Consider the following 288,358-nt stretch of genomic DNA (forward strand, 5'->3'; position numbering starts at 1 on the left):
GACTTTAATGAACATTTCCATATATCTATTTTGGCACACTTCTCTGAATATATCTGAAGATTAAAATGCCAGCTCCAAGCATACTGTCTTCTATTCAAAATGCACATCATAATATTTGCAGGCTTGGATGAAATCTTCTCTCTACTTCAGTGTAAGAAATAGCATGAATATATTGCTGTGAGCTATTCCCTTCTCTTCCCATGGAGAAGGGAATGGCAACCCATTCCAATATTCTTGCCTGAAGAATTCATGGACAGAGCAGCCTAGTGGGCTACAGTCCATGGGGTCGCAAAGAGTCATACACAACTGAGCGACTAACGTGTATACTGGGTCATTTGCAATTAAAAAAACAAATGAGAAGTGAAAAGACAACAGAATGGGAGAAAATGCACATCCTATAGCTAATAAGGAACCTGTATCTATAATATATATAAACTCTCACAACTCAACAACAAAAAAGAAACTATCCAATTACAAAATTGAGGGAGGGAGGATCTAAATGGACATTTCTCCGAAGAAGACACATGAATTGCACATAAATACATGAAAAGATGCTCAAGGTTATTAGCCATTAAGGAAATGCAAGTCAAAACCACAATGACATGGCACCTCACACCCACTAGGACGATTAGCAACAAAAAGACAGACAGTAGCAAATGTTGGTGAGAACGAGAAGTTGGGACCTTCATCCATCACTGCTGCTGCTAAGTCACTTCAGTCGTGTCCGACTCTGTGCGACCCCATAGACGGCAGCCCACCAGGCTCCCCTGTCCCTGGGATTCTCCAGGCAAGAACACTGGAGTGGGTTGCCATTTCCTTCTCCATTCAGTAGTGGGAATGTAAAATGAAGCTATCAGAGACAGATCTGACAGTAACTGTGATTAAAACGCTTAATAATTATATTACAAGACTTTCATCAGAGAACTGGAAGCTATCCAAAAGTAACCAAATGGAAATTCTAAGACTCCAAAATACAATACCTGAAATGAAGAACTAAAATAATGAGTTTAAGAGCAAATTTGATCACCTAAAGAGTATTATATAACTGAAAGATGGATTAGAAAGAAATATCCAAACTGAAGCAGAGAAAGACAAAAAGAATGAAAGTAATTTTTAAAAAAGACTTAAACACATATTGGATATGGTAAAAAAAAAAAAAAAAGTTCTAACATGTGTATAATTGGAGCTATATATTTCACACATCAGTGACAGACAGGACAAAAATGTCATCTTACCTCCCACATTGAGGGCACAATGAGAAATATCCCCCCATGAATGGCTTTGACTTTGGAAGCGGGTGCCAGCATTTTATGGAAAGCAAATTTGCAATATGTATTTACGACGAGCACTATTTCTTCTCTTTGAACCAGTAATCCCAATTCTCTGAACTACTGTAAAAAAAAATGATATATGTGCTAAGTCGCTTCAGTTGTGTCCAACTCTCTGCAACCCAATGGACCTTAGCCCACCAGACTCCTCTGTCCATCAGATTCTCCAGTCAAGAATACTGGAGTGGGTTGCCATTCTCCTTTCCAGGGAATCTTCCCAACCCAGGGATTGAGCCCATGTCTCTTAGGTCTTCCACATTGGCAGGCAGGTTCTTTACCATTAGTGCCACCTGGGAAGACCCCTTTTCCTTATAAACATACTTGAATATGTAAGAAACTCCCCCCACCCCCTACTTTTTTCTTTGAACATTACACCCGCTTGAAGGATCTTAGTTCCCTGATCAGGGAAGGAACCTGGGCCCCATAAAAATGATATATAAATTAATGGAAATAACTATAGATCCAACAGTAGGGGAACAGAAATCACAAACACCCCATAGATTACTGCACAGTCCCCAAAATAACGGACATAAAGGCTATGAAGCAATATGGATAGAGGACATAAAACTCCACGTATAGTGTATTCGATTATACAAAGAATGCATTAAAAGGAGTCAGAAATCACATCAAAATGTTGATAGTGAATTTTCACTCATCAGTTTGTCAAAAAATATATAAAATGTGATATGATTCAGGGTAACCAGTTGTGGGCAAGCAATTGCACTCATTCCTGGTGAGAGTATAAATGACATAACCATTTTGGAGGGCTATTTGCCATTATCAATCAAAGTCAATATAGCCTTTGACACAGTAATTCTTTCACTAAGATTTTAGCCTTTGCATATGTTGCAGAAATATACTCCAAGATAGATGGATAAAAATGCTTGTAGAGCAAAGTAGCAGAAACAATTCAGATTTCCTTAAACAAAGATTCCATTAAGGAAGTTATGGTTTGGCCTCCTGAAAAATAATATGCAAGAGCTTAAAATACTGTAGTTCAATTTGCATGTATTGATTTGAAAATATCACCAAAATTTTGCATTAAATGATAATATCAAGATACAGAATATTTCTGTATGGTATGATTTCAGTACATGAAAACTCAGCAGTGGCCACAGGACTGGAAAAAGTCAGTTTTCATTCCAATCCCAAAGAAAGGCAATGCCAAAGAATGATCAAACTACTGCACAATTGCACTCATCTCACACGCTAGTAAAGTAGTGCTCAAAGTTCTCCAAGCCAGGCTTCAACAGTTCGTGAACTGTGAACTTCCAGACATTCAAGCTGGATTTAGAAAAGGCTGAAGAACCAGAGATCAAATTGCCAACATGTGCTGGATCATCAAAAAAGCAAGAAAGTTCCAGAAAAACATCTACTTCTGTTTTATTGACTATGCCAAAGCCTTTAACTGTGTGGATCACAACAAACTCTGGAAAATTCTTCAAGACATGGGAATACCAGACTACCTGACCTGCCTCCTGAGAAATCTGTATGCAGGTGAGGAAGCAACAGTTAGAACTGGACATGGAACGACAGACTGGTTCCAAATTGGGAAAAGAGTACATCAAGGCTGTATATTGTCACCCTTATTTAACTTCTATGCAGAGTACATCATGAGGAAGCTGGGCTGGAGGAAGCACAAGCTGGACCAATCACGATTGCTGGGAGAAATATTAATAACTTCAGATATGCAGATGATACCACCCTTATGGCAGAAAGCACAGAACTAAAGAGCCTCTTGATGAACGTGAAAGAGGAGAGTGAAAAAGTTGGCTTAAAACTCAACATTCAGAAAACTAAGATCATGGCATCTGGTCCCATCACTTCATGGCAAATAGATGGGGAAACAGTGGAAACAGTGGCAGACTTTATTATTTTGGGCTCCAAAATCACTGCAGATGGTGACTGCAGCCATGAAATTAAAAGATGCTTGCTCCTTGGAAGAAAAGTTATCACCAACCTAGACAGCATATTAAAAAGCAGAGACACTACTTTGCCAACAAAGGTCCGTCTAGTCAAAGCTATGGTTTTTCCAGTAGTCATATATGGATGTGAGAGTTGGACTATAAAGAAAGCTGAGCACAGAAGAATTGGCTTTTGAAGTATGGTGTTGGAGAAGATTCTTGAGAGTCTTGCAGTCTTGGACTGCAAGGAGATCCAACCAGTCCATCCTAAAGGAAATCAGTCCTGGGTGTTCATTGGACGGGCTGATGCCAACCTGATGGGCTGATGCTGAAGCTGAAACTCCAACACTTTGGCTACCTGATGCAAAGAGCTGACTCATTGGAAAAGCCCCTGATGCTAGGAAAGATTGAAGGTGGGAGGAGAAGGGGATGACAGAGGATGGGATGGTTGGATGGCATCACTGACTCAATGGACATGAGTTTCAGTAGGCTCCGGGAGATGGTGAAAGACAGGGAGGCCTAGCATGCTGCAGTCCACAGGGTTGCAAAGAGTCAGACACGACTGAGAGATTGAACTGAACTGAACTAAACTGAGGCACACAAATAAGTACTGAAATGTGGGAACATAGGGTTGAAAAAATAGAAGTCAGAAGGGGTTGGGGTTGAGGGGGAGAAAGGACCATATTGCTCTGCATTTTTTAAATATTGAGATAATTTTAGGTTTATATACAGTTTTTTTTTTAATTTTTCTTACTGGAGGATAATTGCTTTACAATATTGTGTTGGCCTCTGTTATGTACAGTTTTTTTTTAAATAATAATACAGAGAGATCTCTTGCATATTTTGCCTGCTTTACTCTAATGGGAACATTCTGTAAAAATATAGTATATTACAACCAGTATTGATGTGGATACAATGTACCATTCTTTTTTTTTAATTTATTTCATTGAAGTATAGTTGATTTACAATTTTGGGTTTTTGTTGTACAGCAAAGTGACTGTTATACCTATATATATGTTCTTTTTCATATTCTTTTCCATCATGATTTATCACAGGGTATTGAAAGTAGTTCCTTGTACAGTATGGGGCTTCCCAAGTGGCTCAGTGGTAAAGAATCTGCCTGCAACGCAGGAGACACGGGTTTGATCCCTGGGCCAGGAAGATCCCCTGGAGGAGGAGGAAATGGCAACCCACTCCAGCATTCTTGCCTGGAAAATTCCAAGAACAGAAGAGCCTGGTGTACTACGGTCCATGGGGTCGCAAAGAGTCAGACACGACTGAGCAACTGAGCGACAGACACTCTGTACTGTAGGACTTGCTGTTTATCCATTCTATATGTAACGGTTTGCATATGCTAATCCCAAGCCACCGTTCTTACTTGGATCTCTCTACTGTGTGTGTGTGTGTCCCAATTTATGAACAATTTTACCACCTACACAAGCTTGTGTCTCCACCACCACAGACACAATACTAAGCCATTCTAACGACTGCTCTTGTTGCTTTTTTTATACTCACACCCACTTCCCTCCTACAGGAAAAAGACTTTTATTTATGTACCATTTGACTTTTTAAAAAGCTATATATATGTATTCCTGGAGGAGGGCATGGCATCCCACTCCAGGATTCTTGCCTGGAGAATCCCATGGACAGAGGGGCCTGGTGGGCTACAGACCATGGGATCGCAAAGAGTCGGACACGACTGAAGTGACTTAGCATGCATGCACACATGTATTATTATTTTTAGATCTAATAGAAGTTACCCAGATGGAGGGATTACAAGGCTTGTTTTTCTTTCCTATACTGCTCTGTACTTTCAAAATCTAATAAATGCTTGCAAACTGCTGGAAATGTCCAGTGAGCTCTTAATTCTTCTTTCCACTTTCTAGTCTTGCCGGAGTGAAGGAACGTTAGTTTACAGGCTGGAAAGGAAGTGTGGGCCCAGCCTACCTTGCCCTTGAGATGCTCCGCTTCCTCGCGAGAGGCCTGCAGCTCGCGGTGCGCAGACCCCTGGTCTCGGAGCTGGCGTTGCAGGGTCAGTACTTGGTGATGGAGTCGTCTGACGCGCAGCCTGAGGTCCTCCTCAGAGGCCGGGGCCTCCTGGTCCTGGAGCTGAGGAACCAGAGTCGAATGCAATTCTTAGGTTATCTTCCAAGTAATCTGCCTTAATCAACAGACAGCACCTGCCTTCCTTCTTGTGTTTCTGCTTGCATGTTTCTCATAGTCCACAGATTTTATAAAACAAAGTAACAGAAATCACTCCAAAAACTATCAGTCAGCATAAACATCATTCTCACCCATTTATTATCTTATATTTTCAGTCTTTCGTCACTGACTCAATGGACATGAGTTTGAGCAAGCTCCGGGAGTTGGTGATGGACAGGGAAGCCTGGCGTGCTGCAGTCCATGGGTTCGCAAAGAGTCAGACATGACTGACTGAACTGAACTGAACCCAAGTACACATACGAGTGAGCAGCCCCTGCTGAGTTTCTTGAGTAGGGGAGTTGGGGAAGGTCCAGGGAATCACAAAATAACATTCTAGAGTGTTATTTTTTAAGCTTATTTTGGCATATGAAAACTACGCAAATGGCACGGCTTCCCAGAGTTTGTTTTAATAGATGCCCGTCACCATCGTACTGAAACACAGTATGATGACTGAAATCTAGTGCTCACATCCAATTATGAGATGCTTATTACACTAAAGTTTCATATATTCACAAGAAAGAGAAGATACTGCATTTTCCTTAAGCACTTTTCTTGCTGCTGCTGCTAAGTCGCTTCAGTCGTGTCCGACTCTGTGCAACCCCATAGATGGCAGCCCACCAGGCTCCCCTGTCCCTGGGCCTCTTCTTTGGTCAAACCTGAGCAGGTTTCATATGAACATCAAGTAAGGAATTTCTGGGAGTGCAGAAAATGTGAAGGCTGATTTATCACCTTGAGAAATGTGGTCAAATGGTGGTGATGCTACGGCCCCCAGTGGTTCTGGACTCTAAATTTTTATTTTGTAATAACTTATATAAATACATACACATAGGCAGGTTTATATGTGTGGGTATATGCACACACACACACACACACACACACACACACGGCTTCCCTGATGGCTCAGTGGGTAGAGAATCTGTTCTGCCTGCAATGCAGGAAACACAGGAGGCACAGGTTCGATCCCCGGGTCAGGAAGATCCCCTGGAGGAGGGCATGGAAACCCACTACCAGTATTCTTGCCTGGAGAATCCCATGGACAGAGGAGCCTGGAGGGCTACAGTCCATAGGGACTCAGAGTCAGATATGACTGAAGCAACTGAGCATGTACACACACACACATACACATATATAGCCACATATTTTTTCGGAGAAGGCAATGGCACCCCACTCCAGTACTCTTGCCTGGAAAATCCCATGGACAGAGGAGCCTGGTAGGCTGCAGTCCATGGGGTCGCTAAGAGTCGGACATGACTGAGCGACTTCACTTTCACTTTTCACTTTCATGCATTGGAGAAGGAAATGGCAACCCACTCCAGTATTCTTGCCTGGAGAATCCCAGGGACGGGGGAGCCTGGTGGGCTGCCGTTTATGGGGTCGCATAGAGTTGAACACGACTGAAGCGACTTAGCAGCATTTTTTCTGTATAACATTTATATGCCATATATATCTTTTGTATCCTGCTTTTCTCCCTTAATACTGTGTCATGGGCATTTTTCCATATCATTAAATAATGTCAAAAAACCCTGTTGTTAGTTTCTATATGGCATCCTGTGGTATACCGAATACTCAGATTATTCTAATATTCTGCTGCTGTAATTGGGGATGTGACAGAAAGCCTTATCTGACACAGCTCTCATTCTTCCCCTGAGGTCATCAAAGGGTGACTTTCTGTATCAAGAGCCTGAGCATCATTATGCTCTTGATTCATGCTACTAAGGTGGCCTTGGGAGGGAGCAGTCTTGCTAATACTAAAAGCTCCAACTGCAATAAGTCAGGGGCCCCAGAAACCCGAGACGTTTCACACAGCCTTGCTCATGGTCCCAGCTGTCTAGCTTTCATTGGCAGCAGCCTCCCTGGGAACTGAAAGTCCACAATACATCTCTTCCACGTGTTCCTGACCTGAGTGTGAGCTGGCAAGAGGGGAGGAGAGAGAAGATGGCAGGGAGGCAGAGAGGACAAAGTGTGACTTGGTGGCTTGTAAGCCAGGAATACGATAGCAGAATGTGTTTTTTTTAATTAATAGAAATCCACAAAGCGTGGGCCTGAGATTCACAGACTGGGCCCCCTCAAGAACAGATGGGTGCTCCGAATGGCTCTGTAAAATCTAAGACTTGCAAAACAACTTGGCCTTTCTGGGAAGTTTGGTGTCTTTGCTGCTTCCCTGCTCTGCAGGGACTTGGGTTTCATCCCCAGCATCCTGAGAGAGCGTCCACAGGACATTCTAAAGAGGATGAGAGGGCGGGGTGGAGGCCAGCCCGGCCTGCCATGTGGGACTGCCCCAGACAGTGACCCCTGTTACTGGAAGAGAAGGCCAGCGCCTGGGGCAGACACACTTTCAGAGGCTCTCTCCACTCTCCAGGGAGGTAGCGCACACAGATGTGCAGCATTTGCTGACTTTTGTAGTGTAAACACCATCACGGCCAACTGCAAGCTACAAAAACGGCATCATGGGAGAGATGCGCGTGAGCCGTCTCTGCACTGAATCCATCCTGGAGGGTTGGGAGGAGATGCCCTAAAGTGAGGGCTTCCCAGTTGGCACTAGTGGTAAAGGACCTACCTGCCAATGCAGGAAGTATAAGAGATGTGGGTTTGATCCCTGAGCTGGGAGGATCCCCTGGAGAATGAAATGGCAACCCACTCCAGCACTCTTGCCTGGAGAACCCCCTGGACAGAGGAGCCTGGTGGGCTACAGTCCATGGGGTCACAAAGAGTCAGGCATGACTGAAGTGACTTAGCACACATGCAAGCCCTAAAGGGAGACCTGGAGGTGAGCAGCAGTTCCCAGGAGAAAGCTGGGATGTGGGAGGAGCAAATCTAGGATCCAGAAGTGTAGAGATTGGGGACCTATCTAGCAACAGCTGACATTTCCAAGGGACCAGACTGTAACTCACCAGAAGGAATCTGGACTTCGTACCAAGTGCGACAGGAAGACACAGAAAGCTTTAAGGGTTTTTATTTTAAACAAATAAAAACATGATCAGGTTTGTGACTCGGGATAAAGGAAACGGAAAGCTTTCCTCCCCCTCCACCTCCTGTCCACCACCAGTTCCACTGATTCCAACTCTGGTTTTTGTCTGGAATCCTCTGGTTTTTTTTGTTTGTTTGTTTTTTTCTTAATTTCAAATTCCTCTATGCTAGCATCATCTCTTGGCAAATTCCTCTTGACTGTTCTCCTTGTGTCTTCCCTGTGTCTTTATAGCAAACAGTGTTCTTTTTACCACAGAAATGTAATCATGTTGTTCTGATGAAAACCCTCCAACAGTTTCCCACTGCATTTAGAAGTGATCATAATTAGAGCCTACCAGGCCTTCTGTGGTCTTTCTCATGACAGCTTTCCCATCTAAACCTCATGCTACACCTCACACGTGCCCACTATGATACAGCCATGCCAGCAACTTTCTGCTTTTCCAATAACCCAGGCTCATTCCTGCCTCAGGGCCTGGCCACTTGCTTCTCCCTCTGCCTGGAATGTTCTTCATCTGCTTCTCCTTTCAAACCTTGAAACTCTCAGCTTGAAATTCACCTCCTCAGCGTTCCAGTCCCCACCTGGTCTGACTAGCTGGGATTTGACAACTGTAAGATGTGAGGAAACTACACAGAAACAATTCTCTGCAGGCACAAATGGCAACCAATGCAGGGCTACCATCCTTGAGAAAAAGGACACCCAACAAGATGAGCTCCACATTCTCCCTGGAACATTTTGCAAACCATGGCTTAGGGAAATAGATCCCAAGCTGAACACTGTGGTCCTGTTAAGTGAAACCAGAGACTGGGGTCAGGGATGCTATGACAGCTGGGATGTATGGAACAAAGTAGCAGAGAGAAGTGAACTGCAGAGAAAAATCCAGACACTGTCTTAGAAATACCCTTGGGTCCTTGGTTGAATCATAAATGGCACAGCATAGTGCAAGACTCTGAGATCGTGAAGGACAGGGAGGCCTGGTGTGCTACAGTCCATGGGGTTGCAAAGAGTCAGACACAACTGAGTGACTGAACAACAGCAATGGAAGCCTAGTATAGAACAGAAGCTGGGAGGTCAGTTGCTGAAGAGATTTTGGAGGTCATGCACTGCTACAAAGATGGCTGAGCCAGAGTGGAGAGTCTTTAGTCAGTGCTCTGAGAACTCACCTGATACCACCGAAAGGCCATGCCCTAGAAGCCAGGGCCATGCTTTAGGAGTGAAATCAAGCCTGGTACTGAGGGGGAAACTGAAATAGACATGCAAGGGAATAATATGGTCTGCTGGTCATTCAGCTACCTACTAGAACAAAACTCACTCAACCTGCTCTAGAGGAAGCTAATAAACAGGAATCCCTACAATACGTTCTGCATGGTGTCCAACATTAAAAAAAAAAATTACTAGTCACATGAAGAAGCAGAAAAGTGGGATTTAACTAAGAAACAAAATAGTCAATAGAAACAGACTCAGAGTGATCTACATATTGGGGTTAGCAGACAAAAGCTTCAAAATAACAATGATTTTATTTCTTTAAAACGCAGGAAAAGATGGAGCAAAATGAATGATAGTATGGAGTATTTCAACAGAGAATCAAAATCTCTTTCGAAAGGGTAAAATGAATATTTGATTGCAAAATACAATAAAGGAAATTAAAAACTAATTAGATGGATTTACTAGAAAACAGGACATGGTAGAACTTTTAGTGAGCTAGAAGACAGGTCAATAGAAAACTCAAACTGATGCACAAAGAGAGAAAAAATATAGAAGAGTTTCAAAAGATGTGGGGATAAAGTTAAAAAAAAAAGTCTGGGTTTCTAGGAGAGAAGAGAAAAATTGAAAAGAACAAAATATTTAAAGAACTAATGGCCAAGAATTTTGCAAATCTGATTAATGACATGACTCCACAGTTTCAAGAGGTTCAGAAAAACCAAGGAGGATAAACATAAATAAAACCTCATGCAGACACATCATAGTCTGACTGCAAAAACCCAAAGATAAAAGGCAAGTCTTTAAAATAGTCTGTGATAAAATGACACATTTCTGTCAAGGGAAAAAATACAAATTATTCAGTTTCTGAATAGAAACTGTGAGAGCCAGAAGACAATGAAATGAGGTCTTTCAAGTGTCAAAAGAAGGAACCATATCTGCTAACCTAAAATTCTGAATCAAGGGGAAGAAATCTTTTAAAAGTGGAGTTGAAAAACTGTTCTCATAAAAAGAAATTTGAGAGAATTCATCACCAGCAGACCCTAAACTACAAGAAATAAAAAAGCTCTTCAGCTGAATGTAAAACACATCCACAGAAGTAGAAGAAAGAATGAATAGTGCAAGAACGTAGAAAGATACGAGTAAATAAAAAAAAATTATTGAGTGCTTAAAACGATCTAAATAGTGCTTTATAAAGGATGTTATACACGGAAGCAACATAGTTGACAAAAATAAACAATGAAAAGGATAAAAAGAAATTAATGGAGTTAAACTATTAAAAGATTTTTGGATTCTTTGAGACATGGTAAAAGTACTAAAGTAAATTTTAATGATTAATGGGTACATTTTGAAATATCTAGGGTAACCACTAAAAGAATGACACTAAAATGCATGCAAAAGTAAGCCAGTGGAGAAGAAAATGGAATAACAGAAAATAGTTTACCAAAAACAAAGGAAAGAAAGCAGGAATAAACGAAAACAACAGATCAGACAAACAGAAACACCAACAAGGCAAAAATAAAGCCAATTACACCATTATATATATGAAATAAAAATGGAACAAACACTCCAACTAAAAAGCAGAGGATGTCAAACTTACTCAGAGCTAAGTTTAAAAAAAAGCCATATGCTGCTTCTAAAAAATATGCTTTATATATAAAGATACTGATAGATTGAATGGAAAAATATGGATGGTATAAAAAAAGTTATACACCATAGAAACACTAACAAAAAGAAACTGTTGTGGTTATTTTAATATCAGACAAAGTCCATTTTAGGGCAAGAGATGTGAGACATGAGAGACGTTTCATCATCTTTAAAGAACTGATTTACCAGGAAAACATCATAAACCTAAATCTGTGTGTAGCTCATAAATACCTTCAAAAACAAGAATCAAAACTAACATAACAAAAAGAAGAGATCTTAAAAGACATCTTGGTAGATGACAAAACAAATAGACCACACATCAGTAAAGTTATTGAAGATTTGCTTAGCATAATTAACCAGTTTGGCCTAATTAATACTCAGCAACAGCAGAACATTCATTCTTTACAAGGGCACATAGAATATTTCCCAAAACAGACCATCACATGGTCAATAAAACCAGTCTCAATGAATTTCAAAAGATTACAATAATATATATAGTATGTTTCTGACAGCAATGAAATAAAACTAGACATCAATAACAAAAAAAAAACTAAAAAATTACACAGACGCTTGGAAATTCAACAACACGCTCCTAAATAACCCATGGGTCAAGGGAGATATCACAACAGAAATTAGAAGCTGCTTTGAACTGAACAGACATAAAAAGTACAACTTATCAAAATGTGTGGGTTGTAGTTAAAACAGTGCTTAGAACGAAATGCATAGATTTAAATGCATAAATTGCAAAAGAAGAGCAGTTGAAAATCAGTGATCCAAATTTTTAACACAAGAAGCCAGAAAAAGAACAGTCAACTAAACCAAAAGAATGTAGATGGAAGGAAACAATGAAGTTATTAGAAGAAATCAGTGAAATAAAATATAGACATTCCTTGGTGGCTCAGATGGTAAAGAATCTCCCTGCAGTGCAGGAGACCTGGGTTTGATCCCTGGGTTGGGAAGATCCCCTGGAGGAGGAAATGGCAACCCACTCCAGTATCCTTGCCTGGAGAATTCCACGGACAGAGGAGCCTGGTGGGCTACAGTCCACGGAGTCTCGAAGAGTCAGACATGACTAAGTGACTAAGCACATACAATAAAGAACATCAATAAAACCAAAAGATGATCCTGTGAAGTGATTGATAAAATTGGAGAGAAAGAGAAGAAAGACAGAGGCAGAGAGATGAGATATGAATTATAAAAAGGATACACTGTATATCTTACAGACACTGGAACAAAGTCATGAGCATTTCATCCTAGGAGTCCTGAAAGTGGAGTATTGTCCACAGATGAGGAAAACAACTCAGAAAAGTCATGGACGGATGTAGTTGGTACAGAGGTGAGTTTGAACCTTGTTTAAATTCTAAAGCCCCCTGCTGTCTCCTTTTAAGTCCCAATGTGCAGCGTGATAAGAGGTGTTGGCTAAAGTTGTGGTGGTAATCAGATTACAATATAGAAATGTATCAAGTCAACACACTGCACACCTTAAACTTCCACAATGTTGGCTGTCAATTATACCTCAATATAAATAAATACATATATACCAATAGAGACTCGATAAGTAGAATAATGACTTGAGCTGTTTGAAAAACTGCTTGGTCTGAAAATACGAGCTCTCATCTTAAAGGATAAACACCCTCTCCATGTCCCACCAGATACCCATCTGAACAGCCTGAGCAGAGAGGCAGACTCGCTTCTTCTTGTCATAGGCAAGAATACAGACTCTGGAGCCTGAACCCCCAGGTAGAATGTGGGCTCCATCCCTCCCAGCTGTGTGACTTGAGGCAAGTCACTTAACCTCTCTGTGCCTACGTTTCCTCATTTGGTAAATGGGGATGGCAACTATTACTCCCTCTCAGGGCTGCTGGAGGATGCTGGAGTAAAGGGTGTGGTCAGAGCTACAGAAAGTCAGCAAGATGATTCAACAGCCACGCAGAGTCAACCTACCCGGATGCCACCGCGCAGGGACCTCAGTGCTCGCCCTTGGTCCGCAGAACAGCTTGGTGCTTTTTCCTCTTTCTCCAAATGTGCTTCTTTCACTCCTGACCCATCGGTGTTTCCTTGCAGGGCCCTGGATCCTGTGGCATCTCCCCGGACCAGTGATGGAGCAGTAGAATAAGCACCACATCTGGAATTGTCCAGGCCTAAGCATGGCCCTGTCCAACCCTCAGCCAGACCCATATCCTGCTCCAAGGGCGGCCTGGGGCCTCTGGCAGTCGGTTGCCCTGAAATCTGAGTCACCTGCACCCCTCTTTCTACTGTGTTTACCTGGTCCACAGTGCTTTTCCCCTGGAGATGCTCCTCTGCTCTCACCAAAGGCCCCACATCTGTGCTGCTCCCCAACACAACCTCCCCTTCCAGGGCTTGGATCCTTCTTAGAAGGTGTTCATTCTCCCCGCTGAAGGTGCGGATCGTGTCTTCTATTCCCAGGATGATATCATTTATCAGCCGTTTGTAACTGACCCCGAGCTCCGAAGTCAGTACACCCAGTTCCCAGTTTTCCAGGGTGACGCGCTCCATCACACCTTTGGATTTTTGGATGCTCGTGGACATGGCTTTCTGGATTTGCCCCAGGAGCCCTTTCAATCTTTGGTTTTCCTCTTCGAGCTCAGAAATCTTGCAGTAACTCTTCCCATTGCAGTCTTCAAGCTCAGAAATGACCTTCACGTACTGGTCCAGTTCCCTCTTTAAGTGAGAGATGTCTTCTAACAGCATGCTCTTATCCTGTTCAAGCGTGGATATTTTTTCCACATTTCTCTCCCTCTCTTTTTCCAGGGTGCGCAGTTTTTGGTGGCATCTCTTCTGATCTCCCTGAAGCCTGGCGTTATCACTTAAAATATTGTTTCTCTCATTCTTCAATCCAGAAATGAGCTGATGAAACCTGCTCCATGCTCTCTCGAGGGCTCTCGGTGGCTGCGAGAGGTGGTTCCCACCATGCTCTGGGGGCCCCGCTGGAGGGCCCGGGCTCAGGTCAACCAGATCCAACATCAGTCCTGGAAAAAGGCTGCAGGTTCCCAGGGCCTCAGTCTCTCCCCGCTTAACATCTTCACCAGGCTCCCTGGGGTTTGTTCTCTCAAAAAAACAAATATCCAAACCCAGGTGTGTCAAAGCCTGCTGAGGGTGCACGACCCCCTGGCAGCTGCACCATCTCTGAGCAAAGCCCCAGGTTTCTCCCGCCAGTGAGGAAGCTCTCTGTCCACACCCCCGACTCCCAAGCTTCAGAATGGAGAGGTGTTGGAAACAAGCCTCCATCTCCCTTTCAAACTCCTCTATTCTGAGTGCAGACTGGTCAAGGCCTCTACTTGGAGCCGAGAGGTGATGGGTGGCTCCGGCCTCCTTGGACCAGAATGCCAATCCAGGCGATGGTGGGGAACCTTCTTCCTCCAACAGGGAAAGCATTTCCTTGGCCTCACTGTCCTCCGAGCCAGGCTCCTCCAGGACATCCCTGAGACCCAGGCTGGACAGCTCCTTCTCCCCTTCTTCTTCCTGTCCTTCGTCCCCAGGGCTTACCTCTGGGGAAAGCAGAGCATTTCCAGACCACACAGGGTCTTCCTCTTTGCCCTGAACTCTCCTGATGGCTCTGCTCTGCTCTGTAAGGGGCTGGGCATCCACTGAAGATGGCCCATTGGTGCCCGGAGACCCAGAGAATGTGGCTGCGGGGGCCTCTTCCTCCTCTGATGATGATAAAAGCCTTCCTCCTCCTCCTTCTTCTCCTTGGAGGCCCCAGACATGCCCTTCCTCATGTCCCCACCTGCTCAGGGATTCAGGACCCTCCAAGGACACTGAGGTCTCCCCCTGCAGAACAAGTAGTAGAAGCTCCTGCCTGCGCCCAAGGCAGGATGCTGAGGCTAGGGGTTCAGAAGCCCCGGCCTTCATCCATGTGCCCTCTGGGGCCCTGACCCCAGCCTCCACCCTCAGATTCTCCCCGCTTTCCTGATCCAGCTGATACCTGACCCTGCTTTCTGCCTGCTTTCTGCCCCAAGTCCTCACCTCCTGCCTCTCCAATCTCCACCCTGACCCTGGGGCTCCTTCTCCCCGCTTCCCAGAGTCTTTTCCATCCTCGGATCCTCTCCCGGGAATCTGGTGATGTGAAATGTGCGAGGCCTCCTGGCCGAGGAAAGCAGTGCAGCCTCTTGGCTCGTGGTGGCCCCGGCCAGGGTGTCCTGAGGCGGAGGGAGCGGGCAGGGGCCGGGCCTCCAACACCTGTTGGGTGTGCAGTGTTTCTGGAGGAGCTTCCAGGAGTAGCAGCGGCAAGGGAGCTGGGCCTACAGCCCGGCCCTGGGGAGGGCGTGCGGACGCCTGCACACGGAGAGAGGACCCCTGGGCAGGCCTGGCTGTGAGCTTCTGCCCTGGAACCCAGGTCAGCTCCGCGGGGACCGGTGAGCCATCCATGGACCACCCCGGGGGGCAGCCACGGATGAGAAGGAGAGTCTGGTCATCTGAGCAAGGCTCCGCTGGAGTAAACTAGGGATGGGAAGAGAAGAGAAGGTGTGAAGCGCCCCTCTCCCAACAGGGGCCCTCTCCACTTCTCCAGCTTCATCTCCCCAACCAGCCATACGGGTCTTCCTAACACAAGAAAGCCTGTGAGAGGCCCCAGGGCCTTTACACCCACTCTCCCCTCTGCCTAGAATGTCCATCCCCCCCATACCTCTCTCTCTCTCTTGCTTCACTAACGTCTCAGCTCAGATAATACTCAAAAAGGACCCCCTGGCCACTTCCACCACTGTCTGTCCATTGACCCCACTTGACCTCCCTCCATCGCACCCTCCACTCACTCAGATCATGTAGGATATTTGTGTGTGTGTTGTTGAACCACCCCCTACCTCCTGCCCTAGCCCTGCACAGCCCACGTGGGGCTCTTCAAACGTAAACCAATTAAACAAAAGTTAACACTCAGTTCTGCAGTCACGCCAGCCATGTTTCAAGTGCCCAGAAGCCACGTGTGGTTCACGGCTCCTCTGCTGGACGGCACGGACATAGAGCAGGCCAGCGCCATGGGAGGCTTCAGTGGACACGCAGTGTAGACTATCTGCCCCCGAAGGCAGGGACCCTCGGCCTAGAACAGTCCAGCGCACACAAGAGGTGTTTCAGAGATACTTTTGAATGTATTTTTATAGTTACTTGGTGGCTCAGATAGTGAAGAATCCTCCTGCAGTGCAGGAGACCTGGGTTCAGTCCCTGGGTTGGGAAAATCCCCTGGAGAAGGAAATGGCAACCCGCTCCAGTATTCCTGCGTGGAGAATTCCACGGACAGAGGAGCCTGGTGAGCTACAGTCCATGAGGTCACAAAGAGTCAGTCACTAACACTTTCACTTTTTTTTTAAATATAAATTTATTTATTTTAATTGGAGGCTAATTACTTTACAATATTGTATTTTACCTTCACTTTTCATTCAATGCATTTAACCAGAGAGGAGGACTGGGCCAACTCAGAGAATAGACCCAGTCTGGGAGGTGAAACCTGGCTTTGTTCAGTCTAACCGGGAGCCTTTGGCTCACCTGTGACCATGACCCTGGCCCCAGCCCATGGCCACTCCCAGCCTCACCACCTTTACCTGGCGGGCCCTCCCACCTGGCCTGCCCTTCCGCTGCCCACCCCTGGTTTCCAGTCTGTCTAACTCCATCCTTCCATTGGGGTCCAACTTTTCTATGAAGCTCTTCCCACCCCAGGGACTGCTCTCAGCTCTTTTCCACTCTGGACATGACACAGCACACCAGGCAGGGCTCAGGGCAGGAGGTGAGCAACTGAAAGTAATGCAGGAAGACCCCTCTCTCTAGGACCACATCAGGGCTGGTTGGAACCAGGCTCCCAACCCTTAGGGGATGGCATGGTGCAGATCGTGGGCTATGGAGACAGGACCTCAGTCCCTTCCAGGGCTGGGAGGCCTTGGGAAATCACAGCCTCCTCCTCTGCAGAACGAGGGGGTCATGGCTCTTGCCCCACAGGTGGTAGGGAGGTTTCAACAAGATGAAGTTTGCTACGTGGCAGCTGGGCCCATGCACACAGCTGGGGCTCCCTTCCTGCCCACTCCTCACCCGGGGCTCAAATCGCCCTCTCAATTATTTCCAGAATCTTCTTCCAACCCTGAGCTTCTTCCCCTCCCTCTCCCACTTCCTGAATAGTGGTCACACTGTGCAGCATGCACAGCAGGGCTGATCAGACCCAGCTAGCACCCCAGGCATGGAGAAAGCCACTGGCCTCACCTGTCCACGGTCAGATCCTGCAAGGTCTCTGGGGAGCTTGTTCGTGGTCTGTGGGTTGGGGACCAAAACAGGAGGGCCTCGTCCAGCCTGGACACAGCCCCATGCGTAGGGCCCCTCGGAGGACTGGCCTGGGAAGTGACAGGAAAGAAAGAAAAGATAGAAAGTGAAGTCGCTCAGTTGTGTCCGACTCTTTGCGACCCCATGGACTGTAGCCCACCAGGCTCCTCCATCCATGGAATTTTCCAGGCAAGAGTACTGGAGTGGGTTGCCATTTCCTTCTCCAGGGGATCTTCCTGACCCAGTGATCTAACCTGGATCTCCCGCATTGCAGGCAGACACTTTATCGTCTAAGCCACCAGGGAGGAGACCCTCCAGGGAACTTTTCGGAGAGTGTCACCAACAACAACATCTGCTGTTAGGGTGAGGCAGTATGTCTCGTGACTCAAGGCCTTTGAGCCCCCAAAGGTGGCCTCATGGTCACCACTGCCTGTCTGGTGAGGAACCCAGCTCAGTGATGGCGAGTGACCATCCATTGATCAGCAGCAGAATCGGGTCTGGGAGCCACCTCCTCTGACCACAAAGCCCAGGACACCTCCCTCAGCCCCGTACCCTCGTGGTCACGCAGGGTCATAACTCCCAGGCCCCACCCCCACACGGAGTGGACGGAGGAGCTGATACCCAGGCTTCGCCAATGGATCCCGCTTGTTTCCCCAAGGGCAAACTTGACCTTGTCTGACTTATCTGCTCTGCTCCCCAGAAATGTGGAGGGGAACGGTCAGCCTTGCCAGTCAGCAGTACCACTGGGTATAACTGGCCTTATATGGAAACTCAACTTGACCTTGAAGGACTGTATGCAAACCACAGACAGCCAGGTGGACACCATGGCTCTGGGGCTCCCTGAGTGCACCAGCTTTTGCAGCAGACACCCCGGAAGCTTCACCCAAGACTGTGAGCAGATACACTGGTTCCCATCAGCTTAGACAAGTGGCTTTCAAGCCTGGTTGCTCCCAGACCTCGCACCTGTCTCACACCTGAGCTGTCACTGGGGTGGGGCAGGAAACAGAGAAGCTCCTGGTCATCACACGGTCTTCTCCAAAGACAAATCCCTGAGGACAAATCACCCTGAGAGGACCCTGCTGCCCAAGGCTGACACGTGTGTTGCCTGCCTGGCACCCTTCTGAGGGCTGAGGGAGTGAGCCTAAATGTTGGGTTGAGCCTGCGTCATGGACCTCGTCGTGGGCATTGTGGAGGCTGAGCCCACTTTTCCCAGCTGGGTGGCAGTGAGCAAGGGACTCTACTTCTCTGAGCCTCAGCTTCCTGTCTGCAGAGCAGGGACCACCACCCTGTTGGGTCATCAGGACATCGTAAGCAAGCTAGCCCATCAGTGGCTGTCCCTGAAGACCCCTCCTTCACGCACCTGCTGAACCCCTCTGTTCAGGTGCCCCGTTGGGGTCTTGGCTTCTGCAAGCATCCAGCGCCTCCTCCCGGGGCAGGGACAGCGATTCATCCTGAACATGGCCCAGGGCATCCTTGATGAAGACACAAGAGGTCAAAAGAGTGGTGGGTGTCCCTGGTTGAACTGCTCTCTCCAAGCCTGTCTCCATCAAGCCCTCCCAAAGACCCTAGGAGGGAGTTGGACCCCCTCCCCTGGTGAGGACAGCAGAGGGCACGTGGCCTGGTGGTAGGGCCCTGGCCCTGTGTGCTTGGTCCTGCCAATGAAACTGCCTCCTGTGAGCTCCCACACTCCACTTAGCAGACGAGGAGCTTGTTTGTTCAGCCAAGCCACCCCCGGGTTCCCCAAGGCAGCATCAAAGGCTCCAGGCCCCTCCCCTTCCTGGGTGGAAGTTTCCTGTGTCCACTCTCAGAGGTGGCACCTGACCAGGGCCTCTGGGAATCCTGTCCCTCAACTTTCCACAGGCCCAAATGGCCACAGCCGGCTGTCCCTGGGCCCTGCCCCAAAAGACAAGCAGGGATACATTTGTGGGGCTTCCCTGACCCAGCACACACCCCCTCCCAGCCCGCAGAGCATGTGACAGGCAGCAAGCACCTGACTGCAGCTACAGCAGAGAAGGCATGGGCCCAGCAGAAAAACTCAGCTCCGGTCAACGTCCACGAGGGGCGGGGGGACAGGTCTCCTGCAGGTTCCCACAGCCCCGGGTACTTCTAACCCGGTTCTAATGGGTGATGCTTGCTTCCCACCTGCTTCCACACTAGAACCGAGGTCCTTCAGGAAGCAAACTTGCCTTCATTCTGTCTTCACCGTCACCCCTGCCAGGCACATACTAGGTGCTGAATAAATGTTTGACAGTGGATGGACAGACAGAGCCTGCAGGAAGGCCGGTGTTTCGAACTCAGGGTACATTTATTCAGCAAATATTTATTAAGCTTCTATATGGCTTCCCCTTATCAACTCATCTTCTTTCTATAGAAACAGACCCAGGATTTTATTCAGGGGTGCGATATATCATCCAAGAGACTGCTGCTGCTGCTGCTGCTAAGTCACTTCAGTCGTGTCCGACTCTGTGTGACCCCATAGACGGCAGCCCACCAGGCTCCCCTTTCCCTGGGATTCTCCAGGCAAGAACACTGGAGTGGGTTGCCATTTCCTTCTCCAATGCATGAAAGTGAAAAGTGAAAGTGAAGTCGCTCAGTCGTGCCTGACTCTTAGTGACCCCATGGACTGCAGCCTACCAGGCTCCTCCATCCATGGGATTTTCCAGGCAAGAACACTGGAGTGGGGTGCCACTGCCTTCTCCGATCCAAGAGACTACATTTCCCCAATTTCCCTTGAGTGCAAACACAGTTGAGTAGATCTGCTGTGTGTGTCTTCTGGGAAAGCTTCTTATAGGAAACTGACTCAACTGAGCAGGGCTAACCCCACTCCCAGGCTTCCCTGGTGGCTCAGAGCTGAAGAATCCGCCTGTGACACAGGAGATACGGGTTTGACCCCCGAATTGGGGAAGATCATCTAGAAAAGGAAACGGCAACCCACTTCAGTATTCTTGCCTGCGAAATCCCCTGGACAAAGAGGAGCCTGGTAGGCTACAGTCCATGGAGTTGAGAAGAGATTACTTAGCGACTAAACAGGTAAGGAACAAGTAATGGGTCAGGCGCTTTTCTAGGGGAGGAAGAAATGGAAGTGAACAGATGATGCCCCGCGCCCTCCTCACCTGTCCCCAAGCCCTCACCTGCTCTCAGCAGACTCCTCCATTGACCCTTAACTGGATCTCCTGCTTCCCCTCCCATCCTGCCCACAGTTGCCAGAGACGCCCCCTAAAATGCACTTGAAGAATTGATGCTTTTGAACTGTGGTGCTGGAGAGAACTTTTGAGAGTCCCTTGGACTGCAAGGAGGTCCAACCAGTCCATCCTAAAGGAGATCAGTCCTGAGTGTTCATTGGAAGGACTGATGCTGAAGCTGAAACTCCAATACTTTTGCTGAAGAATCGGCCTTCTTCCAATGTGAAGAGCTGACTCATTGGAAAAGACCCTGATGCTGGGAAAGACTGAGGGCAGGAGAATGGTTAGATGGCATCACTGACTCGATGGACATGAGTTTGGGTAAACTCCAGGAGTTGGTGATGGACAGGGAGGCCTGGCGTGCTGCAGTCCATGGGGTCGCAAAGAGTCAGACATGACAGAGTAACTGAACTGAACTGAACTGACCAGAAACACCCCGCCTTGGCTCCCCCTCAATCCACTGTGCTGCAATCTGGCACGGGAGGCCATCCAGGGCCATCACCGCTGCCCCTGACACTCCCTGCCCTGGCTTCTGCTCCAGCACCTCCTTGTCTCCTCCCCACCCTGGTTCCTGCCTGCCTCTGCACCTCTGCACACACTGTTCCTCCCACCTGCCTGGGAAGGGTAACTAGTCACCTGCCGCTTCCTCGCAAAGCCCTCCCTTCCCTTCCATACCCCGCAGCAGCTGAGCACTCAATCTCACTGAAATGAAAACTGGGTTGGTTGCCCTCCTGTTTCCAACCCTTCCATGCTTCCCACTGCTGTGAAAGATAAAGCGCCCACCAGCCCGGCCTCCCCACCCTCATCTCAGCAGCCTGGATGGACCTTCTCCCGCCTGCCTTGGGGCCTGGCACCTAGTGCCTGCTGCCCGCTCCTCTCCTCCCCACACCTCGGCTCACCCCACCTGCTCCTTGTCGGGGCTTTCCTGACTGTCCCCCAAATGAAGCCCCTCCCTTCCATAGCACCCCATCCTCATACCCCAATTTGTGACCTTCCAGTTACTGTGTGACAGTCTTGTCTAGTTCTCCTCAGAGACCCGGGGGAGTCTGGCCACACCTTAGAATCATCCAGAAACTTTTAACAAGTATCTGAACAAGGCCTCAGCCAAGACCAATGAAAAGCAGAGGGGTCTGGGCACGGCCCTGCTAGGCACTCAGACAGGCCCGGTTGACAGGCCAACAGGTCTGTGGGTGTCTTCTGCCCACAGACCTTGGGTTGTTTCTTGGTCTTCTCCACTGGCTTCCCACATGATCAGAACTAAACATTTTTGTCAAGAGCTTACAATCACCATTGGAACTAGATGGAGACGAGGCAATGAAGGAGAGAGGGGGAGAAGGTAAAAGAGGAAAAGAGAGGGAATGGGATGCAGAAAGGGAGACCAATTCAAAGATGCGAGAACCAGCAAGAGAGGAGCAGAAGGAAGGAGGAGGGAACAGATGAAAGGGAGGTGGAGGGAGGTGTCGAAGGCCACCACCATTCTGCTCTTCATTTCTATTTGAATTTTGTTCTAATACCCAAGTTGACTTTGACTCAGTTCTACAAATACTTTCTGAGTCCCTACTATGTGGCTGGCCTGGTTCTGGGGCAGGGACACAGCCATGGGGAACACACACAGACCTCTGCCTTGAGGAGGAGACCTAGGGAGGACTCCTGAGAAGATGATGCCATACCCATTTCATGTCACAAGTGATGAAATCAATTCTCAGAGAGGGACAGTGACTTGCCCAAGGTTACACAGCACATACAATGGGAAAAGAGGACCAGAATTCAGGTCTCTGAACCTGATCAGGTCTTCTCTCCGCCTTCCTGCCCCTCCCTGCTCAGTCTTGTCAGCCCTCCCTACTTTTAAACACTCTCAGGAGGATTTGCCTGTAACTTTATGTGGTTTTAGTTTTAACCTGCCAATATTTTGAAAAAAGAAAAGAAGGAATACAGTGACATCTAGGCACAAATATTATAAATGTGTTAGACTATATCCCTCTGGGCTTTTTTCCCCCCTTTTCTATGCATAGATATTTAAATTCTTCCATAAGTCTGTTTCTACAAAATGTTGACTTTTGCTTTGTGCATTTATCATAGGATGGTATCAGAAAACCATTTCCACAACTTTTGTAATTTCTACAACCTCTTCTGCAAAGCAGTGCTTTAGGGTCACCTTATTATAATCTCTGATGTAAGGAATGCCTTCACTGACCAAATCACGTCCTTCTGATCAGACATTGGGGTTGTTTCCAATTTTTACCAACTATAAACAGTGTTGAGGTCCTTTTAATATTTAAAAAATATTCAGAATCTTGAGGTTTTGCTCATTTGTATTTGTTTTTACAAGTAATGGAACTGACCTTTTTTGTAAGACCACTGGCCATCTGTATTACCTTTTATGTGACTTTTGCCTAGGTTTTTATTTTTGACATTATGGACACTATTTTAAAGCCTTTGCTCTCTATGGGAGTGAGTGACAAGTGTGTGACACGCATTTCTGCACAGATGCAAGCTCTGAGCAAGGAGAGGCTGCCTAGACTTGAAGGAACAATGATAAGATTCTCATACCCGCAACCAAGGGTGCTCTATTCACACTGCTGGGGCTGAGAAGCTGACTGGAGTGTCCACTTTCCCTGAAGCCGCTGCGACCTGGAGTGAGGTGGGGTGGGTTGGGATCTGAGCTCTGGGATGACAGCCTGCCACTGACAGAATAAGAGAGTGACTTTTAATCTCTGTACAAGCCAACTTGTTACCCTCCAGGCCAGGCAACAGCCCTTGAGCTGTCCCCTGTGGCAGCAATCATCATGCCTGCTTCCCCTACAAGCCTTTGAAGAGCAGAGTCACCTCTCCAGCCCCTCATGTCCTGGCATGGTGCTTGGGACATGAATGGTGTCTGGTGCACACTTGCTAAAAGCATTCAGACACATCTGCAGATGATCCTTGCTTATCTTGCAAACCAGGCTTCCCTGGTGGCTCAGTGATAAAGAATCTGCCTGATATGCAGGAGATCACCTGCAATGCAAGAGACACGGGTTCAATCCCTGGGTCAGGAAGATTCCCTGAAGAAGGACATGGCAACCCACTCCGGTATTCTTGCCTGGAAATCCCATGGACAGAGGAGCGTGGCACACTGCAGTCCATGGGATCGTAGAGTGACACGACTTAGCAACTAAACCACCAACATCTGGCAAGCCAGAGTCCTTTCAAATTTTCTTTCCCCTGGGATCCTGAGTAAACACTCCCTCCCCAAATTCCTCCCCAGGTCTGGACTTTGTCCTTGAAATGACTGTTTCTTCAGGGAGCTGGGTTCCAAGCAATTTGCTCTAGGAACTGTATACTCTGTGATCCTAGGTAAGCCAAGTGCCTCCTCTGTGGGGTTGGGGACAAGGACACTGACCCCTACCTGGCAACCTCCCAGCATTGAGGAGATTCTGTTTGGGAAAGTGTTTTGTAAATATGAAGCAAATAAAATATCCTCTCATAAAGATCATCCTCACCATAATTCACACCATGACGCCCAGAGTCTTCAGATGTAAGTAACCAATTGGGAGGAGGGTCCTGGGTGGAGGTACCCTAATAATTTGTAATAATTTTCTCTATGACACACACTTTCCAGGGGCTAGACCGCCCTCTGGTTTTCCACTTTCTATACCTCACTTCAGCATTGCATCTTGGGGGGGTCCCTTTGGCCAGAAGCTTCTATTTGCCATGGGCATGGAGCAAATATCTCCTTTGGTTCATCTATTCACTGAGTCACTTGCTCGCCAAGCATTTCACAGCCTCTGTCCAGGGGCTGGGATTTAGGGCTGAATGGTACCCAGCTGGTGATGATGAGGAAGGCACAGTTGTGGGGAGGTGGGCTGCCAAGTCTGGCACAGTGAGAATTAGGGCCCCCAGGGGCGGGTCATGTCATGATGGGGACACCAAGGACAGAGTGAGATGACATAAAATCAGGAAAGTCTTCCTGGAGGAAGTGGCATTCTCACCAAATGTAGAGAAAGAAGCAGGAGTTTACTGAGAGGCCAAGGGCAGCAGGTGGTGGAAGCCTTTAGACCCAGGGAAGGTGAGCAGGATGGAGGAGCAGGAGCCCAAGGTGGCTGGGCCAGGCTGGAGGAAGTGTTGTGCAGTGAGGCCGAGGACTGGGTTGGAGAAGCAGGGCCCTGAATGTCGTGGTTAGGAAGTGGAGCTGGAGCCCCAGCCGATGGAGCTGCTGGGGGCTCGTGAAAGGAGATCATTTGCGGGTTACACCATTACCCAGAGAAAGGCATTGAAGACCTGCTGTGGCTCTTAACCCCTTTGGGTCTAACCCTTTTGGAAATGCAGTCAGCCTTGGGAATGCATACAAGCATGCAATGATCTCAGAACTCCAAGTGCAATTCCATACATGCACAGCTCCGGGCAAGGGGCAGACCAAGACCCTGAAGGACACTCTCTGGCTTTACAGTGTGGTTATCAATACGTTGTAGCATTTCAACTTTAAAATTGCAGGCACTGCTCCTCCATGAGCTGGTGACTGGCTGGCACTTTGAAACGCCCAGCACCCCCTCTGGAGCATTTCTTCCTCTCCAGGTGGCCCTTTCTGACTCCAAGATTCGCAGAGTTGCGGCTGTCAGTGCCTTCTGAGAGGAGGACAGCCTGGAAGACTGTGACATACCCCGCGGCCCTGGGTGCATTCCCCTCCCAAACACCAAGGTCCCCAACAGCGACCCACAGACTGTCAGGCCCCTCCCCCTTCCTCTGTTGGCACTCTCTTGCCTTAGGCGGTCTTGTCATCCTATGTGGGCAGGGGTCTTGTCTTACTTCCCAGCCCCAGTACTGAGTTCACCATGTCATGTGGAGTGGACATCTGTTAAACACTGACTGACCCATGGATCAGTAGTTACTGGAGGAGCAGAGTGTGGCACCCACCAGCACATCCATCTGCCAGGGTGCAAATCCTTCCCCATCACTTAGTATCTGTGGGAACCCTGGGACTCTCCATACCTCCACTTCCTCATCTGTAAAATGGGGATAAAAGAGCACCTCCCTTGAAGGTCGCTGAGGGACAAAAGGAGTAGACAACAGATGCAGAGCACCAGAGATGGCATCTGGTGCAAAGATTCCCTAATAAACACAGGGATCATTTTGTACCCACACGAAGCTGGTGAAGAAGCGCATCAAGGAACTAGAACTGACAGTTCTGCCAGTCATGGGGCCTCTGTAACAATGCATCCAGTAGGTTGCACTGGACGTGTCTTCCAGTGTCCTCCCCAAACTTCCTAAGTTGATGTCCTAACCCCCAGGACCTCAGAACATGACCTGATTTAGAAATGCAGTCCTTGCAGACACAGTTAATTAGGGTGGGGTCATTAGGGCGGGCCTTAATCCGCTGTGACCTCATAAAAAGGGGACATTTCAACACAGACACCTATAGAAGGAAGACGACGGGACACAGGGGGAAGACGGTCAAGGAGAGAGGCCTGGAACTGACCCTCCCTCACAAGTCTCAGAAGGAATGACCCTGCAGACACCGTGATCTCGGACTTCCAGGCTCCAGGACTGTTGTTGAGATCACCCAGTCTGTGGTCCTTTGCCAGGGCACTGCAGGAAATCCTCATAGCACTTACCTCTACTTGATCAATAGGGAAATCGAGGCATAAAATTAAATGACGTGCAAGGTTCCCGGGACTCCCAGAGGGCAGGGCCAGGCTCCGGACCCTCCAGGTCGGGGGACTTGGCCCTGCCTGTCTCCATCTGGGAGAACTGCTAATGTCTGGAACAAGAAGCTGATCATCCAGGTGCGAGGCCCCCTTGGAGGGACCATCAGAAGGGGATGGAAGCCCTCCTCTTGGAAGAGAGAACAAGCCACGCGAGAAACACACAAACCATGATGAAACAGACACCGACAGCCAAAGTAAGCCCTTGCCAATAACACTCTCCTAGACAAGCTGCTAGATTGCTAAAAGCCAGAATCAGTGGCCGTCCCATGACATTTTATACTGAAATGGTCCCCGGCTTTTGTTCCATGTTTAAAGGGCTCTTGCATTCATGCTCCAATGGGCTCTTCACTCTGACACACTTAGAAGGCAGCGAGCGCTGCTAGCCTTTCGCCCAGCAGAATCCACAGGGGTTAAAGGCCCCAAGTTCACAGGGTCAGAGATGGCCGGGAACCTAGAGCATCTGGGCCGCAGGCTGAAAGGGGCCTGGACCCACCCATGGGGCCCCAATGATAAGAGACTCAGACAGTCTGTGGTCCTTTCTCCCTCCCTCCTTGCACTTGATAAATATCTACCAAGCTCCTTCCCATGTCAAGTGCTGTGCTGGAGCTGGGGTTGTGGCAGAAAACAGAGAGGACCCGAAGGATTCTGTGTGTGGGTGGAAGGAAACAGGGAGGAAAGGAAGGCTGGTGAGAAAGAAGGTGGGGTGGCGATGGGGGCGACGCAGGGCACCTCACATGGAGTGGGGGTTGGGTTCTTGCACTTGCACAACCACAGAGGGTGACATGAGTCCAGGTATGTTTCCATGGGCTGTTACCATGCCAACCTCCCTGCCCAGGGCGGTCTTTCAGGATGACTATGGAAGCAGCCTGAGGACCCTGCCTTCAGCAGCTCACCCTGCGGTTCACGGGCACTTGCTCCAGAGAAGCTGGGCCTGGCACCAAGGAGAGTGCACCATCTGGGCCTTCAGCCCAGGTCCCAGGAGGACAGAGGAGGAAACACTACCTGAAGGAGGCCAAGGAGGAGGAGGAGGCGTGGCCGGAGTCATTGCTGGCCGCGAGACAGCACGGTTGTGGGCTGAATTGGGTTGCCTAAAAATCAAGTTCAAGTCCGAACTGCCCCCCCCCCCTCCGCCAGCACCTGTGACTGTGACCTCGTTTGGTAACAGGGTCTCTGCAGATGCCCTAATGACCTCCCTACTAAGGGTGAGGTCATCCTGGAGCAGGCCAGGCCTCGCCCACCCCACCTGCCCCTGCAGACTGACCTCCGGCCTCTGAAACCAGGCAGAGGTTCTCAGCCCTTTGTCCGGGAGAACCACACCTAGGGACAGCCCTGCCCGGAAAGCCACCACAGTGCTCTCCGTCTCCCACGGCCCATGGGCTGCTGTGATGGGGGAGCTGGCGATCACAGGCCCTGCCCACTCCAGGGCCTTGTCAGCCTGTGTTTCCATCAGCATCTCCCGCAGATCGGAGGAGATAAATCGCAGTCACATTTAACTGACTCCAGGGCTTCCCTTCCCAGAAGGCGATGGCACCCCACTCCAGTACTCTTGCCTAGAAAATCCCATGGACGGAGGAGCCTGGTAGGCTGCAGTCCATGGGGTCGCTAAGAGTCGGACACGACTGAGCGACTTCACTTTCACTTTTCACTTTCCTGCATTGGAGAAGGAAACGGCAACCCACTCCAGTGTTCTTGCCTGGAGAATCCCAGGGATGGGGGAGCCTGGTGGGCTGCCGTCTATGGGGTGGCACAGAATCGGACACGACTGAAGCGACTTAGCAGCAGCAGCAGCAGGGCTTCCCAGGTGGCACCCGTGGTAAAGAACCCGCCTGCCAGTGCAGGAAACGTAAGAGATGCAGGTTTGATCCGTAGGTCGGGAAGATCCCCTGAAGGAGGAAATGGCAACTGACTCCAGTATTTTTGCCTGGAGAATCCCAGGAGCAGAGGGGCCTGGCAGCCTACAGTCCATGGGATTGCAGAGTCGGACATGACTGAAGAGACTTTGCACGCAGTGAAGCCTAAGCTCTTGGGACAAACAAAAAGACAAGAAAGAGGAAACCATGATGTAAGCAGTGTGAGTGATTCCATCCAACCTCCGCTGGACGAGACAAGGCCATGAAGACGTGATGGTGGAGATGACGATGGTGACGGTGACGATGATGCGACAATCTAAATCCTACGGGTACCAGGCTCTGTGCCAGGGCCTTCCCAGCACTTTCTCATTGCATCCTCACAATCACACTAGAAGCAGGTCTCAGTATCGTTCCCATTTCACAGTTGAGAACACTGAGTCACAGAAAGGCTTAGTAACCTGCTGGACTTTATCGCCACTGGTAAGAGAGAGAGCTGAACTGCTCTGTCCACTTGGGGTCCCACCTGCCACTTAAAGCATAAGCCTCGCACCCCAGTGCATGTGTTTCCCGCGTTTAAGGATCAGCATTTTCTATTTCAGAGGCCCCTGCTCCCTCTGCTACTCATCTGATAATGGGCCAGCTTCTCCCAATGCTAGAGGCAAAAATGGCTGGAGACCACGCTTGATGGGCAATTCAGGGAATTTTTGAGAGACTTTTGACTGGGCACCACAACCTCCAGCAAAGTCTTGAGAGCATGAGCCCCTCGAGAGATGTAGTTCTCCTCCAGTTTCTTGAGATTTTTCAATGATAAGGCCTGAAACATCTAAAAAGTCACAGATGTGTGTCAACAAGGGGCTTATAACTGATGGCACCCAAACTACTGAATGCAGCCACTGACGCTGCACCAAACTGCTCAGGATCCAACTCTGGCCCCAGGGTCCCAAGGTAAGGACAGCATCTTGGAGTCACCACCCTGATCTGGCCCGTGTTCCCTTGCTGGCCCTGATTCTTTGGAGACCCTCCTGGGTCTCAGTTTCTCCATCTAGTCAGTGGAACTGCACCTGGCTTGCAAGGCTGCTCTAAAGATTAAATGAGAGAATGTAAAACGTACAAAATATTTACTCATCACTAAAACATTTAGGTATTCAGCCTTTCCCTTAGATAGAAGAGAAAGTAGCAGGGCAGAGAGATTGGGAGAATAAAGGATGTAAACTAACAGCCTAAATTAAAGTCTTACATTTAGGAAAATTACAGAAAGGATTCTAAAGGAGAATTTTCATCTCTACACCATTTATTTTCTGAAATTACAACAAGGTGCCAATATCAAAGGTACAGTGTTTTCCTTTTATCTGATGAACTTAACGGAGGAAGAACGAACAGGACACACAGAGGTGACACTGCAGGATGAAGTATGGAAAAGAGAAACTGTGAGCACAGACAAACTCATCACTAAAACCATCTAGGCAGGATGCACGCCATGATCTTGAGGAAACTCAAGTTCCAGTTAATTTGAAATAGACTGTCCAGGCCGGAAGATAAATGTGATTTTTTTTTTTTTTCCAATGAGCCATCTTCTTTGGGCTAAGGTGGCTTCCTGATTTTTCCTTAAATGCAAATCGAACCACTGGGATCTTGATCTCTTGGAGGGAGCTGAATTAACTCTCCCTTTACAGGGAAGCAGCCTCTTGGGGGAGAAACAGAGCACCCTGGACTCGCGTGCAGCATGGATCAAATTCCAGTTCTGCCTCTTCTGAGCTGTGTGACAACGGGCCAGTGCGCTGCTTCTCTGAGCCTCAGCCTCCTCTGTGGAGTGCGGACAGTAATAGTGCCTGCTTCACAGATCTATGAGCATTAAATGATGCCTTGAAAATACCGCAAGGTGCCAAGCACATGGCAGGAGTATTATTAAACACACATTTTTGCTCTTCTAATCAGTTAGATGATAACATAAATGTCCAGCTTGCCCTTGGCTCCACAGCTTAAGAAACTTACTCAGGGTCACACAGCTAGTAAACAGGAGAACTAGAAAGGGGCCCAACCCTGCATATTCTCTACTGCACCAGCCTTGGGGGGTCTCCTGTGTGCTGCTGCTGGGGCTGCGGCTACGGAACCCATCTGACCTGGACCTGCCCTCGACGGGCTCACAATCTAAACAAGCAGAGATGAAGATGCAGATACAGAACCACCAGGCTGGGAACCGTGGTCACCTTCAGAGCTGTGAGGGAGGTGGGAAAGGCTGACTGCTTTCCCAGGGAGAGGGTGGATTGGGGAGGCAGGAGCACAGGACAGTTACTCCACACTACACGTGGAAGAGAGCACCTGGGGCCTGGCACAGGCGGGGACCCATGAACTGTCGGATAAATGGACGTACAGGAGAGACAGATGATGAAGGATGAAAGGTAGCTGGTTGGCTCCCTGGAGAGTGCTGGATGCAGAGATACAACAATGAGATGGTCCAGTGAATAAGATGATGGAGGGTGAGTAGAAGAGAGCATGGATGGGTGAACAAGAGATTGGGTGAGTGGATGGAAAGGTGGATGTGTGGCTGAGCAGGTGGACAGATGATGGGGAGGTTGCTGGACTGGTGAACGGGTGAGTGAAGTTGTATGGGTGGACCGGTGACACCAGGTGGGTAGATGGGTGAGTGGATGGAATGAAGGAGGGATGGATGGGGATGGTGGTTTGGAGGGGTGAATGAAGAGGAAGACGGGAATGAAGGAGTCCATGACTTGACTAAGCGGCTGGGCGAGAAAGTTAAGAGGAAAGCAGAAAATCACTTGCGCCCTGGGTTGTGGTCACTTACCAGGCTACGGGGACCAGTGGGGGCCTTGCTGAGCTCTCTCTCCCCGGGCGCCTGGGCTCCCAGTTCCCCCCGCAGGCTCTCGTTGTGCTGGGTGAGCTCCTCCACCTGGGCCTGCAGGCCGATCTCCGACAGCTTCAGCCCATAGATGCAGCAGCAAAGCTCTTCCAGCTGCTCGCGGAGCCGCCGCTCGGTGGCGCGCTGCTCCCGCAGCCGGCGCAACGCCTGGTCCCGCTCGCGCTCGCCGCGCTCGGCCCTGGCCCGCAGCGCGCGCAGCTCCGCAGCCCCTTCGGGGGCGCCCCGGAGGTCGCCCAGGCCGGAGGATCGGGGGCCGCCGGGGTTCGGGGCGTCCAGCTCGGCCAGCAGGAGGCCGGCGGCGCGACAGAGGCGCCGCACGTCCAGCTCCAGCCGCTGCACCTGCGCCCGCAAGACGCGCTCCTGCTCGCGCACCAGGCGCAGCTGGCGCCGCTGGATCCGCCGGCCGCGCTCCAGGGCCGAAGCCTGCCGCCCCAGCGCCGCATCCTTGCGCCGCAGCCGCTCCCGCAGCCGCCGCAGCCGCCACCGCTGCCGCTGGGCCGCGCGCTCGTTCTCTCGAACCTACGGGTTGGCGGTGGAGGAGGGCATCAGCAAGGCGGCCCGGGGTCTCACCGATCCTGTCTTTATTTGAAACTTCGATATTTTGTTGTTCAGCGTGCCTTTTCTTTTCGCATTAGTTTTTGCATTAAAATATTGCTTCGAACATTATTTATCTCAATGACGGTTACTGGCGCCCTCTTAAATGTTGCCCAGGACGCAAGTGCCTTCCTTCAGGTCCTCTTGAGCTCCAAGGACAAGGACTCAGGGAAACTTGGTCAGGATGGGGACGGGCTGGTGCACACTGGGAGGGCCAGTGGTTCCAACACAGAGTACCCCCACACCAGTTTGAAAAGAGCTGCCACCTGGAACCCCCTGAGTGTCGCTTCTTCCACGCCAGAAGCTCCCAGACCTCTCCGTTGCTCAGTGCCTACAAGGACCCTGCCTGGTCCAGTAAGGGTCAGCTGAAAACCGTGACTTGTGGCTGAGACAAGATCAACCGTGTCACAGCAGACATTCCTTACTGTGAATACAACCCTGAGCCACTGAGAAATGACCTGCTGAATGTCAATCGGCTAAAAGTCACTGACCCACCACGTGTCTGTCTCAAGGATTTTTGTTTCTGCATGGCTCCCCGCCTAACCAAGAACACACCTCCCTGTTCTTAAATCTTGACCTCCCAGGCCCATGGGCTGTACACTGGACCAGGGTGACCCACTCACTGCAAAAAAACAGGGTCCTGGCCTAATATTCACAATTAATTTATGTACCTGGGTAGACTTGCCTTCCTGTTAAGATGTTTCAACTGTTAGTGCCTGCACATATATTTCTTAAGAGCTTGCAGAAGACAAAACAAAGAAGAGCAAACGAGAAACAGGAAACCTGAGAACAGCTTGGCAGGCTTTACTTTCAGGGGAAATTGGGGCAGAAGAAACTGGAGTCAGATTCCCTTTGAGGACTGCCTGATGGTGCAAATCCTGTAGTCAAGTGATGCTTAGAGCCCAGAGCTCCGTTACCTAGACGGGTCTACCTCGATCACCTTTGGGAGTGACCACAGGTCGCCACAGAAATGAGGCATCTTTGTATGCAAATAATTACGGCAAATATAGTCAACAGTGGGGCAAATTGTCATTTGGCAGATATCAGGTACAAAGGGCAGAGTTCACGCACTCCTGCAAACTTGCTCTGAAATGCAGATAGTTCCAGGCAGAGGGGGAGGGTTAGCATCTGGGCTGGGCTGAAGCTGGGCCAAGTGGTCTCCGAGGGGGCCCTGAGCCAGCCCCCTCACCACCGTGAATGTCTGCCCTTCACCTGAAAACAGTGTTTTGTGACAGGACGTTCCCAGGAGCATCCTGGTGACAGGAGAACAGAATGCAAGGCGTGCGGCCACAGAGCTGCAGGTCCTGCAGTGTCTGGAGCTCACTCCCAGCATTTCTCTGGCTTGTCACCCTCACTTCTGTCTCCCCATCAGAGTATGAACCTCTGGTGATTGCAGAGCTTTGCATATGTTTTTCAAATTTATTTTACTTTTTTGGCCACACCACGAGGCATGAAGGAATCTTATTTCCCTGACTAGGGATTGAACTCATGCCCCCTGCAATGGAAGCACAGATTCTTAACCACTGGACCGCCAGGGAAGTCCCAGGACTGTGTATGCTTACCTGGGAAGTCCTACATGTATATAAGGCTTTATTACAGGATTTTCTACAGAGATTACATGGTTGATGGCAGGAGCCCACACAACACCACTTTATCGTGGGTTAAAAAGTCCTGGATCTTGATAATGATGGCTTGTACCCAAGAGGATAGACTCAACTTTCTGCACCTAAATTTCAATGTAAAGGGAGAAAGCGGCACTTGCGTGTCTCCCTGGTATCTCAAAGGCTAACATCGATTTAATTGAACTTATCTTCCCTGCTTCACCTCTATTTCCTTTAAAAGCTAATCGATCTGGTGTTTTTCAAACTTTTTGGACTGCCTCCCACAGTAAGAAACATCTTTTAAGAACATGGCCTGTTACACACGTGGCAGGCGTTGACATCTGAAACAAGCTTCACAAAACAGCACTCCCCTTCACACACATGATGCCCTTTCATATTTCCTATTCAATTCCATCTTTAAATGCTGGTTGCAAGTTACAGAACTGATTTCACAACCCACTGGCGGGAGTCAACCTGCAATTTGACAACTGCTGTGCTCGCCTGTGAGTAGCAATTTGCTAAAAGAGGATGCCTCTCAGGATCTTTGGGTCTCTGCCCACCAAGCCTCTGCTCTCCAGCCTTCGTCTTCTCTCCCCTGGAACACTTCAATAAAGACTAGTAATTACAAAAGCAACTAGTGCTATTTAAATGCCTACTGTTTTGAGTGTTTTACACATATTAACTGATGCTGAAGCTGAAGCTCCATTACTTTGACCACCTGATGTGAAGAACTGACTCACTAGAAAAGATCCTGATGCTGGGAAAGACTGAAGGCAGGAGGAGAAGGGGACGGCAGAGGATGAGATGGTTGGATGGCATCACTGACTCGATGGACATGAGTTTGAGCAAGCTCCAGGAATTGGTGATGGACAGGGAAGCCTGACGTGCTGTAGTCCATAGGGTCGCAAAGAGTCGGACACAACTGAGCGACTGGACTGAACTGAGCTCTTTTAAAGTGTGTGTGTGCTTAGCTGCTTAATTGCGAACGACTCTTTGTAACCCCATGGACTATAGCCCACCAGGCTCCTCTGACCATGGGATCCTCCAGGCAAGAATACTGGAGTGGGTTGCCATTTCCTACTCCAGGGGAATCTTCCTGACCCAAGGATTGAACCCATGTCTCTTGCATCTCCTCCACTGTCAGGTGGATTCTTTACCACTGCACTACCGGGAAAGCCTAACTCCCTTAAACCAGACAACAAGTTAGGAAGGTTGGTGCTGTATCATTCCCATTTCACAGATGAGGAAACTGAGGCCCAGAGAGGTTAAGTCACCTCTCAGTCACATCACAGAGCTTGTGAGTGGCAGACCAGGGTTTGGTGCCAGACATCTGCCTCCAGAGCCAACTCCCTTAACCACCCACTTCTCCAGTTACGCTCTAACTTGCCACCTCCCTTCACCACCTCTCTTTCCCATTCGATTAGAGTGATATCCCCAAAACCCTGACTTGAGCCTCTCCTGCTCAAAGTCCTGCTCCCTCTTGGCTTCCAGACTTTGGTTCACGCCATGGTTCTAACAACTTGTCCTCCTTGGGACCCTCCTGTCTCAACTCCTGGTCCTGCTATGCTCTTTTGTACCTCCGTGCCTTGCCCAGGCTCTTACCCACCCTCGCATGCTGTTCCTGTAAGGCCCAACTCACAGGGCCCAGAAAGCACACTGTTGCCTGCACATTTCCTCATGGCTCCATCACCCGGTTTTGGAGTTACTTGTTTCCTATCTGTGTCCCCACCCACAAGCCAGCTCCTGAAGGCAGAGACCTGGCATCAGTCCTTCTCCTTGTCCTTAGAGCAGAGCTGGCTCCCCTGATGTCAGGCACCAAGCCCACAGAAATGAACCTCTGGCCAGAGCTCCTAGTGGGTGCACAGCTCCCACAGACCACCCAGTGGATCCCAGCCAGAGCCCTGTGAGCGGGCAGGGCAGGACGCGAGCCCCATTTTACAGATGGGACAGTTGAGGCCCAGAGAAGTCACGTGACCTCACACAGGTCCAGTGGCCCCTGCCCCTGCTAGAATGAGGACCCCTCTCACTCCTCCTGTCTGGCTCTCCACACCCTCCCCATGGTCTATATTCAGGCGCAGCTGCTGCCACGAAAAAACCCACAGGGTGACTCTGCTGCGACAAGAAAAAAGTGCCAGAAAGGAGGAGGGGCTGTGTACCTGGCTGGCCAGCTCCCCCTGCAGTGCGTCTAGCTGCTCCTGGGCCCGGAGAGAGGCACTTCGCTCCTGGAACACGCGCGTGCTCAGCTGGTCCACCTTCTGGAGGAGGTTCCTCTCCGACAGCTCCAGTTCCTGAATCCTGCACATCGAAGCAGCAAGGTGCTTACTCAGTGTTGAGTCCTGCCCTGGCCACAGGTGCGAGGCCTTGCACCAAGACCACAGCAGCAGTGCCCAGAACCAAGGACACCTCCGAGGCTAATTGAGCCCCTTTGTAACTAACTGTTGCCAAAAAGCCCCTTGATCATCACTAACAAGCTTCCTGACTCCCAGTTAGGCAAAGATGCCCACTCCAGCAAACACACTATCACGCCCCAACCAGTCACCTAACACCAGCCTTCCAGCAGCAATGGTCTTTGTCTTGAGGCTATAAACATTGGCTATTGACCCATGAAAACTGTCGACTCTCCCTGGCCCATCAGGAGTTGTAGGCCTTCTGCACTCACAGTGATCATTTTATACCTGTTCTTTGTTCCTAATAAACTCACTCTTTTCTGCAGTACTCCGTGTCTGGAAATTCTTTTCCAACTTGTGCTCAGACTGCCCCAACATTCAGGATGCAGTAAGCGTGGCCTAAGGTTTTCACAGACATTGGGATCATCTTTTTTTTTCCTTCTGTTTTTTGGTCAATTTGATATTCAGACCAAAAAATGACATTTTATAAAACATTCATACGTATCTTTTTCAAGATAATCTAAAATAGTTTGGAGACCTCTTTTGAATAACAAGGCACCAGGAACCTTAACAGTGTTCTCAACCCTTCAACCCTAAACCAGTAATTCCCAGTACAAGTCATACCAATGAAGGACTGAGCCCGAACCAAACATCTGCATTGTCTCAATTAATCCTCATGTGATCAGCCTGAAAGTAGGCTCCTTTTCTCCTATTTTGCACATGAGGAAACAGGATCAGAGAGGCCGGGCAATTTGCCCAAGGCAATGGCACCCCACTCCAGTACTCTTGCCTGGAAAATCCCATGGACGGAGGAGCCTGGTAGGCTGCAGTCCATGGGGTCGCTAAGAGTCGGACACGACTGAGCGATTTCACTTTCACTTTTCACTTTCCTGGATTGGAGAAGGAAATGGCAACCCACTCCAGTGTTCTTGCCTGGAGAATCCCAGGGATGGGGGAGCCTGGTGGGCTGCCGTCTATGGGGTCGCACAGAGTCGGACACGACTGAAGCGACTTAGCAGCAGCAGCACACAGCGTTATAGAGTCCAGGCTGCATGACTCCCAAAGTTACAGTGTTAATCACTCAGTCATGTCCAACTCTTTGGGACCTCATGGAGTGTAGTCTACCAGGCTCCTCTTTTGGAATTCTCCAGGCAAGAATACTGGAGTGGTTGCCATTCCCTTCTCCAGGGCATCTTTCTGACCCAGGGATCAAACTTCAGTCTCCTGCATTATACAGGCAGATTCTTTACCATCTGAGCCATCAGGGAAGCCCATGACTCCCAAACTCAGGCTCTAATCCTGTGCTCTGATGCTTTCCACTTGAGCTACAGTCTTGAAAATCTCTTCTAAGGAAATGATTAAAATGCAGAAAAAGTTTTTTGTGATTACAAAAACTCTGAATTACTTACAGAAGACAGAAGTTGGAAATGACCTGTGTAATAGTTAGGGATGGCTAAGCCTCTGGAAGTCTTTTTTATTATCCCGAGGAAGTGCTGAAGTTGCATCATATGCAAAGTAATACCCAGGCTGGAAGTGAGCTCTGACCTCAGCTCCATAGACAGGAGAAGCACGTGTGAATGGAGGGAAGCCAAGAGGGAAGATCTGCCTGCTGGTCCCATTGAGAGAGGAGGAGCTACAATGACTCACTTGTCTGTCTCCTGCCTGGTATCCAAGTCCCTTTCATGTGCCAGTCTTACTTCTGGACTAGATCACCATGAAACCCGTGGAAAGTATGCGGCCTATGTGGACAAGCTCTACCCATCCTCATCCTTCACCCAGCTCCACACCACGTGACCTGCACCTCCAGGACAGACTCTGCTTCCCCGGGCGAGGACCCAGATTTGCCTGCGGGCTCTCCCACTCACCAGTCATGAGGCCTTAATAGGGCTCACTCACTACTATGACCCCCAGGATCGTCATCTGTAAGAAGTAACTGCACCTTGCTCTGGGAGTTATTGCGATGATTAAATAAAATGATGCACTGTTATTAATGATCAGGCCAAGAGCCCCCTCTCCTACTCTAGTTTTGAGGCCCTGGGGGAAGGTCTCTAAAGTGACAGAAGGGAGGGTGCCGTCTTGTATAGATTAAAATCATGTTCCTTCTAAAATGAACCAGAAGAATAGCGCTCATGCTTAGTCACTCAGTCGTGTCTGACTCTGTGCGACCCCATGGACTGTAGCCCACCAGGCTCCTCTGTCCATGGGATTCTCCATGCAAGAATACTGGAGTGGGTTGCCAGGACCTTCTCTAGGGGATCTTCCCGACCCAGGGATGGAACTAGCATCTCCTGCATTGGCAGGCAGATTCTTTACCACTGAGCCACCAGGAAAGGTTAATCAGTCAGAGAGTTGGGAGGAGTACCTTCTGATTGATTATAAAATGTGGTGATACCTGAATGATAAAAGAGAAGCCTAACTTTTTTAGTTTTTGAGACCAACATGAACTATTAAATCTGAGACAATATTTAATCCTGGTATTATCCCATTACTTAAATTAAGCAGAAAATGACTAATCTTATTGTATCAGGCTGAAAAATGGCCTCCAAATATAACCAGCATCTATGAATATAACCTTAAGATGCCAAAGAGACTGTAGATGTGATTATGTTAGGTATCTTGAGATGGAGAGATTATGCTGGATTATCTGGGTGGGACTAACTGCAATTATAATTGTCCTCGTGAGAGAGGGGCAGAAGGTGAGACCACGTGACCACTGAAGCAAGAGCTACACTGCTGGCTTGAAGATGGGCAGAGGCCAGAAGCCAAGGAATGCACCTATAAATGCTGGAAAAGGCGGACGCAGATCTCCCGCTACCCCGTGACTGTCGGCCAGTGAGGCTACTTTAGAACTTCCGCCTCCAGAACTGAAAGACAACGAATGTGTGTTGTTTGAAGGCAGAACATTTGTAGTTATTTGCTTTAGCAGCTGTAGGAAACATTTTTGTTGTTTAGTCGCTCATTCATGTCCTACTCTTTGCAATCCCATGGACTGTATGTAGCCCAACAGGCGCCTCTGTCTATGGGATTTTCCAGGCAAGAATACTGGAGTGGGTAGCCATTTCCTTCTCCAGGGGATCTTCCCAACCCAAGGATTGAACCTGCATCTCCTGCATTGGCAGGCAGATTCTCTACCACTGCACCACCAGGGAACCCCCTAGGAAACACAGACACTTAACAGATAAGGACTAGACAATGAAAATACCTTTTTCATTGATTCAATTCAGTCGCTCAGTCGTGTCCAACTCTGCGACCCCATGAATCGCCGCACACCAGGCCTCCCTGTCCATCACCAACTCCCAGAGTTGACTCAAACTCATGTCCATTGAGTCAGTGATGCCATCCAGCCATCTCATCCTCTGGCGTCCCCTTCTCCTCCTGCCCTCAATCCTTCCCAGCATCAGAGTCTTTTCCAATGAGTCAACTCTTCGCATGAGGTGGCCAAAGTATTGGAGTTTCAGCTTCAACATCAGTCCTTCCAATGAACACCCAGGACTGATCTCTTTTAGGATGGACTGGTTGGATCTCCTTGCAGTTCAAGGGACTCTCAAGAGTCTTCTCTAACACCACGCTTCAAAAGCATCAATTCTTCGGTGCTCAGCTTTCTTCACAGTCCAGCTCTCACACCCATACATGACTACTGGAAAAACCATAGCCTTGACTAGACAGACCTTTGTTGGCAAAGTAATGTCTCTGCTTTTGAATATGCTATCTAGGTTGGTCATAACTTTCCTTCCAAGGAGTAAGCATCTTTTAATTGATTAGTGACAAGTTAAAAATATATTATACTATGTAGAGCCGCAAAGAGTGCTATGAAACTGGGAGACTCTATGAGGGAACTTCCACCAGGATAAATTGGTGCCTTGTTGCTGCAGGTACCACTGGGCAGGCTGCTTGGGTCCAGGTCCCAGCGACCCCATGTGATGGTCTGTGTGACTGGGGAGAAGTTATTAAATACTTAAGCCAGCACCTTGATTTCCCTACCTAGAAACTGAGGATACCAATATTACTTCGTTTTAAATATTTTTTAAGGATTAAGTCACTCTGCTTATTTAACTTATATGCAGAGTACATCATACAAAATGCCAAGCTGGATGAAGCACAAGCTGGAATCAAGACTGTTAGGAGAAATATCAATAACCTCAGATATGCAGGTAACACCACCCTTATGGCAGAAAGTGAAGAAGAACTAAAGAGCCTTTTGATGAAAGTGAAAGAGGAAAGTGAAAAAGTTGGTTTCAAACACAACATTCAAAAAGTGAAGGTCATGGCATCTGGTCCCATCACTTCATGGCAAATAGATGGGGAAACAATGGAAACGGTGACAGACTTTTTTTGGGGTGCTCCAAAACCACTGCAGATGGTGACTGCAGCCATGAAATTAAAACGCTTGCTCCTTGGAAGAAAAGCTATGACCAACCTAGATAGCATATTCAAAAGCAGAGACATTACTTTGCGGGCAAAGGTCCATCTAGTCAAAGCTATGGTGTTTCCAGTAGTCATGTATGGATGTGAGAGTTGGACTATAAAGAAAGCTGAGTGCCGAAGAATTGATGCTTTTGAACTGTGGTGTTGGAGAGGACTCTTGAGAGTCCCTTGGACTACAAGGAGATCCAACCAGTCCGTCTTAAAGGAAATCAGTCCCAAATATTCATTGGAAGGACTGATGTTGAAGCTGAAACTCCAATACTTTGGCTACCTGATGTGAAGAACTAACTCACTGGAAAAGACCTTGATGCTGGGGAAGATTGAAGGTAGGAGAAGAAGGGGATGACAGAGGATGAGATGGTTGAATGGCATCACAGACTCGACGGACAACAAACTCGATGAGTTTGAGTAAACTCCGGGAGTTGGTGATGGACAGAGAGGCCTGGCGTGCTGCAGTCCATGGGATCACAAAAAGTTGGACACAACTGAGTAAATGAACTGAACTGAACTGAACGATTAACCCTGTTAATACTTGTCGAGCATGTAAATAGTGCCTTGCCCAGAGCAAGCACTCAACAAGTATTCAGTTATTATTAATTTTGTTGCATGTAGGTTTGAAGTGAATTTGCAGCAATGATGGTGTTATGGGGAGTGGGGATCTCTTTCTCAAATTCCTAACACTGTGGTTGCATTAGTTTTACCATAAATACTTTTAAATTTTAACTCTTTAATGGAAATGATATCCAATATACACTATTGATCTTTTACTGTACCTTACCTGGAGGAAATCTATGGTGACATTAGCCTGAAGTCTATGTTCACAATTGTGCGTTCAGACCCTGGCTTCAGCTCTTAGTGACCCTGGATAATGTATTCCATCCTCTGAGCCTGTTTCCCCATCTGGAAAAGGGGCTCATATCACTTTGTGTATCACAGGGTTCAAGTAACAGCTATCTTCACCCGTGTGTGGGAGGACCTGCACTCTTGGTAAGCCTTTTTCTCTGAACCCTTGCCACGGATCTTGCTTTCCCTTCCACCCTGCTTCTGTGGGACACAGCCCACATTTGGGGAAGGAAATGGCTACAGAGGACAAGAGAACTGAGGACCCAGCCCACATTTCCCCACAGGTGGGTATAGGATACAGCCTTCCCAGGATGGCCTCACCCCAGCCCCAGCCACAGAGGCCCTTCCCCTCCATCACTCATGGTGCCTCCAGGCTGTCTGTCTCTTCCTCACATGGAAGGGTCTCCTCTGGCAGGGGTTTCCCACCCATCTTTTCCAGGCCTCATGACCTCATTTTCACTGCCAGGTATAACCAGTTGTGGGTTATACTTTTATCTCTCCTGCGCTGGGGCCCTGCCTTTTCCAGCTGTCAATCCCTAGAACTTGTGTTTTGGACTGTGTGTGTTAGTCACTCAGTCATGTCCAATTGTTTATGACCCCATGGACTATAGCCTGCCAGGCGCCTCTGTCCATGGAATTTTCCAGGCAAAAATACTGGAGTGGGAAGCCATTCCCTCCTCCAGGAGATCTTTCTGACAACTCAGGGATCAAACCCAGGTCTCCTGCATTGCAGGCAGATTCTTGACTGTCTGAACCACCAGGGAAGCCCCTTTGGACCAAATATATCCCCTGAAATTCATATGTTGAAGTTAGCTAACCCCAGTACCTTAGAATGTGACTGTATTTGGAGACAGAGTTTTTTTTTAAAGAGGTGATTTAGTTAAAATGAGGTCATTAGGATGAGCTTTGATCCCATATGATTGGTATCCTTATAAGAAGAGGAGACCGACATGTACAGAAGACACAGAGAGAAGGCAGACAACGTCAAGCCATGGAGTGCAGTCTCAGAGAAACCAGCCCTGCCCACACCTTAATCTTTGACTTCCAACCTCCAAGACTAGGTGTCAAACAAGAACATAGGCTTTGGATAAAGACCTGGATTCAAATGCCCCACCTCTGGACCATGTTGCTTCCATTAGAAAATAGAGCCTATGCCAGGAGGTTCAGCTATTTTCATGCTGTGCTGTGCTCAGTTGTGTCCAACTCTTTGGAACCCCATAGACTGTAGCCCACCAGGTTCCTCTGGCCGTGGGATTTCAGCAGGCAACAATACTGGAGTGGGTTGCCATTTCCTCCTCTAAGAGACCTTCCTGATCCACAGATCAAACCTACGTCTCTTGCGTCTCCTGCCCTGGCAGGCAGATTCTTTACCACTGAACCACCTGGGAAGCCAGGAGGCTCAGCAGTGAGAATCAAACAAACACAGGGAATCTGCTACAAAGATGACAGAAGAGATGAAAGGCCAGACAGAGCGGACAGGCAACCCAGAGGTCAGCCACCACTGGGGCCACTTCTGCCCCTGGGGCTGGAAGGACAGACAGAGAGAAGATGGAGACACCAGGGCCCAGGAGCAGGACCACAGAGGATGCCAAAAGCACGACTGAATGGCAACCACTGTGGGAGATGTCACCCAGAGCAGAAGAGAGGTGGGAGAATCCTGGCTTCTCCCTCCTCCTCCCTTCAGCACCTCCCATTGGCTGGATCCACATGAATACCAATGAGCAAGGGAGCCTGGGAAACAGGCTCAGTGCCTGTGGTACAGAGCAGAGGATGGGAAAGACAGAGGAGCCAGAGGCTGCTGTGGGCAAACTATGGAACACTGATTGCTTTGCCTGCACCCTTAACCATAGAATGGCTTCCCTGGTGGCTCAGAGGGTAAAGAATCTGCCTGCCAATGCAGGAGACCCAGGAAAAATCCCTCGGTTGGGAAGATCCCCGGAGAAGGGCATGGCAACCCACTCCCGTATTCTATCCTGCCTGGAGAATGCCGTGGGCAGAGGATCCTGGTGGGCTACAGCCCATGGAGTCACAAAGAGTCAGACATGACTGAGCGACTAACACTTCCCTTTCCTTCAGCCATAGAAACGATTTAATACACCCTTCTACCACGATGAGGAGGCCCCAGGATTTGTAACATACACAAAGAAGAGGTCCAAAGGGTATATTTACCTGTTCCTCAGCACAGACTCCGACATCATGTACTTGTCCACAGCTGCCAACAGCTTCTGCTCCGAGGATTCCAGCTGCTTCCTGAGTGTTCCCGTGTCCACGTCTGGACTCCCGGCTGCTCCTCCCAGAAAACATCCCTGCTCCTCACCACTCTCCTCTACATCCTGGAAGATCCAGGACGTGTCGATCTTCACATCAACGTTCATTATATCAAACCCATCACTGCTGGGGGCTCTGACAACGTAACTGAAACTTTTTTCAGTCTGTCCTTTAGCGTTTGGCTCCATCCCGTACATAGTTCATGGGCCAAGACTGAATAAAATTAAGCGAATCTGCAACACTGACTTTCTGGAGATTTCCAGGTGGCTGCGGTGGCTTCAGATTGTGCAAGAAAATATCCTTTGAGAAGGGCAAGAACAGGTGGATTATTTATGCGTAGGAGACTTGGGTTTCACCTGCACAAACATCATACAATATGAATGAAAGCCTCTCGTTTTACAAGCCAGCATGCCCACACTCACCCAAAGCAGAAAAGCCACCTGGAGTTACAAACTGAATAATGTGTACAAAGAGGTAAAATAAAATTTCCAGGCAGGACCATGAGAGTGTTATAGATTCTCAAGAGTGAGGCTCAAGTTTTCACCCAGCAATAAATGATGTTCTAAACTCCCTTTCTGAGTCCAGCAAACATTTATCACTGGCTTGGAGTTGACTAGGTGGAGGGGAAGGGTAACTAGCACCGCGCTGGGCCATCTCGCCTTACTTAGTCCAGTTCTGATAACCCTGTGAGATGGGCATTTTCAGAACCATTTTATAGACGGCATGATGAAACAGAGGCTCTGGAAGGTAGAGGAGCTTATTCAGGCCCTACAGATGGGCAGTGGCAGAGTTAGGATTCAAATCTGAGCCTGGATCCAAAGCTCGAGGGACTGGGCTTCCCTGGTGGCTCAGTGGTAAAGAATCCAGCTTCCAATGCAGGAGACATGGGTTTGATCCTTGATCTGGGAGGATCCCACATGCTGCAGAGCAACCGAGCCCGTGTGTCACAACTACTGAACCTGTGCATTAGAGCCCAGGAGCCGCAACTACTGAGCCCATGCGCCGTAGAGCCTGTGCCTGGCAACAAGAGAATCCACTGCAAAGAGAAGCCCACGCACCACTAACTAGAGTGGCCCCTGCTCTCCACAACTAGAGAAAAGCCCATGCAGCAATGAAGACCCAGAACAGCCAAATAAATATTTTAAAAAAAAAAGCTCAAGGAGTGAAGGATGAATCAAGACCCTGAACAGGAGGAAACACATCATGTCGAGTGTGGGGGAGCCTGAAGCTGGAGAGGTAGCCAGAAAATGACCCATCGCAGCTGGCAGAGGTGGGCAAAAGGCTCCTCCATGGAGAGGGAGCATCAGGACCAGAGCCCTAGGACAGAGACAGGAAGATGAAGGCGATGGGAGCGATTGGGTTTGGCTGGCCCAGTAGACACAATCAAGGGGGAAATGAAGACCCAAGCAGGACAGGTGACTTGGGGCCATATACTTCTGGGCCGTGGGTTCCAGGATGTGCACTGTGACATCTCTGTGTGGCAAGTGGGGGTCCCTGGAGTGTTTAGAGGCAGGGGGGCCTGATCAGATCTTACTTTGAGAATTAGAGCACTGTGAAGGTGTAGGAGGTGAGAACAGAGGCAGCTGGCCATGGAAGAGGAGCCAGTGCCATAAACAGGCCCAGTGGTACAGAAATAAATAGAAATTTAAACTAAGTGGCTTAATTCTCTCTAAAATAATGGACGTCATCAAAGAGATGTGTGTGCATGCTAAGCCGCTTCAGTCGTGTCTGACTCTGTGGGATCCTGTGGACTATAGCCCGCCAGGCTCCTCTGTCCAAGGGATCCTCCAGGCAAGAAGACTGGAGTGGGTTGCCATGTCCTCCTCCAGGGGATCTTCCCAACCCAGGGATCAAACCCAAGCCTCATGTCTCCTGCATTGGCAGGTGAGTTCTTTACCACTAGTGCACCTGGGAGGCCCCATTAAAGAGACAATGCGTGCTTAGTCCCTCAGTCGTGTCTGACTCTTTGTGATCCTTTGGACGATAGCCGGCGAGGCTCCTCTGTTCACAGGATTTTCCAGGCAAGGATACTGGAGTGAGCTCCCATTTCCTCCTGCAGGGTAGAGACGGACGTCTCTAAAAATGATGGACGAGACTTCCCCTGCCCTTTTCTGAGAGGATCTACTTTAGAAAACTTATAGTTCTTCATCTATTTGAAATACATGTAAATCCTTTTAAAAGCTAAATAAGCCTTTTGCCAGTTTTATGACCCAGGATATCTTTCTGAAGATCCTGGGAGCCATCTCTTTGGCATGCAAACATTCAAGGACAATAGGACCTCATCTCCTAGTTCCCGTGGGAGGGTCGGAGCTTACATTAGTGGTCACCTGGCTCCAAGTTGCACAACCACCTCATTCTAAAGATATGAGAAACTCCATTTTCCTTTGTATAAAACAAATTAACATAGAGGGTCATCCCAATATCCAGATGGATTTAGGGTAACATACATGTAATAATTAATGTTGCCAAGTTCTTTTATTTGAGAACAAATTATTGCTTATCCTGAAGATCTGTATGAATAGGCTGCATCTCCTTGGCTCATAAGATTATGAATTCTTTTCTGCCTTTGAAAATCTCTTAACAGATGGTCTGTGATGCACATCACATTCTGGTTTGGTGCTCATTTGATAATGATCGTTTTCTTTCTTATCTACCTTAGCAGAGAGGTAGTCTGGTGGAAGAAGATTATGTTTTAAAATGTTTCCCAAACATGATGGGAAAAAATTTAAAATTACCCCAACAAGGTCCTATTGTATAGCACAGGGAACTATATTCGACATCCTATAATAAATCATAATAGAAAAGAAAAAATTTAAAATATTTTCCCCCAACAATGGCCACTGTGTAGGGTGGCTCAGGGGCTTGCAATAGACACAGGGAACTCACAGGCAGCAGGGTGGGGTATCGGCCGCCAGGGGGCGCTGTGGGGGGGGGGGGGCTTAGATTTCTGGTGTTTCTCTGACGGAACTTTTGACAAATCATTTAACTTCTCATAAAAGGCAGAGGTAGGAGGTAAAAATAGCACCTACATCAAGAGCTCTTGATGCATAAATGGGTTGCTGTAGGTAAAGCACCCCTGTACAGAGCCCGGCACCCAGTGAACACAGCGGCAGGCTGTCAGGTGGTGGACAGAGGCAACACCTTGCAGTTACTGCCTGCCTGCCTGGGCTGTGTCCAACTCTGTCTCTTATTTGCCAAGTTCTTAGGCAATTAACTTTGCCTCTTGCAAAACGAGATGAACAGTAGTCTCCTCCCTGCTGCTGCATGAGTCACTTAGCTCTCAAGTGCCTGGTCCTGTGCCTGGCACAGTGAGTCCCTAGGGACCCTAGCTGCCAGGAGCCTCCTCAAGCAGGGGGATTGATTGACAGCTGACTGAGGTAGGATGACCACCTAAAAAAAAAAATCACAGTGCCAGGCCGGCAAGGAGGAGGGAGCAGGTAGCCCTTTCTTAGGGAAGCAGCTGGAGTAAAGATGCATCTTGTCTCCTCCCTCCAGGACAGGTAAAGGGCGTTTGAGGCCCCGAACCTCTGCTTAAGAATGTGTCTTCAGACTCTTTCTGGGTAAGTAACTAAGATTGTGGGGTCCATTTGGAATGAACCCTCTGTGTCTGAGGGAGAAGGGCAGGAAGGTGGATTATCACCTCTGTGGGCTTTTCAGAGCTGGAGACCTGGGGGGAGGAGACTGATGGCCACGGGGCAGCTGTAAGGACAGGGTCCTGCATCCTCAGCAGCCTGGGTGAGGCTCCCCAAGGCTGAGGGTGGTCATGGGAAGGACACACAGCTTGACCTACAGCAGGGCACAGGGGTTCCCCCTTCAGACCAGACAGCAGCCCCAGACAGGTTGAGGGGTAGGGGAGGGTTGAGAGGGAGGTGAAAGGAGGCTGCTGCTGCTGCTAAGTCGCTTTAGTCGTGTCCGACTCTGTGCGACCCCACAGACGGCAGCCCACCAGGCTCCCCCGTCCCTGGGATTCTCCAGGCAAGAACACTGGAGTGGGTTGCCATGGCCTTCTCCAATGCATGAAAGTGAAAAGTGAAAGGGAAGTTGCTCAGTCGTGTTCGACTCTTCCCGACCTCATGGACTGCATGGACTGCAGCCTATCAGGCTCCTCCGCCCATGGGATTTTCCAGGCAAGAGTACTGGAGTGGGTTGCCATTGCCTTGCTAGGGGTCTGGAAACCCACAGCTCTGCCCCTTGAGCTGGAATTGGGGGCACAGTTTGGGGTCTGTAGGAGTCCCCAGGAGAAGGCAATGGCACCCCACTCCAGTACTCTTGCCTGGAAAATCTTATGGACGGAGGAGCCTGGAAGGCTGCAGTCCATGGGGTCGCTGAGGGTCGGACACGACTGAGCGACTTCGCTTTCACTTTTCACTTTCAAGCATTGGAGAAGGAAATGGCAACCCACTCCAGTGTTCTTGCCTGGAGAATCCCAGGGACGGGGGAGCCTGGTGGGCTGCCGTCTGTGGGGTCGCACCGAGTCGGACACGACTGAAGCGACTTAGCAGCAGCAGGAGTCCCCAAGGGTTCTTCGACAACTTCGAGGGAGAAGCACCCCAAACTGGCTGGCTGGTATGCCCAGTTTGACAGACATCTAGCAGGGTCTGGTTAAATGGAAGAGAAACAAACATGCATTTTTGTACTGGAAACGTCAGGCGGGATTTCTACTCATCACACACTGAATCTGGAAGGAGAGGGGAGAGCTGACCTCCCAGATCCTGAGGCTCAACTGTGTACCTCAAGGATCAAGAAAGAGGGAAGCGGCTGATGGGAGGAGAGAGAATGCAACTGCCAGGAAGGCACCGAGTGAACGCTAAATCATGGAGTCCAGCTCCCCGGGTGACGAGGGCCCCTCAGCAGGGGCTGCGCATGCGCAGAGCGCCCCCGGGGCTATTTCCCCGCCCCCTCCAGCGGCACCTTCCCCCATTCTACCTCCCGGCCCGCAGGGCCGTGGGCACCGAGTCAGTGCATCTGGAATATAGGACTGTCAGTGAAACTCAGAACATGCAGTGGAGGGAAACCGCCCAGTGCGCCCAGGACTTTCCTATTTTAGAACTGGAAGTCCTGACCTGGGTACACCCAATGGCTGGTCACCCGCAGGGCTGATCCCTGGGCCCACATGGCTGCCAGAAGGTGGTGGCGGGGCACATTCTGTCATCTAAACTTCTTCACTGCTCTGCCCCTCACAAGTTTCCACTGCCGAGAACTGAGGGGAGAGGAGGGGGAGGAGGAAAAGGAGAGGGGAGGAGAGGAGGAATAAAGTGTGAGTTGTGAGGGGAGGAGTGAAGTGTAAGGGTGTAAGAGGAGGGGTGAGGTGTGAGGAGGGGTGAGGTGTGAGGAGAGGGGTGAGGTGTAAGGGTGTGAGGGGAGGGGTGAGGTGTGAAAGGAGGGGTAAGGTGTGAAAGGAGGGGTGAGGTGGAAAGGTGTAAGAGGAGGGATGAGATGTGAGGGAAGGGGTGAAGCGTGAGGGTGTAAGAGGAGGGGTGAGGCGGGAGGAGAGAGGGGAGGATGAGGAGTGGGATGCTGGGCACTTAATCAGCATGGCATAGCATGACATTCCTGTATCAGGAACTTGACCTGGGCTCTCTCTTTACCCCGAGTAGATCTGTTAGAAGGTAGGTGGTAAAGGGTGGACCCAAGCCTGCTCCTTTCTGAGTGAGACTGACTTGGGTTCAGTTGACTCTGTAGCTCTTCTGCCCTGGAAACCACACCTGCGCAGAAGATCAGCTGCCTTGCTAGGCGACAACCACCCCAGTAGCCCTGAGCCCTGTGCCTCACCTGGGCTCGCGGGGAGCTGTGGATGGCTCTGAGAACATGAGCATGCAGCTGGTGGGCCGCCGGAGCTCTGAGGCCTGCTGAGTGCAGTGGCTCTTGTGACTGGGCCTGTCCCTGGCAGGAACCCTGGAGGCGATGCCTAGGACTGTCACAAGAAATGCTGGCTCTTGTTGAGGACTTTGGGCTTCAAAGCCTGGGCAGCTCCCATACCTGCCTGTGTAAGTCTCACTCCCTTGCGCCTGAACTTTCTCCTGGGGGCCAAAGGGAATGGCCCCTGGTCCCCTGTGGGCCATGAGGTCTCCTTTGAGGATGACTCCCACAAAGGTGTGTTCAATGCTGTCTGCTACAGCTCCTGACAGTGTCTAAGAGTCTTTGGGCCTAACTGTCTAGTTGTACCCAAAGAAAACCTTTTGTGAGGTGCTGTGTGGGAATATCACCCCCATTCCACAGATAGAAAAAATTAAGACTGAGGGACAAGTATTTTGCCAAGTGTTCACTGCAGGGGAGTGGCAGGTCTGGGAGTGGACCCAGATGAGTCTGACATCAAAGCCACCATCGTTCGTATCCTCTTGTCTGAGTGGGAGAGCTGAGTAGACAGAAGTGTGGGGCAGGAGGACAGAAGACCCCACACTCCTGCAGCGGGGAGGCGATGGGTGCTCTGTGCTGCAGGTCCAGCTTCCCAGGGACCCTGCACACCTCCCGGACTTGCGCTGCTAAGTTAGCAAAGCAAGGCTTCTCTGTGCTTCTTTGGCTCCAGAGAAATCAGGTGTGCTTTTTCATTTTTGTTCCTTGTGTGATCCTACATTCCCATTGCTACCTGGAGTGCTCAGATGCCTGCTTTTTCCAAGCAGAGACATCAGTTCATTTGCTTTTGGTCATCAGATGCTGGAAAGTCATGGGGCTGGTGTGGCGGTGCTTTGGGTTTAAATTTCAAAAGAGGAATGGTCGCTTCTCAGCTGTCTTAGGTGTCTGTTTGCTTACAGCCCCCTAATCCTTTGGTTTTGTTTGAACATCCCTCTCTGTCTGGCTGGATGCCCCTTCTGTACTGAGATCCATGTTCTCCATCCTTGGGTCTGTCCTTCTGAGAACTTTCAGCTCTTTTCTTAGATTCTCCTCCCCTCCTTGATTCCTCCAGTGGCCTGAATTTTGGTCATTTAGGTTTTCTCCAAAGGTTATTCTCACTAGAAATTACAGATTGCTCTTGCAGTCCAACAAACACAGAGCAGCGAGTCTTTCCATCCTTGGGATCAAATCATCCTTGCCTTCAGGTGCTTCTTCCAATAAGACGTGGCTATCCTCTCCTTCACAGCCATTACCTTCTATTTCACTTGATTTATTTTGATTCCAAAAGTCTTCCTCCCAAAAGTTTGGGAGGGGGCAGTCATATAAGCGGGTGTCTTCTCCTGGAGATGCTCCCCCACCCACCCACTCACTGCAACAACATCCAAAAGGGACTTCTCTTCTCCGGGATTCCCTCCTAAACTTGACTCCCACCAGCTGGTGTCCTGCCCTCCTGAAGCTGCCCCACTCCATCCGTTCTGCTGAGAGGCTTGATGCAGAGGTGGGTCTCCTGAGATCAGGAAGGGCTGCCTCCTTCTCTCCGGTTGTAAGAGAGCAGACTTGGTCTCAGACCATGGCAGAAGGAGCCTCAGTCCTCACAGGCTCTCCAGGGAATCACTTCATAACACAGCATTTCTTCCTTGCCAACCCCTTGCAAATGACAACCCAGATGCGAGAAAGCCCAAGGGTGGTCTGAGTGGGGGCTCTATCCACCTCTCAGTCCTTGTTCCACCATGACCCCAGGTGCAGTCAGGCTCTGGGACTTTCACTGTGTCATACCCACAACAGTGATGGAGCCTGCGGCTTCCCCCTTGTAAATCTGAGGTCCTGGCATCCACTGCCCACAGTGGGTGAGGCTCCAGATGTCTCTCTCTGGCCTCCGGCTGCTGAATCCAGCTGCACATGGACCTGGAGGGCTTTGGTGACCGGGTCTTGACTTTGCGTTCAGATCACAGGGACATTTTTGAATCATTCTGGCTGACAGACTCTGGGATACACAGGGCAGAACTCATGGAGACATATGTATACAGTCAGTGTCTAGCCGGGCACACACACCACGGCTGGGGAGGCATGCCGTGTGGGGACAGGACACGGGTCTGTCCCCAGACAGTGCAGCGGCTCTCCAATCAACCAGTTTCTAGTAATTGCACTTAGTTTCCTGGTATTCGGGTCTCTGCCCTTCGGGCTCTTGAAGGTGCCATAGCGGGGACTCAGATGTGGCCCTGAGCTTGACAAATTCCCCTTGGTCCCTGCAGAGCTCCTACAGCCCGACCCAGCCAGGACCCAGCCGTAGATCCTAAATGCCTCCCCTTTGGACTGTCATCAAGTATCCACAAATTCTGGTTTCAGTCTCTGGGCTTGGAATAGCTTGTTTTGCTGTTGAATTTTGGTTTGAGTGGGGTCAGGGTTGCCATAGGACTCAGTTCTTTCCATAAGCTTTTTTTCTATCCTGGAAAATTAAAAAATAATTGGAAATGACACAAGAACCTAGGGTTAGGATGGCTAGAGAAGTCCCTGCTTATCTGCCCTCGCCTGTCCCCACCACTGTTCCGAACCCTCCAGCCGAGCCTACTGAGGGACTTTCCCCGACAATCCAGGAAAAGAGGAAATGGGGTTCAGATGGCCTGTTCTCCTGCACCCACCCCATCCTGCTATAGTGACCCCCACTCTTGTCTGATGAGACCTGGGGTCTTTCTTTTACTTGCCACACAAGCACTGAATGAACATCAACCACATGCCAAGTGCTGTCCTAGGACTGGGCACAGAGGACCCGAGGAAAAGTCCTCAGGTACAAGGGCTGGGCATTGGGCACGGACACAGTGTCTGAGCTCAGTCTGGGGGTCCAGGCAGCTGCTGGGCTGTGGGCATCCCTGGAACTCACAGGGCCCTCACCTGAGCTGGACTCAGGGGGCAGAACTCTAGATTCTAGGGGCCTTGGCAGTCCCCAGTCCATGGTGGGCCCTCAGAACAGGGAGAAAGGGGGTAGGCCTGGGGGCCAAAGCAGGAACACAGTGTGAGACAGGCAGGGTCCAATGATTAGAGATGGACCAGCTGCTGGGATGGCATCAAAACCAGATCTGCGGTCAAGGGCAGGGCAGGGGGAGAGGCAAGGGGCTTGGAATCTTTACACAGATTTCCTGGGCATTTTGTATGCAGGCCATGGACTCCTGCAGACCCCTGACCCCAGAAGCCGACTCTTTGGTTAATTTTACTGGTCCACAGGAAATAGCCTATAGTGGACCGTATGGTGAATTTACTGGTTCACAGGCGATAGAGAGAACCAAAAACCAAAGCAAAAACAGAGAGGACCTTTGGACAAAACTGTAACCACCTTTTCAAGATGAAATAACAATAGGGTGACAACCAGGTCTCCACTGTCCAACCTTATTCACTGAGAACTCCCCAATCTCCCTCCCAGGGGTGGAACGTGCCAGCGGCCCCTGGATGCCTCTAGCCCAATGGGCCTGACATTGAGCAATCTATCACAAGGCCACCTTCCACATCGCCTAAAGGAATGTTATGGTCAGAGTTGGGAGGAAATCTCCTTTTTAGAAAATATGAGTGAAAATGAAAGGATACCAACCCGAGTTCTTGGCTCACTGAAGTCATCAAGGCCACAGAATGAATGCTAGTGAGAAAAACAAAAAAAGGAACAAAAACTATAAAATAAGACCAAAAGAAAATGAGGAGGGGGGAAGAAAAGAAAGAAAGATGTAAGATATGTAGAATGGAATTCAATGACAGCATTTCACAAGAGCTAGGGCCCTGGGGGTGGGTTTGGAAAGAGACACAGGAGGTCAGTGGGCTTTAGAAGCTGATTCCACCTGAGAAACCCATTCTGTGGGATTCCTTGCCCAGGGTGGGTTACCCCACACAGTCTGCAAACATCTGGCTAATACAGACGGGGGAGATGTACACCATAGTGAAAGTGTTAGTCACTCAGTCATGTCTGACTCTTTGTGACCCCATGGACTGTGTAGCTTGCCAGGCTCCTCTGTCTATGGGATTCTCCAGGCAAGAATAAGGGTGTGGACTGACATTCCCAGACCAGGAATTTTTGGTGCTGGGGTGTGACTTTCTTGAAGAATGTGGCAGGATAGTATATATCCAGGAAGAACCCGCTGATGGTCATGGTTGATGGTCCCACCAAAGGCAGGGCATGACATGCATACAAAGATCAAGGAAGACTCCACCCAGGTCCCAGGTCACCCAGTCCCTCCAGAAGACAAACAGAACCCCTCCCCCTCCCCCATCCCTGCCAGGGCCCACTCTTCCAAGAGAGTCATTGTTTAAAATCTTTTATGCCTCTGGTTTTTCTGCTTTAAAAAGAAAAAAATATCAGGAAAAAAAAGTGGCCCTAAAGGAGTGAAAAATTGTACAGATCAGTTTGAAAATAGAGATCTTCCTTAGCTTATTTACAACTTGAGTTATTCAAAAAGAATTGCTGGTGATTCTTTTTGGAGATTAGGTTAGGAGAAACATGTCTGAATATTATCTGTGGTGTTTGAAAATAATTCATTGGTTTTTTCCCCCAAAACCTCAAGGTAATAGCTCCCCTAAATTGTTACTGAAAAAATGAACATCCAGACAGCCAACAAATTTTAAACACATTTTAGGATCACTGGAAGTTAAAGCTAGAAGGAACATTTAGAATCACCTAGCTCTTGATTTTCTACATAGGCAAACTGAGAGCTGAGAATGGCGAGGTCCTTGCCGAGACCACCCTGTGGCATGTGGTGGGGAAAGAGTTCCTGACAGCTGACCACGGTGGCTGGAGTTATTTTTCCACCAGCCCAGGCCAATAGTGTCCATGGGGAAATCCTTGAAGTATCCTTGAGACGCCCTGGGCTGCTCCAGTCCATGGGGTCACAAAGAGTCCGACAGACTGAGCAGCTAATACTCTCACTTCAACTTATCGTTATGGCTTCCCAGGTGGCACTAGTGGAAAAGAATCTGCCTGCAATGCAGATTCTGGTTCAATCCCTGGGTTGGGAAGATACCCTGGAGACGGGAATGTCAGCCCACTCCAGTATTCTTGCCTGGAGAATCCCATGGACAGAGGAGCCTGGTGGGCTACAGTCCATGGGGTGGCAAAAGAGTCCGACACAACTGAGCGACTAACACTTCTGCTTTCACTGGCTGCTCAAAATAACCGCAGAAGTTGTGTGGGGGCGGGGGGAGTGGTGAGCAGCTGTCTGATAGGGATTCTGCCACTGCTTAGTTGCTTCAGTCGTGTCCGACCCTGTGCAACCCCATGGACCGTAGCTGCCAGGCTCCTCTGTCCATGGGGATTCTCCTGGCAAGAATACCAGAGTGGGTTGCCATGCCCTCCTTCAGGGAATCTTCCTGGCCCAGGGATCGAACTCGAGTCTTCTGCATGCAGGCAGATTTTTAACAGCTGAGCCACCAGGGAAGCCCAGTGGGGACTCCAGGGGTCTGCTTAAACCAAATTCCTAAGGGGTTTCCAGGGCACTCAGGAGAACCGGCCCAGATCCTCCAGCCATTACCCTCTGCTGCCCCCGTGAGGACACTGCCGGTTGTGCAGGCTGGGAGGCCCTGGGGCTCCAGGTACAGTAGGGAAGACGCCAGGAAGGTGAGTTAATCTGTGTAAAAGCTGACTTTTAGGAGAAAAAGCTGGGGTAGCCTCTGAAGAGCTGCACTATCTCTTTGGGCCATTGTGTTTGATTCCCTCTAGAAAGAGTGGGCTGTCATCCCATTTGCAGACAGCCCTGAATCTGCCCTCTGGTGGCTTTCGTGACTTTGGCCCTGCTCTGTCCATGGAATGAGTCAGCTTCTTCTCTCCAAAGATCAGCCTCAGACACCTGAAGCCCAGAAACATCCTTTCTCCATCTTCTTTTCCAGGGTGGCAGCACATCATCCTTAAAGCTTTTTTGACGCATGTTGTCCCCAACAGACAACCCCCCCCAAAGTTGGGGTCAGAGTCCATCACCTATTCCCAAACATGAGCTTACCTCTACAACATAAAATGTGCAATTGTGGATTTTCTGTGTGAGTGTATTTGTGTGTGTGTGTTAGTCCTTCAGTCATATCCAACTCTTCGTGACCCCATGGACTGTAGCCTGCCAGGCTCTCTGTCCATGGAATTTCCCAGGCAAGAATACTGGAGTGGGCAGCCATTCCCTTCTCCAGGGGATCTTCCTGACAACCCAGGGATCAACCCGGGTCTGCCATATGGCAGGCAGATTCTTTACTGTCTAAGCCATCAGGGAAGTCTGGGTTTTCTACTCATCTATTATTCATCCTGCAAACATTTGATGATGCCCTATTTCATGGCAAGAACTGTCTTGGATAAAGAGATAAATAAAAGCTGGTCCCTGAACTCAAGGAAGTCCTGGCCACTGGGCAGATGAACAGGAAATGGTAAGTGCCCTAACAAAGATACCGCGTATATGGATTCATTTATCTGTCCGGACCAGCAGTATGTGGCAGGGGTGCTGGTAGGGTGACTGTGGAATCCCTGGAGACCCGGGTTATCCCTCCCCAGCTGTGGGATTGTGGACAGGTGTTTGAATCTTTCTCAGGCTCAGTGTCCTCACCCGTAAAGTGGGGACAACCACAGGGGCCAATGGGACTGGGCATCAGCCTCACTTCCTGCTGGAAGGAAGAGACTTCCCTGAAGGGAAGAATACTCATTGGTTCTAGGCATAAGTGTCATTTAAGGAGAATGAGTCCATGGAGAAAGTCACTTCACCCTTCCCAGTGAGGTAGTGTCAGAGGGGTTCAGACTTTCTTCCCCAGAAAAGTACTTATTTCTTGGACCTCCAGTATGGGGGATACGGGCACAGAAGAGAGGGCTGAAGACAGAGCCTGTTCCTTAGGCTTCATGAAACTGACAGAAGAGAATACTCCACGTGAGCGGTTCATGGAAGATGCCAGGGGCTGGCGCGAGCTCACACCACCTACCTTTTCCTCCAGTTCTTTCAGGTGTCGCTTCTGGATTTCCAGCTTATCCTCCAGTTCTCGCACTCTCTGCAACACATTAATTTCTGTATCAGAAAAAGTAAATTTTCCAGGTTCAAATCTCACTCTTCATTGTTTGTCTAGTGTAGTGTGTAAACAGCGACTCATTGGAAATGAGTCGGGAATGACTGAAGGCAAAAGGAGAAGAGGGCGGCAGAGGATGAGATGGTTAGATAGTATCACGGACTCCATGGACACGAGTTTGAGCAAACTCTGGGAGATAGTGGAGGACAGGAAAGCCAGGCATGCTGCAGTCCATGAGGTCAAAGAGAGTCGGACACAACTTAGCAACTGAACAACAATAAGCTGCTTAACACACAAACAGTAAGTGGGCAACTCGACTCACTTTTATATGTTGAACAGCCTTGTCTCTCTGCCCCCTGAATCAAGACTGAGGGCCTCTTCAGCACTCAGGAGGCTCCCTCAGGCCCCAACGTGACTCTATTCTGACCTCTCACTAAAAGTAGATTTTTGCCTGTTCTTGAAATGCATGGAAACAGATTGCACTCTTAAGGCAGGATCTTTTGAAAACATAAACATCAAGATCAGACCAAGACATGAAGGTGCCTTTTGGGCAGGTCAATAAAGCTCAAGGATTTGAAGCAGCACCAAATGACATGTCTAAGATTTATTTAGCTGGAGCCTGGGAGCAGGGGCAGAGGAGATGAGTGTTGATGGGGGGCATGGCTGCAGCATCCACCCAGGTTCTTAGAAGGTTTAAGGATGACAAACTGTCCCCGTGAGCCTGGGCCATTCCTGGTTTTAGCACTGAACGTCCAGAGTCTTGAGAAACTCATCAGTCCTGGGCCAACAGGGAGAGATGGCCGCCTGCCTGGCTCTGCACCCACCGAATGCTCCCTGGGGTGCACACCCACCAGTGCTTTATCAATCTGTTCCTTCCAGTTCCAAGCAGCATTTCACCAGGAGGTCTGGCAGGTATGACCTTTTCCAGTTTGTCATGTGTCCAATAGCACTTCATCACCCGACAGGGTTGATACGCTGGGACAGCTACTAGCCTTACCAGTCCTGAATGCAGACGGACACCTCATTCCTTGGGAAAAGGCTGTCGGACTGATGGCCAGGCAATTTGCATCAGCCCGAATTAAGCTTGTAGACCCATCCTCAGGCCTGGAGAAACCGTCTGTCCAGATTCCTAAATTCAGATCAGCATCACCTGGAGGCCCTGTGGATCCCAGAGGCCCTGCCCCAGAGTTGCTGACTCATCAGTTCCAGGGTGGGGCCTGAGAAGCTGTGTTCCCCACAGATTCCCAGGTGATGGGGATGCTGCTGGTCTGGAGATCCTACTCTGAGAATCACCACTGTGGGCACATGTGCCCACTCAGCAGGTATGGCACAATAGGCCTAGGGCCTCAAGGGGTTTATGGTCCATCAAGTTCAGACAATGGAACTATGCAAATACATGGATGATGCCCTGGATAAATACAGATATCACAGAGAAAGTCAAGTGGGGTAGGGAAAGGGAAGGGGTGTTACTTTATATGGGGGCTCAGGGAAGGTCAAGCTTGAGCAGAGAGGTGAGGAGGGTAAAGAATTGAGGTGTGGGCTGGGGGGCCTGGAGGAGGCATAGAATCTAGCCCATGGTGGTTTTCCAGATGCAGGAAAGAAGGAATCCAGGCAGAAGAAATGAGATGTGTGTGCAGGGAGCTGGGGGTGCCAGGGGGCAGAGGGTCTGAATGTTCCAGTGAGAAGCTTTCCGGTGAGGAGCTTGAAGATTTAGGGGTGTCATGGGGAGTTTGTGAAGGGTTTTAAGTAGGGAAATGATGAGATTTTGATTTTGGAAAGATCACACTGGCAGCAAAATAGAGTGAATTGAAAGAAAAAGGAAGTGAAAGTCACTCAGTCGTCTCCGACTCTTTGTGACCCCATGGACTGTACAGTCCATGGAATTCTCCAGGCCAGAATACTGGAGTGGGTAGTCTTTCCCTTCTCCAGGGGATCTTCCCAACCCAGGGATCAAACCCAGGTGTCCTGCATTGCAGGTGGATTCTTTACCAGCTGAGCCACAAGGGAGGCCCGTTCAAAATGCTTAAAGCTGGCAGAGTATGTGCTCTATAAAGGAGACCGGATATGTTTCTAACCCTCTTCCGCCTGAGGGAGACAGTGACCGCTCCTCAGAGATCCCCTTGCAAGGCGGGGATCGTCTAAGAATGAGCACAAACTCAGCTAGACTCCGGTTTGGATCCCGGGCCCCAAATTTACCAGCTGGTGGACTTTGGGGTGTCATGTAATCAATTAATCTCTCTGTGGAATTCCTCTTCTGTAATAACTGCACTGTGACCCTGTGACTCTGGGGATGAAATGGGCACCCAGGGAACAGTGCCTTGGAAATCACCGTGCCACATGGAGGGGGGACAACCTCTTATAGTTTTTGAAGGATTTGCAAAAATCTCCCAGGAACAACTTCTGGGCTTTGAAAATCAGTCTGAGTTCCTTTGTATCATTTTTTTAGATCCCAAATATAAGTGATGTCATGTGGCATTTGTCTTTCTCTGTCTGAGTTACTTCAGACAGAGATTATTTCAGACAGAGAGATATTACCTCTGTATAATAATCTCTAGGTCCATTCATGCTGCTGCAAATGGCATTATTTCATTCTTTTTAATGGCTGAGTATGAAACTCCAGTACTTTGGCCACCTCATGCGAAGAGTTGACTCATTGGAAAAGACTCTGATGCTGGGAGGGATTGGAGGCAGGAGGAGAAGGGGACGACAGAGGATGAGATGGCTGGATGGCATCATGGACTCGATGGACGTGAGTATGAGTGAACTCCGGGAATTGGTGATGGACAGGGAGGCCTGGCATGCTGGGATTCATGGGGTTGCAAAGAGTCGGACACGACTGAGCGACTGAGCTGAACTGAATATTCCATTATATGTATGTACCACATCTTCTTTATCCATTCCTCTGTAGATGGACACTTAGGTTGCTCCCATGTCCTGGCTATTGTAAATAGTGCTGCCATGAACATTGGGGTGCATGTATCTTTTCAAAGTATGGTTTTCTATGGATACATGTCCAGAATCGGAATTTCTGGGTCATATGGTAATTCTATGTATAGTTTCTGAAGGAACTTCCATACTGTTGTCCATAGTGGATGTACAATTTACATTCCCACCACCAATGTAGGAGGGTTCCCTTTTCTCCATCTCCTCCCCAGATTTATTGTTTATCGATTTTTTGACAATGGCCATTTTGACAAGTGTGAGGTGATATCTCATTGTAATTCTGATTTGCATGTGAGTCTGGGTGAACTCCGGGAGTTGGTGATGGACAGGGAGGCCTGGCGTGCTGCGATTCATGTGTCCGCAAAGAGTCGGACACGACTGAGCGACTGAACTGAACTGAACTGAATAATTAGTGATGTTGAGCATCTTTTCATGTGCTCTTTGGCCATCTGTATGTCTTCTTTGGAGAAATGTCTATTTAGATCATTTGTCCATTTTTTGAACTTACTTACAAAACAGAGACAGACTCACAGACTTTGAAAACAAACTTATGGTTACCAAAGGGAAAAGTTGGGGTGGGAGGGATAAATGAGGAGTTTGAGATTAACATATGCATATGAAATATATTATCAACAAAGACCTACTGTATAGCACAGGGAACTCTACTCGGTATTATGTAATAAATTATATAAGAAAAGAATCTGAAAAAAGTGGAAATATGTATATGTAAAACTGAATCACTTTGCTGTACTCCTGAAACTAATACAACAGTGTAAACCAACTATACCCCCAATATAAAGTAAAAGAAAAAAAAAAGATTAAGTGAAAAAATTATCTTTATCTAAAAAGAAATCAGCCTGAGAAGCTGACTCTCATTCTAGTCTTTCATGACTTTTAAAAAAAATAACCAGGGTCAGCCTCTCACCTGGTTATGGGAGGCTGGAAGGGGCAGTGTTCAAAAGAGTTTTGCCATCACATCCCAGCTCTGCCACTTCCTGGCTATGTCTTTGGGCAAGTTGCTTACCCTCTCTGAGCCTCACTCATTTCACCTGTGAAACTGCATCAATGGCCCCCACTCAGAGGGTTGGTGTGACCCTCAATGAACCAACATTTATGGAGCCTCCTCTAAGTGCCAACACTGGTCTGTCTCCCTGCTCTGGAATACAAGCCTCAAGAGGGCAAGCGCTGTGTCCCCAGCCCAGAGAACAGTGCCTGGCATGCAGATGTCAGAAAAGTTACAAATGGAAAGTGTGACATGCAGCAGGAAAAGCTGGTGAGAGAGGCAGCCGATGCATTTGTAGAGGTGAGCACGGGGCCCAGGGGTGTCAGGATGTCAGGTTATGCAACCTAGGCTTCATCCTCTGGGAACTGTGGAGCCAGGGTGGGTCTTTGGGGAAGGGTGGTGCTACTCTGTGTTAGGAAGCCTTCTGGGGTGCAGTGGATGGATTGGCTGGGACAGAGGTTGTGCGGTTGGGGAGGGACAGGACAAAGCAAGCTGGCATGAGTGGATTAACTCCAATCTTCACTACAGCAGAACATGGTGTAAATGTGCCGAATGAGTCTGTTGGGAAAGGGGCCATGTGCTGATTAATTTTTTGCCCTCTGCATCCACTTTTCCCCTTAGTTAACAGCGCTTGAAAAATAAAACGTCCATTGGAGTCACACTGGTGACGTCACTGCATCCCATGGGCTAGATGCAGGCAAGACAGACCGCTGCAGCCCACGGCAAACTCGGATGTGTCCTGGTCAAATCAGGCATCTGGTGCCCCAGGCTGGGTCAGATACGGCCGAGTGCTGCCAGAGCCCCTGACGGTGCTGTGCTGTGTTGTGTCGTGTGTTATATGTGCTATCTTGTGTCGTGCTCTGAAAGTTGTGTGTTGTATGTGCTGCAGCTCCAGGTGCTCAGCCAACACCTAGCAGGTGCCAGACATCAGACTGGCTCAGGGGCCACGCCCATCAGAGGCGGGTCGCTCAGGAGCCACGCCCATCAGAGCCGGCTAGCTCAGTAGCTGGCGAGCAGATCACAGCAGCACAGGAGCCCAGGGGCTCCTGCAGGGGCTGCCCGGAGTCCCTTCGCCCAAATCAAGAATGGAATGAAGAGCTCGCGTTCATACCTCCAGTTCCCCTTTCCCCTTTGGTCACGACCCTTTCACTCGTCAACCAAATGCAGTCAGCTGCGCCTGCCCCGCCCCCGCATCCCTTTTTCTGCACTCAATGGGAATCCTCGCTTCTTAGTCCTAACCGGGTCCTCTGCTGCCTCGGACAGAAGGCACTTCTCCACCTGCTCCTTCTTCCAATTCTCTGTCTCCCTCTCCTTCGGTGCCATCGACTCCCACTGATTATCTAGATCCTTCCTCACTGGCAGGATTCCTTATGAGCTATAGAGCCTTCAGGCACATGAGTTAACCTTCCTGAGTCTCAGCTTTCGCATCAGGGAAACGGAGGTAATCGTCCCACCCGCAGGAGTGCCATGGGGTAAGAGATCTAAAGCAGTGAGCCTCCAAGGTCTGCCAGACCCTGGGGCTGCCTCAGCTCCAGCAGCACGACGGGTCCTGGGAACCAGGCCCCCGTGTGCTCAGCAGCACAAGAGGCTCACACAGGACGCCGCACACACTTAGGAATATCAAAGTAAACCGGCCAGCCGGCGCCCCTGGTTACAAGAACCTGAGTTTAAACAGAAGACGGATGCTGGAGGAAGCGGGGACGCCTCGCTTTGGTTTGTGTTATCATTTGGCAGGGTGGGGACCTTGTTCAAATGTATGATTAGAAACAGTGGGCGGTATAGTGTGCCCGTGAGCAACCCCCCGTCCATCACTGAGGGTTCGCTGGGCTATGAGGGCGTCCACGGGAAGACACCCCCACTTCACGGAAACCTGCTTTACGGCCAGCTCTCCAGCGAATGGGCCCTCAGAGGTGACAGTGTGCCGACAGGGGAAAGGAAGGGTGGAGAAGTGGAGACGATGGACAGTGGTGCCCAGCGGGGCGCCTGCTCCTACCTGCCAGGTCCTTGTCACTACCTGCTGGCCCCTCCCCCTACCTGCCTGCCCCTCCCCCTCCCTGCTCGGTCCCTCCCCTTACATGCCCATCCCCACCCCTACCTACTGACCCCTCCCCCTACCTGCCTGTCCTTTCCCCTACCTGTTGGCCCGTCTCCCTACCAACTGGGCCTTCCCCTCCTTGCCCGCCCCTTCCCCTCCCTGCCTGCCTTTTGCCTTACCTGTCGGCTCCTCCCCTATCTGCTGGGCCCCTCCCCCTACCAGTCCCTCCCCCACTTGCCTGCCCCACCCCTACCAGCTAGGCCCCTCCCCCTGCCGGCCCCTCCCCTACCTGCTGGGCCTGCTGCAGCAGCTCCATGCGCTCCCGCAAGATCTGACTGTCGAACTCCCGGCTCTGCCGCAGGATCTGCCGGCGCAGCTTCTCCACGGCGGCCTGCAGGTCCTCCCGCTGGCCCTCGCTCAGCGCCTCGCTGGCCCTCCGCCCCGGCTCCTGCTGCAGCGCATCGTACAGCGTGGCCTCCAGCTCCTGGATTTTCTGAGCGACCCACATGACACAGACAGTGGGAGGTCACAAGGTGGGGGGGACAGGAAACCCCAGGACACTGCAGCTGAGCGAGGCTGAGCGGGGGGTTCTTGGGCGGGGTGGGGAGGCATGCAGCGGGCAGAGCAGAGCGGGGTGGGGTGAGGGAGCCCCTTCCAGTTCCCTGCACACAGTTTTGAGAACATGTCTTACTCTATTCAATCAAGATGCTCTGCTCTCTACAGATAAAGAAAAAATAGTCATAATCTCTCCTTAAAATATCTGATTCAAAGAGAGGTTTGGACTCGTCTTTATTTTTATCCTTGGCTTCCAATTTACTGTCTCCAGCTTGGGAAACAAATCTCTTTTATCTGGAGTAGCGTGGGAAAATGTGTTCCAAATTGCAGGCACTTGGCGTTCAGCTGGCTCATTAGAAAAGCGATTTCAACCCCAAGCAACTGGGGGCAATGTCCTCATTGCTCCCTAATCCCCACAAAAAGCAAGACTCCCTTGGTTAGCGAAGCACATGAGAGATTAGTAGCCAATGGAGGGGATCTTTGTGAAAGCTCGGAGTTTTCATCCTGAGAGGAAGTTATTTCTTTTCAACTTCATGGTGAGACACTTAAAAACAGTTACCTTATAGGAATATCTAGGGATGAAAGAGAGAAAGAAGTATTTCCTTCTCTTTTCCCCTAAATCCCCACCTGAATCTCTTGCTAGGAGCAGCTCCTTCTTTTCCCAAGATGCTACTGGCCAACAACCAGTTTTAATGGAAACTGCCAGGAAGAGGCAGGAAGTGGTATGAAGCAGGGGGTCAACACAGGTAGCCCTTTGTGCCTGTGGCCATCTACTCCTGTAGTCTCCCCCGTTTCAGCACAACTGTGCTAACTCTGCAAGGGAATTTCAGGCCCACCAGACCAATTTTAGCCAATAGGCATTGGCTTCCTCTCTCCCAATTCCAGCGATCACCCCAGGAAACTAGAAGGTGGGAATGTGTCCACTGACACGGCCAAGGGGTCCCCATGGAGTGGGAGCTTGCCTGTGCCTGCTGACTGCCCCCCTTCAGCAGCCGAACTCCTAGGAGACCCCCAAGTGGCCAGTTTCCAGCCAGGATCTCACCATCCAATTCCAGAAGCTCCACTGTGGCCCTGTGCCATCTCATTCTGCACGATGACAAAGGAACACAGGTGTGCGTCTGGCACCTGCTCTCCTCGCTTCTGCCTGGGCACATGGCACTGCCACCCTCAGGAGCATTTTACTTCCCTGACTCTTGAGGTCAGCCTCACACTGATTACGGCTCCAACCTCCACATGTGCCTGAAATCCCACTCGAGGCTTTGGAATAGTCTTTTTCCTTTTTTTTTTACATGTGGATCATTTTTAAAGTCTTTATTAAATTTGTCATAATTTTGCCCCCGTGGTTTTTCTGGTTTTCTGGCCTTGAGGCATATGGGATCTTAGCCCCCTGACCAGGGATAGAACCCACACCCCCTATAGAACCCACACCCCCTCCATTAAAAGGCAAAGTCTTAACCACTGGACCACCAGAGAAGCTCCTGGAATGTTCTTCAGGTAAGAATGTTGCTTCTACCCAGCAACAGGATCAGCCTGCCCAGGGGTCTCCTCTACAGAACCAGGACTCGGGTTCTCAGGGTCCCCCAGGGCCTTTCTGCACACAGCACTTTGACAGCCAAGGGTGGACACCGAGTTTCCCAGAGTGTGCTGGGGAACACCAGCCTTGCAAGATGTCCTTTAAGAAGAGGGCCCAAGAACCTGTGAACTTGACATATGACTTCCTCTGTTCCTCTTGGAGTCTCAGCCCATCCTTAAGCATATTAAGGAGCCAGAGGTCAACAAAATTACTCTCCCTCTTTTTTTTTGGCCACAGGTTTCCATGTTATCCCCTCAAATAGTATTCCTCGGAACTTACTGGGGAAGCCTAGGGGAGCACAGAGATGGTGTACAATGCAGCAAGAAAGGGTATTTGCAAAAGGATAGAATCAAGATAGAATAGATAGATAGAATCAAGGAAAACCCAAAAAAGCGAAAGAGAGGGAGAAAAGAATGAACATGGTCTCATTTTTCAGTTGCTCTGACCACCATTACAACATTGTATGCCCAGAAATGACAATCGAGAGGAAAACACCTTGTTTTGATGAGGCTGAAACCTTCCCGACCTTCACCATCTGCGGCTCCCTGCCCTGGGGGTTCAAGCCTCCGGAGACTGGACATGAAGGGTCAAGGGTCAAGGGGAGGCTGACCAGCCTTCACGTCCAGAATGTCCTGCCTGTGCTAAGCCCAGCCTCCTGCTCTCTGTCTTTATGGAAGTGGGGATTGCAAGTTAATGTTTAGTTATTGATTCTGCATTTGTTAGGTGGAAACCCTCTTTGTCAAAAGATTTAGCTACAAATGATCTAGGCAAAGTTTTGCTCCAGATGTTGCTATTCACTGCTTCTTCCTGAAAAAGCACCCTTGAGCTCAGAGTTCTCTCTGATGTGGGGAACATCCAGGAAACGCCCCCTCAAAGCCATATGACCTATGAACCTGAGCGTGGTCCCTCCTTACACTCATCACCTGGAAGCCACAACTGGTTCTGTGACCCAGGCTTGATGTTGCACAGAACCTCACGACAAATAATTCTTGTTCTGATGATCACCTGCCCTCCACTCACTGCTTTACCTCTGTGTTCTTTTTTTAAAAAGATAGTTTTGCCACGCCATGCAGCATGTGGGATTAGTTCCCCAATCAGGGATCGAAACCCATGCCCCTGCAGTGCAAGCGTGAGTCTTAACCACTGAACTGCCTGGCAAGTCCCACTTCTGTGTTCTTTTGTGACCGTCTCTTTTTCCTACTTATGGAAAACTTGCTCTGGGCTTTAAGCATGTAAATAAATATTAATAAAAATATTAATAAGCAGAAAGTTTCTTTTCCTTCATTTCAAATGGTTACTAGAACTGAGTGTGTGTGCTGAGTCGTTCAGTGGTGTCCAACTCTTTGCGACCCAGTGGACTGTAGCCTGCCAGACTTCTCTGGCCATGGGGATTCTCCAGGCAAGAATACTGGAGTGGGTTGCCATGCCCTCCTCCAGGGGATCTTCCCAACCCAGGGATCGAACCCAGGTCTCCCACATTGCAGGCAGATTCTTTACTGTCTGAGCCACCAGGGAAGCCCAGAACTGAATAAGTATGAATAAGTATGCCCAGAGAAAATGATCAAGTTAAGTAAATATTTTGGAAAAATCATGACTGACTTGGAAAAAGTGACCATTTATCTGTACAGTTGTTCGGGTTGAAACCGAAACGCGGAGGTGGCATTGGGATCTTGCCCACTCAGCACCGCACGGACCCCACATTTAGCCATCAGCCCCCAAGGGAGAGCAGCCTGTAGTGCTGAGTCTAAAGAACCAGAACATCCAACCCACTTCCGGTCCTACCAGGTAAGCCTGGTCGAGGGCCTGCTTCCTGTAGTCCAGCTCCTCCTCCAGGTAGCCCTTCTGCCTGCTGAACAGATCCTGAAAAAGACAAGGTGCCCAAGGTCAAGATCAGCACAAGGACCCATCACCAGGCAGCTCTTCAGAGCCAGCCTACTCACACTTGCTGGAGAGTGAGTCAGTTCCACTGAGGTGGGGACCCATCAGGTGCTCAGGTGAGAAGGGGTGTCAGGTCTGCCCTGGTTGCTCCTGTGTGAACCCCCAGCAGGAGCCTCCCAGGCCCAGGAACCTCCATCAAGCCTCTCCCCACACCCCCAGCTTCCTTCCTCTTGGGTGCCTGGCCTGGTTCCCAAGCCCAGGTTGTAGGAATCCCTCTGAAGACCATCTCAATAGTTCTCTGATGTGGCTCTTTCTCCCCCAACCAGCAGCATCACCCACCTCCTGGGTACTCTCCCTGCTGGATATGTCCTCCCCACCCTCCATCACTCAGTCCCCCCAAGCATGAGTTCTCCAGAACCCCAATATCTTCCTGTTACTGACTGGAGGGTTTCAGGGTTAGAGCTCAGCTGTTGCAGCCACTTGGTTTTGTAGAGGAGGAAACAGAGGGCCAGAGAGGACCAGTGCCTTGTTCTAGATGCCACGATTCACTGGTGATGGAGGTGGACTAGACACCCAAGCCTGGGGATTCAGCCCAGGGCTCTTCCCATGCCACACGCAGCTTCCAGACCTCAGGCTCTTCCTTATTCCCCTCACTTCTACTTGGGGAAATTGGTCTTTGAAAGCTCAAGAGCTCTCTCTTCTGGGCAGCCTTCTCCAACATCCCCAGACTGGGTATGAGAGATCCTGCTCTATGCCCAGGGGCCCTGGTGAATAGCCACCATCACTGTTAATCAGGTGCCCACAGGTGCCAAGCACCGTGTGATAATGGGCTATATGTCCAGCATCGCTCATCCCTCCAGCTCATCGAGATGGAGATAGAAAACCCCATTAGCCATAAGAAAAAGGAGGTCCAGTGTGTCTCTCCCAAACTCATGTCCAGGAAGGGGCAAGCAAAGACTGGAGCCCCTTCTTTGTGTCTCCGGAGCCCCTGGTCCATTTGCTTCCATACCACTGACCTGCCTCTCCTAAGTTTCTCATGCTGCACTGTGGCTGTCCGCTCCCATGCACATGTCCCCATGGGCTTTCGGGCTAGACCCTCAAGGCAGGGATGCTGCTATTCATTACTGAACCCCTAAAACTGTCATAGTTTCCAGGATCACAGAGGCTCCAAAAATATGTATCAAGTGAATAACTGAGTGAATGGATGATGACCACACAGGATAGGGATGAGAGCAAAAGCAAAATTTAGAAATGCATGCAAATCAATACAAAACACACATAACTCCTTCCCAGGAAGTGAGTTATCTGCACTCTGTCAACCCCTCCCTCCCAGGGTTGGGGCATGTCCTTTACCTTCTCCTTCTCCAAGTCTAGCATCTTCTGGGTCAGGGCCGCCTCCGTTCCCTCTATTTGCTTCAGCCACTGGAAAACAGCAGGGACAGAGGGCACAGCTAGTGAGAACCAGTGCCCATCGTCGGGCCGCCCTCCTCGAGGAGGCTCCTGGCCCAGAGGGGTCCCCCCACATGTCCCATGGTGGTCCTTGAAATGGAATTTCATAGTCTGCACAGATGTTTCAGCTTCAACAGATGTATGCTCAGGAATCATGGGTACACACGTGTGCATATGTACGTGAAGGTGGGTGTGAGGCGTGTGTCCAGGTGAGCCTGTATGTAGAGGAGGTGTTGGGTATGCACGATGGATCCGTGTGGAAGGCTGCAAGTGTTTGCCCTGAGAGCCCCCCAGGTGGGCGGGTGAGCCTCCCTGGGTGCTTCCTTGCCATGTACTGGCGGCTTCCCGCCTGGGACCTCACCCAGCCCCCTCACGACCACCCTGTGGAGAAGGCAGCATCACTCCACGTTGCAGGCGAGGACACAGCAGCTGAACTAAGTCACTTGTCTAAGGTCACACAGGTGAGAAGCGGGGATTTTGTACCCTGCCCGCAGGTCTGCACCCCCACAGCTGCTCCCTGCAGCCACCTGGGGCATGTCTGAACAGCCAGGGGCACCGTGGGGTACAGGAATGAAGGGGGTTCTGACAAGGCAGGCTGTGATGGCCTGAGAGAACCCGTGGGGGCACCTGCATGGGCTGGTGATGGGGGTGTGTCTGCCCCTTCTCAGGTCTGGGCTGGGGGTGAGCGGGCACAGGCAGCTGCCCCTTAAGTGTGGGCATGCAGGTGTCTCTTTACGAGGAGCCCACCTGAGAGCCAGGGGGGAGGTCCAGGTAACTGGGTAACACTCTGTAGAGTATGTTTTAGGGTGTCCAGGAGGGTCGGGTTTGACATCATGTATGAATATTCACCTCCTCGTTGCTAAAGCCAACAGACGACCTCCCTGCCGTGGGGCCCGCTGGCCAAGCACCTAGGGACGGGCCCATCCTGACACCCCAGACCCCTTGTCCTCCTCCTCCTCTGGACATGGCTACCCCTCCTGGACTCTCGGGGCCCTCAGAGCCCCTGTCCTTGGTCATCCTCTCTCCCCGAGGGGTCCTCCTTCAGGGGTTCTCACCTCCCTTATGGGTTCTCCCTCTTTGAAATGTCTCTGAAATGCCCCCTTTTAGGCCAGACATGTCTCCCACAGCCCGATGTGTCAAGCCCCTGAGAAAGGGCTCACTGGCCCCCCTATATAGGGAAAAGCCCCATCTCACCTTGACCCTGGAAGGGAAAGCTGAGAGCAACCATAGCTCCTCCCCTTCACTTCCCGTTGTTGGTGCTACCTCCTCTTGATTCAAAACCCCGCCCACCACTCTCCATTGCCACCGCCCAAGGCAGGCCCCCTCTCAGCCCCTAAACTTGTGTCTAACCCCAAATCCCCTTCGGCCAGTGTCTTCCCTCAGAAACACTTAGCATCACCTTGTGGACCTTCCCTGCTCCCACTTAAAGCCCCCCAAGCTCCTGACAACGCTGGGGGAACAGCCCCGCCTTCCCTCACCTCAGGGCCTCTGCCCACCTCCTCTCTCTGCCCGGAACGTCACCACTTCTCCCATCCCCAGCCTCCACCCGGGTCTTTATAGAGGTTAACACCTACTCAGCCTGTGGACCTGTGTTAGGTGTCGCTTCCTCCAGGAAGGCTTCCCTGGTGGCTCAGACGGTAATTTGCCCACAATGTGGGAGACCCGGGTTCAATTCCCTGGGTCAGGAAAATCCCCTGGAGAAGGAAATAGCAACCCACTCCAGTGTTCTTCCCTGGAAAATATCATGGACGGAGGAGCCTGGTGGGCTACGGTCCATGGGGATGCAAAGAGCCAGACACGACTGAGCAACTTCACTTTCTTTCTTTCCTCCAGGAAGCCTGCCCTGCTTCCTGAGTTTGTGGGGTCCGAGGCCTTCCACGGATCCCGGCACAGCACTCAGCTGACAGATTGCTGCTTCCCTTGTCCCACCACATGGGGTGTGCTCTGTTAAGTTTCCTCACCCAGCCCGGGGCCTGGCCTGAAGCAAGCACCTGACAGTCACTTCCTGAAGGAAGGGGGTACGGGGCTGAGGAGGTGTGTAGCGCACATGCTGGGTCCATAGCAGGAACAAGCCTAGATAAAGCTGCACCCACAGAGCCTCCCCCTAGAGTTCACGTTTGCTGGGCCCCCAAGGGTGGCTACAGAGGCAGCCTTGGGAGCAGGTGCCCAACGCAGCATTTCCTTAGACTAGGCTGAGCGGGTGTGCAGTGTCTTAGAAACTGGGAAACGTATTTTTTACAAGGAATGAAAAAGACTTTCTTTGTACTATCCTAAGGCAAGCAGTCATAAAATGAATAAACTAAAATGGAAAAAGAGTCCAGTTTAGAATCCTTACAACAAGCTGCTCTTTGCTTTTATAGAACATGATGTCTAGTTTTTTTCTTATTGCTAAGAAAAAAGATTTGCTATGCACATTATGCATTAAAAAAAAAACTAAAAAATTTTGCTTTGTATATTAGCTGTGCTGTACTTAGTCGCTTAGTCGTGTCCAACTCTTTCTGACCCCATGGACTGTAGCCTGCCAGGTTCCTCTGTCCATGGGGATTTTCCAGGCAAGAATATCGGAGTGAGTTGCCATGCTCTCCTCCAGGGGATCTTCCTGACCCAGGGATGGAACCCAGATCTCCCACATTGTAGGCAGATTCTTTACCGTCTGAGCCAACTGGGAAGCCCAAGAATACTGGAGTGGGTAGCCTATCTCTTCTGCAGGGGATCTCCCTGACCCAAGAATCAAACCAGGGTCTCTTGCATTGCAGGCAGATTCTTTCCCAGCTGAGCTACTAGGGAAGCCCAAGAATACTGGAGTGGGTAGCCTATCCCTTCTCCAGGGGATCTCCCTGACCCAGGAATCAAACCAGGGTCTCCTGCATTGCAGGCAGATTCTTTATCAGCTGAGCCACCAGGGAAGCCCACTTACAACAGGCACACACACAGAAAAACTTGACAGGTCCTTTCCAGCCACTGGGGGAGTAAAGTGAGGACAGAAAGTTCTGGCCCTGGGCACCTGGGCATGTGAGGGCACAGACTTAATATCAGAATCCCACCAGATGTCTGTGGGGCCTCGCTCTGGGAGGGAACTTGGATGTTCAGGGTTGTGCCACCCTCCAGGAGGAAGAGGCATGGGGACAGGGCACCTGCTGCCCCCAAAACCCTGAAGGAGAAGTGAAAAGGGCATGGGGAGAGGGCCTCTCATGGGAGGCATGGCCAGTGCACCCCCCACTCAGTGGGTACTTTGCCCACCAGTGCAGGACTCTGGTCCCAGAGCCCAGGGTGGGGAACTTCCTCCTCTAAGACCAACCCTCCTTTCAGAGAAGGGTCCCAAGGCCTTGACTCTGGGCCAACTACTAGAAAACTTTCCCATGGCCTAAGCCACCTTCTCCAGTCTGTTGTTACCAGTGAGAGCCTGGATTTTTAAAAGTGTCCATCTTTCTGACTGATTTTGACCTGTGGGAGAAGAGGAGTGACTTGTGATTGCTTGTACGCCCCTGGACATCCCGTGTTCTCTGTTCAGCCTCTGTGTGGTGGTGGGCGGCGGGCAGCAAGGCAACACCCCTGATCTTGGACTCCGCTGACCAGAGGCGGATCTGGCGGGTGCTGAGTTGGCCAGACCTTCCAGCAGGAGCAGGGCTTCCCCAGGTGGTGATGGGAGAAGGGCAAGCTGCCTGGGCAGGACCCCATTTGCACACCCAGGTGGCTCTAGTATCCATCTGCCAATGCAGGGGACATAAGTGATATGGGTTTGATCCCTGGGTTGGGAAGATCCCCTGGAGGAGGAATGGCACCCTACTCCAGTATTGTTGCCTGGAGAATCCCATGGACAGAAGAGCCTGGTGGGCTACAGTCCATGGGGTCACAAAGAGTCGGACACGACTGAAGTGACTTAGCACCTAGCACCAGCACCCCTAGGAATGCCGGGGCCGTGCAAACTAGTTTGAGTGGCACATCACTCACAGGCTATGAAAGGGGTTTCATACTGTTAGAGAGAAAACTGAAGTGAACCTCAGTTTGGTCAGATATCAGAATTGAATGGCAATTTTCAAAATGACGTATGACTTGGTTGAGGGGGGGCTGGCTGAGGATGTCACTGAGGCTCTGGGTCTCACTGCCAGCTTTCCTACAGCACCTGTCAGCTCCAGTGTGTCCAGCTTGTCCCTGTTTGCCTGGGACTGTCCCCGTTTCAACACTGAAATCCCACATCCCGGGCAAACAGGACACTTGGGCACCCTGGCTGACCTGTAGGTGCTTCCAGGGGTCCCAATGACCCACTTTTCTTCTGGCTGTGTGCTCTCAGCGCCATTTATCTCTGAGAGGGAGACACAGCACCTCCCAATCACTGGGGCTTCAATCACAGACACGTGGCAGAGGAAATGAGAAATGTCCCTGAGAAAATGAGAGGACATCTGTCTCTAAGTCCAGTCTCCACGGACTGTCCCAAATGGGGAGCTGGGCCCCTCTCACTGGCACAGAGTCCAGCTTCTAAGCACCAATCCTGAGTATTGTGCCAACCCTGGGCACCATCACTCCTGCCGCCACCCTTGTGGGATTTCAGAGGGAGCTGGTAGGCGAGGGCGGCTGGCACAGGTCTCTGCATTTAGGAAGCAGAGCATGGCGCTGGCCGTCCAACTTGGGATTCTATGATCAGCGACCAGCAGGGGCTGCTATAGGTGGGCAAGGAGTGGGCGACAGGGTCAAAGTAGATAGCAGCCGCATGCCAGGGAGGCCCTGTGTTCTCGGTGTACAAGGGATCTATGCCGCTCACCTTGCACAACTGTCGAGGAGCCCCAAGGGTCTGAGGCAGGGCCAAGGCTGTGAGTCTATAAAGACCTCTGTTTGCTGCATGTGGGGAGGAGCTTATTGGGAAGGGTCTGGGTGGGAGAATTTGGTACCTGGCAGAGGCTGTTCTCGGCAGGGCTGGAGACTCCAGACAGCCTGTCACCCTCCAAGAGGCTCGAGGGGGTAGAAGAGAGGGAGATTCCCTCCCCAGGCCCACTGCTCCAGCCCCACCCTGGTCCCTGGCATTGCCTGCTCTTTGCTCACCATCCTTATATATGGATCAGTCACCTCTCAGTACCCAGCCTGGTCCCGGGTGCTTGGCAGCAGTGCCTGGTCCCGGTTAAAAGTGCCGTGTCCTGGAGTCCTGATGTTCACCAGCAAGGCTCAGGGCTCAGGGAGATGGAGGGGCCGGCCTGCAGCAGCCCCTGCAGTTAGCGGGTGTGGAGCTGAGAGCCAGCCTGGGAGGGGCCCCTGGGGAACCAGAAGGGAGCCCTGGGCACATCCTCCAGGCGTGCTGGGTAGTGCATGTTGGAATGAACATGGAATAAATTGAAAGCGCTTGCTGGCTTCTCTCCATGACCCCCAGGAGGCTACACTGTCACATTTGGCTCTCCTGCTGAGAGGATATTTTCGGAATGCACTCCATGTCCCTGTCACCTATCATCACCTGTATCCGAGGGGCCAACAACCAGCCAGGTGTGAGTCCTCCTCACCCCCGCTCACCTGAGAATGCAGACTCAGCCAGGTGACTGTGACGGTGAAGTGGGCATCGCCACTTACCAGCTGTGTGACCTCAGCAAGGCTTTGCCATAAGTCTGTTGCCAACATTTAGGGCCCTGTGCACAGGGAAGGCTGGACAGGTTCTCAGGGGCAAAAAAAAAAAAAACCTATTTACATTTTAAATGTCCTCCCAAAGATTCTGGAAGGAATCCTGATTAAAATCATTAAGACTTCATCATTATAAAAATAGCATTTTAAAATTTAACTCACGTTTACAAGAAAAGGATCCACAGACAAGACCACATTGAAAAGTTGGGTATGTCTTAAAACACCCTAAATTAATGTAAAAGGCAAATCAGGAATGTATTTTTTTTAATAAATATGGCAAAAGTTATTATCTTTAGCATGTAAACCTCACAGAGAAGTCAGTAAGAAAAACCATCATTACGACCAAATTCATATTAAATAAGTGAATAGATGAAGGCATGATTGAACGAAGCTATGAATGAATGACAAATGGAATGGAATGGAATTACAATTGTCAAGGAACAAGAAAATGGATAATACACAAAAAATTCATTATCACTAGCACTTGAACAAATGAAAATTAAAATAATGATGTCATATGATTTTTGCCTATCCTATCAGCAGACTTCTTAGTGGCAACATATGCCTTGCCGAACAAGAAAGGTTGGCAGTGGTAGCGTTCATGTAGAAGGCGACTTGGTACCATTTTTCTGGAAACGACTGAACAGTGTCAAAGCTCTTAAAAACCCTCTTACCCATCAGCCCAGTGATCGCACTTCTAGAATCTATCCTGTGGAAGTGTTTTAAAACATAGATAGAAACTTATGATTAAAGATGCTTGCTCATCGCTGCATGATGATAAACAGAAAAAAAGAGCAGAAATACTCCAATATGTTAACAGCGGAAGAATATTTAACTGAGGGCATGGCTGTAGGTAGAATGATGCAGGGCCGTTTGATCTCATGGGGGAAAGCTTATGAAGCAGGATTAAAAGCTAAAGTCAAGTATGATCCCAAAGTTTGTTTGTTTGTTTGTTTAAAAAAAAGGGGCGGGGGGGGGGGAAACTGAAAGGAAATAAAACCAACTGTCGCAGACGGGTTTCCTCGAGGGGAGTTTTGATTTTCTTTCTCAGTCTCTAAGCTTTCTACCATAAGCATGAGTGACTTTCCCCTGGAAAACGAACAGGCGTGCACGTGCGCATGCAAACGCAGACAGGAAACCAGAACCATGCTTCCAGAACAAAGCGAGACGCCAATGTACAGTTTCTTGTATGGTGCCAGGAAGCTCGGACAAGGTGTATGGACAGAAATGCCGCTGGGCTCTACCTTTTCACACAGGGCAAGCACAGTTCCAGCCTGGATTATTGCAACCTGTTCTTCATTTCTCAAATTCTAAAACACAAAAATGGGCAAGGGCGTTTTACACTGCTCCCACATCCCGTGCAGACAGTCAGCCCTACGCGACTCTGAAAGCAGCCATCCCAAGGGTCAGCCCCAACTCACAGAAGTGACAGGTCTGAGGACCTGCCCTTCGGGGGTGGGGACACCCCACACAGCGTCCCCAAGCCTTTTAGAAACAGGGCCTCGCTCAAGCCCAGTCTTTTAAGAAGGCAAAAGTCTCACTTTGGGATTTCAGAGATCTTGAGTGCTTCCACTTTCTTTCCGGGCATTTATTTTTAGGCCTTTTTAACCCTCATTACTCACACGCTGTCAGGATGACCTAACTTCAGAACCCCACTTCTGACGGATGCGGACCCAGCCACCCACGCAGGAACATGGCCATACAAAAGCCTTACATTGTACTTAGTCGACCTCTTAAATCAGGAAGAAATTAAAACAAAAACGGAAACAAAAGCCACAACAGAGTACACCCGAATCAAAACAAGGACACGAAACCGGAAACCGATCGCTCATAGTTACCCCGTTATCGCCAAGGATATCTAATTTCTTCATAAGGTCAGAAATATTCACATCCTGGAAAAGATGTCCAACGTTCATTTTGTGTGAGCTACAAAGGCCATCCACACCAATCTCTGGGGCCACAGCCCTCACTCCTTGTAAGACACCATTCCCTTCCTTGTCTCTTAGTACATAAGGCCGGGCGGAGAGTTATTCTTGGTGGTCCCTTCAAGCAGAGAGGGCTGCTAACTGCCGTGTATTGGCTGAGTTTTACACCAGCACAAACACTGCTTTCTAGAAATTCTCATGGGATCCTGTAGGTCGAAAGGACCTCTCTGTGCCCGCGGGCCTAGCAGGATTCCAGGGTCACGGGCAACGGTTGTGAGAACCACCACCAGCTCCCGTCTCTAGAACACTCAGCGTGCTCTGAGCACTTCACTGAGTCTTCAGGTTCATTATCTAGTTTAAAAACTGTCACACCCCTTTCACGGTGTGGGTGTTGCCACTCAGATCTCCTAGATAAAGAGACTGACGGTCAGACAGGCTCTGGGCCAGAGCCAGGAAGGGGCCAAGGTGGGGTTTGCTTTCAAGGCTGTATCCCATGCCTCTGCTCTTTTTAACATGAATACAAATTTTGTGACCCAGCTGGAGTAATAAACTCTGACTTTCAAAACAGAGTGGAGCGACAGGGGGTATCTTATTAAAATCAATTCTAGCCCTGGCACAGGCACACAATCCCCTTTCCAGCTGAGCCTGGCATTTGGGCGAGCGGGCCATGGCCATAATAGAGTGGGGGCACCCCCCCCCGGGCACGCTACCTTAACTCCTTCCTGGCGACAGAACAGCTGGAGGGCGCTGCTGTTGTTCTCGGGAAAGGTGGTGATTTGGAGGTTAAATGCTGGCGACCTCCGCTCTCTCTCCTGGGGAAAAGATTTGGTTTAAAAACAGAACTTTATTGTATTATTTCACCACTTGTCATTTTCCCACGTTATTCAGCAAAAAACCAAGGAATTCCAGTTGGCAAAGGTGTTCCTAGTAATCGTGCACTCAGGCTACGGTCTGGTCGGTGGTAGAGACGCTGTCCTGTCTGCCCCGCAGTGGATCCCCTGTGGACACTGGGTTACTTCTTAACCTAGTCAGCTGGGAAGAAATGGTTAGCAGAGTGTCCTGAGTGGACCTGTTGATCAAAGCCCAAGAAGTCACACAATCATCATTAAATACTCGATGAAGAACAATCGCGGGAAATTTCAATAGAAGTCATTGTTAGCTCACTTCATCCTCACATAACCCCAGGAGGCAGCCGTGAATGCTTCCGTTTTGTGGACAGAGAGAAGGAGGCTGTGAGACAGGACCCCTCCGAGGTCCCATGCAATTGAGTGACAAGGCCAGACCCCAGACCCTGGCTTCATATCTTTTTCAATACGATCTTCTGACTTTGTTCACAAATTTTTTTTCTGATCTGCACTAACCTTTCAATGATCATTCTACCCTTGCCTTGGATTGATAAGTCAAATCTCAACTACTAAAAAAGGAGAGCAAGCATTTTCCCAGAAGTAGTACATTAAACATAGGTAAAGTGACAGATTTTTTAAAAGGAACTGAGTTGCCCAATTACTTACAGAAATAAAGGACAGCAGCAAAACAGTACTCTGGTCTCAATTGCGTTTCCTACACAGAGCTGCCTTTAAACCCCGAGCAATGGACAGGTCAGCCAGCAGCCAAGGCCTCACCAAATGATACCTTGAAATCAAACTGCTTTTATTTCCTCAAAATTACAGTCAGTAAGCCTGCTTTGGACCATGGCTGCAGAATCGAGCCACAGAACCCAAGAGTTACTTTTTAGCCATTAACTAAGAAATGTAGCCAAGGCAGCACTAGATGGCAGGTCCCTAAGCAGATCCTCTAAAGGAGAAGGGAAGGGCAGGGCCATTAATTCAATTAATTTCCATGAAGCCCCAGTCTGGCTAACCTGGTTTGAAACAGTTTAGATAGAAATCCTTATTTCCCTCATTAGACTCGAACAACCACATTCACAATGGTTCCGTGCTATAGATGTCCCTTCTACCTGTAATACTTACTTACAGGGGGTCTCCATAGAAAAGCTGACACAAGAAAGCTCATGTTTTATATGAATGAAAGTCAGAAAACTGATTTCTAATGGCTCCTCCAAAGGATGGTGGAAACACTTGAAAGTTCTAGTAAAGTGATCAATGCTTATGGAATTCTCATGAGAAATGGCGGGTAGCAAAGAGCCGTGAAAGGTTTTCTGACAGGGGTAGAAGTAGTCACCATAATCTTTCTTAACTTCTACTTCTACTGCCTGTACGAAGGACTCAGTTTATGTTTAGACAAGAGCTGAATCACACGGCCACATCTGGCTCTGAGATAGTCAGGCCACAGTCCATGCTAGCACAACAAAGTATAGGATGAGATGCCCTGGGGAAGTGAAGTGAAGTGAAAATGGCTCAGTCGGGTCCGACTCTTTGCGACTCCATGGACTATTCCATGGACTATTCCATGGAATTCTCCAGGCCAGAATACTGGAGTGGGTAGCCTTTCCCTTCTCCAGGGGATCTTCCCAACCCAGGGATCGAACCCAGGTCTCCCGCATTGCAGGCGGATTCTTTACCAGCTGAGCCATAGGGAAGCCCTGTGCTAGAGAAAGCAGAATTTTAACTGAAGCTGAGAGGAGAAAACGAAATCTGAGAGACACCAACATCGCCAAGGAGCTCACTTTTACCGAGGATTCAGGACATGCAAAGGCTTCAGCCGAGGGAAAGGACAGCCGTGTCAGCACAGATGCTTAGAGAAAACCAGTCACAAACTCAGGCGGTGTGTCACATGGAGATGCGTTTGAAATGGAAACGAACAAACGAAAAAGGATTATGAAGTCAGGTGGTAGCAAGGCAATACAGTAACATATCCGAGGCAGGGCTCCAGTTGGAAGCAATAAAACCATCCATGTGGTTGATCCAACCATCAGCCTGGATCCAGCTCTGTGTATCTGGGACGTCACTGAAGGTTTGCAACAGGATTTCTACCTGTGGACAACAGTCAATCTCCCTTCACGCTAAGGGAATCATTCTGAGTTGCAGTTTGAGTTACAGACATATTTAGTCCAGTACTGCTCGCAATGCCCAGGTTTGCATTCACTGCGTCAAGGAGTTGGAGTAACGTTACAAGCTTTCTCAACTACCTATTGCAAATACCTCCTCTTACCCTGTTTACTTACCTTGTGTTTACCTTGGCAAAGAGAAAACAGGCCAAACTAGCAGTAAACACATTATGGAGTCAGCCGCAGGCCAGGTCAGACCCCGCTCTTTCAAAAGGTGAGATTCATGCATGCAAGGTCACTTTAAAAAGGTGTGTTATCAATTGCAACAGTGCTTCTGTCCGCGTTTGCAGAAGGCATACCAGGTGACTATGCATGCAGGAAAGAAGTAGTTATGGAAATGAAACACAAATAAAAAAGGCAAAATATTGCAAAAACAAATTATTTTATTAAGTGCAAAAACAAGCCGTAGGCAATAAATAGATTAGCTCTGGTACATGTCCAAGGACTTCGGTGAGCATTCTCTTCAGAACATATTAAGGCAGTGAAATTATTCTCAATGTACAGATTTAAAAAAAAAAAAAAGAAAAGAAAAAGAAAGAAAGAAAAGAAAACAAGTGTCACAGGTCCCCTTACACATGCTTGAAAAACATCTGGGACTTTACATGAATTTCAGTTTGGGCTCAAAGAGAATGTCTGCTCCGTTTGAGAGTTTACAACAGATAGAGTCTCTTACTTCGAGTTCTAGCACTCTGAATTCTAACAGCTCGTTCTGATCCTTTGCGTCTTGCATTTCATTCTTCAGCTGGTTCTCTTCCATTTCCAGCCTGTAAATCTAGACCAGAGACACCTGCGGGTTAATGGCGGGAGAAGCACTGTTTCTCATCGGGGGCCATGAGAACGTGTCCCGTATCACAGGCCCCCGGGGTGTTGGCCTGGGGACACAGGGGCCATTACCAGGGGTAGGGTGGGAAGGGGAGGGTCTCAGTGGGTGTGCAAGGTGGGCCCTTTCTGCTCCAGGGGCTGGGATGGCCCAGATCAGAGGCTGTGCCTGCTTCGTCCCTGCAGCCCAAGCTTGGCCCTGCATGGGGGCCAGGTATTTGCTGAATACACGAATGGTGGAGAAACTAAGGCACAGAGCAGTTGAGTCCCTTCCCAAAGGTCAGTCCTGGGGAAGCAACAATGATCCCCAAGCCTGTCTGAATTCCTTCTATCCCGATCTCCCAGAGTCAGCCCACCCAGGGCCTGGCTAGTTGCAGTAGGAAGGTGCCCTGGACTCCCCAGAGGGCTCCTATGAGTAGGAGATCTGAAAGTCTGGAAAGTCGGGCTGCCTGGGTCCCAAACCCACTGGGAGACTCTGGGCCAGCTATGTAGCTCCTTGGATGACACAGAGGCACACAGCAGCCCCCACTTGGCAGCCTGCAGTGAGGACCAAGACAATGCATGGAAATGAAGGCCCTGATGGTTCAGTTGGTAAAGAATCCGCCTGCAAAGCAGGAGACCCCAGTTTGATTCCTAGGTTGGGAAGATCTGCTGGAGAAGGGATAGGCTACCCACTCCAGTATTCTTGGGCTACCCGGATGGCTCAGATGGTGAACAATCCGCCCACAATGCGGGAGACCTGGGTTTGATCCCTGGGTTGGGACGATCCCCTGGAGATGGGAAAGGCTACCCACTCCAATATTCTGGCCTGGAGAATTCCATGGGCTGTATGGTCATGGGGTCGCAAAGAGTCGGACATGACTGAGCGACTTTCACTTTCACTGGTGGGTCATGGTCACCTTTACTCCCGCCTCCCCACCTCTAATGGGGTGGTACTGCCCCCAGGGGGACATCTGGAAACAGCATAAGAGTTTTCCGGGCCTCTCAGAATTTAGCCAGAAGGACCAGGGATCCGAAATCTCTTCCAAAGCCTGGAGCTGCCCCACAGGAAGTGACCGGCTCTGTCCCAATGCCCCAGATGCTGTGGAGGGACATGGGACAATGAACGGCCACATGACAGGTCAGCACAGAGCTGGGACAGGACCCCGCCGCCCCCCAAGGGGGCAAGGCTGGGCTTGTCCGGTTGGGACATTTGAGGATGTTTAGAAGCTAAGGCCTAACACAGTCCACTTACACCAGGACAGAAGGTGCAGAGCAAGCAAATCTGCTGGGACAGAAAGCAGGTTTCCAGGGGCTGAGGGGTGAGAGACAGGGGTGACTAGAAAGGGGCAAGAGGGATCCTTAAGGGAGGCTGAAAATGTTCTAAAAATTGCATGGTGGGGCTGGGTGCACAACTCAGTAAATTTACTGAAAAAAAAAAAAAATCACTGAATTGTTCACAAATAAGAAAAACATAAAGCTGAGGTCTCGTCCCAAAGCATTAGATTTACCACTCAAGCCGACTCTCCACAAGTTCCATGACCACAAAGGGAAGGACAAATTCGGCTTTGCCAGCACCACGGGCTCCAGTCGATGAACTGGACCATGACTGCCCGAGGATCTGCCCACCAACCCTGCCTGGGGAGCAGGTGGTGGGGGTGGGGGGATTGGGGAGTGGTCTGGAATCCAAGGCAACAGTAGAGGCAGCCTGGAAGCCCAGCATAAGGAGGACTGGCAGGCCTCACCACGTCTGCAAACCAGCTCTGCGGGCCCCGACCCAGAGGACAGAGACAGGACCAGTGGGTAGGAGCCCTCAGGACGGGTGTGGGTGAGACTCCGGCAGCCGGAGCAGGCCTCGGGCTCCATGATCGGCTGGGGCAGGGCTCAGGGTGTTGGTGCCACGTACCTTTTCCAGCAAGTCTTGGTTTGTTCTGATGAGTAGCTGCTTCTCTTCAACCCATTTGGAATCCTAAGGAAAAGTACTAAATATGTTCATACTCATTGAAGCAGACAGCTAAGTAACAAAGCATCAGTGGGAAAGGTGACTTCATACGAACCTTTCTATGAAAAGGCCAGAGAGAAGGAGAGCAGTTAGAATGATCTCATTGTCCCTCTAAACCAGGGGTCCCCAACCTCTGGGCCAGGGAACCAGACCTCTTGTCAGATCAGTGGAGGCATTAAATTAGAAATCAGTCAGTCCAGTCGCTCAGTCGTGTGTGACTCTTTGCAACCCCATGGAAGCACTCCAGGCTTCCCTGTCCATCACCAACTCCCAGAGCTTACTCAAACTTATGTCCGTCGAGTCAGTGATGCCATCCAACCATCTCGTTCTCTGTCATCCCCTTCTCCTCCCACCTTTAACCTTTCCCAGCATCAGGGTCTTTTCTAGTGAGTCAGACTAGAAATAGAGAGCACAATAAATGTAAGGTGCTGAATCATCCTGAAACCAACCGCCCCCCCCCCCACCCCGGTCAGGGTAAAAATTGTCTTCCATAAAATTGGTCCCTGGTGCCAAAAAGACTGGGGACCACTGCTCTAAACGTTTAATCCTGAAAAAGAGAATTGGCAGGTCTGCTGTGCATTCCTCCTCCACTCATGTTCCCTAAATTTCAGGGAGCTCATCTGTATCAAAGCTACTGGTTTTTCCAGTAGTCATGTATGGATGTGAGAGTCGGGCCATAAAGAAAGTTGAGCACCAAAGAACGGATGCTTTTGAACTCTGATGTTGGAGAAGACTCTTGAGAGTCCCTTGGACAGCAAGGAGATCCAACCAGTCCATCCTAAAGGAGATCAGTCCTGAATATTCATTGGAAGGACTGATGCTGAAGCTGAAGCTCCAATACTTTGGCCACCTGATGGGAAGAACCGACTCCTTAGGAAAGACCCTGATGCTGTGAAAGACTGAAGGCAGGAGGAGAAGGGGAAGACAGAGGGTGAGATGGTTGGATGGCATCACTGACTCAATGGACATGAGTTTGAGCAAGCTCTGGGAGTTGGTGATGGACAGGGAGGCCTGGCGTGCTGCAGTCCATGGGGTTGCAAAAAGCTGGACACAACTGAGTGACTTAACTGAACATCTGTTATCACCGACAGAAAAGCACCTGGAGCACACCCGAGCTGGTCCTGGCAGCCCTTCCAGGGCTTGCTCTCTTAGGCTGGAGGGCGAGTGTCCAGGCCACGCCCCCACGGATGTGCCCGTGGACCTGGTGTCATCACAGTAACACGCTTCTGCTCATCCGAGACCCTCTGCCTAACCACATCTTTGTCTGGACAAGTTCTGTCCAGGAACGTTCCATGAGTCGCGGGGCTAAGTCTGTCTTTATACCAGCATCTCTAGCACCTAACACAGTGCTCAGCGTGCAGCTGATGCTTAGTAAATGCCAGGGGATGGATGAAGGTATAAACAAGGGAACTTCCTCCCTCCCTTCCTTCTACCCAGCGCGTATCACCCTGTGTCTTCCCAGGATTGACACACGTGTACGCCCACGAGGCTGAGTCCAGAGCTGGGTGCATTCATCTTTTTTCCTGTGGGAGGTTGTTGGCAATGGCCCTCCCATGGCTCTGCCCCTTTGCAAGGTGACTCTGCAGCTCCTCCCAAGGAGCAAACTCACCGCTGGGTGTGGCTGCAGCATTCTTTGGTGAATGGGATATTAACCAATGTGATGCAGGCAGAGGCATGGCCTATACTTGCGCTTTGGGGGCTGCCCTTTCTTCCTGCTCCAAGACCTTTATTTAAAGGAGCCAGCTTCCTTGAGGACAAGAGACCATGAGAGCCTGGCCAATAGCTGGCACTAATGTGCAGACAGGACACTGAGGTGATTTGGGGCCATCTAGCCACAATGGGCTGCAAAATGAAGCCTCTAGAGTGACCCCAGGGGAGACCAGCAGAAGAACCACCCAAACTGCTGACCCGTAGAACTGTAAGCACACAAAATTTCTGTTATTTGTAAACAACTCAGTTTTGGGGTGATTTGTTAGGCAGCAATAGCCAACTGATACACGATCCCACACGCTGAGCACAGAGCCTAGCACAGGGCAAGGGCTCTGGTAAAGTGCTCGCTGAATGAATGGCCATGTGTTTTGTTCCAGACTGGCCCCTTTATTTAGCAGGAACTGACGGCACAGCACACCCCAAAACAGGGCCTAGCACCTCAGGTGGGAGGTTAACTTAATCATAGGCTGTGGTTGGGCGAGTTGCAACCTGTGAGCTCAGCCTGAAAGAGGGAAGCTGAGGTCAATGGCAGGTGAGGACAGAAGTGTGAAAACAGCCTCATCTTTCCCCTGGACTCCACCCAGCCTGCTGTTGAGTCTCCCTCCTCCCCCATTCCCATGTGTTAAGTACTATTATTAGCCCCATTTTAAAGATGAGGAAACTGAGGCATAAGAAATCACGTAATTTTCCCAGGGCTGTGCAAGAGGTCAGGGGCAGGGCTGGCCTGTGGCTTGTTGGCTGTGGTGTATGTTCTGCATTGCTCCCCTGCCTCATGGAGAGCTTTGGACCGGCTCCCAAGGCCACCTCTGCCATTACTCAGAGCTAGCTGCAAGTTCATTTGCACAACTGAATCCTCATAGGCAGTGTCAGCTTTTCTTCCAGATTCAAGTCAGAAAAGATTCTGCTGATCACTTTATGTTTGGAGTTGTCTCCTATTCTTGTACACTTGGCAAACAAACAAAGAAAAAGCCAAGTTAGACTCTCGGAACATGTTGGATTTTTAAAAACTTGGTAAAGAGGCAAATGGGCTGGGATAGTCCCGCCTGAACTCTGCTAGCATTTTTTTTTTTTCTCTCACATCTCCAGAGCAAATGATACAGATTGACAGACCATCCCCCTGGGCACCAAAGACCCCAGCGACACCACCAAGGGGATAGAAATGCAAAGAGCTACAGGTCACGTGAGTATTTCTGCTCACCTGGCCCTTCTCAACCAGTAACTTCTCCAGATCCTCGATTTTGGCCTGACACCTCAGCAGATCAGCTTGGAGCTGTTCCCGAGTCTGAAATGCAAAAGACCAGGAAGTGAGCAGGTCCCCCCGGATGATGACAGAGAAGGGGAAAGGACAAGGTGGCATTCGGTCCTGAGAAACGGGTCCTTTTTTTAGGAGCACATGTGCCGACTGGCCTGCCTGGTTCCTCTGTCACCCACAGGTGTGACACCTGGAAGAACCGCAAGGCCTTGACAGGCCGCCAGCGCTACCCCTGTTGAAAGACGAGCCTGCAGCCTGGAGAAGCGGCCAGCTTCTTCATGAGGGCAAGTGAGGGGCCAGCACGTCAGCTCCCAGCCCAGCTTCCTGATCCCGTGCCGGGGCTGTACCACCAACGCCAGCCACACTTTCACCCTTGCTCAGCCCATCTCTTGACAAAGGTGTCACCGACAGTGAGGGCTGAAAACCAGATACCCCGAGGACCAGGCGGGTAGTATAAATAAGAGAGACTGACTGGGTGAGGGGTACTAGGGAGTGGTGGGGACTGTGGCAAACCAGGGGCACATGTCTCAACTCGGGGGGGGCGCTGCCACTCAGCAGCTGCAGCAAAGGTGACTACCCGGAATGGGAAGACTGGCGCTGCCAGATGCTCTGAGTTCTCAAGAGAAGCCAGGAACCCAGATTTCTACATGAAATCTCTCAACTTTTGAATGGTGCAAGGAGCTGAAGTTTTTTTAATGAGAAACCCATGTTTCAGTCCAAATCACCTCCAGCGTACACCTCCAGTGTACTTCCTCTGACCTACAGGTTACAGGCTGACACTATTGTAGCCGAGGAGCTTCCCTCCACAGCCTCATTTGCCACCCCTTACCTCATGGGGCTGTTGTGGGAATGAAACGGGGGTGTGACTTTTCACCCCAGCAGGAGCACTCCCAGAGGTCCCTCTTGCCTTCAGAAAGAAGGGCTGGCTGAGACTGGTCTGTGCAACTCCCGAAGATGGGCTAATGGCCAGTGAGTGGATGTTACTAGATGGTGGAGGTCAGCCCAGCCATGAGGGCTGGTATGGTCCAGACCTGGGTGGCCAGCAGGGACCAGAGCGAGCACTGGGTGGGCTTTGAGCAACCAGGCAGCCCTGCCTGCGTGCCTTAGGAACATTCTTGGGGGTTTCTCAGCCAGGAAAGAGAGATGTCTGTTTCATAGTGAGTCTGATTTCATCACCGAGTCAAACTTCTGAAACCCTTCTTGCCAATGGAAGGGGCACAGGACACTGAGACAGCAGCATTTCTTCTGCAAATGTTGCTCCCGCACTGAGGATGGGCAGGTAGCTCCCGTTGGATTTGCCAAATGCTGGAACGTCACCACTGCGGAGGCTGCCAGGCAACCCCCATGCCCTCTCAACAGAATCCGGCTGCTGGGAAGGGCACGCACGGGACACCCAGCCTCTGTCCGACCCCTCAACACCTCCCCCCGGCACCTACCCGGGCCTCTCGCTCGGCGTCCAGTGTCCCGCCCACTTGCTCCTGAAGCAGGGCGTAGGCTCGCTGCAGGGCCTGGTATTCCCTGGTCAGCTGGCAGAACCTCAGGTCAGCCTCTTCTCGGGTTGTCGTCTTCATGTCATGGAAGAGAAAAGCGTGAGGAAGCCCGTGACTTGATGTGAACGGCAGTGCCAGGGTCAAGTCAGCCAAAGACAATGTGCAGATGTTACGACCGCTGCCTGCTGTTACTTAACAGACCGGCCGCGGCCAGGACCTAACTGGAGGGCTCTGGAGAGAACGCTGGGGAGAAGATGCCTTCTCTGCCATCCTCCCTGCAGCTCCCTGAACCCCAGGAATCACTGAATCGTGTGCAGGGGAACAAGGGTGAGCCAGTCCCAACTGCACAGTGTGCGTCTATGTGGTTAAAGGCGCCCCTCCCACCCCGCAGGTCTCATTATGGGGATTTCTCCTAAGGAAACAACCACCCAAAGAGCATCGCTGCAGTTGTGAAAAACTGGAATCCCGGTACGCCTCTCATCAGGAGCCTGTTAGGCTGGACGCACGTGCGGATCCGTGAGGGGCTGCTCAGGACGGATGATGATGACTAACACAGCATCTGGTGCTGAAAGATGCCTGTTACACATTCTTGGTGAAAATGGCAAATCAAAAAGCGTGTGTCCGACAAGATTGTGTTTGGGGTTTCCAGAATGAATCCCAGCAGGTGGGGCAGGGTGGGGAGAAGGGGCTGCTCTTTGCTCCTGAGTGACTCAGGCTCTCTGGAGCAGAGGACAGGAAGGTGGATGTGCGGAGACAGAGGGTCAGGAAAGCGTGAGAGAGAGGAGTCGGCTTCCCTCTGCTCTTTTCTGTGCTGCTCGCATCCTCTCCTACAGTGACACACCATCTTTATATACACAGGTGTGTGTGTGTGTGTGTGTGTGTGTGTGTGTGTACAAGCCTGGGGGGGGCGAGGGGCAGACCACCACACAGCAGTTTTAATGACAAAGGGCGAGCAGCACCGCCGTGGCTATAGGTCTCCAGTGTGAAATCTGTGCTGGGAAGGGAAAGGGCCCCCCTAGACTGCAGGCACCCTGCCATCACCATTCTCAGAACCCATCAAAGTGGGGACCACCCTCCCTGGCCACAAGCTGTGACCACACGGGTACTGCGAGGTTCGTCTCACAGGGAGGGAGTGCGGCTACAGAGGCCAGGTGAGGCGGGAGGCACCCCCTTACAAGTACCCGGGGGTGAGGCCCACTTACGTCGTCCAAGTCCTCCTCGGGTGTGGCCGGAGCCCTGTCCGTCCTGTCCGTGTTGCAGGACGTCTCCGACAGTGTTTCCGAGTCCACAGACTCCTCGTCAAATCCAAAAAATGTCTCCACAACATGCTTCTGTGAAAGGCAATTTGCAAAGCATGAGAGAGGGACTCAAGAGTAGCCTGGATACCCCGACCCCGTCGTCCGCGGGGAGACACTGTGCATCAGGGCCACTGGGGCATCCCAGGAGGTGGATGGGGGAGGCGTGACTGCTGAGGGGGAAAGAGGCGGCCAGAGGTGGTCAGAGGCTGGAGGGTGACCACAGAGGGTGCTGGCCCGACCCTGGCTCCAGGCTCACGAGCTGATGACCTTTTGCAAGGGAGCCACATAGCCTGTCTGAGAGCCAGCTCCCTTCTCCATCAGAGGGACACAGGACCCCCACCTCACCCCGAGCACAAAGTGAGGTCACCAAGCAACGTGCCCAGTGTGGTAACGCACGGTGAGTAGCATCCTTGCTATACTGAGTGGGGGAGGGGAGGGCAGGGGCAGGCCACGTGAGATGTCGGGCTGTAGGTCAGACACGGAATGGTGAGAGGGCAGAGTGTCCACGGGTGGACCTGGGGTTCTGACTGGCTGGGCAAGTTGGGGGGTGGGGGGCCCAGGTCCTCACCAGATGTGCCCCAAGAGGCAATTTTAGTTTAGTTTAACAAGCACACTTATAAAATTAGAAGGAATGGTGTAATGGACCCATATACACCCAGTACTCAGATTCAGAGGCAGTTTTGAGGCTCTGTGTGCTGGGCTTCCAGCTACCCTATCCAGCACTTCTCTCACCCCAAATATCACAAGAGATGGGGCTTCATTCACTCACTTATTCATTCATTCCTTAAGTGAACACTTGACTGAGCACCTTCTATGGGTCAGACCCTGGGTGGGGCCTGGGGGGCCACAACCAATCAAAACCAGGTGTAGTCCCTGCCCCAAAGAGCTTCGGTCCCTTGGGGCCACAGACGCCAGCCCACAATCACCAGATCAACATCCCTTGTCCAAGAAACACTGGTTTCCCCCCCTCACCCCACGCCTCAAACAGCCCGTGAGAAGGTTTTTGATTTTACAAATCAGGAGATGCTCTTGACCGTGAATAAAGAACCATACCTAAATCCGGAGCCAAGCTCCAGGCTCCCACTCGTTAATCTGAACCCCGTTCTCCCAGGGGTCCCTCCCCACCTGTCAACACACAGAGGCGCTCCCCGCATGCTCAGGCACCTCCCGCTGTCAGACCCAATGCTTGTGTACAAGCTCTTGGGTCCAGATGTCAGAAAAATGTGGCTGGTGCCACTAACAGGATTAGGAACCAATTCAGAACCAGGAAGTGAGGCAAAGGGAGCTCCTTTGTCACCCTGCACAGTTTAGCATCTCTCATGGGGCTTTGAGGGAGGCCCCCGGCCATGGCTGTCGCCCACGATGGCCTTGCATTGACATTTGTGTTTCTGCAAACTGCTTTCGCCTTATGCTTTTTGTTTATTTAACACAGGTGGGACATGTACTGCCCCCTGAACTCCCGGGTCACACGTCAGCCACCTCCTCGACAGTTCCAGGGAGGCTGGAGAACACTGACCTAACACTCCCAAATCTGCTGTTTCCATGTTCAGACTAACCTGTGTTCACCACTGGCAACTCCACCTCTACAGTTCCTCAGGCCAAAAACCAACCCCTTTCTCCACTCCATGCTCCACGCCTCTGAGAGAAACCCTGCTGGCTCGATCTTCAACCCATGATCCAACCCTCCACGAACCAGCACCTGCCTCCTGGTCCAAGCCACCATCACCTCTCACTATTGGTCTTCCGGCTTCTGCCTTTGTCCCATAACCTGGTGACCAGAGTAACTATTTTGTAACAAGAATTCTGTTGTGTTGGTCCTTTGTTCAAAGCCCACTGGCCCTGCACTATACCTAAGTGGAAGCCGACATCAACAGTGCGGTCCACAGGCCCTGTGCCTGCCCCCACTCTGCTCCGGCCTCACCCCCTCCTCACCACTGTGCTCCAGCCACACTGCTGAGCACACCTCCGCCCCTTCCACGTGCCTGCCGCAGGGCCTTTGCACTTCCGAGATGCTGTCCCCCAGAACCCACGTGACTCTCTCCTTCCCTTCCCTCCAGTTTTTGTACAAACGTAACTTATCAAAAGACATCCCTGACCCCACATCAAAGTCTTAACTAGCCTATCCCCACCCCCATGTCTCTGTTCTTCTTCCTTTATTTTTCTCCGTAATGCTCATCACCGCCTAACATAAGATACACTGTGCTGATGTCAAGGCCTGACACGCTCAAGAAATACTGGTTGCTCAATAAGTATTTGCAAAGAACTCAACGGTAAACAAACGCTCACCCATGAGTAGTTTTGGATTTGCATGCGGTGTCCCTTCCTTCACTCCTGCAGCCGGCATCAGTGGGCAAACACCTGGCTACTAGACTCCGTCAACGTCAAATGAAATCCTGAGTGGAGGTTGGAGGAGACATTTCTATGCTCAAAGGCACACTCCCAGCCCCCCAGGTTGAGAAATCCCCCCTGAGTTTGTGTCAATGATGCTCCAGACGCCACACCTCCAGGGAGCTGTGGCCATGACCTTCGACGGCGGACACATTCATAGCACTCAGTTCCTCTGCACACGCACGGTTCACCTGAGCCCCAGGCTCCTTGTTTTTCTGGGCAGCCACTCAGCTGACCTTATTTCTTGTAAACACTGCTAATTGCAAGGCCTCCAGGGACAGGCCCGTTGTGCTGATCAGCAGTGAGCAGTGATGCAGCGAGGGCCCTGCCCGGCACATGGATGCAGCCCCAGAAACATCAAGCCTCACGGTCTCCACACGGCCAAGACACGAAGCCAGGCAGTGGTCACCTACTGCAGGCATTGTGGGTTATTCTAGGGGGTGATGACTCAGTGCTCCATTACCTAGGGTGACCTGCTTTTTGAAACTTTGTGGGACTGAGAATTAAATAACTGCATGCGTGCTAAGTCACTTCAGCTGTGTTCGATTCTTTGCGAGCCTAGGGACAGAAGCCCACCAGATTCCCTTGTCCATGCGGATTCTCCAGGCAAGAATACTGGTTGCCATGCCCTCCTCCAGGGGATCTTCCTGACCCAGTGATCAAACCTACGTCTCTTATGTCTTGTGCATTGGCAGGCAGGTTCTTTACCACTGGTGCCACCTGGGAATTACTGAGCCCTAAAACAGAGTACTGGGCTTCCCAGGTGGCTCAATGGTCAAGAATCCGCCTGCAGTGCAAGAGAAGCAGGAGATGTGAGTTTGATCACTGGGCCAGGAAGATTCCTCTGGAGAAGAAAATGGCAATCCACCCCAGTGTTCTTGTCTGGAAAATTCCATGGACAGAGGAGCCTAGCAGGCTACAGTCCGTGGAGTCGGATATGATTTAGTGACTAAACAATGACAAATAACAACCAGGGTATTAACTACAGACGCTGCAGCTGTGCATTTAAAATTGACCTGCCCGGACCCCAGTGGAGCGCCTTGAAGTATCACGTGGCTCCAGAGACAGAACCCAAGGAAGCACGCTGCAGGGAGGGAAGGAAGAAACAGCTCTGAAGGCGGGATCAAACACACAAGGACATGCAAAGTATAATATAGAGAACTGACTTATGGACACAGGAGGGGAAGGAGAGGGTGGCACAAATTGAGAAAGTAGCACTGACCAACATGCACTGTCCTGTGTAAAGTAGATGTTTAGTGGGAAGTTGCTGTACAAGACAGGGAGACCAGCCTGACACTCTGTGATGACCTAGAGGGGAGGGCTGGGAGGGGGAGGGAGGCTCAGGAGGGAGGGGATATACATATACAATTAGGACTAATTCACATTGTTGTATGGCAGAAACCAACATAACACGGTAAAGCAACTTTCCTCTAATTAAAAAATTAAAAAAATATAATTCTATAACCACAAAGGAGACGGTCCATAAATCCACAGCACACAAATTCCAAGGCAGTAGGGAGGCCACCACGAGTCACCCCCACCTTGTGTGACATATGGGTTGGGTTGGTTTGTTTCCTGAGAGTTAGTTTTTTTAAACTGACTGTATTACATGGGAAGCCAAAATGCACCAGATAAATTTATGCCTTTATTAATAAAAAAACAAGCTTTAAAAAAAAAAAGACAACATTTCAAGTGAAAATCTGGTGGTTGTCTTCTCTGGAGACCAAGCAACCCTGCCTTCCACTGCATGTTCATATACACGAAATTACATACAAGCCTCCAAGGAATGAAAGGAAAATCACCTGGAAATACTGTTTCTCAAACGCTCAGCTCATAATGGGGTTTTTAAAGAAAGTCAAGCACAATAGAAACTATCGATTTTTTGGAGCCTCCATCATTCAAAAATTCCCTGGGAAATTCCTAAGGAAAAAATAACTTCAGGAGCATCTTTGCTCACTCCAAATGCATCTTCTATGGAAAAGGGCCCACCTCTCCGAACTTCTATTTTCTTTGCCACCAAAGCCCTGTCTTGCTGACATCTTTCTATAAACCAACCCAAACGCTTGAAATGCAGTTTGGGCAACAATGACTGGAAAATAAACATTTCTTCTCCACTGACATGCTGCATATACAGAGGTGCTCATTCTTAGCAGATCACGTGAACAGAGGGGGAAAAAGGGAGGCACCCCCCCCACCACTGCTGCCAAATAAACAACCTCTTGGCTGAGCCCAGCTTCTCACAGCCTCCTCTCTCTTCCTCCATGTCATTCCCAATAATCCCGGGCACAGGAAGGAGCTTTCCAATCACAGCCACTGATATTCACACGACTGCAACTGACCCCCAAAGCTGGCCACTTACCTTCATGCTTGTAGGTCATCTCCTGGCAGCCAGAAAAGTACAGACACACCAGGGTGCAGAGACAGAGGAAAAAGGAGAAATACAGCACGAAGAGGACGTACTCCATGGTGGGGATGCGGGGACGGGGAGGGGGCGAGGCAGTCTGGGACCCGCTAGCCTGTGTATGTCAGGGGAGCTGGAAGCCACATCACTGCCACCAGATTCCAGGCCTCTCTCGAGTCCTGGGAGGAAGCATCAATTCTTCTGCAGAGCACTCTCGTTTCCTCGACCACACTAGGTCCACTGCCTTCCTTCTCCTCTGCACCGTTCTGAGAACAACCGGAATGCTCCAGAAGGTGTGCCTCTGTTAAAAGGGATGCCGGCTCTGGGGCAGATCGTGGGCTGAGAGGAGCCAGTTTCCAGGGGCCGGGCCTGGGTGAATCAGTCACAGCAGACAGCCTTCAGGCTTGTCTCCCAGCTGGGGACTGGGGGCTTTCCTCCCAGCCCCAAGCTCCCCGAGTCGCTCTGTTGTCAGGGCCCCTGGGAACAGCCCTAGCAACCGTGATGCTGAGAGAGCCTTCTTCAGGACCAGAGCACAAAACGGGGAGGTGCCTCCTGCCTCGTGCGCTTAGGAAATTTCTCGGTTTATCCCCTCACCCTGGGCATGCCCCAGACTAGCTGAACTCTTGGGTTCTTAGCAATTCTTCCATAAGCATTTGTTTTACCATTTATACAAGCCGAAGCAAACCACCATCCGATAGAAAAATGGCAGCTAGAGTGGCCCTCAGTTCCCACACCTATGTAGCACCTATGAGGGCACCTTCTTGCAGAAGCTTCTCTAGCCACAAGATCAAATGTAAAAACTCTCCTAGCAGGAAGAAAGGGTAGATTTCACCATTAAAAAGTAAACCTTTTTATTTGAAAGGTATTAAAGCAACCCTGGAGGAGGGCATGGCAACCCACTCCAGTATTCTTGCCTGGAGAATCCCCATGGACAGAAGAGCCTGGCGGGCTACAGTCCACAGAGTCACAAAGAGTCAGACACGACTGAGCAACTAAGCACAAAGCAACATTAAGAGGCAAAGAATAATTCACAAAAGTGTGTGCTAAGATGCTTCAGTTATGTCTGACTCTTTGCAACCCCATGGACTACAGCCTGCCAGGTTCCTCTGTCCATGGGGTTCTCCAGGCAAGTATACTGGAGTGGGCTGCCATGCTCTTCTCCAGGGGATATTCCCAACCCAGGGACTGATCGAACCCAAGTCTCTTAGTTTCTTGCACTGATAGGCAGGTTGTTTACCACTAGCACCACTTTGGAAGCCCCAATTCACAAGAGAAAAAAATACGCATAGCCAAGTTCATATCTATTTCAACTTCAATAATGTTTGATCCTCTCAAAGTAGCCATGATATGAGCTATGTAACCAGGTCACACTATGCAGTTTAGTGCTAAGTCTTTAAGTTGTCTTTCCAAATGAGGTGCCTCCCGAGTTGGGACTGGGTCAGGAATGGACTTGTGACCAGGCTGAACCAAGGAGCACCAGTCCCGGGACTTTTGCTGGAATCACTGAGGAGAGATATCCTCTGACCACAAAGGTTGGTTGTCAGGTATAATGCCAGCCAGAAGCTGCTAAAGCTGTTTGGGCCACCACATGGGAGAGTCTGCTTGAGAAAGAGGCCAGTCCAGAGGAAAGCACACTCGAAAGATGAAGATGGACAAGTCCCTGATAATTGCACGTGAGCATCTGGATCCAGCCGTACCTGAAACCGGACCTCTAGACTTCTCAGTTATATAAATTCATTTATTTGCTTAAACGACTTTGAATTTTTGGCACTAGCAATAGAAAAAAAAATCTCAGCTAATGGGGAGGAGGGAGATAATCCTAGAAGTCAAGCCATCTACAAACTGTTGAGTTCTGCAACAAGCCTAAAGACTTGATTTCTCTCTAAGCTGCTCTGCACTTGGACCCTCAAGAAAAACCAAAGACAGCCTCTGCCTGGCAGAAGGATTCCTGGCTTTGTGGAAACCGTGACACGTGTACAGTAGGCTGCTTCCTCAATCTACTTAGACCCACTTTGCCAGAAATTCCTCAAGAGTGAAAATTCCTCTGTACCCATCACCTGACACTCTGTTATGCCCAAGGCAACAAGATGCACCAAGACAATGGTGAGAGGGATAGGGGGATGGGAGGGGCTGAGAGCTGTTCTGCCTTGGCTGGACACGAGCTGCCACAGGGTCGGGGCAGGAGGTGAGCAGGACCAGGTCCTGGAAGGCCATGAGGGCCCAGCCAAAGAGCCCCAGTTTCATCTCCTAAGAAACGGAGAACCAGTGGAGGGTTTTTTTAGGAAAGAAGGTGCAGGGTAAGACCTGTGCCTTAAAAAGACAGTTTTGGTGGGAGGAAGATGCTGGAAGCAGGGGAGCAGCCAGAGAGCTGTGGCAATGGTCCCAGAATAGCAGATGAGGACCTAAAGGAAGGAGGTGGAGACCGATGAAGAAGCAAGGGCCTGGAGGGGAGGGTCTGGAATCAGGGAGCCTCTGCCTCAAGCCCCTCCACAATGGATCTAGGGTCCCCTCCTGACTCTAGGCAGGGGGCCAGGAGCTGCAGACCTGCTTCTAGCCCAGTCCTCTCTGAAGACTGAGTCTCACCCCCAGGCTCACTCCTGGTGTTGGGGTGTCCTGTCCTGCTAGAATATGTTGCTTACGACCACCATTACTTCCTGTCTATCCCAAAGTCTTTGGAAGTGATCTGGATGTCCCCATGGGCATTGCTGTGCTAGATGAGGTGCCCTGGGCAGGTGAAATGGTCAGGCTCCTGGCTCTGCTCTCCCTCTCTCCATTGCCCAGCAACCTGCGATGTTGCCCCAGGTAGGACAGTACAGACTGCATGTGCGGCTGAGCCACTCAGCTGCCTGTGTCCCTGCACTTTCAAAACCGCGCCCGTGTTCCATCTCCAGTGCCCCAATTGTTTCCAGAGTCCTTTACCGAAGGGCCCACAAACCCAGCAGGCGGCCCTTGGAGCAGCTCCCGGTGGGGCTTCACGTGCTTCTGATGTGAAGCTTAGCCACTTGCCTGGCCGTTGAGGAGGGAACAAGATGATGGGCTGCTGCCCAGGCTGGAAGGGCCAAGCCCTCATCAGGGACTGAAACACGGAGTGAAAGCCCTTGGCTGCCTGCTGCTCGGAGGGGAATCCCGGCAAGACTGCAAGGATGAACAGCCCCCTTAGTCCATGCGATTGAGCCCCACGGTGCGGGCCAGGCGCTGTGCTAAGGGCAGCTCATAACCCGGCAAACGAGGCAGGAGCCAGCCCTCCCCATGCTGAAAGGCTGATGACGGAGCCGTGGGGGAAAGTCAAGTGGAACAAAGTCAAGTGGAAATGACTAGAGAGGGGAAAAAGGGTTTCTTTGGCTACTTAAAAATGGAGAAAGCATGCACATGATGGAAAGCACTCAGGCGTGTGGCCAGGCTAAGGCATGGCACCCCGGCTTCTGTCCCAGGGCAGCTTTGGATGCCCAAGTTCTTCCTCCCACAAGGCTGTGGGCTTGGCCTCGGGGCACAAGGTCAAGTTTGGATAGGTTTCAGGTGTACTGTCAGAGTGTATGCAGGGGCTGCAGACCAGGAGTGATCCCCAGGGTCCTGGTGACAGCAGAGGCCTGGTCCATTCGGGGGAGGGGACCACAGAGCTGACGCTTGGATCCCAGGAAGGGCCTACTCTCCAGTGGTGCTTTGATGTTTCCCAGCCTCCCTCAAAGGGTGGGGATGTCACCTCACTGCTGCCTGAGACTCTCTCTCTCTTTTTAAAAATGCAGTAGTAGCAGTGTTAGTCACTCAGTCATGTCCGACTCTTTGTTATCCCGAGGACTGTAGCCCGCCAAGCTCCTCTGTCCATGGGATTCTCCAGGCAAGAGTGCTGGAGTGGGTTGCCATTTCCTTCTCCAGAGGATCTTCCTGACCCAGGGACTGAACCCAGGTCTCCTACATTGTAGGCAAATTCTTTACCGTCTAAGCTATAGGGAAGCCCCCTCTTTTAAAAATGGGGGCCATGAGTTAGAGGGGGATGGGGGGCAGGGTGAGGCAGGGCCTCACATCTAACCCCCCCATGCAGGGCCTGCATATAACAGGCCCTCCAAAGGAAATCTACTCATTTAAGATGAAGGGAGAAAGAAAAAGGATAATATAATTTACTGATTCCTGTCTACTCTTCAGGCCTGGAGCCAGATGCTTCATTTGATCCCATAGATATGATACGTGTTGTAAAAAGCAGGAAACTGAGGTTCTCAGAGTTCAAGGCTACACAGGTAGGAGCTGGCCTGACTCCCTGCTGCTCCAGGCCATGGTTCCTGAGCCTCATCCAAGATCTCAGCTCTACTTTCAAGGCAAGTGAGCAAACTGTACTCATTTTAGCCATTCTTTATGGGCCCAGCTCTCTCCTAAGACACATCTCTCCCTTGCTAGGCTGCACGTCCCAATGGCTGACCCACTACCTCCTGCCACTTCAGGGCAGGGGCTCTGTTTCCAGTTAGGTCCTGATCACACCTTCCGCAGAGCAAGCCTTGAACCCTGGACAGAGCCCAAGGAACCACTTAGGGTCCTTCTCCTACAACCCCCACCCAGGGCTGAAAAATCAACGGCAGGGTCCCCAGGGAGGGACAGCCAACCCCAGTCTTGTCCCTAGGAGTCCAGTGAGACAGGCCGGGAGCTGTTGGGGACATGCTGGCCCCCCTGGAAGATGACTGCTGCGCCCTCAGAGCATCTGCAGCAGCTGGGCTGTGGTGTGGAAATGGAGGAGCCCCTTTGCAGGGAACTACAGAGTCTAAGGAGGCTTGCAACAGCTGCAGAGCAGGGACAGAAAGTTCTGGAACCTTCGATGCATTCACTGAGACACTCTGTCACGTTAAAGACCCGGACAAAGTGATAAAGTGCATGGATGCATGAGGGACAGACGGCAATGAAGATTATTTAAGGAGAGAAAAGAAAGTACTGATCCCTGCGATGTGGGAAAGAAGAAAGGGAAGCCACCCAGCCCTGAGGGGCAAGCCCTGGGGACTAAAAACCTGCCCAGGTCCCCGATAAATCCACACATCCATCCAGCCCTGGACTAGCTAGGATTAAGCAGGAGCATAAGGGAAACAGCTGTACATTGAATCCTGAGAAAAGGAAAATACTGGTGGGTCACAGTAAGTGGGAAAGACCCCAAGCCGGGTCAGGAAATTTCCCTAAAGGTTCCCAGATTCTGCCTTCCAGTGGCGTCAAACTCTTGTAATTACAGGGACCAAACTTCCGCATCCTGGCATGATCCAGTGTTAGGTAAGTGCGTTTGTTCCAGTAAGAGCAATTTGTTTATTCAGTCAACAACTATTTAGGGACACCCACTCTGTGCCAGGCAATGACCAGGACATAGTGAGCAGGACACAGGTCCTGCCCACCTTGCCTGCAGTACATGCAAGCCTAGCCAATCCTAAGTCCAGTCTAGGCCTTTGTAAAGTTCTCTTCCCATAGACACATTCAGAAACAGGAAAAGGGAAACAATCTCTTATTCTGGATATTCTGACGTTTGAAAAATATAGTCATGGCACAAAACTGGGTTTCCTGAAACCCTTTCTGGGGTGTACGAGGCCACAACACAGCCAGTTCATGCAACAAACTGAATTCCTTTAGATGGTTACTTTTTAAACATGTCTTGTGGTGAAAATGGCCATCATGTACATTACTGACAGCTGGGCAAAACGACACAACCCTTCTATACAGCAGGCAGAAGGGCGAATGTTCTTGATTGAAGCCTTCACACCCTCTGACCCACATGTAGACTTCCGGGAATCTATCCATGTGAACTATCCAGACTATGGACACAGTTTTCTGGACAAAAGGAGTTCACTGTGGTTACATTTGCAGAAGCGGGGAGTCCAAGAAGACAGAAAGGGTGGTCACTCAATGAAACGTTCAGCGCTCAGGGAATCTAGCAGAACAGGCTGGTGAAGAGCTGTCTGCTAAGCACAGACACATTACTGCAGCATTATTCCCAACCGTGAGGAGCTGGAAGCAGACACGCCTGGTGGACACAGAACGTCAAACAAATTTATGGCCCATCCACTCAACAGATTATGTAGTCTTGAAAATTCGTATTTATGATGACAGCATCATAACATGGAAAAATGCTTTATAGTATAATGGTAAGTAAAAACCCAGGGTGCAAAATTGTATTCTACAATTACAGCTGCAGTGTCTAAAAAATTTGAAGCGGAACAAGGATGGGGGAAGGGGATTGCATTAAAATGCCGACATTGATTGCACCGGGGAGGCACTGCCATGATGGACCACTATGTTCCAGATAGTCTATAATGTGGCTATACTACTTCCATAATAAAAATACATATTTAAATATAACCAAGTTCTGCTGAACCGCTTCCCGTTTCTGAGATTCTAATGTCAGTGCATAGAGACTCGTACCTCATTCAACTTGACTTGGTGGCATAAGCTTGGGCCTTGGAGCCCCAGACTTGAGTTTAAATGTTGGTCTGTTACTTTTCCTCTTTGACTCATTTATATATTTTATACCTATATACTTCCTGTAATTTTAAAATAGAAAAAATAACACCAACCTCACAGGGTTGCTATGACGATTAAATGAGATGCTATAAATAAACCTTTATCCAAATGTACAAATTTGGTTCAAGATATATTTTATGTGCCCAGAGTGTACTATAAACAATTTGCACCAACATTCACAATTCTGAGATTTTCCATAGAAGTGTTATGGGTTGAAATGAGCCCCCCAACCCGAAAAGGTTATATTAAGGCCCTAACCCCCCAGTACTTCAGAGTGTGACCTCACTTGGAAATAGAATCATTGCAATAATCAGTTAAAAGGAGGGCACACTGGATTGGGGTGGACCCCTAATCCAATGTGATTAATGTCCTTATGAGAAGATGGCTATGCAAAGACAGAGACACACAGGGAAAACAGCACATGACAACAAAAGTAGAGACTGCAGCTGTGCAGCTTTAAGACAAGGAACAGAGAGGGGTGGACAGGGAGGCCTGGCGTGCTGCAGTCCATGGGGTCACAAAGAGTCAGACACAACTGAGTGACCGAACTGAACTGAAGACAAGGAAAGTCTTGTCAAATAATACCAATATTCCAGTAAATCACCAGAAGCAAAGAAGGATCTCCCTAAAGGCTGGGATTGTGCTGCCAACACCTTGATTTTAGATCTAGACTCCAAAACCTTGAGCTAATACATTTCTGTTCTAAGACACCCAGTTTGTGGTACCTTGTTACAGAAGTCCTAGGACACTAATGCAGAGATTTCCACGTCTCTTGAATGACTGAATTATCTGACACCACCTGGCTCACTTTCTTACAGCAGCTGATATTCTGGACCCAGTTTTTCACAGTCCCCACCACTCCCTATTGTCCCACTGACACCAAAGCCATATATCCGTGGTCATTCAGTAAGACATCTGCATGGCTGTTTTCTTTATAGATGAGAAATATTTCTATATAGCCATATCTCTACCAAAAGATAAACCAGGAGGGGCATCTGGTTTAATAAGAAGGTGACCAGGCCCACATCTTCATGGAAGTGAAAAATGTTTCCAGGTGTTAATGCAAACTAAGGTCTTTTAAAAAATAGCAATTTGCAGGACTTCTGTAGCAGTTCAAAGGTTAAGACTTCACCTTCCAATGCAGGAGTGTGGGTTCTATACCTGGTCTGGGAACTAAGATACCACATGCCCCCTTGTCAAAAAACCAAAACATACAACAGAAGCAATAGTGTAACAAATTCAATAAAGACTTAAGAAATGGTCCACATCAAAAAAATCTTAAAAAAAAAAAACCAATTTGTTCTTTTACTTTCCAGCTTGATCCTGTGGGCATCTGAGTTTTCCAAGACTGCCTCTGTTCACCTCACTGGACATCTGGACAACGTCTCTATAAAAAGGGCAAAACCACATTTTCCAGGAAGAATGCATTCTGCCTCATTCCAAAAAAGCCTGAAGCCCCTGATTCTTCAAAACAGGATATATAGATGTTATAAACCAAGACCAGGTATCCTTTAAATCCTTCAAAAGGTCTAAGTATTTATGTTTTTAATTTTGGGCGCACATTCCCAGAGGCCTAAATACACGATACGTCTGTAAATTTTCCATGAATAAATGACAGTAACCAGGTCCATGGCCTAGTTATTTATGTTGCTTTGAGAAGTAGTTATAACAGGTTTTTCCGCATCAAATATGCAGAGATATGAGGGTGCCTGCCTTCAGGGCCCCTCTATGGGTTGCTTGCTCCCCTCCCCCATCCCTGGACCACTGCCCTGCAGACCCTGGCATGGAGCCAGAGCAGGGCAGCTGTGCCACCGCTGGCTCACCTTGGGTGGCTTCAGGCCCTTCCCGCGATGCCTTCTGGACCGCAAGAGCCGTTCTCTCTCCTAGAAGGAAACACAACCGTTTGCATCTTCAGCCAGTCTTCACATCACGCCCAGCGACCCACTGGCTCCAAGAGGGCGTAACTCACAAAGTTGCTGCACCTACCTGTCTGCACCGGGCCTGGGTCGGCCCAGGTTCTGAGCACCCAAGGCACGGCTGCTTCTCAGAACTGACAGCTACAGAGCCACACCGTGAACTGGACTTGGACCCTCCCAGAAAAAAAAAAAATGCCAAGTTTGGCCAGTACTGTAAAACTCCACCCTGGCTGCCTTTGGGGCTGGAAGCTATAAAACTTGTAAGTGGTGAAAGTGAAAACTAGTCAAGCAGTGTTGACTAGTTACCTACTGTCAGTGACCCCAACAGAAAATAAAAAATCTTGTGGCTTCAATCTCACACAGAGCTGCGGCCAAAGCCCCATGGGGCCTCCTCCTGGCCAGATGACACACACCTCGTTTCTCTGATTCTCAGCTTCTTCCTTTGCTGTAAGTGCTAGAACCTGCCCTGCAAGAGACTGTGATTACCTGTGGCTTCTGTCAGTAGAAATGGCACCTACAGGGGTAGTAGCAGGAGTCGCAGCATTCTGCCCCAGAGGAAACCAGCAAATTCTCTCCTTCCTGATCATCTCCTTTCTGATAGGATGCTCCTATCCTCTTTGGCTGTCAGGAAACCCAGAGACAAATACGGTGCCTGGCCTTATGGTCCCATGTGTCCCTCCTGATCTTGACTGACGTTGCCATCTTCATTTTCTCTCGTCTTATCTGTTTATTATTCCTCTTTCGACCCTGTCATCGTTTTGTTGGGTGTGTTTTTTTCACCTTATATGGCATAAAGACTTTTATGTGTAATGAAGCAAAGAAGGTTGAAAGAATAAATGGAGGCGGGGTGGAATAAAGGCAGGATAGATAGAGGAAGGAATGGATGGGAGAGGGGGAGGATGGGAAGGCAGATGGAAGGAGGGGAGGGAGTATAGATGGCTGAATGGAAGGAGGAAGCAGAGATGGAGAGATAGGCAAGCAAAGTGAATTGGACAACTTACAATCAAAGCCTTTTCTAGAGCTTTGGTCACTGGCTTTTCTATTTTCTGAAGTACTCTTTGCTTCTAAGATGCAACTAAAGCTCACTATAGATGCTCCCTTCATGGTCCCTAAGCTCCTTCCACAGAGAACAGTAGAACTCTCTGGATGTCACACTCAGCCTCCTTAAGATATACTCACACTCCCCACTCCTTGATCTTACAAACACACACACACGTCTTAGCAAGTCCTTCAAATTCCGGTCTGATTATACAGTTCCAGTTTTCAAGTTCACAGTCTGCAATAATAGGCTAAAAAAAAAAATCAGACTTCTCCAGGACAGATCGATCACACCCACTCTGTAAAGGCCAGAGACTCTTTTCAACAGAGGCTGTTGCTGCTTCTTAATGGCAGCAAACTCGGGATAAGAGCTGAGCAAAAAGAGTAACCATGGAAACCGCTCCCAGATACCGGGTGATGTCGTGTAAAGCAAGTGGAGGCTGCTTTCTGGAAGAATGGAGCAGGAAGGCCCCATCACCAGGAGGAGCTCCGTGAGACGCTCCCCCGCACCCCTGCGCCCCCACGTTGCCTGCACCCCTGATGCTATTCTGGAGGCCCATGTCTCCTGGCACCCCACGGAGGGCTTGGCACTGGTGCAGGCGCAGACATACCAGTGAGAGATCGTCAATGACGTGCTGCTGCTCCAGCACCTGCAGCCTCAGGAACTCGATCTCCTGCTCGTCTCGTGTCAGACTAAGGTCGTTCAAGGAAGTGTGCCTCTTCAGGGACGCCTGGGCCGACAGTTTCTCTTTCTGCAGCCAAGGAAAGAGAGGACACTACAGGGCCGCTCATCCACAACCCTTGTCAGGGACCCACCATATGTCAGGGCATGGAGTGTGGGCTTGGGGATACAGAATGGAAAGATGGAGGGAGGGATGACTGTTCCCTGGTCCCCACGCTGGAGGAGCAGACAGCTGCAGACCAGGGCCAGGCTCGAGGCGGGGCTGACTGTGCCCACTGCTAACAGGAAGGACTAGCAGGCACGGAGTGGGAGAGGTGGATGTCTGCCCTGAGCCTAGAAAGCTTGGGTGCTGGGGGAAGACAGCACGCCACATGGTAACAATGCACACTCACACCTGGACTTTCCAGGGAACAGGGAGAAGGGTGTTCCATCTCCTGGAGCCTCAGTCTTCTCAGCTGTACGATAGGCATGCTTGAGGCTACTTTGGACAATGAAACTCAGAGTATTCCTTAAGCCATCAGCTGCAAGACACCACTCTGACCACAAAGACCAGTCATTCTTGCTGGAGCAAATGAAAGGCCCTGATTCAAAGCACTTGGAGCAAAACTGTAATTGTCAGCCTACTGAGCTGCCCCAATGTGCCAGGTCTTCTGTGAGAACCTTCTGTGTCATCACTCCATCCTGTCCCTGGCCCTATAGCACCGATGTTTTCAATCCCATTTCATGGATGAGGAAGAGGGCTGGGCCCAAGGACCCCAGGTGGAGATGGCAGAGCGGAGGTGCAAACCTGCTGTCAGGCCGCCTGGTACACGCTCCTTCGGGCACAGATGCCCACAGCGCTGTGAATTCTGGGGAACAGAGGCTGGAGGGATGGGGTGGGGTGGGGGGCGGGTGGGAGATGGCCTAGGAGAACTTGGACTGCTCGGGTCAGGGGCTGGAGGAGCCCAGGTGGAGACAAGGGCTCCGGGTCCATGACTCACCATCTCCACGTTTTCCCGCGTGAGGTTCTTAATCTTCTCTTCCATCCTCTGGATGCTCTGTAGCAAGTCCTCATTCTTCTTGTTCATCCGCTTGTTCTTCTCCACCAGGGGCTTCAGCTGGACCTCCGTCTCGCGGGAGCGTTTCAGCTGCAATCAGACAGACACAGAGGGCAGCAGCTGTAAGACCCAGCTGTGGAGGCCAGCGGAGATGCCACCTGGCTGAAGCCGCCCCTGCGGGGACCACATCGCCTGCGTGATGCAAACACCAGGAAGAGCCCCCAGATACCTGGCTTCCAGACACAGGCTCCCACCTGAACCTCAGAAGGCCTCGGGCAAGGCAAGAGGAAGGGGTACAGCCCAACATGGAGACTCAGAGATCTGCCTCAGGTCACCCTGCTGGCAAGTGGCCTGAGCTGCATCCACACTTCCCTTATACTATACTACTAAGTCACTTCAGTCGTGTCCGACTCTGTGTGACCCCATAGACGGCAGTCCACCAGGCTCCCCCGTCCCTGGGATTCTCCAGGCAAGAACACTGGAGTGGGTTGCCATTTCCTTCTCCAGTGCATGAAAGTGAAAATTGAAAGTGAATTCGCTCAGTTGTGTCCGACTCTTAGCGACCCCATGGACTGTAGCCTACCAGGCTCCTCCATCCATGGGATTTTCCAGGCAAGAGTACTGGAGTGGGGTGCCATTGCCTTCTCCGACACTTCCCTTACCTCCAGGCAAAACCCTCAGAGGTCAAGGTTCACATGCATAAAAGTCAGTCCAGCCATCTAGCTCCTCCTGGCCACCATTTCTCTCCAGGCACAGACTTGTGCCTGCTCAGACTTGTGAAAGCTCAGCACTCTTCAGACAACAGAGGATACCTGGGCCCGGCTCAGTGCTGCGGGTATGAGAAAGATGGGGTAGCACCCGGCCCTGAGCTGCTCCCCGAGTCCTCTGAGCATGGTCCCTGTGACTGGTGGGATGTCCCTCCAACCTCTCATCTGGTCAGCATCTGGAGGGCCCCTCTTGGGCCCGGGTCCTGTCCTGGGGGCTGTGTCAAAGGGAAGACACAGTCACCTGGGGGTGACCGTCCAAGAGATGGGGGAAGAGAGCAAAGATGGTAGCAGAGGTAGGAACACAGTGAGACAGGTCCTCATGGATGTTCCAGACAGGGCAGGCACACTGTCAGGGGTCAGAAGGGGCAAGAACACGGCGCGTCCAAGGAGCTTCATGGACAGCAGTGGGAACACGCAATGTGGGGGATGGGAAGGTCTGGGCCTGGTGAGGCCTGATTTAGGGAGCTGAGAATTCTATCATCGGTTTCCACCCCCAGCTCGCCAGCCCTCCCCGCCCACCCTCCTCTGGCCAAACGCTTTGAGGCACAAGCATTCTGTGGTCGGGTCTGCCTTCTAGAACAATCCATCACTCTGACTGCTGTGTGCAGGCCAGTCCAGAGAGACAGAGACACGAGAAATGATGCTGGAGGGGGATACGGAGCAGGGACTGGGAGACTGCACAACTGGAAGCATCCTGTCTTCCTCCTTCTGCATACAGTGTCCTCAGCGACACACTAGCTGCAAGACCACAGCCAAACTTTCAGCCTCAGTTTTCTCATCTATAAGATGGGAATAACAGTAGCAAACTCTGGGAGACAGTGAAGGACAGGGAAGCCTGGTGTGCTGCAGTCCATGGGGTTGCAAAGAGCCCAGCACAGCTAAGTGACTGAACAACAATGGTAGTATCTGCCTCAGACACTTGTTGTGAGAATGTTCATGGGTATAGCTTCTGCAGGGTTATTTTAATGGATGAAAATTAGAAACAACTCAAATATTCATCCATATGATGCCAGCTGCAAGACCCACTGCATCCATCAGGTACTCACCATGTGTCCAGGCATCCCCTCTCCTTTAACCCTCACCTCGATCCCAGGAGGGGCTCCTTCCCATCCCCATTTCACAAAGAACCTGGCCACAGAGAGGTGGGGCGATGTGCTCAAGGTCACACAGAAAGTGCCAGAACCAAGAACCAAACACAAGGGACTGACTGCAGACCTCTGCCTTGGGTCACCAGGATGTGAGAGTTAAGATGAAACACTAATGGTAGTCATGAGATGTAAAATGTACCTTGACTCATACATTGTACCGCTAGAAATCTATCCTGCAGAGATAAAGGTTCCAGGGAGTAAAAACAAAAATGTATCTGCTGTGTGGCTTTGTGTACAATAGCAGAGAAACCTGAAATAGCCTAAATCTTTACCAGTAGAGGAGTGGTTGAGTAAACCATGGTCTGGCCACACAGACAGAGTTCGACATAGTTGTTACAAAGACAAAGGGAGATCTTCAGGCATTGGTGGGAAATGGGGTAACTGATACATCAAGGGAAAAGAGCAAGTTGCAAAACAATACACAGGGAAACTATCCTGTGTGTAACCATAAAATAACAAAAAAGGCTCTTCCTGAGTGTAAAGACATTCACATAAACACGAAAAGCATGTCAGAACCACTTCAAACTGTTAACAGTAGTTATCTCATGATTTTAAGATCCCAGCACTGTTATTTACAGTATGGAAGCCACCTAGATGTCCTCTGACAGATGAATGAATAAAGAAGCTGTTAGTACACATATGTAAAACGGAATATTACTCAGTCATAAAAAGGAACGAGTTTGAGTCAGTTCTAGTGAGGTGGCTGAACCTAGAGCTTGTTATACAGAGTGAAGTTAAGTCAGAAAGAGAAAAATAAATATTGCATATTAATGAATATAGGTTGATTCTAGAAAGATGGTACTGAGGAACCCATTTGTAGTGCAAAAATAGAGACGCTCGCATAGAGAACAGACTGGTGGAAATAGCGGGAGAAAGAGAGGGCGGGACGAGCCGAGAAGGTGGCACTGGCACATATACACTACTACGTGTAAATAGATTAAAAAAGATTAAAAAGATAGCTAGCAGGAAGTTGCTATGTAACAGGGAGCTCAACCTGGTACTTTGTGACAACCTAGAAGGGTTGAATGCTGAGAGTGGGAAGGAGGTTAAAGAAGGAGGGGACATACGTATACTTATGGCTGATTCACGCTGTTGTACAGCAGAAACCAGCACAACACTGAAAAGCAATTAAAAATAAATTAAAAAAAAGATCCCAGTTCTGGCAAGCTTATCAATTCTTTCTTGAAAAGCTTCAGAAGGTCTGAATTGTTTCAAGCAATATATTTTTTCTAATCCATTTAGTAAACTATTTTGCCTCTCATGAGGGATTTTTTTTTAAGCTCATGAATATTTACCCAATAAGTGGAGACATAATATGAGGTGGAGCGTCTGATGAAAGCTATATAAAAATATGCCTTTAAAAATACTGGAAGGAAATGAAATTATTCTGATCCTGTTAAAACCATGAAGAAGTAACACTTAATAACACTTTTTATCTCCATGTGTTTCAAAAATACAGATACACTTACTTTTATAACAAAATTTCAAATAAAGAGAAATACTATGAGGCATTGTCAAGAAGTTTATATATTGACTACCACTCCATGAAAATTAGTTTAACTGTTTAATCCTGCATTTTCAAGAAGTTACTATTTTTACTTGAGATTTTTTTTTAACCAGAAGTTCACATTCACTACCTTTAAAAATAGAACTATGTGAACTTTTATGCAAAAGAAAGTAAACAGATAAGCAAAAAATAAAAACTGTCCATCATCACACCACCTAAAACAACTTCCAATATCCAGGATGATGATAATGTGTTTCTGTTCTGTAAACCGCTTTTATCATTTAATTTGTTGTGGACAAATTTCCATGGCAGTTAAATATGATCTAAAACACCATTCTTAATGACTGCATACAATTCACTGCATAAATGTTCCATAATTATTTTGATCAGTACTTGAGGATCGAACAAGTGGGGTTTGGTTTCATTTGGGTTCAGTTTTGGTTGCTACTATATAGAGACATCACTGCAATGAACACCCTCTCCATGGACCCCTCACTGAACTTCTCTGATTGTCAGCTCAGGATAAATTCCTGCAGAAACTAAGGGTACTAACAGGTCTCTTCAACAAGTGTGTTTTTGATTTTTAATCAGGAAGAAATCAGGGGAAAGTAGAGAAAACCAGAGAGCCTGGGTATTAACTTCCTGTTTAGAACCTGGTTTGCGGCCCCAGGACTGCTTTCCCAAACCCCGCAGGCTCCATCTGCCTCTGAGGGGGTGGGGGGCTGATTACCAGTTCATTCCTCTCGTCTGCCAAGAGGGTATTTCTGTCTTCCAGCTTCCGTATCACCGAATTCAGTTCAGCAATTTTTAGCTGAAATCGCCTCACGTCTCGCTCATCCATATGTTGATCCTAAAATAGAATCAAGACACGAATGTACTTTGAAAAAGCTTAACTGAGTCAGAGTGCTTTATGGACCCTCTTGGAAAACTCTCAGGACAAAGGTGAGCTCCTCATTAGGGGGACTGTCAGCCATGCTGGGGCTCCCCCAAGTCAAGCAACATGTGGAAAGACCAGCTCCAAGGCGATGAGACGGCAAACCCTCCAGCAGCTCCGTAAGATGTGGGGACCTTCCATCCCAGCCCCTGCTCTCCGAGCATCTCTGATGAAGGCATGTCACTGACGTGCCAGGACGCTCCTCAAGGGCAGGCACTGTGCCCACCTCGCTCACCACTGAGATGCAGGGACCTCACGTGGTGTCTGCACACAGCCTGCCTGACAGACACTTCAGTATTTAGTGAATGAATGAATGAGTGAATGAATGAATGCCTGCAGCTTCGGCCTCCTCTGTGCCTCTTAACTACCAGCTGTGGCCCCAGGTGCCCTGTCTGTTGGCTGAGCTCCCTCTCCTGGGCAGGGGGCTCTGCCTTTAAATCATGTATTGTCCTCACTGGGTCCCTTTCTGAGCTCTTACTGGATACTCGGCATTCAAGCTTTCATTTCTTTCTTTTCAGTTGAACTCTAAGACCACGAGAGGCAAGAGCAGCCTGCACTCCCTGTGCCGAGCACTGGGCCTGGCCGCAGTGAATGTCTACACGTGTAGCGGGATGGGTACGGGAGAGAAGGAAGGGTATACAGATGGATGGGAAGGAGAGATGGGGGAAGGCAGGCAGGCAAGTTCGCCAGAAGAATGACCAGTGGAGGAGTGATGGGTAGGCGGTCGGCTCAATGGCCCCAGTGCTTCATGAGCCCCTCACCTGGACGCCCATGAGCTCGGCCATGTCCCCTATGCCGGGCGGGAGCTCTCTCTTTGGACTACCGTGGTACCGCTCAGCCTCTCTGACCTGAACCAGCTGCTCATCCAAAGCCTCTTTCTGAAGCAGCAGCTTCTGGGTCTGCCCAGTCTGCACGCCGAGCTCCTTCTCCAAGGCCAGAATCACACGATCTTTCCCCTTGATCTCATCCATCTGAAAAGAAAAAGAACAAGCAGCTGACTGTAGGGGCTTGTGACCAAGGAGTGCTCTCCCTTGCTGGCCTCGGGCCCAGGGGAAGGTTCAGCAGCTCTGTGGATCCAGGGTGGCTGGACTCAGCAACACGGGGCAGAGAGACACCGTGGGGCACAGCCCAGGCCCTGCTCCCCTGTCAATCACCGGCCCCAGCACAGAGAAGCACAGAGCTGAGGGTTCAACCTATATCATCAACCAGACACTTACCCCGAAACTGACCTATGTTTCTTTCTCTCTTACCTTCATGACATAAAGTCAAATCCTGACCTTCCAGGGTCACCCAGCCACTCCCCACCCTGCCCCCTGCAGCTCAGCTTGGTCGGAGGTGGTTGTCCTCCTGCCTCCCACTCCCGTCTGGCTGTGTCTCCTGCTGCTGCTGCTGCTGCTAAGTCGCTGCAGTCATGTCTGACTCTGTGCGACCCTATGGACAGCAGACCACCAGGCTCCTCTGTCCACGGGATTCTCGAGGCAAGAATCCTGGAGTGGGCTGCAGCCCTCCAGCAAACAGCTCTCGCTAAGGTCTCCAACCCTTTCCTGGCCCCCAAACTCACCGGACAATTTTCTGTCCTCTCTCCTCACCCCATCTGACACTCTCACCCACCCCCTGCTTCATCAACTCCCCCTGCCTTCCTGCCCTCCATGGGACTGTCTCCATCTACTTTACAGACTCCTGGTCACCATGGAAGTCTGTAGTTTCCATGTAGTTTCCTCTTCCTATCTGTAGCCTCTTCCCGACCAGCCAAGTCCTCACGCACGACACGAACTCCCTGTATGCGGCTGGCGTTCCATCCTCCTCCCCCTGCTCTGACATCTCTAGGAGTCCCACAGTCAGAGAACCGACTGGCTGCTTCTGAGGGCCCCAGAGTGCCTCGGTCTCCCCATGTGCGCGTCTCGGCATGAGCCCCAGCTCACTCAGCCTCGTCCCTCATCCCCTACAGGAAACCAAGCAGAACAAAGCTCACAGGAGGAAGCTTCTGCCATATACCATCCACTTCAGTTGTTTCTGGTCACAAAAGCCAACAGCTGGGAAACTGCCCCAGGAAGGGCATTGTGCTGGCGTGCTCCCTCCCCAAATCCATGCCCTTCTTACCACCTGGGAATGTGACTTCATTTGGAAATAGAGTCTTTGCAGATACAATTAGTTAAGGTGAGGTCACAGTGGAGTCGGGCGGCTCTAATGACTGGTGTCCTTATAAGAGGAAAGAGACACAAACACAGGGAGGAGATGACCGCAGAGACTGGGGTGATGCAGCTACAAGCCAAGGAACACCTGGAGCCACCAGAAGCGGGAAGAAGCAGGAAGCACCCTCCCCTAGAGCCTTCAGAGAATGAAGTCCTGCAACACCTTGACTTCAGACTTCTAGCCTCCAAAACTGTGAGTGAATACATTTCTGTTGCTTAAGCCACCCAGTTCGTGGTATTTTGTAACAGCAGCCCTAGGAAACTAATACAGGTGTTAAAAGAGAAAATTTCCCAGTACTAGAGTTTCATTAATTGACAAAAGTCATAATAGTTTCAACTACAGTGATTATCATCATGGAATTTAGGAATAAATTCTGAGATAAGGCACACAAAAAACTTCTGAAAAGAATACTCATGCTTTAGTAAGAATGGTTTCAACTAACTCTGGATAGAGTCTTTATGACATGGTATTATTTAACACATACCTGTGCATGCCCGCCATGAGCAAGCCCGTATGTAAGGTGACATAACGTGGATATTGTCTTGATTACCCAACACAAAGGTTAAAGCCATGTGCTATAAAACAGCTTGCCACAGAGGGAAAAGTACTAGGCATGGAGTAAGAAGGTATGAACTGGAGACTAAGCCCCCACTGGTGAACTGTGTGACCTCTGGCAAGGCATTTGACCTCTCCAGGCTTCAGGCTCACTTGTAAAATGGGATGTAGGCAGCTCCACTTAGAAGGGGAACTGTGAGGACAGAAGGGGACAGCAGACAGGCAGGCTTAGGAGCAAGGCCACTGGATTGCTGGGTCCTGGCCCTAAGGCCACCACTCACTGGCTCCATTACCTTGGTTTGGTTACCTGATTTCTTCCTATGCCTCAGTTTTCTCATCTGTGAAATGGGGATAATCATGGGGATGTTGTGAGGGTGAAATGAATACATGGAAAGTGCCTAACACACAGTAGGCATAAAATAAACAACTCTAATTATAACTGTTGCAGGCACATAGTAGGTCTCAATAAGTAGGAGCTCCTGTCCTTCCTAGACTTTTATCTCCTTTGGTGTGCAAATATGAAGAACACTGCAGTGGTTTGAATTGTGGTTCCTAAAAAGGTATGTTCACATCCTGAATTCAGATACCTGTGAATAGAAACTTGTTTGAGAAAAGGGTCTTTACAGGTGTAATTAAGGACCTTAAGATGAGGAGATCATCCTGGATGAACTGGGTGGATCCTAAATCCAATGACAACCATCCCCACAGGACAAAGAGAAGATGCATAGGAAGAGGAAAAACAGAGAGGGGAGCCCTGTAAGAGGGAGGCAGAGACTGGAGTGATGCAGGCACAAACCCAGGAACGCTTGGAGGCCCCAGAAGCTGGAAGAGCAAGGAAGGGCCCTCCCTGAGAGCCTTCAGTGGGGCATGGCCCTACTGACACTTTGATTTTGGACTTCTGGCGTCCAGAACAGCAAAGGAATAAACTTCAGTGTGTCTGTGGCCATTTGTTAAGGCAGCCCCAGAAAACAAATACAAATGCCCTTCTCATTAAGCACACTCAATGGCACCCCACTCCAGTACTCTTGCCTGGAAAATCCCATGGATGGAGGAGCCTGGTAGGCTGCAGTCCATGGGGTTGCCAAGAGTTGGACACAACTGAGCGACTTCACTGTCACTTTTCACTTCCATGCATTGGAGAAGAAAATGGCAACCCACTCCAGTGTTCTTGCCTGGAGAATCCCAGGGACGGGGGAGCCTGGTGGGCTGCCGTCTATGGGGTCACACAGAGTCCAACACGACTGAAGCGACTTAGCAGTTAGCAGAGGGTACACACTGAAGTTTATTGTAACCCGAATCAGAAGTTGAAACTCCTACCTCTGAATCAGACACCTTGAATCGAGACACAGATCGCTCAAGCAGAGAATACTGATTAAGAGCCCTGTCCTGAGGGCAGACAGAAGTAAGTTCAAATCCCCGCCCCCACCAGCTGTGTGACTCTGGGCAGGCTGGGTCACCTCTCTTAGGCTCAGCCTCTGTGAGGTGGGGACAATGATAAAACCCTGTTTAACTAGGGGGAGATTCAGATCAACTACAGGAAGAATTTATCACAGAACCTGGCATCTTATAAGCACACAATCAACGTTGGCGGCCATCATTAATCTACTTTAGCTCCTGGCTATCTTATTTAAACAGCAGACCATGAAAAACTGATAAAATATAACTGAGATTTACAAAGGAGGAAAATAGTACCCCTAAAGCTCCAGACTGAGGTTTCCAAGCAAAGTCCCAGAGTTCTTTGAGTGGCCTTTCTTTGAAAAAAAAAAAAAAAAGGCTTTCCCCCTTCCCTCTGCATCTCTCCCTGTCCCCCAAGATAATCTCCTGCAGCTCCCCACTTTGACTAAACCTGATCTGAAGGTGTGGGGAGCAGCTCCCCACTGTAGGGAAGAACTCTTAGTGATGCGGGAAACATTATTGCCACTGCTGATTTCAACCCAGAAACCCTAAGAACAATATGAAAGGAGTTCATTAATTTAAACCACTTAGACTTGTTTTCCTGAATTCCAAATACCTAATTGAGTGCCATCAACAGATGCTGGAAACACTGATGAGCAAAACAGATCAGAGTTCCTGCCCTCAGAGCTTTCATTCCAGAGGGGAGGGGTAGCTGAAAGCAGAATACTGGAGTAGACTAGAGCATGCTTAGTGCTAGGAGGAAAAATAAAGCCAGGGGAATTAGTGGTGCGAGCTGTTAAAAGTTAACAGGTAGGGTTCCAGTCTGTTCCCCTCTTCATCCTGGCTGCACACTTCTGGCTTTGCTCTGGGGCCAGGAAGCACTCTCTTCCACCACCACATTCCACAAGAGGGCACAGCATCACAAGCAAGATGTCTCTGGAAATTCTCAGCTTAGAAGAGCATCAGTTTCCTACTTGATTCCAGTAAGTGAGAAAAGGGCTTAAAACCAATCACAAGGAACAGGTTCCTAGAAAACAGCCTTCACTGGTGGAGAAGGCATCCAGGAATGGATGGACAATGTGAAATAGATTCTGGAGCCAATATTTTCTAGGTTGTCACATTTCCCCAGACAGAGTCCTGGGGTTCCAGAGGTTAGGAGACCTGCCAGCTCACACGGCTGTGAAGTCACTCTTACTTGTTGACTCTGGTCTGGCTCCCAACCTGATCTTAGTGATCCTTCCCCTTGCCCTGAGGACGGTGATGAAGTGTGAGCTTCTGACAGTGACCTTCTTGAGCTTCCCTGAACCCCATCACCTGAGTGTGAGGGACATTCCTGGATTGGTTCCTGCATCCATTTCCCCTTCTCCGACATTCTCACTATCACCATGAGAGGGGGTGGGGCGGCACCACTCCAAATTCCCAGGGCAGGCCCTGATTGGCTCACACCACGTGCATGGCCCCGCCCCTTAATAGTAATTGGTTCAGGGATGGATACATGACCCACTCAGAGCCAATAGCCTGAAGAGGGTGTTGCTAAGGCCCTCCTATTTCTTCGTAGGAGTTAAGAAAGAGCTTCTCTCACTTTCTCTGGGCTGTTTCTTCTGAGGACGTAGAGTCTGACACAATGATGGCATCTCACCAGCACAGTGAGAGTCTAAAGTTTGAGAATGATAAAAGACGGGGCAGGGCCTAAGAAATCCAGGTGACATCATTAGTCCCACTGGGGCTGTGCCAGAGGCTAGTCCAGCTACTTTAGTCAAGAAAACTGGTTTGAGGTAGTTTCTGTCATTTGCAACCATAAGATTCTAACTGACGGGAAAAAAACAACAGTTCTGGATGATGGCTATCTTACTTACATGCTACTGTGAGCTCAGGACGACATTTGTACTTAAGAGACATGCTCTTTCTCAGTCTTTAAAAGACCCTTAATGTAGACATTATCCCACTTTACAGATAAGCTTGAGGCCCAGAACAGTGAATGTGCCCACACTCTAGGCAGCAGCAGATCCATGAATCAGACTCAAGCCAGCCTCTCTAGAGTCCTCCCTATGCTGTGTCTCTGCCCCAGAGGCACAGAATCTAGCCACTTCTCAACAAGCACATCCAACAGCACACATGTCTCAGTAAACACCCCAGTTTAGCCAGCTCCCAACAAATCCATCGATTTGGGGATAATTTCGTTAGCGCTTCTTCATTGCAAAGTCTGAAGAATCAAGCTGCTACCCCCAGACCCATTCTCTTCTCCTCCTTGGTACCTGTGGATGAATGGTGTCCCCATCTAATTTCACGTCTACCTGGAAAATCAGAATATGAACCTGTTAGAAATAGGATCTTTACAGATGTAACTAAGATGTTAAGCTGAGATGAAGTCGTAACAGATTGGGGCAGGCCTTCCCTGGTGGCTCAGAAGGTAAAGAATCTGCCTGCAATGCGGGTAGACCTGGGTTTGGGACGATCCCCTGGAGGAGGGAATGACAGCCCACTCCAGTATTCTTGCCTGGGAAATCCCATGGACAGGGGAGCCTAGCAAGCTACAGTTCTTGGGGGTCGCAAAGGGTCAGACATGACTGAGCAACTAACACAACACAACTAGACCCACTAACTGGTGTCCTTATAGAAAGAGGACAAGACACAGCCATGTGGGACGGGAAAGGCCACGTGGTGGCCGAGGCTGGAGTGATACAGCGTGAGCGGGGGAAGGCCAAGGATTCCCAGCAACCACCTGAGGGTGGAAGACGACCACACCCTCCTTCATCTGTCCTCTTATTGCCAACCCGGGATAAAGATGTGATGGCTGGCACTCCATGGCAGGAGGGGCCGTGAGGAACAGGGCCACCTTGCAGAGCCCCTTCTGAGGGGAGAGCTGAGAGCCCCTGTGGCCTGCACTACTCTGTGAAGCCCTTTCCAGACTTTGCACATTAACAGAGAAATAAATTCCAGATTTTAAGCCCCCGTGTAACAGGGTTCTCAGACCTAATCCTAACTGATCTAAGGAATGAGTCCAATGGCCCCACACTGACCACAACTGCCTTTTTCTCCTCAATTGTTTCTTAAGAGGCATGTTAAATGTGTAAGCGGAAGCCTGGAAGCCTTCCTGCATTTCTAATCCAATTCAGCTGACAAAGAAACAAAATGCAGGCCACCTTCTGAACAGTTTGCCAAGAGGCCTGTCTGAGGAGGGACATTTATCAAGTGGGGGAATAGCGGGAGAAATGGACATTAATTCCTTTCACTCTATTCTCCTAAGTGGCCCCCACACACGGAGACAACCTGAACTGGGGATATTTCTACTTGGCACTGGAATGGAAACAGATACCAAGTCCTGGGGCTTCCCTGATGGCTCAGATGGTAAAGAATTTGCCTGCAATGTGGGAGACTCAGGTTCAATCCCTGGGTTGGGAAGATCCCCTGGAGAAGGGAATGGCAACCCACTCCAGTAGTCTTGTCTAGAGAATCCCATGGGCAGAGGAGCCTGGAAGACTACGGTCTGTGGAGTCGCAAAGTCTTGGACACAACTGAGTGACTAATATACACACACACACAGACACCAAGTCCTTGGTACGTTTTAAATTAAGCTCAATCCATCTCTTGGGCAAATACTTGTTTTCTCCCCATTCTATTTCCCTTAAATATACATTTCCTGGGGCTTCTCTGGAGACTCAACCAGTAAAGAATCTGCCTGCAATGTGGGAGACCTGGGTTTGATCCCTGGGTTGGGAAGATCCCCTGGAAAAGGGTATGGCAATCTACTCCAGTATTCTTGCCTGGGGGGAGCCTGGCGGGCTATAGTCCATGGCATTAGATGGGGAAACAGTGTCAGACTTTATTTTTTGGGCTCCAAAATCACTGCAGATGGTGACTGCAGCCATGAAATTAAAAGATGCTTACTCCTTGGAAGGAAAGTTATGACCAACCTAGATAGCATATTCAAAAGCAGAGACATTACTTTGCCAACAAAGGTTCGTCTAGTCAAGGCTATGGTTTTTCCTGTGGTCATGTATGGATGTGAGAGTTGGACTGTGAAGAAGGCTGAGCGCTGAAGAATTGATGCTTTTGAACTGTGGTGTTGGAGAAGACTCTTGAGAGTCCCTTGGACTGCAAGGAGATCCAACCAGTCCATTCTAAAGGAGATCAGTCCTGGGTGTTCTTTGGAAGGAATGATGCAAAAGCTGAAACTCCAGTACTTTGGCCACCTCATGCGAAGAGTTGACTCAATGGAAAAGACTCTGATGCTGGGAGGGATTGGGGGCAGGAGGGAGAAGGGGACGTCAGAGGATGAGATGGCTGGATGGCATCACTGACTCGATGGACGTGAGTCTGAGTGAACTCTGGGAGTTGGTGATGGACAGGGAGGCCTGGCGTGCTGTGATTCATGGGGTCGCAAAGAGTCAGACACGACTGAGCAACTGAACTGAACTGAGCGACTAACACTCACTTTTTTTTATACATTTCCTATGGCAGAGGAACATATTTTATATGTCTCCTATTACAGAAACTACAGGCTGTTGATAAAGACAGTTAACTTAATTCTCAGCATGCTGCATGCTGGAACAGATATGTGATCATTCCTCCTTCTGTAGATGAGGCACCAGAGATTTAGTGACCGTATGCAACCTGATTGGGGTCACAGCTGACAAGTGAAGGAGTCTGGATTCACACGCAGAAGAGACCTCCAAAGCCTTCTCTTCCTATTAGGTGACAACACCGCCTCCATACACGGAGGGGAAAGGGGCTGCGGAACACCTCTAAAACCTCAGTCCTGGTATGTGCTTAGATTTTCTATACATTAGAAATTTAAAATCAGTGCGACTCTTCTGCCATTCCAGGTACTGGGTTGTTAAGATGTGAACTGATGCTCTGTCATTGGCTGGTGGCCAGTCTAGAGATGGTCCTTCCACCTCCAGTCCTTCAATTTCTTACGGTGTCTCCCACCGACAGGAGAGCCCTGCCGGAAGCCTCCATTCCGCACCCAGGATGGGAGGGGCTTTGCTGGAACCCTAGGGCCTAGAGCCAGACCGGGAGCACAGTAGTCCCCATTTACTGCCCCAAGAAAGGAGGATGGGGCACGTGCTTGCAGAGAGGCCACACGCATGAGTCAGGGAAGGATGAGGCGCGTGTGCGCAGGACAGTTTGTCTGTGGGCAGGGAGGACAGGGTGCCCGTGTATAAAACAGAAAAGGTGCCTGTGTACAAGAGAGACAGGGTGCGCATGCGTGGGGAGTGCGGGTGGGGGGGTGGGGTGCGTGTACTGCAGGACTGGCGCTCACGCAAGGCGGGGCGGGGTGGCACACGTACCAGCCGGCGGATGTCGCGCTCGCACTCCCGCTTGATGCGGTGCACCTCGTCCTGGTGCGCCTGGTAGGCGGCCCGCAGGTCGGCCGCCTTGGTCTTGTCGGCCTGCATGCAGTTGCTGAGCGCCTCCTCCGCCTGCTTGCGCGCCGCCTTGAGCTCCAGGATCTCCTGCTGCAGCCGCAGGCGCTCGCCGTCAAAGGCCCTGCGTGCCTCGTCGCGCGCGTCGGCCAGCAGCGCCGTCTTGACCTTGTCAGCCGCGCCGTCGCGCAGCACGTTCAGCGTGGCTTGCAGCCGCTGCAGCTCGCCCTCCTTGATCTTGGCCGTGCGCGCCGACTCCTGCTCATGCTGGCGGATGAGCACCTCGCGCAGTGCCTGCAGCTCCTTGGTCTTCTCCTCGTGCAGCTTGGCCCTGAGCTCCGAGATGTAGGCCGTGTGCCGTCGCTGCTCCTGCTCACGCTCCAGCTTGGCCTCCTGCAGCCGCTCACGCAGCTTACCCACCTGCGGCCAGAGCGGGGAGACTCGGTCAGGGTCAGGGCCAGGACGGGGGGCGCCGGCCAGGCTCACTGCCACCTTCCCAAGTCCCTTTTTGTATGACAGGCCCCTGAGACCCTCTTGGGCCCCCACCCTCCAGTTCCCCCTGCCGCCACCTTCATCAGCCCCACCCAGACTCTTCTTACTGTTTTACTGAGATTTCCCCAGCCGTGGAAAACCATCTGAAGGTGTTGGAGGAGGGTCAGGCTCTGACATCCCCTCCGATTTGGAGTTTTTCCAAAGAAGGACAATTTATCAGTCACAAAATATGCCCTGCAGTAATCATCTGTCTCATTGAAGTGTAGACCAGAAATACATTTCCAGTGCTCGTGCCCTGAGCTCTGGAGTTAGAGCAGACAGAGCAGGTGAAGGTAGAAAGGGGTAGGGGAAACGGAGGTGCCCTCACTCCCCTGCCAGGACTGGGGGGCTCCAGCGCCACAGCAGCATGACTCCCTCACCACCCCAGGAAGGGGGCAACTGTTTTGCCACGAGGCAGCCAAGGTTCGGACTTCCCAGGTGGCTCAGTGGTAAAGAATCTGCCTGCCAATCCAGGAGATGTGGGAGACGTGGGTTTGATCCCTGGATGAGAAAATCCCCTGCAGGAGGAAATGGCAACCCACTCCAGTATTCTTACCTGGGGAAATCCCATGGACAGAGGAGCCAGGCGGGCTATAGTCCATAGGGTGACAAAGAGTTGGATATGACTGAGTATGTATGCAACCAAGGCTCAGAGATGTCCCAGTGACCTGCCTGGGGTGAGGGGCTGCCAAGGGGCAGAGCCAGGCTTTACTCCCAGGTCCCTGGCCCCAGAGAAAGTGTTCTGCAGATGCCAGGCTGCCAGCCCCACCAGAATGTATTCATCTGTTCAGCAAACAAAACGTTATTTGTAAAATGTGCCAAGGGAGTGTTTTCTTCAAATACTCCAAAAGGCTTTATTCGATCTTTCCATTTCAAATATCACACAATTACATACATTACACAAGAATCCATTTGTTTTCTAAATGACATCCATCTCCAAAGAACCGAAACAAATGTGTCTCTCATGGACAGGCTGTTTCCATGGAAAGTGGCATCATTTCCCCCGGACCACACTGTTTATAGCACACCAACATGCTGAAGTTAATTTTAGGTGAGGAGTTTTACAATGTTACTTAGGGTGGACAAATTTTTACTTAAAACAGCAGGGAAAAGGCAAATCAAACCCACCAGGCAAAGACACAAGTCTCCTTACATCAAACACAATCATGGAAATAAAACATGGACCCAGTCAGAAGGCCCATCTTGCCTGAGAGTTAGAATGGGCCTCTTCCTAAGGGACTAAGGGCCAGGATGCCAGAACTTTAAATACTGAACATGATTTCCCAGGGAGGGACTAAGTGCTCCCAGCATGCTCCTTCCCAGGGAGCAACTCTGTCCTGACTTCCTGGGTTAACACTGACAGTGATCTGAAGTCAAAAGGATGGGATCTTGTCGGATTCTGAATCTGTGCCGATGAATGCATTTCCCTTGGCAAATTACCTAACCTCGAGATGGTTAATGGTTACGTGTCCACTGGGCAGGGCTGTGGTACCAGGTCATTCAGCCAAACACGAGTCTAGATGCAGCTGTGAAGGTATTTTTAATGATTAATATTTAAATCAGCAGCCCCAGAGTAAAGCAGATGAGCCTCTATAATGTGAGTGGACCTCACTTAAGGCCTTAAATCAGCTGATGGCCTTAACAGAAAAGACTGAAATGCCCTGATGAGAAAGGAATTCTGCCTCATTACTATGAGATCCACGCTCCCTGAGATTTCCAGCCTGCCTACTCTGCAGATTTCACATTTGTCAGCCTCCATGACCAGGTGAGTCATCTTGAAAACAAAAAATCCCCCTCCATCTCTCTCTCCTATTGGTTCTTTTTCTGTCTGAAGAACCCTGACTATAAAACCTCCCAGATCCTTCCCTATGAAACAAGTCCATCAACAGCTGCCCCTTGAAGACTCTTGGGAAGAGGAAAGCTGAAAGTGAATGAGCGGATGAAGGGAAGTTTGGTCCCCCATAAGTGAAGGAAGGAGGGATGTGGACAGTGTGAACAGAGGTGTGTGCAGGGCAGTCTGAAGGTTGGGGAGGCCGGGCCTGTCCCTGGGAGGGGCAGAGGGGGCCAGCTGACGCTAACAGTAACAGAGGCGCCAGGGATGCTCACAGTGGATGGGCCGGGGGAGAAGACCCTGCTGGTCCTACCAGCTCTACCTAGAAAAGCCCAGGGTCGAGCCCAGGCAAGGACCCAGGTGTAGCACAGTGAGGCGGGGGCTGCCCCCCGTGTGCACAGAGCACCCCCTCCTTACTCCATCCCGCTGAGCAGGTTGACAGAAGTCACGTGTCATCTCACTCGCCAGACGCCTCTAAGCCGCCCCACCAAGTCCAGAGGGGCAGCAGGAGAGAGGGGACCTTACCAGCCTTGTCTCAGCACCTGGGCTCTAAATGCAACAAGAGCAAAGTGACCGAGAAAGGGCACCACGCATCGAGGGGGGAGGGGCTGGCGGGAAGAACGCTGCCACCCCACCCCTCAGTGGGCACAGTGAAGTCTGCCTCTGCTTGGCTGTCTCCCCCCGCTCCTCAACCCATCCCTGCGACCACCCTGGCTCAAGCTGGCAGCTGCAGCCCTCTAAGAGACCAGGGCAGTCAACTCACCAATCGCCCTGCCTCTGCCCCTGTGCACGCGCCCCTAAGTCGCCCCCTGGTGGCCAGCAAGGCCTCAGCACTCATGTTAGATGATTTCCCTCCACTGCCCTCTGAATTCTTGGGGTGCAGGTTAACTGTTCTGAAACCGCTGTGTGTGCAGAGTGTTGAGTAACTAAGTGGGTGGTGGGGTCAGGCTCTCTCTGCTGGAGAGAGGACACCATAAGCAAGGGGAGGAGGCCAGAGGATCCAAGTGGTAGTGGATTAGGCTGGGGATGTCAGTAAGAACTCACCTTTAACGTAATATACATTTAGAGGTTACATTAAGAACTAGCTTATATATGTATACATACACAGTTAGTATATATGCATACAATTCCCTGCTCTTCTAGCTAAGCCCAGAAGTAATGGCGTGCCAGCAGTGGTGAGCACCCCCAGTGCCCAGATCTTGGTTTCTCACACCATTTTCCAATAAAAGTGACCAAAGGGCCTTGGTGAGTGGCTCTAGGAATGGGGCAGGGAACATCCAAGATGAACCAGGAGCACCTTACAGGACCAGAAAGTAGGAGTGTGCTGAGAAGAAATTAACAAAGAAAGGCCACAGTGGCGGGGGTGTCAAAGGGACACAGGAACCGGCTGGAAGAGATCCAGTGGCCAAAGCTGGAACGGTTTGAGCAAAATAAGGTATCGGATTGGCTAAAAAGTCCACTTGGTTTTAAGTGAAAATAAAAGACATTTTTCATTTTCACCAAGAACTTCATTGAACAATGTATTCATTAACCAAATGAATATTTTTGCCAACCTAATAGTATTGGATGACAACCCAAAGTATAAAATGAGAGTTTGTAGTGATATAAAGGATTGAATAGATACATACAAAAAATACAAAAGTACACAAACAGAAACCCTTGAGAGCTCTGTAGCATGCAACACACAAGCCTGAGTCATCCCCGGCCTGCAGGACTGACCCTGGCTTATGGCTCTCTGGTCCTCCTCCCTGACCGCCCAGCCCAGGTCACCTCCCTGCCCGCTGCACCTTGAACATGCAGGCACCTTCCCACCTGCGGGCCTTTTCCCGAGCTGTTCCCTCTGCCTGGAGGGCTCCCGGCCAGGTCTCTGCAGGGCCTGCCCTCCCCCACCTGCAGCGCCCCTGTTTTGCTGACCACCTCCCAGAAGAGCCACCCCTACTCCAATCCCACTCCACCTGCTTCTCCAGCTTTACTTTCTTGGCACTTTTCACTGTGGAACAAATATCATATGTTCACCTCCTGGCCTTTGCTCCCCACCTCCCCCACTAGACACCAGCTCAGGGAGAGGGTCTCCAGGGCAGTGCAGTTTCTGGGACAGAGCATGGCACGCAGTAGATGCTCAATAACCAGCCATGGACTAAGCGAAAGAAAGAATGAAAGGATGGTGGGTCTGGCAGTTTGTAAATAATCAATGACAGCATCCACTCCCCTGGGGGTCCCGGCTCCTAGGCTCGCTGGTCCCTCTGCCTGGTGCCTTCCCTCCATTCTCCAGGAGGGTCTGGAAGCCTCCCTCGACTGGGTCAGGGCCTCCTCTGGGTCCCTGGAATGTGATTCCCTCCATCACCACACAGACCACACCCCAGTTCCAACCCTCTCAGCATACCCACCGAGCCAGCCCCTGAAGGGCAGGACGGGGCCTGACTCACTTCTGTAGCTGGATTAGTCCCTGACCCGGGGTAGATCAAGACCACAATGGGCTGCTCACTGCAAGAATCACCAGCTGTTGAGTGGTGGGCAGCACCTGTCTTGAGCCCATGTGCTGACCATTGCCCTCTCTGCCCCTACCCACCCCAGACTGTGGGCTTCAACAAGTCAGGGACTCTGCCCCTAGTGGCCTGGCACCCCAGGTGACACTGAGGAAGCCCCCAGTTGATGCTGGATACTTGGGATAGTGTGAATCCTGCTCCCTTTCTCACCAGCTAGCAAAATCCTTCAGAGCTGGCTCCAGACCACCTCTGCAGAGAGAAAGCAAAGCTTTCTCAGGCCCCTATGACCACTGCATGGTTTCCTAAAATCCCTAGTGCTACAAGCCAAGTACTGTCATCCGCCTAGCTCCCTGAGCATCTGAGCACACAGCCTGTCTGTGAATGGGGTCATTTCTGAGTCACCTCCAAATGCCCAGCCCAGGCCTGGGGCACAGGCCCAGGGGGGCTTGAAGAACCAACAGGTGTGTTCCCAACAACCCTTGATTCTATGGGCTCCTCTGCTGAAGTAACAACACTGTAAATGCAACATCAAAACTGGATATCACAAGATCATATAGAAGTAACAGTTACATGCAATTGTAAGGTTTATATGTATGTTTGTCATGAGAGCTCAGTTGGTAAAGAATCCACCTGCAATGCAGGAGACCCCGGTTCGATTCCTGGGTCCGGAAGATCCCCTGGAGAAGGGAAAGGCTACCCACTCCAGTATTCTGGCCTGGAGAATTCCATGGACTGTATAATCCATGTGGTCACAAAGAGTTGGACACAACTGAATGACTTTCACAGGTGTCGTACCAGCCAGTAAACACATTGCTGAATTCTCCAAGAACAGAAACCCTCTCCGCACACCTTGGAAGGGCCACGAGGTGGCTGGATTGAGCACACGGCAGCCAGGGCATGTGGTGGCAGGAGGTGCTGGGGGACAGGGAGGCCCAGGCTGGGGTTCTCGTGGGCCAGGCTTCCAACCCCCTGCCAATACCTACGACTGGACTGTCCTGCTGTGATGGGCTGAATCATGTCCACCAAATTCCTGTGTGGTTGTTCTAACCAACCCCCACCCCGCCCCCGACCAGAACCTCAGAATGTGACTGTATTTGAAGACAGTTTTAAAAGAGGTCACCAAGTTAAATGAGGTCATGAGGGCGGGGTCCTGATCCGATACAACTGGTGCCCTTATAAGAAGAGATTAGAACACAGACCCACACAGAGAAGACCATCTGAGGATGCAGGAAGAAGACGGCCGTCTACAAGCCAAGGAGAGAGGCCCCAGGAAGAAACCAACTCTGCCCGAACTCTGATCTCAGATTCCCAACCTCCAAGACTATGAGGAAATAAATCTCTGTGGTCGAAGTCTCTGAGTCTGTGGTATTTTATTTACAGAAACCCAGCCACTTCTTCTCCCCAATGCTCAGTCTGCTCACCTTTAAAGTGGGGAGAAGGGGGCTTCCCACGTGGCTCAGCAGTAAAGAACTTGCCTGCCAATTCAGGAGGTGTGGGTTTGATCCCTGAATCAGAAAGATCCCCTGGAGAAGGGAATGGCAACCCACTCCAGTATACTTGCCTGGGAAATCCCGTGGCCAGAGAAGCCTGACAGTCTACGGTCCATGAGTCGCAAAAAATTAGACACGACTTAGCAACTAAAGGACAACAAAGTGGGGAGAGCCTCATCTAACCTCACAGGTCACTGCGAGGGTCAGGAGGCTCTCCACGGTACCTGGTGTGGCCTGCGTACCAGACACATAAGAAATGTCTGCCAACCCCTGAGTAACTACAACGTGACAGGCAGTGCCCAGGGCCCTGGATGTGACTCTTATTCATTCCTTAAACAACCCAGAGAGGCAGACACATCAGATGTCCCCATTTAACAGATGGGGAAACTGAGGCATAAGGCAGCTACCCGGCTTGCCCCAAGACCTCAAGGCGGGTTAGGTGATGGAGGTGCAATGGAGACCTGGTCAAAGGACACTGGTCCCACAGACACAGCTGCTGTTGCTCCTTCCTAGTCAGCTGCTCAGGCCCAGCTGGGCAGCGGATAACCCCGGGGGATCCTGGCAGGCGAGTCCTTCCCGGGCTGGGCAGGGTGTGGACAGGCTGCACCGCCAGCAGCTGTGCTGAAAGACTGTGGCTGCCACTGGAAATCATGCGAGTCTGGGCACGGGAAGGGGCATACGTGTCCCCAAGCTCCAGAAGCCCAGTCTTCATCGCCCCAGCTCAGGGACTCTGCCTCTGTTCTCCACGCAGCCGTCTTGAGCTGGGCTCAGAGCCAAGGACCAAGCCTCAGCCCCCTCCCCGCCCGGAAGCTGGACCCTGCTCAGCACTGCAGCTACTGTCAGAGTCCCAGCTCGCAACCAGACACCTGCAGCTATTCCCGGGGCAGGCCCTCCCCGCCCTCAGGTCTATGGGCAGGGCGGGAGGGGACCTGCGGGGCTGAGGGTACAACTTCCGTGTCCCCAGCCAGACAAGGTCCTCAGATGGGTCCCCCAGGACCAAGCCCAAATCCCATCCTCTTTCTCTTCTCACACAACTGGCGGCTCCTCTCTGGGCTGGCAGAGCACCTCCCACCTTGCCTGCTTTTGCCCTCAAACCACCCGGGTCAGAACCACACCAGCATAAAGGACCATGGCTGTGCAAGGTGGGCTTTCTTTGTTTCCATCACCTGAGATCTTTCAGTTCAGGTCAGTTCATTCTCTCAGTTGTGTCTGACTCTCTGCGACATCATGGACTGCAGAATGCCAGGCTTCCCTGTCCATCACCAACTCATGTCCATGAGCTTACTCAAACTCATGTCCATCGAGTCGGTGATGCCATCAAACCATCTTATCCTCTGGCGTCCCCTTTTCCTCCCGCCTTCAATCTTTCCCAGCATCAGGGTCTTTTTCAATGAGTCAGTTCTTCCCATCAGGTGGCCAAAGTATTGGCGTTTCAGCTTCAGCATCAGTCCTTCCAATGAATAGTCAGGACTGATTTCCTTTAGGATGGACTGGTTGGATCTCCTTGCAGTCCAAGGGACTCTCAAGAGTCTTCTCCAACACCACAGTTCAAAAGCATCAATTCTTTGGGACTCAAGCTTTCTTTATAGATCTTTGGTAGTGGTTTAATCGCTAAGTTGTGTCTGACTCTTGCAACCCCATGGACTGTAGTCCTCCAAGCTCTTCTGTTCATGGGATTCTCCAGGCAAGAATACTGGAGTAGATTGCCATGCCCTCCTCCAGGGGATCTTCCCAACCCAGGAATCGAACCTGGGTCTCTTGCACTGCAGGCAAATTCTTTACTGACAGCTACCATGAAAGCCCATGATAACCTTAAGTCGGGCGGTCATTATGATACCATGTTACAGATGAGAAAATGGAGGTTCAGAGACTTCAGGTCACTTGTCTAAGACTGTGAAGTCAGTCAGGAGCCTAGGTGAGGTCTAAAGCCAGGTCTGCAAGATTAGAAAGCCTGGGCTCCTTCCACTGTCACTGGCTTCCCATCATGCCTGCCCTTTGACTGGCACCCAACTGGGTATTGTACTGACTGGCTCCAAAGCTCATACCTGCCTTACCAGAGCAAAGGCTCCCATCACAGAGCCAGGCTCCATACCGAGCCCTTCATGTATCTGTATTTACACCCTTACACCTGACCGTTGGCCCATCAGGTGGCCTTATTATGATCCCATCCTGCAGGTGAGGGGGGTTATGGTATGGAGAGTAAAGTGACTGGCCTGAGATCAGAGCCAAAGGTGGGGGATGGGACAGGATTTGCACCCACGTGGCCTCTGTACCCATGTTATACCCATTTTATTGAGGGGCAAGTTGAGGCTTGGAGAGTGGAAGTGCCCACTCTCACCCCAGCCCTGGGACACACCCTCCCGGGGCAGTGTGTCCACCAGGAATTCACAGCCCACCCCTCACCTGAGCCGGGAGACCCGCGCCCCTCCCACCTTGCTCTTTTCCTGCTGGAACTCGATCTGAATGCTGGTCAGCTTGGCCCGCAGCTCCTCGTTGGCCATCTGCACCGGGTCCATCTCCATCTCGGGCTTCTCGCCCTTGCTCCGGCCTTTCTTAGACATGCTTCCTCTCAAGTTGAGATGCTGAGATCTTGCGTTCACTCCCACCAGCCAGCAGGCACCGCTCCCAGCTCCGCCGTGCTAACCAGTCTCGCAGGGCTCAGCTCCTCCTCTGTGTAAACCACCATCACTTGGGATCCTAGGAGAAGGAGGCCAGGTAAGCAGAGGCAGTGGGGGCGGGGGGGTGGGTAGTGTGCCTCTTGCCTGGGGCACTCTAACAGGAGTGCAGCCAGCATTCACCGAGGCCTCCCTCCCAGAGCTTGCACTGCTAACCCAAGGATGCCCTGCCATTCAAAACTGACCGAGCACTTCTCCAGCTAGGGCTGCATCAGAATCACCTGGAAGCTTATTATGGTCCTGGGATCACCCCCCAGAAAGCCGATTTGCATGTCTCCCATGCTCCCAGCTGAGGTTCCCTGTGACCACTCCTCACTGAGTAACTCTGGTCCAGTCCTGGCCTCGTCAAGATGAGACTACGCCACCTAAGTGACTGTAAGCCTTGGTCTGCAAATGTCACGGACTCAGTCACCGGATGCCGGTTCCTAAGGCAGGACCCTAGGGGGTCCCGTGGTTTCAAGGTACAGCCCACCTGGTACCACACTGTGCTCCGAGAGCACAAAGCCGGAGCAGGGATAAGGACCACACTCTGAAAACTGGGCTTTCAGACTCCTTTATGGAGTCTAACCTTTATGGTTAGCAGTTCCCTCCACACTCCCAGGACTAGCCCAGCACTAGTTGCCTAGAACAGCCAGCTCTGGGCCCAGCGGCGGTGCCCAAGCCAGCCTGGGGGCAAGACAGTACAGGCTCCCAGCTCCCAGTGCTGTGCCCAGCCAACCCCAGGCTGCTCCGCGCTGTGAGCCTGACTCTGGGCCCCCTGCCCCTCGCTCTGCCTTGTTATTGCTTTCCGTGTGACAAACATTCACTTACTTCCTGTCTATTTCCCCTACACTAGGATATGAGTTTCAAGTAAGCAGGGCATACATCTGTTTAGTTCTCTCGGTGTTCTCCGCGCTTAGTACAGAGCCCAGCATGCAGGAGGCACCCCATCAACACTTCCTGAGTGAATGAGAGAATGAATGATTGACCACAGAAGACAGTTACAAGGCACCTATTATGTGCCGAATCCTGTGATGAGAGAAGGGAAGCATATCATCCTTGCAGGACCTGGAGAGGTAGGTAGTTATCAGAGCCATGATAGAGATGAGACAAGTGAGTTGCAGAGAAGCTAAGTAAGCTACCTAAGGCCACACAGCTAGTAAGTGGAAAAGCAAGTTTAGTCACTCAGTCGTGTCTGACTCTTTGCAACGCCATGGACTATAGCCTACCAGGCCCCTCTGTCCATGGGATTTTCCAGGCAAGAATACTGGAGTGGGTTGCCATTTCCTTCTCCAGGGGATCTTCCTGATCAAACCCGGGTCTCCCACATTGTAGGCAGATGCTTTATTGTCTGAGCCACCAGGGAAGTCTTGCGAGAAAATGGAGAGAGGAAAACAAGAGAGCATTCCAGAGTGGTGGAAGACCAACCTTGGGAGGTCAGGGAGGAGACATGAAATCAGCAAGGAGAACAGTAAACAAGAAGTCTGCAGATTGAAGGAGAAAAATGGAAAACCAGGAAAGCTAAGGGAAGAAAGAGTTTCTAGAAGGAAGGACCCGACAGGGGCAGCTCCTGAGAGGTGAAGAGGAAGACTGGAAAGTGGCCATCAGATTCAGTAACATGGGGTCCGTGGCCTGGGCAGGGGCTGCTTGGTGGGGTGGGAGTTGGGAGGGGGCCAGGGGAAGTGTGGGATGGGGAGTTGTGGGGGGCTCTTGTCAATGCCAGTGGGTCTGGTGGGCTAGGGACGTGCAAGGGCCATGAACTCCAGTCCAGCATGACCTGTTAGCCCTGGGAGCCCGGGATGTCCATCCAACTAGGAATCTGGGAAGGCAGTAATGGAGGCCAGTTACACTCTCTTGAACAAGAGACAGAGCTGTCTCTCAGCGTGCCATGGAGGTTTATTTGGGGTAATCAACCTCCACCACCCCCCCACCCCAGATCGATTCCAGAAAGGTACATTCTGTCTTCAGAGAAGGATGAACTCCATTTGCTCCAACTGGACTTATCAGAGCACAAACCATAATTCATTCCTCTCTCCTCTGACCTGCCTGCTTCTGCAACCGCAGCGCTTCTCAGAAATTGGCCTGGGCCTCTGCCGTGTGTCTCCCCTACAGCCCGAGGAGCAGGAAGCATCTTCCAGATGCCTGGGAAAGGGGAGGTTGCTCCCTCTGTTCCATCCTGTGGCCCCACAACGCCCCTTCTAGGAATGCACTTTAGCTAAGCAGAGATTCAGTCTCTGGATGAACACTCGGATGTTCTTCCCAGCGACGAAACGCTCAGCCACAACAGGCGGGTCAGGTAAATTACATCCAGGCGGTGAGAGCAAACCCCACAGGGAGAAAGGCCAGTGTTGTAAAGAGTGGAAAAGGCAGCGTCAAAGGACAAATATGATTTGTGATTGCAGTTTTCTGAACTGTATTTGTTCATCTTTTGCATTTGATCACAACTGTGTGTTGAGCAGCTGCTCGGCGCCAGGCCCTGCGTTGTGGGGACACAGGGGTGAGGAGGAGGTAGGCTCACCTCCCAGGTGTCGGCTAGGACAGCCTAGTGACGATATGCCAGCAGCTACTTTTTCTCTTTAATACTCTTCCGAGTAGATTGAATTTTCTATTACTGTTTTACAGAAAAAATGATGCCATTTTTCTTAAAGGAAGGTGAAGTGAAGTGAAAGTAGCTCAGTTTTCACATCTGTTTAATGGGATCCACAGCAGTCACTTCATAGGGACCAGAATTTGAAGTGTTGGCAAGGTGCCTGGCCCAGTGAAGATACTCACTAAACAAAACAAAGCTAAATCTATTAGGAGGAGCAATGCCAGCCTCCAGTTGTCTCCATGAAGGCCAAGGTGATCTGTGCTGGATCTGGGCACTGCTAGAAGCCATGGTATCAAGGCATAGCCCACCTGGTACCACACTGTCACAGCTTGCCAGTGGCCTGACAAATGGGAAGGCCCCTTTCCCTCCCAGTAGCCCCTCCCATGATCACTGAAGATGCTTGGGAAAAAGGAGGTTTCAGATGAGGCTCTGAGCCCAGGGAAGCAAAGCACATGCCCGAGGCAGCACAGCAGGCTGGACACAGGCAGCCAGACTGGACCACCACTCTGTGAGACCCTGGGACGGCAACCCAGCCATGGACAGCAGTGGGAATGGGAATGGAAACCCAAGAGTGTCTGGGGGTCATGAGAACAGTGGCCATTAAGTCTCCGGGCCAGTCCCAGACACCACCTTTTTATCAGACCCTGGACTGGCTGGACCCAAGGCCCCCTTGGTCAGGCTCTCATGACCCCAAGAGCAGAAGAGCCAAAGGGCAGAGACAGGAGGCCATGCCTGGGGATGACCCAGTTTCTTACCCCAACCATAGCACCCCTTGGAAAAGCGCATCATCTCATTAGAAGCTCAGCACACATCCCCCACTTTACAGATGAGAAAACTGAGGCCTCAAAAGGGAAAGTCACAGAGACTCTCCTGCTTAGAAGCCATCTAAGGTTCAGGCCGCCTCTGAAGAGAACCCTGACCCCTGAAGGGGCGCAAGCCTTCCAGGGTCTGAGTCACGCCACAGCCCCACCCCACCACCTCTCCCGTAGCCACCTCACACTCCAGGCCCGATACACTCCCCAGCAGGCCGTGGTGATGCAGTTCTCTGACAGAGAAAGCCAATCCCCCACCCCTTTTCACGGCCAGCTCCCATTATGCCTCCTCCAGGAAGCCTCCCCGATGCCCTCCACGTTGGTCAGGTGCCTCCTCTGAGCCCCCAACTACAGGCTGAGGGCTGCCCTGTGTGTTTGCTCATTTGTCAGCCCCCAGTGACAATCAACCGCTCAAGGACAGGACTTGACTTCCAGCTTTGTCTGCTTCACCCTGTGCTCAGCCCAAAGCCTGAGCTCAGTATTTCCAGGACAAATAGACTCCAATAAGCTAAGGCCAAGCCTACTGCTCTCGACAGCCACCTTCAACATCTGCCAAGCCGGAGCCTCAATAAATGTTGAGATGAGTGGGACAAAAGAGGGGAAGGTACCCAGGGTTCTGGGTCCAGTCAAACTTGGCCTTGTGTCAAGAACACACCCAAGGCCAGTCTGGCCCAAGGCTTAGAGTGCCACACAGTGTCACAATGATCAGCCCACAGCCAATGACTTCTGCAAAGGCCTTGCCACCCCCCACCTCCAGGAGCAACTTTGGGTCATGCTTCCACCTGAGATGAGCCTGGTGCCCACTCTGTGCCACGGCTTTTCATTTAGAGCTCACGGTGGCCCGCAGAGCCCGGCACAGCCCAGTCCTCACAGAGGAGCCCAAGAGTCTCAGCCAGGAGATGTGATTCCTCGGTGCCATGCTGGGAAGGAGAGCGGACCTGAGAACGTACATTCCAGAAATCACGCTAGCCGTGGGGGGCAAAGGAGGACCAGACAGGGTCCCAGCCATCACACAAGTTTCTAGCCAGGGAGACAACCAGGGAATGAACACATAAATAACCCTGGATTGTGACTGGTGCTAAAAAGAAAGAGGAAACAGGGTATTGGAACCTATAACAAATATCACTCAAGTCATCAGTGGAGGAGACAAGGGGTACAAATGTGTCAGACCTCCTGGGACCTGCAGATCACATACCGGGCCAAGACCAGCTTTAGAATGTGCAGCCGAGTGCGAAATGGAAATGCAAGGGTCTGGGTTAAAAAGCTATTCAGACTTTCATGACCATGACACAGAACATTAAACCAAGAGGTGGGCCCCCTGACAGCCTCTACGACCTCGCTGTGCGCCGGTGACGCTGGCCCTGGAAGGAGTTTAAGCGTGACTCTGAGGGTGCTTGGTTGGGCAGCAGGTCCCAAGCAACGTGGGTCAGCTTCTGGCTGATGAGGACTAGAGTGGGCTGAACGGTGGCCCCCAAAAGATATGTTCACATCCTATTCCTGGCAGCCGGGAACACGCCCTGGTTTAGAAAAAGGGTCTCTGCAGATGTAATCAAGTTGAAGATCCCAAGATGAGAGCATCCAAGATTAGGTTGACCTTGACCTCGGACTTCTGACCTCCCAAACGTGTAAGAAAGTAAACTTCTGTTGTTTTAAGCCACTCCATTTGTGGGAATTCTTTCTGGCAGCCACTGGAAAGCAATACATTGGGAAGGAGGGGGAAAAAAGCTCAGGGCACACATCCAGCACTTTGTTTAATGACTTAAGATAACTTAGCTTCTTAGCGCTGAGCCCTGCCACTTTCCTGGCTGCCTTTCACATCAGTCATAAGCCAGCACACACCACCCCGCAGGCAACTCCCCTGTCCTTCCCTCCCTCATAGCCTACCATCTCATGATTTACACACAAGGCTAGCAAGCTCAGGGGTCCGTCCGCCCAGCCCAGAGCAGAAGGGAAACAAATTCGCTTCACTGTGCAGCAGAAACTAATACAACATTGTAAAGCAATTACATTCCAATAAAAAAAAAATTAAAGAGCAAGGACATTAGAAGGGCAAAACAACAGCAGAACACACCACACAACTTGCAGATGGTATTCTGCAAGAGGCAAACAGATAGGAAAATGAAAAGAGAGCAAAGATTTTTCTAAAGAGCAAAATTTTTTGGCCATACCCTCCCCCCCGCAAAAAATAGAGTAAATAATAATTCCTTTAACACTTAAAAAGCCTGCAAGGTCTAAAATATTAACACTCTGAGCACATCTCGTTCTCCAGTTATAGCAAATTAATAAGGTGCTCATGTGCACTGTCCACACTCTTTTCTTATTCAACACGGGTGTGAAATAGTCAGTGGAAGTTTCAAAAAATTATAAGAAGTGATAAGTAAAGTCAACCGAGTCAGGGCTGTCCTGACACATTTTCGGGGCTCAGGTGTGGAGGGCTGGAAGGGGCACCCAGAACGAGAAGCAGGGCTCAGTCACTCAGCCCAGCCCTGCCACCAACCTCTGTCATTTCCTAGGACTTTCCAGCCACACAGTGGAGCGGGCCATGCATCCAGTGTGTGGGGACTGGCATCACCGCTCCCTCCAGAGCAGACCGCCTGCAGCCAGGATTCCAGGGCCTCTGCATCCCATCACACACCCCAGGACCCCGGAGCTGGCGGGGCTCAGAAGTAATGGCAGAACAGCCATCAGCGCCAGCAATCCGGGAGCTCCTAGCCGCCTGGGCCTGTTCTACACCCTCTGGGTGGTGCTCAGCCTTCACCTTGGCCCCCAGGGCTCCTAACCTTCAAGTGTCTGACCACCAAGCCTTGTTCTCCCCCGTTCTCAGAGGTGTCCCCTCTTGCGATGGCTCTGGCCAGCCCTCACCCCTTCCTGCCTGACCATGGCTTCCCCTGTCTCCTGGCCTGCATTCGGCCCCCCTCACCCAGGGGCAGTGGGGTGACCCTCCCCCGCCACTCCCTTCTGACCACGTGCAGGGGACAGGGCCACGGGCACAGAGGGCAGCCCTCCATGCAGCCTGAGCCAGCGGAAGCCACCGTGGGCCACGCCTGCCGTCCCCTCCAGTCCTCAGCACACGTCTCTCCCTGTCTGGCAGAGCCACCCCTGGCCACCTCCTAATTGTCCCCAGGACTCGACCCGGGCCAGGCCTACTCCCTCTTTGGCCCCGCAGGGAAGGTCAGAGTGTCCTTGCAGCCCAAGCCTCATCAGGATGACTCTCAGTCACCACCTGGACTAGGAGGCCAGCGGGGTTGGGGGTCACCACAGGAGAACAATCCCATTTTACAGATGAGGCAGCTGAGGCCCAGACAGGTCAGAGTCACTGGGAGTGGGGGCCCAGCAGGGAGAGGAGAACTCATCACTCCTCCGACCCCACCAGGAGGTCAGCAGAGCTTGCCAGGTGCTTCAGAGGTTGTGGGGTGGGTACCACCCACGTGGTCAACATGGGCGCACTGAGGTGCCCTCAGCTTCCACGGCCCCCACGGCTGGGGGCACCAGTGATGTCATTCATCACAGCAGCTGGGCGCCCCACTCCCGGGCTGGCTCACCCTTCACCTAGGACCCCCTCATTCCAGGGGCCACCACCAGAGCCAAGATTCCACCCCACCAAGACTCTCCCTACACCCAGGGCCACCCACTCCCCCCGAGCTGGGACTCTCGGCCCTTGCTACCAAGTCTCCCAGCTGTGAACCCTCCCACCACAGGGCCTGCATCAGGCTGACCTCCTTTGCTAGTCCAGGTTATACCTTTTGCATCCAAGGAACCTCTGAGGATCCCTCTAACGACAGGCAGGGGTGGATTCTGTTGATGTTCTACATACATCACACACACAAACACATACAGCTCACAATGCACACATTGTCCTGAAACACACACCCAACACACAAGCCACACATTCATGCAAAGAAACACGCACACTGCATATACACACACACATACCACATATACACCACAATGCACACATTGTCCTGAAACACACGTGCAATGTACACATCACACACGTACACCACAGAGAAGTGAGTACACACACACAGGTTAATGACTGAATGCTTGTGCGTCTCCAGTGTTCATAGGTCGAAATCCTCATGTCTGATGTGATGGTATATTAGGAAGGGGACCTTTGGGAAATAATTAGGTCAGGAGAGTGGAGCCCTCACGAAGAGGATTAGCATCTCTATGAACAAGTAAGGTAAACAAAGACCAGGCCCGTGGGCGGGGAACCTGGGGCCTGTCATTCCTCTGTAGGAGCCCCCACACATGGCCTTCCAGCTCCTCTCCAAAATCCTTCCAGGGACAGGAAGGCCCCCATGGGGTCGTCTGCTTCCCAGGACAACCTTACTTTAGAAATCACTTAATTTTTCAAGCCACAAACACACAAATCAAAAGGGCCACCTTTTGCTGTGAGTTCCTCCAGCACCCGCAAGCCGCCCCAATAGAGCCCACTCCCCCGGACACATAGAAGGCTCTTTAGAGACTGAAGATGCCCATCACACATCCCGCATCGTCCTCTCCTCCAGGTGATAAGGCATAAGAAGAGCAAGTGCTTACTGATGGGAAAGGCGATCCTGCCCACCCGCACCCCTCATCAAGCACTATGGTTAGCCTTTCACAGGACAAACCCATCGAAGTCTCCCAATGATTATCCTGCAGGTGCTATTATTACCCCATCTTGTGGATCTCTCTTGAGAGGCCCTTGGACTGCAAGGAGATCCAACCAATCCATCTTAAAGGAAATCAGTCCTGGGTGTTCATCGGAAGGACTGATGTTGAAGCTGAAACTCCAATACTTTGGCCACCTGATGCGAAGAGCTGACTCATTGGAAAAGACCCTGATGCTGGGAAAGATTGAAGGCAGGACAAGAAGGGGATGACAGACAATGAGATGGTTGGATGGCATCACTGACTCAATGGACATGAGTTTGGGTAGGCTCCAGGAGTTGGTGATGGACAGGGAGGCCTGGCATGCTGCAGTCCATGGGGTCGCAAACAGTTGGACACGACTGAGCAACTGAACTGAACTGAACTTGTGGATGGAAAAACTGAGGCCCAAAGACCCAAAGACAATTAAGTAAGTTGCCAGCAGTCGTCACAGTTAGAACAGAGGCAGGCAGATGTGGACGCCAGTCCCAGGTCAGTCCCTCTGGTCTGCAGTCCCTGACCTGGGTTCTTCTGGCCCCAGTTCCCCCATCTGTGAAGCGGAGCCATTCTTCCCACTGTTGAGAAGGTCCTAGACAGTAGGTGCTCAGTGAGTGGCATCTCTCTGCGGGTCTGGGGCCAGCCAATGCCAGTTTCCTGTGGGTGTGTTTTTCCAAACATGTGGACATAGCGCTCTGTGTCCCCGAGCTGGGCACCACGGTCGGTGGGGTGGATAGAGCTCAGAGGAATGAGGGTGGAGGAGGGGTGAAGGGAAGCCTGGGGCCTGGAGTCTGTCCCCATGGCAGGGCACCTAGCTGGCAAATGGGCTTCTTCAAGTGGAGAGAAAAGAATGGGTGTTCCCTATGGACAAAGCCCAGCTCAGGGAGACACACACGGGCCCCTCCTCCCACCACTGACTTTGCTGCCCACCCTTCACGGGCAGCACCCAGACCTGTGGTGCCATCTTCCAGATTCCTTCTAGTATTCTTGCTGTTCCCTGCACTGGCCACCTGCAGCCTGTGTGTTCAGTTGCCCGGTCGTGTCCGATTCTTTGTGACCCCATGGATTGTAGCTCACCAGGCTCCTCAGTCCATGGAATTTTCCAGACAAGAATCCTGGAGAGGGTTGTCATTTCCTTCTGCAGGGGATCTTCCCGACCCAGGGATCGAACCTGGGTCTCTTATGATCTCCTGGCATTGGCAAGCAGATTCTTTACCATTGTGCCACCTGGAACCTGGTGGACTTCAAAACAGCCTCTCCAGTCCCCCTACTCCAGTCACCCACCCAGGGCCACAAGAGGAAGCCTCCCGAAACAAAATCAGCCTACTTTACACCTCTTTCCAATACTTTGGCCACCTGATGCCAAAGAACTGAATCCTTGGAAAAGATTCTGATGTTGGGAAAGATTGAAGGCAGGAGGAGAAGGGAATGACAGAGGGTGAGATGGTTGGATGGCATCACTGACTTGATGGACATGAGTTTGAGCAGGCTCTGGGAGTTGGTGATGGACAGGGAACTCTAGCGTGCTGCAGTCCATGGGGTTGCAAAGAGTCGGACATGACTGAGTGACTGAACTGAACAGAACTTTGCCCCTCTACCCAGAAAATAATCAAAACAACAACATTAATTATAACAACACCATGTCAACCTGCTGTGGTCCCACTGCCTCAGAGGAAAGTCTGCATATAGTGAGGCTGCCTTGCGAGGTTCCTGCCATCCGGCCCAACAGCTGCATCTCCTTACGTCTCCAGCTGCTTGCCCAGCTGGATTCTCAACTCCTGTGAAACCATCTTATTTGCTTGACTCTCCAGTACCAAGCAACGTGCCTGCCCAGAGAGGTGTTTGGTGACAACAGGACCCCTTCTGGACGTCTGCTGAACTGTGAAAGCATTACATACATTCCTTTCACATCCAGCCCAGGTGTGGCTTCACAGCTACAAAGTTAAGGCAGGACATACCCTTCAAGGGATGCAGGATTCCTGAGTCCTTGGTAAAATTAATCCCCCAACCATGAAGCCAAGCATCACTATGTAAGAATTGACTTCTGTGTGGACAGAGATGCGAGTGCCCAGGATAGTGGGTTTGGTTCACTTGCCAGCTGAATCCACACCCCACCTCCCATACTCAGATATGGTTCCCAGCAAAATCACAAGCTCACAGCATCAAGGACCTTGGTCTTGCCCTTGGGTAACCATGTTGGGTGCTGAGGGTGGCTTGGCAGGTTGAACATGTCACGCCCTCATTTGCTCAGCACAAGCTCTCGGCTTGCCTCCTACATTCAGGCGCTGTGCTGGGCATGGGACCACGATACTGAGTATCTGCCCTCCCCTCCCTGTCCTTGGGATGCTGACGGCCTCTCCAGCCCAAAGCTCCCTCCTCTCAGACCCCTTGACACTTTCCATATCTCCATATGCAGAATAGGAGGAGACCTGTCCTTTGTACCTTAAAACAGCTAGAGGGAAACTTCTGCAAGGACCACCACTTTTCAATCCCTAGAAAAGCAACAGGAGGTCGGAACGCCCCTCCCTTTTGATGGCAGCATCCCCTGCCACTGTCACTTGTCGCTGTCACCCCGGTCACAGAATCAGCATGACCACCTTAGCAGTCAGGGTCATGGGAATGGTTGCAGCCTTCACAGCAAAGGACACCAGCTTCGACAAGGATAGGAGGGCCTGGGAATCTTCGGACAGCCTCCGTCACCTGGTTCTAACATGTCCATCTTAATATGTCCCAAAGAAGTAAAGTGCAGCCAAGTTCAGGGAAGGGAGGCCTTTCTGAATTTGGGAGACTCTGGAACAGCAAGACTCATGCTCAGGGACCCACAGAGGGCACATCTAAACTCGTGGGTGCCACCTCCCCAAAATACCAGAGTAACTGAATAGTAAGGTTACTCTGCAGTTATTTGCCCTGTGGCCACTTTGGCAAAGTCTTCTGAAGGAAAAGGGTGGAGGGGGCCCTCCGTAGGAGGAAAGAAGGGAGGAAAGATGGGAAAAAAAGTATGAGGAGGGAAGGGAAGGAAGGAGGGAAGGAAGAACACAGAAACAATGGAATCAAACTTCCAGTTTCTGGTCTGGTGTGTAAGAAACTTGGGAGTCATCATTCTCATTCATATAATAAAAAAAGCTGAACAAATGGAAAATTAGTCACTTTTCTTGTATCCATCAGAGAACTGAGATCATAGGGCAAATGGCTGTCAATAGATAAACACAAAGCAAAACAACTTACCAAAACTGTAACCCAGGAACAGAGAACTTTGTGGGAACCAGTTCAGGTTCCTTTTACCAAATACTTCCTGTCCAGCTTTCAACAACAACAACAACAACAAAACGACAAGGCATACTAAAACAGTTTGAAAAGACAAAACGAGCATCAGAACCAGACTAATATACGGCAGTGATGTTAGAATTGTCAGGCTGAGGCTTTAAAATGATTCTGATCAATATGCTAAGGGCACTAATGGAAAAAGTAGACAACATGCAAGACTAGATGGCTAATGTCAGCAGAGATGGAAATTCTAAAGAAGCACCCAAAATGCTGGAGATCAAAAATGCTGTAACACAGACGAAGAATGCCTGTGATGGGCTCCTTAGTAGACAGGTCATGGCTCAGCAATCAGTGAGTTTAAGGTACATCAATACAAACTTTCCAAACTGAATGCAAATTTTTAAAAACACTGAAATAAACAGAATAGAATACCCTGTAACTGTGGTATAATTGCAAAAGGTATAGCATATGTATAATGGGGGAAGAGAGAAGAAGGAGCAGAAGAAATATTTGAAGCAATCATGTCAGAATTTCTGAAAATTACTGATTTCAATCACAAATGTAGGAAGTTCAGAGAACACCAAACAGAATAAATGACCCCAAACCTACACCTAGGTATATCATAGTGAAGCTGTAGAAAATCAAAGATAAAGAAAAACCTTGAAAGAATACAGAGGGAAAAAAATAACATATATATAGCAGAGCAAGGATAGGAACTAAATAGGAATACTTAATTATAAGGTACTCATACTACACATGAAGCAATATGGTGCCATTTGAAAGTAGACTTGGGTTGGTTATATATGTGTACTGCAAACTCAAGTGTGACCACTAAAAAATAATTTTTTTTAAAGAGGTACAATTGACATACTAACAAAGGAAAGGGAAAAAAATGGAAACATATACAATGCTCAGTTAAAACCACAGAAAGCAGAGAGAGGAAGACAAAAACAGAAAAAAACAGGGACAAAAATAGAAAACAATAACAAATATGATAGACATTAATCCAACCATATCAATAATCACTCCAAACATCAGCGGTCTAAGGGGCATAACATACAGCAAAGTGACCATGGCTAGCATAGTTAATAATATTGCGTTGCATACTTTAAAGTTGCTAATAGAATGGATCTTGAAGTTCTCATCACAAAAACAGTAATTTTTGTAAATCTGCCTGATGACAGATGAAGACTAGATTTACTGTGGTGATCAATTTACAATATATATAAATATTGTATAATTTGTTGCCCATCTAAAGCTATTATAATGTTACATGCCAATTATACCTCAATAAAAAATAATCAATGGTCTAAGTACATCAATTAAAAGACAGAAACTGTTAGAAGGGCTCAAAATACAAGACCCAACTATGGGCTATCTACAAGGAAACACTGACCTTGTAGGGCTCGCATGCAAAAAGCCAGTCAACTTCTGTGTCAACAAAAGGAAATGAAAGCTCAAATCGACACCCAGTGTTAATCTCTCAATGTTGCCACAATCTCCAAGCTACAACCAAAAAGGTACAACTCACCCCTTTTGAATTAAAGAAAGATCTCTGTAATGCATTCAATAGGATTAAAATCGTATTATAAAAATGATACTCAAGAAGCACATTATAAAATAACGTGACCCAAAAGAATACCAGCAATCATAATGATGGTCTAAATTAAATCACAAAGACAAAGCCGATGCCAATTAGAATCGTGAAGTTACCTATTTAGGGATCTCAGCGTGTGCTCCTGAATATTTTATGAGAAAATCTCACCCCCAGCATCTTCCACCATAAATGGGATTGTAACCCTGCTCACAGTTTCTTTGTAAGGTTTCAGTTCAGTTCAGTCACTCAGTCATGTCTGACTCTTTATGACCCCATGGACTGCAACACACCAGGCTTCCCTGTCCATCACCAACTCCCCGAGCTTGCTCAAACTCATGTCCATTGAGTCGGTGATGCCATGCAACCATCTGTCGTCTTATGTAAGGCTTAGGAGACTCATAAATACAAAGATTTTGTTTCCATATGAAAAAGCTTATTTATGTTTTGAGAGGGACAGAGGGAGAGCAAGAGAAAGACGGGGCCAATGTTACACCCAACTTCTTAAAAAATGTATTGAAAGTCTACCAACAAATTAATCCTTGTATTTTGTAATCAGATTCCCTTTACCTTCTGAACTCTTGTTCTGTCCATGAATCTCTTTTGCAACCATGATATAAATACTCAATATGGGTGGCGGAGGGGGTTAGTTTTATCGAGTTTCTTGCAGAGCTTAAAGCTCTGGGGCTGGAACCACATTCTCTGAGGCTGCAGCACCTCTGGAAGTGGGATCCCTGCATGCTCAGCAAATCCCCATTCACTTCCCTCCATTTCACAGATTCCCCTACATGTGAGGGTCACGTGACTGCCTAGTCAACGATGTGTGAGCAGCAATGACCTCTCTCCCTTCTGTGCGAAGGCACATAAGAGCCCATGTGTTTCCTCTTCTCTCTCTTCCTGCTGCACAGACCTCAGAAGTCACGTGTAGAGATTGTGGCCTGACCAGATGGGGAGGGCTGGATCCCTGAATCACTGTTGGAGGAGATCTCCAGTGGACCTGCCCCAGCACACGGGTGACCTAGAACTGACCTTTCAGGGTTCTTTTGTTACTGCAGCACAGCCTCATAAACCTCGCTGATACTCTTCTCCTGAAATGCCCAACCCCTCCTTCCCACCTGTCCATCTTCAAAATTCAGCGGGAGCATCAACTCCCCCAGGGACCTTCCATGGATGCCACTTCCTACCCGCCCCACAAAGGGTAGGGGGCTTCCTCTTCACATCCACAGTCCCCTGTGCTTCTCTTCCTCACAGCCCTGACTGCACTGAGTTGGCACCGTCTTCGCCATCAGACTAGACACTCTGCGGCAGTGAGACCTTGGCGTTTGCCTTGGAGCAGCTGGTGAGTGCCTGTGAAAGAGGAGCTTGCACGCACACACAGGCGACACTGCAGGGCCCTCCTTCAGGCACACCGAAATATGGCCCAGGGGTAGAAAGATAAATCTCATCCCCCCTCCTACCAGAACTTCAAGTCCCGCAGGGAAGGGGTGATGTGTCCATAAATGATCGCAGCCCCAAACAGAAAATGATAATGAGGGATAACCCTCTGGGGAGACCCAGGGGCAAGAGACGTGGCTTCCAGCTGGGGGCTGGTTGATGGAGACAACGTCTTGAGCTGGCCCTGGCCGGACAGCAGGACCTAGGCAGAGGGAGATGAAAGATGCAGGTCCACCTGTTTGGAGTCTGGGGGCTCGGGCAGGGTGGCTCAGCCTCCTCGGAAACCACTCCTCCCCATCCCCCAGCTGTGGGAGGTCGCCAGAGCTGACCTACCCTGCTCCAGGGATGGGCACTTCCCAGACGCAGCCTGGCCCATCCTTAATAAAAATGCCATCATGAACAAAGCACTATGCAGAGTGAAACACTCTAGTGCCCCTAATATTCATTGCATTAAAACCTTCACAAACCCTCTGGGAAGTCATTTATGGCCCCATTTTACACGGAAGGAGAGATCTGAGACCCAGAGCCTGCCTGGATTTAAATCCAAACATTTGACAGCCAAGTTCTCCCCAAAGCACTACCCAGTAGAACTTCTGGCTCCCAGAAAAATGCTTACAAATGTTTTCAAATCATCACCTAACACCTTGATAGAGACTGGTGTCTTGAGGATCAAGAAATAATGGGAGGGGGAGAATCGCATAGTGAATGGACCACTCCTTCAGCACTTATGGAAGTGTTCTGGCTTCCAGCAGGCACCTGTGAATCCATAGTTAAGTCTGTTTACACCCAAATAAACAGAATGGGTGAATTTAACTCAGATGACCATTATATCTACTACTGTGGGCAAGAATCCCTTAGAAGAAATGGAGTAGCCATCATAGTCAACAAAAGAGTTCAAAATGCAGTACTTGGGTGCAGTCTCAAAAACGACAGAATGATCTGTTTGTTTCTAAGGAAAACCATTCAATATCACAGTAATCCAAGTCTATGCCCCGACCAGTAATGCTGAAGAAGCTGAAGTTGAATGGTTCGATGAAGACCTACAAGTCCTTCTAGAACCTACAACCAAAAAACATGTCCTCTTCATTATAGGGGACTGGAATGCAAAAGTAGGAAGTCAAGAACTACCTGGAGTAGCAGGCAAATTTGGCCTTTGTGTACAAAACAAAGCAGGTCTAAGGCTAACAGAGTTTTGCCAAGAGAACGCACTGGTCACAGCAAACACCCCCTTCCAACAACACAAGAGAAGACTCTACACATGGACATCACCAGATTGTCACTACCGAAATGAGACTGATTATATTCTTTGCACCCAAAGATGGAGAGGTCAGCAAAAACAAGACCAGGAGCTGACTGTGGCTCAGATCATGAACCCCTTATTGCCAAATTCAGACTTAAATTGAAGAAAGTAGGGAAAATCACCAGACCATTCAGGTATGACCTAAGTCAAATCCCTTACAATTATATGTGGAAGTGAGAAATAGATTCAAGGGATTAGATCTGATACACAAGAATGCCTGAAGAACTATGGATGGAGGTTCGTGACACTGTACAGAAGGCAGGGATCAAGACCATCCCCAAGAAAAAGAAATGAAAAAAGGCAAAATGGTTGCCTGAGGAGGCCTTACAAATAGCTGAGAAAAGAAGAGAAGTGAAAGGCAAAGAAGAAAAGGAAAGATATACCCATTTGAATGCAGAGTTCCCAAGAATAGCAACGAGAGATAAGAAAGCATCCTTAGTGATCAGTGCAAAGAAATAGAGGAAAACAATAAAATGGGAAAGACTAGAGATCTCTTCAACAATATTAGAGATACCAAAGGAACATTTCATGCAAAGATGAGCATGATAAAGGACAGAAATGGTATGGACCTAACAGAAGCAGAAGATATTAAGAAGAGGCGGCAAGAATATACAGAAGAACTATGCAAAAAAGATCTTTATGACCCAGATAACAATGATGGTGTGATCACTCATCCTGGAATGTGAAGTCAAGCGGGCCTTAGGAAGCATCACTATGAACAAAGCTAGTGGAGGTGATGGAATTCCAGTTGAGCTATTTCAAATCCTAAAAGATGATGCTGTGAAAGTGCTGCATTCAATATGCCAGCAAATCTGGAAAACTCAGCAGTGGCCACAGGACTGGAAAAGGTCAGTTTTCATTTCAATCCCAAAGAAAGGCAATGCCAAAGAATGTTCAAACTACTGCACAACTGCCCTCATCTCACACACTAGCAAAATAATGCTCAAAATTCTCCAACCCAGGCTTCAAGACTACATGAACCATGAACTTCTAGATGTTCAACCTGGATTTAGAAAGGCAGGGGAACCAGAGACCAAACTGCCAACATCTGCTGGATCATCGAAAAAGCTAGAGAGTTCCAGAAAAGCATCTACTTTTGCTTTATTGACTACACCAAGCCTTTGACTGTGTGGAACACAATTAACTGTGGAAAATTCTTCAAGAGAGTGGAATACCAGACCACCTAACCTGCCTCCTGAGAAATCTGTATGCAGGTCAAGTAACAGTTAGAACTGGACATGGAACAACAGACTGGTTCCAAATCAGGACAGGAGTACATCAAGGCTGTATATTGTCACCCTACTTATTTAACTTATATGCAGAGTATATGAAATGCCAGGCTGGATGAAGCACAAGCTGGAATCAAGATTGCTGGAAGAAATATCAATAACCTCAGATATGCAGATGATACCACCCTTATGGCAGAAAGAGAAAAAGAACTTAAAAGCCTCTGATGAAAGTGAAAGAAGAGAATGAAAAAGTTGGCTTAAAACTCAACATTCACAAAATGAATTCACAACATTCACAATAAGATCATGGCATCCAGTCCCATTACTTCATGGCAAATAGATGGGGAAACAATGGAAACAGTAAGAGACTTTATTTTGGGGGGCTCCAAAATCACTACAGATGGTGACTGCAGCCAGGAAATTAAAAGACACTTGCTCTTTGGAAGAAAAGCTATGACAAACCTAGACAGCACATTAAAAAGCAAAGACATTACCAACAAGGGTCTGTCTAGTCAAAGCTATGGTTTTTCCAGTAGTCACGTATGGATGTGAGAGTTGGACTATAAAGAAAGCTGAGCACTGAAGAATTGATGCCTTTGAACTGTGGTGTTGGAGAGGACTCTTGAGAGTCCCTTGGACTGCAAAGAGATCCAACCAGTCCATCCTAAAGGAACTCAGTCCTGAATATTCATTGGAAGGACTGATGCTGAAGCTGAAACTCCAGTACTTTGGCCATCTGATGTGAAGAACTGATTCATTGGAAAAGACCTTGATCCTGGGAAAGACTGAAGGTGGGAGGAGAAGGGGATGACAGAGGATGAGATGGTTGGATGGCATCACTGACTCGATGGACATGAGTTTGAGTAAGCTTCAGGAGTCGGTGATGGACAGGGAAGGCTGGTGTGCTGCAGTCCATGGGGTTGCAAAGAGTTAGACATGACTGAGTGACTGAACTGACTGACTGACACCCAAATAATCATGAGAATATTTAAGCACTTTTGAAATATCCTATTTCAGCACCTCAGTGATAATATCTCTTCTGGGAATGAGGGAAGCGCCAATTAGGGACCGAGGAGAATGTGCTAGGTGTGGGCACAGAGTCACCTCACCAAGCCTCGCGAGCCCGAGAGGGAGGCTCGTGTGGAATACTTCGTACACGAGACAGCTGAGGCCCAGAGGGGCTCAGCCTCTGCTCATGCTCACACAGCCAGAAAGGGCCCCTGCCATCACCACTCCACCTTTTACCCCTTTCTTGCTTGTTTTTCTTCCTTTTGATGGTGTTTAAAACTAGTTAATAGCCAAACTAAGGTAAATAATCTAGATCTCCAAGAAATGACCAGCCCAGGAAAACAAACAAATCAGGTCTGCTTCCCCTCCACTGTGGTCATCTGATTGGAGCCCACAGGGCAGCAGGTCCTGATCACACCCAGAAAGCTCCTTCACCTTCCACCGTGCCATCGGCACCTGCTGCCCTGTTCCACACCCCTATTTAGAGGAGCCCGACAGAGTTGCAACTGAACACAGATGGAAATGGGGGTGCCCCAGAAAGCTGAGTTAAAATGAAAGAGGGAGACACAGGGCAGTGTTAAATGACACAGTAGAAATCCAATACTTCGTTCATGCTCCCTACGAATAGACCCTGCCTCACTCTACCTCACCTACACTCCACCAAAGCAACATCTCTTTCTAGAACCTCAGGATGGCAGTGGAGTGGAGGGTTCCCAAGGGCTGGCTCTGGCATCAGACTGAGCGAGTACAGTCCTCATTAGCTGTGTGTCTCTGAGCAGGTTACCTGCCCTCTCTGAGCTTCAGTTTCTCCACCCAGGAAAATGAGGAAAGTAATAACACCCACTTCAGGGGACTGGGTTGTTGTGAGTACGGCATGAGCTGCATTAACTTGTTAATTAAGTCGAAATTTAATTTTTTATTGTGATTAATATTAATGAGTATAAATAGTTAATAAGTATTACATGTTCACTGTGAAAAATGTGAAGACAAAGATAAAATTTTAAATCACTTATTTCCCCACCCCTCTGGGAACAGTGGGGACAATTAATTATTAACTATTAACCGTTTCATCAGTTAATATTAACAATTAATACTCTGACACATGCCCACACATACACACACATGCAGATACACACACACACACACACACACTACAGTAGAGGCCAGCCCCGCTCACCTCTGGACTCCTCCGAAACCTGGGTACCTCTCTCCCTCCCCAACTTTAACATGAGTTTAAGGGTGTCACAGGGACTTCAACATTTCATTGTTAAAAGGGTTCCACTCTAAGTACAAAAACATTTGAAAACCACAATGTCAGAACATTTCATGATACTGAGAAATGTTCTTGATGTATGTTACAGGTTAAACTCCTCACCCTCCTGTAAAAATCTGGATGTTGAAGTCTTAACCCCCCAGCATCTCAGAATGTGACCTTATTGGGGAAAAAAGGTCTTTAACAAAGTAATCAGGTTAAAGTGATGTCATCAGGGTGGGCCCTAATCCAATCTGACTGGTGCCATGCAGAAAAGCGACATTTGGAAAGACAGGCACGCAGGAAGGACCCCGTGTGAAGATGAAGGCAGGGATCGGGGCGGGTGGAGCTATAAGCCTAGGACCCCAAGAAGGGCCAGCAAAGTCCCAGGGGCTGGGGAGAGGCCTGCAACAGATCCTCGCTCACAGCCTCAGAGGGAGCAGACTGCAGCCTCCAGACCTGGAGACAGTAAGCTGGTGTCATCCCAGCTGCCCAGGGTGCGGGCCCTCAGCCAGCAGGAAACTAACGCAGACTATTTACCAAGTAATGGCATCTGCACGTGACTACTGTCCCAGTGTTTAAGGGAACCACTTTGTACACACAGGGAGAAAAGACCGGCGTTAGGATAACGGTGAACAGTGCTTCTTCAGCTGGACTTTGAGGCTGTCCCCTGCTGTTCCTCTCCTTTCTTTGTGGGGGAGGGGCTTGTTGGGAGACAGACAGCCGTCCACACATGCCTCCCCCCACGGAATGGACGGCTCAGCTGTGGGGGTGCAGCGCCCACCCCGCCCGAAAGGCTGTACCGAGGGGTGTCGCTGGAGCGTGTACCAAGGGCCTGCTGCATCAGCACGGGGCCTGACAGACATCCAGTCTCCCCAGGTCAATTTAAGGATGTTCCATGGGTACAGACTGGCCTTTCTCAGACTCCTCTCCTGGGTCAGAGACGAGCCCTCCTGCTGCAGTAAGAACGGACTTGACAGTCACTTTGCGGGGAAATCAGTGACTTTTAATCTCTTTGTCTATCTCCTCCAAATTTTCCACGTGAACATGCAATGCTCATATATAAAAAGGGGGTTAAAAAATATGTATACCTATGGCTGATTCATGTTGAGGTCTGAGAGAAAACAACAAAATTCTGTAAAGCAGTTATCCTTCAATAAAACAATTCTTTAAAAGAAAAAAAAAAAAAATGCTCAGACGTGGACTTCCCCGGTAGTCCAGGGGTTGGAAATCTGCCTGCCAACGTAGGGGACATGGGTTCGACCCCTGGTCTGGTAAGATCCCACTTGCGGCAGGGGAAGTAAGCCTCTGTGCCACAACTACTGAAGCCCTTGCACCTAGAGCCCCGGCTCTGCAATGAGAAGCTCGTGCACCCCAACTAGAGAAAGCCCACATACAGCAAGGAAGACCCGGTGCAGCCAAAAATAAAATTAAGTAGTTAACTTAAAAGGAGTTTGCAATGACCAGCCATACCTCCTCCTTTAAAAAAAAAAAAAGCTCAGACAACTTGATAGAATGGCATTTCTCAGATCTGATGGAAGGTATCCTTTGGGCACCGAGAAAGACGTAATTAAATAAGAGCTGCAATTAAGATAATTAATGTCAACTGAAAACACTTTAGGAGGGGCACCAGTGAGAAGCACTTCAGCGCCTGTGCTGTAGCAGACATTCCAAAACAGTGTCCTTCTTCCCCACCCTTCACAGAATCAGAAACTGAGGGTTCGAGAGGGTGAAGTGCTTTCCCAAGAGCCCAGAGCTGAGCCATGATGGAGCCGGAGGTGTGGAGCCATAATCCCAGCACAGCGTGTGCACGGAGCCCAGGACTCACAGCAAGATGAACACTGCTGAATGGAGGGTGCCTCCCCGCCTCGAAAGGGTGATGCTGAGCCATGAAAGACAGTGGGATTCTTGGCCTCTGGAGGAGAAGAATTCAATCCAGGGCCAGAGACGAGGCTTGATTGCTCAGAGCTTTTGTGTAATAAAGTTTTATTAAAGTATAAAAGAGAGAAAGCTTCTGACATAGACATCAGAAGGGGCCATGAAGAGTGCCCCGCCTGCCTTGCTAGTGTTAGCAAGGGAGTTATATACTTTTTAATTAGTTATTACAATGAATCAAAAGAATGTCTGGAGGTTGTAAAGATCTTACTAGACCCACTCCCATAATTTACATTTTAAGATAATAAGTGAAGTTGCTCAGTCGTGTCCGACTCTTTGCGACCCCATGGACTGTAGCCTACCAGGCTCCTCTGTCCATGGGGCTTTCCAGGCAAGAATACTGGAATGGGTTACCATTTCCTTCTCCAGGGGATCTTCTGACTCAGGGATTGAACCTGGGTCCCCCGCATTGCAGGCAGATGCTTTACCCTCTGAGCCACCAGGGAAGATCTTTTAAGATAATAGGATTAGCCAGAAGGTTTTCAGGAAGGAGAAACTGCCCTCAAGCAGGATACATTATTGTTATATAATCCTTAGTACAGAGTTTAAACTGAGTTGTGTAATCATCCCATCGAGGCTTAAAGATAAAAATAGTTTTATGTGACTGAGACTAAGGAACTGAGAGGAAAAAAAAAAAAAAAAAAAGGTTTTCCTTTCCTCCTCCTTGAGAAGGACCCCTAACTCCTCCTCGAGAACCCCAGACCCCTTTCTCCTTGGGGACCCCTGGTCTTCTTATCAACCTGCATAGAAATTGACTCTCTCAGACTCAGTCTCGACCTTCCTAATCACACCACGTAGAATGAGAAACGGCTCCCAGGTCAAACGTGGGAAACTAAATCCTTCCCAAAAGTACACAGAACAAATACTGGTCATATTCCTCACGACCCCTCCACAAGGTCAGTGCCTGGCCTGCAAGTCCCCTGACCCGCTATTCACGAGTCTCCTTCCTCTTAACTTGCTGGGAGCTATATGTGCACCGAATGGAAAGTGCCCCAGGACATGGATGCTGAGGACTGCTATTGACCATCAAGGCTCTAGGTGACCTTGGCAACCACTGAGAGGCCTGCCTGATGGGGAAACTGCTCCAGGCTCTGAGAGGGAACACCCACCCCTAGAGGTGTCTAGAGTAGTTTAGGCTTTGAAACAGTGCTGTTCAGCTTTTCCCTTCACTTTAAAAGTCTGCCTACTTCACTTAAAAAAGCATGCCCAGGTGGTGCAGTGGTAAAGAATTCACCTGCTAATGCAGGAGACACAGGAGACATGGGTTTGATCCCTGGGTCAGGAAGATTCCCTAGAGGAGGAAAGGGCAACCCACTCCAGTATTCTTGCCTTGAAAATCCCATGGACAGAGGAGCTTGGCAGGCTATGGTCCACGGGGTCGCAAAGAGTCAGACACAACTGAGTGACTGAGCACACTACTCCACTTAAGGGATGTGGGAAAACAGAGAAAGAAGAAAAGAAATTTCTCTTTATCCCCAAAATCCACCCTGAGCACTGGTAGCATTTTGATTTCTTCCTTCCAGTCTATCTTGTTTTTCTAGATGTAGAGTTTACTATTCACTTATTTTTCAAACTTGTGTCCTCTGATCATTTTCTATCTTGTTTTCACCACTTCACATCATAAAATAAGCATTTGTGTGAGACTCTGAAAAGTGGCAACACCATAGAGTGTATCCATTCTGATTTTTGGGCACCGAGTTATTGCTGATGCTTCTTTGTTGAGAGGAACTGCACCGAACCTCCCTTTGCAGGCACTTTGTGAATATTTAGAATTATTCCCATCCCAGGAGTGGGTTCTGTGGCCAAACCTTGCAAACTTTCCAGGGGGCTTGAACCCATTTAGACCTGCACAAGCAACGTTAGCCAGCCCAACATGGGAGTCCTATGTTTTCATAATTGGTTCAGTTTAATCGCTCAGTCGTGTCTGACTCTTTGCAACCCCATGGACTGCAGCACACCAGCCTTCCCTGCCATCACCAACTCCCAGAGCTTGCTCAAACTCATGTCCATCGAACAGATGATGCCATCCAACCACCTCATCCTCTGTTGTCCCCTTCTCCTCCTGCCTTCAATTATTCCCAGAATCAGGGTCTTTTCCAAGGAGTCAGTTCTTCACATCATGTGGCCAAAGTATTGGAGTTTCAGCTTCAGCATCAGTCCTTCCGATGAATATTCAGGACTGATTTCCTTTAGGATGGACTGGTTGGATTTCCTTATCATCCAAGGGACTCTCAAGAGTCTTCTTCAACACCACAGTTCAAAAGCATTAATTCTTCAGAGCTCAGGTTTCTTTATAGTCCAACTCTCACATCCATATATGACTAATGGAAAAATCATAGCTTTGATTAGATAGACCTTTGTTGGCTAAATCAAGTCTCTACTTTTTAACATATTGTCTAGTTTGGTCATAGCTTTTCTTCCCAGAAGCAAGTGTCTTTTAATTTTCTGGCTGCAGTCACCATGTGCAGTGATTTTGGAGCCTCCCTAAATAAAGGCTCTCACTGTTTCCATTGTTTCCCCATCTATTTGCCATGAAGTGATGGGACCGGATGCCATGATCTTACTTTTCTGAATACTGAGTTTTAAGCCAACTTTTTCACTCTCCTCTTTCACTTTCATCAAGAGGCTTTTGAGTTTCTCTTCGCTTTCCGCCATAAGGGTGGTGTCATTTGCGTATCTGAAGTTATTGATATTTCTCCCGGCAATCTTGATTTCAGCTTGTGCTTCACCCAGCACAAGGCATTTTATATGATATACTCTGCATATAAGCTAAATAAGCAGGGTGACAATATACAGCCTTGATGTACTCCTTTCCCGATTTGGAACCAGTATGTTGTTCCATTTCCAGTTCTAACTGTTGCTTTTTGACCTGCATACAGATTTCTCAGGAGGTTTCTCAGATTCTGCTTTTTCTGAGTCTAGAGCTTTCAGCGTGACATTTTTTTGCAAATTCAGACACAGCATTGCACTGATCTGTCACACAATAAAAGTTCCAGGTAGACTTGGTGATGCTAAAAAGTTGTATACTTTGATTTTATTTCATATTATTGGTATTTCTTAAACTAACATAGCAAAATGTTGCTATCTGCATTCCAATCTTAAATTCTTAAAATATATCCAGAGTCACTGCCCTCAGACTTAGAAGGCAGCTGGAGTAGAGGTCAAGTTCACACCTTCTGGACTCTGACACGAGGGTTCCAGGAGATGACAATGGAAAGCTCCTAGCACAGGGCATGGGCCACAATCAGCATTCAATCTATAGGGGCTGAGATAAACCTATGACTAAACCACCAAAAGACACATTTTTCTAAATACTCCCAGTGCAAAGTTTCTATGAAGTGACAAATGATAGCATGGGAGTGACCCTGGAGATAATAACTCAACCTCACTGTCCACTGAGGACACTGCGGATGGAGAAGTTAAACGACACAGTGGGAAGTGACAGAGGTCAACCTGGGATTCTGGTTCCCTCGGTCCAGCACTGTGTGTGTGTGTGTGTGTGCGCACACACACACACATGTACACGTATGGCCTCCTGTCTGAGACCACACCATCAACATAAAGAGAAAAACTACCCTGATGACTTCTAGGGGCTCTAGGAGACTCAGGTTCAGCACACATTCTGGCCGTGTCTGGCTGGGTGACTGTGGGCAAATTATTTAACCTCTCTGAGCCTTAGTGGCCCATTTGTACAGATGGTGACAGCCCTCACCTGAGAGGATTAGGTGAATTAACACATGTAAGGCGCTTTGTACAGCACCCTGACACCTGGTGGAGTTTGCAGACAATGTTAAGTCTTTATTATTCTGTTTCTATTTGCCTTTGGATATGTTCTGAAAGCTTTCTAAACAGACTTAGGGGCTTTTGTGGCCTCCCGTCTGAATGTGGATCTGGAAGCGGGCGACCTCCTTTTGCCTTCACCAAGGCTCGAGGCTCAACTGCCACAGACTCCTTCTGGGGCCCTCTCTGAACTCAGGCTGATCAGAGTGAACAGAGCCCCTCAGGGGTCAGCCCCCTCATACTCTAAAGCAAAGACAAGAGGCAGGCCTGCTGTATCCACCCCAGGTCCCACTTAGCCTCTTACAGTTTCACCTATGGCTGAAGGATAATTTTTTTTTTAATATTAACTTAGGATGCCTCCCCTAGAAAAGTAGTTCTCAAAGCGTGGTCCTTGGACCAGTAGCAGCATCAATTGCAAACTTGTTAGGAAAAAAAAGCCTTCGACCCCAACTCAGACCTACCGAATCAGAAAGTGGGGGTGGACCCAGCAATGTGAGTTTTAACATGCCCTCCAGAATATTCTAACGCTTGCTGCTCTGGAACAGCAAGCATTATTTACTATTTTTTATTAAAATGGAGAAGAAAAAGAATATTCTCACAGTGACTCTTTACAGTCATAAGAGGACAACAGAAAGCCTGCGGATGTGGGGCCAGGCTAGCCTGCTCCCTGGCTACTTACTGACTCATGGATCTGGGCCAGTACCTTCCCTTCCACACAGTCTCCTTATCTGGAACACGGGACCACAGCATCACTTCACACACCCATTAGATTACAGGCAAGATGCTGACCCAGGCTCAGAGGCTGGCGTGGGTAGACAGGCTTGAGAGGAAGGAGCTTTATCATGATGCCAGCAAAGGTCTGATTGGGGCAAAAAATCCACCATTTCTGCCTATGCATTTTTATAAAGCATGCATGCATGCTCAGTCACTCAGCTGTGTCCAACTCTTTGTGACCCCATGGGCTGTAGCCTGCCATGAGATTCTTCAGGCAAGAATACTGCAGTGGATAGCCATTCCCTTCTGCAGGGGATCTTTCCGACCCAGAAATCAAACACAGGTCTCTTGCATTACAGGCAGATTCTTCTGAGCTATCAGGAAAGTGCTAAAGGGTCAAAGTCTGATGTAAACATATCCTTTAAAGCTCTGGACAGAGAAGTCTGGCAGGCTACAGTCCACGGGGTCGCAAAGAGGCCGACGCGACTGAGCGACTAAAAACAACAACAAAGACGCCCTAGCCATGTTAGCCATTCCTTCCCAATTCAGGGAAAACCGTAATGCCGTGATAAAGATGAAAACTATTATATATTAAACATACTTTACACCTAGATACAAAGCAAGCCCAGGCCTAGATGGCTTCATGGGTGAATTCTACCCAACACTAAAGAAGAATCAATACTCAATGCTCAGTCATGCACGACTCTTTGTGATTTGATGGACTGTAGCCGCCTGCCTCCTCTGTCCATGGGAGTTTCCAGGCAGGAACAGTGGAGTAGGTTGCCATTTCCGGCTCCAATACTAAACTCTTCCAAAAAGTAGAAGCGGAATGAACAGTTCCCAATTCATTATATGAGGACAGCATTACCCTGATACCAAAACCAGGCAAAAACATTACAAGAAAACAAGCCATTCCCTTCTCCAGGGGATTTTCCTGACCCAGGGATCAAACGTGGGTCTCTTACATTGTGAGCAAATTACCATCCGAGCCACCAGGGAAGCCCCACAAGAAAACATTACAACAAACTAATATCCCTTGTAAATATAGATGCAAAATTTTTAAACAAAATATTAGAAAAATAAACCCAGCAACATATAAGAACCATATACCATGACTAAGTGAGATTAATCCCAAGAAAGCAAAGTTGGTGTAACATCCAAATGAATCCATTTAATAACTATATTAATAGAATAAAGGACAAAATCCTCATGACCATCTCAATGCATAAAAGGCATGTGGCACAATCTATCACCCTGTCATGATTAAAACACTCAACAAGCCGGGAACAGAAGGGAACTTTCTCAACCAAATAAAAAGCATCCACCATACCCAAAACCCACAGTCTAAATTACACTCAACGGTGAAAGACTAAAAGCTTTGCCTCTAAGTTCAAGGACAAGTCAAGGATGTCTATTCTCATCACTTCTATTTAACACTGCACTAGAGTGTTATCCAGGGCAATAAAGCCAGAAGAAAGAAATAAAAGGCATCCATATTGGAAAAGAAAAAATAAAACTACCCCTACTTGCAAATAACATGAACTTCTGTACAGAAAGTCCTAAGGAAACTACAAAAATCTCCCCACAAAACTCTTAGAACTAACACACAAGCTCAGCAAGGTGGCAGGATACAGGATTAGTATCCAACAATTAATTGCATTTGCCATGAACCATGAGAAAACACAATTAAGAAAACAGTTACTGTCCGGAAGACACAGGTGTATCTGTGCATCCCACCGGACTGGCATGATTGTTAACAATTAATCGTAAAAGCAGCCACGATAGCACGAGTGCCTGCTCCATCCCAGGCACTAAGCCAAGCTCTTCCCATGCAGAATCTCCTTCCACTCTCACACCCCTGCAAATGGTGTTTTCCTCATTTGACTGATGAGGAACTTGAGGGTCAGAGAGGTGAAGGGACCTGCCCAAAGTCACATAGCTGGGGAGAGGAGGCACCAGGCAGTTGGACTCTGAAGCTCATGGCTTGTCTCTGTGCTGGACCCCCACAGCCCTCATGCCCCAGTGTTTCCCACACAGAGCCCCTGGCACATTAGAATCTCCCAGGACTCAAAAATACCCATCCCTGGGCCCCACCGGAAAGAATCTGATTGAACTGATCTTGGAAAAGACCTTGATGCTGGGAAAGACTGAAGGCAGGAGGAGAAGGGGACATCAGAGGATGAGATGGTTGGATGGCATCACTGACGCAATGGACATGAGTTTGAACAAGCTCGGGGAGTTGGTGATGGACAAGGAAGCCTGGCGTGCTGCAGTCCATGGGGTCACAAAGAGTTGGACACAACTGAGCGACTGAACTGACTGACTGACTGACTGGGTAGGGCACAGACATGGGCATTTTTCTAAGCTTTCAAGGAGATTCCAACACGCAGCTTGGGTGCCAGGGTTGAGGCTCTGCTCTGGACATCCACAGAAGTGGAGGCTTCTCCAGGGTCTTCTCGCACTTGAAAGTGAAAAAGTGAAAGTGAAAGTCACTCATTCATGTCCGACTCTTTGCGACCCATGGACTATACAGTCCACGCAATTCTCCAGTCCGGGATACTGGAGTGGGTAGCCTTTCCCTTCTCCAGGGGATCTTCCCAACCCAGGGATCGAACCCAGGTCTCCTACATTGCAGGTGGATTCTTTACCAGCTGAGCCACAAGGGAAGCCCCACTTGACCCCACCTGAAAGACATAGGCTGCCCCGGGGCAGCAAGTATGCTTCCTCCCAGATGCAACACCTAGAATTCATGTAGGGAGGGAGCTTGGACAAGCTCAACTTAGGCACACATTTGGCACCTTGTAACCTGTAAAAACTTAACTAACAAATCTGTGCACTGACTGTTATAAGCAGTCATTCTTGGCTTTTAAGCATTAGTGTAAATGGAGCATCTAAAAGACACACACGGAGAAGGCAATGGCACCCCACTCCAGTCCTCTTGCCTGGAAAATCCCATGGGTGGAGGAGCCTGGTAGGCTGCAGTCCATGGGGTCACTAAGAGTTGGACACGACTGAGTGACTTCACTTTCACTTTTCACTTTCATGCATTGGAGAAGGCAATGGCAACCCACTCCAATGTTCTTGCCTGGAGAATCCCAGGGACGGGGATGCCTGGTGGGCTGCCGTCTTTGGGGTCGCACAGAGTCGGACACAACTGAAGCGACTTAGCAGCAGTAGCAGCAGCAAAAGACACACAATTGTAATCTCGAAAACCCAGTCCAGGTAAATAAGGTGGAGGTTGCAAGACCTGGAATCAGAAGACTCCCATCCGGTTCTCAGCTTTGGACTTCTCATCTCTGCCCCGACACTCACGTAATGGAAATTATCAGTATGCCCAGTTCCTAGGCTAAGAAACTAGAAACTCAGGCCCAGAGACATCACACGGCTCATACGTGGCAGCACAGGGATTCAAACACGGGACTGACTCATGCCAAAGCCTGGCCCTGCCCACTAGACCCCGTTGCCCTCTGTGCACATGGCCGTCCAGTACATGTGAAGGAAATGACCTTCAATTACTGGGTAACCTCTTCCCTGAAGCCAACCTTAATTAGAAAAGTCTGATCAATACAGGCAACACTGGCTCCATCGGATCAGATGTATCACCTCTGATGGGCGGGGCTTATGGTGGACATGCTCCACGCATTGTCCCTTATAACTGTCACCTCACCTGCCACCTCCTGATCTCACAGCTCAGGACACTGAACTGCAGAGAGATCAGCAATGCCCCCCACCCCCCAACCCAGGTCACACAGCCAGCACATCACAGGAGCAGGATTTGAACCCTGGTCTGAGATCTTCCCAACATAAGCTAGAAGTGATGTGAGAAAATGACACTTTACTTAAATAATGGTGTAGGGGTTCTGCAAGGATCAACTCTTAAAACTCATTCACTGAAGGGGTCTAATTTAGAGTTAAAGTACACATCAGTAAGTCACAAAGAAACACGGACTGGCTGTCCACAGAGAACATATTTGAGCCGGTCACAGAAACGTGAAAGGAAGTTTGGGCAACGCCATGGTGAACTGACAGCTGTGGAAGGCTGGTCTCTGGATGAGGGTCCAGTCTGTTCCCCAGGCTCCGGGGGCCCCAACTGTCCTCCAGGTTCCCATCACGTCATCCGTCTGCCTAGATGGCTTCACAGGGCCCTCCAAGTTTGGGGTTCAGCCTAACCCCAACGGTCAAGACTCTACCCCCTGCCTCCACTTCCTCTGATGCCACGTGGTCAGCTCTCCAAATGCCCACCTTTCCATGCAATTCACCCCAAAGCTCCTAGGTCCCATCAGGCGGGGCTTCTGCCTCCGTGCCTCCCTCTGACCAGGGGTCCTGTCTCAGTCTGGACACTATCTTCTCCTGAGCTCACAAGTCTCCTCCCCTAGAAGCTTCCATAATCTGCTTCAGGGCACCCACAGGTCCTGTGCTTCCTTCTGACAGGGCCGCTCTAGCCATGCCAGGCTGGCGTCAGCTACTGCTTGTTCCCACGTAATTATTCATCTGGTCACAAAGGATTATTGAGTCTCTACTCTGAAGGACGAGGTTCTCAGCACTGAGACCATGAAACAGACAGAAATCCCTGCCCTCGCAGAGCTGACCTCCTCTGAACATCCACTCCTTAGGTGCTAGGACCTAGTCAGGTCAGCTCTGTGCTCCAGGATTGACCACAGTGGGTGTGGGCATAGGAGGAGCTCAGAGAACAGCAAGACAGGTCAGGCAGGGTTTCCATCGCAGAACAGCTTTCTGGAACTGCTGTGGGTTGGGTAACACGTACATGCTAACTGAACTCTATGGCATATTCCAAGCTGAATGCAGGCTGGAGTGGAGTGCAATGATGTGATGGCCACGGTGTGTCAGGGCCGGTGTGTTTCCTGATGAGATACTCCATGCAGCCGACTGACTTACTGTCCCCAGCGCTGGCTCACGCCCAGCAGGTGTTTCTGGAGCAGAAGACTGGTGCCACTTTGCATTTGTTTCTTCCTAAGTAAATGAGGGTTTTCAAGCTTCAGCTCCTGGACTGCAGGAAAGGCATGTGAACACACGGTTCTGCAAAGATGCCTGCATGATCATTCACTCAGTCGTGCCCAACTCTTTGCAACCCCATGGACTGCAGCCCCCAAGCTCCTCCATCCGTGGGATTTTCCAGGCAAGAATACTGGAATGGATTGTCATTTCCTCCTCAGGGTTTGAACCCCAGTCTCCTGCACTGCAGGCAAATTCTTTACCAGTGAGTCACTAGGGAAGGTTTGCAAAGGTACCAGGGTCCAACCAAGTGTCTTCCTTTCTCTGGCTGCCTGGGAAATTTCAAAGCTTTGGAGCGGCACCATGGGCACGGGGCCTCCTGAGTCCCACACCTGCCACCACTGGGCGCAGGGCCAAGCTGCAGAGGCAAAGACCCAACTGAGCAGATTGCTTGTTGGGGCTTTTCTTTGTAAGTCATGTTCTTAATTATAAAAGCAAAATCATGCTAATTGTAGAAAAAAACTTGAAGGGTTCAGAAAAGAAAACAAAATTAATTTATAATCCCATCCTCTCCCCAACACATGGTGTATTTGCAGCTTTTCGTCCCAGAAGGGAGGGGCCAGCAGTGAATGGGCACGTCCAGGCCCGGCTCTGTGGGGCCATCCCACTGGACCCTCAAGTCTTCTGTTCACAGAATGACTCTCACAATTTACAGACGGGAGAAAAGCGTTTCCGTCAAATTGTGACATGGCCCAAGGCCACCCAGGTAAGAAACGCTGAGTCCAGAATATGAAACCAGAATTGACTGTGAAGCACTGTTTGTGCTCAGGATGGAAGGAAAGTTCATTTCATCTCTCCTCCAAATTAAAACAATATGGCAAAAAAAAAAAAAAAATCACCTAACTTAAAATTCAATGTTTATGTATGTATCTGCTCACAAAGTCCAAATGATATCAAGTTCTCGTTCCACCTGTGGGGTCTTTTTCTCCTGACCAGGCTGTAAACTCGGGGAACGGGCGGGGCTGTGCCTCTCAGCTCCCAACCAGCACGGAGCAGGCCTCCATTTGCCACCAGGCCTGGAGAAGATGACGATACACATCTCTTGTTGTTGCTGTTCAGTCACTAAATCATGTCTGACCCCATGGATTGTTGCCCGCCAGGCTCCTCTATCCATGGGATTTCCTAGGCAAGAATACTGGAGTGGGTTGCCATTTGCTCCTCCAGGGGATCTTTCCGACCTAGGAATGGAACCCACATCTCCCACACTGACAGGTGGATTCTTTACCGCTGAGCCACCTGGGGAGTCCAAACATCTCTTGTCTGCGTGTGTGTTAGTCGCTCAGTCGTGTCCGACTCTTTGTGACCCCATGAGCTGTAACCTGTCAGGCTTCTCTGTCCATGGAATTCTCTAGGCAAGAATACTGGAGTGGGAAGCCTGTCTCTTCCCCAGGAGATCTTCCAGACCCGAGACTCTGACCTGCATCTCCTACATTGACAGGTGGATTCTTTACCACTGAGTCACCTGGGAAGCCCAAACATCTCTTCCTCAGGCTCAAAAGACCGACTCAGAACCTCAGAGAGTATCCAGCTGGTGGTCAAGAGCTGCAGTGCAGCCCAGCTGATCTCTCCCACTCCACTCCCAGCTCTCTCTACAGAAACCTGTTCTCCAGCCAGGCCACTCTCCTCATCCCCCGCCCAGGCCTCGGGTCTCCCAACCCCTGCACCTCTGCCCCCTCCATTCAGAACCCTGCTTGTCCCGAACACACCCTGTCTTCCCAGGTCTCCACTCGCCTAAATGCCAAACTCTCCAAGGCCATAATCACATTCATTCTTTCAATAAACACACCACAAAGTTTGCTGTATGCCAAGCTCTGGAGGTTAAAAGGTGAGTGAGATGGCGAGGGTCCCCCACCCTGCTTCTACAGCTCAGAACATTCTGGAGAGAAAGAGAGAGGAGCAGCTCCCAAGAGCAGGCTCCTGCTACGTGCTCAGTGATCACCATAATTCTTTGAAAGAGATGCTCTCATTCTCCCCACCCCACCCTCCATTTCAGAGAAGGGGAAACTGTGACCCAGAGAAATGAAGTAACCCACCCAAGATCACGGGCTGGGAAGCCGCATCCACCCATCAGGGTTCGGTCCACCTAAACCTTGACTGTCGCACCCTGAACCTCAAGGGCAGCGTGTGCGCTCACCCACCTCTGCGTCTCTAGGGCCCTGCTGAGCGCCTGATGCAGCAGGGACATGGCCCTGCTTGCTGAACTGAGTGGTTTCCGCGTCCAGGAATAGACACATGCTTCTACTCCTGGCTTCTGAGCAGCGTTCCCCAAAACGGCCTCTCTCTGATGATGAATAACCCAGGGAGCCAGCAGCGCCTGGATCAGTGTCTGCCTGGCTTCCTCCCTGAAACCCGACAGGCTCCATCTGGGCCCCAGAAAATGGCCCTGATGCTACTGATAAGAAGCAAATTGTTGCAAAGCACCTTTGAAAATGCCGGTCTCTAAAACCAGCTCCCTAGACTGCAACGGTTAGGGAACAGTGACAGGTTCCTGTTTGTCTACACCCCAGTCTCGTGTTCCTCTGTTTCAGCGGGACAGTCGTGTCTCCAGACAGAAGACACACATAGCCACTTCAAGCAGGCGGTCCTTTGGCGAGCTCAAGGGGACGCACACCTGGAAGATGGGGTCTTAAATAACCATACCCAGCTCTCACTGTTGTTGTGAGAAGTAAATGGAATAATATAAGTAAAAGTTTCACACGGCGCTGGGCGCCTGACACACCCTCACAAACATGAGCTGACATTACCGTGATGACACGGTACCCATTATAGTCCTCAACACTCTGGCTGATAGACCGTGAACCACTTTAGAGAGGAAGGGAGGGAAGGAGGAAGGAAGAACGAGACCAATCATTCTACCTGGAATAGAACCACATAACCAACAGACAGTGCCCTAAAGGGCAGCAAAAAAAAAGCCAAATTTCTTCGAATTCTGGCCATGACACCCCACAGCTGCTCTGATGAACTATCCCAAGCCTGATGGCTGAGGGTAAAGAATCTGCTTGCAATGCAAGAGACACGAGAGCCGTGGGTTCGATCACTAGGTCAGGAAGATCTCCTAGAGGAAGAAATGGCAACCCACTCCAGTATTCTTGCCTGGAGAATCCCAGGGACAGAGGAGCCTGGCGGGTTACAGTCCATGGGGTCGCACAGAGTCGGACACGACTGAGTGACTAAGCACACACACACAACTTATCCAAGCCTGACTTTCATCCTCCTTGGTGAAAGCTGCATTACCTGAGCCTGGAGCCTCTGTTCTCAGTGCCCCTCCTCCCCCGGACCCATCCTCCCTCTAACCTGCTGAGGAATCTCACAGCTGCTCTGTGTGCCATGAATGAAAAGATAAGACCCAGAGGAGCTGGGTCAGACCTCAAAACGCAGGAGGTCAACAAGAGAGTCATAACATCTGAGACCTGACAGTGTTTACGTGACGTTTTAACTCCCAAGTTAATCTAAACTCTGGTTCTTTGACCTTCACTCTTGCCATGGGGATGTCTTCAGAATCTTCTTCAAGAAGTGGTTATTCCTAAGCAACTCTAATAACCCACGCCACCGACCTGCTCATCTGAGGACCATCTGTTTTGCTGTAACCAGCCACATCCACCACTCCCGCCCTCCTTGACAAATAAGCAGGCAAATGCAGCCACCAGGTCTCAAACACGAGCCCCACCCAGAAAGTTGTGCACCTGGCCCAGACACCTGCTCCACGTCCCCAGCACTGAGGTTCCCCCACCAGGGCAGCCTCCACTCCAGACCTTGCTGCACTCCAGCTTCCTGTTACACAGGCCTTGGAGACAGAGTGGATCTGGGGTGAGAAAGGGCGCCTCTGAGCTGACCGCCATCAGCCCTGGGTTTTGATAACCATTTTTCCCTCATAGGCCTCTGGTGGCTCAGACAGTAAAGAATCTGCCTGCAATGCAGGGAGACCTGGGTTCAGTCCCTAGATTGGGAAGATCCCCTGGAGAAGGGCATGGCAACCCAGTCTGGTATTCTTGCCTGGAGAATTCCACAGACAGAGGAGCCTGGTGGGCTACAGTCCCTGGGGCCACAAAGAGTCAGACACAACTGAGCAACTTACACTTCCTTCAAAGTGCTGTGTGACCTTGGGCCATGAATCACCTCTCTCTGGGCCTCAATTTCATCCTTTGAAAAATGCACATTTGGGCTGGACATTGTTTCAAGTCGTCCAGTTGCAGCTGCTGTAATTTTTGCATAAAACACATACAACATGTACTACTTTTTAAAACTCAGCTTTAAGTGGATAACTCAGAAGGCATTTGCAATTGAGATACAGAATATTTGGGGGAACCTCTGCCAAAATTCCCTCATGCCCCTTTGCAACTTCCCTTTAACTGCTTAATATTTTTCTTTAAAATGACTGACGTTTTAAAAACATAACACTGCTTCAGCTTGATTCTAAGCGATAATATCCACAAAATCACAAGCTTGATGGGCTAGGTATATTTTCTCTTATACACACAAAAATAATTCCTACTAAAATAAAATGCCAGGACTCCCCTGGCAGCCAGGTGGTTAAGACTTCACCTTCCAATACAGGGGCTGCAGGTTCGATCCCTGAAGCAATACTGTAACAAAGTCAATAAAGACTTATAAAATGGTCCACGCCAAAAAAAAATCTTAAAAAAAAAAAAAATAGTGCTACTTAAGTGCTACCTAAAATCTTCTCGCATACCTACAGAGCCATGTGTGCCCCACGGAGAAATACTCAATGAGATGACCACTCCCTCCCGAGGCCTCTTTAGCTCTGAAAGTCTGGATCCCATCGTTTGTAACCGAGTCTGGCCTCGTGTCCTGTACACAGAATGCATGCATGCTCAGTTGTTCAGTCATGTTCGACTCTTTGCCACCCCATGGACTGGGAGCCACCAGTCTCCTCTGTCCATGGAATTTCCCAGGCAAAAATAGTGGAGTGGGTTGCCATTTCCTTCTCCGGGGGATCTTTCCAACCCAGGATCAAATCTGAGTCTCTTGCATCTCCTGCATTGGCAGGTGGATTCTTTACCACTAGCTCCACAGCATGCGTGCATGCATGCTAAGTCACAGCAGGACAGTGGACAGGGACAGTGAAGTCGCTCAGTCGTGTTCGACTCTTTGCAACCCCATGGACTGTAGCCCACCAGGCTCCTCCGTCCATGGGATTCTTCAGGCAAGAGCACTGGAGTGGGTTGCCATTTCCTTCTCCAGGGGATCTTCCCAACCCAGGGATGGAACCCAGGTCTCCCGCATTGCAGGCAGACGCTTTAACCTCTGAGCCACCAGAGAGACAAGTCACAGCAAGTGCTTGCTAAACACTGGCTGCTCAACACAAGGGACGATCCACGGCCTATCTCTTTTCCATCTCTGACCAACGTGACCGACATCCACCACCCCCGGTGGGAGGCAGCAGCTGGCATTCCTCAGAGCTGATAAACGCTGCATTCAGAGAGATGGCCACCCCGGAGGGAGAGCGGGGCAGATGCAGAGCCAGGCAGGAAACCAGGTGGGTGAGGAAGAGACGCAGAGCAGTGAAAGCGCCGAGGCTGCATTCGGGGAAGCTGCTCCTAAGTCTCCACCCTCTGCGTGCATGTTTTTAGCCCACGAAGTTATTTTAATAACTCAGTCGCTTTCACGGCAAAACCTTTTGCTAGAAAAGCCCTCCAAGATGTCGCATCTGCATTCCCAGAAGGGATTTACCACAAAGAGCGCAAAGAGAGACTGGTCGCCTTCCAAAGCCCCAGTTTCCCGACGAGCTAAATAATTGAAGGGAAGCCTTCTGTGTCCTTAGCAACTGAGCAAGGAGTTTGTCAGATGTTTACAGCCCTTTAAATACTAGAAACAGAAGATGAATGGAGAGGTGAATCGCAGCTCAGAAAAAGGCACTAATGAAAAGGTAGGCAGGGAAACAGCATGATTTCAAGAGCCCTGGCATGGCGGGTCCACTGCGTGTAGGAACCATGGCCCAACTCTGCAACCCAGCAACTGGAGCGCCTTCCGGTCCAGCTCACAGCTGCAACCTTCTCAATATACTGACTACCCAGCCCCATCCCAACACCCCACACCAGGACGCAATGATCTACTGACATCACCCCAAACATTCAGCTACACCTTTGCATGTACTGGTTCAACAGTCAGGATAGCCCTTCTTCCTTTCTCCACCTGGAAAACTCCTATTCATTCCTCAAAGGCCCAGGAATAATGGCCAAGTTCAACCATCACCTCCCACAGGAAGTCTCCCCTCAGAGAGTCTCTCCCTCCACAGAACAGCACAGAGTATATGGGACGGGGTAGGGTGGGGGTGCTCTTTGGGGCTGGGGCCAAGTTCTAAAGGGCCTTCCATCCTTGTCCAGTGTGCAAGGAATTTACAGTTCATTCTCACACAGGGTGGGAAGTCAGGGAGGAGCCGTGAGCAGAAAAACACATCCAGACCAAAGTGGTAGGAAATTTCTAGTGACAATGTGGGAGACAGAATGCAGTTGGATCCATGATGACAAAGTGAGTCTCCAGCATCAGATCATAGCTGCTTGGGTGCTGGTATCCAGAGCGTCCTTCCAGAGTCACTGCTGTGCACAGATAGGGGCAGAGAAAGCAGGACCCCTCTCTCACTCCAACGTGGTACCACCACCACCACCACCACCATAGCTCGCGTGCACATAACAGCCTTTCCACGTATCAGCCCTGCTCTAAGCACCTACACTGACTCCTTACAATAGCCCTAAAATGTAGCTACTATTATTGCCCTGTTTTAGGGATGAGAAAATCAGGGGAAGATTCAGGAAGCTGCTCAAAAGTGTCCAGCTAACAAGTGGGACAGGAAGCCAGACAGTCAGGCCAGAGCCAGATATGGTGGCTGGGAAAACTACAGCGGACCCATACCTTACCCTTAGAAAGTCAGCCCAAGTACCCAATGTACCCAAAAGAAACTACGGGGGATTTAGCTGCAAGGACATTCACGGATGTTTTGTTCACCAGAGGAAAGCCAAAAACAAACTAAGTATCTGCCAAACATCCAAATATTAGCAAATACCCTGAACTACTGTGGAGCATTTACGCAGTGGGCTGCTATGATGTCCTTAATGTTCTAATAGAGCTGTAAACTCTATTTCTCACATTTCGATTTGAAGTCCTCCTGTCCCTGGATGTCCCAGGGTGCCTCTGAAAATGCAATTCCTGGGTCTCTCCTGGACCTGAGGGCCCCCTGGGTGACTCAGTGGTAAAGAACCCGCCTGCCAATTCAGGAGACACAAGAGATGTTGAGTTCGATCTCTGGGTCGGGGAAGATCCCCTGGAGAAGGAAATGGCAAACTCCTCCAGCAGATTCTTGCCTGGAAAAATCCCCTGGATACAAGAAGCCTGGCAGGCTACAGTCCATGGGGTCACACAGAGTCGGACACGACGGAGTGCACACACATCCTGGACCTCATGACAGACCATGTCTGAAAGTGGGGCCTGGCAATCAGAATCTTTGTGTGCAGGCTTTTCTGCATGGTAACATTTGAGAACCACTGCTGGAGATGAATATCCACTGCCATGGAAAGGGTCAGCTCCGTGAGCAGTTTTGTTCACCTCAGGGTCTCCGATGGCTAGAACAGTGTCTGGCACATAGCAGATGCTCACGAAATCTTTGGTGACTGAATGAACCCATCAATCAATAAACGATTCTGCCATGAGCTGTTGGCAGATCTAAGTATCTGACCAGTCTGTGTGCCTCAGAGGAGCAGGGCCTATGCACGTAATTTCACCTTGCTGTACCCAGCACAAAGTCAGCCCTCCGACACGATCCACGAGCACGTGAACACATGAACACTGCCGTGTGCCTTGCTTCCGAGCTGCGTGCTCTCTCACTCTAGACACGGAATGGGTCTTACGACCTAGCCCTGTCGCGGTTTAGCTGGCAGCATTGTTTTTCCCTTTCCTTAGTGGTACAGAAAACAATAAAACACCTCTCAACTGGTGTCATCTTAGATTTATTCAAATACAAGAACTGAGTACATCATTCTGATTTCAAAAAAATTCAAGTCATATGCCAATACGGCTAACAGATTGCTGTGCATTCCGTCTCTTATGATTTGCAAAAATCAACCCAATGCCATCTGTCCTGAGCTTTCAGCTGCAGGAGGCCCCATTAGTCCTGGTCATCCAACCCTTCGCTGCTGAGGTGCAAACCCATGATCTGATGTGAATGACAGGCTCTCACCTGTCTTCACCTGGGAAACTTCTGACAGCATCATTTGGAAGGCTTCTCTACATACCTGGAGGCCGCAGGATGTGCCAGAGGATGGTTCTGGCCCATACTTGTGTTCATCCCAGCCCCACCACTCCCCAAAGGTTCATCCTGGCACATGGTCATCTGCAACAGCTACTGGTCCTCTTGTGACTTCTCAGCACTCAGAGGGCTGACGCCCCTTGGCCAATGCTCTACAGCCCTGCATGTGCTGTAACTGGTCCCACGGTTAGAAGAGAGCCGGATGCCGTAGGCTGGTTACCCTCATGTGCAAAAAGAGGGATGGGGATGTGAATCTGGCCCACTGCACAGGGTCATTCTGAGAACCAAATGAGGTTCATTTGAAAGTTATCTGGAGAGTAGCAATTTCTATACCAGGTGATTTGTGACATTTAGAAAGATACAAATGTGTAGAACATCTCAAACTTAGAGATGAAACTTTAGCACCTACTTTCCATTGTAACACCTGCCTTCTTTTGACTAAAATCGACCATTATCTAGACCTTTTTAATGAGCCAGTGGCACAAACTGTCAGAGCAGCAAAGGGCCAGGAACTTGAACCAGAATGCCACATTGTCCCCCTGGGCTGCCCTGGACACGTCACCTAAGCTCCCTGAGGCGCCACCTGCTCGTGCATAGACTGGGGCTCACTGTCTGTGGTGTCCCTTTCGCTGTGCAGTTAGAGCTGCCTCTCTGTAAAGCACCCGGCATGGAGCCTCCCACAGTGCGTCGGCATGAGGGAATCCACTCCCGGGATGTCCTCACTTAAAGCAACAGCACTAGGTTGGCACAGTTTTTCTTCTATGGAGCATTTTATTCCCCCAAAGAACAAAGCTCAGTCAGTAAAGAATCTGCCTGCAATGCAGGAGACCCAGGTTCGATCCCTGGGTCAGGAAGATCCCCCAGAGAAGGAAATGGCAAACCACTGCAGTATCCTTGCGTGGAAAATCCCATGGACAGAGGAGCCTGGTGGGCTGCAGTCCATGGGTTGCAAAGAGTCAAACACAACTGAGCGACAACACTTTCTTTCAACCCAAAGAACAAGAGCTAACTAAGCTTCTACAGCTTCGAAAGTTATTTGGGCCACGTTTCCAGGGCTAAGGCAACAGAGAACAGCACTACGAGGCAGGGCCCCAGTTGGAGGCTGGCTCCACCCCTTCCTCTGTGGGGGACCCTGGCTGGGTTCCTCTGCCCTCGCCTCATGGTCTCCAGCCCGCAACCTAGAAAGTGAGGATGATGAGGGTGGAGCACCTCCCAGGGATGCTGTCAGGACTGTGGACAGACAAGGGTAGCACAGAGGGAGTGCTCCAGACATCCGGCTTCCCCCAACCTCAAACACGAAGCACTTGAAGGCCGAGAACCTTCCAGCATGGGGACAGCAGTGGAGCAGTGGTGTCTACCTGCCCACCGGCGGCCAGGTAGGAAATGTCACAGGTGCTGCAAATGAACACAGGTCCACAGAGGTGTTGTGCTGGGTGAAGAAAGCAAGCAGGGGCCATGGCTTCTGAAGCCCCTGCTTAATTCATGTGGCTAACCCAGTAAGGGTCTGGCGGAAGAGGTGGCAAGTCAGTGTTTGTAAGTTAAATAAAAATTTACTTTTGGAGCCACTGCTGACATATGATTAGGTAGAGAGAAGGGATGAGAACATTTCAGAGGGTCGGAGGTGTAGGGGTGATCACCCCACAGGGTTTTCTGTGCTCCTCCAGATTGGCTCAGTCAGTAAAGAATCTGCCTGCAGTGCAGGAGACCTGGGTTTGATCCCCGGGTCAGGAAGATCCCCTGGAGAAGGGGATGGCAACCCACTTCAGTAATCTTGCCTGGAGCATTTCATGGACAGAGGAGCCTGGAGGGCTATAGTCCATGGGGTCGCAAAGAGTCGGACATGACTGAGTGACTTTCACACACACATCCACAGAGTTGCCATCTTCAGACAGGAAATCTATCTTTTTTGAAGGAAAGAAAAACTGGTTTGAAAACTTCAAGCTGGGTGCCTCTTTCCTGAGGGATACCATGTGGGCTGATCGACAGATCAGTGAGATGGGAGAGAAAGTTCAAAAAACAGATCCAAGGACAGACACAGGAATTTAACCCACATAAATGGGGAGAGAGAGAATAGCTCATGCCCTACCACTGGACTGGGATAGAGGACAAGCTATTTGGGAACAAATAAAACCAGATATCTATCTAGATCCTTAAACAACTTTCATGTGGATTACACATTGAGATAAAAACAAAGCTTCACTAACAGATGAATGGATTAAGAAGATGTGGTATAAACAGATGTATACATATACATATGTGTATATACATATACCCATGTATGTATACCACACCTTATACATGTATATATACATGCACATACATATATACACATGTACACAGTGGAATACTATTCAGCCATAAAAAAGAATGAAGTAATGTCATTTACAGCAACATGGATGGACCTAGAGATTATCAAACTAAGTGAAGTAAGGTGGACAGAGAAAGACAAATATCATATGACATCACTTACATGTGGAATCTAAAAAATTAATACAAATGAACTTATTTACAAAACAGGAACAGACTTACATACTTAGAAAACAAACTTACGGTTACCAGTGGGGAAAGGTGGAAGGGAGAAGGATAAATTAGGAATTAACAGATATTTACACTACTATGTATAAAATAGATAAACAGCAAGGTCCTATTGTATAGCACAGGGAACTATATTCAGTATCTTGTAACAATCTATAATGGAAAATAATCTGAAAGAATAGATCTGTGTGTGTGTGTGTGTATGTGTGTGTGTGTGTGTGAATCACTTTGTTTCACACTGGAAACATTGTAAATCAACTTTTTTTTTTTTTTTAAAAGAAACCACAGAACAAAGAAATCTCCTAAAAACAAGTATTAGAGGAGGCCAACAGTTTAAGCGTCCACAGAGGGCACTAAGGCTAAACTTCTGGTGGGGAAAAGCATCCCAGAGCGAAAACACCAGAGCCCAATATGGGAAAAAAATTATTGCAACATATTAAAGACCAGGAGTTAATATCCCCTTTAGGTTATGAAGCTTTATAAATCAAATCTGCTTTAAGCGACGTGCCAACAGAGAACTAAGCATAAATAATGAAGAAGCGATTCTCCAAAAAGAAAAGCACGTGGCCAGTACACAGGCCACAAGATGCTCAGCCTCACTGAAATCCAAAAACGAGACTAGGGATGAGAATTCTCACTTGTCATGCTGGCACAGGTCTGCACTGTTGGCAGGGTCCTGGGACATGGCTATTCCCGCTCACTCCTGGTGGGTACAAATTGGCACAGCTCTTCTAGAGTGCTATTTGGCAACTTCTGTGAAAAATTTTAAATACGGATTGCTTTCGCTTAGTAGCTTCACTTCTAGAATCTTTCCTAAGGGAACAATCAGACAGGGAGATAATCCATAAAGATGGGAATAAAAAGGCACTCGTTAAATAAAGCCAAGCAGCAGAGGCCGTGGCAAGATTTCTTTGTGTGAAAAGCTGGTCACAAATCGAGTGATCCCTTTTCTCAGGGGAAAAGCCCCAAGTTGAGACACTCACTGGCATCACAGCTCTAATGAGCAGGATAAGCCAAGAAAGTATTTCCATTTAGGGGCAGGGGAAGGCGGCTGTGTGAACAAAGAGGATTCTTAGAAAGAAAAGGTGGAAGGCTGCTGTCAACAGTGGGGAGGGAGAGAAGAACCAGGAAATGGAGTGGGGGTAGGTAGGTAGGTTTGGGCCAAGAAAAAGAGAGGCAGAAGAAATTAGGCTGCAGAGAAGTGACAATGGCACCAAGAAGATGAAATATACTAAACATCCAATTGGGACTAAATATACTAATGGGACTTTTAGAATCTCCCAGCGTAGATGAATAAGTCTAACTGACAAAAATAACAGCTTTCTTTCCTATATACCAGCAATAACCAATTCCTGGATAAAACTGGAAGATGATTCCGTTTGTAACTGAATCAAAATGAGCTAGGAATGAACAGCACAGACTGTTCAGGAGAGAGGAGAAAATGGTATTTTTCTATAAGGGACAGAGCAAGCTGAACTGAGAAGCAGACAGTCACTCTCAAGCTTGCACTCCCAAAATCAACACCTGCTTCTTCTCTGGCCTTGGACCCCTTCTCATTCCCATCTTCTCTCAAACCTCCCTCCTTTGTCCCAGCTACTGCAGTATCACCTCCCTCCAGGGCTCCTCACCGTCAACTTTATCTACTCCAGTCAATTCCATTAAAATAAACAGACTTCTCTCTGTCCCCAACACCCCTAACCTCTGCCTCTCCATCTTTGAGGCTGGCATCTAGGCTGCCTCCTCATTTCCTGTGGGCTATGAGCTTCCTGGGGGCAGGGACTGGGTCTAAGTCACCCCAGTCTCTATCCTCAGCACAGAGTGCCATGTGGGATACCCTAGTGATGGGGTTTAAAGAGGTGGGAGGGTGAATGGATGGAAGGACAGATGAACACAGAAATAAAGAAAAAAATGACTCCATTCAACTCAGAACTTCAATATAGCCCAAGCAGAGTTTGGTGCCAGGGTCCCTGAGACTCCTTCTAACCTGAGTTTCTAAGACTTTATGGCGCAGTCCCCCTGATGCCTGGGGTCTGGACCTCAATTCCTAGGCTCAGCTTAGAAAGAAAATCTTCAGAAGAAACAACACTCAAAGGAGGGAAACAATCATTTCTCAAACTGGAGGAGTCTCTTCCAGTGGGGAAATAAATAATATTTATTTATTATTAAAATAAATAATTTTTTTAATTTTATTTTTAAAAATTTATTTTTAAAAATAAATAAATAATTACTAAAAATAAATAATATTTAAAAGAATAAAATGGATCATATGGCAGTTTTAATCCTAGTTTTTAAAGGAATCTCCATACTGTTCTCCATAGTGGCTGTATCAGTGGGAGGCGGGAGGGAGGATCCAGAGGGAGGGGACCATATGTATACCTACGGCTGATTCACGTTGATGTGTGGCAGAAACCAACACAATATTGTAAAGAAACTATCCTCCAATTAAAAATGTAACTTAAAAAGAATAAAATGGATTTAGTAAAAGACTGAAAAACATAAAATACTGTGGAGAGAAATTAAAGATGACCTTAATAAATGGAGAGGCATCCTATGTTCATGGATCAGAAGACTTAATATAGTTAAGACCAGATTTACCTACTGATTCTACACAATTCCTATCAAAATCCCAGTGACTTCTTCAAGAAGATAGTCCTGAAATTCAACAACCTTGAAAACAACCAACCAAAGATTGAGCACACAAATTTCTTGATTTCAAAACTTACCACAAAGCCACAGCAATCAAGACAATGTGATGCTTGTATGAAGACAGACATAGAGATAAGTGGAACAGAACTGAAAATTCAAATATAAACCTTTACACGTATGGTCATTTCTATTTTTGACAAGAATATCAAGATAAATTGATAGAAATCATAGCCGTTTTAACTAATGGTGCTGGGACAACTAGATATTCACAAGCAAAAGAGTGAAGCTGAACACCCACTTCACGTCATATACAAAAAAAAAAAAAAAAACTTAGAAGGAAACACAGGACTAAATCTTCATGACTTTGCACTGGGCAATGAATTCTTAGATAAGATATGCAAAGCACAAGTGGCAAAAAAAAAAAAAAAAAAAAGATAAATTGAACTTGACCAGGATTTTAAAATTTGAAGGACACTGCAGTGGTTTGAATAGTGTCCTTCACAAATTCATGCCCACCGGGAACCTCAGAATGTGACCTTATCTGGAAATGGGGTATGTGCAGACATATAAGTTAAGGATCTTGAGAGGAGATCATTCTGGAACTGGAGTCTGTAAGAGACAGCCAAAAGGCACACAGGGAAGGAGGCCACGTGCAAACAGTGGTGAGGTTTGGAGTGATGTGGCCACAAGCCAAGGAATGCCTGGGGCCACCAGAAACTTGGAAGACACAGATGAGACTCACAGGGAGTGTGACCCTGCTGACACCCTGACTTGAGACTTCTGGCCTCCAGCACTGGGCAAGGATAGATTTCTGTTGTTTTAGGACCACACCACCCAGTCTGTGGCCATTTGTTATAGCAGCCCCAGGAAACTAACCCAGACGGCACAAAGAAAATGATAAAAAAAAAAATCCACAGGAGAAAATATTTGCAAGTCATATACCCAATAGTGAAGTCGCTCAGTCGTGTCTGACTCTTTGCGACCCCATGGACTGTAGCTTACAAGGCTCCTCTATCCATGGAATTTTCCAGGCAAGAGTACTGGAGTGGGTTGCCATTTCCTTCTCCAGGGGATCTTCCTGACCCAGGGATCGAACCTGGGTGTCCCGCATTGCAGACAGACACTTTACCATCTGAGCTACCAGGGAAGCCTCCCATATATCCAATGCCTCCCATATATCCAATAAGAGGCTGTCAACTACAAATTGGCACTTATCAAGGGCACTGCCAATGAGTGAACAACAAAGGCATTTGCCATCTGCCTCTAAGAAAACTGAACCCCATGCTGCTGACCTTCAACAACCCCTAAGGGAGTTCAGAGTAGGCTGAGGCACTCTGTGCTCCAGGGAACCTGGTGGGACAGGTCTTTAGATACTGGATGTTTTTCGGAACAAATTTCGTGATCTCAGCCCTTGCCATCTCCTCGTATCTACAGAAGCACTATATCCCTTCATGATGACATCAGATCCTCATGACTAACAAAAAACCTTTTGTAAAGTGAGTGCTTCATGGTACTCCCCCTTCACCCAAACCTTGTATATTGACTTTCCCCCACTGCCGCTTTGGAGCAGCCTCTCAGAGCTGTCTGAGATGCTGCCTACCGGGCTGCAGTCTTCATTTTGCCCCAAATAAAACCTAACTCGCAATTCTCAAGTTGTACATCATTTTTTAGTTGACAGGGCCTATATCCAGAATATAGAAAGAACTCTTAAAACTCAACAATCGAGACAAACAACTTCATTTTTAAATAGGCAAAGGATTTAAACAGGCATTTTTCCAAAGAAGATATATACCAACAGCCAATAGACAGATGAAAATGTGCTAAACATCACTAGTCATTAATGAAAATCAAAACCACAGTGAGACGGCACTTCACATCCACTAGAGAAAAAAACACCTGTTTTAAGCCTCCCAGCTTGTGGTATTTTGTTATAGCAGACCTGGGAAACTGTGTATGTGTGCACATGCATATACATGATTTTTTCTTTTTTTAATATTGAAGTATAATTGATTTTCAATATTGTGTTAGTTTCAGGTATATAGCAAAGTGATTCACATATACATACATATATATATATATTTCAGATTCTTATCTTATACAGGTTATTAAAACATACTGAATATAATTCTCTGTGCTATATAGTAAATCCTTGATGTTTATTTATTTTATATATAGTAGTGTGTATCTGTTAATCCCATACTACTAATTTATCCCTCTCCCCTTTCCCCTTTAGTAACTGGTTTGTTTTTTTTTCTATGTTTGTGAGTCTATTTCTGTTTTGTAAATAAATCATTTGTATTGAATGTTATTTTTTAGATTCCACATATAAGTGATACCATATAATATCTGCCTTTCCCGTGTGGCTCACCTGGTAAAGAATCCACCTGCAATACAAGAGACCTGGGTTCGATCCCTGGATTGGGAAGATCCCATGGAGAAGGGAAAGGCTTCCCACTCCAGTATTCTGATCTGGAGAATTCCATGGACTATATAGTCCATGGGGTCGCAAGGAGTTGGACATGACTGAGCAACTTTCACTCACTTCATGTAACTTCACTCAGGATTAACAGTCTTCCATGTTTCTGCAAATGGCAATATTTCATTCTTTTTTATGGCAACATTTCATTCTTTTGGGGGAGTGAGTAGTATTCCATTGTTCGTACGGACCACATCTTTATGCATTCAGTAAATGGACATACAGGTTGTCTCCATGTCTTGCCTATTGTAAACAGGGCTGCAAAGAACTTTGGGGTGCATGTATCTTTTTGATTCTGGTTTTCTCCAGATATATACCCAAAGGTGGGATTGATGGATAATATGGTAACTTTATTTTTAGTTTTCTAAGGAACCTCCATACTGTTCTTCATAGTGGCAGCATCAATTTATACTCCCATCAACAGTGTAGGAGGGTTTCTTTTCTCCACACCCTCTCCATAATTTATTTGTAGACATTTTGATAATGGCTGTTCTGACCAGTGTGAGATGGGACCTTGTGGTAGTTTTGATCTGCACTTCTCTAATAATTATCAATGTTGAATATATATGATTTATTTTTAAATTGACTTTTAACCATTAGGCAAGGGAACTAAACAAAACCCTCAAGGCTGAGAGGAGCCATGTCCATGCCCACAGCCTACCAAGGACAGCTGTAACCAGGCCTGATCCAAGACATTAAACCATTAACTATGGCCTCCAAGAGGCAGCCTCAGAGCAGGTGTCAGGAGAGGGAAGGGCAGAGAAAGTGAGGCAAGGGGTTGACAACACACAGGGGAAGCAATGGTCAAAGTGTTGCCTGAGGGCCAAAGCAGACCATAAGCAAGACCCAGAGCCAGTTCATGGCACACAGCATCCTTCAGATGCTGCAAATGGATCTCACTCACATGACCAGATGTCAATGTCACAGCGCAACACAAGAAGCTCTGAGTGCTGAAGAACCAGAGCCTTTCCTCAAAGATGGAGGGAATACAGCCCAGGACTGTCTCAAGTGTTTCAGACGCATGTCTCCAAGTGCCATCATACCTTCCTGCTAACCCACAGACATTTCATAATAAGCAGCCCAGAACTGGGCTCCCCACTTCCCATCCTTACATCTATGCTTCTCTCAAGTTCTTCACCCCAGGAAATACCCCATCAGCCCCCCAGGCCAGAAATCTGGGTGTCCTTGGGCTTCCCTGGTGGCTCTGATGGTAAAGAATCTGCCTGAAATGCTGGAGACCTGGATTTGACCCCTGGGTCAAGAAGATCCCTTGGAGAAGGACATGGCAACCCACTCTAGTATTCTTGCCTGGAAAAATCCCATGCACAGAGGAGACCGGCAGGCTACAGTCCATGCGGTCGCAGAGTCCAAGACCACTGAGTGAGTCCTTCTAAGCTACTAGCTAATAACAACCACCAGATTATTCTAACATCAGTGATTTTCAAACTGCTGTGCACCAGAAGCCCTGGAGCCTAATGAATCTCACAGAGGCCTAAAGTTCCCCCATGATTCTCCTGCTCCTTATGTTTCAGAGCTGCTCCATTTGATTTATCAGTAATAAATAAACAATAAATAAATAAAACGCAGCTACTGATCTTGAGGGGCACTCCAGAGTGTCAGGGTGCTGTGCAAGCCATTTATAAACATTATTTCTCAGGCAACTCCTTGGAGCAAATAGTTTATTTCCCTCACATTATAGATGAAGGCAGAGCTCAGGAAGGTTAACTAAGTTCCAGGAGGTCACACAGCCCAGTGGGGAGCAGCAGAAGCGGAATCTCTTCAGACTCTCTTTGAGCACAAGGCGCTTCACCTCGCCAAGGGCAGGAATTAGAGGCTTGGAGCACGAGGCCGGTCCTCAGGACCTACGGCCAGCAGTACAGGAGCCTCAAGGGGCCAGGCACAAGCTCTCAGTCCAGGGCAACTGTTCCTAGCCCTGCTGACCACTGGAAAAGCCCAGAGAATTGATTGTTCATACCCGTGCCCAGCTCCACCTGGCCATTGAATCAGAACTCTCCAGGGGCCAAGATGGTATCATATTCTCAACTACCCGAGCAACTAGGGTTAAAAAAAAAATTGGCTCCAGCAGGAGTTCTCAACCTTGGCTGAAAATTCCTGATGCCCAGGCTCTGCTCCGTCTCAGTGACTCAGCATCCTGGAGTGGGGTACAGGTCTCAGTGGTTTTTTAAGGTCCTCAGGTGATTCCAACGTGCAGCCAAAGCTGCAGCCGCTGGTTTTGGGCCTTGCCTGTTCCAGGTGTGGCCTCCAGGTCTGGAGCACTGGCACAGCCACGGAGCTTGTTAGAAATGCAAGATTTCAGGCCCAACCCAGACCTGCTGAATCAGAAATGTGGGGATAAGTTCAGCCAGTCCTTCAGGTGCCGCTGATGCTAGTTCAAGGGTGAGAATCTCTTGCAACTCAAAAGTGGGTCCACAGACCAGTAGCATCAGCATCCCTGAGATCTCGTGAGATACAGGGTCTCAGCCCCCCATCCCCAGACCCACTGACTCAGAATCTGCATTTTAACTAGATGCCCAGGTGAGTCAAGCACACAGTGAAGAGAGGATCTGCCCTTCTTCCCCTTTCCCTGCTCCCTTCTGCTCTGGATTAGCTCTCATCTAACCAGGAAGGAGGCCACGGTCCTGATGCTCTGGTGCACACAGGCCACTGGAAGGAACAAGGCTAGAGACACGCGAGCCTGGGTTACACGCTGACTGACTCAGCAACTGAGAGCGGGCCCGGGTGACAGCTTAATGTAGTGCTTCTCAAACTTTAACGCGCTTGAGAACGACAAGCTCCTTGAATGTCCCTTAGCTGGCCCATCCCCAGTAATGCGGATCAAATGGGTTGGGCCCATGAGTCAGCATTTCCACAGGTGATGTCATGCCGGAGGTCCCAGGATCACACTTGGCTAACCCTGATTTAGTGTGGATGGAGGAGGCTGGTAGGCTACAGTCCAGGGGGTCACAAAGAGTCAGACACAACTGAGTGACTGCACTTTCTTTCTTTCTTTTCTGAAGCCAATCTATCAGGGTTCGAATCCAACTTTAGCATGCACTGACTGTGCAGCCCTGTGTCCCACCTGGCAAAGGAGCCTAGCGGTGATTCCAACCTCATAACTTGTTATGAAGAGGTAGTAGACTGACAACTAAAGTGCTTACGTGAGTGCCTAGTACAAGTGGACCCATAGCTTTAAGTTTTACTGCACACACAGGGATTCTCTATTAGCTCAGCTGGTGAAGAATCTGCCTGCAATATGGGAGACCTGGGTTCGATTCCTGGGTCAGGAAGAAGGAAACAACTACCCACTTCAATATTCTGGCCAGGAGAATTTCATGGACCATCTAATATAGTCCATAGGTCGCAAAGAGTCGGACACAACTGAGCGACTTTCACTTTCACACTACCACCAAAACCGCAGCCACCACCAATCCCTACCATCGGCACCTCCCACCACCAGCCCTACTACGACATCACCCTCACCACCACCATCCTCACAACCATCATCAATACCATCCCCATCACCATCGTCTCCACCACCAACACAATATTACCATCACCTGCAACACCACCGCCTCTCTCACCACCACCATCACGTGTAAATCCTGTGCTGCTCCAGCCCTGGCCTGGGCTTCTTCCTCACCCCAAAGACCCCCAGGGGGCCAGCCTGTACTGGGCCTGGGGAAAAAGAGAGCACCCAGCCCTGGCCCCACCCTTGGTCACTCATGACCCATCCCACCAGCCTGTCCCACACAGGGCATTAATGTGAGGACAGCCAGGGCGCATGGGAGCCTCAGGGTGGCCTTGGCCATGTTCCCCAAAGTGACTTTCTGTCCCTGGATGCCCAGGGCCCTGGGACTCTCTTCCTCAGGGCTAGAAGGAATGTGTGAAGGAGGAGGCGTCTCTTACCTTATCAGTAACCAATACCCATCACCACAACCACCCTCACACCACCACCAATACCAGCACCATCACCATCACCATCACCATCACCACCCCACCACCCCACCACCCCACCACTCTATCAGCATCATTTCCACCATCACTACCATCACCACCGCCACCAAATTATCATGATCACCAACACCCATCACCAAAACTACCCTCAAACCACCACCACTACCAATACCACCACCACCAATACCATCACCACTGCCAGCACCAACGTCACTTTCACCGCCACCTCCATCATCAGCGTCACCATAATTACCACCATCACCATCACCACCCTCCCCACCACCCTCCCAGCACCACCATCATGACCCCCACCACTGGGTATTCACAATACAGCCCCAGTTATCAAAGACTGTTAGCCTAGGTGGACAGGCAGACAAGAGACTGGGAGAGAGAGAGAATACAGAACCTCCTGTCATGTAGACCAGCAGCCCCCAACCATTTTGGCACCAGGGAGTGGTTTCATGGCAGACAATTTTCCCATGGACCTGTAGGGGGATGGCTTGGGATGATCCAAGCACACTGCATGTACTGTGCACTCTATCTCTATCATTATTACATCAGCTCCACCTCAGATCATCAGGTGTTAGATCCCGGGGGCTGGGGACCCCTGCTTGGTTAGACCAACTCAGTTCAGCATTTGTTCAGAGACAAATGCCAAGGAAATGAATGCAAAATAGTGATGGGTGTGGGAAGGTGGAAGAGGGATCTTTACATGTCCTGCATGTTGGTGGTCCAATCTCAGAAACCACCTAGACCAGGTGAGACTAGGGCTGTGCTTCTTTCATTTCATTTCATCTTCATTTCATTTCATTTCAGCTTCATTCATCTTCATTTCATTTCATCAACTCCCGGTACAGGGCCTGGCCATGGAATCAGGAATGAGTCCAGACTTGACTTTTCAAAGTCACTTTCCTACTCAGTTTATGCTTCCATTAAATAGGGAAAATGCTAATTTCAAAGTTGCTGAAGTATATATTCTTACAGAGCTATGAAGATATCTAATAGTTAAGCATTATTGATATTCATCATTAATAACTGAAACTAACAGAAAAGCTGAACTTCTCACTTCTCCACAGGCTCCTCAATTGACGCTGACCACTCTTCCCAGGACACACACCACACCACTAGAGAATTCTCAGCCCACTCTCTTCCAGTAATGAAAATCCTCTGAAATCTCACTCCAATGTTCTAATATCTATAGTCCTGCCTTCAGGCGAGCTGCGACCCCCTCAGCCTGAACCGGCAGGCGAGCTCAGGACAGCTGCCCAGAGCAAGTGATGCTCCTGTCTGCACTCCCCAGCACACTAGCTGAGATGCCAGCCCCTCAGCTTTACATCCTGCTGATCTTTCAACTTCCTCCAGCTGGCTATGCCCTAGTCCCTTGGCACCAACCGAGCAATCTGCAGACAAGATTAATAAATCCCAGCTGCAGAAAGCAGTGCCTCTAATGAGGATGGAGCCAGGACAGGGCAAGATAACGAGACCCAGGCCAGTCCCACATCTAAATCCTGTGCTTCTCCAGCCTTAGCCTGGGCTTCTTCCTTGCACCCAAGACCACCAGCAGGCCAGCCTGTACTGGGCCTGGGGGAAAAGAGAGAACCCAGCCCCGGCCCCACCCTTGGTCATTCATGACCCATCACACCAGCTTGGCCCACACAGGGCATTATTGTTAGGACAGCCAGCCAGGGCATGGGAGCCTCAGGGTGGCAGTGGCCATGTTCCCCAAACTGACTTTCTGTCCCAGATGCCCAGGGCCTTGGAACTCTCTTCTTCAGGGCTAGAAGGAATGTTTGAAGGAGGAGGCGTCTCTTACCTGCAAGGTTCTGCTCAGGCAGCATCCTTGCCCAGGATGTTGGCCCTGCCCATCTGTTCACTCCACAAACACTGACTGTACATCTCCTGGGCTCCCGGCTTGAGTACAGACGATGGAATGGGAACAGCTGCTGCCCCTGCATTACCCACGATCTGGCAGGGGTGGTGGCTTATAATCAGATGACTGCAATGAAATAAGGTCTGCGCTCAGAACCTGGAGGGCTTCCTGGAGAGGGGAGCCCTTAAGTCATGTCTTCATGGAGAGGTAGGGATCCCAGATTAGCAAAGGATAAAAAAAACAAAGACACCAAGCCCTACTATGTGTGTGTGAATTTCTATGTTCCCACAAGCACGGGGGAAAGTTCTGGGGTTCCACATACCATGCGTTACCCCACATGAGATGGAGAGAATGTATTTATTTCTTTATTCTCCTCTTTGTTTGAATAGTTACAGTAAAAATAGGACTTTAGCAATTTTAGAAGGCAACACAATAAACATGTAAAGCAAGAAGAGAAATGAAAAATTTAAGGAAAGTTGACCCAAAAGGAACGATTCTGAAAATGAAATGATTTCTCTAAAGAAGGTAGAATGAATTCTGTCAAAAGTCTGTGTCTCTGATTCAAGACTGGTCCCCAGGAGGCTGATCAGAATGGAACTGTGGAGTGAGTAGTTCTCTCCACCTAGAGGTGATGGAGATGCCGAAGAGGCCGGAGACCCAAGGGTGGATGGTGAACAGAGCCGAGCCTCACCAAGCCTCTCCCGCTAGGAGTACAAATTGAAAAGTACAAACTTTTCAATTTGCAAAGTTTCAAAACTGCAGAAAAGTCCCAAGAATAGTATAGTGAACTCTCCACATCTTCCTTAGACTCACCAATAGTTCATAGTTCCCTCTGCTACTTTATCGATGTTTCTATACATAAAAGTCTATTTTTATGAACCACTTGAAAATAAATTGCAGACACCACAACAGCTCACCCTCAGTGCTGTGGCTTTCATCTCTTAACATCAAAGACATGATGCGATCACAACACAATTATCAAAACCAGGAGATTTTATCACTGATACGTTTCCCACTCCAATGTATGTCACCAATTGTTGCAGTGATGTCCTACTTAGCAAAATGATTCTTTTTCTTGACCCAGCACTTTAATTAAAGAGCAGTTGTATGCAGGGTGAGGTCATGTCTCTGTCAGAGGTACTCCAAACCATAAACTTCCCCAAATAATCAAGTGGAAAAGTAAAACATAAAGACAATCAGAATAATAAGCCTCATTAGAATAATCTTTGACAAGTAGTAGGACAGGGCGGCTGGAAAGGGTTCTAGGCACTGTGATCTAGGATGATGAACCTTCAGGTGATACCAGCCCTGGTCTTCGGCTCTGTGTCTAAGAAAAACACAAACCACACGCCCCTGGGCATGACAGTGGGGTCCTTCTGTCCTTGGGAGCTGGCAGCCTGGGTCAGGTGGGCCACAGTGCAGAAAAGCAGGGGATCTGGGCTACTACCTCTCAACTGCTGAGTCTACCTGGAGAAGTCACATAGACACTGTGGGCCTCAGTTTCCCCATCTGTAGGGATGGAATCTGTCCACTTCCTCACCCTCTGCCCCCTCATTCATGGCCACTCTGAGCCCTGCTGAGTTCTGATCCAGAGTCCCTGATCCGAGTGTCTACCACTACGTTTCTGAGAATCTGAAACTGTAAAATATATTCGCAGACTGTCGCTGGTGCCTCACTGCCCTCAGGGTGAAAACCAAACCCCTTGGCTTGGATAAAGCCCTTCCTCATTTGTCCCCTCCTTCTCCTTCCCATGAATCCCCTGAGACTCTCCTCACCAGTATCCCAACCAATGTCAGAAAGCAGCAGCCCTAACTAGCAGCGGTGTTTTCTCCAGAGCACTGATTGCTAAAGCCATGGAGGCCCAGAGAGGTTGAGGAACTGGCCCAAGTCCAGCAGCTCAGGAGTAACAGAACTGAGGCACCAAGAAATACGCTCCAAACCAGAGCCCTTCAGCCCACATGAAAAGCAAAGTGTTTCATTGACACAGGTCTCGACCTGCATGCTGCCTCTGCACAATGCTGGAAAAGATACTAAAACAGTGGTTCAGAAGGTGCTGGGAATAAAGAGGAATGCTGGTGGCTTTTTCTTTATGAAATGCTTTCATTACTCCTGTATAGCTTTAAATTTCACAGTGGAACAATAATAGTAACTAAAATTCCACAAGCACTAAGTGATGAAGAATCCCACAAACATCTCACTATCACTACATCACTGATACACTATGCACAGGAAGCAGAACTGGTGGCCTGATTTCAACTGGGAGCTCATCCCAGCATGGCGGGCATCGGCAGGATTTCCCACTCAGCTCTGCCCAGGCAGGTGGATGCTGCCTTAGACCAGGACCCTGCCCACAACTGGAGCATGCCTACCAATCCTGGACTCTCTCTGCACCTGGAAAAGATTTCCGATTTTTTTCCTTTCAATTGAAGTAACAGATGCCTTATGTGTGTGCGTGTGCTCAGTTGTGTCTGACTCCTTGTGACCCCGTGAACTCTAGCCCCCCAGGCTCCTGTGTCCATGGAATTTTCCAGGAAAGAATATTTCAGTGGGTTGTCATTTCCTACTCCAGGGGATCTTCCCAACCCAGGAATCGAACCCACATCTCATGTCTCCTGTATTGGCAGGTGGATTCTTTATCACTGTGTCACCTGGGAAGCCCCAATAGATGCCTCATGGCTCCCTTTAAAGAGCTTAAGAGACTAACTCTATATTTATTTAATGATTATTTTTAATTCTATCAAGACCCATTATCCTCTCTGAACCCCAGGTTCTTCATCTGTATAAGAAATAGGAACACTGGCATCCAAAGGGCTATAAGTGAAACTCCTAATAGCAGAGGATGTGTTCTGCTCAGTAGATATAGTGACAGACAGCATCATTACCACTTTCTGACAATCTACTCAGTGTCAGATACCAGGTACTAAAGCTACATAGATGAAGAAGGCACAGTGCTACCCTGGAGTGATTAGAGGCCTAATGTTGGGGGGTAGGAGGCAGGGGGAGGACAATAAATTCCTAAAGGGCTAGTACTTGACCCTGAGCACAGCAGGAAGCCACTGGAGAGGTTTATGGCCAGGAGGACAAGGTCAAACACCCATGCATTTCTGACTGCTTGCTCAGGGTCAACACGGAGGGCTGCCTGGAGGGGGCCCCCAGGGGCAGAGACAGCGTCCTGAGGCTGTGTGTCTCTCCCTGATAGGGGATGAAGGAGCCTGAGGTGACATTATGGATGTGAATAGTTCAAGAGGCAAAACCGTAGGAGTATAGTCCAAGTGAATGAGGACAAAGAATTACTAAAGCTTGAATTGAGCTGTGTTTCACATTTTGAAAAGTGAAAAGAAAAGTGAAAGTTGCTCAGTTGTGTCTCTTTGCGACCAACCGACCCCATGGACTGTAGCCCACCAGGCTCCTCTGTCCATGAGATTCTCCAGGCAAGAGTCCTGGAGTACGTTGCCATTCCCTTCTCCAGGGGATCTTCCTGACCCAGGAATCAAACCTGGGTTACCAGCACTGCAGGCGGATTCTTTACCATCTGAGCCACCAAGGAAGCCCTGTATTTTACATTTTAATCTAATTTTAAATCTCTTCAAACATTTACCAAGCTCCTTATCACTCCTACCCCAGGGCTACTTTTCTACAGAAATGGGAAGCAGCACAGTTTCAAGAAAACCAAGAGGATTGGGGCAGGGGTAGGGGGTAGGGGGTGGTGGGTGGGGGTTGGGGGTGGGGAGGTTAGGGGATTAGGTGAGATAACACTTTCCTGTTAAAAAATATGGAAATGGAGGTTCTCTGAGTCAAAGGACTGGCACTGAACATGCAGGAAGACTGGGATCTGAACACAGATCTGTCAGGCCCCAGGGCTTACTCCATAATATCACGCAGTGGGTGACTCTCCTAGCATCACTGACAGCCTGGGTGGCCAGCAAGAGTTAAAGAGTCTTTCAAAATGGCGGGCACAGTCTTGTTGTCATGAACAGGGACACCTACCTGGACACCCACTGTCATCCAGCAATCAGGAAGGGAGTTCAGGAAGGGAGGCTGTGTTGGCAGTCAGACATCAGTCTTCCTCAAGAGAAAAATATTTAGCAAACACTTATGTAGAGAAGGAGTGAGCCCCACACTCGGACGGGATGTTGAGAAAGGCCACCTGGTCCTACTTCCCCATTGTACTGACGGGACATGGAGCCCAGAGAGGGTGTGTCTAATGCAAACGTACACAAGGAGGCGGGATTTGAACCCAATCCTCTGCTCTCCTTACCCTGGCCTCATGCTTAACCAAGTAAAGGTGTATAAGCGACATTACTGCCTGCTTCCGCAAGTCCTCCATGACCGCCAATGCTCCTGCCCCTGAAAACCTGCGCCTCCCTAAAAAACCCTGGACTTCCCTGTCAGACCCCAGGTTGAATCCTGGCTCCATTTCTTACAGCCTGTAGGACCAACATCAAGTCCTGTTACCTGAGCCAGAGAAAATTCTGTCTCCGGAGAATGCTCCATGGATTACGAGAATTTAGGCGACCCCTGTAGGGTCTGCTAAGAAAAGCAGCCCCTTCCATGGATGGACCCAGAGAGCAGTCAAACGATAACGGCTGCCTTTCCCTGAATGTCAATGCCAAGCCCACTGCTCTCCTCCAATGCCACCACCTACATCAGAGCCACCATCTTATTTTCTCATTGGCTGGGAAGCACTCGGCTCTGTCCTAACTGAGCGTCTCGCATGCTGCAGGTCATCCCTCTGTCCAGACTTCTCTGTTCCGCCCCTTTCAAGCCTCCTCAACTCCAAAAGCAAATATGTGCACTAAAGCGCTGAAGTTACCCCAAACACCTCAACTCCGACTCAAGTCTCCCCAACTTACAGCCAGTCTGGAATCACTTCCTGCCACTGACTTTTAAAGTTGAGCCTGACTCCTCCCCTTCCGCTTTTTATCACCACCCCGCCTCCTTGGCCACGCCCACCACCTGCTTCCTGTCCCTGTTCCAAAGGAACAATATGATGGGAAAATCTTCAGCAGGGATTTCTGCACTTAAAAAGAAGGGCAGCCTACAAAGTTGGTGCAGTATGGACTCCAGTAAAATATAAAGCTAGCACATGTGTTGAGAGGACAAAAAAAAAAGAAAAAAAAAAAAATATATATATATATAAATAAATAAATAAATAAAAATTAGAGGTGCTTTTCAAATTCTTTTTTTTTCCCCCAGGAAATGAAATCTTGTTGTGCAGTCCACATGAATCTGCTCTTGGAAGGACCCACTCCCAAACCTCAGCCTGTTATAATCCCCTTGCTGAGCCCACCCAGAAAGGTCCAGCATGGGTGGAGAGAAGGCAAAGCTCTCCTGCTTAGGGTCCACCATTCACTAACTCTGACTGTTAATGACTTATGTAACCTCCTGCAGCATCTGTTTCTTCCTACCTTCTCTGAATGGTGGTTCAGAGACCCAGAGAGGAGCATAAAGCATCCATCCAGGGGTTACTCAATAAATATCACAGTGAAAAGGCAGACTGGATGGATCGGGACAAGACGGTCCAGACCAAGTCCGGGGTGGCTGGCTTGGAGACCTCATCCCATCTACCACCACCTGCCTCCTCCACCTTCCAGAAACCCGCAGGTGCCATCAACAGGACAATGCTGCAAAGCCACAAACCCACAGGAAACCAGGCCTCTTGCCCCACACACAGCTACCTCCTCTGGAAAAGGTGACCCTACCCATCCTGCCAGCCAGAGAACAAGAGAAAAGTGGCTGAGGGTGGCCCAGAGTCAGTCTGCATGGGTCTCTTGAGGCCTGACTCCTTTCCCTGAACCCTAAAAGCAGCAGTTAAACCAAGAGCTGCCATATATGAGAGCCTACTCTATGCCAGGCAATGTGTTGGGGATACCCATCTCAATCCATCCTCAAAACCTCCTTGTGAAACAAGTAACAATATTATCCCCATTTGACATATAAGGAAACTGAGGCTCAAAGAGATGAAGTCGCCTGCCCAAGGTCCACAGCTTGTTTAAGTGGCAAACCAGGACTGAACCCAGGTGTATCTGACTCTAAGGCCACTTTTTAGGTGCCTAAAGAATTGTCAGTTTCGTCTTCTATCCCCAGGACCCAGCACTATGCCAGGCATGTTCTTAGAAGGCATCCAGGAACATTTTTAGGAAGGAAGAGCAAGGCTCCTTCCTGCAAATTGTGCCATCACCTCCAAGAACAAAGAATATTGACAGGATATATCAAACGTCACCAAATTAATAGCAACGCTTATATAAAACAGTACAACTTTTTCAATCATGAAAAACTTTCAATATCATCAGAAAACCACCTACTTCAGTTCCCTACTAAACATAAACACAATTATTGATAAAATTGCTACTCATATTCAGGACCCACGTAACAAAATTCTCATCAACTAGAGGAATGAGAAATCGGAAAAGAAGTTAGTCAAGGCTGTATATTGTCACCCTGTTTATTTAACTTATATGCAGAGTTCATCATGAGAAACACTGGACTGGAAGAAACACAAGCTGGAATCAAGATTGCCAGGAGAAATATCAATAACCTCAGATATGCAGATGACACCACCCTTATGGCAGAAAGTGAAGAGGAACTCATAAGCCTCTTGATGAAAGTGAAAGTGGAGAGTGAAAAAGTTGGCTTAAAGCTCAACATTCAGAAAACAAAGATTATGGCATCCGGTCCCACCACTTCATGGGAAATAGATGGGGAAACAGTGGAAACAGTGTCAGACTTTATTTTTCTGGGCTCCAAAATCACTACAGATGGTGACTGCAGCCATGAAATTAAAAGACGCTTACTCCTTGGAAGGAAAGTTATGACCAACCTAGATAGCATATTCAAAAGCAGAGACATTACTTTGCCAACAAAGGTTCGTCTAGTCAAGGCTATGGTTTTTCCTGTGGTCATATATGGATGTGAGAGTTGGACTGTGAAGAAGGCTGAGCGCCAAAGAATTGATGCTTTTGAACTGTGGTGTTGGAGAAGACTCTTGAGAGTCCCTTGGACTGCAAGGAGATCCAACCAGTCCATTCTGAAGGAGATGAGCCCTGGGTGTTCTTTGGAAGGAATGATGCTGAAGCTGAAACTCCAGTACTTTGGCCACCTCATGCTAAGAGTTGACTCATTGGAAAAGACTCTGATGCTGGGAGGGATTGGAGCAGGAGGAGAAGGGGACAACAGAGGAAGAGATGGCTGGATGGCATCACTGACTCGATGGACATGAGTCTGAGTGAACTCTGGGAGTTGGTGAGGGACAGGGAGGCTTGGCGTGCTGCGATTCATGGGGTCGCAAAGAGTCGGACACGACTGAGCGACTGATCTGATCTGATCTGATGAGAACATGGTGAAACTTCCTTTAGAACATTCTGTGCATGCGAGGTTTTCCTTTTTCTTTAGCTTTTCACTGTAAAATCTTACCAGATCCTGAATGAGAGAGAAACTTCGAGGTGGGAAAGAGCAATGGGAACCAATAACTGTGCTGCAAGGGAAATAAAGCATCATGGCAGCACCAACGCTCGTCTCCCAACAAATAGAATTTGATACAATTCAACAAATATGCACCCAGTAGTACTAATCCTAACAGTCACTGATTATGTAACAGTCTATACTAGAAATTCTTCCAAATGCTCCAAATTCTCTATAATTCCACAGCCCCATGACATGGGTATTATTAGTGCCCCGATTTAGTGTTCAGGCAGAAAAGACAGAAGTACTTTGACTGGGTGACATAGCTAGCAAGTAGGTGTGGGAGGCTGCGCCCAAGTGGTCTGGTTCCAATGTCCACATTTTTACTGGCTCTGCTATGTAGCTTCCAGGTGTCAGATATTGTGCTAGGTTGTAAAGATAGAGCCACAGGCAAGCCCAGGCACTGCCTCATCCACAAAAAGTCAAAGAAACTATGTTTATAATAAGAAGCCACAGCCATTCTACATACCTGGGGATAGATGGGTGCCACTCCTTAGGCAGCAAGAAGGCATCAGGTCTTTACATACATAATCCTGGTTCTCACAAGGTCCTGGAGAAGCACAGGTTGTTTTCCTCATTTAATAGGGACACAATTTCAACTGCACGCAAGTAAAGGACTTGCTTAAATCCTCACCTGAATACAAAGTGTTTGCTCTTTCTGCTGCTATTTCTTGCTGACTCTTCACAAACTCCCTGCACCATTTTGGAATCTCCCCTTTGTTAATGTACAAGGGCCCCTTAACAAGTCCCAGAAAAGGCCCCAGCCATCAGGCCATTTCTCTCTCACCTCTCTTGAAATGAGTCACATAATCACACCGCTGAGAAGAAGCAGGGTGACTGGTGACTTTCAAGCTAAGAGCAACTTCTTTTGTGGTTTCCACATCCTTTGTACACCAGCCACTCAATGGGGCTCAATATGCTTAGGGCACTCCTCACCAGACAACTACAGAGCACCTGCTGTGTGCACAGTTGGAGGAGGGGCACACAGAGCTCATCTACATCCTGGCTTCTCTCAAGAGAATGACTCCAGAGCTGATGCACAGGGCTGAGCTGAAACAAGAGGGGTGAGACCGGGGGTTTGCTACAGGGCTGGGGTGCCTGGACCAAGAAGAACGTATGGCCAGATTACTCACTGCCAGGTTACTACCATCACAGGGAAGGAAGAGGCTTAAGGATGACGTCATCTGGTGCAGACATCTGCCCAGTCCCGTGAATGTGATGGCTCAGAGCTGTGTGTCCCAGTGGTGACCCCACCCGCATGAGGAGCTCAGCTGAGGCAGGGAGGCAGGCGAGGAAATGAGTGTAGCAAGCCCAGGTGATAACTGCAGACCCGGGGCTGTGGCTCCCAGGAGAGTGTGAAGAAAGAGACATCTGACATGCACCCAGGCAGGAGTGAAATGCAGACATGCAGACAAGGCAGCAGGGGTCTAAGGAAGGTTGAATGGCATTGAGGCAGGAAGAGCAGGAGCACGCACTCCATTCATTCATTAATTCATTTGTTTATTCACTCATTCACTCAACATTCCAGTGGCTGCCCGTTTCCAGGCCCTGTCCTGGGCACAGAGGCCTCAGACACAAATCCCACCCAGGTCCTGGACTCCCACCAGTGTAGAAGAAAAACTATGAAAGACAGTAGCCTCACAGTTTGGCCAAATTTTGGACAGAAAAATATGCAGGGCCTAGGGAGTCAGGAAGTACCCGAGGATATGAGCCTGAGCCACCTTTAGAGGGGGCAGAAAGGGTGTGCTATGGCAATGACATAGATGTACAAAGACAGGAGGAATGAGGGCAAATTCAAGGAAGACAGATTGTTCCATAAGGCAGGGGGCAGTGTTATGGACTGAATGTTTGTGTCCCCCACAAATTCATATGTTGATCCCCAACATCATGGTATTTGGAGATGAAGCCTTTGGGAAGTGATTAGGCTCACATGACAGGATCAGTGTCCTAATAAGCAGACACACAAGAAAGCTTACTTCCTCTCTCTCTGTCCACTTCACAAATGCACAGTGAGAAGGCGGCCACCTACAAGTCAGAAGAGAACTCTCACCAGAATCAGCCAGCACCTTGATCAGCCCCAGAATTGTGAGAAATGAACTTCTGTTGTTTAAGCTGCCCAGTCAATGGTATTTTTTCTTATAGTAGCCAGAGCAGATGAAGATAAAGGATGAAAGCAAGAGCATCAAGAGATGAGGCCACAGATGCATTGACAGGGGGGTGGGCTTCATCCTAGGACACAGGGAGCCCACTGAACAGAGGAGTGACACAGCCAGGTGTATGGTTTCTGAAAGACATCAGCCTTTCTCGGTATGACTGATCATCCTTCCAAACACTCCCAGTAACCCAGTAACCCAAGGTCCGTTTTGAGGAAGAAGTGAGTGGGCAGCACCCTTAGATTATCCTTGGAGAGCACTGGACACTCAAGGTCTGCTCACAGAGACCTGGGAAGTGAGTGTGGTTCTAATGTGGCTCTTCCTCCAGCCTGGCTCAGCTCCATCAATGACAGTCCTAGAGGTGCTTCCTTCCCAGGACATGGTCCTAGGGATGTGAGGACATTTGGAGGCTGAGACAGAACAAACAACCCAATGTGATATACTGAGGAGCAGATGGCAACACAGAGACACAGGTGTCTGTGAAGAGATGGCAGCCAGTATAGATGCTTTTGAACTGTGGTGCTGAAGAAGACTCTTGAGAGTCCCTTGGACTTCAAGGAGATCCAACCAGCCCATCCTAAAGGAAATCAGTCCTGAATATTCATGGAAAGGACTGATGCTGAGGCTGAAGCTCCAATACTTTGGCCACCTGATGTGAAGAGCTGACTCACTAGAAAAGACCCTGATGCTGAGAAAGAGTGAAGGCAAGAGGAGAAGGGGGTAACAGAGGATGAGATGGTTGGATGGCATCACCAACTCAATGGACATGAGTTTAAGCAAACTCTGGGAAATGGTGATGGACAGGGAGGCCTGGCGTGCTGCAGTCCATGGGGTCACAAAGAATTGGACAGGACTGAGCGACTGAACAACAACAACAATAAGCACCTAAAAGAGAGCAGACCATCAGGACTGAGGGGCACTGGGAGAGGGCGACCAGGCCTGGGTTCCAAACCACATTCCACGGAGCCCTGGTCCTCCCTGAAGGTGCTTAGGGATCTCAAAGATCAGGGTGCTGGAGCGACAATGTTTGATTCTTTTTTTTTTTTTTCTGGTGCAATAATTTTAAACTACAGACAGAGCATACAAACTCAAATGAGATGCACACCAAAAGACTCCAGAGCATGGACCTGAGCTACTAGGTGAACACTCAGCTTTGTGCATTTCTTGGGGTTGAGACTTTCCTATCATGTCCAGGAAAATGGATCCCCAAAAGGCAAGACAAGTTGTTGACAAAAACGCTACCATTTGCAAATGTGGTGGGTAAAAGATTCTCAAACCAGAATAGTTTCACACCCACAATAAAGCCCAAGTAACACTCCAAACTTAATTTTGAAAGTTGTATTCATCAGACCAACCTCACCGTTCTCACGGGCTGACTCATAACTTGAAACGCTGTAAGTTTAAAGTCATAAAATAAATGTGATGGTAAATTAGTGCCTCCCTGTTTTGTATATTGGGGGAGGAGATTAGCTGTTAAAACAATTAAAAAAAAAAACAACCCGCTTCATTATTACAGATGGGCAAACAGACCCAGACAGAGGGAAGGGTATTGTGTCATTCTACTATTATATTTGATTATCACCCTTGCTCAGTGGGCTTCAGGAGAGCAGAAAGCAAGTGTCCAGCACACAGCAGGCACTCCACAAACAACTGTGTAGAGGAAGGACCCTTGCAGAGCATTACAGGCAGGGGGTGGGCAGAACTCAAACCCAAGCCTGTGACTCCCGGCTCAGGGTTGGTTTCACACTCCGCTGCCTTCACTCCTTTCCTAGAAATGATGAAGCAGTCCACGCCCAGCACCCTGAGGGACAGCGTATAGAGTAACAGGGCCAGGCCTCCTTCTGCAGGAAGCCACTGACAGCTGACACACCCATCACTCTGAGCACCAATTTGAAATGTGTGCTTGCTTAGGTGGTTTGTTATTGTTCAGTCGCGAAGTCTCCTCTGAACACACTGCAGCACACCAGGCTTCCCTGTCCTCCACTATCTCTCAGAGTTTTCTCAAACTCACGTGCACTGAGATTGTGATGCTATCCAACCATCTCATCCTGTCACCCCCTTCTCCTGCCATCAATCTTTCTCAGCATCAGGGTGTTTACCAATGAGTCGGCTCATCCCATCAGGTAGTTAAAGTATTGGAACTTTAGCTTCAGCATCAATCCTTCCAATGAGGACTCAGGGTTGATTTCCTTTAGGATAGCTTCCCTAGTAGCTCAGTTAGTAAAGAATTCGCCTGCAATGCAGGAGACCTCAGTTTGATTCCTGGGTTGGCAAGATCCCCAGAGAAGGGATAAGCTACCCACTCCAGTATTCTTGGGCTTCCCTTGTGGCTAAGCTGGTAAAGAATCCACCTGCAGTGTGGGAGACCTGGGTGCGATCACTGGGCTGGGAAGATCCCCTGGAGAAGGAAAAGGCTACCCACTCCAGTATTCTGGCCTAGAGAATTCCATGGACTGTATCATCCATGGGGTCGCAAGAGACAGACACAACTGAGCGACTTTCATTTCATTTCCTTTAGGATTGACTGGCTTGACCTCCTTACAGTCCAAGGGACTCTCAAGAGTGTTCTCCAGCACCACAGTTCAAAAGCATCAATTCTTCAGCACTCAACCTTCTTTATGGTCCAACTCTCACATCTGTACATGTTTGGGTGGAGAACTATCCTTTACATGCTATGAATTGAGGTCCCGTAGTCTCACCTACAGATCCAGCAAGATAGTAAATGTGATTCATCCTTATTGGAGGGAATCAACCAGTTGCCAGCTATTTTAGAAACAACCCGACTGTGTAACTACAAAAGAAGTGGGGGACCAGTTCTGCCTACTCTGATTCTCAAACTGGAGGGAGGGCGGGTATCAGAACTCCCCAGACAGATTTAGTTAAAACCCAGACTTCTGACTTTTAACCCAGTGTTTCTGATCCAGGAGCTCAGGGTGGGGCCTGAGACAGGCATTTCTGAAACGTTCCCAAGCAAGGATGCTACTGCTGGTCCAGGACCCTCCTTGAAGAATCACTGCTGTAATCTATTCATTACAAAATCTCCTTAGTGTGACTCATTAAGGCAGGTCGTGGAAGCCTGGACAGGTAGGTCCTCCTAAGACGGGGAGGGTGGAGAAGGCAGAGGACGAGGCATTCTAGGAAGTGAGCAGTGTGAGCAAACACACTGGAAACGGCGGGTAAGGAAGTCAGTAGTTCACTGTGGTCCAAGGGGTGACGAGGAGCAATGGAGGATGAGGAGGGAGAAAAAAGCGGGGGCTGGAGATGACAGCCTGACAAGGGTGAAACTGAGCATCAGCTGTGGACCAGGCCCTGTGTTTGCTGCTATTGATTTCCAATTTCATTGCAGTGTGGTCAGGGAACACACTTTGTATTATACCTATCCTTTGAAGTCTATTGAGTTATTTGACAGCAAAGCATATGGTCTATCCTGGAGATTGATCCATGGGCACTTGAGAAGTATATTCTTGGTGAAGAAGTGGAGAAAAGGGCAACCTTGTGCACTCTTGGTGGGAATGTAAATTGGTGTAGCCACTATGGACAACAGTATGAAGGCTCCTCAAAAACTTAAAGATAAAACTATCACATGATCTGGCTTTTTCTGCTTCTGGGTATTTATCCAGAGAAAATGAAAATACTAACTTGAAAAGATATAGGCACCGCTATGTTCACTGAAGCATTATTTATAATGCCCAAGAGATTGAAAAATCCTAAGTACCCACTAGGTTGTCCACTGGCAGCTAGTTCCCTGGTTGTTCCCTGGTGGCTCAGATGGTAAAGAATCTGCCTGCAATGTGGAAGACCCAGGTTTGACCCCTGGGTCAGGAAGATCCCCTGGAGAAAGGGAAAGGCTACCCCCTCCAGTGTTCTTACCTACAGAATCTCATGGACAGAGGAGCCTGGTGGGCTACAGTCCATGTGGTCGCAAAGAGTTGGACACGACTGAGCGACTAACACTTTGACTTTCAAGTGTCCATTAGTGGATGAATGGATAAATAAAATGTAAAATAGATAGATATAAAATGGAATATTATTCAGCCACAGAAAAGAATGGAATCTTGCCATTTGTGAAACATGGATGGACCTTGAGGGCATTATGCTAAAGTGAAATGAGTTACACAGAGAAAGAAAAATACCACATGCACCTCACTTATATGTGGAATCTTAAAACAACAACAACAAAACCAAACTCACAGACACAGAGAACAGACTGGCGGTTGCCAGAGGTTGGGGGTGGGGGTTGGGTAGGAAAGGGGCAAAATGGGCTTAGGAGGTCACCAAGCACAAAGTTCCAGTTACAAAAGTCATGGGGATGTAATACACAGCATGGTGACTATAGTTAATAATACTGTTTTGTATATCTGAAACTTGCTAACTATAGTTCGTAATACTGTGTTGCATATTTGAAACTTGCTAAGAGAGATTATCTTAAAAGTTCTTGTCACAAGAAAAGAAATTTTTGGTAACTATATATAGTGACAGATGTTCACTAGACATTGCAGTTATCATTCCATAATGTATACAAATATCAAATCATTATGTTATACACCTGAAACTAATGTATTATGCCTCAATTATACCTCAATTAAAAATATGTTATTTATACACACACACACACACACACACACACACACACACACACACGGAGATCTCCCTGGTGGCTCAGATGGTAAAGAATCCGCCTGCAATGTGAGATTGATGAGTTTGATCCCTTGGTTGGGAAGATCCCCTAGAGGAGGGCATGGCAACCCACTCTGGTATTCTTGCTGGGAAAATCCCACAGAGAGGAGCCTGGTGGGCTACAGTCCATAGGGTCGCAAACAGTCGGATATGACTGAATGAGCACAACACATATATACACGTACATATTCTGATGTTGTTGGTGGAGTATTCTATTGCTATCTGTTAAGTCAGATTGGTTTATAGTGTAGTTCAAGTTTCTATTTCTTTACTGATCTGTCTAGTTGTTCTATCCATTATTTAAAGTAGGATATCGAAGTATCCAACTATTACTGCTGAATTATCTACTCCCTTCTTTTCAATTAGTGTTTGCTCCATATATTTGGGTGTTGTGCTGTTAGGTGCGTATGTGTTTATAATTGTTAAATCTTCTTGTTGAATTTACCCTTTTACCATTCAGTATCAGTATCAGTTCAGTCGCTCAATCGTGTCCAACTCTTTGCGACCCCATGAACCGCAGCATGCCAGGCCCCCCTGTCCATCACCAACTCCCGGAGTCTACCCAAACCCATGTCCATCGAGTCGGCGATGCCATCCAACCATCTCATCCTCTGTCATCCCCTTCACCTCCTGCCCTCAATCTTTCCCAGTGTCAGGGTCTTTTCAAATGAGTCAGCTCTTCGCATCAGGTGGCCAAAGTATTAGAGTTTCAGCTTCAACATAAGTCCTTCCAATGAACACTGACCGATCTCCTTTAGGATGGACTGGTTGGATCTCCTTGCAGTCCAAGGGACTCTCAAGAGTCTTCTCCAACACCACAGTTCAAAAGCATCAGTTCTTCGGCACTCAGCTTTCTTTGTAGTCCAACTCTCACATCCATACATGACCACTGGAAAACCATAGCCTTGACTAGACAGACCTTTGTTGGCAAAGTAATGTCTCTGCTTTTTAATATGCTGTCTAGGTTGTGTAATTAAATGTAATTATAAAATATCCCTCTTTATCTCTGCTTTTTTATTTTAAATCTATCTGGTATGATAGCAGTGAGTAGGGCATGGCAACCTAACCCAGTATTCTTGCCTGGAGAATCCCCATGAACAGAGGAGCCTGCTGGGCAGCAGTCCATGTGGTTGCAGAGTTGGACACGACTGAGCGACTAAGCACACGCATGTATCAGTATAGTCACTGTCACTTTCGTATAGCTGCTCTTCGAATGGTGTATATTTTTCCATAATTTTACTTCCAATCTATTTGTATATCTGAGTCTAAAGAGGTATACACCTGTAGACAGCATAAAGTTAAGTCATTTTTAATACAGTCTAACAATCTCTGCCTTTTGATTGGTTTGTTGAATCCATTCACATTTAATGTTATTAATATTATTGATATAGTTGAGTTTACATCCTCCACATTCCTTTTTGTTTTCTATATGTCCCATGTCATTTTAGTTCCTCTATTCCTCCTTTACTATGTTATTTTGCCTTAGATGAATCAGACCAATGTCAGCTAGAACTTCAAAGAGCTAACTCTTTTTAATTCAGATACAAAATTACCTCTCCAACAATTTTTAGGTTCTTAAATGGTTCACTTTCTAATCCATCCTGATTTTTTCTCTCTGGTTCCAGTAAACAGAAGCAAATCAATTATTCACCCAGTAGTCATGGAACACCAACTACAATAATGTCCATTACCAGCTTCCTGGGATGGAGAATTTGAGGCTACAGTTTGACCTTCCCACACAGAGGAGGGATAGAGCCATTCACAACATTTGGAGGATCATGTTCATGACGTGATGATGAGAAGTGTTGTAACAGTTCAGTGCTCCAGACCACGGTGGAAAAGGATGGTTCCACGGGTATTTTCAAGAGCTATGGCATTGCTTTCACAGACCTGGCACAGATGCTAACAAAGATCTAATGAGCAAGAGACTTTTCTACAGCTGCGACAATGAACAGGTAAGACACCACAAAATGATCAGCGCACATGCCTGCCTGGGAGTGTTAACACTCCTCCCCACCAACCTCCTTGTCACTTGACCTCTTAGTTTACCTACAAAGCCCTCTGTTCCAGAAAGCGAAACTACAATCCAGGAGCTTATGAATTATGAAAGCTAAAATTTACAATGTATGTTATAAACACCTGAGGTTTGGGGCACCCAGAACTCCTCCCCCATTTCCTAGCTGGGGCACTCCCAATTTCTGATATCCTCTCCAGCTACAGGATTGTTTACCTATTTCAGTATGAAGTGTCTTGCATCCATCTTGCTAGTGGTAAAGAACCCATTTGCCAATGCAGAAAACATAATGAGATGCGGGTTCCATCCCTGGTCAGGAAGATCCCCTTGAGGAGGGCATGGCAACCCACTCTAGTATTCTTGCCTGGAGAATCCCATGGACAGCTATAGTCCATAGGGTCACTAAGAGTGGGGATACAACTGAATGGACTTAGCATGCATGCATGAATGTCTTGCAGGCGCCTTTAGCCATGTCTATAGAAAACTCGGGGGATCTGTAATGCCCAAGCCCTCATAAACTGGACTTGTCCTGGATATTTGGAAAATTTCCAGGGAGAGACAGATCATACAAGTAAAACACCCATTTGCCCAATAGTTTAAACAGGTTAGGCAGAATCTGGGGGGCATCCGGGCCTTTGTTTAAAATAAGGTGTCTGGTGAACCTCTTCTGGCCCTGATCCTGAAAGGCTCCAAGACTTGCCACAGAAACCCAATTGCTGCCAGGCTTAATGAGCTCACTTGCCCAGCTGCCCTGGCACACGAAGCAGACCTGCCAATTTCCAAAGAGAGATGTGCCTTCCAGAGCATGTTCTGAGGTGCAGCTTTGGAGAAATGGAAAAATCAGACCACTTTAACAAGAAGTATGACCTGTGAACACAAGAACATGATTTGGATTCTGAAGAACGGCTTTCCAACATTTTTTTTTTCTGCCCTAAAGTAAAAGCAGGGTGCACGGTAAGGCAGTGAAACCCCCCTGTGCAGAAGGAAAACTTTATTAAATTCCATAGAAGCTTCACTCGAGAAGGTAATGGCAACCCACTCCAGTATTCCTGTCTGGGAATTCCCATGGACAGAGAAGCCCGGCAGGCTACAGTCCATGGGGTCACAATGAGTCAGACATAACTTACAGACTAAACAACAACAGAAGATGCTTCACGACTGTCATCTCGGGACTGATGGAACAACCAGGGATGTTTCAGTCGCAAGTACTGAGGCATCCAAGGTTTGGAGAGTAGATGTCACTAGAGGTGGCCGCTGCCATGAAGGAGTGGGGCTTATTAAGGGCAGAATGGACTCGATGCAAACAACAGAGAGAAGAACCAACAGCACTCGGTTAAGGTCCCTCCCAACACTGACATTATAGGCAGATGAAACATACTGATTTTTCATTTCCTGGCTCAGACGTGAAGACAAATCAGTCATCATACTATCAACACCAAACACTGAGGCTAAAGGCCAAAAGCTATTGACCACCCACGGTGGCCCGACCCTGTGCTGGGCTGTGGGAGGCCCCCTGTGGACCAGGCAGCATCTCCACTTGCTGGAACCTTCTGTCTAGCAGGAAAGTCCAGCAAATCACTGGCAGCTGGAATACAGAATCCAAGGCAGCAGGAGCCCCAGGGACACAGGCAACATGGCCTGCAAATGTGGAAGTACTGTCAAGGAAGGTTTTCTGGACGAAATAAGGCTGATGATGGACGCTCAGCACATGTGGAGGATGTTCATCACGTGAATGGGGTAGGGAAGACTAATGGGCAGATCTGCCAGAGGGACCGGCATGTGCAAAGGCCAGCACTCAGGAACGGCAGGCAGACAGTATGGCTGGATGCATGCTCTGGTGAAGGCCTGGGAGGACAGACGCAGGGGCAGGCCATGACACCCTGGGCAGAGCAGGAGGAAGCCTCTTTAGTCTGTTCCTCTGCCTCCAGGCTCTTCCTGTCTTAATCCAGCCCCACTGACTTCATTCACTGTATCTTCACTTGAAGATCAAGCTGATAGGTCCCTCCTGGGGCTCCACCATCCAAGCTGGGCTTTGGAGCCTGCAGGGTTTCACAAGCGGGGGTGGGTGAGGGAGCTGTTGTGGGCAGAGGCAGCTGGCAAGCAAGGGTCTAGGAGAAGGGACAGTGCTTAGGAGAGGGGTACCATTCACTGGGGGAGATACAGGAATTGAGCTGGAAGCAGGCCACGGGGGCCTTGAACACAGGTGAAGGTGGCTGCACTCTTTTCAGAAGTAATCAGCAACTGTCGGAGTAGCCAGAGATCTGACCCCCCATCCCCACCACTGCGACTTCCACGTGGGCAACCTCAGGTAAATCACTCGTTCTCCAGCAATAAGTGCGGCCCAATGAGGGCTGGAGAGGAAGACTCACTGTCGCCGGCAATAACCCATTTTCACTTACACATGTGCAAGGCCCACCCCTAAGCCCCCACCCAGCAGGCGCACAAGGTCAGGCACCTGCTGGCAGGTGTGTGTGTGTGGACGATGAGAATGCCCCTGACCCGTGAAAAACTGGGACAAAGCCTCCCCGGGCATTTCTCCACGTGAAGCACACGCACCTGGCAGGGGTCCGGGTGTGACCCTCACCCCTAACGCCAGAGCTCCCAACGGTGAAGTGATTTGTCTCCCTCGTGGCTTCTGGCAAGATCAAGAGGAGCTCAATACAGCCTCCCTCCCAAATGCAGAAAGCAGAGAAGATGCGGTCTCCAGCAGTGAAGGTGCACAACACCAGAAGACAGGCTTGCCACGACCAGAGCGTCAGTGGCCCTCATCCAATCAGCGCTGACCATGGCGCAGCCCCGCCCATGAGATGCTCAGAAGCGAGATCTCCGTATTCCCGGGCAAGTGAAAGTCGCTCAGTCGTGTCGGACTCTTTGCGACCCCATGGACTATACAGTCCATGGAATTCTCCAGGCCAGAATACTGGAGTGGGTAGCTTTTCCCTTCTCCGGGGGATCGTCCCAACCCAGGGATCAAAGCCAGGTCTCCAGCGCTGCAGGCGAATTCTTTACCAGCAGAGCCACAGGGGAAGCCCACATTCCCTGGGGGGGCCTCTGAGAAATGAACTGAAAATTCTTCACAGAACATAAAAATTCTGGTACAGTTATTATATGCAGAGGGATGAAAAACGCCAGAACCGGTGAGTGGAGGCGACTCTGAGTAGAGTGGCCCAATGTTTCAGCGCTCTCGGGTCATCCCAAAGTGTTCATCTTGGCTGCCAGTTACAGAGCTTATCATGCCCCAGGCTGTAGGTGGATTCACCCCAGCTCTCCTCACAGTTCAGTTCAGTTCAGCCACTCAGTCGTGTCCGACTCTTTGCGACCCCATGGACTGCAACACCCCAGGCTTCCCTGTCCATCACCAACTCCCAGAATTTACTCAAACTCATGTCCATTGAGTCGGTGATGCCATCCAACCATCTCATCCTCTGTCGTCCCCTTCTCCTCCCACCTTCAATCTTTGCCAGCATCAGGGTCTTTTCAAATGAGTCAGTTCTTCGAATCAGGTGGCCAAGGTTTTGAAGTTCCAGCCCTGACCTCTCCGAGCTAGAGACCCAGCCCTCTTCATGCTATCATTATTTGTCAGGTATCCTTACTTATACCCTTCAGAGAGTAATCACCGTCTTAGTGGCGGGGTTTGTGTTTTATTTGGGTCTCCCCTCTCTCGGACTGAAAGCTGCCATGGGCAGGGACCCAGCCACTCGTGTTCATGGGCTATGGTTCCTTTCAGGGGCACACAGGAAGCCCTCAAATGTGCAGTGTCATTGTTTGTCATCAGATCGAGCTTCTTGTTTACAGAGGAGGAAACTGAAGCACGGAAGAAATGTGACTCACTTACCCAGGGCCACACACTTCACAAAGGCAAAGCCATCAACCTCTGGGGCAGCACTGTCCCCCCAAATACAGTGTGAACCCCACATGCAATTTTAAATTTCTAGTAGCCACATTAAAAAATGTAAACATAAACAAGTGACACTAATTTTAATAATACATTTCATGTAGCCAGTATATCCAAAATGGTTCCGTTATAATAAGTAATCAATGTTCAAGTTATTACTGAGATCTTTCTCATTCTCTTTTTCCCACAAAGTCTTTGAAATTCAGAGTACATTTTCCACTCTCCAGGGCACACGAGCATGTGACTTAGGAGACTCATTCACAATTATTATGAGCACTACTTTTGGAACCACCACCAGCAGCAGCGCTAACTAACATCTACTGTATACCGACAGGCTCTGGGCCATCTACACAGTTATTTCTGACCTCCACACTAACCCCAAGGGCTCGGGACACTGGACTTTCTCCATACTGAACAGAAGAAAAAAGTGAAGCTGGGAAAGATTAAGTAACAGGCTCAAGATCATCAAGCTAGCAAGGTGAAGTTAGGAAATTAACTCACATCTGACTTCAAGCGGTAGCAACACATTTCTTGGGCACCTACTGCATGCCTACGTCCTGTGCTAGGAGACAGAAAACATGACAGATTAGGTTCCTGCCCTCACGGTGCTTTCAGTCTAGCTTATGAGGACCAGGGCCATGATCACAAATGGGGAAACTAACCCACTTCAGATCTTCATGTCAGAAGCAACAAGGGGACAAAGGGGACAGTAACAGTGGAGGGGGCAGGTGGGCATCTCCAAGGGAAGGGCAGGGAAGACCTCTCCAAAGAGGGGAAATTTAAGCTGATATCAAGGGTAAGAAGAAGCCAGTTCTGGAGTGGGCAGGAGATGAAGAGGCCAGGAAGCAAGGGGCAGACCTAACTGCAAAGCATCTGGCACATTCCAGGAACACACAGAAAGGTGGCTGGGCTCCCTGCCTGTGCCAGCTGCCTCTCTGTGCCACTCAGGTGCCCCGTGCCAGCCCTCCTGCCTCTGGGTACTCCCACACTCTGGCTTGGAAAGTGAGAAATCAATAAACCGTTCTCCAGATGTCAAGAGCAAGTCAAGGCTGGAGGTCCCCAGCATAGAACTGGGCACAGAGGACACATCCACAGCTATCTGATGAGTGTCTGAACAGATGAATTAGTGAGTAATGGAAAGAGAGAGTGGAAACACCAGAACAGAACCTTGGCAGCTAGGGCCCCAGGAAGAAAGTTTTAACACTTAAAGCCATGCTTCAAACAGTCTGCACAATAGCCAAAAGGTGAAAACCTCCTAAGCGTCCATCCTTGAAATGGAAACAATGAATAGGTCACAAAATGTAGCCCATCCTTACAATGGAACATTACTCAGCCTTAAAAAGGACTGAAGTATGGACGCATGCTATGATCTGGATGAATCTTGAGGGCATTATGCTCAGTGAAAGAAGACACAAAAGGCCACACATTATATATGAGTCCGTGTATATGAAATTCCACAACAGGGGAATCACAAAGACAGAAGGCAGGTGGGTGGCTGCCAAAGGCTGGGGGAGGGGGAAGGGGTTTTCCTTGGGGGTGATGAAACTGTTTTTAAACCCAGAGGTGTTGGCTGTACAACATTGTGAATATATTAATACTAAATGCCACTAATTTGTATATTTTAAAATGGCTAATCTTGAATTCCAGCTCAGCTTTAAAAAGTACAGGGGAAAGGAGGAAAAAAAAGAATTGTTTCAACAGAAGAGTCAGGTGGTGATTGTGCTAAATAAAATAAAACCCCATGTCTCAGAAAGCAGGTAGGAGGGATCAGCCTCCAGAAGTACCAGAATAGAAATGGAAAAGAGAGAAGATGGACTTTCCAAAGCTAAAAGAAGTAGAAAGCGACTTTACCAGATCACTCTCACCTCCACCATTTGATGCTGTTCAGTCGCTAAGTTGTGTCCGACTCTTCGCGACCCCATGGACGGCAGCACGCCTCCACTGCAGATGCCTGGAATCCTCAGGGTCTGTCCCACAAGGGCAGCAGGACACTCCTCGGTGGTATGTCCCACTCCCCCCAGGCCTGGGGAAGGGGCCAGGGGCCAGTCCAGGGCTCCTGTATCAAAATACAGCCGAGATGGAGGCTCGGGGGCCAGCAGGCCGAGCCAGCGCATCCCCTGACCTGGCACACACAAGGGCATTACTGCTACGATGGGCGGCCCTTGGCAGCCCCAGGATGGCCGCAACAGAACCTCCTTTCATTCCCTAGAGTGGCCCTTCAGCCAAGTCTGGGCCGCAGGGGAGAAAGGACGGCAGGAAAGCTGCATCCACACAGCACACGGGTCCCCTGAGGTCTAGCTGGGGGCTTTAGGATACCCGATGGGTCCTGTGGATGATTCCAGGACCTGGAAAGGATAAAGGGACACCACGAGCCACACAGAGAGGACAGACCGACCTCACAGCTGTTTCAGGTGTGGCTGTTCCAGGGACAGCATCACAGATACTATCTAGCGCACAAGGCTGGGCCTTCCCCTCGGTTCTTCATCTCATCCTCGCACCCTCGTGGTCTGCAGGGACAGGGCCTGGGGCTATGCCCATTTCACAAATGAGGCCACTGAGCTCCAGAGGGTTCAAAGGGAACAGACGATCATCCACGGTCAGTATATTGCAGAACCAGCATTCAGTCCCAAGGCTTCCACCAAAGCCTCCTGTGCTAAATTATAATGCTGCTGATGCTTGCTTTTTTCTACAAAACACCCACAGGGTAGGATGGGGTCATGGTTAAGAATGTGACCTGCCAGTTTGGGAAGACAGAAAAGTGCTGAAGATGGATGCTGATGGTGGTTACACAACACTATGAAATACTCAATGCCACTGAACTATATGTATTTAAAAGATATTTTAAGAAGTCATCAGGTACCGGGACATTAAGAAACTGTGGGATCAAAATTTTTAACAATAGGTATCATACGGAACCACATTCTCTGAACATGTATAAGATTCGATTAGAAGCTAACAAAAAATATAAATTCTTCCCCTCCTCAAAAAAAAAAAAAAAAATAACATGGGCTGCCAGTTTTGTGACCCTGGGTAGGCTTCAGAGCCTCTATGTGCCCACCAATAAAATGAGAATTGCAAGCATCTTCCTCCGGAATTGTGTCCAAGTGAAAATCACTCAGTCACGTCCAACTCTGTGGCCCCATGGACTATACAGTCCATGGAATTCTCCAGGCCAGAATACTGGAGTGGGTAGCCTTTCCCATCTCCGGGGGCTCTTTCCAACCCAGGGATGGAACCCAGGTCTCCCGTATTGCAGGCAGATTCTTTACCAGCTTAGCCACAAGGGAAGCCCAAGAATACTGGAGCGGGTAGCCTATCCCTTCTCCAGGGGATCTTCCCCGACCCAGGAATTGAACCAGGGTCTCCTGCATTGCAGGAAGATTCTTTACCAACTGAGCTATCAGGGAAGCCCCTGGGGTTGTGTTTAGGACTGAGTGAACTCAAACCAGGGAGAGAGCACAGACCAGGCGGCAGCAAACTTCTGCAAAGGGCCAGGTAGTAAATGTTTCTGACTTGACAGATGTCTGCGCCAACTGCCCAACTCTGCCAGTACAGGGCAGAAGCAGCCATAGACAGCAGGTACACAAATGGGCATGACTGGGTGCCAATAAAACTATATTTACAACATCAAGCACTGGGTGGATGAGCCATAGCTTGTGGATAGTCTGGCCTTTGGTACGTCGTACTCAGGTGATGTTTCCATTAAGGAAAACAGCATTTGTCTCAATTCATTTCCATAGATCTCAGTGAGAGGAACAGTATTCTTTGTGGTTCTGAAAATAAATACTATCACCAAAGACAAGAGCAGAGGCCCCCTCCCCACTGGGGAGCTGGCTCCTCCCTCACTCTGAGGACTCCAGTGCCCTCTCTCTGCTGCCCTGAGCAAGCTAAATGGTGTCAGTCTCTTTGCAACTCTATGGACCATAGCCAGTCAGGCTCCTCTGTCCATGTGATCCTCCAGACAAGAATACTGGAGGGGGTTGCCATGCCCTCCTCCAGGGGATCAGGGGATCTTCCCAATCCAGGGATCCGACCCACCTCTTATGTCTCCTGCATTGGCAGGCAGGTGCTTTACCACTGGCGCCACCTGGGAAGCCCCACTGCTGGGTACCAGCATGTTAATTACACCCTGGTAATTAAGACCTCCTGGGGCACTCCCTGCAAGCACTACTGCCCCTTCCCACTCCCTACTGGTGAGGCTCCTGACCCCTCTGCCCTTCACACCGTGAGGACCCCAGGACCCCCTTCCTGGCCCTTGCTCCTCACTGCTGACCCACGGTGCCTGGGCTGTCCCTCTGGCTTTGGAAAGGCATAAGCAAAGAAAACATTTTCTGAAGGCATTCAGGGCTAGAGTGACAAGCCAAGGTCCCTCTGGTGGCCAGCCTGCAGGCCTTTTTCTGAGCCTCAGGCTACAGCAACACCAACAGCTACTACTGGCTTTAAGGTAACATGTTTCTATTAAAAGCACTAAGAAGGCTCTTCTGATTGATTTCTCACACCAGTCCTGCAGGAAAGTTGTCTTTCCGTTACAGGAATCGGCGTGCTTCATGGAGCAACACCTAAGCTCTGGAGGGAGACTATCCCCCACCTCCACCACTGCTTAGTTCTTCCAGCTCCATCTCCAGACACAGCCCCTAACAAAGGGGTTCATGCAATCCTTACCCTGCCTACTGCTGGGCAGTTTAAATTAAGATAATTCATGGCAAGAGTGGGAGTTTAAGCAACCAAAGAGAGCTGTTTTCCTTCAGTGAACATCACAAGAAAGGAACTGGGCACAGAGGGGTTAAGTGACTTGCCCAAGGTCACACAGCCAGTAGGGTCTGAGCTGGTTCCTCGGCACAGGTCCTGTAACCCAGCCCTGTTCCTTCACAGCCCACCTCACCTAGCTGGTAGCCTCAGCCTACGACCATTATTTTCATTAAGGGTTTTCCCTAAAACAGGGAACCAACCAACAAGGACTTACTATACAGCACAGAGAACTAAGCTCAATACCTCGTAATAACCTATAATGGAAAAGAATCTGAAATATATATATAACTGAATCATGTTACTGCACACTTGAAACTAACATAACAATGTAAATCAACTATATTTCAATAATTTTTTAAAGAGTTTTCCTAAGAACTGGATGGAGATGACTATAACCGCTGCACTCCAGCAGTGAGCAGGAAAAAGTCCAGACAAGAGGCATCAGAGGATCTGCTCTGGGGCCAGTGGACTCTGAGTTCAAGATTCCTGCACCGTTCTCAGCACCTTCTCACATAACTCTGCACAGTTGGAATTAGTCAACATGGCACCCATCTCTTTCATCTTTCATTCTTGCTTATTGAATATTTAGCTTATTGGCCTGATGATGTTAGCTTGGGAAGGACAAAGAAGGTGAGGGCCTCTAACCTGGGCATTTACTCTGTGACAAAGCTAAAGGGTTTATTTTTCCAAATCACGTATCACACACTCCTTCATCATCATGTTGTTGCTGTTCAGTCGCTAAGTCATGTCCAACTCGTTGGGACTGCATGGACTGCAGCATGCCAGGCCTCCCTGTCTCTCACCATCTCCCAGAGTTTGCCCAAGTTCATGTCCATTGAATCATCATCATCACCACTTATTTAAGTGCCTCGGATGCCCAGAGGCCACACTTCTGATCCCCACACCAATTCAGCCAAAGACGGACCACTGCCCTTATTTGTACAAGAAATAGAGGCTCAGAGAGGTTAATCCTCTTGCCCAAGATCACACAGCTGTCAAGAACAGGACACCGGTGAGCACAGCTTCAGGAGCCCTGCAGGTTGGTCCAACCACAGAAGGGAAGGAGGCAGAGAGAGAAGAACCAGGATTCACCCCAGCCTCTTGTCTCCTGCATTGGCAAGCGGGTCCCTTAACACTTAGGGAGATAAACAAACCACAGCACGCAGGGGCAGCTGCTGCTGGTTAATGCCTTCCTCAGAAACTGTTCCTTCTGCCACTCATCTCCCAGCCTCAACGTGCTCTGTGCACTAAGAAATCGGGCTCCGGGAGCCTCTCTGGTGGCTCAGTGGTAAAGAATCCACCTGCCAATGCCGGAGACGTGGGTTCGATCCCTGGCCCTGGAAGATTCCACATGCAGCGGAACAGCTAGGCCCGGGCGCTACAACTATTGAGCCTGTGCTCTTGAGCCCAGGAAGGAACCACAACTACTGAGCCCTCGTGCTGCAAATACTGAAACCCAAGCACCCTAGAGTCTGTGCTCCACAAGTGAAGGCACTACAATGAGAAGCCCATGCACCGCAACTCGAGAGTAGTCCCCACTCTCTTCAACTCGAGAAAAGCCCTCACAGCAATGAAGACCCAGCACAGCCAAAAATAAATTTAAAAAGAAAAAAAATGGGGGAGGGGGGCTCCATCCTGCCTCCTCCTCGTGAAGCCTTCAAGTCGGAGGAAGGGAGCTGTCATGCTCTCTCCCTCTGCACGTGTCTCTCTTATGGCGCTGACAGTACAGGTGCCTCCCCAGGAAGACAGAGCCCCGCCAAACACGTGCTGCCTCTCAGATCTCACCGTGTCTCTCATCTCTGGTGGGCAAGGTCTTCTTAAGGAAAAATGACATAAATATTATACAATGTACAGATATAACGTTCTGCAAAAGCTAAGTGTGTGTTAGTCGCTCAGTGGTGTCTGGCTCTTTACAACCCCATGGACTGTAGCCAGCCAGGCTTCTCTGTCCAAGAAGTTCTCCAGGCAAGATTACTGGAGTGGGTTGCCATTCCCTTCTCCAGGGGATCTTCCCAACCCAGGGATCGAACCCAGGTCTCCTGCACTGCAGGCGGATTCTTTCACCGTCTGAGCCAGCAGAGAAGTGAGAGATAAGAGAACCACACAATCTGTTTGAGCAGAATCGAGGAACACCACAAGACTCTCCACCACAGAATCTCCCACCACGAAACCTGGGACTTGTCATATGAATAGGAGTTCTCCAGACACACAAAGGAGGGGAAACTTTTTGGGAGGAAACACAGCCTGTGGGGAAACCCTAAATGTGAAGACACATCTGGGGACACAGGGGTGGCATGTCTGCCTCAGACTTTGTGGCAGGGAGAGGGAGAGGTGGTCCAGGGAAGCCGGGATGGGAAGAACTTGTGAGGAGGTCATGGAGGCAGGGGGAGCTGTAGGTGGTTTGTGAAGGAGAAAAAATGGCAATGAATTCATTTGCTGGACCCATATTCTGACCCTTTTGAGGGGCTTCTCGCTAGGACAAGACTCAAGGCAAGAGTGAACACCTCCACCCCAGACTGAACAGGGATGTTTAGCATTACAAACCACAGGCAGGCGTCTCAACAACAAAAGCTTTGCAATCATCCATTAGCCTCCACCGAGTTGTACAAAACAAAGATTGCTCAGAGCACGAGTTAACAAATGTCCTGCTGGACAAGCATCCTAGGGGCAGGAAGGGGGTGGGTGGCTCCTAACCACCCCATCCCATCTCCAAATCTGCCCCTCCTCCTCATCCATTCCAGCTCATGGGAGAGCCACCCACCTGCTCAAGGCCCTGGAAAAGAAGCAGGTCCCTCCTATAGCCTTGGCCCCCACCAGTGGGTCACCCTGAGATGGGAGGCGGTACACCCTTAGACCAGATATTTACTCTGGGTGACTCCCCCTGTGAGGGGCTGAGGCTACCTGCACCCCACTCCAGGACCTCTTAGTCTGATCAGGGAGGCGGAGGTTATTGGATAGGATGGCAGTGTATCCAGCTCTGTCATACAGGGACACTCAGGCGGGTGGCAGGGTCGGGGGCAAGGGAGGAGGAGGGTGGCCCACCGTGCTCTCCCTGCCTTGTTCTAGAAGGAGCTGTCCAATTGAAGGAGGGATGTTCCCGGAGAGGGAACAGCACAAGCAAAGGCCAAGGACAGTGTGCCTGTGAGTGTGCAAGGAAGGGGTGGGGGTGGCGGAGGAGGACCAGGGTTAGATACAGTATCTCTGGAGCTTACAGAGCTGGGCAGAGGCTGGCGCAGAGCCCAGGCCGCCCCAGACGTCCGGAGAAGGGCAGACCAGAGTGTGTAGGAAGGGGTGGTGCTGGTGGTGTGGACGCGGGAGGTGGGGGTGGAGGGTGGGTGGTGGCTGTTTTAGGTAAAAGGCTCCAGCGTAGGAAGCAGCCTCTATCAGGGATGACAAGACCGGATCCTCAAGAGCCTGAAGCCAGGAGGGTGGAGTGATGGAGCGAAGGGGCCGGGGGGCGAAGGCGCGGGAGGCCCGAGAGACGGCTGGCCTGAACGCAGGGCATCCGGCAAGGTGCCGGGCCCCGCGGGAACCAATCCCTGTGCGCCATCTCCGGAGGCCGAGTGCGCCCAGGACGCGCCGGCCAGGCAGGAGGGTGGGTACCAGCCTTTCTTCGCGTTTCTCTAGCCTCCTCCCCGGCGCCCACGTGGGCGGAGCAGCGTGGGGGTGTGCAGTGCGTGGGGTGGGGCGGCCTCGCCCTCCCGGCCCCCAGCCTCCAAGGCGCGGCCCCAGGGCTCCATCCTCTGGGCCATCTCGCCCGGCTGAGATCCGGGGGACCCAGACCTACTCAGTGGGTGGGACATCCAGGGAACCGGCCGACCACGCCCCCCCATCCCCCGCGCCACTCCCGGGAGGCACCCGGTGGGTCCCCATCCCCCTCCACAGATTGGGGGCGGAAGGGGGAGAGGAGTGGAAATGGGGGTGGCGTGAGGAAGAGAGGCGGGGGAAGCGTCTGTAGGGAGGCGACGCAGAGTCCTCCGGACGGGATACGCCGCAGGGGGATTTGGAAGGGAGTGGGGGATGGGAACGGAAGGGTGGGGAACCTCGGAGGTGAGATACGAAAGTGGCAGCGGTATTAAAGGGGGCGCGAAAGGCTGGAGGAGGGGAGAGGCAGGTGGGCGATGGGGCGGGGCGGCACCGGTCACTGCCTCCCTTGCCACTGTGCCAGCCCCATCGATCGCAGGGCCCGCGGGTTCCCTTTGACCAGCGCGCGCCTCCCGCCCCCCCGCGCACCTGTACCCACCTGCTCGGTGCTCAGGCCCGAGCCGGGCAGCAGCAGCAGCAGCAGCAGCGGGCGTAGCGAGTGCAGCCCCGCACCGCATCCTCCGGCCGCCCCCTCCCCGCCCCGAGCTTACGCTGCCACCGCCCCCGCCTTAAAAAGGACAAAACGGAACGGAAGAAGGATTCATGCAAAATGTAAAAAAAAAAAAAAATCGAAAGAAGCAAATGAGAAAGACGGGCTGATGCTCGCGTGGCTCGGCTGGGCGAGGGGCGAGGTGCAGCGACGCCGGGTGACCGTGCTCCGGGCGGCCGGCCGGCGCGTGCCGCACACTCCCGGCTGCAGCTCGCTCCGCCGCCAGCCGCCCGGCTCGCAGCGCGGCCCCGCCCCTCACCCGGGGCGCCCCTCCGGTTGGCCCGTCCTCCTGCCAGTCAGAGGGTAGGGCCGGACGCTTGCCCCGCCCCAGCCCGGGGCCGTTGCCGGGAGCTGTTCTGCCGCCAGGAGGAGAGTTTCGTGGAGGCGTGAGTTTGCGCAGTGGACCCGGCGACTTGTGCCCGGGAGGAGCGGGGGTCCCGCTGCTGAGCTCCTCCAAGCTAGCAGCTCTGCCGCCGGCTTAGTCGAAGCTGCTGTTGCAGGCAGACGGCCCCACCTAGAGCTAAGGGCCCAAGGAAACTTCACCTCCATTTTGGAGAGGGTGTATATCACCTGGAACTGTGGCTGTCCGGGGCCACCCATGGTCTAGAAGACACAACCAGAGATAGCAATCTGAAGGTCAGGGGTTAAAGGAAAATACTGAAGGTGTCACAGCCAGCAGGTGGCACAGACTTGGCGACTAGGCAAAAGAGCGTCACCCAACAGTAGTAAAATGGACCATGTGATGTCCAGCTGAGGCTGGAAGGAAGGGTAGGATTTAGTTACGCAAAGATTCATTTATTTGCTTTCATTTTATCTCCTTTCGTTTGATCTCCTTGCAGTCCAAGGGACTCTCAAGGGTCTTTTCCAGCACCAGGATTTGAAAGCGTCAGTTCTTCTGTGCTCAGCCTTCTTTATGGTTCAATTCTCACATAATGTTACATATTTGAGAATCCAAAGTGTGGGATGGGAAGGTGGGCAGAAGCCAGCACATGCAGGCTACAAGAAAGAATTTGTTTATCCTGAGACTGTCTCACCAGGTAAGGGGGTCTGTAGGACCACTGTCAGATTTGTCTAAGCGTATACATCAGGATAAGCTACGTGGAGCCCAAGTAACAAATGAACCCAAATATCACCATCTTGTTTTTTGCTCACATCCTACCTGAACCAGCAGGGCGCTCTGCTGGCTCTAGTCAGTCAGGAGCCCAAGCTGAAACCATGTACGCATAATATTTTTGGCACTTTGAATGAAAGGTGGCAAATTTTACCAGCTTTTAGAGCTTCTACTTGGAAGAGACATATTACTTCGCTTTATGGCTTGTTGGCTAAAACAAGTCATCGGCCATGCCTGACCTGAATCAGGGTGGGAAGTGCAGACCTCCCATGTTCCCAGTAGACCTGGAATATCTGTGAACAGATCTAAGACTCTCATTAACAGATACACTGGCTGTCTTTGAATCTCAGACTGAAAAGGCAAGTGGAGATCAAAGAGGTGTGTGGGCATAGCTTCGGTGACAAGGGAAGAGGAGCATCAGAGAGGGTCAGGCAGTTGATTTGGCAGGACTTACTCAATGCTTTGTAGAAGGCAATGGCACCCCACTCCACTACTCTTGGCCTGGAAAATCCCATAGGTGGAGGAACCTGGTAGGCTGCCGTCCATGGGGTTGCGAAGAGTTGGACACGACTCAGCGACTTCACTTTCACTTTTCACTTTCATGCATTGGAGAAGGAAATGGCAACCCACTCCAGTGTTCTTGCTTGGAGAATCCCGGGGACGGGGCAGCCTGGTGGGCTGCCGTCTATGGGGTTGCACAGAGTCGGATACGACTAAAGCGATTTAGCAGCAGCAGCAGCAGCACTCAATGCTTGGCCAAGAGGCACCCAGAGAATGGAGGCACTGGGGACGGGCCTTGGTGTCACGAGTTGAATTGAGTTCCAACAAAACCAAACGTTGAGGTTCTAACTCCCAGTGTCTCAAAATGTGACCTTTTTTGAAATAAGGTCATACAGATTAATTAGTTAAAATGAGGTTGTACTGGACTTTCCTGGTTGTCCAGTGGTTTGGGAATCCATCTACCAGTTCAGGCTACACGGGTTCAGTCCCCTGGTCCAAGAAGATTCCACATGCCAAGGGGCAATTGAGCCTGTGTGCCACAACTGCTGAAGCCTGCACACTCTAGAACCCGTGCTCCACAGCAAGAGAAGCCACTGCAATGAGAAGCCTGTGCATCCGGACCAGGTAAAGAATCTGGCTGCAATGCAGGAGACCCTAGTTCAATTCCTAGGTCAGGAAGATCTGCTGGAGAAGGGATAGGCTACCCACTCCAGTATTCTTGGGCTTCCCTGGTGGCTCAGGTGGTAAAGAATCTGCCTGCAATGCAGGAGACCTGGGTTCAATTCCTGAGTTGGGAAGATCCCCTGGAGAAGGGAATGGCTACCCACTCCAGTATTTTGGCCTGGAGAATTCCATGGTCCTTATAGTCCATGGGGTCGCAAAGAGTCGGACACAACTAAGCGACTTTCACTTTCTTACCTGCTCACTGCAGCTAGAGAAAGCCCGTGCACAGCAACGAAGACTTAGCACAGCCATAAATAAATAAATAATATTTTTTTAATGAGGTTGTATTGAGGTAGGGTGGTCCTTAATCCAATATGACTGGAATCCTTATTAAAAGGAGATTTAGATGCAGCCCTGGGATTTCTTTGGAAGGAATGATGCTAAAGCTGAAACTCCAGTACTTTGGCCACCTCATGGGAAGAGTTGACTCATTGGAAAAGACTCTGATGCTGGGAGGGATTGGGAGCAGGAGGAGAAGGGGACGACAGAGGATGAGATGGCTGGATGGCATAACTGACTTGATGGACGTGAGTTTGGGTGAACTCCGGGAGTTGGTGATGGACAGGGAGGCCTGCTGCTGCTAAGTCACTTCAGTCGTGTCTGACTCTGTGTGACCCCATAGACGGCAGCCCACCAGGCTTCCCTGTCCCTGGGATTCTCCAGGCAAGAATACTGGAGTGGGTTGCCATTTCCTTCTCCAATGCATGAAAGTGAAAAGTGAAAGTGAAGTCACTCAGTCGTGTCTGACTCTTCACAACCCCACGGATTGCAGCCCACCAGGCTCCTCTGCCCATGGGATTTTCCAGGCAAGAGTACTGGAGTAGGGTGCCATTGCCTTCTCCAGGGAGGCCTGGCGTGCTACGATTCATAGGGTCGCAGAGTCGGACACGACTGAGCGACTGAACTGAACTGAACTGAACTAGATGCAGAGACACACACAGGGAGAACACCATGTGAACGCGAAGGCCGAAAATGGGGTGATGCATCAGTGCCAAGGAATGCCAAAGATTAACAGCAAGTCCCCAGAGCTAGGAAAAATCCCTGGACTAGACCTTTCCCTGGCACTTCCAGAGGGTGTGTAGCCATACTGCCACCTTCATCTCAGACTTCTAGTTCCAGAACTGAAAAACAATCAATTTCTCTTGTTTAAGCCATTGAGTTGGGGTACATTGATACATGTGTATTAGTTAGGGGTTATGTTTGACTGTTGGAGAAGGCAATGGCACCCCACTCCAGTACTCTTGCCTGGAAAATCCCATGGACGGAGGAGCCTGGTAGGCTGCAGTCCATGGGGTCGCTAAGAGTCAGACAGGACTGAGCGACTTCACTTTCACTTTTCACTTTCATGCATTGGAGAAGGAAATGGCAACCCACTCCAGTGTTATTGCCTGGAGAATCCCAGGGATGGGGGAGCCTGGTGGGCTGCCATCTATGGGGTCGCACAGAGTCGGACACGACTGAAGTGACTTGGCATAAGCAAACTAAGTATTTTTTTCTCATTCAGGAAGAAACCCAAAGGTAAACCTCCCCGATTTTATCCCCTTTCACTCCTTCATCCTCAACACAGACTTTTCTTCCTCAGAGTATCTTCATGGTGGCAAGATGGCCACCCTTCCCCCAGGATCCCAACACTATTCCATTCAAGATGAAAGGGAAGGGCAAAAGGCATACCTCAGCTGAGTTGGCTCCCTTTAACCACTTTCCTGGAAACTCTTCTCAGAGACTTCTATTCTTTTTTTAATTAATTTTTTAATTGAAGTATAATTGCTTTACAATGTTGTATTAGTTTCTGCTGTACAATAAAGTGAATCAGTTATATGTGTATATATATCCCCTCCCTCTTGGACCTCCCTTCCACCCCTCCAAGTCCACCCCTCTAGATTATCACAGAGCACCGAGCTGAGCTCCTTGCACTGTATAGTAACTTCCCACCAGCTATCTATTTTACACTTGTATGTTAGTTTCTCAGTCATGTCCGACTCTCAGCAACCCCATGGACTGTAGCCCGCCAAAGCTCCTCTGCCCGTGGAATTCTCCAGGAAAGAATACTGGAGTGGGTTGCCATTTCCTTCTCCAGGGGATCTTCCCAACCCAGGGATTGAACCCGGGTATCCTGCATTACAGACAAATGCGTTACCGTCTGAGCTACTGCTGCTGCTGCTGCTAAGTCGCTTCAGTCGTGTCCCACTCTGTGCGACCCCATAGACGGCAGCCCACCAGGCTCCCCCATCCCCGGGATTCTCCAGGCAAGAACACTGGAGTGGGTTCCTTCTCCAATGCATGAAAGTGAAAAGTGAAAGTGAAGTCGCTGAGTCGTGTCCGACTCTTCACAACCCCATGGACTGCAGCCCACCAGGTTCCTCCATCCATGGGATTTTCCAGGCAAGAGTACTGGAGTGGGGCGCCATTGCCTTCTAATGTCAGTGCTACCCTGTCAATTCATCCCCCTCTCTCCTTCCTCACTGTGTCCACAGTCCACTCTCTATGTCTGCGTCCCTATTCCTATCCTGCAAACAGGTTCATCAGCACCATTTTTCTAGATTCCAAATATATGCAATAATATACGGCATTTGTTTCTCTCTTTCTGACTTGCTTCACTCTATAGGACAGACTCTAGGGTCATCCACATCACTACAGTGCCCCCAGTTTCATTCCTTTTTATGGCTGAGTAATGTTCCATTGTTTATATGTACCACCAGGTCAGTATCACATGGCCACCCCTGGCTTCTTGAAAATTATTTTTAAAAATTAAGGAGGGTTCATTGTTGCCTGAAACAAAATCAGGGTTCCGTTGGTAAGGAACTGGGGAGAGGATTTTGAGTGGGCAGCTAGCAGTGGTGGATCAGATTTCATAGCACCTGGAGCTTTCACAATTTTGGAGGTTCTCTTTAAGAAAAAGAAATTTTAAAATTATATAACAAAACTAGGTACAAAAGTGAACGATTGTTTAGAATAATTTAAAAAATCAGAACAAATGTTTAAATGTTTTAAGCTGTCAGCTATCACAAGTAATATAAACTCCAGGAAATAAGATAATAATTTTTTATAAATTTATTTATTTTTAATTGAGGATAATTGCTTTACATATCGTGTAGCTCTCTGCCACACATCAATATGAATCAGCCATACATATACATATGTTCCCTTTTTCTTGAACCTCCTTCCCATCTCCCACCCCTTCCCAACCCTCTAGGTTGTTACAGAGCCCTGGTTTGAGTTCCCTGAGCCATACAGCAAATTCCCATTAACTATCTGTTTTACATATGTTAGTGTATATGTTTCCATGTTACATTCTCCATATGTCCCACCCTCTCCTTCCTCCCCTCTGTAAGTTATAATAATTTTTAATTAACTAATACTCACCTTTATAATATTTCTCTACATTTTTTTTTTCATCCTTTTGGATTGTGTCTCCATAAGACAATTTTGCAATATTTTTTTCTACGGAGAAAAAAGATAATTCAGAGTACTCCTCTGATGATGGATTTTTTTTTTAGGTGTTAATTAGGAAATTTTCTTTCGGCTTCATAATTCACCACTAGTAGTCATGGACATTTTTAGGATTGTTGTCAAATTTGGGACAACCTTTATCATTCTTTCATAAGTGAACACTAGGATTTGGAAGAATTGCTTCTTCTCTTTTTTTCAGTTTCTCCTTACGATTTTATTAATTTGGGGGATAAAAGGCAGTTGTCCAAATTCAAATAAATCTTCCAGAAGTTGTATAAATCTTCCAGAAGATGACTCTGCCAGTTCTTCCAAAACCTCAGTGCATATAAAACTGCAGATGCCCAGTTCCTGTGCTCCACTCTGAAGTGGGGCCCAGGAATCGGAATTTTATTAAATGCCTCTGGTGATTCCAGTGTCTGCTGAAGCCTGAGAGGCCCTGGATTAGGTGATTCCAAAGTTGTCTTGTGACTCAAGTTCTGCAAATCCAGGTCACCCCACGGGAAGGACTCCCTTTTAAACTTCATTCCTCCTTTACCCGTATTCTCAGGCAAGGTGCCCCTGGGTTGGCACAGCGTAGGGGAGGTCACACTTGGCAGTCATCAGAGTCGCTCAGGGAGCAAGAACTCAACCTACACAGATCAGCTAAGGATATAAACATTGCCCACGAAACACATGTCAAGTCATCCTCCAGTCAACTTCCCTTCAGCTACATCCCCAAAATGCCTTCAGCCACCCCAGCACTTCCCAATAGAAGAAGTATGATGATGCGAAATTGGTGGGAAAGGGGGGGAGCTGCGGGCTGAACTGGTCTCCCCGCAGATTCGAACGTTGTAGTCCTAGCCCCCAGCACCTCAGACTCTGACTGTATTTAAAGATAAGGTCTTTAATGAGCTAATTAAGGTAAATGAGGTCTTTAGGGTGGCTCCTAATCTGTATGACTGGTGTCCTTATAAGAAGAGGAGATTAGAGACACAGACACGCACAACAGGAAGGCCACATGAGGACACAGGGAGAAGATGGCCATGTGCAAACCAAGGGGAGAGGCCTCGGAAGGGACCAACCCTGCCGACACCTTGATCTTGGACTTGTAACCTCCAGAATTGTGAGAAAATGTTTCTGTGCTGTCTGGTCTATGGTACCTTGTTATGGCAGCCCTAGCGGTGGTCTTGACCAATTGCAGCTAAAATATCTCACTTTTGCAAAATTTCTAAGACTGTGTGACCACCTGAACCCATAGCTCAGGCCCCCCAGAGCTTGGAGGCACCTGCAACTTCACCATCCTTAGCTTTGCAGTGCATCCATGCCCCTCTGCCACCCTGTGCTCACTCCACACCCTCAGGACAAGCCGATGAGGCAGGTATGGTCACGTCCTTCTCACTAGTGCCAAGGGTCCCCAAGACATAGCAAGCAGCCACGTGGGGGCCAGGAACCCATCCTCTCCTCCAAAAAGCGGCCTCCCTGGCACATGGGCTTGTGTTGTGTGACCCAGGCCAGGATGTCACGGGGGTGTAGGTCTCAGCTCAGCATCATGAGGACATCATGCCTGTGATGGCCATGAACTTTGGAGAGTGTTGGAGAGGGGATTCTGCCAGGGCGAACTTGAAGCTCTTGCTCGTCTCTGCGGGAGCCAGGCTACCTGCCCTGGATCCTGCCTCTGCCCCTTCCTAGCTGGTGACCTTAAGCAAGCCATTGCCCTTTGACTTTCCTTGGTTTCCCCATCTGTAAAGTGGAACTTATAATGGTAATAACCTCCTAGCTTTGAGTGGAGATTAAATCAGTTCAGTTCAGTTCAGTTCAGTCGCTCAGTCATGTCCAACTCCTTGCGACCCCATGAATCACAGCACGCCAGGCCTCCCTGTCCATCACCATCTCCTGGAGTTCACTCAAACTCACATCCATCGAGTCAGTGATGCCATCCAGCCATCTCATCCTCTGTCGTCCACTTCTCCTCCTGCCCCTAATCCCTCCCAGCATCAGTCTTTTCCAATGAGTCAACTCTTCCCATGAGGTGGCCAAAGTACTGGAGTTTCAGCTTTAGCATTAAAGAACACCTTCCTTCCAAAGAACACCCAGGGCTGATCTCCTTTAGAATGGACTGGCTGGATCTCCTTGCAGTCCAAGGGACTCTCAAGAATCTTCTCCAACACCACAGTTCAAAAGCATCAATTCTTCGGCGCTCAGCCTTCTTCACAGTCCAACTCTCACATCCATTCATGACCACTGGAAAAACCATAGCCTTGACTAGACGGATCTTTGTTGGCAAAGTAATGTCTCTGCTTTTGAATATGCTATCTAGGTTGGTCATAACTTTTCTTCCAAGGACTAAGCGTCTTTTAATTTCATGGCCGCAGTCACCATCTGTAGTGATTTTGGAGCCCAAAAAAATAAAGTCTGACACTGTTTCCCCATCTATTTCCCATGAAGTGGTGGGACCAGATGCCATGATCTTTGTTTTCTGAATGTTGAGCTTTAAGCCAACCTTTCACTCTCCTCTTTCACTTTCATCAAGAGGCTTTTTAGTTCCTCTTCACTTTCTGCCATAAGGGTGGTGTCATCTGCATATCTGAGGTTATTGATATTTCTCCCGGCAATCTTGATTCCAGCTTGTGCTTCTTCGAGCCCAGCGTTTCTCATGATGTACTCTGCATATAAGTTAAATAAGCAAGGTGACAATATACAGCCTTGACGTACTCCTTTTCCTATTTGGAACCAGTCTGTTGTTCCATATCCAGTTCTAAGTGTTGCTTCTTGACCTGCATACAGGTTTCTCAAGAGGCAGGTCAGGTGGTCTGGTATTCCCATCTCTTTCAGAATTTTCCACAGTTTATCATGATCCACACAGTCAAAGGCTTTGACATAGTCAATAAAGCAGAAATAGATGTTTTTCTAGAACTCTCTTGCTTTTTCCATGATCCAGCGGATGTTGGCAATTTGATCTCTGGTTCTTCTGCCTTTTCTAAAACCAGCTTGAACATCTGGAAGTTCATGGTTCACGTATATAAATCTCTGTTGGTTTCCTAGGGCTGCCATGAACTGGGGCAGGGGTGGGGGGGCTTAAAAGGGTAGAATTGCCACAAACTGGGAGGCTTAAAACAACAGAAATGATACATTTCTGTTGTTTTAAGCCTCTCAGTTTATGGTAATTGATTATGGCAGCCCTAGGAAACCAATAGATGTGTAGATGTAGGGGGTAGGGGGAGTGGGATGAATCACGAGGTTGGGATTGACATATATATGCTACCATACATAAAACGAATAACTAGTGGGGACCTGCTAAATAGCACAGGGGGCTCGGCTCAGCGCTCTGTGATGACCTAAAGGTCATCAGGAGTGGGATGGGGTGGGAGAGAGGGAGGAGATATGTGTATACATAGAGTTGAGTCATTTCGTCATTGTACAACAGAAACTAGCAGCATCCCAAAGCAACTATACCTCAATAAAAAAATGAAAACAAGTACAAAACAACAGAAACGCGGGCTTCCCAAGTGCCTCTAGTGGTAAAGAAGCCGCTTGCCAATGCAGGAGATATAAGAGATGCGGGTTTGATCCCTGGGTCAGGAAGATCCCCTGGAGGAGGGCACGATAACCCACTCCAGTATTCTTGCCTGGAGAATCCCATGGACAGAGGAGTCTGGTGGGCTACAGTCCACAGGGTTACAGAAGACCCCGGTTTGATTCAAAGGTCAGAAAGATCTGCTGGAGAAGGGATAGGTTACCCACTCCAGTATTCTTGGGCTTCCCTGATGACTCAGCTGATAAAGAATCCTCCTGCAATGTGGAAAACCTGCGTTTGATCTCTGGGTTGGGAAGATCTCCTGGAGAAAAGAACAGCTACCCACTCCAGTATTCTGGCCTGGAGAATTCCATGCTCTGTATAGTCCATGGGGTCACAAAGAGTCAGACACGAGTGAGTAAACTTCACTTCCATCCCTGCAGGACAGGTGCTGTGATTCCCATTTTCTAGATGAGACAATGGAGACTCAGAGAGGCCAAGTCACTCTAACAAAAAGGATCTGGAAACTACAGCCAAGTCTCTGCAATCCCAAGGTCATGCTCTCCATCAATTCATTTTAAAATCCAAAGGATGGTGATGAGAACTATGCTGAGTGAAAGCAGCTGTATGATTCCATATATATAATTGTATCAAAATGACAAAATTCTAGAAATAGAGAACTGGTTAGTGGTTGCCAGGAGTTGGGGAAGTGGCTGTGACTATAAAGGTTTAGCAATAGGGATCTTTGTCTTGAACTGCTCTGTATCTTGACTGTGGTAGCCGCACATGGAGCTGCATACATAAAATTACATAGAACTAAACATACATACACGAGTTCATATAAACCCAGGGAAATCTGAATAAGGTGGATGGCAGGTACCAAGATTAATTGTGATACTGTGTTACATGTTGGCACAATATTACCATGGGGGAAACTAAATGAAAAGTACAGTGAGTTGCTCTGTGTTTTTTCTTACAACTGCATGTGAATCTACAATTGTCTCAAAATTAAAAGTTTGCAAAAAAAGACAATGGTGACCATTAAAGTAGCTGATCAAGGGTCTTGCATTGGACAGGGCTCTTCCCTTTGGCAGGCATATGCCTCAGGGTGGGGAGGATTCTCCTCCAGAAACAGGGTGGAGCAGCCTTGAGGGAGGCAAGGCAGGAAAGCACCCTAGTTCTCTACCACCGTCAGTGTGGGGGCTCTGGCCTTCTCAGCCACAAGGTCCCTGGGCCAGAACAGGCTTCCTTCATCTCCTTTCCCCCTTTCAATGAAAACAGCTTTCTGTGGGCTATTTCTGGTTCTATGAATAATACATGCTTATGTAAAAAGTTCAAACAGTACAGGCAGATATAAAGAGGAAAACAAAGTTCACCTTGAATCTCAATGCACAGGGTAACCCTCATGGGCCCTCGGGTGACTGGTCTTCATGCAGCTCCTCCAGTGCAGATACATGTGACTAATTTACATGAACGGACTACTTTTATGCAGCATATTTTATTATGGAGGCTTGTAACTATATGCTATATACCTGTAGATGTACACACAAGCACAAACACACGCAGGGATTTGGGGAGTCATTGAACCCATCATAATTACATTTGTCTGCTTCTAACTTGTCATGCTCATCAACACCTGGTGAAAATGCCTGCCAGCATCCAGAGGGAATGAGATTCACCCTTTTGAAAGGTTGAAAGGATGGCTCCCATGATTGCGGCATCCTTTTGTCCTCGCCAGCTGAGAACTGTGGACAATAAACACCCTTGCACATGCGTCCTCACATAGCTTTCTACAGATGGATTCCCAGGCACAGAATTGCTGGTTTGAGGTTTAAACTTTTAGTAAACATTGAGAGGTCACCTTACCAAGATTCTGTGACACCTTACCCTTCTATGTCAAAGTATTATTTCCCATCATCAACCAATGCTGATGCTACAGCGTACTATAATTGTTGCCATTATGATGAGTGTAAAGTGATATGTCTTTCATATTTTAGTTTTCATTTCTCTGCCTATTGGGAAATTTGGCAGAATTTCAATATATACATAACTTAGGCTTTGCTCTTTTGTGAATTGTCTGTTCAACTCTTTTTAGTTGGGCTTTTTCTCTTTTCTTTTTTTTTTTTGAGGGGGGCTTTTTTCTTTTTTCAGTTTTTAACATGACATCTTTGCCTGTCATGACTGTTCAGGCACTTTTTCCAAATCCAGTCTTAATTGCTGGATGAACTGTGAATTTTTCTCTACCTGTGGCATCTTTGTCACATAACAACAAACTTTTTATATAATCAAATATATAAATGTTTCTCACTTTATCTTTCTTATTAAATATAGTTTCTGAGTTTTATTCATGATTAGAAAGTCTCCAAGATATCTAGACTGTACATGCAGCCTCTTAGATTATCCTGCAAGAAAAAAATTGGTTTCATTAACAGTTATTAGGTAGTGTTTACTCCCAGTATAGCAAATTGAAAAGTGGCTTGACTGGCAAATGTGACCCTATAAAATACTAAAATAGAAGTATTATATTATTACAAAAATATTTTCAACCTGAAATATTGCAAGAATGCCAAATAATATATATAACGTATATATTCTCCAAAGCTCAATAGAAAATTTCAGGAAAAGTCAGTTGCATTATATACCGCCTTAGAAATAAAGATTTCTTGAAAGAAAGAATGAGAAGAAAAACGAGGAAAGAAAGAAAAGGGGAAAAGGTACACACAAAATCCGTGATGATATATGTATATGCATGTATAAAAGAATATGTACGCATATAAAAGGAGGAGGCAGCAGAAGATAAGATGGTTAGATAGCATCACCTACTCAATGGACATGAATTTGTGTAAACTCTGGGAGATAGTGGAGAACAGAGGAGCCTGGTGTCCATGGGATCCCAAAGAGTCAGACACAACTTAGCAAGTGAACAACAACATATATATATATACACATACATGTATATATATATTTGGAGAATATATATGTTATGTATATTATTTGGCATTCTTGCCATATTTCAGGTTGAAAATATTTTTGTAATAATGTAAAACTTCTATTTTAGTATTTTATAGGGTCACATTTGCCAGTCAAGCCACTTTTCAATTTGCTATACTGGGAGTAAACACTACCTAATAACTGTTAATGAAACCAATTTTTTTCTTGCAGGAAAATCTAAGAGGCTGCATGTACAGTCTAGAAATCTTGGAGAATTTCTTATCATATATGTATCATATATATACATATATATGTGTGTGCGCATGTATATATATATATATACACACACACACACACATGCAATGTAATATTACTTAGTCATCAGATTGGATCAGATCATATCAGTCACTCAGTCGTGTCCGACTCTTTGCGACCCCATGAATCGCAGCACGCCAGGCCTCCCTGTCCATCACCAACTCCCGGAGTTCACCCAAACTCACGTCCATCGAGTCAGTGATGCCATCCAGCCATCTCATCCTCTGTCGTCCCCTTCTCCTCCTGCCCCCAATCCCTCCCAGCATCAGAGTCTTTTCCAATGAGTCAACTCTTCCCATGAGGTGGCCAAAGTAGTGGGGTTTCAGCTTTAGCATCATTCCTTCCAAAGAACACCCAGGGCTCATCTCCTTCAGAATGGACTGGTTGGATCTCCTTGCAGTCCAAGGGACTCTCAAGAGTCTTCTCCAACACCACAGTTCAAAAGCATCAATTCTTCAGCGCTCAGCCTTCTTCACAGTCCAACTCTCATATCCATACATGACCACAGGAAAAACCATAGCCTTGACTAGACGAACCTTTGTTGGCAAAGTAATGTCTCTGCTTTTGAATATGCTATCTAGGTTGGTCATAACTTTCCTTCCAAGGAGTAAGCGTCTTTTAATTTCATGGCTGCAGTCACCATCTGTAGTGATTTTGGAGCCCAAATAGATGTTTCCCCATCTATTTCCCATGAAGTGGTGGGACTGGATGCCATGATCTTCGTTTTCTGAATGTTGAGCTTTAAGCCAACTTTTTCACTCTCCACTTTCACTTTCATCAAGAGGCTTTTGAGTTCCTCTTCACTTTCTGCCATAAAGGTAATGTCATCTGCATATCTGAGGTTATTCATATTTCTCCCGGCAATCTTGATTCCAGCTTGTGCTTCTTCCAGTCCAGCGTTTCTCATGATGTACTCTGCATATAAGTTAAATAAACAGGGTGACAATATACAGCCTTGACAAACTCCTTTTCCTATTTGGAACCAGTCTGTTGTTCCATGTCCAGTTCTAACTGTTGCTGCCTGACCTGCATACAAATTTCTCAAGAGGCAGATCAGGTGGCCTGGTATTCCCATCTCTTTCAGAATTTTCCACAGTTTATTGTGATCCACACAGTCAAAGGCTTTGACATAGTCAATAAAGCAGAAATAGATGTTTTTCTGGAATTCTCTTGCTTTTTCTATGATCCAGCGGATGTTGGCAATTTGATCTCTGGTTCCTCTGCCTTTTTTAAAACCAGCTTGAACATCAGGAAGTTCACGGTTCACATATTGCTAAAGAAGAACAAATTTTGCCATTTGCAGCAACATGCATGGAATTAGAGGGTACTATGCTAGGTGAAATAAGTCAGGCAGAGAAAGACAAATACCGTATAATTTCACTTATATGTGGAATCTAAAAAATAAACTAGTGAAAATAACAAAAAAGAAGCAGACTCAGATCTAGAGAACAAACTTGTGGCTACTGGTGGGGACTGCAATATAGGGGTAAGAGAGTGAGAGATACTAACTTTCGGGTGTAAGACAGGCTGCAGGGATGTATTGAATAACACAGGCAATACAGCCAATATTTTGTAACAACTGTAAGTGATGTGCAACCTTGAAAAATTATATTAAATTTTTTTATTTAAAAGAAAACTTGCAGTTAAAAAAAGCAGTGAAATTATACTGCACATAAGCAATGTAGCCCCACAAGGACTTGAAAGAGCTTCAGGTGACGGTAGTCTTTCAAACAGTAAGAAATTTTGATTGCCCCTTCTGGGAATAAAAGATGAACAGAGGAGTCAATCCACAACTATTAAGCAGAAACTGGTGTGATCATAGGATTCATTACTTTAAGATTTTACTACAGTCGAGGAATAAAAATATTAAAAAATAATTGTCATTTTACCCACCATTCAACTTAAGAAATGGAATGTTACCATGTCACATAAGCCCTTACCCAGTTGGTAACCATTCTTTTATATCAGTATACATATTAATATAGTGTTTCCCAGGTGGCAATAGTGCTAAAGAACCCACCTCCCAGTGGTGGGAGACATAAGAGACTTGGGTTTGATCCCTGGGTCAGGAAGATCCCCCGGAGGAGGCCATGGCAATTCACTCCAGTATTCTTGCCTGGAGAATCCCATGGACAGTGGAGCCTGATGGGCTACAGTCCATAGGGTAGCAAAGAGTCGACCCTAAGTTGTGCTGAAACAACTTAGCACACATTTATTAATATATATTCTACAAAGTTTTACTTTTTACAGGACACTGAGTTTTTAAAATTCATCCATTTTGACACATGTGAATGAACTGTAAATAGATAGTCTGGTGATTTTTTTTTTCCTATTTAAACAGTACAGCAATGGACACAAGGATTCATATCTCCTGATGCACAAAGATAGATTTCTAGAGCAGTGTTTCTCCACAGCAGAACTATTGCCATTTGGGGTACGATAATCTTTGGGAGGAAGAGTTGTCCCTGGCCTCTAACCACTAGATGCCAGTAGCATCCTCCCACCTACATGTGACAACCAAAAATGCCTCCAGAGAGTGACAAATGTCCCCCTAGACAGCAAAGTCACCCCAGGTTGAGAAGCGCTATTACAGAGTATGTACCATAGGAATGGAATTGCTAGATCATGGCCATGAACATCTTCAACTTTACAAGATAACTGCCAAATAGTTTTCCTAAATGTTCACGCCAATTAATTTTCCAACCAACGTTCTCCAAAAAATCTAGTTCCTCCTCATCTTTGCCAACACATACTCTTGGCTAAATGTTAGGTTGTTGCTGATCTGGTGAGAGTACAGTGGTGTCTCAGAGCCATTTAATTGTGAATTTCTCCGACAGCAACTCTTGCTGTGTTTCTGGCTATGCATACTTTGTCTCAATGAACATGCCTTTCCATGTATCGTGCCTATTTTTCTACAAGGTAGTCTTTTTCATATTATTTCAGGGATTGTTTATTCTTTCTATATACTAATGTCTTGTTGAGCATATGTTTTACATATATCTTCTTTCAGTTATGGGTTTGTCATTTCATATTAATATACTTTACTTGGGGTGAATAAAAATATTACTTTTAATACAGTCCACTTTTCAATCTTTTCATTTATGATTTGTGCTTTTTGCATTTTAAGAAGTTTTTCCATATCTTGAAGCACTAAAAATATTCTCCCATATTCCCTTCTAAATGCTTTAAAGTTTTACTTTGTCGTTTTAAGAATTAATGCCCTTGGAATTGGGTTTTGTGTGCACTGTGAGCTAGAGATCCTATTTCAATTTCTTCCCTGATAGGAATAGCCAGTTGTCACATCATCACTTATTTAAAACTCCATCCTTCCTCACAGTGAACTGCAGTGCAACTTGTGATATATATCAAATTTCCATGTATTCATGGTCTGCTCATTTTATCCCATTTGTCTACCTCTGTGTCAATATCACACTGTCATAATTACTTTAACATTATAGTAAGTATTAATATCTGTCAAAGTTTATCCCGCCTCATTTGTACATCTTTTAAAGGAGCATTTGAGCTATTTTTAGCCCTTTGCACTTCCATATACATCTTGGAATTAGCTTGGCAAATTTTGCAAAGACTCTTATTAGGATTTTGATCAGAACTGCTTGAAACCACACAATTTGGAGAGCTGCAACACTATATCAAGTCCTTATATTGATAAATACCTCTATTTACTTGGGTCTTCCTAAACATCTTTCTGTATGAAATTATAATTTGCCATGTTAAAGTCTTACATATCTGTCAGTAAATGTATTTCTCATTTTGTTTTGCTATTGTAAATGGTATCTTTCTTAAAATGACAAATGTTCTTTATATGATAAGTTTATGTGTTCATCAAATAAAGCTGATTATAAATGTGCTGTTCAGATCTTCTTTTTTACCTGCTCTTTTTTCCTCTTTGGCTTACAAATTATCAAGAGGTACATTGATAATTCACACTCATTTTGGATAGCTACTATCAAGAAAGCCCAGAAAACCACAGGTGTTGAGAGGATGTAGAGAAACTGGAATTCTTATGCACTGTTGCTGGGAATGTAAAAACGACGCAGCCATGTGGGAAATGGTGATTCCTCAGAATGTTAAATACAGAATTACCACGATGGTGGTTTAGTTACTAAGTCATGTCGGACCCTTGCAACCCCACGTACTGGAGCCTGCCAGACTCCTCTGTCCATGGAATTTCTTCAGGCAAGAATACCGGAATCGGTTGCCATTTCCTTCTCAAGTGGACATTACAGACCCAGGGACTGAATCTGCGTCTCCTGCATTGTAGGCTGATTCTTTACTGCTGAGCCACAGAATTACCACAAGAATCAGCAACTTCACATTTATACACAAAAGAAGTGAAAGTAGGGCCTTGAACAGATATCGGTACACTCATATTCACACCAGCATTAATTACAATAGCCAAAAGGCGGTTGTTGTTCAGTCACTCAGTCGTGTCTGACTCTTTGCAACCCCATGGACTACAGCATGCCAGGCTTCCTGTTCAACACCATCTCCTGGAACTCACTCAAACTCATGTCCATAGAGTTGGTGATGCCATCCAACCATCCCATCCTCTGTTGTCCCCTTCTCCTCCTGCCCTCAATCTTTCTCAGCATCAGGGTCTTTTCCAATGAGTTGGCTCTTCGCATCTGGTGGTCAAAGTATTGGAGCTTCAGCTTCACCATCAGTCCTTCCAATGAATATTCAGGATTGATTTCCTTTAAGATTAACTGGTTGGATCTCCTTGCAGTTCAAGCTACTCTCAAGAGTCTTCTCCAAAACCACAGTTCAAAAGCATCAATTCTTTGGTGCTCAGCTTTCTTTATGTCCGACTCTCACATCCATACATGACTACTGGAAAAACCATAGCTTTGATAGATGGAACCTTTGTTGACAAAGTAATGTCTCTGCTTTTCAATATGCTGTCTAGGTTGGTCATAGCTTTTCTTCCAAGGAGCAAGTGTCTTTTAATTTCATGGCTTCATTCACCATCTGCAGTGATTTTGGAGCCCCCCCAAAATAAAGTTTGTCACTATTCTCATTGTTCCCCATCTATTTGCCATGAAGTAATGGGACCAGATACCATAACCTTATTTTTTGAATATTGAGTTTAAGCCAGTTTTTTTCACTCTCCTCTTCCACTTTCATCAAGAGGCTCCTCAGTTCCTCTTCAATTTCTGCCATAAGGGTGGTGTCATCTGCATATCTGAGGTTATTCACATTTCTCCTGGCAATCTTGATTCCAGCTTGTGCTTCTTCCAGCCCAGCGTTTCTCATGATGTACTCTGAATAGAAATTAAATAAGCAGGGTGACAATATACAGCCTTTTCATGCTCCTTTCCCAATTTTGAACCAGTCAGTCGTTCCATGTTTGGTTCTAACTGTTACTTCTTGACCAGCATACAGGTTTTTCAGGAGGTGGTTAAGGTGGTCTGGTATTCCTATCTCAATTTCCCACAGTTTGTAATGATCCATACAGTCAAAGGCTTTAGCCTAGTCAATTAAGCAGAAGTAGATGTTTTTCTGGCATTCTCTTGCTTTTTCTATAACCCAATGGATGTTGGCAATTTGATCTCTGGTTCCTCTGCCTTTTCTAAATCCAGCTTGAACATCTGGAAGTTCACAGTTCATGTACTGTTGAAGCCTAGCTTGGAGAATTTTGAGCAGTACTTTGCTAGTGTGTGAAATGAGTTCAACTGTGTGGTAATCTGAACATTCTTTGTCATTGCCCTTCTTTGGGATTGGGATGAAAATGAATCTTTTCCAGTCCTGTGGCCACTGCTGAGTTTTTCAAATTTGCTGGCATATTGAGTGCAGCACTTTCACAGCATCATCTTTTAGAATTTGAAATAGTTCAGCAGGAATTCCATCACCTCCACTAGCTTTGTTCTTAGTGATGCTTCCTAAGGCCCACGTGACTTGGCACTCCAGGATGTCTGGCTCTAGGTGAGTGATCACACCATTGTGGTTATCTGGGACATTAAGATCTTTTTTGTACAGTTCTTCTGTGTATTCTTGCCCCTTCTTATTAATATCTTCTGCTTCTGTTAGGTCCATACCATTTCTGTCCTTTATTGTGCCCATCTTTGCATGAAATGTTCCCTTGGTATCTCTAATTTTCTTGAAGAGATCTCTAGTCTTTCCCAGTCTATTGTTTTCCTCTGTTTCTTTGCATTGTTCATGTAGGAAAGCTTTCTTAACTCTCCTTGCTATTCTTTGGAACTCTGCATTCAGATGGATGTATCTTTCCTTTTCTCCTTTGCCTTTCATTTCTTTCCTTTTCTCAGTTATTTGTAAGGCCTCCTCAGAAAACCATTTTGCCTTTTTGCATTTCATTTTCTTGAGGATGGTTTTGATCGTCACCTCCTGTACAATGTTATGAACCTCCATCCATAGTTCTTCCAGCACTCTGTCAGATCTAATCCCTTGAATCTATTTGTCACTTCCACTGCATAATCATAAGGGATTTGACTTAGGTTATAGCTGAATAGCCTAGTGGTGGTAGAAACCACGTATTTAGGTCACACCTGAATGGTCAAGTGGTGGCAGCAACCGAAGTATCCATCCATGGACAAATGGATAAATAATATGTGATTGATACACATAGACACACATACCAGGATATTATTCACTCTTAAAAAGGAGGAAAATTTGACACATGTGACAACATGGATGACATTATGCTCAATGAGATAAGACAATCATGAAAGGACAAATACTGTGTGATTACATTTATATGTGGTCCCTACAGTAGACTCATTGGAAAAGACGGCTGGGAAAGATTGAAGGAGGCGACAGAGGATGAGTTGGTTGGATGGCATTACCAATTCAATGAACATGAGTTTGAGCAAACTTCAGGAGATAGTGAGGGACAGGGAAGCCTGGTGTGCTGCAGTCCATGGGGGTGCAAAGAGTCATACACGACTTAGTGACTGAACAACAAGAGTAGTCAAATTCATAGACTCAGAAAGTAGAATGGCTTAGGGAGAATGAAAAATGGGAAGTTATTGTTTAATGGATATAGAGCTTCAGTTTGGGATGATGGAAAAGTTCTGGTGATGGCTGCAGAGTGTCAATGTGAATGTTCTCAGTACCACTGAACTGTACTCTTAAAATGGTTCAAGTGGTAAACTTTATATTTCACCACAATAAATAAAATTTTAAAAAGAGGTATGGTGAACTGCCCCACTAAGTGGATTTGTCAATTTCCCCTTTAGTTCTCTCCATCTTTGTTTCATATACCATGCATGTAATTCTAGCTTGTAGCCTCTTGCTGCTAAATTCATTATGTGGTAGTAATCTTCTTTATCCTAATGATTGCTTAATTTAAGGTTTATTTTGTTCAATAGTAAAAGCTACCACAGCTTTCTTTTACTTCATAAATTTTGTTTCATCCTTTGACTTCCAACCTTCCTATGTCCTTCTCACACTTCAGGTGTGGCTTGAATACTTGGGTTTTGAATTTTTACAACAATAACACTTCAGCCTAAGCCAATCAACTTGTTCACCTAAGCAGATCATAAGTGTAGGTCTCTTTGGAGCTATTTCTACCCATCTGATTTTGTCTTGCTTTTTTCTCCTTCTCCTTTTTCTCTTTTTTCTTCTTTTAGATTACATGAACTTTTTTCTTATTCTATTTTCCTCTCTTTGAAAGGTTTAATTTATTTTCATCTTTTCAGTTATTAACCTGAAAGTTCTACCATATTTATTTTGCAAAGCCTAAATTAATCAAACTCTCAGTTGCCATCTCAAACGACAAGTACTTTAACCTCATTCACTTCCTTTTCAGGTTACATGGTTTTTATCCAGTATTTTAATTATGGCTTCTATTCTTTTAAACTCAATTAAGTAGCTCACAAATTTTATATACATAATATGTATGATTCAATTTTAAATATTTTGTTTCCCTCTGTTTCCAGTCAATCCCTTAATTTCTTCTTTGACCCACATATCAATTACAAATGTGTTGCTTAATTTCCTAATACTTGGGGGATTTTACATACATCTTCTTGTTATTGAATTCTAATTCTGAATTCTAATTTAATCCTACCATTGGTGAAGATCATACTCTGTATAGCTTTGCCCCTTTTAAATTTATTGAGATGTATTTTATGGTCTGGCACAGGATCTATCTTGGTGAATTTTCCATTTGTACTTGAAAAGATGCAATAGCTGCTTTCAGTGGGTAGAGAAGTCTGTGAATGTCGATGAGGTCACGTCGGTTGATAAGGCTGTTCAGATCTTACTCACCTACTGATTTTTGTCAATTACCAAGAGAGTGAGTGGTGTCAAAAAGTCTACAACTATAATTGTGAATGTGTCCATTTCTCCTTTCAGTCCTGTCACATTCATTCATGTGTTTTGAAGCCTTATTATTACAAATGTATATAACTAAGGCTGTCATGTCTGCTTCACAAACTGATCCTTTTATCATTGTGAAACCTCTCTGGTAACAGTCTTGGCTGTAAAGCCTGTTTTTTTCCTGATATTTGTATAGCCTTATGAAATTTCTTATCCTTAAGAATATTGAATGGTCTGTTTTTCGAAAGACTTTTACTTTCAGCCCATCTTTCTTCATATTTAGAGAGCATATCATCGGGTCTTCCTGTTTATTCCTCTTCTGTGAAGTGGTAAATCCATCCATTTTTAATTTAATTGTTAATACATGTGGGCTAAAGTCTCCCTTCTTGTATATGCTTTCTGTTTTTCCCACTTATTTATTTTTCCCCCCTTTACCCTTCTTTAATTTTAAATTAAGTACTTTTAGTATCCCATTTTCTATCCTCTAGTAACTTTTCAGTTATATCTTTATTTTATTTCTTTTTACTGCCTGACTTAGGATTTATAATATGCATCTTTTATTTATCACACGTTCAAATAGCACATATAACTTCACATGTAATGTGAACCTTATATTTCAGTCTTCTCCCATCCTTTCCTTTGTGTTAATGTCCATTATGTTACTTTGATATTTCTTATAAATTGAAAAAAATGAAAGTCACTTAGTTGTGTCCGACTCTTTGTGATCCCATGGACTGTAGCCTGCCAGGCTCCTCTGTCCATGGCATTCTCCAGGCCATGGAGAATAGTGGAGTGGGTAGCCGTTCCCTTCTCCAGGGAATCTTCCCAACCCAGGGATCAAACCCAGGTCTCCCACATTGCAGGTGTAGTGTAATTATATTTGCTCAAAGCTGTCAATTATAATTTTTGTAACAGCTTTATCAAAGGAAAATTAGTAAGGATAAGCTGCACACATATAAAATGCTGATGAACATTGACACGTGTAGACACCTATGTAGCCATCACCACAAATCAAGATAATGAACATGTTCATCCTTTGAAGGCTTCCTGGAGCCGTTCTTTGAGCCCTCCTTCCTGCCTCTACCCCTTCCCCACACCCACCTCTCATTCCTGGTGTTTTCCTGGTCTTCTTTCACTAGGCAGTTATTCTGAGATTCATCCAGATTGTTGCACCAGTTACTAGTTCACTCCTTGTCTTGCTCAGAAGTATCCTTTTGGATCGATACACCGCCATTTGCTTGTCCGTTCACAAGTTAATATTTGGATTGTTTCCAGTTTTCAGCTGTTACAAATAAAGCCGCTGAGAACACTTATGCATAAGTTTTTGTGTGAATTATGCCCTCATCTCTTTTGGATATGCATCTAAGAGTGTAAAATCCAGGTCAGGTAACAAATGGGGCTTCCCTGGTGGCTCAGTGGTAAAGAACTCGCCTGCCAAAGCAGGAGACATAGGTTTGATCCTTGGGTCGGGAAGATCCCCTGGAGAAGGAAATGACAACCCACTCCAGTATTCTTGCCTAGGAAGTCCCAAGGGCAGAGGAGCTTGGCGGGATATAGTCCACAGGGTCACAGGAGTCAGACATGACTGAACGGCTAAACAACAGCAACGGAAATGAATGTATGTTTAACAGTTCTAAGAGCTGACAAACTGTTTTCTAAAGTGGTTGTACCATTTTACATTCCCACCAGCAGTATATGAGAGCTCCAGCCAAAACCTGGCATGGTCTGCCTTTTTAATTTTAGAATTCTCATAAGTGTGTAGTGGTAGGGCATTGTACCTTTCATTTTCATTTTTATTTGCATGATTAATACTGTGACATGATTAATGCTTTTCATGTGCTTACTTGCTGTCTGTATGTCTTCTTATAAAGTGTCTATTCAAATCTTTTGATATTTTAAAATGGATTTGTTTTGTTGCAAGAGTTCATACACATTTATTTATATAATCATACAGTTTCTCCTAGTATATCATTTATCTTTTCCCTATTTATGCATTTGGTATTGGGCTTTCCTGGTGGCTCAGTGGTAAAGAATCCGCCTGCCAATGCAGAAGACTCGAGATGCTGGTTTGATCCCTGGATTGGGAAGATCCCCTGGAGTACAAAATGGCAACCAATTCCAGAATTCTTGCCTGAAAAATTCCATGGACAGAGGAGCTTGCTGGACTACAGTCCATGGGTCTCAAAGAGCCAGACACGACTGAGCACACCACCTCTCACGCATTTGGTATTGTACCTAAGATCCAGGCCCAAGCGCAAATCACAGCAATTTTCTCTGATGTTTTCTCCTGGAATTTTTATAATTTTTATTTTTACGTAAGTCTATGATCTATTTTGAGATAATTTGCACATATGGTTCAAAGTATGGATCACAATTCATTTTTATATAGATATCCAATTGTTCTGGCACCATTTGTTGAAAAGCCTGTTTTCTCTACAGAATTTTCTTTGCACCTTTGTCAAATATCAATTGACCACATAATGTGTGAGTCTATTTCTGGAGTCTGTTCTGTTCCATTGACCTATTTGTCTGTCTTTGATGCCAATGCCACAGACTTCACACTGAATCTTGAAAATTCAGGTAGTGTAGATCTTCGACCTTTGCTTTCCTTTTGATGTGATATTTTCTCTGACTGCTTTTAAGATTATCTTTTTTATTAGTGATTTTCAGCAATGTCAGACATGAGTTGGGATGTGTGTGTGTGGGTGCGTGTGTGTGTGTGGTGTGCACGCTTCTTGACGTTTGTCGATATTTTTGTATCTTTGTGCTTGTAATTTTCATCAAATTTAAAAATTTTTATTTCTATTTCTTTATATATTATTTCCTGCTGTACTTATTCCAACACACTAATTACATAGCCATTTGATAGCCCACAAGTCATTGAGGCGTTTTCATTTTTTTCAGCTTGGACTTGTACATTCTCTCATGTGTGTCTTCAGAACTCGCTCTCCTATTTGTCAATTCCTTGTCACTTTGAGTGGCATTTGGGTAACATCCCGAAATCTGGCCTTCAGTTAACTAATTGTATCAAGCGATCTGCTTGATCCACCAATTGAGGTTTTTATTCTTGTGATTATACTTCTTGTTTCAAGTTGCTTTAGTTGTTTTTTTTTCAAATGTTCCTGATCATTTTGTTTGATGTTTGTTCTTTGAACTCTTTTTATTTTGTTTTTATTTCTTTTAAATTTTTATGTTTATACATGATTAATTTTAGTCTGTGATTTAATTGTCCACTCTCAGAAATACTTGAGGATCCTAAATTAATGTTAACTGCAGACTCTCTAAGATCATGACATCCGGTCCCATCACTTCATGGCAAATAGATGGGGAAACAATGGAAACAGCGAGAGACTTTATTTTCCTCGGCTCCAAAATCACTGCAGATGATGACTGCAGCTATGAAATTAAAAGATGCTTGCTCCTTGGAAGAAAAGCTATGACCAACCTAGAGACCATATTAAAAAGCAGAGATGTTACTTTGCCGACAAAGGTCCATCTAGTCAAAGCTATGGTTTTTCCAGTAGTCATGTATGGATGTGAGAGTTGGACCATAAAGCAAGCTGAGTGCCAAAGAATTGATGCTTTCCAACTGTGGTGTTGGAGAAGACACTTGAGGGTCCTTTGGACTGCAAGGAGATCAAACCAGTCAATCCTAAAGGAAATCAGTCCTGAATATTCATTGGAAGGACCAATGGTGAAGCTGAAGCTCCAATACTCTGGCCACCTGATGAGAACTGACTCATTGGAAAGACCCTGCTGCTGGGAAAGATTGAAGGCAGGAGGAGAAGGGGATAACAGAGAACGAGATGGTTGGATGGCATCAGTGACTCAGTGGACATGAGTTTGAGCAAGCTCTGGGAGACTGATAGACAGGGAAGCCTGGCGTGCAGCAATGCATGGGGTCGCAAAGAGACAGACATGACTGAGCTGAACTGAACTGCAGACTCTCACTTATACTGCATACTTTTTTTGTGTCTGGTAATTTTTATTATGAGCTCATATATGGTATACGGTGAAGGGCCCGGACTGGAGATGCCTTTTCTCCAGAAAGCATTTGTATCTGCTTATTTTGTGCTCCAGAGGGTGATGTGTGCTGTGCTAAGTCACTCGGTGGTGTCCGACTCTGCGACCCCACGGACTGTAGCCTTCCAGGCTCATCTGTCCATGGGGTTCTCCAAGCAAGAATACTGGAGTGGATTGCCATGCCCTCCTTCAGGAGTCATCCCCACTCAGGGATCAAACCTGCGTGTCTTACATCTCTTGCATTGTCAGGCGAGTTCTTACCACTAGCGCCACCAAGGGGCAATACTAACTTACAACTATTTTAATTTAGTTTGATGGGTGTTTACCTTGGGGGCAGGGCAAGTTTGAAACTCAGACACACATGGGAGCTGTCCTCCAGCTTTAAATATCAGGAGAGACTATCATTTGTATCATTTGTGGTTTTTCCTCCCAGACGCAGCAGATTTGAGCAGATTCTTTTTTCATTGGTCCACTGTACCAACATGAGTCCCTAAAACTTGAAGTTTATGTTGTAGGTGGTTGTACCCAGTGGAGCTCAGACGTCTGTGTTAATAACCACTCTATCCTGGGCTGATTATTCTTTTTTTGTGTGCGAGACGTGGTTCTTGGGTATTTCTCTGTGGGTTCAGCAGAGCCTTTTGTTATAAATAATCCTCCATCTCAGTACTTTCATCTGGGAGGGTGTTCCAGTTGAGCTGTCTAGCTGAGCATGCTAATGGGATCTCAATGTCTTGTATTATTTTTATTGTTCACTTTATTAATTTAGGTCTATAATCCATCTAGAATTTACTTTTGTATTTGAAATTAGATTGAAGTCCATCCTTTTTATTCTCAGATAGCTAGCCAATTAATAGTATTGATTAATAATTCTATTTTTATGAATTAATTATATTTGTCATAAATTAACCTAACATGTATTCTGGGATTTCATTTTGGTTCTATCTTCTGTTCCACTCGCATATTTAACTATTCCTCTATCAACACTTTACTAATCAGATTCCAGAAGCTTTATGTAGTCTAATGTATGAAAATATAAATCTCATTTGAATGTTCTTCTGTTTCATAGTTTTCTTAGCTAAACACAAGGATTTAAGAGAATATTCTTAACTCAGTTTTGCAAGGAGGGGAATCTCATCCTGCATTTACTGCATTTAATTAGGTTGAATTGAGAAGATGCATGGGGAGGTGGAAGGACCATCACTTGGGGAAGCCACGTTCCCTGTCCAGGACTCAGCTTCCTCCACTGGTGAAAGAAGGACTGGCACTCTGGATTCCTGGACTCCTTTCCTGCTCTGGAGTCCCAGCCCAGGTTGACTCAGCCCTGGGGCTTCCCTGTGGACATGGACAACACCAGCTAAGAGTAGCTATTTATGTCATTAGCTAAGAAATACACACCAGACTTGGTACTCAGCGAGTCTATATACTCTTCACAGCATCTCATTTAATCCTCAAACATCACTGTGATGCTATTAATACTATCTTTATTCTCTATAGGAAGAAACTGAGGAACAGAGAGGTTTAGTGGCTTATTTGTTGAAGCCACTGGTTGGTTAAAAATAAAAATAAGGGAATGGAGTGGGAAGCTGTGCAGAGTATGAAAAGACCAAATTATGTTTTTACACAGTTATTGCTCATTACCCTTGATACATGCAGAGGAAGGACCTCAGAAACAACTAACACATTCGTTGACTGCCTCTGATGTACTTTAGGAATATTAACTCATTGATCCCTACAACCATCCTATATAATGGGCACTCTTTATTATCCCCACATCTCAGATGAAGAGAGTGAGGCCCAGAGAGGTGAAGTAACCAGCCCAAGACCACCCAGCCAGAGGTAGGCTGGTGGACCCACATCCTCCGACTCCAGGGATCGTGCATTCCTATAGGCAACCTCAAAATTACACACAGAGAGTGTGTTCAACTCATGACTGCCTTCAGGTCACCTGCCACGAGCTGGATGGAGACATGTGAATGTGGAAGTGTTGCCACTGAGGAGTGGAGCTCGTGGCCATCTGTAAATGTTTAGAATTATCTGTGAAAGTGTATTTTGATTTTTTTTTTTTTTAACGTAAAGGAGCCACTCCCGTGGATTAACAGGTTGTTGGCTTTGAGGGGCAGGATTCAGGGAGAGGGGGCTGGCTGCTTTTTTTCTAATTACGCCACAGTGCTAATACAGTATGTATTCCTGTGTGACTTGAAAATATTCAAAGACGTATAAATAGGGGCACTTATGTAACTGAGGGGGCGGGTGGAGGGACCCGCAGCAACCAAGGTGGGGGTTCGGTAGCGGGGCGGGGCTGCCCACTCCTCCGCCCCGCCCACTCCCCGCCCAGTCCCTGGCTACTCCGAAACGCCGGAGCCCGGAGCACCCTGCGCAGCTGTAACTCTTGCCCCACGCGCCCGCCCAAGTCCAGGTGGCGCGACGCGGTCCAGGGTGGACAAAGCCCGCACCCCGGGCACTCGCAGCGGCTCAGCGAGTGACGCCTCCAGAGGGCCCGCCTACAGCGCACGGGGCGGGACGGAAACGGAGCCCAGGGCGCGGGGCGGAGCGGCAGGCGCTGGGCGGGTGCACCTGGTGGGCCGAGGCCGGGCGGCGGCGGCCCGGGCGGGCGGGCGACATGCAGCGGGACAGCGGCCAGGCTGCGGGTCAGTGGCTGGACTTGCGGCCCTTCCCCTCGGTCGCGCGCGCCCCGCTCCTTGGGAGTTTGGGGGGTCTTCCCTGGGACGGGGTGGGCGCGTCCCGGTGCAACCCGGCCCCGCGGCGCGGGTGTGGATGCCCGGGGCGGTGCCCAGGGCCTAGCACGTGACTCGGGCCTGCGTCCGGCCGGTCCGCTTCCCGCGCGTCCCTAAGCGCAGGTACCCATCTGTCAGTCCCCTGCCGCCGCCCCCGTCGTCCCCGCGCCGATGACCTCCTCCCCTCACCAGCGCGGCCCCAGAGCCGGTCCGGCGCTGTCTGCGGCCGCCGGTGCTGATGGAGGGGTGATCATCCGGTGACAGCCTGAGATCCCGGCCCCCTGCGCCGTCACCAGCCGCTGCTGGGGCCGGACGCGCGCGCGCGTCAGCGGGCGACTCTGCTCATTAGAGCTGTTGCGTTGTGGCGTTCGGGCAGCTCTCGGCTCAGCGAATCTGTTCTCACCTGTCCCGCGTAAAGACCTGGCGACCTGGGGGCGGGGACTGTGCTCCACAGTGAAAAATAGAGGACATTCGGTGACTCGAACGCGGCCCCACGGGTCCTTACGTAACCAGGATTCGAGCCCAGGTGGTGGGTGTCAAAGCTTTGGCGTCTACAGAGCAAATGTTGACACTGATGCTGGAAAGATCCAGGTCTCAGTCCAGAACCTTCCTTTATGCAGAAAAAGCCCTTTCCTGCCCTTCATGATAAGCCCTGTGATTTGCTCCTGGCTAATGTGTTTCTGTCACCTGCGGGCAGGTGGCATTTGAACTTAAAGTTGAACTTGCAGACTGGATTATCATGTTCCAATAAGGACTTTGAGGACGCTTAGGCTACCAGCAGTTCTTAACGATAACCTGCTTCCTGGGTGCCAGGCACTATAATAACCAGTGCCTCTTAGTAGCCCAGTCCTGCAACTAAGAAAACTTGAGGAACAAGAGACTATGTGGTTAATAGGTGGTTGAGCTGGGTCTGGGATCAAAAGTTCTAGCTGAGGTATAGGTGTGACCACTGTACTGTCCAGCCAGTGAGGAGGCCAAGGTCCCAGGACAAGCACCACTTGTCTCTGGATTGGAGATCTTGAGCAGGTCACAGAACATTCTAGAGCCTCAGTATTAGGCAAAGCAATCACCATTGCAACCACTTTGCCCACTTAGGAGCTGGGACTTAATATGGACCTAGAGCTCCCTGAAGTCTGCATTGTCAGCCACTGCTGTTTCTGCACCTGCTGCCTGTGGCCTGGCACTGTGTCTGGCCCTGGTCTAAATGCCTGTCCACTGAATGGAGCTGTCCCTCCAAATGGGCTCCTTCCTGCTGAGCCTGGATCCTTGGAAGAGTGGGAGGGGAGAGGCGGGGGAGATTTGGGGCTGGCCCAGCAGGATGAGAGCATCTGAAGTCGGGCTGTACTGGACAGGAGAGGATTACTGCTTTGGGGAGATGGCTGGGGAGATGGAAAGAGTAGGCAACCCAAGGTGGCGGGGTCCTATCTGCCCTGCCCTGCTCTGGGCACTTGGGAGAGTCACTGACCTGAACTTCTTTCCCTACCTGTGGGTGTTGCCATGGCAACTAGAGTCATGCTGAAGATTAAATAGGATAACATGCACAAAGGGTCTGATTATCACCCATTTTTATCACCACCTTTTGGAGTCAGTTATATCATTTGGATGGATGTGAGACTAGCTGAGACATTAGGGCCCAGCCTCCTGGAGCTTTGAATACCAGGCTAAGGGGTCTGGACTTCATGCCAAAGTCAGGGGGAGCCATAAAGAGATGTGAGCAGAGAGGGAGGTGGTGGGATTCTCACATGTGGGTCCAATGGCAGGGATCCTCGAGAGGAAGTTGAGTCCTTCACTGCTGATGGGTGTAAAATGGATCCAGCCCTGTAGAGGGGTATGTGACATCCAGAGTCTATCTGAATTAGAAACACATATGCCCTTTGACCCAGCAATCCAGTTTTCTAGAGACCCCACTGCATGCATGAAATGCTATGTGTGCAAGGCCAGGAGGAACATGCATTTCTTACTGGGTCTGCTAACTGCTCTGAGACCCCTCCTCACAGCAGAATTCCAGGCCCCCTTCACCAGAAAATGCAGCAGCTCTAAATGGGCTGGTGTGGGAAGTACTCAAAGACATAGTCAACAAAAGAAGTAAAGTTCAGCGCACCCTCCCGCCATTATGCAGGGTACAGAAGTGTTTGTAAATGCACAGACTAGCTCTGGAAGGGCCCATGAAGAGCCTCCTAATGTGGCCTCCAGGGAGGGGACTGGGCGCTAGAAGCCCAGGGAGGGGTGCTGTCTGCCCTTTACCATAACCCATGGGAGTGCCCCCCTAGTTCTGAGTCATACCCACAAGTTATGATTCAAAACAAAAATACCATTAAAAAAACAAAAATAGTCCTAGTGATGGATTGCAAGACTGGATCAGGCTTGGCCATGTGGATACAAGCCAAGGAAAGTTCCAGAATGCTGGGTTTTGTCATCACTCTTTGCTGTATTTCCCCTTCCCAGGAAGCTGAGAGGGAAGTCAGTGGATACCTTCTTGTCTTTCCTCACCCCCAGACAAGTCAGCATCCAGAACTGTCTGGCAGGGTCTGTTTCCTGCATTGTGGTTGTTAAGTAATACTTACCAGGACAAAGGATGAGATGGTTGGATGGCATCACCGAATCAGTGGACATGAGTTTGAGTAAACTCCAAGAGTTGGTGATAGATAGGGAGGCCTGGCATGCTGCAGTCCATTGGGTCGCAAAGAGTCAGACACAACTGAGCGACTGGACTGAACTGAACTGAACTGAACCGGGATACCACTTCAGAATGGTAACTTGAAAGTTGTTACCTTCCCCTCCCTGTGAGGAAGCACATGGCGTGCAGGTTGAAGGCAGAGGACAGACCTCGGACTGGCAGCCAGGAAGCTTGGGTTCAGTCACACCTGCCTTTCCCACCTGTGTGATTCTAGGCATCTTTCTGGAATCAATCTGCCTCTGGGTACTTCATCTACAGTCACAGCCATAGTCAAGTGTGTGGGGGGGAGGGGGGATCATGCATACATCTAACAGATTTGAGCTATTTGTTGTTCAGTTGCTCAGTCTTGTCTGACTCTTTGTGATCCCATGGACTGCAGCACACCAGGCTTCCCTCTCCTTCACCATCTCCTGGAGCTTGCTCAAACTCATGTTCATTGAGCTGGTGATGCCATCCAACCATCTCGTCCTCTGTCGTCCCCTTCTCCTCCTGCCTTCAATCTCTCCCAGCATCAGAGTCTTTTCTAGTGAGTCGGCTCTTCACATCAGGTGGCCAAAGTATTGGAGCTTCAGCCTCAGATTTGAGCTATCAAGTGTCCCATTCCCCCCTCCCTCCCATCTGTAAAATGGGATCATAATTACCATTCTGTCTCCTTCACAGGAGGTCAGGAGTTTATTTGACTGCAGACAATATCCTCGACATTCTCAGAGGATAGATTTCTGTAAATGCACCGATTTAAAATGTCAGTAAAATAAGTGACATTACTGAGAGCCTACTAAGGACCATGTGCTGCTCTGAGGACTCTGTACGTTTGGGTTTAACCCCCCACCCTCACAATGTAAACTCCAGGGGGACTGTTTGTCAGTTCTACACGGTTGTCTGCCACACCTAGCATGCAGTTGGCATCCTGTAAGTACCTGTGGTGTGAATAGACTTTTCAGCAACTCTGTCAAGTTGGTCTGAAGTTTGCCCTGACTTTGTGAAAAGGAACCCATGGTCCCACAGGGGATTGTGTTGCTGATGGTGTGACGCTAACTCAAGGGACTTGGGGGCTGAGCCAAGAGAAATGACCGTCAACTCAGGTTGTAGGCATTTGCCGTGGATGGAGGAGCCTGGTGGGCTGCAGTCCATGGGGTCTCGAAGAGTCAGACACGACTGAGCGACTTCACTTTCACTTTTCACTTTCATGCATTGGAGAAGGAAATGGCAACCCATTCCAGTGTTCTTGCCTGGAGAATCCCAGAGACGGCGGAGCCTGGTGGGCTGCCGTCTATGCGGTCGCACAGAGTCGGACACAACTGAAGCGACTTAGCAGCAGTAGCAGCAGCAGTGGGCATTTGAAACACAAATGTTCACATCACAGAGTCCCTGTGCTGGACAGACTCTAGGTGGGATGGTGATTTCAATATCTCAGACCTTATGCGGCTGTTTCTTGCTGTTTTAATGCCCACAGAATTCCTTTTCCCACCTCCAAATGGGACGGGCAGCCTACTACCCGGGAGCTCTGTGATCCAGACCTACTGCCGGGACCTGGCATCTCTGCCCACGCAGCACATTAGGCTGACTGACCCGGGGGACCCAAAGGAGCAGGACTTAGAGGAACCAAAGGCAAGTGCGGTCCAGGCCAGGCTTGGAGGGCCTCCCATGCTGCAATGTCGTGGTGTCATAACACAAGTGATAACACCTGCATCTTAAACATGTTCTGTGCTCCAGGTTCTGGGCTGGCGCTCCTGGGCATTATTTTTTCAAACCTTCATGACACTGCGAAGCACAGAGAAGTCAAGGAACTTGCTCAAGGTCACACAGTAATTGGCAGAGCAGGATTTGATCTTAGAGTTTGGCTCCTGAGCCTGACTACTCCAGGAAACTTGGGGTTTGGGTGAAAGTTCTGGGGTGAGGTGAGCAGTTCTTAGCTGGGGGACGACCTAGTCCATTTTCTGTGCGGGAAAGGCAGTTGGTGAGGGCTAGCATAGAGGGCACCGTGGTAGTTAAGTGGTGGCTAAGTGGGAAGAAGGTGGGCTTGGAAGGCAGACAGATGGGTATTGGAAGTGCGGCTCTGCCATCTTCTAGCTGTGATACTTTGCACAAGGTGTGTTAATCTTCAAGACTCAGTTACTTCTTGGTGAAACAGGGATAACATTATTTGTGTGTACTCACAGTCATGTCTGACTCTTTGCAACCCATGGACTGTAACCTGCCCTTCTGTCCATGGGATTCTCCAGGCAAGAACACTGGAGTGGGTTGCCATGCCCTCTTCCAAGGGATCTTCTTGATCCAGGGATTGAACCCATATCTCCTGCATTGCAGGTGGATTCTTTACCCCTGAGCCACTGGGGAAGCCTTATAACATTATCTACTTTAAAGGAATTTCTCAAGACTAAACAAGTATTGTATACTGAAAGGTCTGGTCCATAATAGGTGCACAAAAAACTTATTTTCTTTTTACTTTATTATTGTGAAAGTACAGCGAGACATAACCAGGTCTGCTGAGAAATACCAAAAAGAAGCAGTACTCTGCACCAGTTGGGATTAGGCTCAGCTTCACATAACTAAAAACTCCCCCAGATAATAGTAATTTGGGCTTTCCAGGTAGCTCAGTAGTAAAGAATCCGCCTGCCAGTTCAGGAGATACAAAAGACATGGGTCCGATCTCTGGGTCAGGAAGATCCCCTGGAGAAGTAAATGGCAACCCCACTCCAGTATTTTTGCCTGGAAAATTCTGTGAACAGAAGAGTCTGGTGGGCTACAGTCCATGGGATTGCAGAGGTGGACATGACTGAGGGACTGAGCACACACACACACACACACCCACACACACACCCACAAGCACACCGATACCACAGTCAGAAAAGACCCAGACCCAGACCCACCTCACTGCTCCACCATCCTTAGCATAATGCCTCACCGTCCTTATCATGATGCCTTATGATCCATGGTGGCTGCTTGAGCACTAGCCCTCATGTCTGCATTCCAGCCAGCAGGTAGGAGGAAGAGGTTAAAAAAAAATAGGTTCCTTCCTTGAATGATATGTTTCAGAAGTTCCATACTATACTTCAGTTTACTTTGAATGGACAGAACTTAGTCACATGGCTGCCAGTTGCATGGGAGGCTTTATTCCAGGTGGTCTTGCCCAGCTGAAAATCAAACTTCAATTCCTAATGGAGGAGGCCAGAATAGATACTAGGAAGATGACTGGCAGTGTCTGTCATGCCCCCAGAGAAATGTGCAATGAGCTTAACTCAGGACCTTTCATCTCTTAGAGACAAGGCTTAGTCCCAAATCATGGCATTGATTTGGGAAAGTACTTTCCTTTGCAGAGATCTTCCCCAATGACCTTCTCAACAAGCCAGCTCCACTTGCCAGGTGGAGGGGGACTCAGAAAGGACTAATGACTTTCCTGAGGTAAGAGGTGCAGAAGGTGGTAGAGCAGATTTAGAATGCAAGAGGGCTGACTGTAATAACAATAACAGCTACCCTAACAGCTGGGTGCCTGACCCCACTCATTTAATCTTTGAAGATACTGGGGTAGGAGCTGGTATCTCCACTGCACAGAGGAGGACACCGCTGCACAGAGAGGTTAGGTCATGTGCTCAAGATTTCAGGGCCAGCACACGGAGTCACTGGGACTTGAATCTGGACAGTCTTACTCCTGAATTCATGCTTTCACCACCACCCTCCACTGTGTTTAGAATCATTACCTCTCTGGTTTTAGTCTGCAAACCTGGTTAAAACTGAGATAAGAAACTAGGCAACAGGATGCTGTAATGTCTAATAACCCTCCTTTTAGAAAAACAGAGAAGTATTGGGTTGGCCAAAATGTTTACTTGGGTTTTTCCATAAGAACATAAAAAAAAAAAAACCCCAAATGAATCTTTTGGTCAGCTCAATATTTCTTTTGCAGTGTGTATATTTCAGAAACAAATGAACTAGAATTTTGTTTTAAGCTAGGACCATGATATCTAAAGGTGGGAAGCCAGCCTTTAACAGTGTCTAAACGTGTGATGCAGATAACATCTTGCAATAAACATCTTCAGTATTCAGGTGGGGGTGGGGGATGTTGCATGCCCCTCAACAAAGCTCTGCCCACATGAAAATCACCAGGACTTTTCTGGGCAAGTTGTAAAACCACTGGAGCCAAGATCCTTTTCCTAACTGTGATTATAATCATCAATCGAGCTTTGGTCTGGTTCCCAAATGGTTGACATGATTGTTACATACAGGAAAATGTTCTTCTCCTTGAGACCTGCTCGATTGCCTGGTAGAATCCTGTTCATTGATATGTTCTGGAGTTTTTTCTCCCTTATCGATAAAAAGAACACATACACTGAACACTGCCGTATGCTGAGACGTCCTGGCCCTTTACAAACGTCAGCTCACCTACTGCAGTGCTACCTGTTGTGTCCTTCAGGAGTGCAGAGGTACAGGGGGCTCAGGTTCATGGTGCGTCCGATCCAGGGACTCAGCCCATACCTGTCACTCAAGCCCCCACACTGTGCCTTCTGCTACACCCTGCTGACTCCCAGTGGACATTTTCTTTGTAAAAGAAAATTTGGTATATATAACCAAATATCAAAAATTCCCTGTTGCAATCTGAACACGAAAGGTCCGTGCTGGTCAAGAATCCTACTGAGATGGATTTTATTTCCCCCTTGAATTTTGCCCATCCATTGATCTTCTGCATGCCTGCTGATTGCACTTTTTTGCAATGTCTTTCCTTGCTCAGCCATGTTCTACTTCTGCTTTTCCTTTTAAACTAACATACTCAAGTGTGTGGGAAATGTTCTCCATGTAGTAACACCCAGTGCTAATGATCAGCTCACTGTGGACGTGGCTCTATTTAGGGCAGAGTCAATTTGGTTTAAATCCTGTGTGAGAAATTCAGCGAGAACAAAAAAGCTTCAGAGAAAAACATCCCCGCAGCCTTTCCAAGTGTCTTTGTCTCTGTAACTATGGTTTCTGGACAAACGCAGAAAACGCTCAGGAAGGATTTTCTTTGAATAAAGAAGCTGAAACAAAGGGCCAAGGATGGCAGTAAAATGATAAGCACTTTTATTTTGATTTCTGATTTATAAAACTAGAATACAGAGAAATAACAATAAATATATGAAAGTGTTTCCTCCAGTTAAAAACAAGCAACTTTCCCTGTGTGCTTCAGCAGAGGAGCTGAGCAGGCAGACAGGAGGAGACCACTGTGATGCAGGGCACAGGTGACCTGGTCTACCTCCCATGTGACTCCAGGCAGCTGTGGGGTGTCCCTCAGAAGGCACAGCTCTAACAGAAGCCACAGTGTGCTCTGACTCTCAGCCTGGCCATTCGGTGGCCAAGTCACGTGATCTATCTGAGTGTCTTGCTGTGTTGTGGGGTGATTAAATGAGTTCCTTTGAGCAGGGAATGTGAGACTCAAATTCAGGAACATGTGTGTTGGAAAGTTCTTGGTGAACCGGACTGTAGCGATGGTTTCAGCTTTTATTACCAGAAATCAGAGCTGACCACAGGACCCAGGAGCTCTCCAGGGTCCTGAAAGGCTTGTCATTCCCTGTCTGACTCTGGGAATCAATCACATGGGAGTGGGCAAAGAAAGAGAGTCATTTATTGTGCACCTGCTGCATGCCTGGTGCCTTGCTAGGTGCTCTGCAGAATTCTCTCTCTAACACATGTGGTTACTAGCCTGCCTGTTTGCCTTTGCATGGCCTGAGCTCTGTGTTCTTGTTCCTTAAGTCCCCAGTGCCAGGCGCTGCCCTGACCTCTGTCCTGAGGCCCCCAGCACATGTGGCCTGGCTGTGATGGTATCAGATCCTCTCCCAGCCAGCCTGCTGGGCCGCTGACCAGCCGTGTATCTCCTGGCCTTGGGAAAGCTGAAATGGGAATGTCTTGGAGGGAGTTTTGAAAACTGGAAAACTAGAAAGCTGAAACAGCTGAACCAGAGGTTTTTAGGCCACATTTGGATTATTTGCCACCATTTTTGGCACCTGTGTGTGTTTGGTTTAGGAAAAATTTGAAACTGAGCCCTGAATGCAAGGATGTTCAGGCTATCATTCTGTAACCCTTAGTCCCTGAAATGAGTTGTTGCCATTATTTATATGCCCCAGACCTCCTCCATTAGACTGAGCCACTTGAGGGCCAAGCCTGCATCTTATTCAGCCCTCTAGCCTCTGAGAATGGCCCAGGATCCCAGTGGCAGCAAGGGTGCAGGCACCATTGATGAACCAAGAAACACACTCAACAGAAGAGAGAGCTGCAGCTTGGGTCTCCCTCCTGAGAACTGGCTGCCACAGGAGGGGGTCTGCATGCGACCATGGCAGCCTGCATTTAGAGAGCACCTACTGCTTGCCTGGCTCTGTTGTAAGAACCACATGATTGTTTCCACATTTAATCATCATTACAACCCACAAGGTTCAGGCTATTATGATTCCGATTTTACAAGTGGGGAAACAGAGTCCCAGGGATGTTACTAATTTGCCTGCGGTCACATGACAGAGAAGTGGCTGAGCTGAGATGGGAACCTAGGCTGAGCTAGTCAAGCTCAGAGGTTAACGCCCTGCCTCCAGGACCAAGGCCTGGCCCCATCCCCACCCCCTCACCTTGAACCTAGTCACCCAAATCTCATGTTGCTTTCTTGTTTGTGCCCAGTCATATGGCCATATGTTTCCTGGTGATTGGGCTTCCCTGGTGGCTCAGATGGTAAAGAATCTGCCTGCAATGTGGGAGACCTGGATTCGATCCCTGGGTTGGAAAGATCCCCCGAAAGAGGGCATGGCAACCCACTCCAGTATTCTTGCCTGGAGAATGCCCATGGGCAGAGGAGCCTGGTGGGTCTATGGGGTCGCAAGGAGTTGGGCACCACCGAGCGACCAAGCACATATGGTCATAACACGATGGGAGGGAACATCCCTGGCTCTAGCACCTGCTGGGGACATCCAGGCAGTGATTGCATTCCTCCAAGCCTTGGTTCCCTCATCTTTAGGACATGACCATCTCTACTCTGCAGAGCTGCCGGGAGGTCAGAGGTCATGTGAGTAGAGTGTGGCGAGGACTCTTTAGTGTGTTGCCGTATTATGTACTGTGACTCAAGTATGGTCAATCATTGTTGACAATCCTGAGGTCTTCCTGCGTATTACTCTTTCAGAAAAGGAAAGGAGGCTGGCCTAAAGGCAAGAAAAGGAAACCCCCGAGGGATCTTGCTGTTCCCCGTGCTCCTACGACAGGGTAAGATGTACTATGTGCCAAGCCTGGATGGCCTCTGTCCCATCTCAGCCTTTATCTGTTCTTCAGGACCCTTGATTGTTACAGAGTCTCACACCACAGGGAGTGAGAGAGGGTTGTTTAGTTCTTTAAGCTGGAATAAGGTTGTGATACTCAAAGGAGAGCTGGGCTTGAGTCACAGACAGGAAAGTGGGTGGCCGTGGGGCCAGTGTGTCTGGTTTCCCTTCCAGGCTTGTCATACCTGGGGCTCCATGGCCTTGGATGATCTAGTGAACCTTCATCAAGGCTCAAAATGCAACCCCTGAGGGCTCTGAGACCTGTGCCTCATCCCCTGGCATCTTGGGCTGCAGAAAAGAGGCCCCAGGCCAGTCACTTCCCGCTGCTCTGAAGGTCACCTGACTCTTCTGGAAGCTTGAGTGCTTTTCTCTTTATCCTCAAGGTTCACACGTTTCAAAGGGTGAAGGTCTTTTCTCAGTTTTCCCATAACTCCAGTGCACATGGCCTTTGGTCCAAAGACTGGTTTGTCTCACTCCAACATCTGCAGACTTTCTCCCTGTGCCTTGACACAGATCCCTCATCAGGAGGGTGGGAGGGCTTGTACCTGGAGCATTTGAGGCACAGAACCACCCCATGAACAGGTGTATTATGTCCATAACACAGAGGGGGAAACCGAGGCTCAAGTAGGCTTGAGCAAGTTGCCCACCCAGTCTTCATGCCCCTCCTGTGGGAGGGGGCGAAATCCCTCTTAAGTCTTCCATCAGTCTCTGGATAAGCCAGCCATTCATGTATTTCTCCACCTTTAAATAACCCCCATTTCACCAGTTTGATTGAAAAATACAGGCAAACTCATGACTGTTGGTTTTCATGAAACCCTGAAAGCGGGAGTGGCTGCGGCAGGCCTCCCCTCCAGCAGCAGCTCAGCACTGTTGTGTGTATTCCATTCCCGGCGCAGTTACACGATATTCCTGAACGAACAGAGGAGCCAGCTGAGGGCCCAGCACCCCAGTCTGCCTTTCCCGGAAATCACGAAGATGCTGGCCGCTCAGTGGGCTCACCTGCCACAAGAGAAAAAGCAAGTAAGTCTTCTTCTGCGTGGAGTGAACAGAGAACGGGGTCTGGCTGTCTGCAGCCTTGATTAGGGGCTGCTCCCCCCGGGCCATCTTTTCATACTGGAGCCAGAGGGAATGTTCCAGAAGACAGGCACAAGGTGCCTCCCACCTCACCCCTTAAAAGCAATCACTGGTCTCTGCGGCTTTGGCATCCACGATCTCCCAAACTGTCAGGCAGAATGCTGAATCCATGAAAAATGGCAAAATTGTCCAATAAGTTTAGGAAATCCTGGAGCAGACCAAGGGAAATAGATTTTTTTTCCCTCTACGGGGCTTTTTCTGGAGCCTTTTGCTATAATTTGATTCACTTAAAATAGTTCAGATGAAGACCATGCTCTCCTGGAATGAGGTGTGAAGGGCGAGATGGAGCACAGCACTCTAGGGCACAAGAATCTCTGCCACCTCTCGTGAAAGGCTTTCTCAGAGTAATCCACCATGGAACCCCTTATGCACAGAGCTCCTGTTAACCTCCTGTGGAAGTATGTTCTGGGGTCACAGAAGAAGCAGCACTAAGTTAGAGGACAGTCATGCTTTTATCACGGCATTTATGTCCAATGTCAACTTCTGCCACCTCGTCCCCCGCTACATTCCAGCCACCCTGATCAAGCCATGCCTGCTGTGGCGTCACCTCCTACAAGAAGCCCTCCCAAACTCTTTCTAAGTATGTCTGACCTCAAAGCCCCCGTACTCTTCCCAGAAAAGCCTGCTGCCTCCAAAGTGTCATTTCTTTGCGTCAAATGCAAAAACTCTGAGATGAGCTTCTTTAACCCCTGCACTTCCAACTTTTTTTTGCCATAGAAAACCTTTGGTTCAAATGAACTATTACAGAGAAATCCTAATTTGAGAGCATGGTGTCAGTTAATAGAGTCCCTCCCTTTGCTACTCAGATCTGTGACCACTCAGGAAGTAGATCCACTAGCCAGTCAGACAAGTGGACAAACCCTGGTCATCACAGTCAGGGCAGGCCCCTGACTCTGGCCAAGAGCAGCCTGGGACCCTCGCTGTCTGTCTCCATCAGGTCTCAGGGGAGGAGACAGGAGGGGCCTCACGGAGCATCTCTGGTTCTGGCTCCCAATTTACCCTTCGATAAGCCCCTCCTTCCACATGGAGGGGAGGGTGATCCTGGAGAGGCCAGCAGGATTAAGCTCCCCCCTTACAGAAGGAAACATCAGGAGTGGGGAAGAAATGTTCCCACCACACACCCTTGCTAACGTGTAAAAGAGATCAGAGCAAAATTACGGTGACTAAGTTGGGTGAAGATGATTAGGGTTAGTCCCCACCTGTCACAGTGGCTTAGGCTGCCAACATTCCAGTCTGAGCAACTGAGACAAAAATGACAATTGTGTTTGGAATAAGCATGGTGATTACAAAGCACAGGACAGCTCTTATGGGTCAGGGAGAGGCAGAACCTCTGATCCAAGATTTTAGGGAGTCTCTGAGCTACTTTCACGATTTCAGAAATCCTTCCCTCTCTCCCTACCCCAGCTGCTGTGTCTGGAGCGCCTCCAAGTCATAGTTTCAAAAGCCCTGCTACAGCATTGTCAGCTGTCTCCTTGGTAGAGTCAAGTCCCTGCAGGAATGGGACAGAGGCCATGCACCACGTGTCTAGTGGAAAGAGGCTCCAGAAGCCCAGGGAAAGAGGCCATGCTCAGCTCCATACTTTGTTAGGACCAGTTCAACACGTGCATGCTAAGTCACTTCAGTCATGCCCAGCTCTTTGCGACCCTATAGACCATAGCCTCCCAGGCTCTTCTGTGCATGGGGTTCCCCAGACAAGAATATTGGAGTGGGTTGCCATGCCCTCCCCGAAGGGATCTTCCTGACCCAGGGATTGAACCCACATCTCTTACATCTCCTGCACTGGCAGGTGGGTTCTTTACCACGAGTGCCACCTGGGAAGCCCCCAGTTCAACACATCAGTGCTTTAAAAGTTTTTTGCTTAACATGATAATTTATTTCAAATTACCAGGTGCATAAAATAGTCACTGTGAATAATAACTACTTGACAAGCATTCTTAGAGCGAATTTTGGCTATACACACACACACACACACACACACACCAGTCCCTGGGTTACACCAGTTGGTGCCAGCCTCTGTGACTGAAGGTGAGTCCAAGTCCCTGCTTTCAAGGAGTTCATAGTGTAGGGGGTCGGGACCCCCAAAGTGGACACATACAATCCAGTATGAGGAGTGCCTGGGACAGAGGTTTCTACCAGGTCCGGGGGGTGGTATCCAGGAGGCATCTAATCCAATGTGGGGGTGCCCGAGCCAACCTGGGGGCATCAGAGAGATTCTCCAGGAGGTGAATGTTCTGTGATAGATCTTGAAGGATAAGTAAGATTTGGCCAGGGGAGGAAAGCTGAAACAAGTGTTCCAAATGGAGGGAAAACAATAGCAGATGAGGTAGCCTGGGGCTGGATCTGATTCATCTCTTTATCACCTGTTATGCTTCCAGCACCCTGCATAAAGTTAAGCACTGATGTCTTAAGCACTGCCATAATTGAATAGAAGTGGAAGGTCCCAGAGTTGGGGTGGGGGCCACTGATAGTGCTACCCTCCTCTGCAGTCATCAGACCACACCTGGCAGTTGTGGAGAAAGCCAGAGGGAGGCAGGTTCTAGTTGATTGGAAGGAAGACCTTCCCTATGGTCTGCATCATTTGAACAATGAATGAACTTGCTGTTAGGTAGTGAGGTTTCCATCCCTGTAGGTATGCAAGTAGAAGATGAGCAATAGCTTCTTGGTAGCATCCTAGAGAGACTGAGGCAAGTTAGACAAGGGGACCCCACCAGCCCCCTCCAGATGAGGGGAGTCTCACAGGATCTCTGTGCCCCTTCTTCCAGAGGTACGTTTTTGAGGCGGATGAAGACAAGCAGCGCTACATCCGCGAGCTGCAGGCCTACCAGAACTCTGAGGCTTACCGAGCCTTCCTGCGGAGGCGGGCAGCGCACAGGGTGCAGGCGCGGTGCGGTGAGTGAGCCTGGCCGGGGTGGGCTGCAGCTGCTGTCTCCCAGGCTTGGGGCTATGCGATGCTCTACAGCAGATGGAGGGTTTGGAGAGCTCTCTTTTAGTCCTAGCCTCTATCAACATTCACATCTTTATGTATTTGGGGTATTAACTCCTTGTGAGATGTACGGTTTGCAGGTGTCTTCTCCCATTTCGGTGGCTGCCTTTTCATTGTAGTTTGCAGCGCAGAAGCTTTTTAGTTTGATATAGTCCTACTTGTTTATTTTTTGGTTTTGTCACTGAGCTTTTGGTGTGCTATCCAAAAACACCGCTGCCAAGACTGGTGTCTGGGAGCTTTTTCCTGATGTTTTCTGCTAGGAGTATTTTTCAGTTTCAGTCTTTAATCCATTTCAAGTTCATTTTTGTGTGTGGTGTAAGATGTGTCCAATTTCATTCTTTTGCATGTGGTTATCCAGTTTTCCCAACTGGATTTTCCCAATAATTTATTGAAGAGACTGTCCTTTCTCCATTGTGTATTGGATTTGCTGAGAGTAGATCATAAGTACCCACTCAGGAGACACACGTTTGACCCCTGGATCAGGAAGATCCCCTGGAGGAGGAAATGGCCACCCACTCCAGTATTCTTGCCTGGAGAATTCCATGGACAGAGGAGCCTGGTGGGCTACAGTCCATGGGGTCACAAAAGAGACTTGACTTAGTGATTAAACAACAAGATCACAAGTGCTCTCACCACAGATACAGAAAAGAAGACTATGTAAAATGAAGGATGTGTTAATTAACTTGATTGTGGTAAGGTATACTATAGCCAGTCATCTGCTTTGAACACTTGAAGTATACACATTTTTTAATTTGTCAATTATACCTGAGCAAAACTGGAGGAGCAGAAGGAGCCACGCCCCTACACAAAGCAGCTGGCGTAATCCCTTTGTGGCTCTTTTTTTTGGGGTTTGAGACACCTTGTACCTGATTACGGAGGAGGTACCCCCTCCCTCCCCCTCCTGGGGAATGTCAGAGTGGAGCTGGGCCACCGATTCCATTTTAATCCTTAGAAGGAGAAAAGGAACTGACAGTTATGGAACTCAGTTATGCAAAGTGCCCTGGATCACCCCAAAGCCTTTTAAAATGCAGGTTCTGACCCAGCAGGTCTGGGGTCTGCATTTCCAACACACCCCTGATTCAGTCCATGCTGCTGGTGTAGGGACTCCGCCTTGCCCAGCCTGAGTCATGCCTGATGTGCCAGGAAGTTAAGACACGAAACATCCCTAAACCGGTGCACACAAGAAGGGCAACAATGGCGGATAAAGACCTCAAGTCGCCCCTACCCGCCTTGCTGAAGTGTGTCCCATGCGCCCTCTAGAGGCTCCTGATGGGACTGCACCCTGTTGACTGCTGGCTTCTGCTCAGCGAGCGCCAGCTCCACCTCACCCCTGCACTAGTGGTTTTCCCCTCTCCCTTGACCCACTTCCCCTCTCCTCTACCAGCATTTCCTGGGATCACTGTGCAAAAAAAAAAAATGCTTGCAACAAAATCCTTGTAGTGTCCCTCTGGGGGCTGCAGGCTTAAGGCAGAGACAGGAACTCCACCCTACTTGTGGCATGTTCCCCACCAAGGGGCACATGACCTAGAACAGCACTGGGCATTCTCACCAGGGCTCATCACTGTCCATCCTAAGTGTTCTTCCTGCATTCCCCATGCTGGGGCTGACCAGCATCCCAACAGAGCCCATCAGTTCTCCACTTTGCTGCTTCTCTTTCCCACCTGAGCCTGGCAGAGAACTGTCTCCATAGTGATCAGGTGTCGGCTCAGTGGGCCAAATGCCTGGGGTCAAATCCTGGCTCTGTCACCTTGCACAAATCATTAAAACATTCAGGGCCTCAGTTTCCTCATATGGAAAGTGGGGCTTTAATAGGACCTCCCTGCATTGGGTCAGACACGACTGAAGCGACTTAGCAGCAGCAGCAGCATTGGGTCTGGTGCTGATCGAGCAAGTTAAACCATAGGAGCTTGGAACTCAGTGCCCTGGCATATAGCGAGTTCAGCAAATATTCATACCTTGTACCCTTAGTTCTGGGGCATGAGCCCCTCACCAAAGCTTCATCCAGATCAGGGATCTGTGAACTTCGTAAAGGACTACATAGTAAATGCTTTACTCTTTATGGGTACCGTGGTCTCTGTTGCAACCACTGAACTCGATGGTTGTAGCAGGAAAGCAACCATAGACAATATGTTAACAAATGGGTGAGACTGTGTGCCAATAAAACTTTATTTATAAAAACAACCAGAGGGATGGGTTGGTCCACAGACAGTTCCACTCTGGTCCATTGTACTTCTTGGGTTTCCACTTAATATTTGTTTTCAGTGAAGTGCCTCCAGATAAAAATAATCCTCTGAAAACTACTGGTCTAGCTTATAATTGGCATTAACAAAGTGGAGTGTCAGATGGTTCCGAGGGAGTTGTGAGGCCTCTGGTCCTCATGTGCAAAGTTAAGCAGATCATGCCCTGAGACCTCTGGCTAAGGGTCCCCAGAGAGCAGTTGTAATTTTCTGTTCATGTATTTCTCCCTAAAAATGCCATTTGTCAGACTTAGCCGAGAACACCTCATCTTGTTTAATTCTTCAGCCATGTTGGTCTCCTATTGCCTTCTTATTTTTGTGATTATTTGTAGATTGTCATCACACGACAAGTTGCCATATTACAAGGAAAGGCTAGTCCAAGAGAACTTGGCTTTTAAACAAGATGTATTTCTGCCTAATTGAAAACAGTAAATTTAAAAGTTTACTATATAAATATAATCATAATGAATATTTTTTAAAAGACCACCTAGATTCTGCCATGCTAATAAAAACTGAATTGTTTATATTTTTCCTTGTTTCTCTCTAATCTTCATTTCATACCTGGCTAGATGTTTATTATAAATTGAAGTCAGAGGTATCTGGTGTTTCTTCTTGGTTTATAATAAGGGATTTTAAGACCTCTTTTAAAAAAATGTATGCATTTTCCCTGAGGTTTTTAATTAATTGATTTTTAATTGAAGGATAATTGCTTTACAATATTGTATTGGTTTCTGCCATATATCAACATGAATCAGCCAGAAATTGAGCAACTGAAGTCAAGAACTGATCCTCCAGCAGGAAACATGGAGACCTCTTAGGATAAGTGTTTTCATCCTCAGAAGGCACCTCTGACCCTTGAATTGATTCTCTCCTGACACGGCTGAGGCCTTTTCTGACACAGGTGCTTTGTAAAATGATGCTGTTTGTTTGTCTATCAGGAACAGGTGCACCAGGATATGAATTTGAGAGCAAGGGCCTTGACTTCTCAGCAGTGGATGTAAGTACTGGGGGACTGTGGTTTTAAACTAATCAGCCTCATTTGGTGTGGGCACCTGAGAAATGGTGCCTCCCAAAGGATAGCTGAATTCTAATCCCTGGGGCCTGTGAATGTTACCTTATATAGCAAAAACCAGGGAAGTCCTTGAAGTTGTGATTAAGTTAAGGATCTTAAGAGAGGGGCATTAGGCAGAAGATAAGATGGATAGATAGCATCACTGACTCCATGGACATGAATTTGAGCAAACTCTGGAAGATAATGAAGGACAGGGAAGCCTGGCATGCCGCAGTGCATGGGGTCGCAAAGGGTAGGACATGACTTAGCGACTGAAAAACAATTATGTAATCATAAGTGTCCTTACAAGAAGGAGATGAAGGGAGATTTGACACCAAAGAGGAGGAGGCCACGTGACCACTGGCAGAGATTGGAGTGATGTGGCCCCAAGGTAAGGAAGGCATCAGCCACCCCAAGAGGCTGGAAGAGGTAAGAACAGCTTCTCCCAGAACCTCCAGAGGGAACTAGGCCCTGCCCACATCATAATGTTGGACCAGTCAGGTTGATTTCAGGCTGCTGGCCTCTGAAACTGTGAGAGAGTAAACTTACGTTATTCTAAGCCACTCATTTGGTGGTACTTGGTTATGGCAGCCCAGGAAATGAAACATCTGGGCACAGGGGTTCATGCATTGCTGGAGCATGCCTCACACATCAGCCCCTTATGGAGGCCTTTTTTTGTGGGTTCCTTGGGCAAGTATGTATGAAGTCCAGCTCAGTGGGAGGCGGGGCACCAGACTCAGGTTGCAGAAGTGGGTGAAGTGAACCCACCCCATGGCTCCTGTCCAGGGCGAACTGGCAAGTGTGCAACCCATGACACTAGGCTCTGCTGTGATAGAGATGCATGCACAGTGAGAGGGACCCCACCCGAGGCTGTCCGGGCCAGTCTCAGGGCAGGTGGTTCTGCGATGATGCTCATGAAGAAGAAATGGGAAATTCCCGGAGCAAATGCTGGCCAGATGGAAAAGAAGCAAAGAGGGAGCTCTAGGCTAGGGAACAGGACATGCAAAGGCCTGGGGATGGGAAGCAGCACAGGGTGTGTGGGGACCATGAACAGTTCTGGATGCCTGGAGCAGACATGTGCGTATAGGGTCAAGGACAGGGTGGTGGGGACCTGGGTTGTCAGATGTCCAAGCTAAGTTGTAATTCATAGGCGCTTCCTCTTTGAGTTTTGAGTAAAGATGAAATAGATATTTAACAAATGAAGAACACCTGAAAGTAAATCTTAGGGGCCAGACAGATGCATTTATGGGGCTTCCCAGGTAGGGCCGTGGTAAAGAACCCGCCTGCCAATGCAGAAGACGCAAGAGAGGTGGGTTCCATCCCTGGGTCAGGAAGATCCCCTGGAGTAGAAACTGGCAACCCACTCCAGTATTCTTGCCTGGAAAATTCCCTGGACAGGGGAGCCTGGTGGGCTACAGTCCATAGCATCACAGAGTCAGACATGACTGAGCGACTAAGCACACACACACACGTGTGTTTATAGCAAAACTTTCTGGAAGGCTACACAAGAAGCTCTTGCCCACAGTGAGTAGAAATGGGATGTTGGATACCTTTTACTTTTTACGCATCCCTTTTCTATTACTTTCAACATGCATTCATAATAACTTTAAACATCGTTTTAAGTATAACATTCTTTATCATTAGACGATGATTCGAGACTTAGAAGGCAAAGGACTTCCTGAGTTAATTGTCCACCTGGGATGGTCAGCCCCTCTGTGACCCAGGCTGGAGCCACTATAGCAGGGGCCACGTGAGTGGAGTTTGCCCCCCAGCAGCCCCTCCTCCTGGAGGGGCCTGCTCTGCGCATCCAACTGCTCTCCCACCAGCCCAACCATCCTCTCCCTGGAGCCCGCCCTGGCTCCCAGTGCCTGCCGTGACTTGGTCTCCATCTCCCTGCCGGGCTTACGTCCCCACCAGCAGGGACCATGCTGTTCCAGAACCTCATTTTTTTTCCTTCCCCACCCTATGACCTTAGTCCAGCACCTGGTAGTCTGAGGCTGGCCTTCCTCATAACCTTATGTAGCTCAAAGCTTGATTATGAGAGGATATTAAGAGCTGACACTTCAGGCCTGTGCTAGGACCCATCTCTTGTCAGATATTGGTAAGTTTTTATATATCTGAATTAATACATGAAATCAAATATGTATACCTCTTTAAAAGTTATTTTTCTGTTAAAAATAATACATGTGCCTGGTTTTAAAAATGGAAACAGTGCACAAAGGTTACAGTGCGAGGTGGGTTCTGCTCAGCCAGAGACCCAGTCCCTCCCTCACCCACCCTGTCCCTGCATCCCCCGGTGTCCACTATGACCAGTTTCTGATGCATCTTCCAGAAGTGGCCCGTGGATAGGCAAGCACCTACAGGTTGCTGCATATGTGTTTGATAAGAAGACACATCTTTGTCATTTAGTCATAGAGTTTGTTCAGCATTGCAAAGCAAACCCTTTGAACATAAGAAAAACTCAGAATTGGTCATGGACTCAGATAATACCACTGTCTCACTAATCGATGAACCCAGGGTAGGCAAGACATGTGCAGGGAAGCTGGAAGAAAATTCAAGGAACTGTGGGAACTGCAGACATTCTCTGTTCACTCATGGCTGATGCAGCAGCAAGGGACGTTTCGGGTGGTGCTTATATAAGTATGCGTGAACAAAGGTGGTGCGTGGCCAAGCAGTTATATCATGATGCGTGTGCCCAGTGCTGTGGATGGTCTCAGCCATTACATAACCCTGCAGAGTCACTGTTTACAGGATGTAGGGTGAAAGGGAAAGGACGTGGGGCGAGAGAGCCTGGCCACCACTGTCCTGGCTAATTGCTCTCCCTCTATAACTGCCAATTCTCAAACACTCCCTGTTGTACCCTCTTTGCCACATTCCTAATATTCTCTCCCACCCCGTGACACAGACCTTGGGATGAATTGAAATTCCCAGCTGTGCTTGGAAAAGTCTCAAACCGGCCAGTGATTTCCAGGTGGAAAAGGGACTAGCTGGACCCTGTTGGACCCACCTGAAGCCCATCTGCCATTTTAAGCTAATTTTATATTCCAAGAGGAGGCTTCCCTAGTGGCTCAGATGATAAAGAGTCTGCCTGCAATGCATGAGACCTGGATTCAATGCCTGGGTTGGGAAGATCCCCTGGGAAGGGATTAGCAACCCACTCCAGTATTCTTGGCTGGAGAATCCCATGGACAGAGGAACCTGGCGGGCTACACAGGGTCCCAAAGAGTCGAACACAACTGAGCAACTAACACTTTAACACTTATGTTCGGAGAAGGTGGGATCCCTGTGCCTCCTCCTGCTCACCAGGAACTATCTCTGTCCACAGGCCGATGAGAACGATGACCTGTACTGTCGGACCTGCAGGCAGTTCTTCAGTTCCCTGCATAACAAGAGGGAGCACCTGCTGGGGAAGCAGCACCTGCAGAACCTCACAGGTAACCAGCTCAGCTGTTGTTGTTTAATTGCTCAGCTGTGTCCCACTCTTGGCCACCCCATGGACTGTAGCCTGGCAGGCTCCTCTGTCCATGGGATTTCCCAGGCAAGAATACTGGAGTGGGTAGCCATTTCTTTGGCCATCTGATGCCAATACTTTGGCCTCCTGATGCGAAGAGCTGACTCATTTAAAAAGACCCTGATGCTGTGAAAGATTGAGGCAGGAGGAGAAGGGGATGACAGAGGATGAGATGGTTGGATGGCATCATGAGTTTGAGTAAGCTCTGGGAGTTGGTGATGGACAGGGAAGCCTGGTGTGCTGCAGTCCATGGTGTCTCAAAGAGTCGGATACGACTGAGCAACTGAACTGAACTGAAGCTATTTCCTTCTCCAGGGGATCTTCCCCATCCAGGGATCAAACCCACACCTCCTGCACTGGCAGGCAGATTCTTTTTTTTTTTTCAGTGTTACAGCTCCATTTTATTTAGAAGATAGCAGGAGAATCCAAGACTCAAAGAGAAGAGAGTGGAGGAGTGCGTGGGGAGGGAGGGAGGGAGGGGGAGGGAGAGAGAGAGGGAGAGAGGGAGAGGGAGAGGGAGGGGGAGGGGGAGCGAGAGCGAGAGCGAGAGCGAGAGCGAGAGCGCGCGCGCACTGGGAGAGAGAGTCCGTGAGAAAGCGCTTTGGCTCCTCCTTTTATATGTTTTTTTTCCTCCACCTGGGCCTGCCCTATGTAAATTGGGCTTAGCCAGGAGTGCTGTTTGTTCTGCCTGAAGTCTTCACTCTGGTCCTCAGACCTTCCTTGTCTTTTAGCCACCGCCATTTTGGACTCCTTTTTCCTATTCTACCTACCTAACATTCCCCCCTCAAGAGACGGGAGGCCCAATTTTTTGGGAATAGGGGCGTCAAGGTCTTTCTGGCTACTTCCGGCTGAACTGGGGCGATGAGGGGTATTGGGCCTCCCCCTCTTGCTAGTCTCAATCCTCAGAGTCCTTATAGCGGTGTCCAAGGGTGTGTGATATTTTCCGTGGTCAGCTGTAGTTTTATATCTTTGTTGAACTGGCACTGCATGTTGTAGCTGGTTGACCTGGCTCTTCTTTTTCCATCCAAGACAAAGCTGCTTCCGCTGAGTCACTGAGGAAGCTCAACCAGCTTGATGCGGCAAGGCAAACGCACACCTTGATGCCATCTATGCTGGGAGTTCACCAACCCACAGCCCAGAGACTCCTTGTCGTTTGAATTTAATTTTAAGGCAGGGTCTATTCAAACACTCTTAATGCTAGATGGGTATGTGGGAGGGGAGTGGGTCTTCCAAGGAAGCACAAATAGACTTGCCTCTTAGTTGACAAGGGCCCCCCTGCTCTGGCCCCGCCCCTCAGGGGCCTTAGAACCTCCTGGAGCCCCACTGCCTCCTTAATGGCTCCCAGACCTTGCCACCGTCCTGTGCGGTCTCCAGGCCTGAGCACAGCATCCTCTCTTCCCGTAGCACTCAGCCTGACCCTGCAAGGCTTGCCTCCCCGCATTCACCTTCGTCTTGTTTAACTGACCTCTTCCCCAGGAAGCCAGCCCTGGCCGTGCTGCACACATCCTGCCCCTCCCAGGGCCCCTCTCCAACTTTATCTCTCTCCCTGCTTCCATCATCTCCTGTTGGCCTCTTTCATTTGTCCATCTTTGTTATTGCTTGTTGTCTCCCACCAGCATACAAGCCCCTCATGTTTGGGGATTAATTGCCTGTTTCAGTCACTGCATTATCCCCCGGATCTAGAGCCATGCCTGACACTCATAGTCAGTATTCACTGTGTGTCTGTAGAATGAATGAATGAATGTGTTCAACAAATAACTCCTGGGTACTCATTCCTTCCTGGCACTGAGCCAGGTGCTAGGGACCCAGCAAGAATAAGGCAGAGCTCTGTCCCAAAGAAACTGAAGTATATGGATTAGTACAACATCTTTCCATGAAAACATCTTGCACTGAAGTGAAAGGAGACTCACAGAAGCAGAGACCCTGCAATGACTGGAACTGCATAAGTCAGAGGCGTGCTCTGGGACTAGGGAAGATCCTCAAAGAATGAAAGCCATCGTGTCAGGGGCAGAACTAGGGGGTGACATTTTTTCCCACCTATTCCTTAATGTTATTAAAACAGAAATAGATCTGACTTAAGCCTCTCTCCTGCACCCTGCTTGCTGAGTGGCCTGGGGCCAATTACTTAACCTCTCTCTGCTTCCACTACTGCCTCTGTAACATAAGGATGAGCTGCTCGCCTCACAGGGCTCTTCCGAGGATGGACATCAGACCCTTGTGCCAGCTTGGTGCAGCTGAGATGCCACCTCCCCTAGGAAGGTTTTCCTGGTCCCAAACTTGGGGGAGGGGGCGCTCCTGAGCCTCCAGCATGTACCCTTCGGTTAGAAATTATCTTCCTCTTCTACTGTTACCATCACCCTGTGGCACATGTGTGCGCATGCATGCAGAGACACAAGACACGCTTATACACAAACATGCCAACACACACAGACACACCCACATAGACACACACACATGTCTACTGTCCTGGAAGGAAGGAGCCATGTGATTTAGGACATATCTCTTGCTAGATTCTCGATAGACATTTGATGAAGGAATGCACAGATCTACGGGAGGCTGACCTTCGTCTGGGGTTTGTAAGGCAATAAACCGTCTTCAGTAATGTCTTGTTGAAGATGAGTAATGGCAGTGAAGATGAGAATGCATCGCATTACTTGCAACTGAGTATAACGCGTGAGCTCAGATACCTAGAGTTATACCGTGTAAATTACCCACTGGAGAGGTTTACGGCTCATTTCAAAATCTATAAAATCATGTGCTGGGAGACGTGAGGCTGTACATACATGTGGCTCTGATTCCGTGTAACTCTCCGAGGACCTCTAAAGTTATTTAAAGGGAAACGGACATGGGCACACCTCGCTTAGTGTTCCCTCTAAACAGCCTACAAGTTTTATGTTAGCGGTCAAGCTCTTGAGAGCGTTTCCACATTTGCCTTTACTGCTGTGATATTGCTGGAAAGCAGGGCCTTGGGCAGCCGTGAGTCTCTGGGTCCCTGAGTCTCAGTGCTGATGGGAGGGGGTGTTAGCCATGCGTCCCTTTGGAGCTGGATCTTATGTGGTTCACAGTGCCCTTCGAGGCGAGTGTGAGCCCAGGGATCGCCTATTCAGCCCTAGAAGAAGCTGTCTCCTGCCCAGCTCTCTGTTTCCGCTCACCAAATCCAGGGCGTGGCACAGATGGGAAGCCAGGGCCCAGAGCTCATTGTTTTAACCGTGTTCCTGGGATCTAATTCACACACCATAAAACGCACCCACTGAGAGTGGTTTTCCGTATAGCCCCAGATATGTGCAACCGCTACTGCAGTTCCGTTTAGAACATTCCATCAGCCCAGACAGCGCTATACCCGTGAGCAGTCCCGCCCCATTTCTGGGCAACCGCTAGGGTGCCTTCTGCCTCCACAGGGGGCTCTGGGGTTTAATACTTGGTGCCTCCTTTCTGTGATGACAGTAGGCATCCCCGCCTTTGTGATATTTTAGGTGGGCAGAGCCCTGTCGCCACGAATGACCTGAGTTTGCCTCCCTCCTCCGCCACTTACGGCCTTTATCACCTTGGTTGAATTTTCTACCCACTGCCTTTTCCTTTTTGAGTGCAAAATTGGGAATAATGATAATAATACTGACCTCACGGGGCTGCTGTAAGGAAACAAGATCATTCTGTGATGCTCGGCACACTCTGGGCTTTACTATTATTATTATGAGCTTGGGGGCTGTAGCAGATAAGCGGACCAGTTCCCTACCCCGCTTACCTTCCAGGAATCTCACACTGGTAATGCTTCCCATAGCTCTGTACTCTGCAGTTTCTTTGTCTCTCCCCTCAAGCTGCCCTTCTCTAGGAATGGCTTTCCCACCTCTGTGCACCTGGTCTCCCTCCTGTTCATCCCCCAAAGTCCTAACAAAAAGGTGAATAATAGCAAGTTTTGGAGAAGATGGAGAGGAATCGTAGCCTGATTCACTGCCAGTGGGAACGTCAAGTGGGGCAGCCACTTTGGAATGTAGTCTGACAGTTCCTCAAAAGGTTAAGCATAAAGTTACTATTGAGTTGGCAAAAAAGTTTGTTCAGTTTTTTCCATGAGATGTTACTGAAAAACCCGAATGGACTTTTGGTGCACCCAATATAGGATCCAGCAATTCCACACCTAGGTATGTACCTAAGAGAACCGAAAATGTATGTTCACACAACGCTATGAATGTGCGTAACAACGTTATTCATAGTAGCCCCAAGGGGGAAGCAACCCAAGCATCCATCAACTGATGAATGAATAAAGAAAATGTGGTCCCTCCACGCAGCGGAAAATATCATTCAGCCATGAAAAGGAGTTAGGTACTGATAGGTGCCATAATGTAGATGGACCTTGAAAACATGGTAAGTTAGAAATCCAGTCACAAAGGACCACATGTTGTAGGATTTCCTGTATATGAATTGTTCAGAATAGGGAAATTTGTAGAGGCAGAAAGCAGATAAGTGGCTGCCTAGGGCTGGGGCTTCCCAGGTGATGCTAGTGGTAAAGAACCTGCCTGCCTAATGAAGGAGACAAGAGAGATGCGGATGCAATTCCTGGATTGGGAAGACCCCCCCAGAGGAAGGCATGGCAACCCACTCCAGTATTCTTGCCTGGAAAATTCCATGGACAGAGGAGCCTGGCGGGCTATAGTCCCTGGGTCACAAAAAGTCAGACATAACTGAAGTGACTTAGCACGCAGGGTTGAGGGGGTGGTGGGGGATGGGAGGTAATGGCTAAAAGGAACCAGAATTTTCTTGGGGTGATGATGAATATATTCTAAAAATGATTGTTGTGATGATTGCACGTATCAGAATATACTAAAACCCATTGAATTATACCCTTTTAATGGGTAGATTGTATAGTACGTGAATTAGATGTCAAAATTGTTTGGAAAAAAGATACCGATCTCAGTCAAGGACTCCCTCCTCCAGGAAGCCTCCCTTGCTGGCCTCCACTCGGCACCAGTTCCAGTGCATTCTTCTTTTACATCTGGGGACCTGGTACTCAGGGATGGGGGCTCAGGACGGACGGGCTTGCCCACATCTGGGGAGAGAGGGCCAGGTCCAGAAGAGCCGCTCATCTTGTGCTCAGGGGCTGACCTTTGACATGGAGTTTCTTTGCTTTTTTAGGGGAATTTGAAAAAGACTCTGCTGAGTGCTTGAAGCATCTGGAGCTTCTGGAGGGAGAGGAAGGTCAGAATTTGAACAAAGGGGACTCAGAGGAGGAAGTCGAGTATCCTGACCCGCTTCTTCTCAGAGGCCTGATTCCAGAGAAGGGTTTTGCTTCATTTGACTTGTGTTTCTTGCAAGAGTTCATCTTTAAACTTCTGCAAAGTGAGTAATCAAGTTCTACCGCTTGCTAGTAACTTCGGTGACCAAAGATTTTATAATCCTAGTAAGAGTAACCTACCTAACAGGTTGTATTATAATATTAAGTGGGAAAAATGAAAGGTTGTTATTAATATTAGGAGAATAACAATAAATAAAGATAATCAGATGGGAAATAGCTGAGGGCTTCCGGCGAACCAGGCACAGGTCTAAGACGTTGATTAAACTACCTTTTAATTGTCATACACGTACTGTGATGTCGGTTATAGTATCACCTCCTTTTAAAGATGAGACAAGTGCAGCACAGAGAGGTTAAGTAACTTCCCATGGTTGCACAGATAGTGAGCTGAGATGTAAACCCAAGTGCTTGGACTCCAAGACCCATGCTCTTCATAACTTCCTTATGATCTCAACTACATAAAACTACACATATGTGAATCCATGCAAATGTTAACCATGATTATCTCTGGCAGGCAAGAGGAGGATGTTTTTCTTTATTCCTTTTCATATCTGCCACATTTCCCTCAATGACTTGATGTCCTTTCTATTATCAAAGCACAAAATTAACTCTATTTTAAAGGGTTTTGAGGTCACCTGCACATATCAGGGTCCCAAATGTTGCCTATGTGAAGTGAAAGTCGCTCAGTCGTGTCTGACTCTCTTCAACCCCATGGTCTATACAGTCCATGGAATTCTCCAGGCCAGAATACTGGAGTGGGTAGCCTTTCCCTTCTCCAGGGCATCTTCCCAACCCAGGGATTGAACTCAGGTCTCCTGCATTGCAGGCAGATTCTTTATCAGCTGAGCCACAAGGGAAGCCCAAGAACACCAGAGTGGGTAGCCTATCCCTTCTCCAGGGGATCCCCCCGACCCAGGAATCAAAGCAGGGTCTCCCGCATTGCAGGCAGATTCTTTACCAACTGAGCTGTCAGGGAAGCCTATGCCTATGTGAGGTGTGGTTCAAAGGGGGAGGTTTTGGATGGAAAGGAACAGATAAAGACGGCCTTCTCTACGTCTTCCTTCCAGTCAGAGAATCTGAGCTCAGAGAGCTGAGGAAGACTCTAGAAAGAGCGCAAGCAGAGCAGGAGGCCCTGCAGAGGCAGCTGCTGGAGTTCCAGGTAAGGTGCTCCAGAGGGAAGCAGCCAGTCCCCATCTCTGTAGCCCGCTGCTCAGCTCAGGGCCCGGCCTGGTGGGTCAGAAAGCTGGAGAGGAAGACCACGTGGTCCGATTAAAAGAACACATCGCAAGCTGCAGTGCTGCTTCCCTCCGCACAGTTCCTGCTAGAGCACACTTGTTGCATATTCTTGTAAAATACGGAGTGTCTGTCTGTAAAATACAGAGTGTTTCCAAGGTACAGAAATCGTGCCATGGGCCTTCTTGTACTGCCTGCTGGCTTCACTCAAGGCTCCATGGTCATCCACACTGCCCCGTGGCATTTGGCCTGCTATTTCTGCATGTCCCTGGCCCGCTACCCATGTTGTGGCCCCTGGTTTGCCACACTCCTTTGAGTGTAGTTTATTAAAGAACAGTGAGTGTTTAAAACAAACAAAAAAACAAAAGGAAACACCCCAGTTATTGTGCAATGGCCCACCTGACACAGGTCCCTGGATGTCAGCCCAGCCAGGGCCCCTGGCTCAGCAGCCTGGCTGGTGGAGAGGGTGTGAACTGTGGGGCTGGGAGGGGGTGTCCCTTACGGTCCGGGACCTTCTTAGCAGAGTGGCTCACTGAGCTCCCAGCCCACAACTTAGAGGAGGACAACAACATCTGCCTCGCCAGGGATGTTGGGAGGGGCCGAGGGCCTGGCACACCAGTCACACTTTATCTGCAAATCCTGCCCTCGCCCTGGGGCTGCCCCATCGTGGGGCATCCTGGCTGGGGGCTCCACAGATGGGAGCCCGAGAAGGACCGACTCGGAAATCAGGCCCAGCTATGGGTCTGGGCTCCTCTCCCTGGCTGTGGGGCTAGGGAAGCTCCCTGACCCTCAGGGAGCTCACTCCCCAGGCCTATTTATATACAGGAGGCAGGGACACCACCTGGGCAGGAGGGCAGGTGAGATACTGAGAGATATAAAGACTCTAGCACCAAGTAGTATTTTTAACAAGGCGGGGTGGTGGTGCTCTGTCAGTGGGACAGCTGTTTTATTCCTTGGACTCAGGGAGGGGAGATTGACTATGTTCATGGCTTCTGTGTGTGCCCTACAAGAGCAGCTGCAAGACCCTTTTTGTCTAATTGTTTGCTTATTTGATTACTTATTCATTTGGTGCCTATTTATTTACACGTATCCTTACTTCCTTATAATTATGTACTTATTTACTGGCTCATTTATTTACTTCCTCACTTATGTACATAGTTATGTATTTATTTATTCACTTATTTACTCATTCATTCAGCTATTCATTCATTCGGAAAGTTTTGGGGCTAGCCACATGAACACCTTGGTGTCCCTTTCAGAACCGACAGCAGTGGCTGGAGGTGGAGCTGGCCAGCCTGAAGACCTATGGGGTCATCCTGGAGAAGGAGTTTGAGAACCTGAACACAGTCATCATGCTGCCCCCCTTTGGCCTGCGAGTAATGGACACGGGTGAGTCCCTCTCCCCCTCCTCTGGCCTCGCACATGCTTCCTCCAGGTCCTCACTGGTCCATGAAACTGAGGCCCAGAAATTCCTGTCCATTCACTTAGTCGTGCCTTCACCCCTCACTTCTTCACTTAGCCTACTTCTTGCACGGCCGGCGCATCCAAGCTTGGTGCTAGGTGCGAGGGGTGTGGAGATGAATGGTGACACTGTCACCCTAAATCCAGCACCCACTGGGCATCGGTCCCTGATCTGGGTGCTGCCAGGGGATGAAGATATGGAGAAGCCCCTGGCCTCAAGCTCTAACCACCTGGACAGACCCTCAGTCACTAGACTGTTGGGGTGCAACGTGTCCCAGAGGAGAGCTGCCCCCCATGGACAAGATGCTGTGGGCACTCAGGTGCGAGGCAGTGCCCTATCTCTGCGAGGTGGGCTTCTAGAAGGACTTGACAGAGGAAGGACCCAAGAGGACAGTCCCAAACTCCTGAGACAAAGAAGGGCCCAGAGGTCCACCCGGTGGGGAGAGGTGAGCGAGGGCTCAGAGCATGTTCACGCTGCGTCTCACGCAGGCCTGGTGCCAACACCCTTCTCCGAAGAAAATGTCACGAGTACCACTTCATTATAAATATTTAAACATGACTGTTTGGGGGAACATAAAACGTGAACATTCCTCTTCACTCCCCACACCCCTGCCCAGTCCCTTCCCTAGAAGTTTTTACTGTTCACATCTTGCCATTTCCTGTTTATGAATGAGGTGGTGGTGAGTGCATGTGTCCTAAGTCACTTTAGTCATGTCCAGCTCCGCAGCCCCATGGACTGTAGCCCGCCAGGCTCCTCTGTCCATGCGGTTCTCCAGGCAAGAATACTGGAGTGGGTTGCCATGCCCTCCTCCAGGAGATCTTCTGGACGCAGGGATTGAACCTGCATCTCTTATGTCTCCTGCATTGGCAGGCGGGTTCTTTACCACTAGTGCCACCTGGGAAGCCCGAGGTGGTGGCCAAAGTCATTAACAAGGGGGAACTTCTCCGGACATGGCTGCCACGTTGCTGTATTGAGGCAAGGGGAAGGGGGCAGTTCCTAGGCAGTTAGGAGCCCTAGGACAGTGGGTGTGTACCAATCAGTCTGGCAGATTTCAATACTTTCAGACCTGGTACCGCTCACTGGTGCATTACTGGCTAACCATCAGCGCGGTGCTGGAGAGAAACAGCTGGACTTGTTCATCGACAGCTTATCTGTTTCCTACAGATGGGATGGCACCCCAGTCCCCGGCTAATTCATGCTGAAGTGGGGGACCCCTGGGGTTTCACCATCACGGTGGAGCAGTGACTCCAGAACACACCACATCGGGTACAAGGTGTAGCATCCCTGCTCTATAAATAGCTAAGCCTCCAGGCCAAGGGTCCTGGCAATGAGAGGAATGGAGCAGGTCCTGCTGCTTCAGGAGCTTGGAGGCCCCTCCCCTTCTTCCTTCTGTTCTCCTCTCCTCCCCGTTCTTGCTTGAGAGCATTTGCCCCGGCCTGCAGAGTCAGACACGACTGAGCAACTGAACGACATGTAAGTATCAAAATTCACATGGAATCAGGCTAGGGCAAATGCTCCCAAGCAAGGATAGGGAGGAGAGGAGGAGAGAAGGAAGAAGACAAGGTGCACAGCCACTGTCCAAGAGCCCCTCACTGCCTAGGAACTGCCCCACTCTACTTGTCCCAAGCCAGCAACCTGGCAGCCATGTCCCAAGAATCAATTATAGAAGTGAGATTTAGGGAGAGATGCCAGGGGTGAGCGTGCCACCTGGTACCTGATGTGGTGTGCTCTGGAGTCACAGGTTCACCATGATGGTGAAACCCCAGGTGTCCCCCACTTCGGTGTGAATTAGCAGGGGACTGGGGTGCCATCCCATTCGTAGGAAACAGACAAGCTGTCAGTGAAAAAGTCCAGCTGTTTCTCGCCGGCACCGTGCTGGTGGTTAGCCAGTAACGCACCAGTGAGGCGGTACCAGGTCTGAAAGTATTGAAATCTGCCAGACTGATCGGTCCAGGGGCCCCTAACTGCCTAGGACCTGCCTCACTCTGCTCGCCCCAGTCCAGCAACCTGGCAGCCATATGTCCCAAGAATCAATTAGACAAGTGAGATTTAGGGAGAGGTGCAAGGTAGTGAGTGCTCCTAAGGGAGAAGGGTTACCCAGGCTCGGGTTCCTGTTGGATGCGGGAAGCAGGTGGGAGGCATGTTCTCCAGTCTTGATAAGCCCATGGGCCCCTACTCTTTCTCCCTCCCTGTGGCCTCTTCCTTACCTGGTGAATTGGATCCTTTTACTGCAGTCATGACACCAGCAACTCTGGGGAACAGGCAAAAGATGCTGTGGGGTTTGGTTAATGTCCAGATGTGTTCACGTGGGTGTCCTTCCCAGGGAAGGCATGATGGAAAGCATGGCATACGGTGCCTGTGTAATGTGTATACAGGATACAGTATAATGTGAAAGAAGGTCGGCTTTCAGAAAGCATTTGTTGATTATTGGCTCCAAATTTGTCAATGCACCTGGCGTCAGGTAATGTCCAGGAAGCAGTTTTGCAGGTTCAGCTGCTTCTCTGCTCCTGCCACTCACTCTCTGCTTCCTGAAGTTCCCCTCAGCCCACTCAGTTCACTCCATCCCCAGACGTCCTTTGAGCCCAGGGCTCAGTGCTGGGAAGCCAGAAATTCAAGATGTTTTATGACCTCATGGAACTCTGGATCTCAGAGGGTGACACTGGGAAGTAAATCAAGGCTCATGGTGTGACCTGCTTCCCAGGTGGCACAGTGGGAAAGAATCTGCCTGCCAGTACAGGAGACATGGGGGATAGGGGTTCGATCCCTGGGTTGGGATGATCCCCTGGAGAAGGAAATGGCAACCCACTCCAGTGGATTCTTGTTTGGAAAATTCCATGGACAGAGGAGCCTGGCGGGCTAAGTCCATGGGTTCACAAAGAGTCGGACATGACTGAGCACACACGTACCGTGATGTGACTCAGCCATCCTATCTGAACCTGAGCTGTGTGCATGGGGTACCAAGCAGGCCCTCCTCTCAGGGCCCCCTCTTCCAGGACCCTGTCCCACTTCTCTGTCTAGGACACAGTTGTCTCTCCAGGAGCACCTGGGATAAGCAGAGCAAACATGGACTGGGCTCCATCTGAAGCAGCCCTTGGGCTCCACAACTTTTTCCTGATACTAAACTGTCTTCTCTCCCTTCCCAACTCTGCAGCATAAAGCAGTGCACACCTTTCACCAGTGGGGACCCCAGGATGCATCCCGGGCGCATAGAGGTCAGATTCCAAAGGGCCATCTCCCTCGGTGGAAGAAGAGTGAGGATCCTGGGTCCCTGAGGATGGGGCAGCAAGGATGAGTCAGGAGAGCTGTCTACTCTACTGACCCAGGAGAAAATAAATCATGCGTGTGTGTGTTTGCACAACAGACTCAGTCTATCTTTTGTCTCGGGGTTGGTAGTGTCTGCTCCCAGGAACTGTAAGTTGAGCAGCTTTGATCTGGAAAGATGTTGGTGGAGCGTGTCTGCCTCTGCAAGCAGAGAGAGTAAGTGCCGCACACACCTGCTCTTGGAGCCCTCGTGCCCAGCATCCCTGAGCCTATGCCCGCTCCTCCCTCTCACGGTCAGTCTCCATGGTACAGGAGCACTTCGATTTCCTCTCCTGAATTATAAGGACACCAGCGCTGCCCACCAACCACAAGGGGTGGGGTGAAGATGAAGTAATACAGCCAGACCCCAGAAGCTGACCTACAGGCAAGCAGGTTGTTTGGGAGGTAACCCCAGGTAGGGGAGTGGGGAAGTGAAACAGGGAGGGGAGGACAGACATGAGAGGGCACATTGTCCAGGCAAGATACTGTGGCTGGGCCCCTGGGGAAATTCTGGGAGCCAGGGTGGGACACACACCTGAGAGCATCCCACTCAGTGGCCTGGGAAATGGGGTAGTTATCCACCAACTCCCTTCAGGCTCTGCTAGGGGATGACTTCTGGGAGGGGTTAATTCCTTTTCCTTCCTGCTTGCTATGCAGATAACATGGGGAACCCAAGAGACCGGAAGAGCCTTGGGCAGCGAAGGCTAAGGTTGGAAGGCTGCCCAGTGTGCCCCTTGGGGTGGCAAGGACAAGGGATGAAAGTGGGACCCAACAGTGTTTGTTATGGGGCTGCTGTGGGGCTTTATAGGCTATTAATCAAGATACAGCTACAAAATAGGGGAGATCACGGTGGTTCCTGCACACAGGGGTGTAGACATCAGGGATTAGGTCTGTCTGCCTGCAACAAAGATGTGACCACAATGGCCTCAGCACGTAAGAAATGGTCCAGTGGTGAGCAGTGGGGACTAAGACAGCAGTTCTTGTGTGTACATGCATTGCCCACAAGATAGCTCCCCAACCTCCAGCTCTGGTTCTGTGCTCCAGGCAGGATGGAGGCAAAGGGAAGGGCAAAGGAGGGAGGGTGACAGCTGGTCTGCCTCTTTTCACAAAGAGCCTCAGAAAGTCCCAATTTCTAGAAAGAATTTCCAGAAAGCAACTTCTATTTGCATCTCAGGGACCAAGCTGGCAGCATTTGGTCAAGATAGCTGCAAGGAAGTCAGAAAAATGTAGTTTTAGCTGAAAACAGGGGTGTCCAGAGCAAAGCTGGGTTGGGTTAGTGAGGAAGAAGGGGGTAGAGAAAAATTGGGGAGGGGGTGGGACAGAGGGCAGTATCTGCCCCAGTGGACACTGTTTCTAGAGGAGACAGCCAGCTTGTGACCCTGCAGAGGTCTCTGTGCAGTCTGGCTGGAGTCCTGGCAGAGGATCCCAGCGTCTTTCTCTCTGCTCAGCAGACATTGGTGGGGTGTCTGAGCGTTTTTATGGCAGGTGTTCAGCCAGAGTGAGAGCTGCTTCACTAGTGCTGCTGAAGGCCTGTGCTGTACTTGGTCTTTGTACACACTTGATGCTTGGCAACTCACCCCAATATTCTTGCCTGGGAAATCCTATGGACAGGAGCATGGTGGGCTACAGTCCATGGGTTTGCAAGAGTCAGACCCAACTTGAGAACTAAGCTATCACCACCACACACATCCGATCTCATTGTGAGGCAGGTCCGCTTGAGCCACTTAGAGATGGAAAGAGAGAAGCCCAGTAATTGGCCAGAGATGCCATCAGCAAGATCAGATTTGGTTTCCATGACAACTGTATCCTATGGAGATTCAGCTATTTGCTTTGACCACATGGGCCTACAGGACGGGTAGCTGCTTTGCAGGAAGACAGTCGTCTTTCTCTTTCAAACCAACTCAGCCTCTCCCTCCCTATAGTGACTCTGTCCTGCACTAACCTACAGCCAAGGTTACACTCAACAAAGTTTGCTGAATATACCTGGATTATCCAAATTAGACCATGAACAGGACTTCCAGATTTAGCAAATGAAAATACAGAACACTAGTTAAATTTGAATCCAGATAAACAAGAACTTTAGTATAAGTATGTCCCATGCAGTATTTAAGAAACACTGAAAAATGGTTTAAAAAATTTTAACCGGACACCCCATATTTTATCTGGCAGCCCTAAACACGAATGCCTCAATGGTTGTGTAACTCATCAAACTCAGCCCTTTATTTCATCACAGGAAAACCTGGATTTCTCCTGGAAGGGTGTCCAGCACACTGATAGTGACCCCTGAGCTGTATCCAGGTCCCAGGGTCTCAGGCCCTGGCCTTTGGACCAAACAAACAAGAGAAGCAGGTAGTGGCAGGTTCTGAGTGAGACAGAGTGGGCCCAGGTGTCTCGGAGGTGAAGGCAACTCTTCTCGGGTGCAGGTGGAAGGCTTAACCATGGATGATGAGCAGGGTTGATCCTCGCCTCAGCTTTGCTTCCCAAAACCTGCAGGGCCTGGAATCCATCCCTTCATCTCTGTTTCCTCACTTGCCGCAAGGGAGCTGGACAAGCCTGCGTCTAATAAAGTGAAGTCGCTCAGTCGTGTCCAACACTTTGCGACCCTGTGGACTGTGTCCATGGGATTTTCCAGGCAAGAGTACTGGAGTGGGTTGCCATTTTCTGCATCTAATAAGTTGAGTCTGAATGCCCAAACATACCAAGACATGTTATCTCCACTTAGCAGCTGTGGAACTCTGAGCAAGGCACTGCCTCCATGAGCCTCAGTTTTCTGCTCTGTAAAATGGGGATGTTGACACCTAGTGGGGTCACTGTTGGGACTGAGGAGTTGTGCCTTCTAAGTCACCCTGCACAGGACTGCATGCTGCGGGGATGCTTGATGTGGGTGTGCCTGTTGTCCCTGACAACCATCCTGCCAGGATCCATCCCATGGCGACAATAACACCCAGATCACCCGACAGGTGCTGAGCGGATACCTGTCTCATGCTCATCCCCATGGCCGAGCCTCTTTGCTGGAGTGACTCCATTCCCCAGGCACCGTGGGGACCAGCTTGGGTTTAGGTTCCTCATGCCCCTCATGGGAGCTGAACCCCATGCCACTGTCCTAGATGGGATGTGGGACTGGAGTGGGAGATGATGCTGTTGGGGTAGTCCTGATGCAGAGAGACCGGGTCTCGGAGCTCAGTGATGCCTCCTTCAAGAAGCCCTGCCCTCCACAGCTGAAGCCTCATCTGTGAAATCTGACTCCCTCCAGATCCAGTTACCTATGCTTCTGTGCAGTGCCTCTACAGCTCCTGGCCCAGCCTTTGCAGGACGCACCCCAGGGAAACCAAATCGCTGGAGGTGCTGGGGCTCGCAAGGGGGCCCCGGTGCCCTCAGATGGCAGGAGTGGCCATTGCACTTCTGTAGCATGTCTGGGTGTGCCCCTGGCCAGAGGAGCTGAAACATAATTATCTGAGATGGACTTGTTCAAAGAGGCACAGAAAGAAATAGAATTGCTGTGTGACCCAGCGCATACAAACAGAATTAAAACCAAACTCATGCCAAGCAATAGTCACCCTACTTCAGAGGTGCACTCTGACACTTTGTCTTCTATTTCATATTTTAAAACTACTGGGCACAGCCCCCTAAATTGATTTCAGGGCTTTCTAATAGGTGATGCCTATCATAGTTCAATAGATGACTATTAATAATTGAATAAATCTTGGGCATCCTCAATACAGATCCCTTACATTTGATTATCAGAATCTATGACTGAGCAGGTCGGAGTTCTGGCCTGAACTGCTTCCTCTCTTCATGCTGGGAGATAAGAAATCTGGGCATCTAGCTCTGCCTGCCTGCAGAGATGGGCCAAAGTGGATGAGATGCTGAGGACTCTGGGAGTACAAATGGTGGATAGTCCTCCTGCCCTAGAATGAAGTAGAGTAAACCATACAGCTGGTGTGTTAGGAGCACTGGCTCTGGGGCCAGACTAGGTGCCCAGACACTGCCACTTGCTAGCTCTGTGACCCTGCATAAATCACTTTACCTCTAGGATGCTCAGTTTCCCCATCTGTAAAATGGGGATGATGATAGCAAGACCTCATCAGATTGTTGTGAGAACTACATGGGTTCCTAGACCAGGTCTGGCATGTGGGGAGTTCAGTAAATATTGGCCAGGATGGTCAGCAGGGCTGGCTTCACAGATATGCATCCTCTCAAGTCTCACAGAGCCCTGCTCCCAGAAAGACTGAGTTTAATGCTTTGCGGTCGCCATCTTGAAAGTCTTAATCAGTTTTTCTTTGAACCTGTGCTTTATAATTGACGTCAGACAGGGCGACAGAGCCTGCTCAGGGGATGTGCCAGGTGGCAGTGCTGTGCTCCAAGCAGTTAGCTTGGCTGGGCTACAAACACACACACATGCCTGGCGTGGCCTGGGGCACTGTGGGGTCCTGGGGAGCTTGTGACCCGGGCTGGGACCTAAGCTGCTGGTGGTGATCATGGTGGCCAGTGGGAAACCCTGGAAGAGAGGAGGAACTTTCTGCCAGAAGTCTGTCCTGGGGGGACCTATATAAATATCAACTCTCAGGCCTGAGGGCTGGGGTAGGAACTGCTGGAACTCCGGCAGTAAACTTTGTCAGTAAATTATTACAAAATTGTACACATGGACATTGCAATACAGCATGCCAAGAATTATTAGAACTCTTCAGTGAGCTTAGAATCTCTGGCTTTGACAGCTATTGCAATGCTGCAAACGTTCAAGGGCTTATAAATAGAAATTAAGTGTAAAGATTGTCACTTTTGATGGAAAAAAAAGCATTATCTCCATATCAAGCTTTGATGAACTAGTGATTAAAGAGGAAGACAATTTTAAAATAAATTTTCATTATAATTAAGATATAGTGAAAGAATGCATAAATAGGTGATCGAACTATATACAAGTCATAAAGTCATTTTTGGTTTCTGTTATAACCTCCACAAATCGGGAAATGAGTATGTCAAGGCTGTATATTGTCACACTGCTTATTTAACTTATATGCAGAGTACATCATGTGAAATGCCAGGCTGGATGAGGCACAAGCTGGAATCAAGATTGCTGGGAGAAATATCAATAATCTCAGATACACAGATGACACCACCCTTATGGCAGAAAGCAAAGAAGAACTAAAGAGCCTCTTGATGATAGTGAGAGAGGAGAGTGAAAAAGTTGGCTTAAAACTCAACATTCAGAAAACTAAGATCATGGCATCTGGTCCCATCACTTCATGGCAAATAGATGGGGAAACAATGGAAACAGTGAGAGACTTTATTTTCTTGGGCTCCAAAACCACTGCAGATGGTGACTGCAGTCATGAAATTAAAAGATGCTTACTCCTTGGAAGAAAAGCTATGACCAACCTAGACAGCATATTAAAAAGAAGAGACATTAGTTTGTCAACAACGGTCCATCTAGTCAAAGCTATGGTTTTTCCAGTAGTCATGTATGGATGTGAGAGTTGGACTATAGAGAAAGCTGAGCGCCGAAGAATTGATGCTTTTGAACTGTGGTGTCGGAGAGGACTCTTCAGAGTCCCTTGGACTGCAAGGAGACCCAACCAGTCAATCCTAAAGGAAATCAGTCTTGAATATTCATTGGAAGGACTGATGCTGAGGTTGAAACTCCAATACTTTGGCCACTTGATGCAAAGAACTGACTCATTTGGGAAAGACCCTGATGCTGGAAAAGATTGAAGGTGGGAAGATAAGGGGATGATAGAGGATGGGATGGCTGGATGGCATCACCGACTCAATGGGCATGAGTTTGAGTAAGCTCCAGGAGTTGGTAATGGACAGGGAGGCCTGGCATGCTGCAGTCCAGGGGGCCACAAAGAATCAGACACGACTGAGTGACTGAACTGAACTGAACTGAAATGAAGTCCACAAGTTACAGGAAATGTCAGACAGTAAACATTAAAATACCACTGTATACAATTACATTCACAACTAGATTCAGGCTTACAACAAACCGATGGATGTGGGGCCGCTGGCTTTCCAAGGTGCTCAGTATAAATCCCACGCTCACCAGCTGTGTGTCCTCAGGGGAATCACATCTCTGCCTCTTCTCAGATATCAGGGTGGTGAGGTAGCACATGGAAGCGCTTCTGTACTCAGAGGTGGATAAATCAAAGTTCCCCATCTCTTCCCTCCTCAAATGTTTGCCTTAGGTACCAGCTGCATAAACATCAGCCGAGAGCTTGTCACAAACACAGAATCTACAGGCATGTGAGAGTCTTAGTGTCACAAGCTTAGATAAGCTGCTTGGGGAAGTTGTCTGAGTTCTTTGTCTCTTGAGTTTAGTCCTTGTGTTGTTGTTGACTTATACTGAGGACCTTGGAAAGCCAGCAGCCCCCGCACCCATAGCAACATGTTAGAAAATACTAACTAAGCATACTACGCTTATACAGTGCTTTTCACCTGCATTCCCATCACTCGACTAAAAATTTTGGACCCGGTGAAAAATAAAAATATTCCAAAAGCAGGCGGAAAGCGCAGTTGTTGTTGTTTTTGTCATTCAGTCACTCAGTCGTGTCCAACTCTTTGTGACCCCGTGGACTGCGGCATGCCAGGCTTCCTTGTCCCTCACCATATCTCGGAGTTTACTCAAACTCATGTCCACTGAGTCGGTGTTTCCATCCAACCATCTCGTCTTCTGTGGTCCCTTTCTCCACCTGCCTTCAATCTTTCCCAACAAGAGCTTTTAGGAATATAGTCCTAAATATTGCTATTAAAAGTGTGCCCAGTAGAGGTCACCAGAATCAAGTGGTTAATTGATTTGCCTACCATTTGCTGGGAAAGATTGACGGCAAAAGGAGAAGGGGGCAACAGAGGATGAGATGGTTAGACAGCATCACCAACTCAATAGACATGAATTTGAGCAAACTCCAGGAAATAGTAGAGGACAAAAGGGCCTGGTGTGCTGCAGTCCATGGGGTCACAAAGAGCTGGACACGACTTCGCAACAGAACAACAACAACAACAACCATTTCCTTGGAAAAATAAAAAAAATGTCAGTAACAAGGCTGGGAGTAACCAAGAAGAGTCAAATCCTCCTGCACTCACACCTCCTTCATACAGAAACTTTCTGCCTACCTCCTCAAAGGCAAGTTTAATCAGAAATCTGTATTTGTAGAGAGCCTGCCATCAGAGGTCAGAGCACTGGTCTTCAGGTGAAAACCCTTCAGTAGGGGCTGGCCTGGTGGGATGGTGGGGCCAAGGGCTGCGGTGCTGAGTGCTTATGCTGCCCCCACTGCCATGGGGTGACCTCAGGAAAGTTGCTTCTGCTCTCAGTCCACAGGACTCCATCCATAAAGTGTAGGCAGTCAGACTGTGAGATTCCCAGGGTCCCCCGAGCTTGGATGGTGTGGGTCTTTTCCTGATGCAGCTTTCTATATTGTGCCCCAGAATTTTCCAAGGCTCTAAACTCCTGTGTCTACCCCTAAGCTGCCTTTCTGGCTGTCACAGCCGTGCCATCCAGGTTATCTGGCCGGCCTGGAGGTTTAAGGCACCCAGCATTCTAGAGGTAAAGACACATTCTTCTCTGTGATGAGTGGAGTGGATTCTGAGTGTGGGGAGAGACGTGTAAGATGATGGAGGGACAGAGCTGGAGGCTCCAACCATTTCACAGATGGAGACTCTGTGGTCCAGGGAAGCAAGTGACTCCATCCCAGGTCCCAGGAGCTCAGAGTCAGTGGCGGAGCTGGGACTGGAACACAGGAACTGCTGGTTGAGAGGGCTGGAGGATGCTTATTTTCATGGCTCACTTCTGTCTTCCTGGTCTTCTCTCAATAACTATAAGCACTCCTTTTGGTTTGTTTTTAGAGGTTTAGTTACTCAAGTGATGTGCTAGTCTGCCCAGGAAAACCCCTATGAGGGCATGTGTAGTCTTGTCTGGCCCAGAGCAGGAAAGTGACAAAGATTTGTTAGGTGACCTGAGAAAGGTATTGGGTTTGGCAGGGGAGGGAGTTGACTTTGATTACAGCTACTTAATGGCCGCCAGGTTTTGTGAAAATCACTTTACATGGTTTAGTAACCTTTTACACTCTTCACAACAACCTCTGAAGACACGTATTACTCCTGTGTCATAACCGAGGCTAGAAGAACAAGAGATACTTGCGCAAGGCTAGGTGGCCAGTGGAGCAGTAGAATCAGGTTTGTCTGTATGTCAATTAAACAATGCTAACTGCTGTAGCAAATAATCCTCAGACCTCAGTAGTTCAACCAGGAGAAGGTAGTTTTTGTTCTCTGACAGTGCAATCTGGTGACCCTGATAGGTGGACAGCCTTCCTCCACATGGTGATTCAGGGACCCAGGCTCTACCAGTCAGTGACTTCACTGTTTCCCTGGCTTCAGGAACCTCCTGCCTGGCTGGCAGTGGAAGAATAAGTGTGTAGAGAAGGCACATGCTTCTTTATACCCACAGCCTGGAAGTGACATCACTTCTCATGCATTTCATTGGTGAGACGTAGTCATATGACCACACACAGAACCAGGGGTGCTGGGAAATACAGTCCTTGCCTGAGCAGCGGCACTATGGAAAGAGGGGTACATGTTTTTGGAGGATAGTTTATCATTGCTGCCAGAGTGTGACACCAAAGGCCATGCCCCACCCCTGCCTCCCCAGGCCACCATGCACTGGGCTGGAAGGAGCGTGGGCACTGCCCTCTGGGTGTGACTGGCCCTGCAGTGTTGGTTGTGATAATAAATCACACAGCCTCAGGATTAGAAAGGCTCTTAGATTCTGCTCATCCATCTGAAGCTCCTCGACAGAGTCCCTGGAAAGATGGTGATGCAGCTGTTGCTGGGCATGAGGCACAGATGCCCAGTGACCTGGAGCTCCCTGCTGATGAGGCAGCCACCATGACCAATGTTCCTGGGACACTCCTGTCCTCTCTCCACTGGCTGAACTGAGGCCTGACTGCCAAGCCCACCGGGTCAGTGAAATGAGGAAATGTGGGAGCATGCTGGCCCCTCTCAGTCACCACTAGTCCTTCCACCTTTTGAGTTGAAATCTTCCTCCTTGACTCTTGCCCCACGTCCTGTCCTCTAGAATATTCCAGAACATATATGCTCACTCTCCATCTGGAGAAAATGGTCATCTGGATAATTGATTGAGTCATTCATTTAACAAATACAGTGGACTGCTTGCCAGAGATAGGGGGTGTAGAGGATTGAATAGCATTGCCCCCTTCAAAATTTATGTCCACTTGGGACCTCAGAATGTGACCTTATTTGGAAACAGAGTCTTTGCAGATGTAATCCAGTTAAGTTGAGGTCATCCTGGAATAGGATGGGCCCTAATCCAAGGATTTATGTTCTCTTATAAGGAGGGAGCAGTCTGGACACAGACACACAGAAAAGAACACCATGTGAAGATAGAGACACCCGGGGAGAAGGTCACGTGGTAACAGAGGCGAGGACTGGGTGATGCCACCATAAGCCATGGTCACTGAGGACTGCAGGCCGCCACCAGAAGCTGGGGGGAGGGGAGGGTAGGTGGACGATGCCTGGAAGGATCCTGCCACTGAGCCCCCAGGAAGACACCTCCCTGCCAATACCTCGATTTTAAACTTCTGGTCTCCAGAACTGTGAAAGAAGAAAATTCTGTGTTTTAAGGCCCCTTGCCCCAGCCTTTTGAGGGACTTTATTAGGCAGATAAGTGGAGTAACTAAAGCTCAGCTCTGACCATCAATCTACCTACAGGCTAGTAAAGAAGAAAAATTAAAAATACAGTTCACAAACAAATAAGGGACAGTTAGAAGAGCTTGCAGCAGGGTCAGTAATGGGTGGTGGTGGTGGAAGAAGCATGCTGTGAATAAAATGGTCTGGGAGGAAGGAGGGCATGGGGCAACTGCATGAAGAGTGGGTCAGGGAGGGGAGTGTGGGTGGAGAGAACAGCATGGGCAAAGGCCCTGGGGTGGGAAGAGCTTGGTACCCTCTCAGAACAGAGGAGAAGCCAGAGTGGCTGAACAGATGGGAACCAGGGAGATGGATGTGGACTCAGTGGGGCAGCATCACTTGGGGGGCCAGGAAAAGGAGTGAGTTTTTCCTTCTAAATGCAGGGGCAAGGAGGTCTTTGGACAGTTTTTAAGGAAGAGGATGATATGACCAAACATGTCATTTTGACTGCTCTGTGGAGGATTTGAAAACATTTCTCACTCCATTCATTTGTTCATTCAATGATTAATAATATAAATAAATAATCTGGAACCATTTGATCTTTAGACTTGCAGATGAAATGAAATGGCCAAAAGAATGCCTTGGGTGGTCAAGGTGGTCAGAGATTCCCACAATGGTTCAGACTTTAAAAGTATTCACAAGCTAAAATTTGAGAGTGGTGTTTTATTCATTGGGAATTTTGGGGACTTCAAGCTAGAGAGTCAGCATCTGAAGTAACCCTGAGAGAACTGCTTCAAGGAGGGGAGGGGAGGAGCCAGATTATACAGAAGTTTTGTGACAGAGGACAGGTTAGCTGAACATCAAAAGATTTTTGTGAATTAAAGGAAAGCCAGATATCTCAAGTTAAGGAATTCAGTGCTTTTTTATTATGGGAAGATGCAAATGGGCTCAAAGAAATCATTCCTTTGCTATGCACCACAGCTACCTAGGGCCAGTATCCAGTGTTTTCACATCCTGAGTTTCCTTAGGGCTCACCGTGTGGAGTGGCTGCAGTCTGATGGCTGCTAGACCGCAGGTGTTATTTTCCTTCCCGAGTTTCCTCCGAGCTCACCGGCTCATATGGAAGGCTGCAGTTGTTGATGACTGTGACATCCTTTGTTATTGATATGGCAGGAAAGATTCCATTTCTTGATGGTGAGATGAGCTTCAAGCAGAGACCCGCTCTGCCAGGAGAGGGTCAGGGGATGGTGGCCCTGGCAGCAGGCACAGTGGGCACAAAGTCTGCACAACCTGCTCTTGCTTCCACAAGCCATCTCTTCTCCAGGCTGGAAGTGGCAATTCTTGCAATTATTTCTCATAATACCTTTTTCATGTTGTAATAAATTCCTGAAATGACGCTGTCAGCTTGCTATCCAAGAGCTCAATTGTTCCACAGGCCTTACTAATCAGAAAGTTTATCATAACAAGTTTTTATAAACACTTTATAATTTGCATAGCCCTTTTGCAATTCTGATCAACACATCCTCCTGTGGCCTAAGATGTGGGGAGAAGGAAGACATGCAGACAGATCTTATTTCACCTCCAAAGAAGTCTCATTCCTTTCAGTCATGCAAGATAACTGCCTGCAAGCTCCAGAGATAGGCATAGATAAAGACACACATCCAGGGGCTCTAACAGGAGGGTTCAATTGTCTTTGAGTGCTAACAGCCATAGTATCTAGAAGACAGCAGTCTTTGAAGACCATAAAATCTGGCAGGCTGGATAAAGATCTGGCTTTCAGGGTGTGGACTCAGGCACAGAGCTCCCAGCCAGGAGGAAAAGACAAGATCTGGTCCCTGGCTCAGTGGCCGGGAGCAAGTCTCTTAACCTTTCTGAGCCTCTGCTGTAAAAGCAGGATGCCACTTGGATTTCACAGAAGGACCGAGAGGAAAGCACTCAGTGGTTGAGAGTGAGTCAGGCTTGCCTCTGCCAGCAGGATCTACATGACCCTGGACATATTACTTAAAGACTCTCCTCTTCTGATCATAAAAGGGGGGGGGGGGGCGGAGAACAGCACTTGTTCCATGCGGCTGTTGAGAGGATCAAATGAGACAATACATAGTAAGTGCTCAGTGAATGCTAACTAGCACTATCCTGGTTTCAAGATGAGGAAAAGAGGTGAAGTCCCTAAGTTACTTGGGTATTTTTCTGCTCTATTTCCTTGTTGCTGATAATGGTGATGAAAGTGGTGGTGGTGGTGATGGTGGGATGGTCGTGGGGATGATGGGATGGTAGTGGTGATGGGATGGTGGTGGTGATGGCGGGATGGTGGGCTGGTGGTGATGGTGGTGGTGATAGAGATGGTGGTGATGGTGGTGATGGTGGTGGTGGTGGTGATGGTGGTGGTGATAGAAATGGTGGTGATAGTGGTGGTGATGGGATGGTGGTGGTGGTGGTAATGATGATAGTGGTGGTGATAGAGATGGTGGTGGTGGTGGTGGTGATGGTGGGATGGTGGTGGTGATGGTGATGGTGGTGATGGTGGTGATGGTGGTGGTGGTGGGATGGTGGTGGTGATGGCAGGATGGTGGGCTGGTGGTGATGGTGGTGGTGATAGAGATGGTGGTGATGGTGTTGATAGTGGTGATGATGATAGTGGTGGTGATAGAGATGGTGGTGATAGTGGTGACGGTGGTGATGCTGGTGATAGTGGTGGTGATGGGATGGTGGTGGTGGTGGTAATGATGATAGTGGTGGTGATGGTGGTGGTGATGGCGGGATGGTGGGCTGGTGGTGATGGTGGTGGTGATAGAGATGGTGGTGATAGTGGTGACGGTGGTGATGCTGGTGATAGTGGTGGTGATGGGATGGTGGTGGTGGTGGTAATGATGATAGTGGTGGTGATGGTGGTGGTGATGGCGGGATGGTGGGCTGGTGGTGATGGTGGTGGTGATAGAGATGGTGGTGGTGATGGTGGTGGTGATGGTGATGATGGTGGTGATGCTGGTGATGGTGGTGGTGATAGTGGTGATGGTGGTAATGATGATAGTGGTGGTGATAGAGATGTGGTGATAGTGGTGACGGTGGTGATGCTGGTGGTGGTAGTGGTGATGACGATGGTTGTGGTACTGGTGATGGTGGTAATGACAGTGATAACAAATGGGTTCCTGTGTGCTGGAATAGTGATTTCCTCAGCACTAGGATCCACTACTGCCTGGGATGCCTGGAGCCTTTGGGTCCAGTGAGCTCCTATAGGAGCAGCCTCAACCCTTTGCTCTAATCTGCACAAGTACCATTTTTCTCTGTGAGCTGTGACTTCAGAAAGGCTGGGAAGCCCTGTTTAATTTGATGCTGTTCATATCATTCTGCCTTATATTTGTTGCTTGGTAACACTGACTCCCACTTCTTTTCTTTTCTTTTTTTTCTCTAAAGACAAAGGCTTCCCACTTTGCTCTTTTCATTCATTTCTGCAGACTCTTTAAAAGGTCTCTGGACAATTGGTGGAAGGAGAAAATCAAAGCCCTGATCCCAACAACTTGTCTCTTCAGATGAAATATTCTTTCTTGATAAGTGGCTTTGAAGCCTGTGTGTTGAGGAAAGACCTCTGGCCAGGAGCCAAGGACTTGAACCTGAGTTCTGATTCTCCACTATGTCAGCCTGACACTGAACTGGTTACTTACCTTCCTGGGGGTCCCATGCTGCAGCAGATGTAAAATGGCTGCAAACTCTTCATCACCCATCATGTAGAATGTGGGCTGGCTCCCCTGTGACTCATTTTAAACAATAGCTTGTGAACATATGATGCAAAGAGATGTTCTTTTCTGAGGCTGGGTCTTAAGGGATGTTCAGCTTTCATGCCCCTCTTGGACCCTCCCTCGTGTAAACCAGCTGCCACATAAGAAGCCTGACTGCCCTTGGCCACCATGCCAGGAGGAAGCCCAAGCAGCCACATGAAGAGACAGAGGCCACGTGCAGGAGCCCAATGTCCACTTTATGCGAGTGAAGCTGAGGTAGGAGACCAATGGGTTCCAGGTTAGACATTTACAACTGGGCCTCCTGTTTGCATTTCATGGGGCACGAAGAAGTAGGCTTCAGGCTGGATCCTTAAAATTGTTAGCACTTCCTGAGACAGTGTTCTCCAGTTAAAGCATTTACAATCAGCCTCCTGCTTGCCCTCTGAAATGGAAGTAACAACAGAAACAGGATGAATAGCCAGTCTTTGTCTCTTATAAGTACCTTAAGGTAGTAATCTTGGCAAGGACAAAGAGGGGCAAGATCCTGTTTGAGTAAAGGATTAAGGGACCTCTGCTTCCCCTCTTTTTGAAACAAAGAAGACACTACACATGTGCAGAAAGGCTCCTTGGGGGTCAAAATTTAGTGGATAATGCCAGGCCATAATGAGTCTTGCTCCTCCCAGAAGGCTTCCCTTCGAGATCTGTCTTGGCTGGGGTGTGCAGGCACAGCCAGGGAAGGGTCCCAGGATAGGTCAGGTGTGGAAAAAGAAACCAGATAACTGGCTAAAGGTAAACAAAGACCCGGAAGAACTGACCTATATAAATGACTTAACTGCCTGTTTACCGCTCTCATCCTCACTGGGGGGACACCCATACCCTTTCTCTTTGGCTGTGTGTCTCTGCCTTACATCTTAGCTAAGCAAACCATTTCACTGCATGTTCTCCTACTTCTTGTTGTGCTATATCTCTGATAAACTTTGTAGCTGCATTCACAATTTCTGCCTCCATGATAAATCCATATTTCACCAGGGGCAAAGATCCAGGAGAAAAGAGCTTCTAGCCTCTAGCCCTTGCTGGTCGGGTGACTAGGATTCCTGGTTTTCATCCAGGCTCCCCAGGTTCACTTCCTGGGCAGGGAATGAAGATCTTGCTTCACGTCACAGCTCACTACTGCCTCGCCAAGATCAAAGCCTTCTTGGACCTTCAGCCCTGCTCAGCCGCCAGCAGAATGCTGCCAAATGGAGGACCCCAGCTGACCTCTCACTGCCCCCTGCAATGAAAGAACCACCCAGCTGATTCCTGCCCAAATTCCTGACCCAAAATGAAGGGCAGGTGAACTGGTTGTTTTCAGCCACCGAGTTTGGGCATGGATTCTTACCTAGCAGTAGATAACTGATTATCATGAAACATGCCTTCTTCCTCTCCAGGGGACCACTTTGGGACATCGGGTGTTGGGGAAGGGGTTGCTATTCCTTCACCAGTGGGTAATCTGCAAACTCTGAACTCTTCACCATCCAGCCCTCTATGGCCTCCTGGGCCACTGCTCCCACCCTTTTGGCTCTCATCAGCCCAGATCTCTGCCTGGCTCTGCTCTGTCTCTTCTCCATGCCTTTGTATCCATCCTGACTTCTTCCTGAAGAGCCTTTTCCTCCTCCTCTCCTACAGCACAACTCTGTCCCTCCTTTGGGATCTAGCTCCATGTCATCCTTTCTCCAGCTGCCCCTAGGCTACCTCTGGACCCCACAGGCCCTCATGAAGACGTCTGAACCTTATTCTGAAAATAACACTGCTGCCCTTGGTGGGGCACATCCTGGATCCTGGTGTGTCTCCAGGCAGACTGTACATGCTGACATCAGGCCAGACCGTCCCCCTTGGCTCAGGGACAAAGATGGATGTGCTCTGGGATGGCAGCTCGTGGTCCCTGCATCGGGGCAACACAAAGACCACCTGAACCATGGCTAACCACTCTTATTTTCCCCAGGAAAGAAATTTCAATTCAACACATTCGTGCAGCATTTCGTGTACCACACAGTCTCAAAGAGCCAAGAGGATCTCCTGTACCCAGGCTCCTTCTCCTTTCTTGTTCTCAAAGTTCTTTTGCAAGTCACAGAGCAAGTTGCAGCCACAGTCTGACAGCTTCCATTGTGTCAAAAACTTTGGGAAAACAATTATATGTGATCACAGTAAGCTCTCTGGGTAACTTATATTTCTAACAATTGTCAAAAACAATATCTCTTTTTCTAAACTGTACAAATTGCTCCCACAAATATCAAAAGTGCTTTTTTTCTTCCGCCCAGCTTTCTCTGCCAGTCTCTGCATTGACACCTATCTATGGTGTTCCTATCGCTGCTGCTAAGTGGGTGTCTGGAAAGTTTCGGGGAGGATTTCGAATTGGGTAATGTTCAGCACTTCTTGACATTGTTTGAGTGCTGTGTGCCTAAGTTTTCTTCTATTGTTTCATGCTAAAGTGAGCGATAAGTTCCCTCTCCCACTAACTCTGGGTTTTGTAAAGATGACAGCAGGGACTCAGACTGAGAACTTGTCACTTCCGAAGGGAGGGAGAAAAAGCCGCACCCCCTCCCCCAGGAAGGTACACGAGGAAGTTGGGAACTTACAGACTGGGGGTGTTTGTTTAAAAGAGCGCTTTTGGTGATACATTTTATCTTCCCTAAAGCCACCTGACCCTCTGCCCAGGTGAGCTTGTTAGGGTTCACACAGGGGATCTGGGGGTGGCATGGCATCACAGCAGGGACTGGGGAGAATCAGACCAAAGAGGTGTCATGGCGTGACCTTGGGCAGGTCCCTCCACCTCTCAGAGCTTCTGACTCTCTGTCTATAGCCTGGGGATAATACAAACTCTCAGGGTCAAGTGTGGACTTAATGAGCCCCCAGGTGTAATGACCCTTTGCAAGGGGTACTGATCATTTCTGTGATGATGTGCAGGAACCAGAATCCACTGGTCCTGCTGTGCACTGGCCCTGTACTGGCCACTTCCCACAAGTTAGTTCATGGACCTTCCCAGCAACCTGTGGGGTAAAGTGTGTGCTGAGCTGATGCTCAGAGAGATCCCTGAATCTCCTGGGTCAGGCTTACCTAAGGACTCTCTCTGCTCTGTTCTCTGATGTCAGGTCTGCACCTCTCGGGAGCAGCCATGATGTCCTTCAGTAGGTGATGGATGGATCAACTGACACATCCCCACCTGGAATACCATACGGTGCTAAAAAGAGATGAGCTATCAGGGGAGGAAAGGACATGGAGGGACCTTATATGCATGTTACTAAGTGAAAGAAACAAATCTTATAAAAACTCCCTACTATGTGTTTCCAATTATATGACATTCTGGAAAAGGCAAAACTATGGAAACTGAAAAATCAGTGGTTTCCAGGCTGATGACGAGGGCCGGGGATGAATGGATGGGGTACAGAGGATTCTGAGGGCTGTGAAACTGCTCTGTGTGATGCTATAATCGTGGATACATGTATTTTAAATTTGTCTAAACCCACAGAAGGTATAAGACCAAGAGTGAACCCTCATTAAACTATATGCTTTAAACAATATAATGACGTCATACCACAGGTTCCCATGTGGCACTAGTGGTAAAGAACCCACCTACCAAAGCAGGAGACACTAGAGACATGGGTTGGAGCCCTGGGTTGGGAAAATCCCCTGGAGAAGGGCGTGGCTACCCACTCCAGTATTCTTGCCTGGAGAATTCCATGGACAGAGGAGCCTAGGTCGCAAAGAGTCGGACATGACTGAAGTGACTTAGTACAATGCAAGTTCATTGATTATAACAAGTGTACCACTCTGCGGGGTGGGGGTGAGGGGGCTGCTGACAGTGGAGGGGGCTCTGGGTGTTAAGGAGTAGGGGGTATATGTTAAAAGTATCTGTACTTTCCGCTCAATTTTATTGTGAATCTGAAACTGCTTTAAAAAATAAAGTCTACTTTTTAGAAAAAAGAACAACAAAAAAAGTCAAGTCAGCACCTCCTCCAGGGAGGCCTTCCCTGACTGCTGCAGCTGGTGGCAATTTCTTCGCGTGCTGGGAATCTGTAAGCCAGCACCACTTCTTCCTAGTTATCTCCTCGTTCCTGTTCTCTAACAGGTGGCTGGTATTTTCCAGCTTCTGGACCAAACCAGTCCATAAGCCCCTCCAGAACAAGGAAGTGGATACACCTTAGACTCTTCCATCTCATGCCACAGTGCTCAGGAAGGGAATAAGCAGGAGGTTCTTGGCAGATGTGGCCGCTGTTGCTGATGACTCAGAGCCCTGTGGCTTGTTCTTGTTGACTGAACCATCAGTGGCCCCTGGGCTGCCCTCAGTGATGCCATGGGCAGGCCTCACATTAGTGGCTTTTGTGGTCAACTCTCCCCACCCATCCCAGGGCAGCAGGCTGGGCCCATTTCTCAGGTGAAGGAGCCAACACTGGGGGAGTGGGTGCCCCCCCAACCCCGGCGCTGCAGTGGCTGTGATTGGTTAAGTTTATGTGCCGACCTGCCTGGACCAAGGGGTGTGCAGAGAGCTGGTTAGGCCTTCTTTCTGAGCATGTACATGAGAGCGCTTGAGTTGGGACTGAGAAGGCAGATCACCCTCCCCAGCGTGGGTGGACACCCTCCATCTGTTCAGGGCCTGGATAGAACAGAAAAGGCAGAGGAAGGGCGGATCCACACTGCCTGAGCTGGGCCGTCCATCTTCTGTCCTTGGACCTTGGCTCAGGCGCTCTGACTTGGGTTGGAACTACCACCAGCCTTCCTGGGCCTCCAGCTTTATAAAAGGCAAATGGTAAACTTCCGTAATTGCATGAGAATCTCTCTAAGGCATTTCTCTCTATATATCCATATAGGTCCTGTTGGTTCCGTCCCTCTAGAGAACCCACCTAATGACCTAGTGGGGTGACGGGGACCCAGGGGGAGGCCTGGGCCTTGCTTCTCCCCTGAGCAGGCATTTGTCTGTCTTCTGCCCCAAAGCTGCCTTGGCATGTTGGGAGGTCTTTTTTCCAGTATGAAACTTCTCGATGTGTTCGGTGACTCATCCATCGAAAGGCCCTTAAGAGTGGCAGTCACACTGCCTTCAGAGATGAGTAAATCACGACTCAGACTCGTGGGGGCTCAGAGTTCCCCAGCAACAATGCAGTGTAGGGGGGTGGAAGTGCAGGTCAGCGTGGGTAGGTGAGGTGTGTGGGGGGCGGCCCTCATGTAGCACCCATCGCTGGTGACACAGAGCCATGTGACCTGTGCCAGGCCCTCTGTCACAACTCTGGACACTTCTTTTGCAGTTTTAAGGATTCTGCAGAGTGGACTGTGAGCTCGGGTTGATAAAGGCACATAGGAAAGGAGGGTGGTGGGGGACGGTTAGAGAAGTGGGGATAGAGGAAGTGGAGCTTGGGAGCCCAGAGATTCTGCCACCGACCCACCCTGTGATGTGTGATCCTGAGGAGCCTCCACCTCCTTGAGGACAGAGGGAGGCCACTCGGTCATGGTGTTAGGAAGATCCATGGAGATGTAACACTAAGAGAGTTTCCTGTCTTAGACATGGTCAAGGGCAGGGAGAATGGCCTCCAGCAGGGAGGCTGGGAAGGGGTTGGAGGGAGCACAGCTGGAGTGCGCTCCTGAACTTGCTGAATGCCAAGCACGGCCCCTCTGCTCCCAGCTATCCAGGACTCCCCATAAATTCAAATTTCTAACTCATTTGGCCTGGGCAAGGTGGGCTTTCCAGGTGGTTCTTAGACGCATGCAACCTGGTCTGGGAAGCTGCAGCCCAAAGCAGGGCACCTCCTACTTTACCATCCACACAAATCACAGGCGTGTCTCTCTGAAATGAAGACTCTGACTCAGGAGGTCTCAGGTGGAGTGGGTTTCTGCATCTCTAACAGGCGCCCAGGTGAAGGACGAAGATTACACTTTCAATGACGCACCTTTACAGTCATGGGCCTCAAATTTACCTGCCCATCAGAATCCCTCATGGGAGTCTGTGAAGCAGGGCACTCAAAGCTGGTGCTCTGGGGCAACCCAGAGGGATGGAGTGGGGAGGAAGATGGGAGGTGGGTTCAGGATGCGGGGACACATGTGCACCCGTGGCGGATTCATGTCAATGTATGGCAAAAACCACAATTATTAATAAAGGAATTATCCTCCAATTAAAATAAATAAATTAATTAAAAGAAATGTGGATACATGAGTGGTCCTAGGGTCTCACAGTCCTGGACACCCAGTGCATGTCTGACATGCCCAAATGTTGTTCTGATCTCACTAGCCCAGGGGGCTACACTTAGGACCTAGGTCACTGGGACTGTGGAATTCTCAGCCTGGTCATTCAAAGGCACTACCCAGCTCTCAATACAGCTTCTTTATCTTCCTGGTCCCTTGATTCCTTGATTTTGATGAGTACAGATTTGAATGCCAAGGGGTTGGTTCAGTGCTCTGGTTATGTTTATTCCAAGGCTGTGCTTGCAAAGGTTGGAATCTCCATGCCTCACTCCAGCTCATGTGCAGGACCCTGGTGGACAGCAGGTGACAGCAAGACCATAGAAACAACATAACATCAGGATTACCTTAGTTTCCCGAGGCTGCTGTGAAACACTGCCACAAACTCAGTGCCTTTAAACAACAGTTCTGGAGCCAAAGGCCTGAAATTAGTGTCACTGCACCGAAATCAAGGAGGATCCATTTCTTGCTTCTTCCATCATCAGTGGCTGCTGGCATTCCTTGGCTTGTGGCTGCATCACTCCGATCTCTGTCTGCTCCATCTCCGCATCACTTTCTCTGTGTGGGTGTGTGTGTGTGATCTCCCTTTGCCTCTCTCCTTCAAGGGTATCTGCGACAGTCTTTGGTGCCTACCTGGACAATCCAGGATAATCACCCCATCTCATGTAATGACATTACGTGTCATTTGTTCACATCTACAAAGACATTTTTTTCCAGATAAGGTAACAATCACAGATTCCAGGAGGTAGGGCCTGATATCTAGGGGACCATTTATGGCCTAATAATAATCTAAAACAGGCCCCAACTCTGTTATCCTTCAGATGATAACTCACCAATGTCCTTCCTCATTTTTCCTTGTACACTTGGCACATAGTCCAAGGCCTGGAGCTGGTGGGACATCACTGAATGTTTGTGGAGTAAACTGAAGTGGTCTTCCCTGGTGACTCATCAGTAAAGAATCTGCCTGCAATGCAGGAAAACTGAGTTCGATCCCTGGGTCGGTAAGATCCCCTGGAGAAGGGAATGGGAACCCACTCTAGTATTCTTGCCTGGAAAATTCCATGGACAGAGGAGCCTGGCAGGCTACAGTCCACAGGGTCTCAAAGAGTCAGACATGACTGAACAACTAACAATATCTCAATATCTTAAATAGGAAGGAAGTGGGCAAGCACATGAATTCAGAATCTGAAAACAGTGATGCATCAGAGAACTGCAGTGGGAAAGTAAGAATGAAGTGTGGGAGGCATTTTTTTTTTTTTTTTTTGGCCACACCATGTGGCATGTGGGATCTTAGTTCCCTAACCAGGGATCAAACCCACGCCCCATGAGGCGGAAGCATGGAGTCTTAACCACTGGATCACCAGGGAAGTCTGTGGGAGGCTTTTTTAGATGTTCCATTAAAGAGTCTGGACACTGACCTGAATGCAAGAAAGAGCTCCTTATGAAGCCATTCATTCATTCAATACTCAACAAGAAAGCACAGGGTTATTTCGACTTTGTAGGGAAGTGAAGACAGGCCTCCTAGAGAGATGGCATTGAATTAGGACAAGAGCTGTGTTTCAGTAGGTTCTCTTAGTAGGTCGAAGTTAGTGCCCTATGAGTTTGGGTGCTGCATCAGTCAGGGTTCACTAGAAAAACAGAACCAATGGGAGATATCTATACCTATATCTGTATCAACATCTGCATCTGTGTCTAATATATGTATGTTGTTTAGTCACTAAGTCTTGTCTGACTCTTTGTGACCCGTGGACTACAGCACACCAGGCCTCCCTGTCCCTTACCATCTCCTGGAATTTGCTCAAATGTATGTCCATTGAATGGTGATGCTATCCAACCATCTCATCCTCTGCCACCCTCTTCTCTTTTTGCCTTCAATCTTTCCCAGCACCAAGTTCGTTTCCAGTGAATTGGCCGTTTGCATCAGGTGGTCAAAGCATTGGAGCTTCACTTCAGTGTCGATCCTTCCAATGAGTATTCAGGGTTGATTTCCTTTAGGATTGACTGGTTTGATCTCCTTACTGTCCAAGAGACTCTCAAGAGTCTTCTCCAGCACCACAATTTGAAAGCATATATATATATATATATATGAGAGAGACAGACAGAAAGACAGAGAGAGACAGAGATAGAGATT

At 48.8% G+C, this 288,358-nt stretch overlaps 3 protein-coding genes across 6 annotated transcripts; 1 reads left to right on the forward strand and 2 right to left on the reverse strand.

Moving 5' to 3' along the window:
- Window positions 1-16,727: 16,727 nt before the first annotated feature.
- Window positions 16,728-43,401, reverse strand: LOC102390277 (protein CROWDED NUCLEI 3). The gene is made up of 5 exons (XM_044945509.2): window positions 43,115-43,401; window positions 35,447-35,585; window positions 31,021-31,614; window positions 18,865-18,976; window positions 16,728-17,575 (listed from the first exon to the last, which is right to left on the reverse strand). Exons 1-5 carry the CDS (start codon window positions 43,399-43,401, stop codon window positions 17,370-17,372), a joined length of 1,338 nt encoding a protein of 445 aa, XP_044801444.2. The 3' UTR covers window positions 16,728-17,369.
- Window positions 43,402-49,017: 5,616 nt separating this feature from the next.
- JAKMIP1 (janus kinase and microtubule interacting protein 1) lies at window positions 49,018-207,198 on the reverse strand. 4 transcript variants are annotated; one of them, XM_044945663.2, is made up of 22 exons: window positions 206,856-207,198; window positions 125,147-125,411; window positions 116,302-116,796; window positions 107,626-107,835; window positions 106,661-106,780; window positions 102,452-102,598; window positions 101,401-101,541; window positions 99,659-99,718; window positions 86,471-86,599; window positions 85,215-85,343; window positions 83,725-83,808; window positions 80,721-80,783; window positions 78,690-78,788; window positions 75,720-75,821; window positions 74,923-74,976; window positions 74,329-74,394; window positions 67,388-67,456; window positions 65,939-66,016; window positions 62,318-62,521; window positions 55,967-56,032; window positions 52,626-52,670; window positions 49,018-51,491 (listed from the first exon to the last, which is right to left on the reverse strand). In XM_044945663.2, the coding sequence occupies exons 2-22, from the start codon at window positions 125,273-125,275 to the stop codon at window positions 51,462-51,464; spliced, it is 2,520 nt and encodes an 839-aa protein (XP_044801598.1). In that variant the 5' UTR covers window positions 125,276-125,411; window positions 206,856-207,198; the 3' UTR covers window positions 49,018-51,461. The 4 variants fall into 4 exon arrangements, with proteins under 4 accessions (XP_044801598.1, XP_044801596.1, XP_044801597.1 ...); XM_044945661.2 differs by lacking the exons at window positions 49,018-51,491; window positions 52,626-52,670; window positions 55,967-56,032; ... (4 more) ...; window positions 74,923-74,976; window positions 75,720-75,821 and adding an exon at window positions 199,729-199,919 and having other exon boundaries at window positions 78,380-78,788; window positions 206,856-207,192; XM_044945662.2 differs by lacking the exons at window positions 49,018-51,491; window positions 52,626-52,670; window positions 55,967-56,032; ... (5 more) ...; window positions 75,720-75,821; window positions 206,856-207,198 and adding an exon at window positions 177,607-177,789 and having other exon boundaries at window positions 78,380-78,788.
- Window positions 207,199-234,205: 27,007 nt separating this feature from the next.
- Window positions 234,206-266,737, forward strand: LOC102391171 (high mobility group protein 20A). Its single transcript, XM_006051831.4, has 11 exons — window positions 234,206-234,459; window positions 238,677-238,831; window positions 244,350-244,429; window positions 245,379-245,502; window positions 248,379-248,505; window positions 251,775-251,833; window positions 255,213-255,321; window positions 260,526-260,729; window positions 261,750-261,841; window positions 263,175-263,304; window positions 266,529-266,737. Exons 1-11 carry the CDS (start codon window positions 234,432-234,434, stop codon window positions 266,531-266,533), a joined length of 1,113 nt encoding a protein of 370 aa, XP_006051893.2. The 5' UTR covers window positions 234,206-234,431; the 3' UTR covers window positions 266,534-266,737.
- The last annotated feature ends 21,621 nt before the right edge of the window (window positions 266,738-288,358 follow it).

This window comes from Bubalus bubalis, chromosome 7, assembly GCF_019923935.1.
Source record: "Bubalus bubalis isolate 160015118507 breed Murrah chromosome 7, NDDB_SH_1, whole genome shotgun sequence".
Classification (NCBI taxonomy): Eukaryota; Metazoa; Chordata; class Mammalia; order Artiodactyla; family Bovidae; genus Bubalus; species Bubalus bubalis.

Excerpts from the sequence above, each read along its gene's own strand:
- LOC102390277 (XM_044945509.2), bottom strand. The coding sequence starts at position 43,401 with ATGGAGCCAAACGCTAAAGGACAGACTGAAAAAAGTTTCAGTTACGTT. Across the intron at positions 31,615-35,446 it reads AGGGGGAGCTGGCCAGCCAG|GTTCGAGAGAACGAGCGCGC; the intron begins GTACACAGCCCC and ends GCCAACCCGTAG. Across the intron at positions 17,576-18,864 it reads TGAACAGAGGGGTTCAGCAG|GCCAGTCCTCCGAGGGGCCC; the intron begins GTGCGTGAAGGA and ends GTCACTTCCCAG.
- JAKMIP1 (XM_044945663.2), bottom strand. The coding sequence starts at position 125,275 with ATGTCTAAGAAAGGCCGGAGCAAGGGCGAGAAGCCCGAGATGGAGATG. Across the intron at positions 107,836-116,301 it reads AGCGCGACATCCGCCGGCTG|ATGGATGAGATCAAGGGGAA; the intron begins GTACGTGTGCCA and ends TTTTCTTTTCAG. Across the intron at positions 62,522-65,938 it reads CCCTCGACCAGGCTTACCTG|AAAATCCAGGAGCTGGAGGC; the intron begins GTAGGACCGGAA and ends TGGGTCGCTCAG.
- LOC102391171 (XM_006051831.4), top strand. The coding sequence starts at position 234,432 with ATGCAGCGGGACAGCGGCCAGGCTGCGG. Across the intron at positions 238,832-244,349 it reads AGGACTTAGAGGAACCAAAG|AAAAGGAAAGGAGGCTGGCC; the intron begins GCAAGTGCGGTC and ends TTACTCTTTCAG. Across the intron at positions 261,842-263,174 it reads GGCAGCTGCTGGAGTTCCAG|AACCGACAGCAGTGGCTGGA; the intron begins GTAAGGTGCTCC and ends TGTCCCTTTCAG.